The 288,358-nt window shown below is 44.0% G+C and overlaps 4 protein-coding genes, 1 long non-coding RNA gene and 1 pseudogene across 7 annotated transcripts in view; 1 reads left to right on the top strand and 5 right to left on the bottom strand.

Moving 5' to 3' along the window:
• The window catches only part of LOC149301496 (uncharacterized), a 303,670-nt gene extending 278,593 nt beyond the window's left edge, over window positions 1–25,077 (bottom strand). Inside the window, exons 1-2 of the mRNA XM_089484296.1 lie at window positions 25,041–25,077; window positions 23,027–23,881 (exon numbers count right to left, since the gene is read on the bottom strand). Of these exons, the coding sequence (XP_089340422.1) occupies window positions 23,027–23,881; window positions 25,041–25,077 (892 nt within the window). The remainder of the gene's footprint in view (window positions 1–23,026; window positions 23,882–25,040) is intronic.
• Window positions 25,078–83,456: 58,379 nt separating this feature from the next.
• Window positions 83,457–267,530, top strand: LOC149301491 (uncharacterized; annotated as a pseudogene). The gene is made up of 9 exons (XR_016272239.1): window positions 83,457–83,776; window positions 84,585–84,705; window positions 87,942–88,720; window positions 106,270–106,980; window positions 126,466–126,483; window positions 184,664–184,674; window positions 186,879–187,739; window positions 259,455–260,688; window positions 267,521–267,530. The product of XR_016272239.1 is annotated as an uncharacterized LOC149301491 (transcript).
• On the bottom strand, window positions 120,239–122,479 carry LOC149301495 (uncharacterized). Its single transcript, XR_016272226.1, has 3 exons — window positions 122,400–122,479; window positions 121,437–121,557; window positions 120,239–120,282 (listed from the first exon to the last, which is right to left on the bottom strand). It is a non-coding gene; the product is annotated as an uncharacterized LOC149301495 (long non-coding RNA).
• LOC149301494 (uncharacterized) lies at window positions 134,422–138,000 on the bottom strand. Its single transcript, XM_089484020.1, has 2 exons — window positions 137,899–138,000; window positions 134,422–136,500 (listed from the first exon to the last, which is right to left on the bottom strand). The coding sequence occupies exons 1-2, from the start codon at window positions 137,930–137,932 to the stop codon at window positions 134,675–134,677; spliced, it is 1,860 nt and encodes a 619-aa protein (XP_089340146.1). The 5' UTR covers window positions 137,933–138,000; the 3' UTR covers window positions 134,422–134,674.
• Window positions 152,414–174,084, bottom strand: LOC149301493 (uncharacterized). The gene is made up of 3 exons (XM_089483970.1): window positions 174,052–174,084; window positions 171,226–171,883; window positions 152,414–153,765 (listed from the first exon to the last, which is right to left on the bottom strand). Exons 1-3 carry the CDS (start codon window positions 174,082–174,084, stop codon window positions 152,990–152,992), a joined length of 1,467 nt encoding a protein of 488 aa, XP_089340096.1. The 3' UTR covers window positions 152,414–152,989.
• On the bottom strand, window positions 199,724–213,206 carry LOC149301492 (uncharacterized). Of its 2 annotated transcripts, XM_089484048.1 has the most exons (4): window positions 213,150–213,206; window positions 206,978–207,116; window positions 206,038–206,158; window positions 199,724–202,386 (listed from the first exon to the last, which is right to left on the bottom strand). In XM_089484048.1, the coding sequence occupies exons 2-4, from the start codon at window positions 207,032–207,034 to the stop codon at window positions 201,149–201,151; spliced, it is 1,416 nt and encodes a 471-aa protein (XP_089340174.1). In that variant the 5' UTR covers window positions 207,035–207,116; window positions 213,150–213,206; the 3' UTR covers window positions 199,724–201,148. The 2 variants fall into 2 exon arrangements, with proteins under 2 accessions (XP_089340174.1, XP_089340173.1); XM_089484047.1 differs by lacking the exons at window positions 206,978–207,116; window positions 213,150–213,206 and having other exon boundaries at window positions 206,038–206,917.
• Window positions 267,531–288,358: the final 20,828 nt, after the last annotated feature.

Raw genomic sequence — 288,358 nt, 5'->3', positions numbered from 1 at the left:
ACTTTATGCCTGCAAAGCATGGGCTCAGTCTCTCAGCTGCAACCCTTCCATACAGTCCTGGACTGAAACATTTAAACAAAGTCCACTTTCAGCTCCAGGAATAAAGACCTACCTTCAGTACAAATATATGATAATAATATGAGTTATTCTGGTCTGCCTCCTTCCTTCTTGCCTCAAAATCTATTAATAAGGAAACTGGGGAGACTTTTAAAACCTCCCAAAGGAGCTCTTTTTGGCCTTTTTGGGGGACTAGCCTCCTCTTAGAAGCCAAAGCCCAATATTTGTGAAGAAGAATAAGAATAAGGCTTGTATTAAGACTCTCCTCCCCATTTAAGATCCCTTTTAAACCCATGTTCCCCAGAAGGAGCAGAGCTTTGTAATAAGAAAACCCTCTCAGGAAATATACACAAAAGACACACAAAGAGACACACTTCCTTCCTTTTGGCCCAAGGAGCCTGGCCTCCTTCTGACTCTGGAGCCTCAGGAGAGAAAGAGAGGCCTCTGTTCAACTGAGACTCAGAGAAGGTTCTGGAACTTTATTCCCAACAGTCACAAGCAAAACAAAATGGCTGCTGGAACACAAAATGGCCACCTCCACCTCAGCGCTTGGCAGTTGGAGGCCTCAGCACAGCAGTGAAGCCTACCACTTCCAGGCCTTGTCCTTCTGCTCCCTCTCTTTTCCTCTCCCTTCCCTCCTTGTCTTTGTCTCTCTCCTTCCTCCTTGTCTCTCTCTCTGCGCCTCACTCTCTCTTCCCCACACAGAGCTAAATAGAGAGGCAGAAGCTCCTCCCCTTCTTCATTCTGGCCAATGGTGTAAGAGGAGGTGGAAGGCCCCGCCCCCTGCCCCACCCTCACAGGCTCCTCCTGCAGTTAATATGGAAGAAGGCAGGAGGGACTGAGGACCCTGGAGCCCCAGCCACAGGGACACTGGCCAAAGGAGCACATTCCCAGAGCCTAAGACCCATGAAATGGCAGCCCTATGCAGGGCAGGACCCTCCTCTCTCTGGCCCTGTGGATGCTGGGAGATCCAGTCCAGGAATACACTGCAAATCCCATTGGCAAGAGAAAAGGGGTCCCACAGGGATCTGCCCTGGGCCCAGTGCTATTCAACATCTTTATCAATGACTTGGATGACAGAAATGGGGGCATACTTATCAAATTTGCAGATGACACCAAATTAAGAGAAGTAGCTAATACCCCAGAGGACAGGACCAAAATTCAAAATGGCCTTAATAGATTAGAAAGCTGGGCCAAAGGTAACAAAATGAAATTCAACACGGAGAAATGTAAGGTACTGCACTTAGGGTGGAAAAATGAAATGCAGAGATATAGGATGGGGGACACCTGGATGAATGAAACTATGTATGAAAAGGATCTAGGAGTCCAAGTAGACCACAAGTTGAAAATGAGTCAACAGTGTGATGAGGCAGCTAACAAGGCCAATGTGATTTTAGGCTGCATCAATACAATATAGTGTCTAGATCAAGGGAGGTAATAGTGCCACTCTATTCTGCTTTGGTCAGGCCCTAATTGGAATATTGTGTCCAGTTCTGGGCACCACAGTTCAAAAAGTATGTTGAGAAACTGGAGCGTGTCCAAAGGAGGGCAACTAAAACGGTGAAGGGTCCGGAAACCATGTCCTATGAGGAACAACTTAGGGAGCTGGGGATGTTTAGCCTGGAGAAGAGAAGGTTAAGAGGTGATATGATAGCCCTGTTTAAATATTTATTTATTTATTTAAGGTATTTATACCCCGCCCTTCAGCCCTAATGGCTCTCAGAGTGGCTTACAATTATTATTTTTAATTAGACGGTTCCCTGCCCTCAGGCTTACAATCTGAAATGATGCGACACAAAAGGAGAAGGGAATGGTGGTGGGGAAGGGGATGAGGTCCAGTGGTTCTTCTCTCCCTCTGCAGCCTGGATCAAGGCAGATGGACTGCTGGGAGGGCTCTCTTTCTTCAGGCTAACCCTGATGGAGCTGGGCCTGCCTGTTCACTGCCTCTCAGCTGTGTATAATATTCTCCAGTTCTTCCACCAAGCACGCCCGTGCCTGGGTTGTCCAGATCTTGTATGGTCTTCCTGACTGGCCGCATCTTCTCTTCGCACTGAAGAGGGGAACAAACAGAGAGGAGCCATGTGAAAGTGAAGGGTGGGAGGGAAGGTGGGAGGAATTGTTTAAACTTGCCTATTGCTCTGGACAGCTAAGGAAAGTGGAAAATCAGCTCATCTAAAATGTGATGCTGAAGAAGAGTTCAATGGATACTCTTTTCTGCATGCTTTCAACATGTTAGGAGTGGCAGAAAACGTACAATGTCAAATGTTTCTTGGTCCAGTTGCTCTTCCTTATCTTCTTCCTCCTGTTCCGCGATAGCTATGGGCTCGCTCCCATTTGCAACGTAGACAGGGCACTTTGGTGGGTTCCTTGTATCTCCAACTTTGGCCTCATTGTCTTTGGCCTGTGAAAGAAGAAAATTGGGCAGATTAGTCCTAAAGTAAAATTAAGGATGTGACAAAATCAGGGATCTGGCCATTGAAAGAAAGGAGGGGAAGAAGGTGTGACATTGCCTTGTTGTGGTGCTGCTGTTGGTGGTGCTGGCATGTCTCCGGGTCATTTTTGACTAATGGAGGCCTAAAGGCAGACCTGTCTTAGGTTCTTCTGGGCAAATTTATTTAGAGGGGGTTTGCCATTGCAATCTTGTGAGGCCGACAGTGTTTGACCTGCCTAAGGTCACCCAGTGGGTTTTTTTTATGTTTGATCAGGGAATTGAACCCTGATTGCTAGGGTCCTAATTTAATATTTAAACAGGCATGCTATACTTGCTATACCTTCTCTGTCTTGTCCTTGGTTTTTCCCCTCTTCTTCTCATCCTTCTTTTCTGGACTGATTGCAAGAATTCCTTTATCTTCTTTGTGCTCTTTTTGCTCTGTTTTTTCAAGGCTCCTATCCTGTCCATCCTTCTAGGATGGAAGAAAGGATGGAGTAAAGGAGACAAAGGGACTTTTTGGGAGACCTAGTTTAAAACTAAAATAGCCACATCATGCTGGCTCTACCTTCTCTTTCACCCTCTTTTGTTTCTTTCTTCTCCTTCTCATCCTCCTTTTCTGTATCTTCCTTGTTCTCCTTCTTCTCCCCCATTTTTTCAAGGCTCTTATCCTGTCCCTGCTTCTAGAAAAAAGGAAGAAAGGATGGAGGAAAGGCGACCAAGGGAATCCTTTTTATACCTTCTTTCTGCTAAAAGATGCAAATGAATATTTTTTTCAATCCCAAAACAAGCAATGAAGTAGCAAGAACAATGCCCCTTGTGAAAGAGCTGGCTGGCACATGGAGGAGACACTCCATTTAGCTGGCTGAAATGTACCTGCTCAGAAGTCAGCCTGCCTCTCTCGCTTTTCTCAGTATGAGGTTGCATCCTGGAATCCAACATATCATCCACGGGATGTTCTTCCAATGGCCAGCCAAAAATCTCCTGATGCATTTTACTAAACTGGTACAGGAGAGACATTGATGATGGGATCTATGGGGTTTGCTTTACCTTATCCTTTCCTTCTTCCGACGGGTTGTCCGAGTGCTGAAGAGAGACTTTAATCCCACCCTCATCCTTGCCTTTGATGGATTTGTTTTCCTTTTTACACAGGGCTTCTGCTTTTAGGAGCCCTGGTGACACAGCGGATAAATGCCTGTACTGCAGCCACTCACTCAAAATCATAAGGTTGCGAGTTCAAGACCAGCGAAAGGGCTCAAGCTCGACTCCAGCTTGCATCTTTCCGAGGAAGTTGCTAAAATGACTTCCCAGATTGTTGGGGGCAATTAGCTTACAGTTGTAAATCACTTAGACACTGTTAGTTCAGTATGAAGCGGTATATAAATGAAGCTGTTTGTTTGTTTTTCACCTTGATCAGAGGAGGGAAAGGATCCCTACTTAAGAAGGAAAATAGTAGCAGCTGGAAGCATCTCATTTATGTGAGCACTGGATCCCATCCCTGTCAAACCTCTCTTGGGCTTCAAGAGGTTTCATTAACTGCTTCCTGCAAGTTTGCAAAACTACATCTGTTACGATTGGAACTAGGCACTTAGTTATTTAAAGACCTAAATGGCTTGGAACCCCAGTACTTGAAGGAGTGCTTCCTATGGACCCATCTGCCTAAGAAATAAAGTCTTTTGGAGAGGACCTCCTCCATGTTCCTCCAGTGGGCTCTGTTTATGGTGGGAGGATGTGAGAGAGGGCCTTTTCTACTAGGGCGCCTTCAGGGGTCCAATTGGCACCAACACCGATTTCATTGAATGCCAAATAAAACTTGGCTTTTTGCTTCCCGGTGCCTTTGGATTTAATCCATATTTGTGCATGTGTTTGGTTTCAAATTGTTTTCAAAGGCTGTTGGCTCTTCTATTTTAATTTGCCATATTTTTAGAATATAGGTTTACCCGACTTAAATCACTCTTCTTTAAATTTGCAAAGAGATCTTGTGGCACCTGTGAGCTTTTCTCTTTCAAGCGCTCGTTTTCCTGCTTCTTTTTCTTGACCAAATTCAGTAGTAGTCACGCTGGGTTTGGAGATGCTCCTCCTGTGGCGTTTTGTCTCTCTCAACTTCCAGGATCTTTGGATGGGAAAATACACAAAAAGAAAAGAATATCCCACATGTTTTTTAATAGTCCCCTACCAGAGCAAGGCAAGCAAGCGTTGGAAGGCGTGATTTTGAACGTGATGTGAACATTGTTTTCTGCGAGCAGCTTGTAGGTGACACATCTGATTCACATGGTCATTATGGTATTAATGGTTGTTCCATTGTAATAGGAACTCCACAATGCATGATCTGTGATTGCACAGTTTTTCTCCCTGTCATTCTGTATTAATAACAATGAGAAGTAACAGTTACGTAAAGGTAATGATACAACAAACAAACAAAATGAGTTTGTATAACTATCTCCAAATCAACTAAAACAGCAAATCCCAGCAAGACAAATCATTTCGGCTTGTGTACCTTTCTACAAATAGATGCAGGAAGTTTAACAGGAAATGTGTCTAGTTTTGTTTACATATGCAATGCAGATATCCCAAATCTCCAACAAAAATGTTGTATAATCAAATATTCCCTTGTATCTGTAGCCTAAATCTGTGTTTATCATGGCAAGGAATTCACTTTATATACTTTTTTTCCCATTAGAAAGGGGGTATGTAAATAAACTTGACTTGCCTCGTAAAATTCATCGAACGGCTCTCACTAGAGGCAAAGGTCTGCATCCCACTGTGTCTAACCCCCTTAGTCGTTTCCATCTTAGTGGGACAGTGAATCCATGTTGGTTTTAATCTTGACTGTCCAAGGCATTGAATTTATTGGGGGGAAGAGAGTTCAGTAAAAAGTTTGAGGCAGATTTAATGCTCCCCTGCTCTGACCTCCATTACTTTAAGGATAAATTCTCAGTGGGAAGGAATAATTAACTCTCTTTCCAAGACAGCCAGATGTGAACACGCTGCCCAACTCTAAAACACCATGGAAAGTGCATGAGGCTTCTTCTGTACCTTGTCAGTTAGTTCCAGGTCATCCTCTGATTCTATGAGATCCATGTTCCTGTAGCCATGCCAGTAAGATCCCAGCGGCAAATGTGAGTCATCCTCCAATCCGCATTCAACATCCAAATGGGCTGCTTTGACTCCGTAGGTCAGAGAAAACCTGTCCATTTGAGCAAAGAGTAGAAAGAGGAGGTGGTGCCCCTTTTCCATATTGCGGCTTTTCTCCTAAGGCCAAGAACCTATTGCATAAAAGTGTCCCAGACTCACTTGGATCCCTTCCTCTGGGTCAGAAAATTTCTGCTTTGGACTCTGGGTCACGATCGCTGTCTCTTCTTCATTTAACATTATGCCTTTCTCATTCATGTTAAGGCCAGACAATTTTGTGGAGAGACCTTTCTTCTTTCCAAGACCATTGTCTGGAGAAGATTTTTGTTTTAAGTATAAGAACAGTCTAACAAATAAATACAATTTTACCTCAGCAAATTAAGTGAAACTAAGGAGAAGCATCATAGGATCTATCAGGAAGAACTCTCTTCATCATGTAAACTTTTAGCAGGATCGCTAGTGGTCAAGTTGAAGGCAGTTCTTCATTTGTCTGTGTTCAAAGGAGGTTTGTCATAGGCCACCTCCACCGTTTAACTGTGGATGAAAAAGCCCAGCAGCCTATATGCCTAGAAAAGAAATTGAGGGCACCTTCCTGGTAGGATTTTTCTTGAACTGCCTCCCAAATAATATGTCTTCTGTGAAAGATTACGAGCCTTGTGTTTTTTAAGAAGCAAATCTGTGTCTAAACATGGCCATGGAAGAGGTTCATACATTTCTGCATGGGGTTGAGAAAGTGGAAGGAGACACAGTGTTCTCCTTCTCTCTTCTTGCTTGATCTTGGGTTCATTTAGTGGAGATGGAAAATTCAGGACAGACAACAGCAAAACAAAAACCACATTTCACACATTTCATGTAAACTTTGCCAGACTGTGACTTCCATATTATTGGGGCATTGAATTTCCTCCAGGTTTTCATCCATGGGGCTGGAGCCCATTTCCAAAATAGAGTCAGCCCCAGAGAGAGCTCAGACTAAAAGACAGAGCAGATTCACCAACCCACTAACATGGAAGTCTCCATTCACTACTGTCTATGAGATATGACTCTAAGCCATTGTCCTCCAATGTCCTCTTTCCCTCCCAGTTAACATTTGAAGATTATCCCTTGCAGATCTTGGAGAACGAACTTCCAACCGAAGGAATAGCAGTATCCTTATTTTACTAGCATGTGTTCTTTTTTAAGAAATGCTTTTGTTCATTCTACATTTTGTCTTCTAAGCCACCTTGAGACCCACCCATGGGAGAAAGGTGGGATGAAATGTAATAAATAACACAACCATACAGTTCAAAGAACGTACAATAGGAATGAATGAATAAGAAGGATGCTTTCAGGTGAGATCAACCAGTCCAACTTGTGATGCCTTCACAAAGCAGGAGTAGGTTCCACTGTAAGAAAGACAGTATTCAAAACACTAACATAAAATAGGAAACAGGCAAACTAACCCAGAGAAATGCTCTTGTCCTGAGGTCTCTCCTCCTTCTCTCAGCCTCAACTGACTCAACTCCCATCTTGGCCAAGATTCTCAGTTCTTTCCAGGGAAACCAACCAAAGAAACACATTCTCCTTGGTTCCCTCTGACCACTTCTCCATGAGTCCAATGACATGGGTTGCATTTCTCTTAATGGGATGATTTCAACTGCTTTTTAACATTTCACAGTTAGCTTTCAGTATCCACAGATTCTGCATCTCAATATATCCCCAAAAAGCCAACCTTGATTTTGCCATTTTATGTAAGGTGCATCATACTACAACCCCATTGTTTGTAATAGGACTTGAACATCCACGGATTTTGGTTACTAAGTGGGGTCCTGAAACCAAACCTCAGCAGATACTGAGGTCAAACTGTAAATAATGTTCAAATGCTTTTTACTTTCAGAATAAACAACCATACAATCAATAAAATTACAATTCAAACAAACATCACACTTTTTCTTATTTTTGTTCTTATTATTACCATCTACTTCTTCCATCTACATCTTTCTCCTTCCTACCTCCTTTGTTCTTTAAAGACATGTGAAGACTAGATTGGGTGGAGAGGCTGAGGGGAGAACTTCTATCTATGCAGGGCAGCCGGGGTATCGGTATCAATAACAGTGTCGGTGACAGTGTTCTAGAAAGACCTGCCGAAAGAGATCCATCTTAACAGCCTTTTTAAAGGCTTCTAAAGTGGTGATGTGATGGATCTCTTCCGGAAGGTCATTCCAAAGCCTAGGAATGGCAGAAGAAAAGGTCCTCTGGGTTGTTGAAGCCAATCTAGTCTTCTTAGGCTTTAGGAGACTTTTTCCAGTGTGGGGAGGATTGTGTGGAAGAAGGCACTCCTGCAAGTAGTCTGGACCCAAGCCATGTAGGGCCTTAAAGGTTACAACCAACACCTTGTATCTTTCCCAGACACTAATGGGCAGCCAGTGGAGGGATTTAAGAACTGGTGTAATGTGGACAGTTCTAAAAACTACAAACTACAAATTCCATGATTTCACAGGATGTTGCTATAAAAATTGAATTCGGACCAGTGTTGCATGCAATGTAGTGTTCTAGAGCACTTGCCCCCATTCTATAGGAAGGGCAATGGGTCCTTACCCACAGAGGACACATTTTCAGAGGTCTCCATCATCACCTCATTGTACAGAAATTCCTGCTTTGGACTCAAGAGTGGCCATTCCTCCTCTGTGAAGAACACTGCCACATCTCAAAAGGTGATCTGCAATAGAAAGCAGCCTTCGCTGAAAGACAAAGGATTGTAAATAACACCCCCATTGCATCCTAGTCAGTCAAATTCCCAATGGCTCCACTACAAAAAAGGAGGTCTGGACACTAACCTGTCCAGAGGTCTTTCCTCCAGTTTCTTCCACAAAGGAGGAATTGAGGGTCCTTTCTCTTCTCTCCCTTCCTTTGGAAGCCATCTTGGTTCTTTCCACACCTGCAGAAAATACAAAGTGTTTTTATGTGCACACATTTATGCACATTTCACAGACCACGGAAAGTACAATTCAACAGCGCTAAGGGCAAATCAAACCTGAATCTTCCCTAAATTCAAAATAAATCCTTTGGAAAGCAGGATATAAATTATTGATATTATTATTATTATTATTATTATTATTATTATTAGTCTCGCCTCCAAACCCTCAGAGAGAGACTCTTGTGAATGCTGGAAGACTAAGACAGTGCACTGAGCCTTTCGGGGCATAGAGACCAGCATCGTTGGCTGGCATGAGGGCGAAGATGGAGTCTGCACAGCGCACTCCCTGACTCTTCCCGCATGTGTGATGCTGCACATTGCACCATATCACAGGTGACATCACGGTGTTCTTCTGGCGCTACATCCTGATGATGCAGAAAAGGAGTGGAGAAAAGCCACACCATTGGCGGATATGGCACTTTTTCCCTGGCGCAGAAAGGAGCTCCTTTTTGCCCCACGGAAAGGCCACATCAGGGCCACAGCGTAGCTTTATCATAGTGGAAAAAGGAACTGCAAAAAGTAGCGTGTTTGTCGTGGCCCTGATCTGGCGCTAAAAGGGGCGGCCTGTACATCCCCTTAATTTCCAGAAAATGGGGCTAGGATTGGAGTCCTAGGGTTGGCCCCAGCCTTTATCACTCCCAAAGATGTCAATAGGAGGAGGGCTGGGCAGGACTCATGGGTCTGATTGATTTTAATGGGTCTATTTTTAAATTTTTTCTTCCAATAATCTACATAAAATCATAATGTATAGATAGACAGCAATAACAACAACCATAGCAATTGCAATATTTAAATGTCTATATTTAATGTTTCCCATTGCCTTCCCCTAAGGCTGAGAGAGTGTGGCTTGCCCAGTCACCCAGAGAGTTTCTATGTTGGAGATGGGATTCAAACACTGATCTCCAGAGTTGTAGTTCCACTATGCTCAAACCACTAGGCCACACTGGCTCCTATATCATGGACATCATTTCACTGGACCATTGTATGCCATGGACTTGGGCAGCTTCCTCATCCATGGAGGTCATTTTGCAAGCCCCCTTCTCCTCCTCCATTTCCAGGCCCAGCTCCTTCTGCATACCCTCCATCTCTCCCAGTTTGGCAGGGACCCTCCCCTTGTTCATCCTCTGCCCTCCCATCTTTTCAGCTGCTCTTCAAAGGCCACAGTTTCCTCCTCCTGCTGCCATTTCTCCCCTTCTCTTGAGCTCACTGCCATTGCTGCAAACTGAGTCCAAAGGGCAAAAGGAGTTTGCCCTCCATGAAGACAGTGAAGGAGAAAGGAGAAGAGGGGCCCTTCCCAGCGGCTCAGGCAAAGGCAAACAGCTGCAGCCTCTCCTAGTTTGCCTCTCCTTCTTCAGAAAGAACCTTGCAGTCTTGATCATATTCTGAGGTTGTTTGGTCCCAGCCTCCCTTTGATTCTCTTGGATCCCTCTCCAAATTCTCAGGGCCCCACAGAGACTCCCAAGAGAGGAGAGGAGGCCTGGCAGCCGGAGAAGAGGGTAGGAGGAGGGGGCCTTCCTTGCTTCCAGCCCCCAAAGCTGCCTCCCTCCAGAAGACCCTCCAGACCCCATCCTTGGCTCCAAAATGGGGGCTCTTCCCCCTCAGCCATCCTTCTCACAGAGGAATCAAATTTGGGGGTCCCCCATCACCATCTCGAGGCCCCCACCTTCCCTTCCCTGCTAAGGAAACCCAGAAGGAGCCCTTCTTCTTCCTAAGCAGCCAACGGTCAAAGCCACCAGCCTTCTAGAACCCTATTCAGGCTCCAAGCCAACCGCCAGCCTTTCCCAGAATTCCACGCTCTCCCTCCTCCCAGCGGAGGAGACCGGGAGACGGAGCAATGGGTGCAAACGCCAGGGAAAGAGAGTTTATTGTCTTAAACTTGTAATTCCAGTTGTGTCCCTTTATGAGGGAGAATGAGATTATTATTATTATTATTATTATTATCAACAACAATTATGATAATTAGTGTCTTGTTCCCAAAACCACAGAGCCTTGTGAAATCTCAAAGACTGTGTTTATCACACGGAGGTTTTTGCAGCTCTATCCAGCTCAGATCCGAAGCCACTGCGGGTCCAATGATGCGAATTCATGCAATAATGTGAGTGTTATCACAGGTGATTCCTTTCTATGGGGCTCCTTCCGTGGGGCTTCCGAAGTGATTCCAAAGTGACCCCTCATTTTGCTGAAATCGGTAACAAGCGAATGCACAGAAATGGCTTCCAAGCTCACTCCGATTCCACTCCGAATTGGTCTGGTGTGGAATGTAGCTTCGCTTCTGCTCTGTTTCACCACCGCAAACCCCCCGGTTGCAAATTTCCCATGATGCAGCGCTGCAATTCCCCCCATTTCCTTCCGGTGCTCCTTTCACTTTCAGGGCAACCAGGGGGGTGCGTTGTTCGCTCCATTGTTGCTGGGATAAGGCTGAAACCTTTCGTGGGGAATAGGCAGCCAATGGGAGTGGAGGAAAGTCCAGGTAATGGGAAGGAGGCCACACCCCCTCAGCAATGGGGAGCCAATGGAAAATCACATTAGTCCCCATAGACTAATGTTTTAATCAATAAAGAACATTCCTAATACAAAGCTGCCCTCTGGTGGATACTCAGGGCACTGCAGCCTCTTTGGGCTTCTCACCAACTTCTATTCTGGAGCGCCACCTGGTGGCCACTCTTGGCAATTCACTAATAGCAGTTAACCAAATTAAACAAGCACTGGGCCCCAGACAGAACCCCACTGGTCACTTCTCTCCAGGATGAAAAGGAGTCATTCTTGAGCACCCTTTGGGTTCGGCCGGTCAATCAGTTACAAATCCATGTAACAGTTGCCTTGTCTAACTTGTTTCATGTTTTTGTTTTATATGCTATTCAACATCTTTATCAATGACTTGGAGGACAGAATTGGGGACATGCTTATCAAATTTGCAGATGACACCAAATTATTAGGAGTAGCTAATACCCCAGAGGACAGGATCAAAATTCAAAATGACCTGAATAGACTAAGAAGCTGGTCCAAACCTAACAAAATGAAATTCAACACAGAGAAATGTAAGGTACTGCATTAAGGGAAGAAAAATGAAATGCACAGATATAGGATGGGGGACACCTGGCTGAATGAAACTACGTGTGAAAGGGATCTAAGAATCAAGTAGGCACAAGTTGAACATGAATCAACAGTGCAATGCAGCAGCTAAAAAGGCCAATGCGATTTAAGGCTGTATCAATAGAAGTATGGTGTCTAGATCAAGGGAAGTAATAGTGACACTCTATTCTGCTCTGGTCAGGCCTTACCTGGAATATTGTGTCCAGTTTGGGTGTCCCAGTTCAAAAAGGATGTTGAGAAACTGGAGCACGTCCAAAGGAGGGCGACTAAAATGGTGAAGGATTTGGAAACCGCAATGGGACAATCTCAAAGCTTCAGGCAAGGAGCATCAGACTGAAGTCACAATGGGACAGTCTCAAAGCTCCAGGCAAAGAGCATCACACTGAAGTCACAATGGGACAGTCTCAATGCTTCAGGCAAGGAGCATCAGACTGAAGTCACAATGGGACAGTCTCAATGCTTCAGGCAAGGAGCATCAGACTGAAGTCACAATGGGACAGTCTCAATGCTTCAGGCAAGGAGCATCAGACTGAAGTCACAATGGGACAGTCTCAAAGCTTCAGGCAAGGAGCATCAGACTGAAGTCACAATGGGACAGTCTCAATGCTTCAGGCAAAGAGCATCAGACTGAAGTCACAATGGGACAGTCTCAATGCTTCAGGCAAGGAGCATCAGACTGAAGTCACAATGGGACAGTCTCAAAGCTTCAGGCAAGGAGCATCAGACTGAAGTCACAATGGGACAGTCTCAATGCTTCAGGCAAAGAGCATCAGACTGAAGTCACAATGGGACAGTCTCAATGCTTCAGGCAAGGAGCATCAGACTGAAGTCACAATGGGACAGTCTCAATGCTTCAGGCAAAGAGCATCAGACTGAAGTCACAATGGGACAGTCTCAATGCTTCAGGCAAGGAGCATCAGACTGAAGTCACAATGGGACAGTCTCAAAGCTTCAGGCAAGGAGCATCAGACTGAAGTCACAATGGGACAGTCTCAATGCTTCAGGCAAGGAGCATCAGACTGAAGTCACAATGGGACAGTCTCAAAGCTTCAGGCAAGGAGCATCAGACTGAAGTCACAATGGGACAGTCTCAATGCTTCAGGCAAGGAGCATCAGACTGAAGTCACAATGGGACAGTCTCAATGCTTCAGGCAAGGAGCATCAGCTGCCCCCAGTTCGCCTCTGACATCTTCCTCCTCCACATCTTTGTTATGCCCAAGTTTGTAAGGGCAACCTGTTTAACCTGAGAGCGTGTAATGAAAATGTCTCTTTCTGTGGACTGATTCAGAGAAGGGATAACACAGATAGTGAGACACCAAAATTTGAATTTAAACATAATACATGTAACATTTATTAAATCACAAACATAATACAAACATTGATTATCAAGAGGTCTTTCATTCACTCACAGATTCATACAATACTCTCACACACTTTCCTTCCGCCGGACATTGATCAGTTGTCCTCGAAGGCTGGGGATGACATCATTGCTGCGCATTTGGTGCCAACAAAATTAGGGTGAAAGCCAAGGCTCCTTATACTTTTCTTCTCTCTGGCTTTTGGTTGCTGAAGTCTTGCAATATTGCCGCCCATTACTCAACTTCTTCTTTTCGGGAGGAGACAGCTGTTCAAAGGCAGGTCGTTCTGTTCAAATTAGTCCATTGTCCTGTCAGTTCCTCTTTATTGTGACTCAGGAGAAAAGGCACCTTTCCGGTCTTAGTTCGACACACCTGAACAGCACCCGGCTTCAGCTTCCAAATTCCTCAGCCTTTCCTCATCTCAGTTGCCAAATCCCTCCTTCACATCAATGCTCTGCGCAGAACCATCTTGTTTAGTTCTTTAGCTTGTTTTAAAACACCATTCCTTGGTTCTTTGGTTCTTCAGCTCTGGGTTGAAGTCAGAACTCACACATTTCTCTTACATCTTTAACTTGGACACCATCCACTTCATACGGTCCTTTAATTCCTTTCTGTATTCCTCCATTCAATAAACTTCTACCTGGGGTTCTTCTTTGCTGGGGCGGCTATCAAGCGACTCCCCCACTGCCAGGTCCCAGGCTGTCACTTTCCCCCCCTGACAGCCTTCCTTTCCCCAGTTTGGGGCCGGAAACCCAAATCCTCCAGTGGTGGCCTGGGTGCTGTGAGCTTCAGGGGGTTTCCCAGTCTTGGGCTTGGCCCTAGTTCCTCTGAAGAAGGCACCTGCTCAGACTGAAGTCACAATAGTACCGTCTCAATCCTTCATCCAAGGAGCATCAGACTGAAGTCACAATAGGCCAGACTCAGTCTCTCAGGCAACGAGAATCAGCCTGAGATCACAATGGGCCAGTTTCAATCCTTCAGGCAAGAAGCATCAGCCTCAGGTTGCAATGGTCAAGTCTCAAACGTTCAGGTAAGTAGCATTAGCCTAAATTCACAATGGTCCCATCTCATTGCTGCAGGCAAGGAGCACCAGCCTGAGGTCGCTATATGTCACGAATCCCTTTATTCATGCATTTATTAATTTAGGGATTCATGCCATAAGGGTTTAGGATTAAATTAGAGTTAAGATAAATGGGATTTATGGTGGGTTGAAATAATATGTTTGAATATGTGCTTTAATAGAAGATACTAGAAAGAGGTAGAGAGATCATGGCTAAAGTATGTTCTTGTTTGCTAGGATTGGAATGTGTGGGAATCACCCTTCTAAGAGAGGCTGGAGTTTAAAAGACTGGTCTCTGTAAAAGGAGGGGGAACATAGAGAGTTATTGGTATTTTTATATTGTAATATGTTGTCATGGGTTTATGCTTATTATATTTTCATATGGTATCATATTAGATTGGGATTGATGGGGTTTCATATATATATTGTTAAGCCATAATGTTAATTAAAACTATTGTGTCGCTGAGTTCTGTGGTACAAGGCCAGAGGTGCAGTGGTTGAGATAAGGCACATGAGAGCTTAATTGTTTTTAGAAACACTGCCAGAATCCCGGATGAAGGGCTATCTAATTAATTAGCTTTATTGGTTATAGGATGGGGTTAACTGATATGGTTATAAAAGTGAAATGTATATACATACTTTCTTTCATTCCTGACAAAAAAAGTCACTTCTATTGCATGTATCTTCTTTTTCAATAAAAGCTGTTCCTTTTTCAAAGTATTGCCTTTTGTGTTGCAATTAGGACCCTGACAAATATCTCTCTCCCCTTCCATTCACCCTGCTATCCCAAAAGAGCTGGAGAGCATACCAAACCAACCACAGAACCTTTCCCTGCTCTTGTGTAATGCCAGGTCAGTCCAAAATACACCGCAGATAGTCCAAGATCTCCTACTGGATGAAGAGACTGAGCTGGATTGTTTCACGGAGACCTGGCTGGGTGATGAGAGCTCAGCCACCTGGGATCAGGCCTTACCAGCCGGGTTCTCAGTCTTTGAGCAGGTAAAGGGACGTCGCTTTGGTCCATAAGACAATCTTGCTTTGGCCAGGATACCTATCTGTAAGTTAGACCACATCAAATGTATTTGCCTCAGCTTAAAGACTAGGGAAAATCTGAGGATTCTGTTGATTTAATGTCCACCCTGTTGCTTAACATAAATACTCTCTGGAAAAGATAACATCAGAATTAACACAAACCGGGAAAAGAGTGACGTTCCTGGAGGAAGAATATAAAAAAAATGGGAAAAGAGATAGAGAGATTAACAAAAGAACATACTGAAGATACAGCAGAAAGAATTAAATTAGAGCAAAGATTTAGGGAGGGATATCTTAGAATAAGAGGTCTTCCCGAACAGAAGAAGATCTATATAAAATGATAATACTGGCCTTGGCTGAATTTATAGACCTAGATAATGAACCTTTTCTCCTTGAGGTGGACAAGATGTTTAGAGTAAGCTCCTGGGTCGCAAAACAGAAGAGACTGCCCAGAGATATCGTCATTTATTTTGTTAGGACTCAAATGAAAGAAGCAATTCTACAACAACACTTTCATACAAGATTCAGAATTAAAGAAAATGAAATTTTATTGTTTAAATATATCTCTGGGAAACTGTTAAGGAAGAGGAAGGAATATGGACCACTGACTAAGGTTTTGCGCAGCAATATAATCTACTACAAATGGGAACTAACTCAGGGCCTATCTTTTAAATTCAAGCAAAAAAGATACCAAATCAACTCGGTACAAAAAGAAAGACATTTTCTACATGAGAATGAAAAAGAACTTAATAAAGGGGACAGTCAGAAAGAAGAAATAAACAACCCCGGAAAAAGAGAAGAAGATAAGGAGGAAGAGAGCTTAGAAGAAGAAAGAGAAGAAGGAGAATTGCTTAGGAAACCAGATCCAAACACAAGAGAGGATGATATAGATGGAGAATATGAGGATGAAACGGGAAAAGACGGATATCCTATCATCGAATGTTAAACGAATTAACAGCCCAAAAAACAAGGTAAACTTTTTCATTATTGAGGGAAACAGAGAGTTGATGTAATTTGCCTTCAGGAAACCCATATGAAGAAAGAGGATATAAGATTGTTGGAAAATGACAAATTGGGGAAAGAATACATAGCAGCCTCAAAAAAGAGGGAAAAAGGTGTAGTGATATATATAAAGGATAAATGAGAATCTAAAGAGGTATTCTCAGACCCCAATGGATACTTGGTTGGTGTAGAAGTTGCTTTACAAGACCAAAGGATCCTAATGGTGGGAGTTTATGTACCCTTAGGAAATAATGGCCTGTTTTTTGGAAAACGGAAAAAACAAATGCCAGACCATATTTGCTATAGGACCTTAATGATGTGAGATTGGGGTGGGGTGATATGCCCGCAGATAGATAAAAAAGCAGACAACAAAATATACTTATATAAGAAAGGGAAATTGCCGGAATCTTTCTTTGAATTAAAAGAAGCCTTCGCATTAGAAGATACTGGAGAATGAAGTAGGGTCTGTCTAAGGGATTCACGTTCTTTTCAAACACCCATCAATCCTGGTGGAGAATAGATATGTTCTTGACTTCCCCAACTATTAGCACAATGGTGGAAGCAGTAGAAACCTTACCAAAAATCCTATTGGGTCACAATCCAATTTTATTGACTTTGAAGAATAAACCTAAGGAACTGATATAAAGACTAAATGAGACTTTGGTGCTTTACAGACCGCCGCTTTGCGGCGGTCTGCCGGCGCTGTTGTTTGCTCCGTGAGGGAGCCGCAGCAGCCAAACTGCGCGACTCCCTTGCGGAGCAAAGAAGAAGCTCCAAAATGTCCAAAAACGTCATAAGCGCTGCGTGACGGGCAGACAGACAGCGTCCGCTACGTCAAGATGGCGGCGGCCGTGTGGAACAGCCGCTGCCATTTGTTACAGAGTCCGTAACAGGAGTCCGTAACATCTAGAAGAGATGCCCCCTTTTTAAACTGGGATGTCCTGGGGACGTCCCAAATGGCGGTATGTAACCCGCCTTTGATTCCTAAAGAAAGTAAAGAAGTGCTGGCGGTCAAAAATTTCAGACCGATTTCTCTCCTTAACAACGATGATAAAATCTGTGCAATGGTCTTAGAAAGATTTTTAAAAACCCTACAAAATATCATAAACGCAGACCAAACGGGCTTCCTCCCAAAAAGGCACCTTAGAAACAACACGAGGAATTTACTGGATATTATAGACTTCTATGAGAAGAAAACAGATTAAAAAGCAGCTATGATTTTTCTTGAGGCCGAAAAGGCGTTCGATGAAGTTAATTGGAGCTTCATGTTGGAAACCTTATGAAAAATGGTTCTAGGAGATAACTTTATAAGCTGGATAGATGCAATCTATAGAAAACAAACATTGAGACTTATTATTCATGGGGATGATAAGAGAGATACCCCTCTCACCTTTGTTATTTATAGCCCCTTTAGAGACTCTGAGTCCTAGCATTAAAGAAGATAAGAAGACCAAAGGCCTGAAAATAAAACAGAAAGAGTTGAAACTTAAACTATACGCAGACAACGTGGTGATATACTTATCTGACCCAATACAAAGTGTTAATCCCCAACTTCATAAATTAAAGGAATATGGACAGCATTCGGGTTTCCGGATTAACAGGGATAAGACAAAAAATTTACCAATGGATTTAACAAAAGAAGGATCAGGAAAATCTACAAGAGGAGACTGGCTTTAAAGTAGAAAAAAGGGTCAAATATCTAGGTGTTGAGTTCACCTCTAAAAACCGAGACCTCTTTAAAAGCAACTACAAGAAAATATGGGGTGATATCAACCAAGATCCCAATAGATGGGCTAAACTCAACCTATCCCTCTTGGGAAGGATCAGGACAGTTAAAATGAACGTACCGCCTAAATTACTATTTTCATTTCAGACTATACTATCCTTCTTAATGACAAACCATTTTTAGAACGGCAGAAGGACCTGCAAAAGTCCATCTGGACAGGAAAAGACCTAGATCCAGATTTAAATCTCTAATAGATGATGTAACGATTCACAATCCTCTCTTCTATTTTGACCCGACGCTTCTTTGGGTGTTTGAAGGACAGTCGTGTGGATGGATTGTAAAACACAGACCAAGCGGCTGGTTAAACAAGAATGTAAGTTTATTTTTAAAACAGAATAGGCAAAGGTATCTTTGACATGGAGTTGTTACTATGTCTTCTTTTGTTATTTATATACAGGTCTGGTTTTAACTCAATAATAATAATAATAATAATAATAATAATAATAATAACAACTCCGCCACACAGGCTATACTATCACTCAAGAAATGATGTAAGCCAAAACCCTCTTCCTGAGTCTGGTTCCCCTGAGTCTCTCTTCTAGACTCTCCAGAACTAATCCTGTCCCTCTCTGGACAAAGCAGTTCCTTAAGTAACCATCCCTCAGGAACTATGGGAACCCAGTCCTCTCTTGGACTCTACTGTTCCCATCCTCTCTATAACTATCTCCCACTGAACTCCCGCTTCATCCCTCAGGATTGCAAACCCTAACTGACGCCACCCAACTGCCAAGCGGAATCTTCAAACTCCTCAGCCAGCACCTGATTGGCTTAGAGTCTATGGCTTCTGATTGGCTGGTTTGTAAGTCAGTCCGTCACACGCCTCCCCCCTTTAATAGGTTCATTGAGACACAGAACCAAACGGTTCTATGGTCCAAGGAACTCCCAGTTATCAATTATACTTACCCATTATATATAACATTATACACACATCAGGTGACACATGTGATATACTTCATATACTTGTTTTATCAATAACCATTACCAGCTTAAATATCTCTGGTATTTTCCTGTATGTTCCCCTTTTAAACATATGTCTAATATCAGTTCTACCTGTTATAACAACTTACCATCATTTTCCTATACGTTTAGCATATTATATCCATATCCCTTATCACTTGTTGGGTTTTAATATTTTAATAACACTTAAATAACCTTTTTTCCCAACTTTAGATCTTTATATGTTCTATTTAAATGTTTTTATCAAACATATTTAATCTTTTAACCCTTTTCTCTTATTGATGGAGCATCATCTCCAACTACTTTGCCCCGTTCCCAGTATGGTTTTGAAAATATTTCACCTTCCATTATACTAATGGCAAACAACAATATATTGGTTTTCCAGTCTATCAACTCAATTATATCCTTGTCCTTTTTAGGAGTCTTCTCTGGATCAGTCCTTGTAACTGACCACGTGTTTCTTTTTACCGGCTGTGGACTTAACACCTCATCTAGTAAAAAGTCTTTGCTTCCTCCTGTTTCACTGGACCACATTCCTTGAGTGCGCTGAGCAATCTTTACATCTTCTTCTGTAGACCGTAAAGTGTCTCTTATCAAAATCATCCCGTTCTCTAGATAGTTCATCACAATCTTTGGTCTTTTTCCCTCTGTTGAATCTCCTTTTCCAGTTGGTTGATGGCTTTTGGGGTCCCACCAACACTTGTCTGTCATCTGGTCGTCACCAGTATGTTTGACAGTGAAGTTTATAGACGTGAACATGTTCTGCATATACACATCTATTCTTTCAACTTTTACTTTAAGATTCTTCCAGTCTCTGTGAACTAAACCATTTTCTGGGATTTATATCACCCATTTGCCAAACTATATATTTTTCAGCACTGTCCTATTTAATATATAGCTTCCAGAACCCTGAACTCTTTATTAGAACCTACAAAAGCCTGCTGTGATGCTTTTAATAACTACTTCACGGACAAAATCTCTCAGATGAGAGCCGATTTGGATGCCGGCCTTACGACAGAGGCGACAGGAGAGGTATCCAGAGCCTCCGCCTATACTGTTCTTCTGGATCAATTTGAGTCATTAGTACAGAGGATGTGGACAAGCTCCTTGGGAGTATGAAAAAGGCGACTTGCTCTCTCAATCCTTCCCCGTCTTGGCTGGCCATCCATGGGGAGATACCATCAAGATGGTACTTAAGAAATATAACTAATGCATCTTTCAGGGAAGGCTTTCTTCCATCTTGCCTCAAAGAGGCGGTGGTTAAACCACTTCTAAAAAAAGCCTTCCCTTGACCCTCTGGACAGAAACAATTACAGGCCAGTTTGGCTCTTACCATTCTTAGGCAAGGTAATGGAGAGGGAAGTCGCCATTCAACTCCAAGCAGTCTTGGAAGAAGTGGATTTTTCTGCATCCATTTCAAACTGGATTTAGGAAGGGTTACAGAGTTGAGACAGCCATGGTCACCTTAGTCAGCGATCTCCGTTTGAGCATCGACAGCTCTTTGAAAAGGGGAAGTCTGACCCTTCTGGTGCTATTCAAGGCCTCTCAGCGGCCTTCAATACCATTGGCCACAGTATCCTTCTGGAACATATGGGAGAGTTGGGAATTGGGGCACTACTTTCCAGTGGTTCAGGTCCTACATCTCTGGCAGATTCCTGTCACTTGGGGACAGTTGTTCATCCAAGAGGGAGCTCAAGTCAGGCATCCCTCAAAGCGTGATTCTGTCCCCAGTGCTATTCAACATTTACATGAAGCTGTTAGGTGAGATCATTCGGAGACATGGGGCGGGGAGCAGGGAGACCTTGAAACAGTAGTACATGCGCAGGTCACCTCTTGGCTCGACTTCTGTAACACACTCTACATGGGACTTGTGCCAAGTTCAGAAACTTCAATTGGAACAGAATATGGCAGCCAGGTTGGTTACGGACACTTCTAGAACTGCCTACATTACACCGGTTCTTAAATCCCTCCACTGGCTGCCCATTAGTTTCTGGACAAGATACAAGGTGTTGGTTCACTCTGGAACGACCTCCGGATGAGATCCGTCCTATTAACACCTTGGAAGCCTTTAGGAAGGCTATTAAGATCGACCTCTTTCCAGACTAGATGAGATCTATTGACTGGCCTCTCCTTCCCCCTGACCCTGACCCTTGCCATCGTTAGTGTGATGGAAATTGCTATTGATGTATATCATTCCTGCCCTCCCACCTCTCCTTCAGAAAATGACCCATTTCTTGCCCGAAAAAACTTTTTTACTGTATTGTGTCATGAAAGTTTTAAATTTTCTTGCTGTTTAATAGGATTTTTAAGGGTTGATTAATGTTTTTATAATTGGGAGAAGGGTTGGGGGTTTGGAATTTTAATTGTATTTCTTAAATTGTATGTTATTTTATTACTGTAATCCTCTTTGATTCCATTGAGAAAAGGTGGAATATAAATTATTATTATTATTATTATTATTATTATTATTATTACATCTCTTCAAGGGGGTCAAAAGCCCTTTCAGTATGCTCCCAGAACTGGGGGGGGGGGAATGTTTCTGGGGCTGTGGGTCTCTCTGTTGGTCCTCCTCTGCAGGGTTGTTGTGAAGGAAAAGGTAAGTATGTGAGGGGGTGCCCAGTCCGGATCCTGTGGGTCTCTAAGCCTAGTTCCCAGGTTGACAGGGGATTGCCAGAGTTTTGAGGTCCCTCCGTCTCCCTCCTCTTGGCTTTGGTCAACAGGATTTTGGCTATTCTCTCCCCCCAGAGCCCCCTCCCCCAGGACTCTAAAGAACCCTGCCCCCCCCCCCCCCCCAGGAAAAATGCTACTGAATCCTATCCTGTGTGATGCTTTCTATTTGGCACAAAACTCTTCCCCAAATGAAGCATCAGAAGAGAGGGTCTCTCCTCGGCCCCACTTTCCACGAGGGAGGGAGCTCCTCAAAGACCTTTTTACCTTTGGATCCCCCTCCCGTCCATGGCCATGCCTCTCTCCAAGAGTTCCGGCCTTCATTTATCATAACAACTCCCCTAGTACCCTGGACCCAAGGAATCCCCCAAGGAGGGGGCAGGGAAGGAAAGAGGGAGAGGAAGCCTTGCAGGACCCCTGCCTTTCTTTGGGGGGAGAAGAGGGGCTTCTCCCCTCCAGCCATTCTTCTGAATGAACAAGGGCTCTCCCCACTTCCCTCCCTCCCTCAGAACAGACTGTGAGGGCAGAAATGGCTTCTGGGGCTGAGACTGTGCACGCGCATATAGCCCCAAAGGCCCCTCCTCAGCATGCGCAGGGATTGCCAGGTCCTAGATGCTGCTGCTTATTCCGCTGGCGGCCTTTGTGGCAAAGGAAGGTATGTGCCGGGGTTCAGTGGCCTCCCCTTCCTTCCCTCCTTTCTTCCTTTGAGGAGACTGCAATGGAGCCCAAGGTGCAGAGCTGGATTCAGGAGGGAAAGGCAGGAAAGGAAGGCTCTGATTTGGAAATATAGCTCTTTCTGTGTATCCTGTATGTTTGTGTCTGTGTGTCTGTGCTGTTCTTACGGCTGGGAATGGAGCTGAGGACTGAGGAGAGAAGAAAGGGTCAGTTTTGGGCAAATTCAGAAATTCTGTGCATCAAAGTCCAGTGTGTTGAAACAGTAAAGAACTTTATTGAGAAGACATAGAAATTCAGTGTTTAAGCCAGAACTGACCACTCCAATCCAAACAATACATTAAAACCCCTAAAACCTAAAACATGACCCTCTTCCAAACCTAGCCCCCACCTCCAATTCCCACAGTCTCTGCCCCACAGGTAACAAGGCCCCCTTTTGCCATTCCCAGAAACTAGCCCTTTCTGTTAATACCTGCCCCCAACTTTCTTAAGCCAAAATCCCACACATTGCAAAAGCTATAATTCCCATAACTATTCTAACCAGCTGCAACAAATCCCAACCTCCCATCTACCTAACCTATACCACAACCCACAATCCCCAGCCAAATTGACAACCCAAAGCAATTATCTATACTATTGGCAATTAAAACCTAAACGTAACATAATCCAACTTGAAAACATAGAGACATATTGACAGACAACTTTTACAAATAAGATCACAAGGGCCTATTCTTTGCACTGCTGGATTGAAAATATATTTGTTGTATTCGTTATTGACAAATATAATGTTAGGATTTGTGTGGCTTCTCTCCTCTGTGGACTCTCTGATGTGCCACTAGGTGTGACATCTGAGAAAAACATTTCCTACAGCGCTGGCCTTTGTATGGCTTCTCTCCTGTGTGGACTCTCTGATGTGCCACTAGGTGTGACTTCTGAGGAAAACCTTTCCCACAATGGTGGCATTTGTATGGCTTCTCTCCTGTGTGGACTCTCTGATGTTTCACTAGGTTTGACTTCTCAGAAAAACATTTCCCACAACGCTGGCATTTGTATGGCTTCTCTCCTGTGTGGACTCTCTGATGTAACACTACGTGTGACTTACAAGAAAAACATTTCCCACAACGCTGGCATTTGTATGGCTTCTCTCCTGTGTGGATTCTCTGATGTATCATTAGGATTGACATCCGAGAAAAACATTTCCCACAACGCTGGCATTTGTATGGCTTCTCTCCTGTGTGGACTCTCTGATGTATCATTAGGATTGACTTCTGAGAAAAACTTTTCCCACAACGCTGGCATTTGTATGGCTTCTCTCCTCTGTGGACTCTCTGATGTTTCACTAGGTTTGACTTCTGAGAAAAACATTTCCCACAACGCTGGCATTTGTATGGCTTCTCTCCTGTGTGGACTCTCTGATGTATCATTAGGATTGACTTCTGAGAAAAACATTTCCCACAACGCTGGCATTTGTATGGCTTCTCTCCTCTGTGGATTCTCTGATGTATCATTAGGATTGACTTCTGAGAAAAACCTTTCCCACAATGCTGGCATTTGTATGGCTTCTCTCCTGTGTGGACTCTCTGATGCATGACTAGGATTGACTTGTAAGCAAAATGTTTCCCACAATGCTGGCATTTATGTGACCTCTTTCCTGTGTGGACTCTCTCATGACTCAAATGTTTTTCTGTAAAGAACGACAATTACAGATGAGACTTAAAATCAGACTTAACAGAGGAGGGTGTTACTGCATGATTTAGCCCTCATTAATCCCTCCTTCTTAGAGATTAAATTAATAAAGTTGCTGTGAGTAACCTAATCATGACCCTGATGCTTATGCCCCTAAATCCATTGAACAGTTGCATTCTTACTCCTAGGAGCTAGCAAAGAAGAGACCATATGGGAACTGCCTTGAGGGAATCAGTAGAAGAAGATAGTCAAAGGACTGTTGAAAAAAAAATTCAATTAAACATGTGCAAAAATACTTTGATTGACAGGTGGCATCATATCCTGTGAGACGGCCACTGAATGCTGAGTCAGAGCCCAAGGCATGATGCAAGCTAACTGCAGAGGATGCTTCTTGCTGTTTGGCACCAGGAGAGGACTCACAACCAATACAGTATGCAGCTCACATGAGGATTGGAGTTGATTGGATTGGAGTTGTGTGTACAAGGGATGGTGAAGTTGATGGAAGTCGGAGAGGAGAGCTTGCAAATATTTGTATTATTTTGCAACTCAAGATAGAGAAGCTCCAAGGATTTCGATGAAATCGACTGTGTTTGTGACTTATTTTTAAGTGTGAAAAGTGGTCATTGCATTGCCAATGCCTATATCTGGATATTTGCGTCCGTACTCTGCTATGATATTTTTGAGCTGTATTTGGGTGCATCACCCTCAGATTGTAGCGTACATTGGCTTGTGAACGCGGTCAAAATTCAGAGCCAACAAGAATCTGAGAGCCGGTGAGCTAATGCCTTTTGTCTGATGTATTTGCATCAAACACCCATTGCATTCAGTTCGTTTCACACCATTCTTCCCCCACAAAGGAAATATTCTAAAGTGATATAAACCTTTCTGAACCCACAGTTTCTGCTCCCAAGCAGAAACCAATTTCCGTCTAAATATCAGCCCCGACTTCTGTTCTTCAGTGTCAGTCCAGTTACAGATAGACACTCTGTTTGTTTTCATGGCTAAACACCTCAATGCACTCACCAACCCCAATTGTCATGGGAACTACTGATCTCTCCTTATTTCAAATCATCAGCAATTGGAATAAAGATCTGGATAGATAACGTATCACCATTATCAAAGCCTTACATCTATTCACCATACTCCACCTTTGTTACCTAGTTCTTGAGTGTGTGCATGAACAGTTATATGCATGTGTCTGTGTGTTTTGCTTTCCCCCTAAATAAAACACAAAAACCTATTTCAAATCCCACTGAAGATCTGTTTGATTCAGGAACTGCTATAGATTGGCTGAGTCCAGAGGTCACTATTGCCCCAGTAAAACTATTTCACTCTATTGAGCTAAGTACCAAAATCCCCTAAAAGCATAGCACTTGTGTCCCACAACATTCCAGAATTGGCAGTTTAGGATTGGATATTTAGAAACCTTACAAAGTGGAGAACAATAGTTCCTCACTAAAACTAGAAATTTCACAATTCCGCAGGAAGTTGTTATGACAATTAAATTTCGTGTGAAAGGGAACTAGGAATGGTAGTAGAGCAGAAGTTGAACATATGTCAACAGTGTTATGCAGCAGCTAAAAAGGCCAATGTGATCCTAGGCTGTATCAATAGGAGTATAGTGTCAAGATCAAGGGAAGTAATAGTGCCACTCTATTCTGTTTTGGTTAGGGATCTCTTGCAATAATCCTGTGTCCAGTTCTGGGACCACAATTCAAACAGATGTTGAGAAGCTGGAGCATGTCCAGAGGAGGGAAACCAAAATGGAGAACGGTCTGGAAACCATGCTCTTGCAGGAATGACTTAAGGAGCTGAGTATTTTTAGCTTAGAGAAGTGAAGGTTAAGAGTGGATATGACAGCCCTGTTCAAATATTTGAAGAGATGTCATATTCTGGATGGAGCAGGCTTGCTTTCTGCTACTCCAGAGAAAAGGACATGGAACAATGGATGCAAGCCACAGGGACAAGAGATTCCACTTAACCTTTAGGAGGAACTTCCTGAGAGTAAAAGCTCTTCAGCAGTGGAATATACTCCCTCAGAGTTTGGTGGAGTCTCTTTCTTTGGAGGTTTTTAAACAGAGGCTGGATAGCCATCTCTTGGGGATGCTTTGAATGCCTGTTCCTGCATGGCAGAAGATTGAACCGGATGGTCCTTGTGATCTATTTCAACTATTTGATTCTATAGTTCTAAAGTGGAATCATAGCGCTCTGACAGTAAATTATGAAAGGGCCCTCAGTCTTCACAGGAAGTGCAATGGATTCAGGTTCCTTACCCACAGAGGCCACATTCTCATAATTCTCCATCATAACAGAACTGTACATCAGTCTCTGCTTCTTCGTCAACAGTTTCCATTCCTCCTTGGTGAAATATATTGCCACATCCGCAAAAGTCACCTGCAACAGAAAATAGCCCTCATCCAGAGACTGACTAAGCAAAAGGGGAGGAAAGCACATGGTGCATTGCAAATATTATTTCAACACTGCAGAAATCAGTCCAGGAAATAAACTTTAAATTCTGCAAGCAAGAAAAAGCTACAGCCTTTGAGATCCAGTTTGTCTTAAATTCTTTCAATATAATATATAATATGATAAACAATATAAATTAGGCCATTTCTGGAATATTATTGATTGATTAAGATACTGACTATGTCAACATGTATAGTACATTTAGTCACCAATGAATCATTTAGCCATATCTCACCTAATTTCAGAGGCAAATTTCCTTTTTAAAAAACAGTTCTGGGGAGTACTCTGGGCTTGAGGGCCACTGGGCCCACCCTCAATTTAAGTCCAGAGATATTCTTCCATATCCCCCAGCATTTCACAGATTGGGAAAGAAAGACTCATGTGGACAAGCAACATCAGAAGGTGGTCCAGATGGCCAAAGTTGTTAATTATAATGATCACACAAGTGAGGAAGGGTACAAAAGTTTGTTTTTGCTCCGACTCCTGGAAAGGGAAAGATCCTGCCCCCTTCCCTCCTCCCCTCTCCCCTCTTTTGAGTTGATGGGACGCACACTCTTTTGAACTTGGAACACATTTTGCAGCAGCTGAACTGACCTGAGGAGAAGGGGGAAAGTGGGAGGAGGAGAGTGAAATAGGACATTTTCAAAGCCCCCTCAAAAAATGAGGTGACAGAGGATTAACCAGGACTCTCTCTGCCAAACTGCGACAGTATGTTCTCTGCTTGCTTTCATGAGCCGGCCCAATCACAGATGAAACTAACAGTCAGGATGGCAACTTACCAAAGAGTTGTTGTACCTCTGAAGCCTCTTTCTGTTGGAGCCCAGCTCCCTCTGCTTGGCCTTTGTGTTGGCCATCATGTGGGAAGGGGGATCCTGGTGGCCCTGCACTTCGGTCACTTCCAACAAAAGACACTCCAAAGCCGTGTACAAGGTGTCCAAGATGAAGTTCCTGAGAAAAGAGACAAGGGTTAGGCTTGGTTTGGCTAGAAACCCTGCAGCACTCAAAATCACTGTATCATCATGACTTCTCTTTCACAAAGAGGAGGAGTGGGAGGACCTGCTTTATGTCCCAGGTGGAGAAGCTGTAGCTCCTGGGCTGAATAAGAGCTACATTACCTTAGAGATCTGATCTATGGCCTCCCCTCATCATGGCCCCCTCCCCATTTAGACACTGGTCAAAATAATTATTTCATTTTTGTAGATGATACTATTTCTCTAAGCTTAACTGCTGTTTTTGTTATGTCAGTCATAGCAGGAGCATGAAGTATGCACCTCCTCCTTCTGCTTGCTAAAGCCACATAGAAACTGAGGCATGTACATTTGTGTGCATTGTTTCTGAATGGATCTATTGTCAAAATGACAATTTTTTCACTTTTCCTTGTATATTTTTTAAAAAGATGCACACTGCTGAATATGTTGCACTTATACAACAAAAATCTATAAATGTATAGGTTTATGACTGAACATTGAACCGTGGATTATGCTCATTTGGGGGAAGTGAAGATGTATGTAAACTCATTTTATAAACCCAGTGAAACTAATACCTCATAAAACTCTAGCAAACACCACATACACACGCAGTCCCCACACAAAGGACTCACTGGCGCACTGTGTGTCTGGGGTCTGGAAATCTCACTTCCACATTCTGGGAAGACAGTTCTGCCAGAGACTGAATTTGGGGCTTTATTCCTGCAAAGCATAGGCTCAGTCTCTCAGCTGCAACCCTTCCATACAGTCCTGGACTGAAAAATTTAAACAAAGTCCACTTTCAGCTCCAGGAATAAAGGCCTACCTTCAGTACAAAGACCCTGATTCCTGCAGCCCCAGGAAGGCCTCTTCTGCAGTCCTTTATGGCCGGAGCTTCCCTGGGTCAGAGGCCGTCTCCTCAGCCGTAGAGAAGGGTTGCTCTGAGTGCAAAGAAGGAGAAGGTCCACAGGGCTGAGAGAGGGAAGGCAATGGGGAAAAGATCAGTGCCAATGGCCATGGAGGGCAGAAGGTGACAACGCCTAGGAAACTCCCCTGAGTCCCAGCCATTCTAGGAATGAGTGGCAGGCGTGAGTCCAGGGGGCTGAAGGGGTCTCCTTTACCAAAGGGGGAGGCAAGGACCGGTGATACCCTCCACAGCTAGGGCCCAAAGGGAGGGTCTCTTTCCCACCTCTCTCTCCCAGCCCCCAAAGCCCAGCCTCCCCACTGGCCCTGAGTCACTGCCTCCCCTTCCTCAGACACCACAGGCCCCTTCCTTCTTTCCTTCCTCCCCCCCAAAATGGAGAGTCAGAGGCACAAAGGGACACACTTCCTTCCTTTTGGCCCAAGGAGCCTGGCCTCCTTCTGACTCTGGAGCCTCAGGAGAGAAAGAGAAGCCTCTGTTCAACTGAGGCCTCAGAGAAGGTTCTGGAACATTATTCCCCACAGTCACAAGCAGAACAAAATGGCCGCCGGAACACAAAAGCACTGCCAGAACACAAAATGGCCGCCGGAACACAAAAGCGCTGTCAGAACACAAAATGGCCGCCTCTGCCTCAGTGCTTGGCACTTGGCAGTTTGAGGCCTTCAGGGGAGAGAGAGAGAGGCTGAGGGAAGAGTGGAAGGAGGCCCTGGAGGGATGGGGTCTTGGGAAATAGAGAGCTTCCTGAGATATTCGGTGTTCGCTTCCTAACAAAGGGGTTTCTGGCCTCATGAAGGATTTGGGGCAAACTGGATCTGAAAGGCAGTAGTAGCATTTTCTCTTGCCAATGGGATTCACAGTGTATTTCCTGGACTTGGTATCCCAGCATCTACATGGCCAGAAAGAGGAGGGGTCCTGCCCTGCAGTAAGGCCCCTCCAGTCCCTCAGAAACAAGGACTACAACTCCCACGTCTTCTTTCTTTCTTTCTTTCTTTCTTTCTTTCTTTCTCCCTAGCTGCCTTGTGTTAGTGGTGTTACTTCTCTTTTGTCATTGTGTGCTTTCAATGCTTTGTTTCTGACTTATGGCAACCCTAAAGAAAGCCCTTTGCAGGCTTTTCTTGGCAAGATTTGTCCAAAAGTGGTTTTGCAAGTGCCTTCCTCTGAGGCTGAGAGAGTGTGACTTGCCTAAGGTCACTCAGTGCGTTTCCGTGGCCAAGAGGGCATTCGAACCCTGGGCTCCAGGGTCACAGTCCAATGCTCCAGCCACTGAACCACACTGTCTCTTTCTTGAGGCTTTGTTGTGTTTTGTGGAGTGGCTCCAAGTCATTGCCGACTTCTGGGGAGCCTCTCCTGGGGTTTCCTTGGCAAGAGTTGTTCAGAGGAGGTTTGCCATTGCCTTCCCTGAGGCTGAGAGAGTGTGACTTCTTCTCCAAGGGACCCAGCTGGTTTCATGGAGGATTGGGGCACTGGACCATGGCTTCCAGAGTTGTAACCCAACACTCAAACCACTGCACCACACTGCCTCCCATTCCCATGTACAACCTGAGAAATAATTGCAGACTTTTATCTGTTCTTCATGTGTGTCTTCAATTCAATTCCAACTTATGGCAACCCTAAGGCAACCTTACCATGGGGTTTTCTTGGCAGGTTTCTTCAGAGAGGGGTTGCCATTGCCATCCTCTGAGGCTAAGAGAGTGTGACTTGCCAAGGGTCATTAAGTCCAAAACAAACTGCAGCAATAATCCAATCTGAGACTGCTTTAACTGCCCTGGCTCAGTGCTAGGGAATTCTGGGAAATGTAGTTTTGTGAGACATTGAGCCTTCTCTTTCAGAGACCTCTGGTGTTATAATAAACTCCATTTCCCAGGATTCCCTAGCACTGGGCCTGGGCAGTGAAAGCTCTCTCAAACTGGACTATTGCTGCCGTGTGTTTTGGACCTTTCTTGGCTGCAAACTGTCCATAGCCTGCACTGCATCTCCTAATTCTGTTGGCAGTCCCTCCCTCCCAACACTTTCTCATTTCCCCCCAAAACCTGAGCAAAGCTGGCAGATGGAAAGAGGTTTTAAGGCACCATTTAAATCTGCCATATTTGTTTTTAAAATACTAAATGTCCCAAATGCTATTATCAGTTTTGTAGCTATTATTACAGAAAGACGTAGAGTGCAAACTCCTCAAGTACCTTTATTTTCTGGAGTGAGATGGGATTTTCCAACTGACTCTCTGTGATGATCTCCGGTGGTCCAAGCAGCCAAACTGCGACCCTGTAGTAATAATAATAATGATGATAATGATAATATTTTTATATCCCTCTCTCTTCAGCCAAAAGGCTATCAGAGTGGATTACAAATTGTTAATTAGACATTTAGTCATTATGGCTCTTAGCTCAGCAGACCCTTAAATTCCTTCAATCACGCTGCCTCCACCCAGTGAATTATAAAAGGGTTTCCCTTAAACTACACTGGGACCAGTTAAGGAACCTTATTTCTACTTCTTTACTGATCTTCCCAAGCATCAACTGAGCCAAGACACATGTAAAAGGAGCGTCGAGTAGAAGATACTCCAAGGAGATATTTACTATAAATAACAAAATATAACTGAAATATAAGTCATACAAGATATTTAGAATCTTGCAGGTACAATATTTGTAAGTATATAATATTGAATTCATGCAAGCTATTAAAATAATAAATAGACCTAAGTGTCCAATTCTGAGACTAACTTCCAAGATCCGCTCTTTAACTCTCTCTCTCTCGATCTCCAACCGACACAATTCCCCCAACTGTCTCTTGGTCTCTCAGGCCTTATATCTCCTTCTCACAGAAGCTTCCAGAAGAACCTTCATCTTGCTCTCTGATTGGTCAAGAGAGCCTTCCGTAGCAGTGATGTCATTCTGCATTTGCATAAACCTCCTTTTACTGCCTGAAGAAGACCTCCATTGACTGGATCCCAGTTATTACACAAACACTTCAAGGGTTTGTGCCTAACGATGACTAAACCGCTTCTAAACTGCATCCAAACCGCTCCTGGTCTTCTTGACGCTCAGAAACGCCTTGCAAATGAAGCCGGAAGCAGCGTACTGTAAGTGGAGGGACAAGATGCGTGGCTTAAGGAAAGCTAGAGCGTCCGGCAACAGCGCCGTCTCTTTGCCTGGAGCCACTGCAGTGGAATTTCCATCATTGGAGCCAAATGGGGCAGAGGAGCCTGTCCTTGAGGATTTACTCATTGCTGAGAAGAAACAACATATTGAACAGCAACCATGCCCTCCAGACTTTGTGAGCAAACCATGCTTTTCAACAGCCCATAGTGTTATCTCAGTGTATGAACTCTTAGACAAAAAACTGGTAATCAACTTAAGCGTCTTAAACTCCCCTTTGATAACTTTATACCAAAAGCTACAGCTCTAAAAGAAAGCTTGGGTCAATCCAGCAGCACAGGACCCAGAAAGGAAGGAAAGCTGGGCTGCAAAGAGAACAGAATCCATGATCCTAGGAGCAGTTCAGCAGCTGTTTCAAAGGAGCTGGGAAAGGAAAACGCAAGAGGACTCTGCAAGCACACCAAGCCATGCTGCAAATGGCCTAGAAGTGATCAAGCAATGGCAGATGGAGTTCCTATAGAGCTGTTAGACTTTCTGTGAGCCAACGTCTACATACACACCCCTATAGCATTGATATGCTTGCTGTGGAGTGGCTTCCCAGTATATCTGCACATAAGAGTATTGTGCTAACATTTGAACCATCTCCAATTCCTCTTCAGTTGGTGAAAATGAAGGGGTTTTTGACCAACTTTGAAATAATAACAAGGTGAGTTTATAGCGATAATACGACTTCCCTGACACTTCCGCTGTTCTGAGGTCAACTTCTAAGGCCCTTTTAAAATAGAGAAGACACATGCATAGAACATAATGGAGTCAATGAGCGCTAGCTGTGAAGACAAAGAAGGAGAAGTAATTTTGGGGCGATCTATTCTGCCTCCTTTGGATTCGACTATTCTTTCAGAAAGGGTTTTTCTTTTTTAATTTCCTGTCTGATTTTAACTCTTAAGGTTTCTCCTTTTTCCCTGACAGCAGTGAAGATTGGGGCTAGATATATTACCGATATTGCTGTTGATTGCTTTCAGGACGCCCTCATTTAGTTATAGTTTTGTTGTCTATATTTTAACCGAATTGAATTTTATACCTTTTACATGCAAGAGTATTATGTAATTTACTTGTGTTGTACTTTTATTATGCTGTTCCTACAGCTGTATTGTATTTTAACATTTTGTATGCAAATGGCCTTTGTTCTAAGTATTAATAACTGATTGATTGCTAATGTTATAATTGCAGGGCTTAATGGATTTGTTGCTTCAACTGGCAAAGATTGCAGGGGAATCACTCTCTACTCTGGATCCTCCATCTGGCTAGAAACAAGGAGGCTAAATTACATCTTCTTCATCCTGTCTCTCCAAGGAAGTGGAAAAGAATATTCTTCTCAGTTCCCAATGATCTGGGAAGAGCCAGTTAAAAATGTCAGTCATCGTTTCCACACAGGAAAATATATTGTGAATCATTGAATGACAAGCTGAAAGCAACTCTGGTTGGTACTTTATGCATTAGGCTGAATGGCGTTGCTAGAGGCCCTGCCCCAGGAGCTAGGATTTAGCTCCCAAACCTCAGGTCCTGGGAGGATTCAGGGAGAGCTTATGGGAGCCAATGGGGAACGTTGCCTTCTCCTCCTGGTTGCTTTCCTGCACTCTTTTGACAGGCTTGAAGACAACACAAGGTCAGTTCATGTAGTAATTCTGGAGGAAGAAGAGAGTACAACTGGAAATCAACCCTCGGATGGGATGGGATGGGAAAGAAGGACTCAGGCTCTTAGATGTTTCCTGACCTCTTTTACTTTCCCAGTGAGAGTGGGTTTGTTCTTCATTGGAATCCTATTCTTGGGGGTTTACAGACAAGAGAGTCTTCTTAAAGACTAAGGGTTTTTTCCAAAATCCCTCTGCTTCTCCCTCCCAGAGAACATGGCTTCCCTTTGACATCTAGCTATGATACTGAGTAGTACTACACAAAGATTTCCCCATCTCCCTTCTTGAAATGGTTCTGGTTCTGGAGGGAGAAAACCAACCCTTCTTTCCACAAAGTGTTGGCCAGCCTTGCTCCAAGATGCCATGACAGTCCCTGGTGTAGAGAGGCCTGTGGGGAGGATGGCATGGACCCACGGTGGGTGGGTTTCCCCACTGTCTCTTCGCTAAAGAGAGCCTCCGTGTCGAGAGGCAGGCGGCCCTTTCCCTCTGAATCCCAGCTGCCCAGGAGGAGAGCAACCTCAGCAGAGGAAGGCTCTCCCTTTGGAGCAATGGAAAGGCATTTCTTGGCCTGCCTCTTCCTGGGAAAAGGAGACGGGGCTCGCTGGGCTTTTTCTGGACCCTTGGCTTATTTGGCTGTTTAGTAGGGCTAGCGCAAGGTGAGCTTATGGCAGAAGGAGGAGAACCGGCTTATGATGTTCTTCAGATGCAAAAAAGAAAGACTGGTTTGTCCTCAGAAACCCACCTTAGGATGGGAAAGGAGACAGACCAAAGAGGCCATTCTGTACTTTCCAGTCCCCAAAGGCTGGCTCTTGCATGTGGGGATGACCTAACCACAATCCATGTGGGATTTGCAGCATACAGAGAGGCATTTAGAAATCCAAGCCAGAGAGACCTAGTGCCTCGTAAACTACACATCCCACCATTTCATAGCATGTAGGCATTAAAACTCCAAAAAGAAACAGTGCTGTGACAGTGTAGTGTGAAAGAACCCTTTGATTCCTCTTTATCTGTTTAGACTACATCTTACGGGATCCCGGGATTTGTAGTGTAGTCGGCACTAGAACTTTCTTGCAGAAAACTCCAAGTATCCCTTCCAAATGTGCAAAGCCTGAGGGATTCCCTACAGTGATGTCATATCACTTAAAGTAGAATCCTTGTAGTGTAATTCTCTGGGCATCAGCCCAAAGGAACCATTTCATAGGAGCTGTTGAAATCCACATTCCTGTTGGAGTACTCTGCAAACACAGCCAATAACTTCAAGAGGCTGAGAGGTCTGTCCCTTTCTCTTCCTGACAGACCCTGAAACCAATCCTGGCCAGTTCCGTCAGGGCTAGCCTGCAAGAAGAAACTCTTCCGTCTATAACTGTCGTCTTCCGGCCTGCGAGGGAGTTGACCAGGCAGGCCGAGCTCCATCAGGGCTAGCCTGGAAGAAGAGACTCCTCCCTCCATAACTGCCATCTTCTGGCCTGCAACAAATCCCAGCCCCCCATCTGTCCAAAGGAGGGCAACTAAAATGTTGAAGGGTCTGGAAGGCTGAGAGAGTGAGGCTTGCCCAAGGCTTCAGTCCTTTTGAAAGCCTTTTTGCTTTGTCTTCTAGAAGGTGTTGCTTCTTGCACTGAAGAATGAGAGGAACCTTGTGCCAACCAAAAGGTTAACATTCTCTGGAGTTATGTCTGATAATATGTATATATAGGATTGCAATACTTGTTCATTTATTAAAATTTGTTTAGTGCATCCCATATCATAGAATCTCATAGCTATGTCTCTTAATAGCAGTTAACCAAATTAAAGAGTATATAAAACAAAAACTTGAAACAAGCTAGACAAGGAAACTGTTACATGGATTTGTAATTGGTTGACTGGCTGAACCCAAAGGGTGCTCAACTATGGCTCCTTTTCATCCTGGAGAGAAGTGACCAGTCAGGTGTCCAGTGGGGTTCTGTCCAGGGCCCAGTGCTATTCAACATCTTTATCAATGACTTGGATGACAGACTTGGGGCCACAGCTATCAAATTTGCAGATGGCACCAAAAAGGATCTTAAATTTGGCATCCTTCGTCGCATCATCCTGTCTTGAATGCTATTTAACATCTACATGAAACCACCTGGAGAGATCATCCGGAGGTATGGGATGGGGTTTTATCAGTACGCTTATGACATCCAATATCTCTCCATGCCCCAGACCTAAGCATCAACTAAGGAAGGCATCACCCCTCTGAATGAATGTCTTGAGGGAGTAATGGGCAAGATGAGGAAATCAGATTGAAAGTGAATCCATTGAAGACAGAAGTACTTGTTGTTGGAGCCTCTAACCCAGGTATGGAGGTTTGTCTACCGCTCCTGGACGGGGTCACAGTTCCCCTAAAGGACTATGTTTGCAGTTTGGGGTGCTCCTGGTTCCTTTGCTCCAGATGTCAGCTCAGATAGATGCGACGGCCAAGAGTGCCTGTTATCAGCTTCGGTTGATACGCCAGCTGTGCCCTTTCCTGGAACCTGAAGACCCAGAAACTATGGTTCATGCACTGGTAAGCTCACATCTTGACTTCTGCAATGCGCTCTACATAGGGCTACCCTTGCAGTAAGTCTGGAAACTTCAACTAATTCAAAATATGGCAGCTCACTGTGACAATTTATTGATTGATTGATTTAGGTTCAGGTGAGCTTTATTTATAAATTCACATACAGTTATACATTTGCGATGGTACTTTCCAGTTATTTATAACTTCTGCCAGCATCTCTTGAACATACACAATATTTACAGATTGATCATATTTACAACTTCTAATACCTTCCAATACATGTTCTATTTATTATCTTGGCATCACCTATATATTCTGTACTGATATTTTGCCCTTTCCTGTATTTTCCCCTTACATTAGAAAAGAGGTAGAGAGCAAACTCTTCAAGTATCTTTATTGTATTTTATGGAGTGAGATGGGCTTTTCCAACTGACTCACTTATAATTAGTATTAACTATTAATAAGCCCTTCTTTCTGGGAATGGCTCAAGCCCTTAAAGGCTCAGGCCCCTTCCTCCTCCTCCAGTTTCTCCTCTGGAGGGACTGAGCATGCTCAGTGGCAGCCAGGGCAGCCATCTTCCTTCAGGGCAGAGGGGCTTCAGTGGCTGCTACTGAGCATGCCCAGATCTCTTGAGGAGCATCCTCAGTACTCTCCCTCCCTCCCTTGGTGTTTCCATGGCGACAACGGACTCTGCCTGGCAACAGTGAAGGAGGCCGTTCTCAGAGGCACAAAGACACTCCTCTGGGGGGGATGACATCACTGGTGGGCAACCGTCCAATCAGAGGGCAGCTGTTGGGGAAGAAGCTTCTAGAAGGTGGCTGCTGAGACTAGAGAGGCCTGAATGGGGTCCTAGGAGGCTGTGGCTTTGACCATTGGCTGCTTAGGAAGAAGAAGGGCTCCTTCTGGGTCTCCTTGGCAGGGAAGGGAAATTGGGGCCTCCATGGGGCACTCCCCAGTTTGGTTCCTCTGTGAGAATGAGGACTGGAGGGGAAGAGCTCCATTTTGGAGCCAGTGATGGGGGGATGGAGGGCCTTCTGTAGGGAGGCAGCTTTGGGGCTGGAAGCAAGGAAGGCCCCTTCTCCTCCTCCTCCCTCCAAAAAGACAGAAAGGCTCCTCTGGCTGCCAGGCCTCCTCTTCCTTCTTGGGGGTCTCTGTGGGTCTATGAGATTTCAGAGGGGAATCAAAGGGTGTCTCTGTGTGAATATATACATCGGCTTCTGTTCAGGCAAAAGAGGACCATCTCTGGTGTTGAAGCTCTTTCCAGACTCCTCTCCAAAGGCTGGATCCTGGAGGGAGGGGGCTCTGGCTCTGTTTCCTTCATTGCAAACAGTTGGTCTTCTTTCAACTGGGATGGACATCCTATCGCCCACCAGATGTTGACAGACTACAGCTCCCATCATCCCCTTGGACAGCATAACAAATAAAAGAAGGATGCTGGGAGTTGTAGTACACTGACACCTGGAGGCCAAAAGAAATCCTATCCCTAGTTTAGGACCAAGCCTTGTGCGTAATCCCAGCTAGAGGGGTTTGGGGTTGGTTTTCCTAATGAAGAAAGAAGGAACCCAAGACAAGAGCCTTTTCCTGTTCCTTCCTCTGTTCAGTTGGCTTCACTCTGGAGCAACCCTAAGAAGGAGGGAACTCCAAAGACCTTGTTGTTAACTGACTGAACAAGGTCTTGCAAGCTGAAAGTCTTCCTTTCCTTGACTCAATCCACCTCCAGCCACTCTTTCTCTTTCCTTATGCCTTCCACTTTACTGACCATCCTCTTTTTTTCCAGTGAGTCATGTCATCTAACTATCTGCCCAAAGTACAATAGCTTCATTGATTTGTTTGATCTTCTAGGGAAGGTTGAGGCTTGCTTTCCTCTGAGAGCCATTGAATTCTATCTTTGGTGGTCCATGAAAGACTGCATAAGTGTTGCACATGTTAAAACACCTCCATGTGTACTTTCTGCAGGTGTGCAAAGAACCAAGATGGCCTCCAAAGGAAGGAAGAGAGGAGAAACTACCCTCAGTTCCTCCTTCGAGGAAGAAAATGGAGGAAAGAAGACCTTGGGACAGTAAATGTTCAGCCCTCCTTTTTTGAAGTGGAGCCATTGGGAATTTGAGAGACTGGGATGCAATGGGGGTCAGTTATGTACAATCCTCTGTCTTTCAGTGATTAATTGATCCGTGGTCCCAGCCTTCTTGCCCTTGCTTCCCCTCCCAGCCAACCAGAGCCAAGGATGGTGGGAGGGATTGGGATTCCAGCCAACCAGAGCCAGGGATGGATTGAGGGATTGGGATTCCAGCCAATGATGGCCCCTCAGAGTGTCCTCAGGAGGACTTCTTCTGTTCCTGCCTTTGTCCTTCTGTGGAAAATTGATTAGGGGAGAAAAAGATGACAAATGCAATGAACTATAAAGGAAGGTTATTGTTGGGGTATCTTTCCCTTTTGTTGATTTGTTTTTAGTGGTTTTAATTCTGTGGAGAGTTTGTTTAATTGGGTTTTAGGAATAACCTTTTGAGGTCTTTACTTATGTTTTTGCATATTCTTTGGTCAGCATTGGTTTTAATTCTTGTTAGCCACTCCTGCAGTCCCAGGGCTGGGGAAAAGACAGAAGGTGGGTGGGTGGAAGAACAATGGTGAAAGCAGAGGAGGAGAAGGATCCACTCTTCCCAGAGCCACCTCCAGCTCTGTCCTGTTTTGCCCTTGCAAGGCTAGCCAACCCTCAGTCCAGAATCTCAGTGTTTCAAGCACTGAGTGAAAGGGAGAAGGGATGGTTGTCTCACCAAGTCCTGTGTAGCAAAAGCAGTGGTGGTATAATCCAGTCCACGTTCATCACGAGGCTTCAGTCATTCCAGTCCATCAGGTTCAAAGGGGAAATCTGAGAGTCCTCTAGGTCCGAGCAGAATTCCAGGTAACAGGCATTCAGCCAACATTCAAGGCAAGAGCAAGGTGTCTCCCAAGCACCACGGATGGTTCTCAACCATGCTGGACCGAGGGAGGTGCTGGGATATTTCTAACCCATCTGGGTCTCGCATGTTCTAGCTGTTGGCTTCCTACTTAGCCATAGAGAATGCCCTTGTCTCTCTTTTTCTTGGGGTCTCTCTGTGGGAGTAGGCCCCAGTCAATCTGGCTCAGGAGGAGGGAAACCTTGCTGCTGGGAACTTGACCCTGGGACTGCCTGCAGGCTTACCTCCAGAGGATCTGGACAGTGGCTGCAGCCCTGGCTTGTCCCTGGGATCTCAGCCTCCACCTCAGACTCAGAGGACAGACCTGGCTCCTGGCAGCAGGGCATGGCAAGCCCTCACCTGGAGCGCCACCTTCATTTCAAACCCCAAAGGGGGAAAGTTCCCAGAGACCTTCCCTGCAGAGTCTTGTAGGGCCAATTGGCTGTGGAGGTGCTTCTGGTGAGATGCAGTTGTAGGGCAACACATTTGGAAGGCACCCATTTGGGGAAGAGGAAGAGAGAGGGAGGTGCGGCGGAGAACAGGAGCCGGAATCATCTGTTCCTCTGGATAGAACTGGATTGCAGCTCCCAGCAGCTTCTAGCAAGCATGGCCAATGGTGAGGGAGAGTGGGAGTTGCAGTCCATCAACATCTGAAAATCTACCTGATTCCTATCCCTGTGGGAAAGGTTGGGTTGCTTTTAAGAAGTTTGTGGGGGGTGGCTTGCCCCCAAATTTGTTGGGCAATCAGCTCAGGACTGGCATCTCTTCCAGGATGATGTTCCTGCCACCCTCACGCTTGACCTCGCCTGAGCCAGGGAAGAGCTGCCACACTCAGAGGCATTCCTAGTATATTTGTGCAAATCATTCATCAAACATCCCTCTCTTCCACAGCCTTTTGGGTCCAGCGGAGCTACTGGACAAGCAGAAGAGGGTGGGGCTCGCTTTCTCTTGCCAGACCCATAACCTCAGCACCCCTTCCCAGCAGCGCACTAGGTGACGCCCCCTGCACCCTCCTGGCAATGCCCTTGGCCATCTTTTTGGCCTGGGCCAGTCAGGCACTGAGCCGTCTCCTTTCCTGATCTCTCACACCAAGTTATAGTCGGTGCCCTGACTGAGGTCCTCTGGACAGTGCTGGAGGAAATGCTTGCCTTTGCGTGGAATGGGAATCTCTGGCTTCAATAGTCTTATTCAAGAAGAATATACGAAGATTCTGAGGAAGTCAGTGAGCATGTGAAATAAAAGTACTGTCAGTCCTCGGTATACGCTGGGGTTTGGTTCCAGGACCCACGGTGGATGCCAAAACCCATGCATGCTCAAGTTACAGTGGATCCTTGTTATACGCTGGGGTTTGGTTCCAAGATCCCCTGTGTATTACAAAATCTGTGTATGCTCAAGTGCCATTCAATACAGTGACATAGCAAAATGGTGTCCCTTATAAAAAATGGAAAATCAAGGTCTGATATTTGAAATTTACACTTTTTTTTTAACATTTTCAAACCGTGTATGCTTGAATCTGTGTATAAAATAATCCATGTATAAGAAGGGCTGACTGTACCTTAAATACAAGGGCATACTAAAATAGTGTCCCTTAAATAAAATAAAATAAAAAGAGTTACTTTTTGGAACTGATAAATTTTGAAAATATTTTCAAGGTCTGGATGCTTGAATCCATGGACAAACATCCGTGGAAATTAGCTGGGAAACAAAGCAGTCTCAGATTGCAAGCAGACCTCTAGAAATTGCCTTTGGCATCCCAGGGAGCCTTGCCAGCTGGTCCAGAAACATTCTATCTAAGCAGAAAGGCAGACTAGTCCATCTTCTGGGATTAAGCTGGAGCCACGTCTAGCCAGCAAGAAAGGTCTGAAAGAGAAACAGCATGGTGCCATGGACTGAGGGCTGGACTAGGACCGGGAGACCAGGATTCGAATCCTGACTCAGCCTTGGAAATCAATGGGTGAGCCTGCATATATCACACTCTCTCAGCCTCAAAGGAAGGCTCTTCTGAATAAATATGGACATAAAAGAGACCCCTACGACTAAGTATTATACAGTGGTTTGAGTATTGGCCTAGTACTCTGAGAAAGTTTAAATCCCCACTCGTCTATAGAAACTCACTGGCTGCCCTTGGGCAACTTGCACTTTCTCAGTCAGAAGAAGGCAATGGTAGCAAGGTTTTTACCAGAGGACCTCAATGTGTGGGGCGGATTGTATGGGAGAAGGCGATCCCGTAAGTAAGGTTATAACCAAGACCTTGTACTGTGCCCTGGAATTAACAGGCGGCCAATTAAGAGATTTTAATATAGGTGTGATATGGTCACCTCTAGATCTTCCAGTGACCACTCTGGCAGCCATATTTTGGATGAGTTGAATTTTCCAGACTTGGTACAAGGGTAGCTTAGGTAAAGCGCATTACAGAAGTCAAGACGTGAGGTTACAAGAGCATGCATGATAGTTTTCGGTTCTACAGGTTCCAGGAAGGGGCGCAGTTGGCATATCAACCAAAGCTGATAACAGGTACTCTTGGCCATTGAATCTATCTGACTTGACATCTGGAGCAACGGATTCAGGAGCACCCCCAAACTGCAAACACAGTCCTTTAGGGGAAGTGTGACCCTATCCAGGACCGGTTGACAAACCTCCATACCTGGATTAGGATCTCCATCAAGTACCTCGGTCTTATCTGGATTCAGTTTTAATCTGTTTCTCCTCATCCAGCACATTACTGCCCCAAGACATTCATTCAGAGGGGAGATACCTTCCTTAGTTGATGCAGAGGTCTGGCGCATGAAGAGATATAGTTGGGTGTCATCAGCGTACTGATAGCACTTCACTCCATGTCTCCAGATGATCTCTCCCAGCAGTTTCATGTAGATGTTAAACAGCATTAGTGACAGGATGATGCCCTGAGGAACACCAAATTTAAACTCCCTTTTAAAGGAACAACTGTCCCCAAGCATCTCTGTCTGGAATCTGCTTGAGAGATAGGACTGAATCCACTGTAATGCATTGCCCCTGATCCCCAATTCCCTCAGGCTTTCCAGAACGATACCATGGTCGATGGTATTGAAAGCCACTGAGAGATCCAAAAGCTTCAACAGGGTCACACTTCATCTGTCGGTGTTCAAGCAAAGTTCATCTACTAAGGCGACTATAGCATTCTCGACTCTGCATCCCATCTTGAAGCCAGTTTGAAATGGATCTAGATAATCTGATTCTTCCAAGAATGCTTGGAGTTGAAGAGCAACTTCCTTCTCAATCACCTTGCTTAGAAATGGAAGATGGAGCTGTAATTGTTCATGTCCAAGGGATCTAGGGAGGGCTTTTCCAGAAGACGCTGAACCACCGCTTCTTTTAAGCAAGATGGAAAATAGCCCTCCCTAAGAGATGCATCTATGATACATCTCAGGTCAGTCCTAAGTGCATCTCCTCCTTGGAGGACTAGACACGAAGGGCAAGGGTTGAGAGGGCAAGTTGTCTTCTTCACATTTCCAAGGAGATTGTCCACGTCCTGAGTACGCACAGATTTAAATTAATCCAGTATGATCTTATTCACGGAGTTAGTGGACACCTCACCTATAGCCTCTGGAATAAGGGAAGGAATACGCCCTTTCTTCTTTCCTTTCGGAATGGAGCCCAAGCTGCGGAGCTAGACTCAGGAGAGAAAGGCTATGAAGACTCTGCTTTGTACATATAGCTCTTTCTCTCTCAGAGTGTGTGTGTGTGTATGTGTGTGTGTGTTTGCCTCAGTTCTTATGGCTGGGAATGGAGCTCAGGACTGAGGAGAGAAGGAAGTGTCAATGTTGTGCAAATGCAGAACTTCTTTGCATCAAAGAGTCCAGTGTGTTGAAATAGCAAAGAACTTTATTGAGAACACATACAAGGAATTCAGTGGTTAAGCCAGAACTACCCACTCCAAGCCAAACTATACATTAAAACCCCAAAACCTAAAACACCACCCTCTTCCCAACCTAGCCCCCATCTCCAGTTCCTACAGTCTATGCCCCACAGGTAACAAGACCCCCTTTGCCACCCCCAGAAACTAACCCCCTTTCTGGTAATATCGGCCCCCAACTTTCTTCAGCCTACATCTCACCCATTGCAAAAACTAACATTCCCATAACTATTCAAGCCAGCTGTAACAAATCCCACCCCTCTATTTCGCTAACCTATACCACAATCTCCAGTCAAATTTATAAACTATGATCTATACTAACAGCAATGAAAACCTAAACTTAACAAAATATAACTTTAAAACATAAACAGACTTATCCACAGACAAACCACAGACATATGGATAGACAACCCTTACAAACAAAACCATAAGGGCCTTTTCACTGCTGGATTGAAAATATATTTTCTATATTAATTCTTGAAAAAATAAAGTTAGTTCACTTCTGGGATTTGTGTGGCTTCTCTACTGTGTGGACTCTCTGATGTGTCAGTAGGTTTGACTTCACTGAAAAACTTTTCCCACAATGCTGGCATTTGTATGGCTTCTCTCCAGTGTGGACTCTCTGATGTGTCACAAGGATTGATTTACGAGAAAAACATTTCCCACAATGCTGGCATTTGTATGGCTTTGCTCCTGTGTGAGATCTCTGATGTATCACTAGGTATGACTTTGAAGAAAAACATTTCCCACAATGCTGACATTTGTATGGCTTTGCTCCTGTGTGAGATCTCTGATGTATCACTAGGTATGACTTTGATGAAAAACATTTCCCAAAATGCTGGCATTTGAATGGCTTCTCTCCAGTGTGGACTCTCTGATGTATCACTAGGTCTGACTTTGAAGAAAAACATTTCCCACAATGCTGACATTTGTATGGCTTTGCTCCTGTGTGAGATCTCTGATGTATCACTAGGTATGACTTTGATGAAAAACATTTCCCACAATGCTGGCATTTGAATGGCTTCTCTCCAGTGTGGACTCTCTGATGTGTCACTAGGCTTGACTTCTGAGCAAAACACTGTCCACAATGCTGGCATTTGTATGGCTTTGCTCCTGTGTGGACTCTCTGATGTGTCACAAGGATTGATTTACGAGAAAAACATTTCCCACAATGCTGGCATTTGTATGGCTTCTCTCCTGTGTGGACTCTCTGATGTGTCACTAGGCTTGACTTTAGAGGAAAACATTTCCCACAATGCTGGCATTTGTATGGCTTTGCTCCTGTGTGCGATCTCTGATGTATCACTAGGTATGACTTTGAAGAAAAACATTTCCCACAATGTTGGCATTTGTATGGCTTCTCTCCTGTGTGGACTCTCTGATGTTTCACTAGGATTGACTTCCAAGAAAAACATTTCCCACAATGCTGGCACTTGTATGGCTTCTCTCCTGTGTGGACTCTCTGATGCTTGACAAGGACTGACTTGTAGGCAAATCTTTTTCCACAATGCTGACATTTATGTGACATCTTTCTTGTGTGGACTCTCTCATGACTGACAAGTTCTTCTGTAAACAAGGACAATGACAGACAAGACTGAATCTCAGTGTTAAGAGAGGAAGGTGTTACCCCAAGATTTAGCCCTACGTTCACACCTCCCTATTTCAGGTTCAATTAATAAAGTTGATGTGAGTGACCTGAGCATGACACTGTTCTGGATGCCCCCAAATCCATATAATGATTGTATCCTTACTCATAGGAGCTAGCAAAGAAGAGATTGTAGGGGAACTTCCATGAGGAAATCAGTGGAAGCAGATAGTTGACTCACAACCAATACAGTATACAGCTAAAAACGCCAATATCATTCTAGGTTGCATCAATATGAGTAAAGTTTCTAGATCAAGGGATGTAATAGTGCTACTCTATTCTGCTTTAGTCAGAATAATCCTGTGTCCAGTTGAGGGCCCCACAATTTAAAAAGGATGTTGTCAAGTTGGAACATGCCCAGAGGAAGGCAGCCAAAGTGGTGAAGGATCTTGAAACCATCAAGCCCTTTGAGGAGCGACAGTAAGAGCTCTTTGACGGTGCAACTCCCTTACTTTTGTGGAATCCTCTTCCTTGGAGGTCTTTAAACAGAGGCTGGATGGTGTTTGGAAATGTATTCCTGCATGGCAGAAGGGGGTTCAACTGGATGGCCCTTGTGGTCTATTCCAACTCTATGATTCTATAATTCTAGTGGAATCATAGCACCATGATAATTTAGCACAAAAGGGACCTCAGTCTCATAGAAAGGACAATGGATTCAGGTTCCTTACCCACAGAAGCCACATTCTCATAATTCTCCATCATTACACAATTGTACATAAGCCTCTGCTTCTTCGTCAACAGATTCCATTCGTCTTTGGTGAAATATACTGCCACATCCGCAAAGGTCACCTGCAACAGAAAATAGCCCTCATCCAGGGAGTGACTAAGGAAAAGGGAAGGAAATCGCATGGTGTATCCCAAATATTATTTCATCACTTCAGAATTCAGTGCAGGAAATAAACTTTAAATTATGTTAGCAAGCAAAAACCTGCTGCCTTTAAATCTAGTTTATCTCGAATCCTTTCAATATAATATACTTAGGGAGCTGGACATGTTTAGCCTGGAGAAGACAAGGTTAAGAGGTGATGTGATAGCCCTGTTTAAATATATGAAGGGATGTCATATTGAGGAGGGAGCAAGCTTGTTTTCTGCTGCTCCAGAAAACAGGATCCGGAACAATGGATGCAAGATCCAGGAAAAGAGATTCCACCTGAACATTAGGAGGAACGTCCTGACAGTAAGTGCTGTTTGACAGTGGAACACACTCCTTCCTCAGAATGCAGTGGCGTCTCCTTCCTTGGAGGTCTTTAAGATGAGGCTGGATGGCCATCTGATGTGTATGCTTTGATTGAGAGTTCCTGCATGGCAGGGGGTTGGACTGGATGGCCCTTGTGGTCTCTTCCAACTCTATGATTCTAATATCATAAACAATATAATTTAGGCCATTGCTGGGATATTGAAGATGTATTAAGATACTCACTATCCCAATACATACAGAACTTTTAGCCACCAAAGAATTATAGTGCATTTAGAAATTTCTTGCCACATTTCAGAGGCAAACGTCATTTTTAATAACAGTTTTGGGGAGCACACTGGGATTGAGGGCCACTGGGGCTACTCCATATTTAGATCCAGAGATGTTCCCCCATATCCTCCAACATTGCAGAGATGGGAAAAGCAAGACACATGTGGAGAAGCAATCCAGAAGGCAGTGAAGATGGCCAAAGTTGTTTATGAGGGAGGTCACACAAACAGGGAAGGGCACAGCAGTTTGCTTTTGCTTCAGCCTCCTGGGAAGGGCAATATCCTGCCTCCGTCTTTCCTCTCTTCTCCCCACTTTTGAGTTGATGGGGTGCAAACTGAATGGCACTCAGGAATTGAAGTGAGCTGAGAAGGGGGAAAGTGGGAGGAGGAGAGAGCAACCGGGAAATTTTTAAAAGTCCCTGAAAAAGTGGGGTGACAGAGGGTTAACCAGGACTGTCTCTGCCATATTGGGAGAATATGTTCTCCGCTTGCTTTAATGAACTGACCTAGCAGTGACACAGATGAAATTAATAGTCAAGAACTTCAACTCACCAAAGAATTCTTGTACCTCCGCAGCCTCTTTCTCTGGGAGCCCAACTCCCTCTTCTTGGCCTCTCTGTCAGCCATCAGGTGGGCAGGGGTCCTGGTGGTCTTGCACTTGTGTCACTTCCAGCAAGAGAGGTCCAAAGCCGTGTAGAAAGAAGCAGAGATGAAGTTCCTGAGAAAAGGGACCAGGGTTAGGATTGACTTGGCAAGAAACCCTGCAGCACTCAAAGACACAGAGAATAGCATCCTGCTGGTGACATACGCAGGTGACACATGCCTCCTTTGGGCCGGTGCAGAGGTGGGCATCCCCTTCCTCCCTCTGCACCAAACAAAGCCCCCTGGACTTAGCATACACTCACTGCAGCTCCCCTACACAACAGATACTCCATGTCTTAGTAGAGTGATGGGGGATTAGGGGGTGGGGAATTGGAGAGGGCCCTGGTTATGTCCCTGTAGCTGGATGTGAAATGAGTGCATCATAACTAAATAAATGAATAATCTGCTGAAACCTCCAGAGGTCCACAGTGTTTCCAGCATCAGCCCCTTTACCAAGAAGGCTGCATCCACACTGCAGAAATAAAACACTTTGACACTGCTTTAACCGCTCAGTGCTATGGAATCCTGGGATTTTACCTTTGGGACACTTAGCCTTATCTGCCAGAGAGCTCTGGTGCCACAACGAACTACAAATCCCAGGATTCCACAGGACAGAGCCAGGAGAGTTAAAGTGGTTTCGAACCGGATTATTTCTGTAGAGCAGATACAGCCTAAATTGGTTGTAAACGGATAGAAGCCCCCAAGTCTTGTTTTTACCCTCCAAATAATGGTTTTCCTTTAAAAAAATAAGTAGTTCGTTTTAGTCTGTAATCCTTATTTTTGTTGTTCTTGTTTGTTTCTATTTTTATTTGGTCATTTGAGATGGCTTCCTTCTTGAGTGAAAATCTCTTAATAAGAAACAGGAAAAATTTTAAAACCTCCCAAAGGAGCTACTTTTGGCCTTTTTGGAGGGGACAAGTCTCCTCTTAGGAGCAAAAGCCCGATGTTTATGAAGAATAATAATAAGGCTTGTATTAAAACTATCCTTCCCATTTCTGATCCCTTTTAAAACCCATGTTCCCCAGAAGGAGCAGAGCTGTGTAATAAGAAAAGACACACAAAGAGACACACTTCCTTCCTTTTGGCCCAAGGAACCTGGCCTCCTTCTGACTCTGGAGCCTCAGAAAGAAAGAGAGCCTCTGTTCAACTGAGGCCTCAGAGAAGGTTCTGGAACATTATTCCCCACAGTCACAAGCAGCACAAAATGGCCACCAGAACACAAAATGGCTGCCAATGGCTCAGCGCTTGGCAGTTGTCAGTTTGAGGCCTTCAGGGAACCCAAAATGGAGGTTGAAAGGGCCCCAAAGTCAGAAAGGACCCCAAATAGGATTTCCAGACTTTAACAACAGCTAAAATCTTTGCTGATACTATAATACAGAGACTGACTGAGATACTAGAACATGACCACATAGCCTGAAAAACCCACAAAAAAACTATCACTGAGATACTGTTTATAAATATTTTTATGTCTTTATAAATAAATAAAATTTAACAATAATAATACGAAGAAGAAGAAGAAGAAGAAGAAGAAGAAGAAGAAGAAGAAGAAGAAGAAGAAGAAGTTGCAACCAGGAGCTAGTTCTCCCAGTGGTTTTTCCCCCAGGAGCCCCCTTCTCCTTCTCCTTCTTCCCCTGAAGAATCCTCAGAGGCCTCTCTGCTCCTCCTCCTCCTCAGGCCCTTCCTCTATGCCTTCCTCCTCCTCCTAGGACTGCAATCTTGGCCCCACTTTCTGGGAGTTAAGTCCCACTGATTTCTGGTTCAGAACACACTGCAGGGATGATGATGATGATGATGATGATGATGATGATGATGATGATGAGTCTCTTCCTTGAAAAGCACAAAGCCTTGTGGAAGCTCAAAGGCTAACAGAGGTCCAAATCACACGGCAGAAATAACCCTCTTTCAGACAGCTTTAACTGCCTTTGCTAAGTGCTAGGGAATTTTGGGGATTGTAGTTTATTATGGCACCTCAGCTCTCTGACAGAGAAGGCTAAATGTCTCACAAAACTACAGTTCCCAGAATTCCCTAGCATTGAGCCAGGGCAGTTAAAGCAGTCTCAAACTGGAGTATTTATGCAGTGCATTTTTGATCTCTGTTAGTCTTTGAGTTTTCACAACGTTCTGTGGTTTTGGGAACAAGAAACTAATTATCATAATTGTTGATGATGATGATGATGATGATAATAATAATGATAATAATAATAATATCTCATTCCCCCTCATAAAGGGACACAACTGAAATTACAAGTTTAATAAAATTAAATTATAACATACAAAAGTATACATTAAAATAAAAGTAAAAAGAATTAAACTAATTCAGCTCCCCCTCTGGAAAGTGGGAGAGACCTGGAACGGACATGAAATGGGAAGAGAGGAAAAGAGGGGAGATGCTGAGGGGGAGTCTCTCATGTCCTGGAGTTTGCACCCATTGCTCCGTCTCCTGGTCTCCTCCGCTGGGAGGAAGGGAGCGTGTGGAATTCTGGGAAAGGCTGGCAGTTGGCTTGGAGCCTGAATAGGGTTCTAGAAGGCTGGTGGCTTTGACTGTTGGCTGCTTAGGAAGAAGGGCTCATCTGAATTTCCCTGGCAGTGAAAGAAAGATGGGTGCCTCAATGAGGAGCTCTCAAATTTGGTTCCTATGTGATAATGATGAATGAAAGGCCCCCAGGTTGGAGTCAATGATGGGGGGCTGGAAGGTCTTCTGTAGGGAGGCAGCCTTGGGGGATGGAAGCAAAGAAGCCTCCTCCTCCTCCTTCATCTGAAAAGGGCTCTTCCGGCTGCCAGGCCTCCTCTCCTCTCTTCGGAGTTTCTGTGGGGCCATGATATTTTGGAGGGGAATCCCAAAGGGAGTCTGTGACCAAGGAACCTCAGAATATGATCAAGATTGCAAGGTTCTTCCTGAAGAAGGAGAAGCAAACTAGGAGAGGCTGCAGCTGTTTGCTTTTGTCTGAGCCTCTGGGAAGGGCCCCTCTTCTCCTTTCTCCTTGGCTGTCTTCATGGAGGGCAGACTGCTTTTGCCCTTTGGACTCAGTTTGCAGCAATGGCAATGAGCTGAAGAGAAGGGAGAAATGGCAGGAGGAGGAAGAAGAAACCAGGACATTTGAAAAGTAGCTGAGAAGGTGGGAGGGCAGAGGATGAATCAGGGGGAATGTCCCTTCCAAACTGGGAGAGTTGGAGGGCATGCAGAAGGAGCTGGGCCTGGAAATGGAGGAGGAGAAGGGGGCTTGCAAAATGACCTCCATGGATGAGAAAGCTGGGCCAAGTCCATGAAATGAAATGGCCCAGTGAAATGGTGTCCATAATATAGGAGCCAGTGTGGCATATTGGTTTGAGCATAGCTGAACTATGTCAGATTTGGAATCCCAGCTCTGCCATGGAAAACCATTGGGTGACCTTGGGCAAGTCACACTCTCTCAGCCTCAGGGAAAGGCAATAGGAAAGCTATTCTGAAGATATTTGCCAAGGAAAGCCCTGTGATAGGCCTGCCTTAGGGTCACCATAAATTCAAAACGACTTGGAGACACACAATAATAACAACAACAAAAGCAACGTCTGTTATGTAAAATGGCAAAACCAAGAATTGCTCTTGGAATTTACATTATTTTCTATATTTTCAAGCCTTGAATGGTTCAATCCACAGGTAAAGAAATCTGTAGATAGAGAGGGCTATCGTCATCATAATAATCATCATCATGAAAAAGTAGAGGGTCTTCTTTATCAAATTTGTACCAGGAGGGCGACTAAAATGGTGAAGCGTCTGGAAACCAAGACCTTTGGCTTAACAAGGCTACAGGCCTCTTCCCCCACAAAAAACTCTAATGCACCCCTGAAAGGAGCTCCTCCCTCTCACTTCTTCTTTTTGTGGAGAGCCCCTTCTCCCCCCAATGCCCCTCTCTCTTCTCCTCACAACCACAATCACAACAACAACCCTGTGAGGTTGTTATGCCAGGCAATAGAGACCTGTCCCTCCATGATCTCCTTCTGGGTCAGAGGAGGGGGATGGAGGGAAGGCCTTGGCAGCCATTGCTTTGTGTGTGTGGGGGGGGGGGGAGGCAATTGCCTTCATGCCATAGACCAATACCTACCACAAAGAGAGTATTCATTGAGGCCTTTCCTCCTTCTCCCCATGGCCAACTTTCCCTCCTCCTTCTAGGCCTGCCCCCCACAATCACCTTTCCTCTCCTGGCAATGGGAAATGGGGGCTCTAAGACTTTTCCTGTCCCCCTTTGAGAAGCAGCTCCCCTACACAACAAATACTCCATGCCTTCTTAGAGTGGTGGGGGATTAGGGGATGGGGAATTGGAGAGGACCCTGGTTATGTCCCTATAGCTGGAAGAGAAATGAGTGCATCATAAATGAATAAATAAACAAATAATCTGCAGAAACCTCCAGACGTCCCCAGTGCTTTTCCTCATCATCGGCCCCTTTCCCAAGAAGGTGTCCTCCACACAACAGAAATAAAGCACTTGGACACCACTTTAACCGCTCAGTGCTATGGAATCCTGGGATTTTACCTTTGGACACTTAGCCTTCTCTGCCAGAGAGCTCTCATGCCACAACAAACTACAAATCCCAGGATTCCATAGGATGGAGTCAGAAGACTTAACACACTTTAGAACTGGATTATTTCTGTAGTGCAGATACAGCCTGAGTCGGTTGTAAAAGCACCAAAGTTGATTTTTTATCCTGTTAAACATGGTTTTGCTTTTTTAAAATATAAGCAGTTTGTTTTTTGTCTAATCCTTATTCTTGTTGTTCTTGTTTGTTTGTTTGTATGTTTATTTGTTTCTTTCTTGGTAATATGAGTTATTCTGGTCTGTCTCCTTCCTTCTTCCCTGAAAATCTATTAATTAGGAAACTGGGGAGACTTTTAAAACCTCCCAAAGGAGCCACTTTTGGCCTTTTTTGGGGACTAGCCTCCTCTTAGAAGCCAAAGCCCAAGGTTTTGAATAATAATAATAATAAGGCTTGTATTAAAACTCTCCTCCCCATTTCTGATCCCTTTTAAAACCCATGTTCCCCCAAAGAAGCAGAGCTTTGTAATAAGAAAACCCTCTCAGAAAAGAGACACAAAAGACCCACAAAGAGACACACTTCCTTCCTTTTGGCCCAAGGAGCCTGGCCTCCTTCTCTCTCTGGAGCCTCAGGAGAGAAAGAGAAGCCTCTGTTCAACTGAGGCTCAGAGAAGGTTCTGGAACAATATTCCCAACAGTCACAAGCAGAACAAAATGGCCGCCAGAACACAAAATTGGATTCCATCCAATCAGGGCCAGGGATGATGGGAGGGACAGGGACTCCAGCCAATCAGGGCCAAAGATGGTGGGGGGACTGGGATTTCATCCAATCAGGGCCAAGGATGGTGGGAGGAATGGGGATTCCAGCCAATCAGGGCCAAGGATGGTGGGAGGAATGGGGATTCCAGCCAATCAGGGCCAAGGATGGTGGGAGGAATGGGGATTCCAGCCAATCAGGGCCAAGGATGGTGGGAGGAATGGGGATTCCAGCCAATCAGGGCCAGGGATGGTGGGAGATAGGGGATTCCAGCCAATGGCAGCCCTCAGAGTTTCCTCTGGAGCCAATCATGTGTAAAATACATATCATAAAAACATCACAAAGTATAAATTTCCAATTACAGTAATCGCAGGGCAGTTATGCTGTTATGACCGGAAGTAAATGTATACACAGTTATGGTTATATATACATGCTGATGTTGACCAGAATGTGAGATGTGTGCATCAATGTGCATTCATATGTACCTCGATATTTCTCCATGCATTTGCTTATGTTTAAATTGTATGCAAGTAGAAGAGTATATATAAATGTGTGTGTTTATTCTAGCCAGATGCAACAAATCCCAACCCCCCTCTACCTAACCCATACCACGACCCACAATCCCCAGCCAAATTTACAACCCAAAGCCATTATCTTTACTATTAGCAATTAAAACCTAATCTTAACAAAATATAACTTTAAAACATAAACAGACATATGGACAGAGAAACCTAACAAGCCAAATCACAAGGGCCTTTTCTTAGCACCACTGGATTGGAAACATAATCTTTGCATTCCTTACTGACAAAAATAATGCTAGTTCACTACTGGGGTTTTTGTGGCTTCTCTCCTGTCTGGACTCTCTGATGTGTCACTGATAAGAATAAGAATAAGAATGTTTATTTATAACCCACTTTTCCAAAAATAGATCAAAGCGGGGTACAGCAAAGGAAAGAAACGTAGCACAATATGCAATATAAAAACATACAGTATAAAAACATCATAAAAATAACCCAATACTTTAAAACACTATAAAATCTACAACAAGCGTTAAAACCAAAGAAGACAAACTAGCTAGTTAGAACCATTGCATATCAGGGGAGAACAGCATGTAATCAGGGCACATGGGCCAAAGCTTGTCGGAAGAGAAAGGTCTTTAACTCCTTCCTAAAAAGATCAAGGGAGGTGAAGGAGCTTGACTTCATAGAAAACCTTTCCCACAATGCTGGCATTTCTATGGCTTCTCTCCTGTGTGGACTCTCTGATGTGTCACTAGGTTTGATTTCAATGAAACACATTTCCCACAATGCTGGCATTTGTATGGCTTCTCTCCCGTGTGACTCTCTGATGCCTAACTAGCACTGACTTTGATAATATTATATGTACTTATATATTCCTCTATATATTATACTTATACAGTCTGCCCTTCCTAAACATGGATTTTTTATACACGGCCAGAAAAAGTTCCACAACAATATAAATATAAAATATCAAACCTTGATTTTCCACTTTTTATTACGGACTCCATTTTGCTCTCTCATTATAGTCAATGGGACTTGAGCATCCCCATATTTTGTTATACAATGGGGATCTTGGAACCAAACCCCGGCCTACAACAAGGGTCCACTCTGTGTGTGTGTGTGTGTGTGTGTGTGTGTATTTATCATCATATATAATCCATATATCTATATCTATATTTCACATCAAAACCCCATCAATAGTGGCTATTTCCCCAGCAAGCCTGGAGCTTTTGGCGCATGCGCAAAAGCCTCCTACAGCGCCATCTGCTGTCCAGCAAAAAGTTTGCATGGGAAGGCCCTGTGGCGAATACAGCCTCAAGCTGACCAATGAAAAGGCAGCTAGAGCTCAGCCAATCAGGTGCTGGCTGAGAAGAGGGGAACACCAACCGGTGGCTGACAGTTGGAGAAGACTGACAGTTGGGACTTTTGATCTGAGGAGAAGGTTCTAGCCAAGGCAGTGTGAGGGCTTGGGTTGTTAGCAGTCCTCCTGAGGGACTGGAAACAGGTTTTTCCTTGAGTCCAAAGGAAAGGACTAGGGTCCCAAACAGACTCTAGGAAAGAGAGGGATGGGTTGCATACCTTAACTGTGTCGATAGTCTATGGGGCTTGGGCCCTAGAAGGGAATTTGGTAGCACTAATTATTTATTCATATTGAACAAGCTTTGAAACGAGTTACAGTGGACCCTCGTTATACGCTGGGGTTTGGTTCCAAGATCCCCCGTGTATAACAAAATCCGTGTATGCTCAAGTCCCATTAAGTATAATGACATAGCAAAATGGTGTCCCTAATAAAAAATAGAACATCAAGGTAAATTTATACTTTTTTGGAACATTTTCAAACCGTGTATGCTTGAATCCGTGTATAAAAAATCCGTGTATAAGAAGGGCTGACTGTATATTTATTCCATCCTGTATTACAATAAGCCTTCGTTTTTATTTTAAACCTCACTTGGCTCATGGTGAGGTTAAAAACAGCAATGCTACCTATAGCTTAAAATCTTTGGTGTGCCTCACACATATTTTGGTGGCAGTGGTGGGATAACAAAAGTCCCAAGCGCCTGCCACAACAGAAAGGTGAGTTTTCGGGCCTTAGGCTGTGAGTACTGGTAGTGTGCTTTGCTCTACTCTGCCCAGAGACAATGCCCAGAGGGTGGAATCGCTGGACAGATGGGGAAGCCCAGTACCTCTATCACTGTCTGGAGACAAATGTGGACCTGGACCTTCTAATGGGGTCCACATCCCACCCTAAGAGGGCAATCTACTCAAAGATTGCCAGAAAGATGAGGAGACTGTCAGAATCCACCTTCAGTTAAGTATTCAGGGTGTCTTCTGCCAGATAGATAGATGGATAGATAGATGGTAAATAGATGGATAGATAGATGGATAGTTGTTAGGCACTCGTGGTGTTTGGCCAGATAGATAGATGGCCAGATAGAGAGTGACATGGATAGATAAATGACGAGATAGATAGATAGAGGGATAGATAGATTGATAGACAAATAGATAGATAGATAGATAGATAGATAGATAGATAGATAGATAGATAGATAAATAGACAGACAGACAGACAGACAGACAGACAGACAGACAGACAGACAGACAGACAGACAGACAGATAGATAGAGGGATAAATAGAGAGATGAATAGACAAACCGACAGACAGTCAGACAAGCAGACAAACAGACAGACAGATAGATGGATAGAAGAATAGACCGATGAATAGATAGATAGATAGATAGATAGATAGATAGATAGATAGATAACCAAACGGGCAGCAACGTTGGAACGAGTGGGGAAGGGTTCCATGGGGAACGAGCCGGATGGTCACGTAGGACATGGCAGCAGGTAAATTATGAGGGGCTATTGGGAATCTGAGGCCAATCTGGTATACAGCCTTAGATCTCTGCGCCATAGGAAAAGCCAGGAACCAAATGGTCAAAAAACCCCTCCTTACTTTACAGATCAAAGAAAGGGTTTCTACATCAAAGGGAAAGGTGCTGGGAAACAACTCAATGGGAGGGGTTGGAGGGAATCTTAAGGTTCTGATTTCATTCTGAGTCTTCAGTTTTGGCAAAGACGTGGCAAGAATACTTTGTTCCAGTTCTATCAATAAATTTTCTGTTTCATCTGAAGTTTGTTGTGGATCTTTGGCCAGAGTATTTCCAGAGTCTCACAGTTTGCCAAAACACCACACAAAATGACGACCAGGGAATCTCCGCCACCCGGAAAGGTGCCCGCCGCTTCAGGAGGGATCTCGGAGTGGGAGAAATCTCTCGAGGGCGCTGAGCAGCGGGGAGCCAGACCCAAGCAAATGGGCGAGGGAGGCGGACTACTGGAGGAGCTGTGGTTCCCACTCCCGGAGGACGAGAAGAAACGCCGCAGAGCCGGCAGAGTAACAGCTTGGGACCAAGCTGTGGGAGAGGCCATGCTGAGGGCGCCAAGGGAGGAAAACCTGGCAGATGAGGTGGCGGGCCTTAAGGAGGATTTGAGGGAACTGAAATCCCTGATGTCTCAACTGACTACCAGAGAGTCAGAGCAGCGGGAGAATCACTCCACCCCCAAGCCGGCGACGGATGCGCTCGGCGAGGGCTCGGAGGAAGAGAGCGACGAGGAGGCAGACTACCTCGCGACCCCACTCACGGCACGGCGGTCTAAACGCGGGCCCCAGGAGGGGGAGAGGAGAAACGGAGGCGCTGAGGGAGCTCCTGGCTAGTAAGCTGGAAGCCAAATTTAACGGGGACCCGGAACAGCTCCCTTTCTTCCTGGCTCAGGTGGCGGGACACATGAGGACCAGAGGAGATTACTTCCCGGATGAAGGAGAAAAGGTGCGCTGCGTGGCTGGAAGGTTGGAGGGCCAGGCGGCCCAGTGGCTGGTGCAGCTCTACGACTGCAGGGCTCCGGAGCTGCAGAACTTGGGGGCCTTCATGACAGCGCTTCGAGCACGATTTGAAGATCCCTTCCGAGTAGACCGCGCTAAAACTAAATTCATGACGCTGCAACAAGGCAAGCGATCCGTGGGGGAGTATGTGTTAGAGTTTAGAAGCGTGGCCGCCCAGATCCCAGATTTCCCAGAGCCCATGCTGGTTCGTCAGTTTCAGGACGGACTCAACTCCGAAATACTAGAGTGGGTGCTGATGAGAGGGAACCCGGCGGGGCTGCAGGAATGGATGCGGTGGGCCGGAGAAGCCGAGACCACCAAGGAGCGAGTGCGACTGGCCAAACAGCGGGCGGCTCTCCAACAGGGCAAGGCTATGGTAAAGTCCTCCGGAGGAGGCGCCCAACAGCACCCAAAATCGATGAGGGAGTCTGAGAAACAGCGCAGGATGAGGCTGGGGCTCTGCTTGGCTTGTGGCATGAAGGGACATCTCATCGCCAAGTGTCCAGAAAGGGCCGGCGACAAGGCCACCGGCAAGGCGCCGCCGAGCTCCGGAGGAGGAGCAAGAAGGGAGACTGCGGGGCAAATCACCCACCCAGGAACTGGAGCTCCACGTTTTGAGGCGCACCAGAAGGATACAGACCAGGACGGGAACATCCCAAACGTGGTGAGTGGGGGAGTGCCCATTTATTTTTTGGAAGTGAAACTTGGGCACAAGCGCAAAGGAACTATGGGAACTTTGCTGGCAGCCTTGGACTCGGGCTGCACCAGGTGCCTAATGAGCCCTAGAACAGTGCAGGAATGGGGAATTAACCAAGAGCCTCTACCTGAGGAGATCCCGTTCATGCAGATGGATGGCTCCATGATGGGGGGGGGGGGGTGCCCAGTAGGACACAAACAGAACTTTTAACGTTGAAAATTGCTGGACACCAGGAACCCATACAGTTCGTAATTGGAGCAACTCAGGGCTGGGACTTGGTGCTAGGCATAGATTGGCTGGCGCAGCACAATCCTGCTATTAACTGGAGGAACAAGCTGTTGACTTTTAACGACCCAGGATGCAAGCAGCATCTGAGGCTGAATGGACACCCGTCAGCCGAGAATAGTCAAGCTTTGACAGTAAAAATGAGGGGCCCCTGTGCCATGAGCGCAGGGACAGGGGTCCAACCTCTGTTAGGGTTCCCAGAGGTATATCGAGATTTGGGGGATGTTTTTGAAGAAAAGGAATGTGATGTGCTGCCCCCCCACAGGGACACAGACTGCGCAATAGAACTGAACCCAGGGGTTGCCCCACCCAAACCAAAAATGTATCCCATGACACCCCGGGAAATGAGCACGCTCAAGGAATTTATTGAGAAAAACCTGGCCAGGGGGTTTATTCGCCCTTCCAGTTCGCCTTTCGGGGCTCCAGTATTTTTCAGGGAAAAGAAGGATGGGACTTTGAGACTGGTAACGGACTATAAAAACCTGAATGCCATAAGCACCTGCAGTAAATACCCACTTCCCCTGATGAAGGATATGCTGAGTTGGCTATCCACAGGGAAGATTTTCACTAAGTTGGATTTGCGGGATGCTTACTTCCGAGTAAGAATCAAGGAAGGAGATGAATACAAAACCGCATTCCATTGTCCTTTGGGGGCGTTTGAATATTTGGTTCTTCCGTTTGGCCTTTCGGGAGGTCCTTCGTGCTTCATGAAGCTTGTACACGAAGTATTGCATGATCTGCTATTTGAAGGAGTGTTAGTGTATCTAGATGACATTTTGATCTATTCTCAGGACCTGAATAGCCATGTACAACTAGTCAGAAAAGTGCTGAAGAGGTTGCTGGACCACAAACTGTATGTGAAACTGTCCAAATGCCACTTCCACACAGACACACTTGACTTTCTGGGGTACAGGGTGTCTACTCGGGGACTGCACATGGACCCCCACAAGGTCCAAGACGTTCTGAATTGGCCTGAACCCAAGACGCGCAAGCAGGTGCAGAGGTTCCTGGGATTTGCAAACTTTTATAGACAATTCATCCCTGATTTTGCTCAAGTGGCGTTACCTATTACTAATCTGTTAAAAACCTCTAAGGGGGAAGGGAGAAAGCAGCGAGGGCAGAGCCCCCCAGGGATAGAGAAACCCAAGCCATCTAACAAGATTAACTGGACTCCAGAATGCACTAAGGCGTTTGCAGCTCTGAAGCAGTTGTTTAGCTCAGAGCCAATACTTAAGCACCCCGACCCCGAGCAGCCTTTCGTAGTGCAGGTGGATGCCTCGGATGCAGCAGTGGGGGCAGTATTATTGCAGCGGGATGAGGGGGGCCAGTTCAGACCTTGTGCCTATTCCTCCAAGAAGTTTGATTCGACGCAAGCCCTTTGGCCATGCTGGGAAAAAGAATCATTTGCTATTAAGTGGGCTTTAGACACTTGGAGGCAATTCTTGGAGGGGGCTCCCCACCCCTTCGAAGTATGGACGGATCACCGGAACTTAGAGGCATTGCAGACTCTGAGGCAGCTAAGCCCAAAACAGCGCCGATGGGCTAAAGATTTCTTTAAATTCAATTTTACCATAAAATTCATCCCAGGGAGGGAGAATGGGCTGGCTGATGGGCTTTCACGGATGCACGGGCCTGGGGAGAAGGAGGAGTTGGAGAAACAGGCCCTGTTCACAGCACAACAGCTGGGGCTAGGGGTGACCACACGAAGCCAGACAAAAAAGGAACAAGAGCGGGCAGTCGCAGACTTAGACCCCCTATTACGAGAGATCCTCCAAGCTTACGAAGGGGATCTAGAAATCAATAATTTGAAAAGTGAATTACAGCAGACGGAGCATGGATTGTGGGGCAAGGACAATAAGATATATGTGCCCGAGGACTTAAGGGCTAAGGTAATGGCAGCGTGCCATGATGTCAAGGCGGCGGGACATTGGGGATTTGTGAAAACTTGGCACACTCTGCGAAGCAAATATTGGTGGCCAGGGGTGCGGAAAGAGGTGGAGAACTATGTTCAAAGCTGCGTGGTTTGCGCCAGAGCTAAGCCTAACACAGGGAAACCTAGTGGGTTGTTAAGGCCATTGGAAACCCCCACTCGGCCCTGGCAACACATAGGCATGGACTTTATTACAGACTTGCCTGACAGCAAGGGCAAGGACACCATTTGGGTGATCGCAGACTTGTTTTCCAAGCAAGTGCATTACGTGGGGTGTAAGGGGGTACCCAGCGCGCCACGGTTGGCAGACTTGTTCATAGAAAATGTGTACCGGTTACATTGTTTACCAGATAAGATAGTCTCCGATAGAGGAGGAACCTTTATTTCTCAATTTTGGAGGTGCTTACAGGACAAATTAGGGGTGCAATTAGCGCTGAGCACGGCTTTTCACCCAGCTACAGATGGTCAGGTGGAACGCACTAATCAGTGTGTGGAAAGATACCTTAGATGTTATGTAAACCACCTGCAAGACAACTGGATGGACCTGTTGCCTCACGCGGAGGTAGCGTTTAACATGGGGGTACACGCCAGTACAGGAGTGTCACCATTTCAGGCTGTATACGGCTACGAGCCAAGAGTCATCCCTCAACTAACTCCAGCCCCGGAGGATCCAGTGTCAGTGGGGAATTGGAGCCAACTATTAAGAGACAATTGGGGGAAGGTTGAAGATGCTCTAAAGCAAGCTAAGCTAGACTACAAAAGGTTCGCGGATCAACACCGGAAACCAAGTTGGGATATCAAAGTGGGGGACAAAGTTTTTCTATCGACAAAAAACTTGAAGTGTCGGCTGCCTTGCAAAAAATTGGGACCTAAGTTTGTGGGACCTTTTAAGGTCAAACGGCTAATCACAGAGGTGACGGCCGAGTTAGACCTTCCAAAAATGTATAAACATTTACACAATGTTTTCCATTTCAGTTTGTTGAAACCAGCGATTGGGAGGAGTAACGAAGACGAGGAGAAAATGGAACCACTGCCTCTGCTGATTGGAGGAGAAGAGCATTTTGAGATTGTAAAAGTGTTGGACTCTAGGATGATGCGGGGGCAATTAGAATATTTGGTGCAGTGGAAACATTTCCCTGTAGACATGGCTGAATGGGTGAACGTAAAAGATGTAAATGCTGATAAGTTGGTTAAAGAGTTCCATCTGGCTTATCCTGACAAGCCAAAAGGAGGGCGATAGGGCTTGGGGAGGCAGACTGTCAGAATCCACCTTCAGTTAAGTATTCAGGGTGTCTTCTGCCAGATAGATAGATGGATAGATAGATGGTAAATAGATGGATAGATAGATGGATAGTCGTTAGGCACTCGTGGTGTTTGGCCAGATAGATAGATGGCCAGATAGAGAGTGATATGGATAGATAAATGACGAGATAGATAGATAGATAGAGGGATAGATAGATTGATAGACAAATAGATAGATAGATAGATAGATAGATAGATAGATAGATAGATAGATAGATAGATAGAGGGATAAATAGAGAGATGAATAGACAAACCGACAGACAGTCAGACAAGCAGACAAACAGACAGACAGATAGATGGATAGAAGAATAGACCGATGAATAGATAGATAGATAGATAGATAGATAGATAGATAGATAGATAGATAACCAAACGGGCAGCAACGTTGGAACGAGTGGGGAAGGGTTCCATGGGGAACGAGCCGGATGGTCACGTAGGACATGGCAGCAGGTAAATTATGAGGGGCTATTGGGAATCTGAGGCCAATCTGGTATACAGCCTTAGATCTCTGCGCCATAGGAAAAGCCAGGAACCAAATGGTCAAAAAACCCCTCCTTACTTTACAGATCAAAGAAAGGGTTTCTACATCAAAGGGAAAGGTGCTGGGAAACAACTCAATGGGAGGGGTTGGAGGGAATCTTAAGGTTCTGATTTCATTCTGAGTCTTCAGTTTTGGCAAAGACGTGGCAAGAATACTTTGTTCCAGTTCTATCAATAAATTTTCTGTTTCATCTGAAGTTTGTTGTGGATCTTTGGCCAGAGTATTTCCAGAGTCTCACAGAGACGGGGCTTTGAGAGGTCAGAGACGCAGGTGGCCTCCAAGGTGAAGGTGATGAGGACGGCCTTCTATCGTGCTATGCGTGAGCATGGCGACAGCCCCGCATCATGCCACAAATCTCTGTTTTTTTATGAGATGTGGCATCTCTGGATGCTGGCTGGGGGGTCCTATATTGGACCTCAATGCCACTGCGGGCGAGTCTTGCCTGTTGACATTTCCTGTACTGGGGTGCTATGATTGGTTGTCTTGAGGCACCTGTCAGCTCATTTCTGCACTTGTGTCTCCAGTTCCTCTTTCCTCCACACAGAACGCCGGGGGAGGTGTCACAGGGAGGCCATGCGGAGTCCACCTCGCCCGGAGGGGGAAGACAATGGGAGTCCACGCCATCACTCTGAAGGTTGGCTTATGAAAATATATATACACATGTATGTAAGTACGTGTGTGTGAAGATGCACATGTTCAGACAGATATCTATGGTTATGTATGCAAAGACGTGTTCTATGCAAGATTTATGTTTAGAGACTTGAAACTGGTATGAGTTGCCTTCAGGCACCAGAGCTCATTTCTACAGCCAGTAGGTGTTCAGATTAAGGTATAAGTCTGAGCGCACTTAGACAGAGATGCCTCCACATATATACATATATGCACACATCCATCTGTTGTTGTCCATTGTTCTGGTTCCTTGTTCCAGGTGATGCTGGAGAAGAGACCCTGCCTCCAACGGAACCAGAGGCTGCTGGCAATGAGCGAGAGGGACTCCTTGCCCAATGCATCGCCAGGGACGTAGCCAGGATTTTAGGAAGGGGGGGGGGGTTCAGACTAAGTGCCACCATTATAATGAGGCTTGGTTGCAGCGGCGCAGCAGCAAACACCATTCATTTTTCTAATGGAAGGGGTGGGGGGTCCGGACCCCAAGATCCCCCCCTTGGCTACATCCCTGGCATCGCTCACCTGGAGGGCCAGCACCAAGAAGATAAGTCCCCTCACCTTCACAAAGGCCCCATTCCCACTTGCTCATTTGCCCTGGATAGAACTGGGCAGATCCGGGTGCCCCCATATCGAATCTCCCCGGAAACAAATTCCTACTACCTTTACCTCAGTCGGGGTAATCTACCCCGTGAACTTGACCCGATCATGACCGGGGCTGAGTTCATATTTGCCAGCAGCAGGGAAGAGCCGGTTGTTTTCAAAAAGAAAGGGTCAATAATCCGCTTTCAGAAAAAACACGCTAAGGGGGATTTGCCCTGGATCTATTGTGCAAGCCCCTGATCGAGTTGTGCTAAAATCGGGGCGAGTGTGAGCTTCCAACTTTTAAACTGGTTTGGGAACTGGGGTAAAATGTAGTCTGAATGGCCCCTACATTTAAGGGTAAAGGGAGCAAGAAACAACAAGCAAAGCTGCTCTAAACACTTCCTTTTACCATTGCGGCGTTGGAGTGTGTTGCCACCCTCGAACTGTCAATGGCTCAACTGCAGCAAGGCCAGAAGCAGCACAGAATGTGGCTATAACAACTCGGTGTGTGGTGCTCCCCACAACAATGATGTGGGTTTTCCTTTTTTGACTTTCAAAAATGTTTATTACACTGAGATACTCCCATGATAGTATTTAAATTACTAAATATCGACCAAATATTAACTATTAATTTAACGGAATGTTATCACCCTTTTCTTCAAATGTTTTAAGACAACTCCATTCCATTTCTAAATCTTCTTTTGATTTCCCTCTTAGTAAGGCAGATACTATATTGTTATTTCTAGCTTCATATATCTTAATCAACCAGTCTTTGATACAAGGATTAATAGTACATTTCCAAACATGAACAAATAAGATCCTTGCACATGAGACCATATACAATATAATTCTATTGCATTTTACTAACTTTATGTTGTGTGTCATGTTTAGTAAAAATAAATTTGGTTCAAAGGAAATATTTATATCCAGAATGTTTTGGATGGTTCCATGAATCCTTTGCCAGAATCCTTTAATGCATGTCCACCAATATGAAAGAAGCTTCCCTCGGGATCCCCGCATTTCCAGCACTTAGTATTGCCAGTTTTGTATATCTGGTGAATTTTGGGGGGATTAGATACCACCTGTATAACATTTTGATATAATTTTCTTTATAGTTTTGGCACAGAGTGAATTTATTTGTTCCTTTCCATGATTTTCCCCATTCCTCTACAGTTATAGTTTTATTTATATCACGTCCCCATCTTACCATGCTGTGTTTAATAATTTCATCTTCTAGATCTCTTTCTTTTAATAGTTCATAATATTTGGATATGTGTTTACCTTTTTTGTCCATCATAATTTTATCTATTGCATTGTTATCCATCCTTAACCCAGGAGCTTTATTGTCTGCCTTAAAACGATTGTTTAATTGGTTGTATAAATACCAAGTCTTCATGTTTCCTTTTTCATTAAGTTCTTCCATAGATTTCGTATTGTATTTTCCTTCTGGTGTTTTATTTATTAAATCTCCATATCTTAGCCATGGAGTATCTTTGTCCTTTGTTCTATTGTAATAGGCTTCTTGCAATGACACTCAAAATAAATGTCTCATTTTATACCATACTTTAAGCAATGATCTTCTTATAACATGATGGTTAAAAGCATTATCTTATGGTTTTGTATACCACATATATGCATGTATACCAAGATTCAGGTTAGCTTTTTCTATATTCAATAAATTCTTGTTTTCTAATTTGAACCATTCTTCTAACCGTTTGAGACAAGCTGCATAATAATACAGCTTAAAGTTTGGTAAGTTACATCCCCCCCTTGAAGCAAAGATCATTTACTAAGGCAACCATAACAGTTTCGACTCTGTATCCCATCCTGAAGCCAGTTTGAAATGGGTCCAGATAATCTGTCTCATCCAAGACCGCTTGGAGATGAAGAGCAACTATCCTCAAAATTATGTTGGTTAGAAATTGAAGACAGGAGACCGGTCTGTAATTGTTCATGTCCAAGGGATCTAGGGAGGGCTTTTCCATAAACGGCCGTAACACTGCTTCTTTTAAGCATGATGGAAAATAGCCCTAACTAAGAGATGTATCTATGATATATTTCAGGTGATATAAAAAGGGCAAGGGTTGGGAGGGCAAGTTCTCCTCTTCACACTTACAAGGAGCTTGTCCACATCCTCAGTACTCAGATTCAAACTGATACAGTATGATCTTACTCATGGACACCTCACTTATAGCCTCCGCAATAATGCTGACGTCCAATTTGGCTCTTATCTGAGAGACATTATCTGTGAAATAGTCATTTAAAGCATCATAGTTAGTTATGGAAGGCTCTAGTAATGGGTTCCAGGAGGAAGGTGCCTGAAACAGGTCCCAAATCCCCCCCCCCCGACTTCAGCAGTCCCTTTATGCTTCTCTTCCCTTGGCACTTTCATTCCTTTCAGATGCCCCAAAGACCCCTTCTCAGCATGCACAGGGATCGTAAGGCCTTTGCTGCTGCTGCTGTTTATTCCATTGTCGGCCTTTGGAAGAAGGGAAGGACTACGGCCTTTTTTCCTTCCTTCCGAAATGGAGCCCAAGCTGCGAAGCTGGACTCAGGAGGGAAAGGCTGGGAAGGCTCTCCTTTGTACATATAGCTCTGTCTCTCTGAGTATATATGTGTGTTTGCCTCTGTTTTTATGTCTGGGAATGGAGCTGAGGGCTGAGGAGAGAAGAAAGGGTAAATTTTGTGCAAATGCAGAATTTCTGTACATCAATGAGTCCAGTGTGTTGAAACAACAAAAACTTTATTTCAAACACATAATCAGAAATTCAGTGTTTAAGTCAGAGCTGCCCTCCCCAAACCAAACATTAAAACCCCAAAACCTAAAACATCACACTCGTCCAAACCTGGCCCCCACCTCCAATTCCCACAGTCTATGTCCCACAGATAACAAGGCCCCCTTTGCCATTCCCACAAACTAGCCCTTTCTGTTAATACCTGTCCCCAACTTTCTTCATCGAACAAATTCCAAATGCTATCATTCCCATAACTATTCTAACCAGCTGCAGCCAATCCCACCCCTCTGTTTAACTAACCTATTCCACCACCATGACCCCCACTCAAATTTATAAACGAAAGCAATAATCTATAATAAAGGCAATTAAAACCTCAAAATAACAAAATATAATTGAAAAACATAAACAGGCATATGGACACACAAACCTAACACACGAAATCAGAAGGACTTTTTCTTATCACCACAAGATTTAAAATATATTCTTTGTTTTGCTTCTTGATCAATATAATGTTAGTTCATTTCTGGGATTTGTGTGGCTTCTCTCCTGTGTGGACTCTCTGATGTCTCACTAGGTTTGACTTCGAAGAAAAACATTTCCCACAATGCTGGCATTTGTATGGCTTCTCTCCTGTGTGGACTCTCTGATGTGCCAATAGGTATGACTTGGAAGAAAAACATTTCCCACAATGCTGGCATTTGTTTGGGTTCTCTCCTGTGTGGACTCTCTGATGTGCCAATAGATATGACTTGGAAGAAAAACATTTCCCACAATGCTGGCATTTGTTTGGGTTCTCTCCTGTGTGGACTCTCTGATGTGCCAATAGGTATGACTTGGAAGAAAAACATTTCCCACAATGCTGGCATTTGTATGGCTTCTCTCCTGTGTGGACTCTCTGATGTGCCAATAGATATGACTTGGAAGAAAAACATTTCCCACAATGCTGGCATTTGTTTGGGTTCTCTCCTGTGTGGACTCTCTGATGTGCCAATAGATATGACTTGGAAGAAAAACATTTCCCACAATGCTGGCATTTGTTTGGGTTCTCTCCTGTGTGGACTCTCTGATGTGCCAATAGATATGACTTGGAAGAAAAACATTTCCCACAATGCTGGCATTTGTATGGCTTCTCTCCTGTGTGGACTCTCTGATGTGCCAATAGATATGACTTGGAAGAAAAACATTTCCCACAATGCTGGCATTTGTTTGGGTTCTCTCCTGTGTGGACTCTCTGATGTGCCAATAGGTATGACTTGGAAGAAAAACATTTCCCACAATGCTGGCATTTGTATGGCTTCTCTCCTGTGTGGACTCTCTGATGTGCCAATAGGTATGACTTGGAAGAAAAACATTTCCAACAACACTGGCATTTGTATGGCTTCTCTCCTGTGTGGACTCTCTGATGTGCCAATAGGTGTGACTTCCGAGAAAAACATTTCCCACAATGCTGGCATTTGTGTGGCTTCTCTCCTGTGTGGACTCTCTCGTGGCTGACAAATTCTTCTGTAAAGGAGGACAATGACAGACAAGACTGAATCTCAGTGTTAAGAGAGGAAAGTGTTGCCCCAAGATTTAGCCCCACGTTCATCCCTCCCTATTTGAGATTAAATTAATAATGTTGGTGTGAGTGACCTGAGCATGACCCTGTTCTGGATGCCCCAAATCCATATAATGACTATATCCTTACTCAGAGCTACCAAAGAAGAAATTGAAGGGGAACTGTCATGAGGAAATCAGTAGAAGCAGATAGTCAGACAGTTGAAAAATATTCCAATAAATATATGTAAAAATACTTTGATTGAAAAGTGGCATCATTTCCTGTGAGGCTGCCATAGAGTGTTGAGTCAGAGCACATGGCATGATGCAAGCTAACTGCAGAGGATGCTTCATGCTGTTTAGCTCCAGGAGATGACTCACAACCAATACAGTATACAGCTCACATGTGGATTGATGTGGGTTGGAGTTGTGTGCACAAGAGATTGTGAAGTTGATGGAAGTCAGAGAGGAAAACTGATAAATATTTGTTTTATGTTGCAACTGAAGATAAACAACCTCCAAGGACTTGGAGGAAATCAACGGTGGCTGTGAGTTATTTTTATGTGTGGAAAGTGGTTAATGCATTGCCAATGCCTATATCTAGAGATTTGCTACTGTACTCTGCTATGTTATTATTGAACTCTGGGAGTGTTGCCTTCAGACTGTGCTATACATTGGCTTTGAATGGCACCAGAATTCAGAGCCAAGAGGGACCTGAGAGCCGGTGTGATAATCCTTTTTGGCTGAAGTATTTCCACCAAGCACCCATTTAATTTAATTCAGTTTCAGACAATTCTTTCCCCACCCAGGAAACATCCTAAAGCAATTTAAACCTTTTTGAATGCTCGGTTTCTGCCCCCAAGCAACAATTTCAGTATAAATATCAGCCCCAACTGGCTGTTCTTCAGCATCGGTCCAGTTGCAGACTTACACTCCGTTGGTTTACATTGCTAAACACTTCTCTGCACTCACCAGCCCCACTTGCTATAGCAGTTACTGACTTCTCTCCCCATTCTGGACCCACAGCAATTGGAATCAAGATCCATCTAGGTAATGTATTACCATTAGCAAAGCCTTACACTATTCACCACTCCCACCTTTGTTACCTAGTTCTTGCATGTGGTGCGTGAACACCTATATGTGTATATGTGTGTGTGCGTGCATGTATTTTGCTTTCCCCCTAAATAAAACACAAAAGCCTATTTGAAACGCCTCTGGAGTTCTGTGTGCTTCTGGGCCTGGTATAGTTGGGATGAATCCCGAGGTCACTGTTGCCTCAATCTCTCCTTTGAGCTACATATGAAATTCCCCTAAAAGCATAGCACTTGTGGGTGTCCTCCCCAGACTCCAGCATTTCGAGTGACAAAGGGCCTCTGGAATCAACCACAGAGCTAAGAAAGCTCAGGTTGGAAAAGAAACAATAGAGAAAAAGGAATTTTTGTGTTACTCTTTCCTCTCTTCATAGACATTGCTCATAATTGCTAAATGGAACCCTTAATATGTATGAAAACAAGGGCCTGATTTCAAGTTCATTTCCTAAACTCAGTGTTCTACATGGGGCTACTTTTGTACCAAGTTTGGAAGCTTCAGTGAGTTGAAAACGTGGCAGCCAGATTGGTCACCTGAACATCTAGGTCAGACCATATAACACCAGTATCCCTACATTGGCTGCCAATTAGCTTCTGGGCGCAATACCAAGCGTTGCTTATTACCTTTAAAGCCCTACATGGCTTGGGCCTGAGCTACTTGAGGGAAGGCCTCTCCCTACACCATCCGCCCCTCACTCTCAGAACATCTGGGAAGAATCTATTAGATTACCCAAAGGTCAGGCTAAGAACAACTTCTCACAGAGCATACACAGCCATGGCCTCCAAGTTATGGAGCAACTTGCCGGAGGAGATCCATCTTAACACTACCTTGGATGCTTTCAAGAAAGGACTTAAGACGGATCCCTTCCGGCAGGCTTACCCAGCTGACCTCTTGTAAAGAACTTAAGGAAAAATCCCACTTCTGATCACAACTGTGCATTTTAAATGATGTTTTTATTTGTCCCAAATTGAGTTTTAAGCGTTTTGTTGTTTTACTGTGTGTAAATTGGATGCTATTGTTGTTTTGTGGCTATTTTACGGTTGTATTTTACGGTTGTATTTACGGGTAAATACAAAGAAAACTTATTATTATTATCAGTATAATCTGTGAGGTTGGTGGCTGCCTCCCAATCCCCAAGGCCCCTCTCCTGGCCCTTCGCAGAGGTCCCTTTCTCTCCGCACAGAGCTAGGCGATCCTGGCTTTGCTCCTGCCTCCCCCTCCTGGCTCCCATAGGCCTAGAATCATAGAGATGGAAGAGACTACAAGGGCTATCCAGTCCAACCCCATTCTGCCATGTAAGAATCAAAGCATCCCTGACAGATGGCCATCCAGCCTCTGTTTGAAGATCTCTAAGAAAGGAGACTCCACCAAAATCTCAGAGGGAGTTTGTTCCATTGTCGAACAGACCTTACTGTCAGGAAGTTCCTTCTAATGTTGAAGTGGAATCTCTTTTACTGCAGTTTGCATCCGTTGTTCAGTGTTCTAGTCTCTGGAGCAGCAGAAAACAAGCTTGACATTACAGTACTTCAAATATTTAAACAGGGCTATCATATAACCTCTTAACCTTCTCTTCTCCAGGCTAAACATCCCTAGTTACCCAAGTCGTTCCTCATAGTTTCGAAATCCTGCACCATTTTAGTCGCCCTCCTTTGGACATGCTCCAGTTTCTCCACATCCTTTTTGAATTGTGGTGCCCAGAACTCGACACAATATTCCAGGTGAGGCCTGACCAAAGCAGAATACCATGGCACTATTATTTCCCTTGATCCTGACACTATACTTCTATTGATGCAACCTAAAATCGCATTGGCCTTGTTAGCTGCCACATCACACTGTTGACGCATGTTCAACTTGTGGTTTACTTGGACTCCTAGATCCCTTTCACATGTAGTTTCATTCAGCCAGGTGTCCCCCATCTTATATTTGTGCATTTCATCTCCCTCTTAAGCCTGATCCCCTTCCCTTTCTCCCTCCGCTCTCCAACCTTCCTTCTTGCCCATCTGCACTGCTTCAGTATTTCACCTTCACCATCTCTTTCCTGCCTTTCTGTTTTTCACATTTGCTCTTTCTCTCTATCACAGACACACACCAACAGAGTGTGATGCATAAAAGGGACACTTTGAGGCTCATTTGTTGAGAAAGGCAGGATAATCCATATGCAAATTACTCATTGGGAAAGGCAAAGCAAGGGGCCTGGGTCCTGGACTTCTGTTTTGGTGAGGATCAAGCACCAGGGAGCAGTATTAAGACATCTCTAAGACAGGGATGGGCTACTGTTGGGGATTGGGGGCGTCACATTGGCCCCCAGGGGATCTCAGGGGAAACTGCACATTGTATTGCCTGAAAATAGGAATAAAGTTTTGTGCCTCAGTATCCCATTGCATCCCTTTGGGGAAGTGAAGCAGAACCTCAAAAGGCTGGAAGAGGGCCAAAAAAGGAAACATACTCAGAGATGTGCTACCATTTCAATGAGAAATGCATTACTGGTAATCTCCATGCTGTCTTCCTACAAAATCCTAGCATTGGTGAGATATCTGGGGGCGGAACTTACTTTCAGAATTAAAAAGTCCTTTGCTTCCACCAAAAGGTTTATTGAGAAACTCAGGCAGAAGGGTCCATTAATAAGTCTAAGCTGTCTCTGAAGTGTCTAAACCTTTTCCCTCCGTCATTAACTACCTTCACACTCCTCCCTTTTCCTCCCCTTCAGCCCCTAACCAGCCTGGCTGCCAAGGTACCGCTTGCCTTCTTCTTTCACCGTTCACATACGACTCTCCCCCCTGTAGAATGTCTTCCACGCAAAACTCACAAACCAGTCAGCTAAGAGCCTCCACAACTGCTTCCTTTCCCCAAGCCATTCTAGGCCCCATTATACTTACCAACTACTTAAAACTACTAGCATTTAAACTACTAACAATCCCCCCTAAACCCTAATACCATTCTGGATGAACCACAGAACCTGCTTCTGACAATTGGCAGTTTACAATACAGTATTTAGAATCCTTATAAAGTGGAGAGCAATAGTGCCTCACTAAACTACAAATTCAAATATTCTACAGGATGTTGCTATCACAATTAAACTACGCTTCAAAGGGATCTAGGACTCCTAGTAGACCACAAGTTGAACTTGGACCAACAGTGTGATGCGGCAGCTAAAAAGGCCAATGTGATTCTAGGTTGCATCAATACGAGTATAGTTTCTAGATCAAGGTAAGTAATAGTGAAGCTCTATTCAGCTTTGGTCAGGGTTTACTTGGAATAATCCTGTGTCCAGTTCTGGCCTCCGAAATTCAAAAAGGATGTTGACAGGTTGGAACATGCCCAGAGGAGGGTAACCAAAATGGTGAAGGATCTGGAAACCATCAAGCCCTATGAGGAGCGGCTTAGAGAACTGGGTATGTTTACCCTGGAGAAAAGAAAATTAACAGCGGATATGATATCCATGTTTAAATGTTGGAAAGGGTTGTATTGAGGATGGAGCAAGCTTGCTTTTTGCTGCTACAGAGAAAAAGAGACACCACAATGGATGCAAACGACAGAGAAAGAGGTTCCACCTAAACATTAGGAGGAACTTTGGGACAGTAAGAGCTCTTCGACAGTGGAATATACTTCCTTAGAGTTTGGTGGAGTTCTCTTCTTTGGAGGTCTTTAAACCAAGGCTGGATGGTGCTTGGAATGTGTATTCCTGCATGGCAGAAATGGACTGAACTGGATGGCCCTTGTTGTCTATTCGAACTCTGTGATTCTATAATGCTAATGGATTCCGGTTCCTTACCCACAGAGGCCACATTCTGATAATTCTCCATCATTATATAATTGTACATAAGTCTCTGTTTCTTCGTCAACAGTTTCCATTCATCCTCAGTGAAATATACTGCCACATCCACGAAGGTCACCTGCAACAGAAAATAGCCCTCATCCAGAGAGTGACTAAGCTAAAGGGGAGGAAAGCACACGGTGCATCCAAATAGTATTTGATCACTTTAGAATTCAGTCCAGGAAATAAACTTTAAAGTCTGTCAGCAAAATAAAAGCTACTGCCTTTGAGATCCAGTTTGTCTCGAATCTTTTTAATATTAATACACAATATAATTTAGACCATGGCTGGGATATTGATGATAGATTAGGATACTGACTATCCCAACACATACAGTACATTTACCCGACAATGAATTATGGTGCATTTAGACATTTCTTGACACATTTCAGAAGCAAACATCATTTTTAATAACAGTTCTGGGGAGCACTCTGGGCTTGAGGGCCACTGGGCCCACCCCATATTAAGATCCAGAGATGTTCTCCCATAGCCCCCAATATTTCACAGATTGTAAAAGCAAGACACATGTGGACAAGCAACCCAGAAGGCAGTAAAGATGGCCAAAGTTGTTTATGAGGAAGATCACACAAGCTAGGAAGGGCACAGCAGTTTGCCTTTGCATCAGCCTCCTGGGAAGGGCCATATCCTGCCTCCTTCTTTCCTCTCCTCTCCCCACTTTTGAGTTGGTGAGGTGCAAACTCAATTGCACTTAGGAACTGAAGAGAGCTGAGAACGGGAAAATTGGTAGGAGGAGAGGGCAACCGGGAAATTTTTAAAAGCCCCTTAAGTAGTGGGGTGACACAGGATTAAGCAGGACTTTCTCTGCCAAACTGGGACAGTATCGTATCTGCTTCCTTTCATAAACTGGCCCAGCAATGACACAGATGAAGCTAATAGGATAGTGACTCACCAAAGAGCTGTTGTACCTCGGCATCCTCTTTCTGTTGGAGCCCAACTCCCTCCACTTGGCCTCTGTGTCAGCCATCAGGTGGGCAGGGGGTCCTGGTGGCCCTGCACTTGGTCACTTACAGCAAGAGAGGCCCCAAAGCCGGGTCCAAGGGGTCCAAGATGAAGTTCCTGAGAAAAGAGACCAGGGTTAGGATTGGCTTGGCAAGAAACACTGCAGCACTCAAAGACACAGAGAACAGCATCCTGCTGGTGACATACGCAGGTGACATATGCCTCCTTTGGGTCAATGCAGAGGTGGGCATCCCCTTCCTCCCTCTGTACCAAATAACACCATCTGGACCTAGCACAGATTCACTGCAGCTCTCATACACAACAGATACTCCATGCCTTCTTAGAGTGATGGGGGATTAAGGGATGAGGAATTGAAGAGGGCCCTGTTAATGTCCCATAGCTAGATGTGAAATGAGTGGCCATGGAGGGCAGAAGGTGACAATGCCTAGGAAGCTCCTCTGAGTCCCAGCCCTAGGAATGAGTGGCAGGAGTTAGTCCAGGGGGTTGAGGGGGCCTCCTTTCGCAAAGGGGGAGGCAAGGACTGGTGGGACCCTCCCCAGCTAGGGCCCAAAGGGAGGGTCTCTTTCCCCACCTCTCTCTCCCAGCCCCCAAAGCCCAGCCTCCCCACTGGCCCTGAGTCCCCTGCCTCCCCTTCCTTAGAGCCTCACAGGCCCCTCCCTCCCTCCCTCCCTCCCTCCCTCCCTCCCTTCCTTCCCCCCAAAATGGAGGGTCAGAGGCACAAAGGGACACACAGTCCTCTTTTTGGCCCAAGGAACCTGGCCTCCTTCTCGCTCTGGAGCCTCAGAGAGAGAAAGAGGAACCTCTGTTCTGTTGGGGCGTGTGGAAAGACGTGCTTTGTCCACCACGACCACCTGCTGAGTTGAACCACATCGACAGGACGCCAGGGAGAAGGAATCTGTGGAGATGTCTGCAAAGGTATTCTGGTCAAGAAGGACATATTCCTTCACCACTGCAAACGGCCTTGAGCTCCAGGCTTGAGAAATAACTACAGAACAAGCCTTCAGTCTTCACGAGGACTTTAACCTTCGTTTGCAATATTTACAATATATATATATATACACAGTGTATTGGACAACCGTCTCTAATACACACTATTTACACAACCAACAATAATAACACAACCTTTGACGCAGCCACAGTAACACCATCCACAGAGAGGCAGTTGCTCTCACACACCAACTGTCTCACTCTGTCTCTCAGTGACAGTTAGGAAGGACAGTTGACAGTTGCATCAACATTGTGATGATGCACTGTTCGAATGCTGACACATATAACTGCCACTAGAGCTGTATATAACTTGCACAACAGCTCCACCTAGTGGCCACATCCATGTCATTTCCTGACATGTTCAACTGAGGCTTCGGAGAATGTTCCGGAACATAGATTCATAGAGTTGGAAGAGACCACAAGGGCCATCCAGTCCAACCCCTGCCATGCAGGAAATCTCAATCATAGCATTATTCCCCACAGTCACAAGCAGCACAAAATGTCCACCAGAACACAAAATGGCTGACAGAAGCAAAAAAGTCCACCGGGACACAAAATGGCCGCCAGGACACAAAATGGCTCCTTCTGCCTCACTGCTTGGCAGTTGGCAGTTTGAGGCCTTCAGAGAACTCAAAATGCAGGATGAAAGGGTCCCAAAGTCGGAAGGGACCCCAAACAGGATTTCCAAACTTAACAACACCTAAAAATTAACCTGATGCTTCCATTGAAGTAGAAACCTGATCCCTCTCCCTCATTACAATCAACAGTGAAAGATATTAATATTAATATTAAGAATGCCCATTGTCCACAACTCAGCTGAGGTCTTGACCGGTCAGGGAGGCCAGTCCAGCTGAGGGTGGCCTCCATCCGTCCTCCTTTCCTTCTGCATTCCTCCTCTTTTCCCCAGCATCAGCCCCTTTCCCAAGAAGGCTGCATCCGCACTATAGAAGTAAGGCACTTTGACAACGCTCTCAGTGCTAGGGAATCCTGGGATTTTACCTTTGGGACACTTAGCCTTCTCTGCCAGAGAGCTCTTGTGCCACAACGAACTACAAATCCCAGGATCCCATAGGATGGAATCAGGAGAGTTAACACACTTTAGAACTGGATTATTTCTGCAGTGCAGATACAGCCTGAGTCGGTTTCAAATGGGTAGAAGCACCTATGTCTTGTTTTTACCCTCCTAATAATGGTTTTCCTTTAAAAAAATAAGTAGTTTGTTTTAGTCTCTAATCCTTATTTTTGTTGTTCTTGTTTGTTTCTATGTTTGTTTGTTTCATTCTTGGTAATTTGAGTTATTCTGGTCTGTCTCCTTCCTTCTTCCCTGAAAATCTATTAATAAGGAAACTGGGGAGGCTTTTAAAACCTCCCAAAGGAGCCACTTTTGGCCTTTTTTGGGGAACTAGCCTCCTCTTAGAAGCCAAATCCCAAAGTTTGTTAAGAATAAGAATAAGGATTGTATTAAAACTATCCTTCCCATTTCTGATGCCTTTTAAAACCCATGTTCCCCAGAAGGAGCAGAGCTGTGTAATATAAAAACCCTCTCTGAAAAGAGACACAAAAGACACACAAAGAGACACACTTCCTTCCTTTTGGCCCAAGGAACCTGGCCTCCTGCTGACTCTGGAGCCTCAGGAGAGAAAGAGAGGCCTCTGTTCAAATGAGGCTTCAGAGAAGGTTCCGGAACATTATTCCTTACAGTCACAAACAGCACACAAAATGGCCTCTGGAACACAAAATGGCCACCTCTGTCTCAACGCTTGGCAGTTGCAGGCCTTCAGGGAACCCAAAATGGAGGATGAAAGGGGCCCAAAGTCAGAATGGACCCCAAACAGGATTTCCAAACCTTGGCAACACCTGAAATGCCAAACTAAAAGTACATTCCCAGAGTTCCAGAACACTGAGCCACGGCAATTGCAGTGGTGCAAAACAGGAATGCCCAGGGAGGTGGCATTGATGATGATTAAGGGGTGGTGGCAGCCTGATAATATCATCATCACCATCACCATCACCACTTCCATTGCTCCAGTGTGAGAGCCACCATTAAAAGCATTAAAAACCCACTTGGGGATCCAATTCACACTCTCCCTCCTTCAGAGAGAGTGGCCCATGCCTGGAAGGCCTGCTGGGCCTCCTTCCTCCCCTCCATGGGGGCAGTGGCCAAAGCAAAGTAGACCCAAGCCAGGCCCAGCCAGCCCTCAGCACAGCAGTGAATCCTACCGCTTCCAGGCCTTGTCCCTCTGCTGCCACTCCACTCTACTCTACTCTACTCTACTCTACTCTACTCTACTCTACTCCCTCCCTCCCTCCCTCCCTTCCTTCTCTCTCTGTCCCCTTCTCTGCTCCTCGTTCATTCTGCCGCACGCAGACCTAAATAGAGAGGCAGAAGCTCCTCCCCTTCTTCATTCTGGCCAATGGGGGAAGAGGAGCTGGAAGACCCCGCCCCCTGCCCCACCCTCACAGGCTCCTCCTGCAGTTAATATGGAAGCCAGGCAGTGTCGCCAACAAGCCTCGAAGATAATTCCCCAAACGTTTGGCCAAAACTCACCAAATCCCCCCAATATCTCACCAAATACTTATTTCAACTCTCAAAAGTACCATTAAAACCAACCACCAAAATCACACCAAAGGCTCTGAAAAGTACCCATTTTGGTGTGAAAGTCACCAGATTGGCAACACTGAGGGACCCTGGAGCCCCAGCCACACGGACACTGGCCAAAGGCACACATTCCCAAAGCCTAAGACCCATGAGATGGCAACACTATGCAGGGTTTTGTGTATCTTTTCAGAGAGGGTTTTCTTATTACAAAGCTCTGTTCTCTCTGGGGAACATGGGTTTTAAAAGGGATCAGAAATGGGGAGGATAGGTTTAATACAAGCCTTATTCTTCTTGTTCATATACATTGGGCTTTGGATTCTAAGAGGATGATTGCCCCCCAAACAAGGCCAAAAGTGGTTCCTTTGGGAGGTTTTAAAAGTCTCCTCAATTTTCTTATTAAGACATTTTTATGCATGAAGGAAGTTGACAAACTAGACCATCTCATATTACCAAGAATGAATCAAACAACAACAAAAATAAGGATTAGACAGAAAAACAAAGTGCTTATTTTTTGAAAAGTAAAACCATTATTAAAAAGGAAAAACCAGACTTGGGTGCTTCAACCCTTTTACAACCAACTCAGGCTGTATCTGCACGGCAGAAATATTCCAGTTCGAAACTGCGTTAACTCTCCCGGCTTCATCCTGTGGAATCCTGGGATTTGTAGTTTGTTGCAGCACCAGAGATCCAGAGCCACCCCAAGATAAGCCTCTCCGGGGCTCTCCTGGCCCTCCTTTGCTTGCGAATACTGACTGTCTCAGGGAGTCTCTATATTAGAGCATCAGGAAAACCTTTAGGTATTGTTAAGGTTGGGAATTCCTGTTTGGGGTCACTCCCGACTTTAGGGACCTTACAATCTTCATTATGGGTTTCCTGAAGGCCTCAAACTGCCAACTGCCAAGTACTGAGCAGAGGAAGCCATTTTGTGTTCTGGCAGACATTTTGTGTTCCAGCGGCCATTTTGAGACTGGCCCATTGTGACTTTATTCTGATGCTCCTTACTTGAAGCATGTATACTGTCCCATTGTGATCTCAGGCTGATGCTTCTTGCCTGAAGGATTGACTATGGCCCATTGTGACTTCAGGCTGATGCTTTATGGACTGAGACTGGCTAATAGACAGGACTGTTGTGATTCAAGGCTTGTGCTACTTACCTGAAGGATTAAGACTGGAATGAGACTGGCCCATTGTGACTTCAGCCTGAAGCACCTTCCCTGAAGGATTGAGAATGGCCCATTGTGACCTAAGGCTGATGCTCCTTCCCTCTTGCATTGAGTCTGTCCATTTTGATTTCAGGCTGGTGCTCCTTACCTGAAGCATTGAGACTGCCCCATTGGGATCTCAGAATCATAGAATCATAAGTTGGAAGAGACCACTGGGGCCATCCAGTCCAACCCTGCCATGCAGGAACTCTCAATCAAAGCATCCTCAACAGATGACCATCCAGTGTCTGTTTAAAGACCTCTAAGGAAAGAGACTCCATTGCACTCTGAGGAAGGAGTCTGTTCCACCGTCGAACAACAAACTGTCATTTAGATCCTCCTAATGTTGAGGCAGAATCTCTTTTCCTGGATCTTGCATCCATGGTTCAGGGTCCTGGTCTCTGGAGCAGCAGAAACCAAGCTTGCTCACTCCTCAATACGACATCCCTTCAAGTATTTAAAAGGGCTATCATATCATCTCTTAACCTTCTTTTCTCCAGGATAAACATCCCCAGTTCCCTAAGACATTCCTTATAGGACATGGTTTCCAGACCCTTCACTATTTTAGTCGTCCTTCTTTGGACATGCTCCAGTTTCTCAACACCCTTTTTAAATTGTGGGGCCGAGAACGGGACACAATATTCCAGGTGGGGCCTGACCAAGGCAGAATAGAGTGGCACTATTACTTCCCTTGATCTAGACACTATACTTCTATTGATGCAGCCTAAAATAGCATTGGCCTTTTTAGCTACCGCATTGCACTGTTGACTCATGATGAACTTGTGTCTACTTGATTCTTAGATCCCTTTCACACGTATTTTCATTCATCCAGGTGTCCCCATCCTATATCTGTGCATTTCATTTTTCTGCCCTAAATGCAGTACCTTACATTTCTCGGTGTCGAATTTGATTTTGTTAGCTTGGGCCCAGCTTTCTTGTCTGTTCAGGTCATTTTGAATTTTGATCCTGTCCTCTGGGGTATTAGCTACTCTTCCTAATTTGGTGTCATCTGCAAATTTGATAAGTATGCCCCCATTTCTGTCGTCCAAGTCATTGATAAAGATGTTGAATAGAACTGGGCCCAGGACAGAGTTGGACACCCCACTGGTCACTTCTCTCCAGGATGAAAAGGAGCCATTGCTGAGCATCCTTTGGGTTCGGCCAGTCAACCAATGACAAATCCATGTAACAGTTACCTTATCTAGCTTGTTTCATGTTTTTGTTTTATATACTGTTTAATTTGGTCAACTGCTATTAAGGAACATAGCTATGAGATTCTATGATATGAAACCTTTTGATAAATGAACAGGTATTGCAATCCTATATATACATATTATCAGACATAACTCCCGAGAATGTTAGCCTTTTGGATGCCAGAAAGTTCCTCTCTTTCTTCAGAGCAAGAAGCAACACCTCAGCTGCCTTCTAGAAAATAAAGCAAAGAGTCTTCCAAAAGAACTGAAGCCTTGGGCAAGTCACACTCTCTCAGCCTCAGAGGATGGCCATGGAAACCCACTCTGAAGAAACCTGCCTAGAAAACCCCTTCAGAGACTCCCATAAGGTCACCATAAGACCTGGAAACAACTGGAAGGCAGACCCCAAGAACAACATTGGGAAATAGCCTTGCCTTGGGCAAATGTAGTGACTGGGCTCCAGTCAATGGAGGTCTTCTTCAGGCAGAAAAGGGAGGTTTATGCAAATGCAGAGTGACATCACTGCTACGGAAGGCTCTCTTGACCAATCAGAGAGCAAGATGAAGGTTCTTCTGGAAGCTTCCGTGAGAAGGAGATATAAGGCCTGAGAGACCAAGAGACAGTTGGGGGAATTGTGTCGGTTGGAGATCGAGAGAGAGAGTTAAAGAGCGGATCTTGGAAGTTAGTCTCAGAATTGGACGCTTAGGTTTATTTATTTTTTAATAGCTTGTATGAATTGAACATTATATACTTACAAATATTGTACCTGCAAGATTCTTAATATCTTGCATGACTTATATTTCAGTTATATTTTGTTATTTATAGTAAATATCTCCTTGGAGTATCTACTACTCGACACTCCTTTTACATGTGTTTTGGCTCAGTTGATGCTTGAGAAGATCAGTAAAGAAGGAGAAATAAGGTTCCTTATCCAGTCCCAGTGTAGTTTAAGGGAAATCCTCTTATAATTCACTGGATGATGGCAGCGTGATTTCAGGAAGTTAAGGGTCTCCTGGGCTAAGAGCCATAATGTCTAAATGTCTAATTAACGATAGCCTTTTGGCTGAAAAGAGAGGTATAACATTATTATTATTATTATTATTATTATTACTACTACAGGGCCGCAGTTTGTCTGCTTGGACCACCGGAGATCATCACAGTGAGTCAGTTGGAAAAGCCCATCTCACTCCAGAAAATAAAGGTACTTGAGGAGTTTGTGCTCTACATCTTTCTGTAATAATAGCTACAAAACTGATAATAGAATTTGGGACATTTAGTCTTTTAATAACAAATATGGCAGATTTAAATGCTGCTTTAAAACCTCTTTCCATCTGCCAGCTTTGTGCTGGTTTTGGGGGGAAATGAGAAAGTGTTGGGAGGGAGGGACTGCCAACAGAATTAGGAGATGCATTGCAGGCTATGGACAGTTTGCGACCAAGAAAGGTCCAAAACACACGGCAGCAATAGTCCAGTTTGAGAGCGCTTTAACTGCCCTGGACCAGTGCTAGGGAATCCTGGGAACTGGAGTTTATTGTGGCAGCAGAGGTCTCTGACAGAGAAGGCTCAATGTCTCACAAAACTACATTTCGTAGAATTCTCTAGCATTGAGCCAGGGCAGTTAAAGTGGTCTCAGATTGAATTATTGCTGCAGTGTGTTTTGGACTTAGGTGACCCTTGGCAAGTCACACTCTCTCAGCCTCAGAGGATGGCAATGGCAACCCCTCTCTGAAGAAACCTGCCAAGGAAACCCCATGATAAGGTTGCCTTAGGGTTTCCATAAGTTAGAAACGACCTTAACACACAAATAAAGAACAAAAAGTCTGCACTTATTTCTCAGGTTGTACATGGGAACGAGAGGCAATGTGGTGCAGTGGGTTACAAGTCTGGAGGCTTGGGTCCAGTGCCCCACTCCACCATGAAACCAGCTGAGTCCCTTGGGAAAGACGTCACACTCTCTCAGCCTCAGGGAAGGCAATGGTAAACGTCCTCTGAACAACTCTTGCCAAGAAAATCCTGCAAAGGGCTTCCCTTAGGGTCGCCCTGAGTCATAAACAACTTGAAAGCACACAACAAGACAAGTAACACCACTAACACAAGGCAGCTAGGAAGGAAGGAAGGAAGGAAGGAAGGAAGGAAGGAATTTAAGGCTATGTCCCTGCACTCTTCCCCTCAGTCTCTCTCTCTCCCCTGAAGGCTTCAAACTGCCAACTGCCAAGCGCTCAGACAGAGGCAGCCATTTTGTGTTCCGGTGGCCATTTTGTGTTCTGGCAGCCATTTGGTGTTCCGGCGGCCATTTTGTGCTGCTTGAGCCTGTGGGGAATATTGTTCCAGAACCTTCTCTGAGGCCTCAGTTGAACAGAGGCCTCTCTTTCTCTCCTGAGGCTCCAGAGTCAGAAGGAGGCCAGGCTCCTTGGGCCAAAAGGAAGGAAGTGTGTCTCTTTGTGTGTCTTTTGTGTCTCTTTTCTGAGAGGGTTTTCTTATTACACAGCTCTGCTCCTTCTGGGGAACAAGGGTTTTAAAAGGGATCAGAAATGGGGAGGATAGTTTTAATACAAGCCTTATTCTTCTTCTTCACAAACATTGGGCTTTGGCTTCTAAGAGGAGGCTAGTCCCTCAAAAAGGCCAAAAGTGGCTCCTTTGGGAGGTTTTAAAAGTCTCCCCAGTTTCCTTAATAAGAGATTTTCAGGCAAGAAGGAAGGAGACAGACCAGAATAACTCAGATTACCAAGAATTAAACAAGCATACATACAAACAAACAAACAAGAAGAAGAATAAGGATTAGACAGAAAAACAAAATACCTATATTTAAAAAAAGCAAAACCATTTTAAAAGGATAAAAACTCGACTTGGGTGCTTCTATTCTTTTACAACAGACTCAGGCTATATCTACACTGCAGAAATAATCCAGTTCTAAAGTGTGTTAACTCTTCTGGTTCCATCCTATGGAATCCTGGGATTTGTAGTTTGTTGTGGCATGAGAGCTCGCTGGCAGAGAAGGCTAAGTGTCCAAAGGTAAAATCCCAGGATTCCATAGCACTGAGCGGTTAAAGCGGTGTCAATGTGCCTTATTTCTATGGTGTGAATGCCGCTTTCTTGGGAAAGGAGCTGATGATGGGAAAAATAGGAGGAATGCAGAAGAAAAGCATGTTATTTATTTATTTATTTATTTATGATGCACTCATTTCACATCTAGCTAAGGGGACATAACAAGGGCCCTCTCCAATTCCCCATTCCCTTATCCTCCACCACTCTAAGACAGGGGTAGGCAACCTTTTTGAGCCGGGGGCTGGGTTGCTGTCCCTGAGACAACTGGGGGGCCGAAAGGAAGGGGAGCTTCCACCGGGGGCGGGGCTGCATGCTGGGGGCGGAGCTTCCACCCTCCAGGGCGGGACTGTGTGCCAGGGGTGGAGCTTCCACCCTCTGGGGGTGGGGCTGCATGCCAGGGGCGGAGCGTCCACCCTCTGGGGGCAGGGCTTTCTCTGCTCCCTTTCCCAACCTCCCGCTGTCTGAGAGACAGCTAGAAGGGGATTGGGAGAGGGGGTGACAGGCGCGCACCTGCTCCTCCTGCCCTTCCGTGGCCCCCAGCTGCCTCTCAGAGAAGCAGTAAGGGCCCGTGAGGGGCAGGAGCAACAGGCACGCGGCCCCAGCTCCTGTCCTTGGGGCTTTGCCAGGCCTGAGGTGTCCTCCGAAAGACACCTCAGGGCTGCCAAAGCCCCGCGAGGAGGAGGAGGCGTGTGCCTGCCCTCTCCTCCTTCGCCCCTTCTTTCAGCCGAAAGGGCTCCAAGGGGCCCTTTCAGCCAAAGGGGAAGGCCGAAACCACTCTCACTGTTAAAGCAGACCTTTTAGCATTGAAAGCACTGAAAATACACAGAAATCCACTTTGGAAAGTCACACTGTCTCACCTTCAGAAAGAGTGCATGTCCCACAAACTGGCATATCACCATCACTACCACTCTCCTTGTAAAAGCACACCTTTCAGCATTGAAAGCACTGAAAATACACAGAAATGCACTTTGGAAAGTCACACTGTCTCACCTTCAGAAAGACTGCATGTCCCACAAATTGACATATCATCATCACTACCACTCTCCTTGTAAAAGCACACCTTTCAGCATTGAAAGCACTGAAAATACACAGAAATGCACTTTGGAAAGTCACACTGTCTCACCTTCAGAAAGACTGCATGTCCCACAAACTGACATATCACCATCACTATCACTCTCCTTGTAAAAGCACACCTTTCAGCATTGAAAGCACTGAAAATACACAGAAATGCACTTTGGAAAGTCACACTGTCTCACCTTCAGAAAGACTGCATGTCCCACAAACTGACATATCACCATCACTACCACTCTCCTTGTAAAAGCACACCTTTCAGCATTGAAAGCACTGAAAATACATAGAAATGCACTTTGGAAAGTCACACTGTCTCACCTTCAGAAAGACTGCATGTCCCACAAACTGACATATCACCATCACTACCACTCTCCTTGTAAAAGCACACCTTTCAGCATTGAAAGCACTGAAAATACATAGAAATGCATTTTGGAAAGTCACACTGTCTCACCTTCAGAAAGACTGCATGTCTTCATCTTCCTCCTCCCTCCCTCCCTCCCTCCTGCTCCTGCTCCTTCCTTCCTTCCTCCTTCTTCCTCCTCTTATTCATCCTCCCTCCCTCCTCCTCTTGCTCCTTCTCTCCTTCCTTCCTCCTTCTTCCTCCTCTTCTTCATTCTCCCTCCCTCCCTCCTCCTCCTCCTCCTGCTCCTTCCTTCCTTCCTTCCTTCCTTCCTCTTTCTTCCTCCTCTTCTTCATCCTCCCTCCCTCCCTCCTCCTCTTGCTCCTTCCTTCCTTCCTTCCTTCCTTCCTTCCTTCCTTCCTTCCTTCCTCCTTCTTCCTCCTCTTCTTCATCCTCCCTCCCTCCCCCTCTTGCTCCTTCCCTCCTCCCTTCCTCCTTCTTCCTCCTCTTCTTCATTCTCCCTCCCACCCTCCTCCTCTTGCTCCTTCCTTCCTTCCTTCCTTCCTTCCTTCCTTCCTTCCTCCTTCTTCCTCCTCTTCTTCATCCTCCCTCCCTCCCTCCTCCTCTTGCTCCTTCCTTCCTTCCTCCTTCTTCCTCCTCTTCTTCATCCTTCCTCTTCCCTTCCTCCCTCCTCCTCCTCCATTCCTCCTTCTTCCCCAGCGCTTGCCCCCGCCCCCTGGGAGGCCAGAGGCCATCCCAGGGGGCGGGTTAAGGAGCGCTCCGGCGGCCCCAGCGCTTGCCCCCGCCCCCTGGGAGGCCAGAGGCCATCCCAGGGGGCGGGGGGAAGGAGCGCTCCAGCAGCCCTAGCGCTTGCCCCCACCCCCTGGGAGCCCAGAGGCGTGGGGAAAAGGAGCGCTCCGGCGGCGGCAATCGGCGGCAGGGTTGGCCAGGGGCCGGTCCTACAGTGCTCGCGGGCCGCATCCAGCCCGCGGGCCGTAGGTTGCCGACCCATGCTCTAAGAGGACATGGAATACCTGTTCTGTAGGGGAGCTGCTGTTACTCTATGCTAGGTCCAGGGGGCTTTGGTTGGTGCAGAGGGAGGAAGGGGATGTCCACTTCTGCATTGGCCCAAAGGAGACATTTGTCACCTGATTATGTCCCCAGCAGGATGCTGATCTCAGTGACTTTGAGTGCTGCAGGCTTTCTAGCCAAACCAAGCCTTACCCTGGTCTCTTTTCTCAGGAACTTCATCTTGGACCCCTTGTACACGGCTTTGGGTCCTCTCTTGTTGGAACTGACCGAAGTGCAGGATCTCCTTGCCCACATGATGGCCGACACAGAGGCCAAGCAGTTGGAGTTGGGATCCAACAGAAAGAGGCTACCGAGGCACAATAGCTCTTTGGTAAGTTGCCATCCTGACTATTAGTTTCATCTGTGTCTGGGCCGGCTCAAGAAAGCAAGTGGAGAACATACTGTCCCAGTCTGGCAGAGAGAGTCCTGGTTAATCATCTGTCACCTCGTTTTTTCAGGGGCTTTGAAAATTTCCTATTTCACTCTCCTCCTCCCACTTTCATCTTTCTCCTCAGGTCAGTTCAGTTGTTGCAAAATGTGTTCCAAGTTCATCCACTCAAAAGAGGGAAGATGGGAGGAGGGAAGGGGGCATGGTCTTGCCCTTGCCAGGAGTTGAAGGCAAAAGCAAATGTCTGTACCCTTCCTCCCTCGTGTGATTATCATTAACAACTTTGGCCATCTTGACCCCCTTCTGATGTTATTTGTCTTGCTTTCCCAATCTGTAAAATGCTGGGGGATATGGAAGAATATCTCTGGAGCTAAATTGAGGTTGGGCTCAGTGGCCCTCAAGCCCAGAGTAAAAATGAAATTTGCCTTTGAAATTAGGTGAGATATGGCTAAATGCACTACAATTCATTAGTGACTAAATGTACTATACATGTTGGGATAGTCAGAATCTTAATCAATCAATAATATTCCAGAAATGGAGTAAATTATATTGTTTATCATATTATATATTATATGGAAAGGTTTCGAGACAAACTGGATCTCAAAGGCTGTAGTTTTTTTTGGCTAACAGAATTTAAAGTTTATTTCCTAGACTGAATTCTAAAGTGATCAAATAATATTTGCAATGCACCATGTGCTTTTCTCCTCTTTGGCTTGGTCACTCTCCGGATGAGGGCTATTTTCTATTTCAGGTGACCTTTGCGGATGTGGCGATATATTTCACCGAGGAGGAATGGAAACTGTTGACAAAAAAGCAGAAACTTATGTACAGTTCTGTGATGATGGAGAATTATGACAATGTGGCTTCTGTGGGTAAGGAACCTGAATCCATTGCACCTCCTGTGAAGACTAAGGGCCCTTTCATAATTCACTGTCAGAGTGCTATGATTCGACTTTAGAATTATAGAATCAAAGAGTTGAAATAGACCACAAGGGCCATCCAGTTCAATCCTCTGCCATTCACAAATAGACATTCAAAGCACCCCCAAGAGATGGCCATCCAGCCTCTGTTTAAAGACCTCCAAAGAAAGAGACTCCACCAAACTCTGAGGGAGTATATTCCACTGTTGGAGCCCTTACTCTCAGGAAGTTCCTCCTAAAGTTTAAGTGGAATCACTTTTGCCCATGTGGCTTGCATCCATTGTTCCTTGTCCTTTGCTCTCGAATAGCAGAAAGCAAGCCTGCTCCATCCTGAATATGACATCTCTTCAAATATTTGAACAGGGCTGTCATATCCACTCTTAACCTTCCCTTCTCCAAGCTAAACATACCCAGCTCCCTAAGTCATTCCTCAGATAGCATGGTTTCCAGACCATTCACAATTTTGGTTTCCCTCCTCTGGACATGCTCCAGCTTCTCAGCATTTGTTTCAATTGTGGTGCCCAGAACTGGACACAGGATTATTGCAAGTGAGCCCTGACCAAAACAGAATAGAGTGGCGCTATTATTTTCCTTGATCTTGACATCATACTGCTATTGATACAGCCTAGGACACATTGGCCTTTTCAGCTGCTGCATCACACTGTTGTCACATGTTCAATTGTGCTCGACTACCATTCCTAGTTCCCTTTCACACAATTTAAATGTCATGACAACTTCCTGTGGAATCTTGGAATTTCTAGTTGTAGTGAGGGACTATTGTTCTCCACTTTGTAAGGTTTCTAAATATCCAATCCTAAACTGCCAATTCTGGAATTTTGTGGCAAGGAGCCATGGAGATTAATGCTTTTTGCCCCTAAATGGTCCTCAGCCCATCCCTGAGCAAGTTTCCTGGCTTTTGTGGCTCCTCTTCCAGCCTTTTGAGGCTCTGAAGAAGTTTCGTGGGGAAACGGCCTCCCTTGGCCCTGCAATGGATCAGAGAGGGGCCAACAGTGGCAAAATGGCCTCCACTTCCCCAAAGGGATGGTGTGGGATATTGAGGGGCAAAACATTATGCCATATTTTTAGGTGACACAATGTGGGGCTGCCTCTGAGATCCCCTGGGGTCCAATATGACCACCCCACTTCTCAACAGTAGTCCATCCCTGTCTTAAGGTTGTTTTAAGGCTCATCCCTCGTATTTGACCCTCACTAATATCAGAAACCAGATCCCAGACCCCTTGTTCTGCCTTTCCTCATGCATTAGTTGTATATTGATTGCCCTGCCTTTCTCAAGAAATGAATCTCAAAGTGTCCCTTTTATGCATCACACTCTGTGGGTGTGTGTCTGTGATAGAGAGATGAAGGGAATGTGAAAAATCAAAAGGGACGGAAGAGATCCTGAAGGTGAAATGATAAAGCAGTGCAGATGGTTGGAGAGGAGAGGGAGAATAGGAAGGGGATCAAGCCTCTGGGATCCATGAGGGGAAGGCAGGAGCAAAGCCAGGATCGCCTAGCTCTGTGCGGAGAGGAAGGGAGCTCTGGGAAGGGCCAGGAGAAAGGCCTTGAAGAATGGGAGGCAGCCACCAACCTCACACATTTTAAGAACTGGTTTGAGTGAACTTCTTAGAACCAGCTCAAATCCTTGTTTTTAGACATATTTAGGGGTTCCATTTAACAATTATGAGTAATAACTATGAAGGTAGGAAAGGGGGACCCAAAACCTGCTTTTGTCTAATATTTCTTTTCTTACCTGAGCTTCCTTAGCTCCATGGTTGATTCAAGAGGTCCTTTGTTACCCAAAATGCTGGAGTATGAGGAGGATACCCGCAAGTGCTATGCTTTTAGGGGAGTTTGGTACTTAGCTCAATAGAACGAAATAGTTTTACTGGGGCAATAGTGACCTCTGGGACTCAGCCAATCTATAGCAGGTCCTGAATCAAACCCAACTTCAGAGGGATTTGAAATAGGTTTTTGTGTTTTATTTAGGGGGAAAGCAAAACACACAGACACATACATATAAGTGTTCATGCACACACAAAAGAACTAGGTAAGAAAGGCGGGAGTGGTGAATAGATGTAAGTCTTTGATAATGGTGATACGTTACCTATCCAGATCTTTATTCCAATTGCTGAGGATTTGGAATGGGAAGAGTTCAGTAGTTCACGCAACAATTGGGGTTGATGAGTGCATTGAGGTGCTTAGCCATGAAAACAAACAGGGTCTGTCTGTAACTGGACTGACACCGAAGAATAGCAAGTTGGGGCTGATATTTATACGGAAATTGGTGCTTGGGGGCAAAAACTGAGGGTTCGGAGAGGTTTATATCACTTTAGAATATTTCCTGTGTGGGGAAAGAATGGTGTGAAACCGAATTGAATGCAATGGGTGTTTGATGTAAATACCTCAGACAAAAGGGATTAGCACACCCCTCTCATGTCCTTGTTGGCTCTGAATTTTTATTGCGTTCACAAGCCAATCTACACAATCTGAGGGTGATGCTCCCAGATGCAACTCAAAAATAACATAGCAGAGTATGGAACTAGATACCCAGATATATAGATATTGGCAATGCACTGACCTATTTTCACACTAAAAATAAGTCACAAACACAGTTGATTTCATCAAAATCCTTGGAGGTTCTCTATCTTGAGCTGCAAAATAATACAAATATTTGCAAGCTCTCCTCTCCAACTTCCATCAACTTCACGTTTTCTTGTACTCACAACTCCAATCCAATCCACACCAGTCCCCATATGAGCTGTATACTGTATTGGTTGTGAGGCATCTCATGGTGCTACACAGCATGAAGCATCCTCTGCAGTTAGCTTCCATCATGCCTTGGGCTCTGACTCAGGACTCTCTGTCTGTCTCACAGGATATTATGCCACCTGTCATTCAAAGTATTTTTGCACATGGTTAACAGAATATTTTTTCGACAGTCCTTTGACTGTCTCCTTCCACTGATTCCCTCAAGGCAGTCCCCATTCTTTCCTAGTTCCTATGAGTAAGGATACGATCGTTCCATGGATTTAGGGGCATAAGCAGCAGGGTCATGCTTGGGTTACTCACAGCAACTTTAATAATATAATCTCAAATAAGGAGGGGTTAATGAGGGCTAAATCATGGGGTAACACCCTCCTCTCTTAAGTCTGATTTTCAGTCTTATCTGTCACTGTCCTTCTTTACAGAAGAACATTTTAATCATGAGAGAATGCACACAGGAAAGAAGTCACATAAATGCCAGCATTGTGGGAAACGTTTTGCTTACAAGTCAATCCTTGCCATGCATCGGAGGGTCCACACCGGAGAGAAGCCATACAAATGCCAGCATTGTGGGAAATGTTTTTCTTGGAAGTCATACCTAGTGACACATCAGAGAGTCCACACCGGAGAGAAGCCATACAAATGCCAGCATTGTGGGAAATGTTTTTCTCGGAAGTCACATCTAGTGACACATAAGAGAGTCCACACAGGAGAGAAGGCATACAAATGCCAGCATTGTGGGAAATGTTTTTCTCGGAAGTCAGTCCTAGTGATGCATCAGAGAGTCCACACAGGAGAGAAGCCACACAAATGCCAGCATTGTGAGAAATGTTTTTATTCGAAGTCACACCTAGTGACACATCAGAGAGTCCACACAGGACAGAAGCCATACAAATGCCAGCATTGTGGGAAATGTTTTTATTCGAAGTCACACCTAGTGACACATCAGAGAGTCCACACAGGAGAGAAGCCATACAAATGCCAGCATTGTGGGAAAGGTTTTTCTCGGAAGTCAATCCTAGTGACACATCAGAGAGTCCACACAGGAGCAAAGCCATACAAATGCCAGCATTGTGGGAAAGGTTTTTCTTCAAAGTCAGACCTAGTGACACATCAGAGAGTCCACACAGGAGAGAAGCCATACAAATGCCAGCATTGTGGGAAAGGTTTTTCTCAGAAGTCAAACCTAGAAAGACATCAGAGAGTCCACACTGGAGAGAAGCCACACAAATCCCAGAAATGAACTAACATTATATTTGTCAATAACGAATTCAAAAAGCATATTTTCAATCCAGCAGTGCAAATAAAAGGCCCTTTTGATTTTGTTTGTGATATTTGTCTGTCCATATGTCTGTTTATGTTTTAAGATTGTGTTTTGTTAAGTTTAGGTTTTCATTGCTAATAGTATAGATAATTGTTTTGGGTTGTAAATTTGGCTGGGGATTGTGGGTCGTGGTATAGGTTAGGTAGATGGGGGCTGGGATTTGTTGACACTGGCTAGAATAGTTATGGGAATGATAGCTTTTGGAATATTTGGGATGTTGGCTGAAGAAAATTGGGGACAGGTATTGACAGAAACGGCTATTTTGTGGGAATGGCAAAGGGTCCTTGTTACCTGTGGGGCATAGACTGTGGGAATTGGAGGTGGGGGCTAGGTTTGGAAGAGGGTGGGATTTTAGGTTTGGGGATTTTGATGCATTGTTTGGATTGGAGTGGGCAGTTCTGGCTTAAACACCGAATTTCTTTTTGTTCTCAATAAAGATTTTTGCTTTTTCAACACACTGGACTCTTTGATGCACAGAAGTTTGGAATTTGCCCAAAACTGACCCTTTCTTCTCTCCTCAGCTCCATTCCCAGCCATAAGAACAGCAGAGGCAAACACACAAACACATAGGATACAGAGGGACAGCTATATTTCCAAACTAGAGCCTTCCTTTCCTGCCTTTCCCTCCTGAGTCCAGCTCTGCACCTTGGAGTCCATTGCGATTTCCTCAAAGGAAGAAATGAAGGAAGGAAGCGGAGGCTGCTGAACCCACGGCACATACCTTCCTTTTCTGCAAAGGCCCCCAGCGGAACAAGCAGGAGCGTCTAGGCCCTGGCAATCCCTGCGCATGCTGAGGAGGAGCCTTTGTGGGCATCTATGCATGCATAGTCTCAGCCCCTGAAGCCATTGCTGCCCTCACAGTCTGTTCTGAGGGTGGGAAGGAAGTGGGGAGAGCCCTCATTCATTCAGAGGAATGGCTGGGGGGTCTTCTGGGGGACCCTTGGGGGGTATAAGAAGGAAGGAAGCCCCTCCCCCCAAAGAAAGGCAGGGGTCCTGCCAAGCCTCCTTTTCCTATTGCCTTCCCTGCCCCCACCTCAGGGGTTGCCTTGTGTCCCAGGTACTTGGGGGGTTATTATGAGAAAAGAGGGCAGAGAGAGCCTTGGAGAGAGGCATGGCCATGGAGAGGAGGGGGATCCAAGGGTAAAAAGGTCTTTGAGGAGCCCCCTCCCTCCTGGAAAGTGGGACAGAGGAGAGACCCTCCCTTCTGATACCTCATTTGGGGAAGGGTTTCGTGCCAAATAGAAAGGATCACACAGGATAGGGTTCAATAGCATTGGAAGCAACATTTTTCGGGGGAGGGGGTTCTCTGGAGTCCTGGGGGAGGGGGCTCTGGGGAGGGAGAGAAGAGCCAAAATCTAGGCCAAAGCCAAGAGGAGGAAGACGGAGGGACCTCAAAACTCTGGCAATTGCCTGGCAACCTGGGAACTAGACTTAGAGGCCCACAGGATCCGGATTGGGCACTTCCCTCAAATACTTACCTTTTCCTTCACAACAACCCTGCAGAGGAGGACCAACAGAGAGACCTGCATCCCCAGAAACATCCCCACCCCCCCCACCCCCGGTTCTTGGAGCATAGTGAAAGGGCATTAGAGCCCCTTGAAGAGATGTTATTATTATTATTATTATTATTATTATTTATATTCCACCTTTTCTCAAAGGAATCAAAGCGGATTACAGTAATATAATAACATACAATTTCAGAAATACAATTAAAATTCCAACCCCCCCCCCCCCCCCCGCAACCCTCCTCCCAATTATAAGAACATTAATCAACAATTAAAAAGCTAATAAACAGCAAGAAAATGTAAAAGATCTAAAACACAATACAGTAAAAAAGTTTTTTCGGGCAAGAAATGGGTCATTTTCTGAAGGTGAGAGGGGAGGGGAGGAACGATACATCAGTAACAATTTCCATAACAGTAACAATGGCAAGGGTAAGGGTCAGGGGGAGGGAGAGGCATTCAATAGATCTAATCTAGTCTGAAAAGGCCTGCCAGAAGAGATCCTTCCTAAAGGCTTCCAAGGTGGAAATATGACGGATCTCATCCGGAGGTCGTTCCAGAGCCAGGAGGCGGCTGAAGAGAAGGACCTCTGGGTCACTGCTGAAAGTCTGGTCTTCTTGAGCTGCAGCAGCTTCTTCCCAGAGGACCTGAGTCTCCGGATGGATTGTATGGGAGGAAGCTCTCCCTCAAGTAGTCAGGACCCAAGCCATGGAGAGCTTTACAGGTTAAAACCAATACCTTGTATCTTGCCCAGAAACTAATGGGCAGCTAGTGGAGGGATTTAAGAACCGGTGTAATGTAGGCAGTTCTAGAAATGCCCATAACTAACCTGGCTGCCATATTCTGTACCAATTGAAGTCTCTGAACTTGGCACAAGGGTAGCCCCATGTAGAGTGTGTTACAGAATTTGAGCCGAGAGGTGACCAGCGCATGTACTACAGTTTCAAGGTCTCCCTGCTCCAGGAAGCGGCGCAGTTGGCATATCAGCCGAAGCTGATAACAAGTGCTCCTGACTGTCGCATCCACTGAGCCGTCAGATGAAGTGATGAATCCAGGAGCACTCCCAAACTGAGGACAGAGTCTTTCAGGGGAAGTGTGACCCCATCCAGAACTGGCCGACATAACTCCATTCCCGGATTAGAGTTCCCTATTACAAGTAACTTCGTTTTACCTGGATTCAATTTGACTACGTTGGGACAGCAGGGTGAATGGAAGGGGAGAGAGATATTTGTCAGGCTCCTAATTGCAGCCCCTCTTGCAACACAAAAGGCAGTACTTTGAAAAAGGAACAGCTTGTATTGAAGAAGATACATGCAATAGAAGTGACTTTTTTTGTCAGTAATGAAAGTATACACATATCACTTTTATAACCATATCAATTAACCCTACCCCATTAACCAATAAAGCTAATTAATTGGATAGCCTGTTCCCGCGCAGTGTTCTCCCATCCAGGATTCATGATTAACTATATATATATATATATATATATATACACCCCATCAATCCCAATCTAGTATGATACCGTATAAAAATATAATAAGCATAAACCCATGACAACATAATACAATATAAAAATACCAATAACTCTCTAGGTTCCCTCTCCTTTTACAGAGACCAGTCTTTTAAACCCAAGCCTCTGTTAGAAGGATGATTCCCACACATTCCAATCCTAGCAAACAATCACATTCTTTAGCCATGATCTCCCTACCTCTTCCTAGCATTTTCTATTAAAGCACATATTAAAACATATTATTTTAACCCACAATAAACCAAATCTATTTTAACTCTGATTTAAACCTAAACCTATAACCCTTATGGCATGAATCCCAGATGAATAAATGAATAAATGCATGAATCAAGGGGTTCATGACATATTGTGACTTCAGGCTGGTGCTCCTTCCCAGAATAAGACTGGCCCATTGCAACCTCAGGCTGATGCTCCTTGCCTGCAGCAATGAGATGGGACCATTGTGAATTTAGGCTAATGCTGCTTACCTGAAGGTTTGAGACGTGACCATTTCAACCTGAGGCTGATGCTTCTTGCCTGAAACATTGAGATTGGCCCATTGTGACTTCAGTCTGATTCTCTTTGGATGAAGGATTGAGACGGTACTATTGTGACTTCAGACTGGTGCTGTATACCTGAAGGATTGAGACTGGCCCATTGCGTGTCAGAAACAGTGTATAAGGGTTCTGTCATAAAGAGTAAAAACATTAGGCTTTATTATTAGAGTTAAAGTAGGAGTTATAGTTGTAGTTCATAGTAGGTAGTGTAGAGAGATGGGTTATAGAATAGCATGTAGAGGGAAATGTTAAAAAGACAGATGGAGTGGCTTTTAGATGAAGGAGGGCATTTGGAGAGGGGCTGGGGTTGCAACTGGAGACTGGTTATCAAGGAGGAGCGAAGCTGGCTTGGGAACACCGCTCTTCAAGGCGAGGCTGTCTGGGAGAAGGGAAGGGAAGTATAGACAACCTTGGTATCTATGCAACCTCCGCTTGTGTTGCTTTAGCTTGGGAATTGGGGGCTGGCTTAGGGAGGGGTTGAGCAAATTTCTTTGGATTTCAGACTTTGCAAAAAGGTGTTTATGGATGTTTCTGCCTGGATTCATCAATAAAGCTTCTTGTTTCAAATTAGTTTGATTTTTGGAGCACAGGACTGACTCTGGATCTCACATTGCAACTTCAGGCTGATGCCCCTTGCATGAGAGATTGAGACTGTCCCATTGTGACCTCAGTCTGATGCTCCTTGCCTGAAGCATTGAGACAGGACTATTGTGATCTCACCCTGAGGTTCCTTGCCTGAAAGACTGAGATGGGACTATTATGACTTAAGGCTGGTGCTCCTTACCTGGACGATTGATACTGGTCCATTATGACCTCAGGCTAACACTCATTGCCTGAGAGATTGAGACTAGCGCTGTGTGACTTCAGGCTGATGTTCCTTTCCTGAAAGACTGGGAATGGCTCATTGTGACCTAAGGCTGATTCTTGTTGCCTGAGAGATTGAGATGGGCTCATTGTGTCTTAAGACTGGTCCTCCTTACCTGAACGAATGAGACTGGCCCATTGCGATCTCAGACTGATGCTCCTTATCTGCAGGACTGACACTAACTCATTGTGACTTCTGGCTGATCTTCCTTCCCTGAAGGATTAAGATGGGCTTATAGACTACAGGCAGGTGTTCCTTACCTGAAGGATTGAGCCTGGCCCATAGCGACCTCAGGATTATGATCCTTGCCTGAAGGATTGAGTCTCCCTCAAGGCAGATGTTCCTTACCTGAAGCATTGAGACTGTCCCATTGTGATCTCAGCCTGAGGCGCCTTTCCTGAAAGATTTTGACGGGACTGTTATGAGTTCAGACACATGTTCCTTGCCTGAAGGATTGAGACTGGCCCATTGTGATCCTTACCTGAAGCATTGAGATTGTCACATTGTGATCTCAAAGTCATCCACTCCAAACCCCTTCTGCCATGCAGGAACTCTCAATCAAAGCATACCTGACATATGACCATCCAGACTCTGTTTAAAGGCCTCCAAAGAAGGAGACTCCATCATTCTCCGTTGAGGGAGTGTGTTCCACTGTCAAACAGCCCTTTCTGTCAGGAAGTCCCTCCTAATGTTGAGCTGCAATCTCTTTTCCTGGAGCTTGCATCCATTGCTCCAGGTCCTGTTCTCTGGAGCAGCAGGAAACAAGCTAGCTGCCTTCTCAATATGACATTCCTATTTAAACAGGGCTATTATATCTCCTCTTAACCTTCTCTTTTCCAGGCTAAACATCCCTAGTTTCCTAAGTAGTTCCTCATAGGGCATGGTTTCCAAATCCTGCACCATTTTAGTCGCCTTCCTTTGGACCCGCTCCAGTTTCTCAATGTCCTTTTTAAATTGTGGTGCCCAGAACTGGACACAATATTCCAGGTGAGGCCTGACCAAAGCAGAATAGAGTAGCACTATTACTTCCCTTGATCTAGACACTATACTTCTATTGATGCAGCCTAACATCGCATTCGCCTTTTTAGCTGCCGCATCACACTGTTGACTCTTGTTCAACTTGTTGTCTACTTGGACTCCTAGATCCCTTTCACACGTAGTTTCATTCACTGGTTTGTCCCAGATCTAGTAATTCAGACAAAGCAAATCTTTTAGGAAAACTGAAGGGGAAAAACAAGATCAATTATCCTAGGCTTAGTTGCTTTTTTGGCACACACTCACACACACGCACACACACAACATACTCAGCTGCATGCAATTGCAGGGTTTGTCCACTTTCTGTGTATGTTGATTTTGGATTAATGCTCAACGTGTCTGAAAACATTCCCGCTTTTGTGGTTTTAAATCCCTTTTCTGCACAGGATTTGGCCGGTTCCCTCCCATGTGATAAATTCCTAGGAACTGGAAGAGCAACTATGAACTAACTATACAAAATCTGCCCCAAAGTCATGTCCGGTGGTCACCATTTCCTTTGGCTAAAAACAAGTGATGGAGAAAAGCTTTGGACCATAGACCTTTGGGCCATCATCAGCTTCTCCACTCTTTAGACTTGACTGAAGTGTTGTAAACTAGTCTGGATAGTAAACCTATTAAAAATCTCATTTTGGGATCTCAGGAAGGAGATGGGGAGAGATTTGCATGTTTGTTTTTAAATTACATGTCATAATTCAAAACTCTCTCCCACTCTGTCCCATTTTTTTAAAATGTATTTTATTAAGAAAACATATAAAGAAGACAATACAAAACATACAAGACAAAACAACAACAACAACAAAACACAGTACATAAATGATTATATGATAATCCACATTAGTTTCATACACTTCCAACATAACACATGGTACCCTACTTTTATAACGCCATTTATATTCCTCCAAATTGGTATGAAATCATCAGCTTCTATGAAAATATATGAATATCACAAATATATTTATGTTATGCAAAAAAGTTAAAACAAGGAGAGTAAGGCAAATTTTAACTTTGTCTAAAGCAGCAGAGGCTATAATACCTTAAGTCCACAGTATCTATCTAAGTATTTCCAATCCTTAATTACAACATTTATGTCTTTATTCCTCAGGCTTTCTATCAAAATATCCAATCTCTTAGCTTCCCAAAATTTATTAATTAACCATTCCTCTTCAGTTGGTACCACATTGTTTTTCCAATATTGAGCGTAGAGAATCCTAGCCAGCGTTTCCATGTAGAGAATTAGATGTGACAGTTTCTTAGCCTAGACATCCTCCAATATACATGTCATGTATAACAGAAAAATACGAGGATCTAAAGGAATATCTGTCTGGAGTATATTTGTCATTAAATTATGAACGTTACTCCAAAATCCCTTGTCTTTGTCACATTTCCACCAAAGGTGGAAGAAAGTGCCATCCTGTTTCCCACATTTCCATCGTTTAATGTTAGCAGTATTATACATTTTGTTAATTTTGAGAGGGGTCATAGACCATCTATGTAACATTTTGGCATAGTTCTCCTTGTAATTTTGACACAAGGTAAATTTCCTTGTCTCTTTCCAAGGTGTTTCCCAGTGATCTTGTCGATGGCTTTCTGCAAATCCTGTGACCATTTTGCCATGGAAAGTTTAACAATTTCATCCTCCAAATCTCTCTCTTTCAAGATCTTATCATATTTTGAAAGATGTTTACTCTCTTTATCCACAAAAATTTTGTCCAAGATGTTCTCTTTGTAAGAAATACCCATCAATTTTTGGTCAGACCTAAACCTTTCAGCTAGCTGAAAATACAAATACCAATCAATATCCTCACCTTCAGAAACAAGTATTTCTCTCGATTTCAATGACACAATATTATTGGGTTTCCACTGAATCAAATCTTTATATATTATCCATCTATTCTTGAAGTCTTTAGTTCTTTTATAAAAGGCTTCTTGGGGCGATACCCATTGTGGAAGATTACTATAGAAAAGGTCTTTAACCTTCTTCCAGACATAAAGTAGAGCATTTCTAAGAAAACGATGTTTAAAGTCTTTATGTTCTTTGACCTTTTCATACCACAAATAGGCATGAATCCCAAACCTCAAGTCACAGCATCCTAAAGATAACAGTCTATCATTGCTTAGATTAATCCAGTTCTCTAGCCAACACAGACAAGATGCATAATAATATAGCTTAAAGTTTGGTAAAGCACAACCCCCCCGTCATATTCGTCTGTCTAAATTTTCCATCTCACCCTAATAATAATAATAATAATAATAATAATAACAACAGGATTTATTTATATACCGCCCAATCACTGGGAATCCGAGCAGTTTACAACAGAGGGGATAAATGAGGGTTCCCTGCCCTCAGGCTTACAATCTAAATTTGGCTCATTACCTTCCCAAAGAAATTCAGAGAACTCTTTTTGCCAGATTGCAAAGTGTTTGTCTTTGGCTACAATTGGTATGTTCTGAAATAAGTACAGAAAACGGGGGAAGGATATTCATTTCTAATGTTGCTATTCTCCCATAAAATCAGAGATGCAGTTTGGACCATGCAGACATATCCTTTGTTACTTCATTCCATAGTCTTCCATAGTTGTTGTGGAACAAGTCAATGTTCTTGGTCGTTAAGCATATTCCCAGATATTTAGCTTTATTAACGACTCTATACCCCGATACATTACTTAACTCCAGTTGTTCTTCTTGGTTTAAATTCTTTGTAATAAACACAGTTTTGTTTTGATTCATCTTTAACCCCGATATTTCAGCAAATGCCTCCAGAGTATAATTGAGAGCCGAAATGCTATTAAGTGGGTTATCTAAGAAGCAAATGAGATCGTCGGCAAATGCTCTAGCTTTATAAACATAATTCTTAAGCTTCACTCCTTTAATGTCCACATTGCTTCTAATATTATTTAACAAAACTCAAAGGCAACTATAAACAAAAGAGGTGATAAGAGGTCTCTCTCTCTCTCTCTCTCTCACACACACACACACACACACGGAATGTTTCAAGACTATAGATCTTGCATACAACACCCATAGCTACATATATACATACCCATAGATATCTGTCTGAACGTGTACATATATATATATATATATATATAGAGAGAGAGAGAGAGAGAGAGAGAGATATGAAAGCACATGTACACATATATGTTGGATCATATTATATATAACACATTTACATATATACTCTTCTACTCTTTAAACATAATCAAATGCATGGAGAAATATGCGCATGTATACACCCCCACATTCTGGTCAACATCAACATGTATATATAATTATAATTGTGTATATGTTTACTTCCGGTCATAACAGCATAACTGCCCTGAGATTACTGTAATTGGAATGTTAATAATAATAATAATAATAATAATAATAATAATAATTTATTTATAGCCCGCCCAATCACAAGGAATCCAGGCGGGTTACAACAGTAAAAATAAAGATAATAAAATAAAATACAATAAATAAATAAAATACAATAAAATTAAAGAGAGTGAAGTGAGTACATTCACAGTTAGGCCTGATGGAAGTTGGGCCTCTCTTTTTCACTCCCTCCCAGGTCTGATGGTGATGTCATGGAGGGAGGGCTCTTCTTCTTGAGGCAAGGATTTTATTTTAATTAATTTTAATGTAATTCTTCTCATTAAATTTAAGAGAAGAATTGGTGGACAGAGTGACATAAGTCACAGTAAATGGGGAGTAGAACTAGGTAGGGAAGGCCTGCCGGAAGAGATGCGTCTTAAGAGCCTTCTTAAAGGCTGTAAGAGTAGAAATGTCACGGATCTCCTTCCGCAGGTCATTCCGTAGCTTTGGAGCTGCAATGGAAAAGGCCCTCTGGGTGACTGAGGTTAGCCTAGATTTTATTGGCTGAAGTAGATTCTTCCCCGAGGACCTTAGAGTGCGGGACGGACAGTACGGAAGAAGGCGATCCCTTAAGTATTCTGGACCCAAGCCATGTAGGGCTTTGAAGGTAATCACCAACACCTTGTACCTTGCCCGGAAACTAATTGGCAGCCAGTGAAGGGATTTCAAAACCGGTGTTATGTGGTTGGTACGACGAGAACCTCTAATTAATCTGGCTGCCATATTTTGTACAAGTTGAAGTTCCTGAACTTGGCACAAGGGTAGCCCCATGTAGAGCGCATTAGAGAAGTCCAATTGAGAGGTGACCAGCGCATGTACAACTGTTTCAAGGCCTCCCTGCTCCAGGAAGGGGCGCAGCTGGCGTATCAGCCGAAGCTGATAACAAGTGCTCCTGACTGTCGCATCTACCTGAGCTGTCAGGTGAAGCGACGAGTCAAGGAGCACTCCTAAGCTGCGGACAGAGTCTTTCAGGGGAAGTGTGACCCCATCCAGAACTGGCTGACATAATTCCATACCTGGGCTTGGGTTTCCTATAACAAGTACCTCCGTCTTACCTGGATTCAGCTTGAGTCGGTTTTCCCTCATCCAGTCCATTACCGCCCCAAGACAGGCATTCAGAGGAGAGATGCCATCCTTAGTCAATGCATCAGTTTGAGACATAGAGAAATATATTTGGGTGTCATCAGCGTACTGATAACATTCTGCCCCATGTCTCCGGATGACTTTTCCCAGCGGCTTCATGTAAATGTTAAACAGCATAGGAGACAATATTGCGCCCTGGGTACACCAAATTTTATCTCTCTTTTAGAAGAGCAACTGTCTCCCAGCGCCACCATCTGGAATCTGCCTGAGAGGTAGGACCGGAACCACTGTAGAACAGTGCCTCCGATACCTAACTCTCTCAGGCGTTCTAGAAGGATACCATGGTCGATGGTATCGAAGGCCGCTGAGAGGTCTAAGAGCACCAGCAGGGTCACACTTCCCCTGTCGATGCCTAGACAGAGATCATCGACTAAGGCGACCATGGCAGTCTCCACTCCGTATCCCCCCCCCCCCCGAATCCGGTTTGAAATGGGATTCCCCCCCTCTCTTCTCTTTCCCTCCTTCCCTTCACTCCAAGGGCAAACTTCTCCTGCAGTCCTGGCTTCCTTTATGTCCCTTCCCCCAAAAGACACTCAACCAGATTGGGGAAGGAGTGAGGGCAGCAGAGCCCCTGAGAGGAGGAAGCCAGGGAGCAAGCCCTCTCTTCTCTTTCCCTCCTTCCCTTCACTCCAAGGGCAAACGTCTCCACTGACTCAAAGACTTCCCTGCAGCCCTGACTTCCTTTATGTCCCTTCCCCCAAAAGACAGCTCTCCTGCCTCTCCTTCCCCTGAATGAACCTGAGAGCCCTTGGCAATGGGGCTGCAATGGAACACCCTCCCCTCCTCTTTCCCTTTCCTCAGGTGAACGCTGACCCTCTTTCTGTGTCTCTCAAAATGGTGGCACTTAGTCTGGACCCCCCCTCCCCAAAATCATGGCTATGTCTGTCTTTATGATGGCTTTATGATGTGTATTTTACACATGATTGCCTCCTGATGACACTCTGAGGGCTGCCATTGGCTAGAGTCCCCACCCTCCCACCATCCCTGGCCCTGACTGTTTGGAATCCCAGTCCCTCCCTCCATCCCTGGCCCTGATTGGCTGGAATCCCAGTCCCACCCACCATCCCTGGCCCTGATTGGCTGGAATCCCAGTCCCACCCACCATCCCTGGCCCTGATTGGCTGGAATCCCAGTCCCACCCACCATCCCTGGCCCTGATTGGCTGGAATCCCAGTCCCACCCACCATCCCTGGCCCTGATTGGCTGGAATCCCAGTCCCTCCCACCATCCCTGGCCCTGATTGGCTGGAACCCCCCTCCCTCCCACCATCCCTGGCCCTGACTGTTTGGAATCCCAGTCCCACCCACCATCCCTGGCCCTGATTGGCTGGAATCCCAGTCCCACCCACCATCCCTGGCCCTGATTGGCTGGAATCCCAGTCCCACCCACCATCCCTGGCCCTGATTGGCTGGAATCCCAGTCCCTCCCACCATCCCTGGCCCTGATTGGCTGGAACCCCCCTCCCTCCCACCATCCCTGACCCTGATTGGCTGGAATCTCAGTCCCTCCCTCCATCCCTGGCCCTGATTGGCTGGAATCCCAGTCCCTCCCACCATCCCTGGCCCTGATTGGCTGGAACCCCCCTCCCTCCCACCATCCCTGACCCTGATTGGCTGGAATCTCAGTCCCTCCCTCCATCCCTGGCCCTGATTGGCTGGAACCCCCCTCCCTCCCACCATCCCTGACCCTGATTGGCTGGAATCCCAGTCCCTCCCACCATCCCTGGCCCTGATTGGCTGGAACCCCCCTCCCTCCCACCATCCCTGACCCTGATTGGCTGGAATCCCTGTCCCTTCCACCATCTCTGGCGATTTTGTATTCTGGCAACCATTTTGTGCTGCTTGTTCCAGAACTTTCTCTGAGGCCTCAGTTGAACAGAGGCTTCTCTTCCTCTCCTGAGGCTCCAGAGTCAAGGAGGCCAGGCTGCTTGGGCCAAAAGGAAGGAAGTGTGTCCCTTTGTGCCTCTGGCCCTCCATTTTGGGGAGAAGGAAGGAAGGAAGGGGCCAGTGGGGGTCAGAGGAAGGGGAGGCAGGGACTCAGGGCCAGTGGGGAGGCTGGGCTTTGGGGGCTGGGAGAGAGAGGTGGGGAGAGACACCCTCTCTTTGGGCCCTAGCTAGGGAGGGTCTCACCGGTCCTTGCCTCCCCCTTTGGGAAAGGAGACGCCCTCAGCCCCCTGGAGTCACTCCTGCCACTCATTCCTAGAATGGCTGGGACTAAGAGGAGTTTCCTAGGTATTGTCACCTTCTGCCCTCCATGGCCATTGGCACTGACCTTTCCCCATTGCCTTCCCTCCCTCAGCCCTTGGACCTCCTCCTCCTTCGCACTCAGAGCAACCCTTCTCTACGGCTGAGGAGACGGACTCTGACCAAGGGAAGCTCCGGCCATAATGGACTGAAGGAGAGGCCTTCCTGGGGCTGCAGGAATCAGGGTCTTTGTACTGAAGGTAGGGCTTTATTCCTGGAGCTGAAAGATGACCTTTGTTTAAATGATTCAGTCCAGGATTGTATGGAAGGGCTGCAGCTGAGAGACTGAGCCCATGCTTTGCAGGCATAAAGCCCCAAATTCAGTCTCTGGCAGCATTGTCTTCCCAGAAGGTGGAAGTGAGATTTCCAGACCCCAGACACATGGTCCTTTGTGTGGGGAATATATGTGTGTTGTTTACTAGAGCTTTGTGAGGTATTTGTTTTACTGGGTTTATAAAATGAATTTACATATGTCCTCTCTTCCCAAAAATAAGCATAATCCAGGATGCAATCTTTAATCTTAAACCTATGCGTTTATATAATTTTATTGTATCAAGTGGTGTGCATACCTTTTAAAAATATACAAAAAGAAGTGAAAATGAATGTGATTTTGACAATGGGTCTGTTCAGAAACACTGCACACAAATATACATATAAGGATTTCTGGATGGCCTCAGCAAGCAGAGAGAGGAGCTGCACACCTCATGCCCTAGCTATGACTGACAGACAGAAACACAGCAGTTAAACTTAGATGAACACTCTCATTTGTAATAATGAAATGATTATTTTCACCAGTGTCAAAATGGCGATGGGGGCATGATGAGGGGAGGCTGTGGATCAGATCCGTAAAGTAGTGCATATCTTATCCAGTCCAGGAGCTAGATCTTCTCTTCGTGGGACATAAAACAGGTCCTCCTCCTCCTCCTCTACATGAAAGAGTAGTCTAATTCTCATCCGTGACTTTGAAACAGCATTTCTTCATTTAAAAAAACTGAGGTGGCATGAATCCTGTTGGTTAACCCTAGAGATTAGACCCACTGAATCCATAAGTGACTGGCAAGTCAAACTATAGGTAATGCCAACTGATTCAGTGATTCTCCTCTGATCAGGACAAAGCATAGTATAGGTTCCAGGTTAGGATTTAGTCCTGCATGTGTAAATCAGGTGCTCTCTTCCCATCAGCTCAATCCTCTGATGCCCCCCAACCCTGGGAGGAGGGCATGATACAATGCAAGGGGAGCAAGAAGAGAAGAGAGAGCTCCTTTCCTGCCCTGCCTGACCAGGATCCTCCCTGGGGGATGGAGGGCAACTGGTTTGGGAGAATGAGGGGCCACCAGGCACCACAGCCTGACTCAGCAAAACCCTCCATGCTCCAGTGTTGTTCTGGGTGGAATGAGGCTACAACTGGCCATTCACTGACCCAGGTCCTACCATAGAGTTGTGGATGCCATCCCGCATGGCCATTCCATGCCTGGTGAGAGTGTCGGGTGCGAGGTATTAGAGAAGCATACAGCCGTGTTTCTGTAGCCAGAAGCAAAATGAAGAAATCTTCCTCTGAGGACCATTGGGTACTTCTGGAGATGATGCACTCATTTCACATCTAGCTACAGGGATATAGACAAGGCCCTTTCCAATTCCCCATCCCCTGATCCCCCACCACTCTCACAAGGCATGGAATAGCTGTTGTGTAGGGGAACTGCAGTGAATCTATGCTAGGTCAAGGGGGCTTTGTTTGGTGCAGAGGGAGGAAGGGGATACCCACCTCTGCATTGGCCCAAAGGAGGCATATATAACCTGCGCATGTCATCAGTAGGATGCCGTTCTCTGTGTCTTTGAGCGCTGCCGGGTTTCTTACCAAGCCTACCCTAACCCTGGTCCCTTTTGTCAGGAACTTCATCTCGGCCTCTTCGTACACGGCTTTGGGCCTCTCTTTCTGGAAGTGACCCAAGTGCAAGACCACCAGGACCCCTGCCCACCTGATGGCTGACACAGAGGCCAAGCGGAGGGAGTTGGGCTCCAAGAGAAAGAGGATGCAGAGGTACAAGAACTCTTTGGTGAGTCTAGGTTCTTGACTATTAGTTTCATCTGTGTCACTGCTGGGCCAGTTCATGAAAGCAAGCGGAGAACATACTCTCCCAATTTAGCAGAGACAGTCCTGGTTAAGCCTCTCTCACCCCACTTTTTCAGGGACCTTTAAAAATACCCCATCCCACTTTCCCCCTTCTCAGCTCACTTCAGTTCCTGAGTGCCATTCAGTTTGCAGCCCATCAACTCAAAAGTGCGGAGAGGAGAGGAAAGAAGGAGGCAGGATATGCCCTTCCCAAGAGGCTGAAGCAAAAGCAAACTGATGTGCCCTTCCTAGCTTGTGTGATCTTCCTCATAAACAACTTTGGCCATCTTCACCCCCTTCTGGATTACTTGTCCATATATGTCTTGCTTTTCCAATCTGCGAAATGTTGGGGGATATGGGAGAATGTCTCTGGATCTAAATTGGGGGTGGGCCCAGTGGCCCTTACTAAAAATGACGTTTGCCTCTGAAATTTGGCAAGAAATATCTAAATGCACCACAATTCTTTGGTGGCTAAATGTACTATATGTGCTGGGATAGTGAGTATCCTAATCCATCCTCAATATCCCAGCCAAAATTTAAAGTTTATCTCCTGGACGGATTTCTGAAGTGATGAAATACTAATATTTCGGATGCACCATGTGCTTTCCTCCCCTTTTGCTTAGTCACTCTCTGGATGAGGGCTATTTTCTATTTCAGGTGACCTTTGCAGATGTGGCAGTATATTTCTCTGAGGATGAATGGAATCTGTTGACAAAGAAACAGAAACATTTGTACAGTTATGTAATGATGGACAATTATGAGAATGTGGCTTCTGTAGGTAAGGAACCTGAATCCATTGCTCTTTCTATAAAGACTGAGGGTCCTTTTATCCTATATTATTATGTTTCTATGGTTCCACTAGAATAATAGAATCATAGAGTTGGAATAGACCACAAGGGCCATCCAGTTCAACCCCCTTCTGCCATGCAGGAATACACATTCAAATCACCCCCAAGAGATGGCCATCCAGCCTCTCTTTAAAGACCTCCAAATGAGAGAACTCCACCAGACTCTAAAGGAGTATATTCCACTGTCAAAGAGCTCTTATTGTCACAAAGTTCCTCCTAATGTTTAGGTGGAACCTCTTTCCCTGTGTCTTGCATCTATTGTGGTGTCGCCTTTTCTCTGTAGCAACAAAAAGCAAGCTTGCTCCTTGCGCAACATGACAACCTTTCAAATATTTAAACTTGGATATAATATCCACTCTTTATCTTCTTTATCTTTATCTTCTCCAGGCTAAACATAACCAGCTCTTAAAAGTGTTCCTCACAGAACTTGATAGTTCCCAGACTCTACACCACTTTGGTTGCTCTTCTTTGGGCATGCTCCAATTTGTCAACATCCTTTTTGAATTATGGGGCCCAGAACTGGACAGAGGATTATTCCAAGTGAGGGCTGACCAAAGCAGAATAGAGTGGCACTATTACTTCCCTTGATCTAGAAACTATTCTTGCATTGATGCAGCCTAGAATCACTTGGGCCTTTGTAGCTGCCGCATCACACTATTGGCCCATGAAGAGATGAAAGGGCGACACAAAAATCCCTTTTTCTCTAATGTTTCTTTTCCAATCTGAGCTTGCTTAGTTCCATGGTTGATTCCAGAGGACCTTTATTACCTGATTGCTGGAGTCTGGGGAGGACACCCCCAAGTGCTATGCTTTTAGGGGAATTTCATACTTAGTTCAAAGGAGAGATTGGGGCAACAGGGACCTCAGTAGTTCCGGACACCCCCCCCCCCCGGCATTAGACGAATTCCGTATATTCCCAAACCCTATTTAAATGAATGAGGCGCCATTAACCCTTATGAGGCATGCCGGCCCTTTTCCCAATGTGACTTTTAGTGTATGTTGAAATCCGTGTAAGGCATGCCCGCGTATGACGCAGGTGCACTCTACACTCAGGCACACACATATAGGTGTTCACGCACAAAAACAAGAACTAGGTAACAAAGGTGGGACTGGAGATGTTAGGCTTTGCTAATGATAATACATAACCTAGACAGAACTTGATTCCAAGTGCTGACAGTCCAGAATGGTGAGAGAAATCAGTAACTCCCATGGCAAGTGTAGCTGGCAAGTGTACTGAGGTGTTTAGCAATGTAAACCAAGAGAGTGTCTGTCTGCAACTGGACTGACGCTAAAGAACAGCCAGTTGGTATATTTATACTGAAATTGTTGCTAGTGGGCAGAACTTGAGTTTCTATAAGGTTTAAATCGTTTCAGAAAGTTTCCTGGTTGGGGAAAATATGGTCCAAAATCAAATGGAATAAAATGGGTGCTTGGTACAAATACCTAAGACATAAGGGATTAGCACCCCGGTTCTCAGGTCCTTCTTGGCTCTGAATTCCAGTCCCGTTCACAAGCTAATGTACAACGCAATGTGAGCACGATGCTCCCAGATGCAGCTCATCAATAACATAGCAGAATATGGAAAGAAATTTCCAGATACAGGTGTTGGTAATGCACTGACCACGTTTCACACTTAAAAATAAGTCACAGACACAGTTGATTTCATCTGAATCTTTGGAAGTTTTTTATCTTGAGTTGCAAAATAAAAAATATTTGCAAGCTCTTCTCTCTGACTTCCATCATGTTCACTGTCTCTTGTATAAACAACTACAATTCAATCCTATCCACAGCAATCCACATGTGACCTGTATACTGTATTGGTTGTGATTCATTTCCTGATGCCACACTATGAAGCGTCCTCTGCAGTTAGCTTGCATCATGCCATGTGCTCTGACTCAGCACTCTCTGGCCATCTCACAGGATATGATGCCACTTTTCAATCAAGATATTTTTACACATGTTTAAATGAATATTTATTCAACAGTCTGTATGACTATCTGCTTCTACTGATTACCTCAAGGTAGCTCCCCACAATCTCCTCGTGGCCAGCTCCTCTGAGTAAGGATATAATCATTTCATGGATTTGGGGCACCTGCACCAGAATCATGCTCAGGTCACCCACTCCAACTCTATTAATTTAATCTCAAATAGGGAGGCGTGAACGTAGGGCTAAATGATGGGCTAACACTTTCCTCTCTTAACTCTGAATTTCAGTATTATCTGTCATTATTCTTCTTTACAGAAGAACTTGTCAGTCATGAGAGAGTCCACACATCAGAGAAGCCATACAACTGCCAGAATTGTGGGAAACATTTTACGTACAAGTCGATCCTTGTCATGCATCAAAGAGTCCACACTGGAGAGAAGCCATACAAATGCCAGCATTGTGGGAATTGTTTTTCTCGGCAGTCAACCCTACTGACACACCAAAGAATCCACTCAGGAGAGAAGCCTTACAAATGCCAGCATTGTGGGAAATGTTTTTCTTGGCAGTCAACCCTACTGACACACCAGAGAATCCACTCAGGAGAGAAGCCATACAAATGCCAACACTGTGGGAAATGTTTTTCTTGGCAGTCAACCCTACTGACACACCAGAAAATCCACACAGGAGAGAAGCCTTACAAATGCCAGCATTGTGGGAACTGTTTTTCTCGGCAGTCCCACCTACTGACACACCAGAGAATCCACACCGGAGAGAAGCCATACAAATGCCAGCATTGTGGGAACTGTTTTTCTCGGCAGTCCCACCTACTGACACACCAGAGAATCCACACCGGAGAGAAGCCATACAAATGCCAGCATTGTGGGAAATGTTTATTCTTGGCAGTCAACCCTACTGACACACCAGAGAATCCACTCAGGAGAGAAGCCTTACAAATGCCAGCATTGTGGGAACTGTTTTTCTCAGCAGTCAACCCTACTGACACACCAGAGAATCCATACAGGAGAGAAGCCACACAAATCCAAGCAGTGAACGAACTTTATTTTTGTAAAGAAGGAATACAAAAATCTTTTTTCAATCCAGCAGTGCTAAGAAAAGGCCCTCATGATTTTATTTGTACGGTTTTTATGTCCATATGTCTGTTTATGTTATATTTTGTTAAGTTTAGGTTTTCATTGCTACTAGTATAGATAATCACTTTGGGTTATAAATTTGGCTGGGGATTATGGGCTGTGGTTTAGGTTAGTTAGAAGGGGGACTGGGATTTATTGCAGCTAGCTAGAATAGCAATGATAGCATTCAGAATTTGTGGGATGTTGGCTGAAGAAAGTTGGGGACCGGTAGCAACAGAAAGGGAACTAGCTTCTTCGAATGTCTGGGGCAGGGAGAGATTGTGCGTGTGAGAAGGATGGCAAAGTGGGGCTGGTTAATAGTGGGGGATAGATGATGGTAATTGTAGGTGGGGGCTAGGTTTGGTAGAAGGTGGAGTTTTAGGTTTTGGAGTTTCAGTATATTCTTTGGCTTGGGGAGGCAGTTCTGGCTTAAACACCGAATTTCTGGCTGTGTTTTCAATAAAGGTCTTTGTTATTTCAACACATTGGACTCTTTGATGCACAGAAGTTGTAAATTTGCACAAAACTGACCCTTTCTTCTCCCCTCAGTCCTCAGCAACATTCCCAGCCATAAGAACAGCAGAGGCAAACACACATACATCTATATATATATCTATATATCTATATATCTATATATCTATATACATACAGTATACACAGAGAAGCTATTTCCAAAGCAGAGTCTTCCTTTCCTGCCTTTCCTGGGCACCACTGTGGCCTCTTCAAAATCTCCTCAAAAGAAGGAAAGGAGGGAGGAATAAGGAAGGAAGGAAGGAAGGAAGGAAGGAAGGAAGGAAGGGGAGGCTGCTGAACCCCCGGTGCGCTCCTTCCCTTCCCTCAAAGGCTGCCAGTGGAGTAAACAGCAGCAGCAGTAAGGCCCTGGTGATCCCTGCACATGATCAGAAGGGGCCTTTGGATGTATGTGCGCATGCGCAGTCTCAGATTTTAAGGCAACTATTGACGGTGCTGAACCATATCCCTCAAACTCAGCATCTTAGAGGGTATTAAAACTGAGAACAGGTCAACATGGAAGCCAAGACCCATGATTGCTCCTGCATTCAACTATGTTCCAGACCGCAATCTGCCGTGTCCATTGGACTCAAGGGGAGCCACCGAGAGCCAAACAAGCTCCCTTTCTATAGCCCTGTCCTGGGTTTTCCGTCGGGGTCATTGGATTCCATGGTAAAAGGCCTGGCAGGAAAGTAGATGAGGCTTACCTTCGCCAAAGTATAGTTTCCTGCTTGTTGGAATAAGCTTTCAAGCACTCGCCGATGTGGTCGCCTATCTCAACAGACAGCTGAGCATAAGATTCTCCAGTTCTTCCACCAAGCGCCCCTTGCCTGGGTTGTCCAGATCTTGTATGGCCTTCCTGACTGGCTGCATCTTCTCTTCGCACTGAAGAGGGGAACAAACAGAGAGGAGCCATGTGAAAGTGAAGGGTTGGAGGGAAGGTGGGAGGAATTTTTTTAACTTGCCTATTGCTTTGGACAGCTAAGTAAAGAGGAAAATCAGCTCATCTAAAATGTGATGCAGGAGAAGAGTTCAATAGATACTCTTTTCTGCATGTTTTCAGCATGATATGAGTGGCAGAAAACGTACAATGTCAAATGTTTCCTGGTTATATACTCTTCCTCCTCTTCTTCCTCCTGTTCCGCAATGGCTATGGGCTCACTCCCAGCTGCAACGTAGACAGGGCCCTGTGGTGGGTTCCCTTTATCTCCAACTTTGGCCTCACTGTCTTTGGCCAGTGAAAGAAGAAAATTGGGCAGATTAGTCCTAAAGCAAAATTAGGGATGTGACAAAATCAGGGATCTGACCATTGAAAGAAAGGAGGGGAAGAAGGTGTGACAGTGCCTTGTTGTGGTGCTGCTGGTGGTGGTGCTGGTGTGTCTCCAAGTCATTTTGGACTAATGGAGACCCAAAGATGCTTTTGTTCATTCTACATTTTGTATTCTAAGCCACCTTGAGACCCACCCATGGGAGAAAGATGGGATGAAATGTAATAAATAACACAACCATACAGTTCAAAGAAGGTACAATAGGAATGAATGAATAAGAATCATAGAATCATAGAATCGTAGAGTTGGAAGAGACCACTAGGGCCATCCAGTCCAACCCCCTACGATGCAGGAAATCCAAATCAAAGCATCCCTGACAGATGGTCATCCAGCCTCTGCTTAAAGACCTCCAGAAGGATGCTTTCAGGTGAGATCAACCAGTCCAACTTGTGATGCCTTCACAAAGCAGGAGTAGGTTCCGCTGTAAGGAAGACAGTACTCAAAACACTAACATAAAATAGGAAACAGGCAAACTAACCCAGAGAAATGCTCTTGTCCTGAGGTCTCTCCTCCTTCTCTCAGCCTCAACTGACTCAACTCCCACCTTGGCCAAGATTCCCAATTCTTTCCAAGGAAACCAACCAAAGAAACACATTCTCCTTGGTTCCATCTGACCACTTCTCCATGAGTCCAATGACATGGGTTACATTTCTCTTAATAGGATGATTTCAACTGCTTTTTAACATTTCACAGTCATCTCTCAGGATCCACAGATTCTGCATCTCAATATATCCCCAAAAACGCCAACCCTGATTTTGCCATTTTATGTAAGGCACATCATACTACAACCCCATTGTTTGTAATAGGACTTAACATCCATGGATTTTGGTTACTTCATGGGGTCCTGAAACCAAACCTCAGCAGATACTGAGGTCAAACTGTAAATAATGTTCAAATTCTTTCTATTTTCAGAATAAACAACCATACAATCAATAAAATTACAATTCAAACATACATCACACTTGTTCTTGTTTTCTCATTATTACCATCTACTTCTTCCATCTACATCTTTCTCCTTCCTACCTCCTCTATTCTTTAAACCGCATGTCATCCTACCTTCCTACTACCTTCTTTCTCATTCGTTCCATCTCTCTCCTCCTTTCTCTCTCTTTCCTTCACAACTGTACTACTATCTTTCTCATCATTCCACTCTACTCAACTGTAAACTTTACTTTCTACACTTACACACACCTTCAACTACACACATAACTCTCTTTTTCCCACCGCTATATTCTTTCTTTCTTTCTCACTTCTAGAAGAATAGGAAAGAAAATCTTATTTCAGCTTCCTCACTTCTAATTTATTCTATACTTTACCATGTATCATAACTTTCCTTTCTTTCTCTATTTCATATTTACTTCTATCTTGTTACTCAGTTTACGTTCTTCTACTCTATCCAAAGTTCAGTTAATACACAGAGAAGAATCTCCAATGTCATCTCCTTCTATCTCCTTTGAAGGCTGACTGATGCATTTTTGTGTCATTATATACAACAGTGATGCTCCACTCCACTCTTATGCCCTCTAACTGTGCGTTAATATAATAATAATAATAATAATAATAATAATAATAATAATAATTTATTTGGATCCTGCCTTTTCCCGAATGAATCAAGGCGGGTTTACAAGAAAGAGTAATAAAATACAATACGTGTAAACAAAATAATAGCCAAACCCTAACCCTCCCTCCCTCACCACAGTCCCAATTATAAAAGTAAGTTAATGGGCCTGAACATCCTTTCCAATTTTGAAGTAAAATTAAATATTTGGGTGTGACTATTACTGGGAAAAACTCTGACCTATTTAGAAACAATTATATACCATTATGGAATAATATAAAAAAGGACTTACAAAGTTGGGGGAAATTACAAATTTCAGGGCTTGGAAAAAGAGGAGCTATACAGATAAATATTACACCCAAACTACTATTTTTATTTCAGAATCTTCCTATTATTTGGTTATTTGTATATTTGTTTGTTACATGTTGCTTGTTTTTATAATCAATAAAAAAAAGGAAAAAAAAAGAATCTTCCTATTATAACCAATGACAAACCTTTTAAGGAATGGGATAAGGAATTTGTGAGACTCGAGTATTCTGGACCAATCATCCACAACAGCTATTGTAAAACAAAAATTTATTGTAGAGAAGGTAGAAATACACTGGATCACGTTTTTGCTGAAGCTGAAGAACTCCAAAGAGAAACCCCACTTTAAAACCCCAGCCACCACTCTTTTTTCCTGTTCAACCCAGATCGTTCCCCCCAACTCACCCCCTTCGCCACAGAGGAGGAGATTCTACATCAAAGCAGTCCTAACGAAAGCACCATTTGGTTCATAGTCTTTTCTGCCTTGAGAGCTCTATGGATACCGGAATAGAGGTTATCTGTAAAACATCACCCCATCATAAAACTGCCTGACTGGCGTGAACTGCTTGCTGCTCTCAGCTGACAGTTCCGGATGCGTGATCATCCTGAGCATAGCCCATGGTGGCAGCAACTCTTTCCCAGAATGCCTTTCCCTGAGAGGTTTAGATAGATCCATCATGTCTATCTATCTATCTATATATCTACCCATGTATCTATATAACTATATATATGTGAGAGTTTAACGCACTGGACTTCCGTTCTGCAACCTCCCTCCAATCCTTGTCCACCCCGGCATACCACCCATTCATGACAGTCCATTAAAGCATATGAATATGTGTCTACAAGCTATCCCTACTTATCTCACTAACTTATACAATCCTCGTGGCAGAATCGTCACTGAATCACTGAATGAAGGAGGATTATGACAGAATTAACTAAATTCATCTGGAATAAAAAGAAACCAAGGATTAAACTCAAAGTACTTCAGCACAGTAAGGAAAGGGGGGGGGTAGGATTTCCAAATTATAAAATGTATTATCATGCCTGTTGCTTAGATTGGATCAAAGAATGGGTACAAATTAAAAAGGATAAAGCTCTACAACTGGAAGGGTTCGATAATGTGGTTGGGTGACATGGGTATCTATTACATGATCAAATCAAAATAAACAAAAACTTTAATAATCATTATCTAAGGAAATCCTTACTGAGAATTTGGCTGAAATACAAACCCTATATTGCTCCTAAAATCCCCAGATGGGCCTCAATAAATGAGGCCTTTTTAGAAGAGAGAGAATGAAAGATGTAGATTGGGTAACATATAACGATCAGTTAAAAATTGAAAATAGGGAGTTCAAAATCAAAACAATGGAAGAATTAATGGACGAAGGTTTTAATTGCAATTGGTTTCTGTACAGACAAATAGTTGAAAGATTTAAATTAGACAACAAAACCCAACAGATAGGAAAAGCAGATACAGAATTTGGAATATTGTTAAGCAAAGATTCGGATCACAAAATCGCTAAACTATACAAATTACTACTACATTTAGAATTGGAAAGCGAAACAGTTAAACAATTTATGATAACATGGGCACAGGATTTTGGTAAACCAATACTAATGGAGGAATGGGGGGAAAAATGGAAAGTTAGATTAAAATACACATTGAGCGCAGACGTAAAAGAAAATTACCTTAAAGTACAATATAGATGGTACATAACTCCAGAAAAATTAAGCAAGATTTATAAGAATAAGAGGAATGAATGCTGGAATTGTAATAGTACAAATGCAAATTATATGCACATGTGGTGGGAATGCAAAAAAATTAAAAACCTTTGGAGCCAAATTCATAGAGAAATGGAAGGGATATTGGATACAAAAATTAAATTCGAGCCCAAATTTCTTTTATTAGGAATGGTGCGAGATTCAAAACTGGAAAGTAAATTTGGTAAGATTATATTTTATATGATAAGCACTGTGAGAATGATCATAGCTACTTCAACTATCCTGATATTTGCTGGAAGTCAAACTCAGCCAAATTCCTCACTTGCCTGGAAGACAATTTCATGGTCCAAAAGGTGGAAGAGGCAACAAGGGGGTCAGCTATTTTGGATCTGATCCTAACCAACAAGGATGACTTGGTTAATGGGGTGCAAGTGGTGGGATCATTAGGTGGAAGTGACCATGTTCTCCTGGAGTTTGTTATACAGTGGAAAGGAGAAGCCAGGCAGAGTCAGACACACATCCTAGACTTTAGGAGAGCGGATTTCAGTAAACTTAGAGAAGTATTGAGGGTGATCAGAAATACTAAAAGATAAGGGAATTCAGGATGGATGGGACTTTCTCAAAAGGGAGATACTGAAGGCACAATTTCAAACAGTTCCAGTGAGAAAGAAAAACGGGAGGTGTCTCAAGAAACCAGGATGGATGACTAAGGAACTTTCAACCGAGCTAAGTTTGAAACGGAACATGTATAAGAAATGGAAAAAGGGGGAAATCACGAAAAAGGAAATCAAAGAAATAGCAGGCATGTGTAGGGATAAAGTCAGAAAAGCTAAAGCGCAGAATGAACTCAGGCTTGCTAGAGAGGTTAAGAACAATAAAAAGGGCTTTTTTGGATATGTCCGCAGCAAAAGGAAGAAGAAGGAAACGGTAGGGTCACTGCGTGGAGAAGATGGCAAAATGCTAACAGAAGACAGAGAAAAGGCAGAATTACTCAACACCTTCTTTGCCTCAGTCTTCTCAGAAAAGGCAAAGGGTGCTCAACCTGAGGATAATGGAGCAGAGGACAGAATAGGGGAATTTCAGCACAGAATAAGTAAAGAGATAGTAGAGGAACACCTTGTTAATCTAAATGAATTTAAGTCTCCAGGACCAGACGAACTCCATCCAAGGGTATTAAAAGAACTGGCAAAAGTAATATCGGAGCCATTGGCAATCATATTTGAAAACTCCCGGAGAACAGGAGAGATCCCAGCAGACTGGAGGAGGGCAAACGTTGTCCCCATCTTCAAAAAGGGGAAAAAGGAGGATCCCAACAATTATCGTCCAGTTAGTCTGACATCAGTTCTAGGAAAGATTCTGGAGCAGATCATTAAACAGAGAGTCTGTGAACATCTAGAAGGCAATGCCATAATCACAAAAAGTCAACATGGGTTTCAGAGAAACAAGTCATGCCAGACAAACCTAATCTCTTTCTTTGATAAAATTACCAGCTTGGTAGATGAAGGGAATGCTGTGGATATAGTATATCTTGATTTCAGTAAGGCCTTTGACAAGGTTTCCCATGACATTCTTGCAAACAAGCTTGTAAAATGTGGGCTAGACAAAGGAACTGTTAAATGGATCTGTAATTGGTTGACCGGCCGAACCCAAAGGGTGCTCAACAATGGCTCCTTTTCATCCTGGAGAGAAGTGACCAGGAGTCCGTCCTGGGCCCAATGCTAATCAACATCTTTATCAACGGCTTGGATGACAGAATCAGGGGCATACTCATCAAATTTGCAGATGACACCAAATTAGGAGGAATAGCTAATACCCCAGAGGACAGGATCAAGATTCAAAATGACTTGAATAGACTAGAAAGCTGGGCCAAAGCTAACAAAATGAAATTCAATATGGAGAAATGTAAGGTACTGCACTTAGGGCGGAAACATGAAATGCACAGATATAGGATGGGGACATCTGGCTGAATGAAACTACGTGTGAAAGGGAATAGGAGTCCAAGTAGACAACAAATTGAACATGAGTCAACAGTGTGATGCCAATGTAATTTTAGGGTGCATCAATAGAAGTATAGTGTCTAGATCAAAGGATATAATAGTGCCACTCTATTCTGCTCTGGTCAGGCCCCACCTGGAATACTGTGTCCAGTTCTGGGCACCACAATTCAAAAAGGATGTTGAGAAACTGGAGCACGTCCAAAGGAGGGTGACTAAAATGGTGGAGGATTTGGAAATCACAATGGGACAGTCTCAATGCTTCAGGCAAGGAGCATCAGACTGAAGTCACAATGGGACAGTCCCAATGCTTCAGGGAAAGAGCATCAGCTGCCCTTGGTTCGCCTCTGACATCTTCCTCCTCCACATCTTTAACTTGGACACCATCCACTTCATAAGGTCCTTTATTTCCTTTCTGTCTTCCTCCATTCGATAAACGTCTACCTGGGGTTCTTCTATCCTGGGGCAGCTATCAAGTGACTCCCCCACTGCCAGGTCCAGGCTGTCACTCTGCCCCCCCAACAGCCTTCCTTTCCCCAGTCTGGGGCCGGAAACCCAAATCCTCCAGTGGTGGCCTGGGAGGTGTGAGCTTCAGGAGGTTTCCCAGTCTTGGGCTTGGCCCTAGTTCCTCTGAAGAAGGCATGCTCCTCCACCACCGGGATCTCCAGAACCACCAGGTTCCCAAAGAACTCTTCTTGTTCCTGGGTCTCCATTGGAGTTAAAACTGTGAGACTTTGCAAACTGCGATATCTGGAGTCAGTCCTGTGCTCAAAAAAGTAAGCTCATTTGAAACAAAAGAAGCTTTATTGATGGATCCAGGCAGAAACATCCATTAACACCTTTTTGCAAAGTCTGAAGTCCAAAGGCACTTGCTCCCTTCTTAACCCACTCAACCCCTCCCTAAGCTAGCCCCCAATTCCCAAGCTAAAGCAACACAAGCGGAGGTTGCATAGATACCAAGGTTGTGTATAGTCCCCCTTCCCTTCTCCCAGACAGCCTCACCTTGAAGAGCGGTGTTCCCAAGCCAGCTTCACTCCTCCTTGATAGCCAGTCTACAGCTACAACCCCATCCCTCTCTCCAAACGCCCTCCTTCATCTAAAAGCCACTCCATCTGTCCTTCTATCACTTTCCATTAGTGCTTTCTATACCCATCACTCTACACTACCTACTATGAACTACCACTGTAACTCCTACTTTAATAACCAAACCCTAATATTTTTACCCTTAATGACAGAACTCTTATACACTAGTTCTGACACACAATGGACCAGTCTCTTGCAAGTAACATCAGCCTACGGTTGCAATGGGCCAGTCTCAATCCTTCAGGTAAAGAGCACCACCCTGAAGTCACAATAGTGCTATCTCAATGTGTAGTTTTGTAACTACAAAACTCCTTATTCAGGCAAGGAGCATCAGCCTGAAGTCAAAATGGGCCAGTCTCAATCTCTCAGGCAATGAGAATCAGCCTCAGGTTGCAATGCGCCAATCTCAATCCTTTAGGTAAGCAGCATCAGCCTCAGGTTGCAATGGTCACGTCTCAAACCTTCAGGTAAGCAGCATTAGCCTAAATTCACATTGGTCCCATCTCATTGCTGCAGGCAAGGAGCATCAGTCTTAGGTCGCAATGGGCCAGTCTCATTCAGGTAAACAGCACCAGCTTGAAGTCACAATATGTCATGAATCCATTTATTCATTCATTTATTCATTTAGGGATACATGCCATAAGGGTTATAGGTTTAGGTTTAGATTAGAGTTGAAATAGATGAGATTTATGGTGGGTTAAAATAATAAGTTTTAATATGTGCTTTAATAGAAGATACTAGAAAGAGGTAGAGAGATCATGGCTAAAGAATCTGTCATCTTAAGATAATCTGTCATGTTAAGATAACTGTCATCCTTCGGCCTGGGAGGGAGAGAATAGGCTGGCCCAGCTCCATCAGGGCTAGCCTGAAGATAGAGGCTCCTCCCTCCATAACTGTTATCCTTCGGCTTGAGAGGGAGAGAATAGGCTGGCCCAGCTCCATCAGGGCTAGCCTGAAGATAGAGGCTCCTCCCTCCATAACTGTTATCCTTCGGCTTGAGAGGGAGAGAATAGGCTGGCCCAGCTCCACCAGGGCTAGCCTGAAGATAGAGGCTCCTCCCTCCATAACTGTCATCCTTCGGCCTGGGAGGGAGTGAATAGGTTGGTCCAGCTCCACCAGGGCTAGCCTGAAGATAGAGGCTCCTCCCTCCATAACTGTCATCCTTTGGCCTGGGAGGGAGAGAATAGGCTGGCCCAGCTCCATCAGGGCTAGCCTGAAGATAGAGGCTCCTCCCTCCATAACTGTTATCCTTCGGCTTGAGAGGGAGAGAATAGGCTGGCCCAGCTCCACCAGGGCTAGCCTGAAGATAGAGGCTCCTCCCTCCATAACTGTTATCCTTCGGCTTGAGAGGGAGAGAATAGGCTGGCCCAGCTCCACCAGGGCTAGCCTGAAGATAGAGGCTCCTCCCTCCATAACTGTTATCCTTCGGCTTGAGAGGGAGAGAATAGGCTGGCCCAACTCCATCAGGGCTAGCCTGAAGATAGAGGCTCCTCCCTCCATAACTGTCATCCTTCGGCCTGGGAGGGAGTGAATAGGTTGGTCCAGCTCCACCAGGGCTAGCCTGAAGCTAGAGGCTCCTCCCTCCATAACTGTCATCCTTTGGCCGGGGAGGGAGGGAATAGGCTAGACCGACTCCACCAATGCTAGCCTGAAGAAGAAGAGCCCTCCCTCTAGTCCATCTGCCTTGGTCCAGGCCTCAGAAGGAGAGAAGAACTGCTGGACCTGATCCCCTCCCCTCCTCACCATTCCCTTCTCCTTTTGTGTATTGTCTTTTAGGTTGTAAGCCTGAGGGCAGGGAACCGTCTTATTAAAAATAATGATTGTAAGCAGCTCTGAGAGCCATTAGGGCTGAAGGGCGGGGTATAAATAACGTAAATAATAATAATAGAGAATCTGCTTGTTTGCAAGGATTGGAATATGTGGGAATCATACTTCTAACAGAGGCTTGAGTTTAAAAGACTGGTCTCTGTAAAAGGAGGGGGAACCTAGAGAGTTATTGGTATTTTTATACTGTATTATGTTGCTATGGGTTTGTGCTTATTATATTTTCATATAGTATCTTATTATATGGAGATTGATAGGGTGTTATATTATAGATAGCTATATATATTGCTAAGCCATAATGTTAATTAAACTGTTGTGTGGCTGAGTTCTGTGGTCCAAGGCCACAGGTGCAGTGGTTGAGAAAAGGCACATGAGAGCGTAATTGCTTTTAGGAGAGCTGCCAGAATCCCGGATGGGAGGACACTGCGCAGAAAAGGGCGGGAGAACGCTGTGCGGGAAAGGGCTATCCAATTAATTAGCTTTATTGGTAAATAGAGTGGGGTGGATTCATATGGTTATAAAAGGGATATGCTTATACTTTCTTTCATTCTTGACAAAAAAGTCACTTCTATGACATGTATCTTCTTCTTCAATAAAAGCTATTCTTTTTCAAAGTACTGCCTTTTGTGTTGCAAGAGGGGATGCAATTAGGACCCTGACAGATATCTCTCTCCCCTTCCATTCCCCCTGCTATCGCAAAAGGGCTGGAGAGCATACCAAACCAACCACAGAACCTTTCCCTGCTCTTGTGTAATGCCAGGTCAGTCAAAAATAAAACACACATAGTCCATGATCTCCTACTGGACCAATAGGCTGACTTGGCTTGTTTCACGGAGACCTGAGCAGTGAGCAGATAAGGGGAGCACCTTTGGTCCATGAAGACAATCTTTCCTTGAGCAGGATACCTATCCATATGATGGACCACATTGAATGTATTTACCTCAGCTTAAAGACTAGGGAAAGACTGGTGATTCTCTTGATCTACTTCCGCCCCATTCCTTAACAGACTCCCTAGCCAAGCTGACACAACTGGTCTATGAGCTGCTGCTGGAGTCGCCTAGGCTATTGGTCCTGGCCGACCACAACATTCCTCTCAAAGCCCCTTCTCAGTATGCGCAGGGATTGCCAGGGCCCAGATGCTGCTGCTTATTCCACTAAGGCCTTTGTGGGAAAGGAAGGTATGCGCCGGGGGTTCAGTGGTCTCCCCTTCCTTCCCTCCATTCTTCCTTTGAGGAGACTGCAATGGTGCCCAAGATGCAGAGCTGGACTCAGGAGGGAAAGGCAAGAAAGGAAGGCTGTGCTTTGGAAATCAAGCTCTCTTTGTGTATCCTGTGTATTTGTGTGTATGTGTGTTTGCCTCTGCTGTTCTTATGGCTGGGAATGGAGGTGAAGACTGAGGAGAAAAGAAAGGCTTAGTTTTGTGCAAATGCAGAATTTCTGTGCATTAAAGAATCCAGTGTGTTGAAATAGCAAAGAACTTTACTGAGAACACAGTCAGAACTGCCCACTGCAAGCCCCAAAACCTCTTCCAATCCTAGCCCCCACCTCCAGTTCCCACAGTCTATGCCCCACAGGAAACAAGGTCCCCTTTGCCACCCCCAGAAACTAGCCCTTTCTGTTAATACAAGCCTCCAACTTTCTTCAGCCAACATCCCACACATTGCAAAAGCTATCATTCCCATAACTATTCTAGACAGCTGCAACAAATCCCAGCTCCACATCTAGATAACCTATACCACAACACACAACCCCCAGCCAAATTCACAACCCAAAGCAACTATCTATACTATTAACAATTAAAATCTAAACTTAACAAATTACAACAGACATATGGACAGATAAACCTTACAAACACAATCACAAGGGCCTTTTCTTGGCAACACTGAATTAAATTTTATATATATTCGTTATTGACAAAAATAAAGTGGCTTCTCTTCTTTGTGTACTCTCTGATGTGTCACTTGGTGTGACTTCTGAGAGAAACATTTCCCACAATGCTGGCATTTGTATGGCTTCTCTCCTGTGTGGACTCTCTGATGTGTCACTTGGTATGACTTCGAAGAAAAACATTTCCCACAATGCTGGCATTTGTAAGGCTTTTCTCCTGTGTGGACTCTCTGATGTATCACTAGGTATGACTTTGAAGAAAAACATCTCCCACAACGCTGGCACTTGTATGGCTTCTCTCCTGTGTGGACTCTCTGATGCGTCTCTAGGATTGACTTCCGAGAAAAACATCTCCCACAACGGTGGCATTTGTATGGCTTCTCTCCTGTGTGGACTCTCTGATGTATCACTAGGCATGACTTTGAAGAAAAACATCTCCCACAACGCTGGCATTTGTATGGCTTCTCTCCTGTGTGGACTCTCTGATGCGTCTCTAGGATTGACTTCCGAGAAAAACATCTCCCACAACGCAGGCATTTGTATGGCTTCTCTCCTGTGTGGACTCTCTGATGTTTTACTAGGCATGACTTTGAAGAAAAACATCTCCCACAACGGTGGCATTTGTATGGCTTCTCTCCTGTGTGGACTCTCTGATGTATCACTAGGCATGACTTTGAAGAAAAACATCTCCCACAACGCTGGCATTTGTATGGCTTCTCTCCTGTGTGGACTCTCTGATGCGTCTCTAGGATTGACTTCCGAGAAAAACATCTCCCACAACGCAGGCATTTGTATGGCTTCTCTCCTGTGTGGACTCTCTGATGTTTTACTAGGCATGACTTTGAAGAAAAACATCTCCCACAACGCTGGCATTTGTATGGCTTTTCTCCTGTGTGGACTCTCTGATGTATCACTACGTCTGACTTTGAAGAAAAACATTTTCCACAATGCTGGCATCTATGTGACTTCTTTCTTGTGTGGACTCTCTCATGCCTGACAAATTCTTCTGTAAAGGAGAACAATGACAGACAAGACTGAATCTCAGTGTTAAGAGAGGAAAGTGTTACTCCAAGATTTAGCCCCACGTTCACCCTTCCCTATTTGAGATCAAATTAATAAAATTGGTATGAGTGACCTGAGCATGACCGTGTTCTGGATGCCCCCAAATCTATATAATGATTGTATCCTTACTCATAGGAGCTACCAAAGAAGAGATTGAAGGGGAACTGCCATGAGGAAATCAGTAGAAGCAGATAGTCAGGCTGTTGAAAAATATTCCACTAAATATATGTAAAACTATTTTAATGGAAAAGTGGCATCATTTCCTGTGAGACTGCCATAGAGTTCAGAGTCAGAGCACATGGCATGATGCAAGCTAACTGCAGAGGATGCTTCATGCTGTGTGGCACCAGGAGATGACTCACAACCAATACAGGATACAGCTCACATGTGGATTGATGTGGGTTGGAGTTGTGTGTACAAGAGATTGTGAAGTGGATAGAAGGTAGAGAGGCGAGATAGTAAATATTTGTTTTATATTGCAACTCAGGATAAAGAACCACCAAGGACTGTGAATTATTTTTAAGTGTCGAAAGTGTTTAGTGCATCGCCAATGCCTATATCTGGAGATTTGCTTCTGTATTCTGCTATGTTATTGTTGAGTTCTGGGAGTGTCGCCTTCAGACTGTGCTATACATTGGCTTGTGAATGGGATCAGAATTCAGAGCTAAGAAGGAACTAAGAGCCGGTGAGACAATCCTGTTCTTTCCCCACCCAGGAACCATTCCAAAGCAATTAAAACATCCTAAAGCAATTTTGAATGCTCTGCTTCTGCCCCCAAGCAACAATTTCAGTATAAATATCAGCCCCAACTGGCTGTTCTTCAGCATCAGTCACATGCTTACTATGTTGTGAATCGCTTTGATCTACAGGAAAGGTGGTATATAAATAAAGTTTTATTTATATATCTTTTTTATTTCGACAGTGGAATATACTCCCTTAGAGTTTGGTGTAGTCCACTTCTTTGGAGGTCTTTAAACAGAGACTGGATGGTGCTTGGAATGTGTATTCCTGCATGGCAGAAGTGGGTGGAACTGGATGGCCCTTGTGGTCTATTCCAACTCTGTGATTCTATAATGCTAGTGGATTCCGGTTCCTTACCGACAGAGGTCACATTCCCATAATTCTCCATCATTATATGATTGTACATAAGTCGCTGCTTCTTTGACAACAGTTTCCATTCGTCCTCGGTGAAGTATATTGCCACATCCGCAAAGGTCACCTGAAACAGAAGATAGCCCTCATCCAGAGAGTGACTAAGCAAAAGGGGAGGAAAGTACATGGTTCATCCCAAATATTATTTCATCACTTCACAATTCAGTCCAGGATATAAACTTTAAATTCTGTTTGCAAGAAAAAAGTTACTGCCTTTGAGATCCAGTTTGTCTTGAATCTTTTCAATATAATATACAATATAATAAACAATATACTTTAGGCCATGGCTGGGATATTGATGATTGATTAGGATACTCACTATCCCAACACATACAGTACATTTAGCTACCAAAGAATTATGGTGCATTTAGACATTTCTTGCCACATTTGAGAGGCAAATGTCATTTTTAATCACAGTTCTGGGGAGCACTCTGGGCTTGAGGGCCACTGGGCCCACCCCATATTTAGATCCAGAGATGTTCTCCCATAGCCCCAACATTTCATAGATGGGGAAAACAAGACACATGTGGACAAGCAACCCAGAAGGCAGTAAAGATGGCCAAAGTTGTTTATGAGGAAGATCACACAAGCTAGGAAGGGCATAGCAGTTTCCTTCTGGTTCAGCCTCCTGGGAAGGGCCATATCCTGTCTCCTTCTTTCCTCTCCTCTCCCCACTTTTGAGTTGATGGGCTGCAAACTCAGTTGCACTCAGGAACTGAGGAGAGCTGAGAAGGGGGAAATTGGGAGGAGAAGAGAGCAACTGGGGCATTTTTAAAAGCCCCTGAAAAAGTGGGGTGTCAGAGGATTAATCAGGACTGTCTCTGCCAAATCTGGACAGTATTTTATTTGCTTCCTTTCATAAATTGACCCAGCAGTGACACAGATGAAGCTAATAGGATAGTGACTCACCAAAGAGCTGTTGTACCTCGATAGCCTCTTTCTGTTGGAGCCCAACTCCCTCCGATTGGCCTCTGTGTGAGCCATCAGGTGGGCAGGGGTCCTAGTGGCCCTGCACTTGGGGCACGTTTAGCAAGAGAGGCCCCAAAGCCGTGTACAAGGAGGCCGTGATGAGGTTCCTGAGAAAAGGGATCAGAGTTAGGATTGGCTTGGCAAGAAACCCTGCAGCACTCAAAGACACAGAGAACAGCATCCTGCTGGTGACATATGCAGGTGAGACATGCCTCCTTTGGGCCGATGCAGAGGTGGGCATCCCCTTCCTCCCTCTGCAACAAACAAAGCCCCCTGGACCTAGCATAGATTCACTGCAGCTCCCCTACACAACAGACACTACATGCCTTCTTAGAGTGGTGGGGGATTAGGGGATGTGAAAGGAGTACATCATAAATAAATAAATAAATCATCTGCTGAAACCTCCAGAGTTCACCAGTGCTTTTCCCCAGCATCAGCCCCTTTCCCAAGAAGGCTGCATCCACACTATAGAAATAAAGCACTTTGACACTTCTTTAACCGCTCAGTGCTGTGTAATCCTGGGATTTTACCTTTGGACACTTAGCCTTCTCTGCCAGAGAGCTCTCATGCCACAACAAACTACAAATCCCAGGATTCCATAGGATGGAAACAGAAGAGTTAACACACTTCAGAACTGGATTATTTCTCCAGTGCAGATACAGTCTGAGTCGGTTTTAAAAGGGTAGAAGCGCCCATGTCTTGTTTTTAGCCTCCTAATAGTGGTTTTCCTTTACAAAATAAGTAGTTTGTTTTAGTCTCTAATCCTTTTTCTTCTTGTTCTTGTTTAATTCTATGTTGGTTTGTTTCATTCTTGGTAATATGAGTTATTCTGGTCCGTCTCCTCCCTTCTTGCCTGAAAATCTATTATTATTATTATTATTATTATTATTAACCTTTATTTATGAAGCGCTGTAAATTTACAAGCGCTGTACATACAACTCTTTAGTGAGACGGTTCCCTGCCCGCAGGCTTACAATCTAAAAAGACACGACACAAAAGGAGAAGGGAGAGGTGGTGGAGAAGGGGATCAGGTCCAGTAGTTCTTCTCTACCTCCAAGGCCTGGACCAAGGCAGATGGAATGGAGGAAGGGCTTGGGTTCTTAATGGATGGTCAAAAGAAGAAGGGAATGACAGTAGGGAAGGGGGAAAGTCCAGCTCATCTGCTCTCTCACATAGGCCTCTCTCCCCCTCAAGATGGTGGTCGGAAGGAGGGCTCTTTGTCTCTGCAGGCGAGGCCTGTTGTTGCTGGCCTGCCTCTCTCCCCCTCGAGATAACAAGGAAACTGGGGGGACTTTTAAAACCTCCCAAAGGAGCCACGTTTGGCCTTTTTGGGGGACAAGCCTCCTCTTAGGAGCCAAAGCCCAATGTTTGTGAAGAAGAATAAGAACAAGGCTTGTATTAAAACTATCCTCCCATTTCTGATCCCTGTTAAAACCCCAGAAGGAGCAGAGCTGTGTAATAAGAAAACCCTCTCAGAAAAGAGACACAAATGGCACACTTCCTTCCTTTTGGCCCAAGGAGCCTGGCCTCCTTCTCACTCTGGAGCCTCAGGAGAGAAAGAGAGGCCTCTGTTCAACTGAGGCCTCAGAGAAGGTTCTGGAACAATATTCCCCACAGTCACAAGCAGACAATAAAATGGCTGCCAGAACATAAAATGGATGCCTCTGTCTCAGCACTTGGCAGTCTGAGGCCTTCAGGGAACCCAAAATGGAGGATGAAAGGGCTCAAAAGTTGGAAAGGACCCCAAACAGGATTTAGATACTCCAAGGAAATATCTATTATAAATGACAGAATATAACTGAAATATAAGTCCTACAAGATATTAAGAGTCTTGCAGGTACAATATTTGTAAGTATATAATGTTCAATTCACACAAGCTATTAAAATAATAAATGAACCTAAGCATCCAATTCTGAGACTAACTTCCAAGATCCGCTCTTTAACTCTCTCTCTCTCTATCTCCAACCGACACAATTCCCCCAACTGTCTCTTGGTCTCTCAGGCCTTATATCTCCTTCTCACGGAAGCTTCCAGAAGGACCTTTATCTTGCTCTCTGATTGGTCAAGAGAGCCTTCCGTAGCAGTGATGTCATTCTGCATTTGCATAAACCTCCCTTTTCTGCCTGAAGAATACCTCCATTGACTGGAGCCCAGTCATTACACTTTCCCAAGGCAAGGCTTGCACCTATTTCCAATGTTGTTCTTGGTGTCTGCCTTCCAGTTGTTTCCAGGTCTAATGGTGACATTATGGGAGTCTCTGAAGGGGTTTTCTTGGCAGGTTCCTTCAGAGTGGGTTTCCCATGGCCATCCTCTGAGGCTGAGAGAGTGTGACTTGCCCAAGGCTTCAGTTCTTTTGGAAGCCTTTCTGCTTTTTCTTCTAGAAGGCATCTGAAGTGTTGCTTTTTCCATTGAAGAATGAGAGGAACCTTCTGGCATCCAAAAGGCTAACATTCTCTGGAGTTATGTCTGATAATATGTATAGATAGGATTGCAATCCCTGTTCATTTATTAAAAGGTTTATAGTGCACCCCATATCATAGAATCTCATAGCTATATCTTTTAATATCAGTTAACCAAATTAAACAGTATATAAAACAAAAGCATGAAACAAGCTGGACAAGGAAACTATTACATGGATTTGTAACTGGTTGACCAGCTGAACCCAAAGGATATTGAACAATGGCTCCTTTTCATCCTGGAGAGAAGTGACCAGTGGGGTTCTGTCCAGGGCCCAGTGCTATTCAACATCTTTATCAATGACTTGGATGACAGAAATAGGGGCATACTTACCTCAATCCTTCGGGCAAGGAGAATCAGCATGAGGTTGCAAGAGGCCAATGTCAATCCTTCAGGCAAGAAGCATAGGCCTTAACTCACAATAGTCCCATCTCAATCCTTCAGGCAAGGAGAATCAACCTGAGGTTGCAATGGGCCAGTGTCAATTCTTCAGGCAAGAAGCATAGGCCTTAACTCACAATAGTCCCGTCCCAATCCTTCAGGTGAGGAGCATGAGCCAGAAGTTACAATGGGCCAGACTATAGACTTCAGGAAAGAAGCCACAGCCTAAAGTCCCAATAGGCCAGTCTCAATGCTTCATGTAAGGAGCATCAGCCTGAGATCCCAATGGGGCAGTCTGGATCCTTTAGGCAAGGAGTATCAGTCGGAGGTCGCAATGGACCAGTCTCAGTCCTTCAGGCAACCTCCTTTTCTGGGATAGATTTTGACTTCCATAGAATCATAGAGTTGGAAGAAACCGCAAGGGCCATCCAGTCCAACCCCCTGCCATGCAGGAAATCCAGATCAAAGCATCCCCGACAGATGGCCATCCAGCCTCTGTTTGAAGACCTCCAAGGAGGGAGACTCCACTACACTCCTAGGAAGTGTGTTCCACTGTCACACAGCCCTTACTGTCAGGAAATTCCTCCTAATGTTGAAGTGGAATCTCCTTTCCTGCAGTTTGCATCCATTGCTTCGGGTCCTAGTCTCTGGAGCAGGAGAAAACAAGCTTGCTCCCTCCTCAATATGACATCCCTTCAAACATTTAAACAGGGCTATCATATCACCTCTTAACCTTGTTTTCTCCAGGCTAAACATACCCAGCTCCCTAAGGCGTTCCTCATAGGGCTTGGTTTCCAGACCCTTCACCATTTTAGTCGCCCTCCTTTGGACACGCTCCAGTTTTTCAACATCCTTTTTGAATTGTGGCGCCCAGAACTGGACACAATATTCAAGGTGGGGCCTGACCAGAGCAGAATATAGTGGCACTATTACTTCCCTTGTTCTAGACACTATAATTCTATTGATGCACACTAAAATCGCATTGGCCTTGTTAGCTGCCGCATCGCACTGTTGACTCATGTTCAACTTGTGGTCTGCTTGGACTCCTAGATGCATTTCACACGTTGTCTCCTTAAGGCATGTGTCACCCATCCTATATCTGTGCATTTCATTTTTCGCCCTAAGTGCAGTGCCTTACATTTCTCCCTGTTGAAGTTCATTTTGTTAGCTGTGGCCCAGCTTTCTAGTCTATTCAGGTCATTTTGAATCTTGATCCTGTCCTCTGCAGTATTAGGCTGAGAGAGTGTGTCTTGGCCAAGGTGGGCATCCAAACCCTGAGCTCCCTTTCCCCATGACCTATTGGAAACATGGCTGTTGTCGTGTGTTGTGACTTTGGAGGGCTCTCGTGGCATGCAAGGCTCTTTGGTGGGTGGCCAGTGCCTCCCTTCGAGGCTGAGAGAGTGTGTCTTGGCCAAGGTGGGCATCCAAACCCTGGGCTCCCTTTCCCCATGACTTCTTGGAAACATGGCTGTTGTCGTGTGTTTTGACTTTGGAGGACTCTCCTGGCATGCAAGCCTTGTTGGGGGGTGGGCAGTGCCTCCCTTCGAGGCTGAGAGAGTGTGTCTTGGCCAAGGTGGGCATCCAAACCCTGGGCTCCCTTTCCCCATGACTTCTTGGAAACATGGCTGTTGTCGTGTGTTTTGACTTTGGAGGACTCTCCTGGCATGCAAGCCTTGTTGGGGGGTGGGCAGTGCCTCCCTTCGAGGCTGACAGAGTGTGTCTTGGCCAAGGTGGGCATCCAAACCCTGGGCTCCCTTTCCCCATGACCTCTTGGAAACATGGCTGTTGTCGTGTGTTTTGACTTTGGAGGACTCTCCTGGCATGCGAGGCTTGTTGGGCGGTGGCCAGTGCCTCCCTTCGAGGCTGAGAGAGTGTGTCTTGGCCAAGGTGGGCATCCAAACCCCGGGCTCCCTTTCCCCGTGACCACTTGGAAAGATGGCTGTTGTTGTGTGTTGTGACTTTGGAGGACTCTCCTGGCATGCAAGGCTTGTTGTGGGGTGGCCTGTGCCTCCTTTCGAGGCTGAGAGAATGTTTCTTGGCCAAGGTGGGCATCCAAACCCTGGGCTCCCTTTCCCCATGACTTCTTGGAAACATGGCTGTTGTCGGGTGTTATGACTTTGGAGGACTCTCCTGGCTTGCAAGGCTTGTTGGGGGGTGGGCAGTGCCTCCCTTCGAGGCTGAGAGAGTGTGTCTTGGCCAAGGTGGGCATAGAAACCCTGACCTCCCTTTCCCCATGACCTCTTGGAAACATGGCTGTTGTCGTGTGTTGTGACTTTGGAGGACTCTCCTGGCATGCAAGGCTTGTTGGGGGGGGGGGCAGTGCCTCCCGTTGAGGCTGAGAGAGTGTCTCTTGGCCAAGGTGAGCTTCCAAACCCTGGGCTCCTTTTCCCCATGACCTCTTGGAAACATGGCTGTTGTTGTGTGTTGTTACTTTGGAGGACTCTCCTGGCATGCAAGGCTTGTTGGGGGGTGGGCAGAGCCTCCCTTTGAGGCTGAGAAAGTGTGTCTTGGCCAAGGTGGGCATCCAAACCCTGTGGCATTCCCTGGGAGACCCAGGGGGTGCGCCCCCTCCCAGGATAGCAATGTCTACCAAGAATAGGATGTGATAGCCTCGCTGGCAAACCACGAGGTCATGACTCACCTTCTGGTTGACAATGCTTTATCCATAATTGGATAAGCCCATGTTGATTCGGCTGAGACAGTGTACACATCCTGTTCCCTTTGCTAATTAGAATTCTCCTGAACACACATTGGTCCCTAATTCCGCAAATTGCCTTCTGATGTACTATGAGATAATGTAAACCTAATGTAACCCTGATGTGAATGAAAGGGGCTGGCCAAGACCTGGCCAGCTAAGAAGCTTTGCACCCCCATTCCTGTCTCTGCGTCTCATTGCCGCGACAGCTGGTGACCCTAACGTGATACGGGAAAGGCGGCTATGGCCCAGCTCACTCGACTGGAATAGTCTGCGCGCACATCCTCAAAGGATCCCGTGAGTATGGGAGGAACGTTGACCGCCAAGCAAAGGTCTCACGCTAGGGAGTTATAGTTAAGCGGTTGTCAGGGGATAAACAAATCACCCGGAGAGACATAAAAAATTTAGTCGCAGAGATCTCATGCCAGTGTCCCTGGTACCCAGAGAGGGGAAGACTCTCTGCGGAGGAATGGGAGAAGATAGGCAATCATCTTAAGGCTGAGCCTCGTGCCGCGGCACCCCACTTGATTGCCTGGCAGGTGGTAAACTCGGCTGTGGGACGGCTAAGCCAATCCACGGCCCCCCAAATCCTGCCCACAGCCCCCCGCTCCTCCAGCCTCGTTAGCTCCTCCGGGAGATCCACCTGGTTACCCCGTTCCAGTGGTTGCTCTTCCCTTATCGCCTGTAAGGCCCCGGCTGGGAGCGGCAGAGGCAGGAATAGCTGAAGCAAAGAAAAATCCTAAAGTCAGAACACTAGAAGTGGCCTGGCTTTAAACTCTACCTGAGTTGAAAGGTGGAGGGAATGCCAATAAATCCCTAAAAGTCTTGGCCAATTTTGATTTGGAGCAAGTGGTTTTAACCCAGACTCTTCACTGGACAAACCTTTTAAGGTATCCACCAGCTTTGGCTAAAAATTGGGTCTAAACCCTAAGCCAGTCACGTCTAAGAGGCTTTACAGCTTCACGACAGACTTGGAGGACATTCTTCCAAGGAAAGGAACAGTAAGTTTTCTCAGCTTTTCTGCCCTTCATCCTCCCACTGAAGGATAAGACGCAGATAAGCTCCCAAAATTGCTAGGGCTTTCCCCAATAAAATGAAGAAAGAGATTAAAGAATTGGTAGCCCAAGTCAACCTCCTCAGGGAGGAAAATTCCATTTTGGCAGCCAAGGTTCAAAAATGGGAAGTAACATCAAATCAAGAACAAACCCATATCTCCATCGCAGAAGCATGTATAATGGCAGATTTGTTAGGTCCCTTAAGTCAGGAAACGAGCATAAAATGGATGATTCGGGCTGCAAATAGTTATCCATATGCTGCAGGATTTCATCTGACACAGTTGGCTAGGCTGTGCATGTCCTCTGTGGACAGAGACAATCTGGAAGCAGCAGTGATGTGTCGAAACCTTTTGTCCCAAGATATGTACTCCTGGATGGGACATATCTTGAGCCTATTGTGGCCAGGACAACTGGCCGAGGATTTATACTATGCACAAGAGCAAAAAACAAATGAGGATCCAGAAACATACATGGCTAGAAAAATGTTGCTTGCAAGAATAGCTCTCCCCTCCAAAGCTATGAATAAAGAGTTCATGGGTGAAATATATAGAGGACTTCATCCCAAGAGCAAGGAGTCTCTGGGACGCCAAATCAAAGAGTCAGAGCTATTTGCGGGTTGGGAAACCTTTTCCCAACACCTAAGGCAGCTCTCTTCAAAGTTTCATCTGATGATAGCACAGAGACAAGAAAAGTCCCTAGCCCTAAAGAAGAAAGCTAGGGAAAATTCCCTTAAAAAACGCTTTTTAGATCCATCTAAAAGCCCTACTCAGCCTTCTCTCATTCCCCAAAGAGAGATGGAAACACCCGAAGGCCTGCCTCACCATAGCAAGCAGAAATTGCCAGAGACCCCCAAGGGACTCCATTCCAAGAGCCCCTATATTACTAGTTGCTCTGTAAATCTCAGGAAAGCAAGCCCCCCTTGCCCAAACGGAAAGAAAAATGTCTCACTCTCTTTTGGAGACACCTCTGCTACTGTTCGGACTACAGTCTACAAACAGAGAGATCAGAACCATACCCTAAATAAGCACTTCGAGGCCAAGAGGGTCAAAACCCCAGAAAACAGGGCATGGACTCAACCACAAAACCCCAAGCTTTGGAAACCTTTCCAGCCAGACATGCCAGAGAAAGGGAACCTCAGAGGTCATATTTCCCATTCCCGTGGTTCAGATTGGAGTGGCACTGGGAGATGTGTTTCCTGGAAGAGGCAAAAGCCCAGCTCCCTGGGAAAAACAGTGAAAATGGATGACACCGTCTCAGCTTCAACCCAGCTCCTTGAGCAAGAGGTCAGGCACACTGTTTCAGCCTCAGCTCCCAGAACAAAGACCTCAGAAGGTAGTTCTCGGAAAGGAATAGTAGAAACTGCTCTTTGAGAAACACAAAACCCTACAGGCATTTTAAACATTGCAGAGAACTTTGGTAAGTGTTGGGATCTTAAAAGGCAGGAAGTTTTCCTTCCCCTCAGTAAGTCCAGTTTATTCAATAGTCTGTGTTTTTTGTATTTCTGCATTTTCCTTTGTGCCCATGAGGCAAGTGGATAAGATCATTCAGTAGGAAATTCCAAATTGAGTAAGGACCCCCTCTTCTGTTCCTGCTTTGCAAATTGAGATTGAGAAATGTCTCACTATCTTCTGTTGCTGGCACTCTACATGTGCTCAGGCAGAGTGACACTGTCTCAACCTTTTGTCTCTACATTCTGTTTTCAGAGGATTCTGTATGCCTTCAGTTTGTTCTCTCCTATTTAACTGTGGAAATTGTAAAGGGACAGGAGTTTCTAGGTTCCCCCCCCCCTCCCCACTCAAATCTGTGTTAATTTTGCGTTTTTGGTTGTGATAAAGCATAACTGAAATTCTCTTTGGACGCACAAATCTTACAGACAAAGAGAATATACCATTTTATGGAATAAATTCAGTACTTAGAGTGTGCTTGGAAAACTATGTCTCATTCTTCTAGTAGTCAGCTTGGCTTGCGCTCTGTCTCCTTTATGTGTTTGATTTGCCCAGGCTTGGCTGAAGAATTGCAACAGCCAGAGGCCAGCATGGTTGTTATAGATCCTATCAATTGTTGCTTGTATCTGTTAATTTGCTTGTTTGGCTGTTTGTGATTTGCAAATCTGAAGACAGCTCCCTTCCTTTAGTCCAAAGGTCTTTGCTGCATTGGTTTTTCGGTAGGGATTAATTCCTGTTCTCAAGTGTCTTTTTCCTTGCTGTTAAGCCTCACTTTGGTCAGCACAGTCTATCTGTAAAAACTGTCTTGGCTAAAGTGGGAAAAAGGTTTTGTCTAAGTTGCTTTATATTCTCATGGCTAAAGGACTACATATCCCATCTACCTAAATTGTGGTACATGTTTAGAAACAGATTCTAGTCGTCTTGCACCTAGAAATTGTTCATTTGTCTGTCTGTTAATGTGTTTGGATTTGTGCTACACTTTTGCAACTCATAAGTCTGAATTTCTTGTACTCTTCCTCCATTTGTGTTGTTTTGCTTCCTTCTTTTATACATCCTTTCCTAGAGAGAGAACTTCTTTTACCAGCACAGTCTATCTGTCTCTCTTGCTCTTCATCTGGGTTAGCTATAGTGGGATTACTGGGAGGGGGGGGGAGAACCCCTCCTTCTCCTCTGCCTCGTCCTTTTTGTTTTTGAGTTTAATCCTGTACTCCATAGGTCTGCTTGCAGAAAAGGATTTGCTAAAATAGATTTCCTCATTTTTGCTAAAATTGGTATCCTACCTTCTTTACTAAAGTCTGCTATTGCCATTCTTCTATGTTCTTCCCTATGGACACCCCTCTCTGTTTAAAGTTCAAAAGGGGGGGAGAGATTCTTTTTCTCTCTCCTACCCACTATTTTCCTATGTTCCTAACAATTTTTCTTTGTTCTCTTCTGTGAGAAGGTAAAGCTATACAGCCTCACTATTGCCCTTTGTCTCGTCTAAGTGTTGCTTCCTCTGCTTCTGTCTTTTCATACTCTTCACATGCTCAGAGAACAATGCAAGTTCAGTTTTTTCGCAACGCCATCTGTCTTTTCTGAGCTCTCCAGTCCTCAAAGTAAAAGGCACACGCCTTACATTTTCCTTTCAATCTCAGAGGTGATACACCTTCTCAATTAAAATGGTGCAAATATCCCAAATTTCTTTCTTAAATTTTGCCTATGCCCAGAAGTTAAAGGGACATAAAATCCCCTCTTTCTCCTTTTTAATGACCCCATAGCCTTCTTCTATAAAAACAAAAAAGGGGGAATGCACCTCTCACTCAACACAAAAAGCTTGTGAACCGGGCCATATCTGTTGTATTTGATTTGCCTGGAATAATTTAATTGCATTGTCTGATTATTTATTTCCAACACAGAAACGTTTTCCTTCATTTTACCTGCTGCTGTGGCCCTTGGTGTGATATTGACAGTTGCCAGAGACAGCGGAAAGGACCAGCAACCCCCGTCATTTGGGGAAGAGGTTGTGCAGCAGTGTCAACCCCAATAGGCACAGTATGGACATCAGCCAAGTATCTTAAACCTACACACGGCATTGAGGCCTTCAGAACCTAATATTTCAATCCAATCAACAATTTCACATGATGCTAAACGATGAACAACATGAACTTAGAAATGCCACTCTGGACAATGGAGCAGCCATAGACTATTTACTTTTGCTATGTGAAGAAATCAAAAATATGTGCTGTATTAACCCATAATTCTATGTTAACTGTTGTACTTGGTTTATTATGTTTGACCAGTGGAGCCCCTTCAGACCAGTGGTATCAAATGGGAGATCACAATGTTTGGGAAAAGAGATTTCATTTATATATATCCATGTTTTGTTGCCACCTGGGTAGTCTTTTAACTGTAACTGTCAAACCTATAATTCTATACCTGCCAATGTGTCTGATGGCACACAGTGCTGTCTGAGTAGACTTGTTCCTGTTCTCCAACACCCTTCTATCTTGGATGTTTCCAGGGTTCAAAGAGCAGTAACACTCACCTCTGACTATGACACTACAATACACCTCTATAGCCCAACTGAATACTTTTGCTGTGTGAAGACGTCAAAATATGTGTTGCCTTAAATTGTCAGATAACTCTTGTTCCATTAATAATTTGATTGAAGAACTACATGATTTACCTGACTCAGGTCCACCAGAACATTGGATATTCTGGACTATGAAGCTGATTGATTTACTGTTTGCCAGACTTTCATTGGCCGAAACAACTTCTTGTATATGGCATTGTCACTTTTGTATTATGATCCTATTTTGCCATCTCATCCAATGTATCCCTGCCTTATGCGCTATGTTTTCGTAAAGGTAAAAGCAGAAAAGCAGCGGTTCGCAGGATATGTATACCAGCTCATAAAAAACAAAAAAGAGGGAGATGTGGCAACCCCATGGGTAAAACCGTGGGGTCGTGACCCTCTCTCAGGATAGCAATGCTCATCAAGATTGAGACGTGGCAGTTCTACTGGCAAACCATAGGACTTCGACCCTCTCTCAAGATGACAATGCTTTATCCATAATTAGATAGATAAGCCCATGTTGATTCGGCTGGCTTAGCTGGTCTCCATATCCTGCTTCCTTGCCTCAAGAGCACGCACCAAGCATGCACTGATCACGCACCTGTCATGCCAGTCAGATGACCTAGGAGCAAGGCTATCATCAATGATTGTAAGGAAGACAATGGACGGAAGTAAGCAAGATGACAATAAAAGGCCCAGCCAGAAGCCTGGCTGAGAGGCAAGCTTGTGAGGAGTCTTGTGCACCCCCATTCCTGTCTCTGCGTCTCCTTGCCGCGACAGGAAGGAGTGTACTGGGGTCCAGCAGCCTCCCCTCCCTCCCTCCCTCCCTCCCTCCCTCCCTCCCTCCCTTCGTTCCTTCCTTCCTTCTTTTGAGGAGATTTTGAAGAGGCTGCAATGGAGCCCAGGAAAGGCAGGAAAGGAAGGCTTTGCTTTGGAAATAGTCTCTCTGTGTATACTGTATATACACACATAGATAGATAGATAGATAGATGATAGATAGATAGATAGATAGATAGATAGATAGATAGATGGATGTGTGTTTCTCTCTGCTGTTCTTACAGCTGGGAATGGAGCTGAGGATTGAGGAGAGAAGAAAGTGTCAGTTTTGTGCATATTCACAAATTCTGTGCATCAAAGAATCCAGTGTGTTGAAACAGCAAAGACCTTTATTGAAAACACATATCAGAAATATGTTTAAGCCAGAACTGCCAGAATATATTGAAACCTCAAAACCTAAAACTCCACCTTCTACCAAACCAAGCCCCCACCTACAATTCCCATCATCTATCCCCCACTATGAGCCCCACTTTGCCATCCTTCTCACACACACAATCTCTCCCTGCCCCAGACATTTGAAGAAAATAGCTCTCTTTCTGTTACTACCGGTCCCCAACTTTCTTTGGCTAAAATCCCACAAATTCCAAATGCTATCATTGCTATTCTAGATAGCTGCAACAAATCCCAGCCCCCCTCTAACTAACTTAAACCAGTACTAGTAGCAATTAAAACCTAAACTTAACAAACCATAACTTTAAAACTTTATTTGAAATTTTGTCAATCTTCTTGATTTCTGTACTTTTTTTTGTAAAATTTAATAAAGATTATTAAAAAACAAAAATAATGTTCCTTCACTGCTTGGATGTGTGTGGCTCCTCTCCTGTGTAGCCTCTCTGGTGACTGAATAGGCCTGACCTCCAAGAAAAACATTTCCCACAATGCTGGCATTTGTATGGCTTCTCTCCTGTGTGGACGCTCTGGTGTGTCACTAGGTTTGACTGCCGAGAAAAACATTTCCCACAATGGTGGCATTTGTATGGCTTCTCTCCTGTGTGGATTCTCTGGTGTGTCACTAGGCTTGGCTGCCAAGAAAAACATTTCCCACAATGCTGGCATTTATATGGCTTCTCTCCTGTGTGGATTCTCTGGTGTGTTATTAGGCTTAACTTCCAAGAAAAACATTTCTCACAATGCTGGCATTTGTATGGCTTCTCTCTTATGTGGATTCTCTGGTGTTTCAATAGGTTTGACTTGAAAGAAAAACATTTCGCACAATGCTGGCATTTATATGGCTTCTCTCCTGTGTGGATTCTCTGGTGTGTCATTAGGCTTAACTTCCAAGAAAAACATTTCCCACAATGCTGGCATTTGTATGGCTTCTCTCCTGTGTGGATTCTCTGGTGTTTCAATAGGTTTGACTTGAAAGAAAAACATTTCGCACAATGCTGGCATTTGTATGGCTTCTCTCCTGTGTGGATTCTCTGGTGTTTCAATAGGTTTGACTTGAAAGAAAAACATTTCGCACAATGCTGGCATTTGTATGGCTTCTCTCCTGTGTGGATTCTCTGGTGTTTCAATAGCTTTGACTTGAAAGAAAAACATTTCGCACAATGCTGGCATTTATATGGCTTCTCTCCTGTGTGGATTCTCTGGTGTTTCAATAGGTTTGACTTGAAAGAAAAACATTTCGCACAATGCTGGCATTTGTATGGCTTCTCTCCTGTGTGGATTCTCTGGTGTTTCAATAGCTTTGACTTGAAAGAAAAACATTTCGCACAATGCTGGCATTTATATGGCTTCTCTCCTGTGTGGATTCTCTGGTGTTTCAATAGCTTTGACTTGAAAGAAAAACATTTCGCACAATGCTGGCATTTATATGGCTTCTCTCCTGTGTGGATTCTCTGGTGTGTCATTAGGCTTAACTTCCAAGAAAAACATTTCCCACAATGCTGGCATTTGTATGGCTTCTCTCCTGTGTGGATTCTCTGGTGTTTCAATAGGTTTGACTTGAAAGAAAAACATTTCGCACAATGCTGGCATTTGTATGGCTTCTCTCCTGTGTGGATTCTCTGGTGTTTCAATAGGTTTGACTTGAAAGAAAAACATTTCGCACAATGCTGGCATTTGTATGGCTTCTCTCCTGTGTGGATTCTCTGGTGTTTCAATAGCTTTGACTTGAAAGAAAAACATTTCGCACAATGCTGGCATTTATATGGCTTCTCTCCTGTGTGGATTCTCTGGTGTGTCATTAGGCTTGACTGCCGAGAAAAACATTTCCCACAATGGTGGCATTTGTATGGCTTCTCTCCTGTGTGGATTCTCTGGTGTGTCATTAGGCTTGACTGCCGAGAAAAACATTTCCCACAATGGTGGCATTTGTATGGCTTCTCTCCTGTGTGGATTCTCTGGTGTGTCATTAGGCTTGACTGCCAAGAAAAACATTTCCCACAATGCTGGCATTTATATGGCTTCTCTCCTGTGTGGATTCTCTGGTGTGTCATTAGGCTTAACTTCCAAGAAAAACATTTCTCACAATGCTGGCATTTGTATGGCTTCTCTCCTGTGTGGATTATCTGATGTTTCAATAGGTCTGACTTCCAAGAAAAACCTTTCCCACAATGCTGGCATTTGTATGGCTTCTCTCCTGTATGGACTCTCTCATGACTGACAAGTTCTTCTGTAAAGAAGGATAATGACAGATAGTACTGAATATCAAAGAGAGAAAAGTGTTAGCCCAAGATTTAGCCCTATGTTTACTCCCCCCTATTTGATATTAAATTAAGTTGGAGTCAGATCCGAATAACTCATTGCCAAAGGCAGAATAATGGGGCTGGGACCTGGACTCCAATTTTGATGAGGGTCAAGTGCCAGGGAGCAACCTTAAAACATCTATAAGACAGGCATGGAGTACTGATGGGGTTTGGAGGAGATCTCAGGGGCAACCCCCCATTGTATTGCCTGGAAGGGGGGGGGGAGAAATGAAATAATATTTTGCCCCCAACATCCAACAGCATCCCTTTGGGGAAGTGGAGGACATTTTGCCACTGTTGGGCCCTCTCTGTGCCATTGCAGGGCCAAGGGAGCTCTTTCCCCCTTAAAAGGATTGAAGAGGGGCCAAAAAAGGTAGGAAACCTGCTCAGGAATGTGCTGAGTACCATTTGGGTGTGAAATGCATTAATCTCCATGGCTACTTCCCATAAAATCCTAGAATTAGCAGTTTAGGATGGGGTATTTAGAATCCTTAGACACTAGAGAGCAATAGTGCCTCACTGAAGTACAGATTCAAATATTCTACAGGATGTTGCTATCACAATTAAACTAGGCTTGAAAGGGATCTAGGACTCCTAGTAGACTGCAAGTTGAACATGGGCCAACAGTGTGATGCGGCAGCTACAAAGGCCCATGTGATTCTAGGCTGCATCTATGCAAGAATAGTTTCTAGATCAAGGGAAGTAATAGTGCCACTCTATTCTGCTTTGGTCAGGCCTCACTTGGAATAATCCTGGGTCCAGTTCTGGGCCCCACAATTCAAAAAGGATGTTGACAAATTGGAGCATGTGCAAAGGAGGGCAACCAAAGTGGTAAAGGGTATGGAAACCATCAAGCTCTATGAGGAGCAGCTTAGAGAGGTGGTTATGTTTAGCCTGGAGAAAAGAAGATAAAGAGTGGATATGATATCCATGTTTAAATATTTGAAAGGGTGTCATGTTGTACAAGGAGCAGCCTTGCTTTTTGTTGCTACAGAGAAAAGGAGACACCACAATGGATGCAAGCCACAGGGAGAGAGGTTCCACCTAAACATTAGGAGGAACTTCATGACAGTGAGAGCTCTTTGACAGTGGAATATACTCCCTTAGAGTTTGGTGGAGGTCTTTAAAGAGAGGCTGGGTGGCCATCTCTTGTGGGTGATTTGAATGTATATTCCTGCATGGCAGTAGGGGTTGAATTAGATGGCCCTTGTGGTCTATTCCAACTCTATGATTCTATAATTCTAGTGGAACCATAGTGACATGATAATATAGTATGAAAGGGACCTCAGTCTTTGTAGAAAGAGCAATGGATTCAGGTTCCTTACCTACAGAAGCCACATTCTCATAATTGTCCATCATTACATAATTGTACAAATGTTTCTGTTTCTTCGTCAACAGATTCCATTCATCCTCAGAGAAATATACTGCCACATCTGCAAAGGTCACCTGAAATAGAAAATAGCCCTCATCCAGAGAGTGACTAAACAAAAGGGGAGGAAAACACATGTTGCATTTCAAATATTATTTCATCACTTCAGAATTCAGTCCAGGAAATAAACTTTAAATTCTGTTAGCAAACAAAAAGCTACTACCTTTGAGATCAGATTGTCTTGAATACTTTCAATATAATATACAATATAATAAAAAATATAATTTAGGCCATGGCTGGGATACAGTTCTGGGGAGCACTCTGGACTTGAGGGACACTGGGCCCACCCCCAATTTAGATCCAGAGGTGGTCTCCCATATCCTCTACATTTCACAGATGGAAAAGCAAGGCACATGTGGACAAGCAACACCAGAAGGTGGTGAGTATGGCCAAGGTTGTTTAGGAGGAAGATCACACTAATAATAATAATAATAATAATAATAATAATAATAATAGGTTTTATTTATATACCGCCCAATCACTGGGAATCCGAGCGGTTTACAATAGAGGGGAAGGGCACAGCAGTTTGGATTTGCCTCAGCCTCCTGGGAAGGGAAGACCCAAGCAACTTCTCTCCTCTCCCCCTTTTTGAGTTGATGGGGTGCAAACCCCTTAGAAGTCACTTTGCAGCAACCCAAAAGAGATGAGGAGAAGGGGGAAAGTGGGAGGAGGAGAGAGAAACCGGGACATTTTTGAAAGCCACTGAAAAAGTGGGGTGACAGAGGATTAACCAGGACTTTCTCTGCCAAAGTGGGACAAGATGTTCTCCACTTGCTTTCATGAGCTGCCCCAGCAGTGACACAAATGAAACTAATAGTCAGGATGGCGACTCACCAAAGACTTGTATTCGGATAGCCTTTTTCTCTTGGAGCCCAACTTTCTCCGCTTGGCCTCTGTGTTGGCCATTAGGTGGAGAGGGGTCCTGGTGGTCTTGCACTTGGGTCACTTCCAGCAAAATATGGCCCAAAACTGTGTAGAAGGAGGCCAAGATGAAGTCCCTGAGAAAAGAGACTAGGGTTAGGCTTGATTTGTCAAGAAATCCTGCATCACTCATAGACACAGAGAACAGCATGGTGCTAGTGAGATACGCAGGTGACATATGCCTCCTTTGGGCCAATGCAGAGGTGTGTATCTCTTTCCTCCCTCTTTGTTTGGTTGCACCAAACAAAGCCCCATGGAGCTAGCATAGATTCACTGCAACTCCCTTACACAACAGATACTCCATGTTAAAATGCTTTTGATGTTGCTATATTGTGCAGCACGTGAGGCAACACGTTAATGTATGGTGCCAGATTCTCCACCTTGACTGTAGTCAGTATCTTGTGAGCTGAAGAAACACCTGTCGCTTTCTCAGTGAGCAAAGATACACTGTAATCTTCTCTCAGATGAGGCTTTTATTCCTATAAGAAGTTCCACTGTGTACAACACTATATACATCGACACCCTCCACCATCCACACCAGTAACAACCCACTCTGAGGCACACACTGTCTGACTCTTCCTCAGTGACAGTTGAGAATGACAGTTGACAGTTGCATCAACATTCCAATGATGCACTGTTTCAATGCTGACACATCTAACTGCCACTAGAGCTGTCAATGACTTCCACAACCGCTCCATCTAGTGGCCACATGCATGTCATTTCCTCAGACCTGTTCACCATGGTCCTGACACTCCATGCCTTGTGAGAGTGGAGGGGGGTCAGGGGATGGGGAATTGGAGAGGACCCTGGCTATGTCCCTGTAGCTAGATGTGAAATGAGCGCATCATCTGCTGAAACCTCCTGACCTCCCCAGTGGCCCTCAGAGGAGAATGCCTTCCTTTGGCTTCTGGCTAGAGAAACACAGCTGGAGGCTTCTCCAATGCCTCGCACCCAACACTCTCATCAGGCATGGAATGAACATGGAGCATGGCTTCCACAATTCCCATTTTTCATTTTGTATTCCTCCTAATTTCACATCTATTTTAAACCTCTCCCTCATTTGACGATGAAGATACCAGTGACAATCTAGGCCAGATTCTTTAAGTTCTTCTTGTGTTTTGATCTCTAGTTTTCCTTGCGATTCTTTCAGTACATCCTTGTATCTTAATCATATAGTTTTCTGGATACTTTCCCCCTCCGAAAAGAGCCTCATGCGGCAAACACCATAAAGGTATTTTTGGAGATATTCTACACTTGTTTTCCCCCAGATCTTCAATAGAGCTTTTCTTACGAAATGATTTGAGCTTTCTTTATTAACTTTCTCTTTACCGTAAATTAGGTATCCATGCCACCCAAATCTTAAATGTTCACCCTCCAGAGATAACAATTGTTCATTCTCTAACACAAACCATTCTCTAATCCAAACTAAACAACAAGCAGCATAATAAATTTTTCAGTTTGGTAAACCCAGCCCTCCTCTACTTTTGTCATCACAAAATATTTCCGTTTTTATCTTGGCTCTTTTTTTAATTCCAATTAGATTTTGAGATTTCCTTTTGCCATAGATTCAATGGTCTTTCATTCTGGATGATGGGTATCGCTTGGAACAGAAACAGTATTTCAGGAAGGAAACTCATTTGGATCAGTGATATTTTTCCTAATATCAATAAGTGTAATTTCCCCCATTTTTCTAGGTCTTTTCTGATTTGCTTCCATGTGTCTCATAGTTTTTGTGAAATAGATCTGAGTTTGTATTTCTTAAATTGATTCCTAGATATTTAACTTTATTTCCCACTTTAAATCCACTAATTTCTTCCAGGATTTATTCTTCCTTTTCCCCATATTTTTTGTTATTAATATTGCTTTGTCTCTCTTTACTTTTAGTCCTGAAACATATTCCAATTCCACTATTACATCCATCAATTGCCTTGTGCTCTTTTCTGGGTTCTCCAGGGAATACAAATGTCGTCTGAGAAGACTCTCATTTTAAACTCAATGTATGTTAATTTTTATTCCATTGATCTTATTTTCGAATCCTATCCTATTATTCAGTGCTTCTAGGATCAGAATGAACAAAAAGGGTGATAGTGGGAAAGCTTGCCATTTACCTTTAGAAATCTTAAACTCTTCTGGTTTTTATAGTTAACAATTAGTCTTTGATCTTTATACATTGCCTTTATCCATCTATAATAAGAAGCTCCTATTTCCATTTTTCAAGTGTCGCAAATAACATATCCCATCCTATGTTATTGAAGGCCTTTTCTAAAAAGATAAGTGTTTTTTCGTTGTGCCTTTGAAAATATTCAATTATATTTCAGACGTTTTGAATGTTATCTCTGACTTGTCCTTATGAATCCAGTGTTTAAGAACTTTTTTTGAGTCTATGGGCCAAAATCATAGAAAATAGTTTATAATCCATATTTAATAAGGAAATTAGCCTATAGCTCTTTACCTCAGTTGCATCTCTATCTTCTTTTAGCAGCAAAGTTATATTAGCTTGTTTCCATGTTTCAGGATAATGGTTTTCTTTGATGGCATTTTCTTTGATGGCATTTACAGGAAGAAATACCTTTAAACCCTTTGATCTTTTTGCTCAATATGACATGTAAACTGAAAAAGGAAGTAGCTAAAAGATTTCCCAGACTAATTTTATAGATGGTCACTCACAGTATTGGAAAAACATCCAAATTCCTAAAATAGAGCAGTGGATAATTAAACTAAGAGAAGCAAAGGGATTGGACATTGTAACCGCAATCATGAGGGATAAACCAGGTGAGAAAACTAAAGAGGACTGGTCATGCTTTGATTTATTTTGTAATACTAATTATTAATTTACAATCCCAGATATCATATGGAAAGTCTACTTGAACATTAGAGGTTTAACACGTATTGATACCTTGTAGGAATTTAAGTAAATTAAATAAAAGGGTCATCTTAGCTTAACTGGGAAGTAACTTAATAGTACATTTCTGACAGTTTTGTATATCAGGATGTTATTTATTGCATGTTGTATGTCTATGTTATAGGTATTTGTACTTTTTTGTTGTTGTAGCTGTATTTGTTATGCAAATGTCTTGGTATGTTTTTTCATTTTTGTTTGTAAAGGATTGTTTATAAACAAATTACAAAAGAAAAAAACTGGTTTCCAACCAGATTATTTCTGTAGTTCAGATACAGTCTAAGTCGGTTATAAAGGATAGAAGAACCCAATTCGTACTTTTATCCTGTTAAAAATGGTTTTGCTTTTTTAAATAAAAGCAGTTTGCTTTTCTGTCTAATCCTTATTTTTGTTGTTCTTGTTTGCTTCTATGTTTGTTTGTTTCATTCTTGGTAAAATGGGTTATCATGGTCTGTCTCCTTCCTTCTTGCCTGAAAATCTATTAATAAGGAAACTGGGGAGACTTTTAAAACCTCCCAAAGGAGCCACTTTTGGCCTTTTTGGGGGGACTAGCCTCCTCTTAGAAGCCAAAGCCCAATGTTTGTGAAGCAGAAGAATAAGGCTTGTATTAAAACTATCCTCTCCATTTCTGATCCCTTTTAAAACCCATGTTCCCCAGAAGGAGCAGAGCTTTGTAATAAGAAAACCCTCTCTGAAAAGAGACACAAAAGACACACAAAGAGACACACTTCCTTCCTTTTGGCCCAAGGAGCCTGGCCTCCTTCTCTCTTTGGAGCCTCAGGAGAGAAAGAGAAGCCTCTGTTCAACTGAGACTCAGAGAAGGTTCTGGAACATTATTCCTCACAGTCACAAGCAGCACAAAATGGCCGCCAGAACACAAAATGGCTGCCTCTGCCTCTGTACTTGGCAGTTTGAGGCCTTCATTGAACCCAAAATGGAGGAGGAAAGGGCCCCAAAGTCAGAAGGGACCCCAAACAGGATTTCCAAACCTGAACAACACCTAAAATCTTTCCTGATGCTTTAATATAGAGACTCCCTGAGACATTCTTTATAAATATGTCTTTACATGTCTTGATAAATAAATAAAATTTAATAATACTAATGCTACTACTAATGATAGTAATAATAAGTTACAACCAGGAGATTTCTCCCTGTGGCTTCTCCCCCAGAGGCCTCTGCGTATGCTCAGGAGCCCCTTCTTCTTCTCCTTCTTCTTCCTCTGCAGAATCCTCCAGAAGTCTCTCTGCTCCTCCTCCTCCTACTTAGGATCTTCCTCTAAGCCTTCCTCCTCCTCCTCTTCCTCTAAGCCCTCCTCCTCCTCCTCCTCCTCCTCTTCCTCAGGACCTTCCTCTAAGCCTTCCTCTTCCTTTTCCTCCCAGACTTTGGGAGGAGAATTGTGTGCCTTCAATTCCTTTCTGGGGATCCTAAGGCAACACTGTCACAGGAGTCTCTTTGTAGGTTTTGTCGAAGGGAGTTTACCATTGCCATCCTTTGAGGCTGAGAGAGTGTGCCTTGGGGGCTTGGGGAGTGCTGCATGCCTTGAACTCGTGTCTAGTTACCCTATTCCCAGGGTTTCCTTGCCTTCAGGTTTGCCTTCCACTTTGCCCTTTGTCTTCCTTTGAGGCTGAGAGAGTGTCTGCTGCCCAAGGTTTCCTTGCAGTGGGTTTCATGGCCCGGAATGAATGCCATTTCCCATCATGTAGATGTGTGTTTGTGTTGTCCGCCTTCCAGTTGTCCATTGGTCTTCCTCTGAGGCTGAGAGAGTGTGACTTACCCAAGGTCACCCATTTTATATCATGGGACTTGAGCACCCATGGATTTTCTATCCAAACCAAATCCCAAAGGATACCAAGGGCCCATTGTTTTTCCATCTTTTTTTTGCAAACACCAAAGCAGATCTTGCTTGCCTGATCTTTGCATGTTCAAGAGCAGTGTTGGGCAAATGCTAAGAGATGCCTTGTGAGTAGGGTTGCCATAAGTGAGGACCTCCAAACCGGGACAAATGTAGGACAAATGTAGGGCAACATTTTCAAATGTAGGACACATTTTTATAAAAATGGAGGACGTGCAAAAAATTGAGGTTTTTTTAAAAAAATATTAATATAAATGCATATTTGTAGGCATGATCAAAATGGAGGACATTTTGACATTATTCTTAGACAGATGGCAGAAATGTACTTGCCCTGGGGTTCAACTGTACTTCTCAGAAGTGTGTACTTGGGCAAGGGACTGTGGTTTTTCTTCACTGCGCATGAGTTTGTAAAAATCACAGCAAGTTACATAAGCAAGTTACATTGGCCGTGCCTCAGAGGCTTGTTGATATCAATATCACCATCATCATCATCATCATCATCATCATCATCATCACCATCACCACTATAATTGGCCAAGAAAGGCAGACTTGTTAGCATTCAAAGAACCATAAATACACAAAAAATGCACTTGCATATATTTAATAATAAAAAATAATGAAAAAATAAATAAAAAACAAGACAGGGGTGTATATATTTGATAATAAAAATTAATAAAATAAAACAAAAACAAGCAATAATAAAAATTAATAAAACAAAAAATAAAAATCAAATAATAAAAATTAATAAAATAAAAAATAAAAAGCAATGATAAAAATTAAAAAAATAAATAAAATAAGTATTTTATATTTTTAAAAATAATTTAAAAACCCCAAAATACCAAGGCAGACCTAATAGCCACTGACTCAGCTTTCCTCCTCCTCCTCCTCCTCCTCCTCTGGCCCAATTCTGCCCTGGCCTTCAGGCACCCTTCCTCCGGCTCCTTCCTCCTCCTCCTCCTCTCCCCCTCCTCCTCCTTATGATGGCTGGCATGGGAGGAAGGGAAGCAGGGCAGGCGCGCGCACGCACGGAGGTAATTGGGGCAGGCGCGCACGCGCGCGGGGAGAAAAGTGAGGCAGGCGTGCGCGCACGCAGACAGAATTGGGGCAGGCGCGCGCGCTGCCACTAGCCCCTGCTGAGGCCTGGGCGGCACGCAAGCCCTCACAGTGGGGGCGCGGTGGCGGCAGCGCTTCTGCCGCCCAGGAACAGGGGGAAGGCGAAGTTGGAGGAGGAGGTGGCTTGGCGCCTCAGCAGCCGCGTTAGCGGCAGCGGCAATGGCCAGAGCGGGCCCCCAAACCAGGAACAAGGCACGGGTGGGGGCCCAAACCAGACCGGGAAGGGCCCCCCAAAACCGTGATTGGCACGGGGGCCGCCGGGTTATGGCAACCCTACTTGTGAGGTTAGGAAGAGGGTCCTAGAAAACAGTCCTCTTCTTCTGGACCCACAGACTCAGAAAGACGTGAGCCCCCATTTAATGGGACCCTTTTGTTTGAGGCTGCTCTAGGTTCAGGAGGGTCTCTCAGGAGAGATTGGGAAAGTCAGCCTTTGAGGAGTTCTGGTCCTTAAAGGTTAATATCTCCAGGCTTTGCTGAGAGGGCAATATTTGGGATTTGGGCAGATCCAGGCTGCAGGGCTCTCTCAGATCTGGTTCAAAAACACTGCAGAAATTATGATGATGATGATGATGATGATGATGAATCTTCCCTTCAAACCCACAGAGCCTTGTGGATGCTCAAATAGTAACAGAGGTCAAAAACACATTGCAGAAATAATCCAGTTTGCAGAAATAAACTGCTTCAACTGCCCTAGTTCAGTACTCGGGAATCCTGGGAATTTTAGTTTATCATGGCATCTGAGTTGTCTGACAGAGAAGACTAAATATCTCACAAAACTACAGTTCCCAGAATTCCCTAGCATTCAGCCAGACAGTTAAAGCAGCCCTGTACTTGGACCATTGTTAGTGGTTGGCTTGGAGCCTGAATAGGGTTCTAGAAGGCTGGTGGCTTTGGTCGTTGGCTGCTTAGGAAGAAGGGCTCCTTCTGGGTTTCCTTGGCAGGAAAGGAAAGGTGGGTGCCTCAAGATGCCGATGGGAGACCCCTAAATTTGGTTCCTTTGTGAGAATGCTGACTGAGGGGGAAGAGAAGGGTAATGGATTTGGTCCCCAGGGAGGCCCCAGGGCAGGCAGGGCAGGGCACACAACATTCGCTCACTCCCAAGTCAAATCCTGGTTTCCCTTCTTTTGCCCAGGACCTAAACCTGGACCAGAAAGGATCAGGTTTTATTTGCTTTCTTCTCCTGTAACAGGTGTTTTTCCTTGCCCTTTTTACATGTGGCAGTAAAGATACGATACAGCAGGGCCTGGCATTGAGCTTCCAGTTTTCATGCATGATCTTCAGACAGGAGATGAGGCTGCCTCTTCTCCATTTTGGAGGGAGCCCAATTCCAGGAAAGAGGAAAGGGCTCTGTGCAAACATCCCGATCAGATGTGAGAGCAGTAGCTTATTATAATTTACAAGGCTTAGTTAATTGGTTTCTTCAACTAGAAAAGTGTCAGGGGTCTATGGACTGGTTTAGTTTCTTGCTTTCTCTCAGTTGTGGTGGTACAAGGGCTCACTACTATACTCTGCATTCGCCATCTGGCTAGAAAGAAGGAGGCTAAAGTAAATGCTTTTTATCCTTAGTTGTTTGTGGATATTTGGGACTATGTGGCCATGTTCTAGAAGAGTTTCTTCCTGACATTTCATCAGCATCTGTGGCTGGAATCTCTGAAGATGCCAGACACAGATGCTGGCCAAACATCAGAAGAAACTCTTCTAGAACGTGACCACATAGCCCGAAAATCCCACAAAAAGCCTTCGACTTCACGCTTTTTATCCTGTCTCTCCAAGCAAGTGAGAAAGAATAATTCTCTCATTTCCCCTTGATCTGGGAGCAGGCCTTTAAAAATTTCTCTCTTCATTTCTACACAGGAAAGTATATTGAGTAGATTTGAATGACAAACTGTGAGTGACTGTGGTTTGTAATTTATGCATTAGGCTGAAAGAGATCGCTAGAGGCCCTGCCCCAGGTCCTAGGTTTTAGCTCACAAACCTCAGGACCTGAATTCACAACCCTATAAGAGAGATGGAGGGACACCAGAAAGTAGGCAACCAAAGTCCTATACATATTATCCAATTGTACCAGTTTGGTGCCATGTTAACTGCTGTGGATCCACCCTAGAGAAACCTGGGAATGGGGGGCTTAGAACTGGATGCTTGGTAGAGAGTCCCAGTGCAGTCGTTCATGAGTTGCTATATAATTCTAAGTACCTGAAAGATGAAATCCCAGGATTCTGTGGGACAGAGTCCTGGAAGTTTCATGCTGTCAAAGTGCTAGGTTTGGGCAATGGAGATACAACCCAGGTGCCAAAAATGACCCCTAGCAATTCTGGACAGACTCATTCAGTCTCTGTCTCTATTGGTGGAGGGCTATTTACACCAAGAAACCCATGGATCTTCAAGGGATCCCCAGTTTTTGTATTTTATTTATATACATCCATCCTTTCTCCCAAGGGAGAACTCAGGGTGGCTAACAGCAAATTTAATACAATACAAATTCAAAACAATGCAAAGGCATTAAAATTATAACAATTTTTTTAAAAAAAATTAAATCATTTATACAGTTGGACCTTGAAATTAGTAAATTGCATCAAAAACCACATACAAACCTTGACCTCTGAATTGCAGTTCAAACCGTATCTCTCTTTTGCTTAGGATCCAGCCCTTGAGGCATCAGGATTTCCAGAAAGGAGAGAAAGTGGAAGTGCGAAATACCTTTTGTTTGGAGGAAGTTTCTATCCTGTAAAACTATTAAGAGCCCCTTTGATGCTGTCTTTGATTCAGAACATATGATTTTAAGGCATCTTGCACTTCTATCTCCATCCAATAAACCTTTGAATTCTTTGAAGCATTCTGTTTTCCTGGCTGCTCATCCCAAGAGTATGAAAAATAGCACCAGTCATGGAGATTCAGTCTTTTTCTTAATGGGGATACGGAGCGAGGGCCACAGGATTCCCACTCCTGGCATAAGACCTGGCCCAGTTCATTGCAGAGATTTGAAGTCCTTAAGGTTAGAGCCAGAGTGGGAGGTTTTGGGAGTCCCTGTCCCTCCAAAAGTAACTTTCCCAAGAGCAGTCTAGGTCTCCCTTCCAAAGACCAGCAGTGGATGGAGAAGGAGGCCTTGGGAAGCAGAGGAGAGCTTGGCTTGACCCCCAAGGACTCTCCCTTGAAGGTTTCCATCTCTCTAGGAAACGGTGGAGCCTGGGAGGGAGACTGAGGACTAGGGAATGCTGGGAAAAGCTTCAGGGGCAGCTTATGGGAGCAAATGTAGGACTTTGCTTTCTCCTCCAGGTTACTTTCCTGCTCTCTTTTGACAGGCTTGAAGACCACACAAGGTAAGCTGAATGGTGGAAAAGACTGCAAACGCCATCTTCCCTGTACGTTCCATGCTCACCTCCATGGCACCTTAGGAGCAAGCAAGTCCCTGCTGAGGGCAACACAAACAACAAAATCCAAAATGGGGAGTGGCCTTTGAGATCCTGACGGTCCTCTGAGAGGAAAATGCCAGCCCCTGAAACCAATCCTGGTCAGCTTTTGGGAAAGTGCCCTCAAGGTTTAGTCCAAGCAGCTCTCAGCCCCTGGCAGACTGTCCCTTCCCTGAGTCTTGCTCTCCTGGAGGCTCAGAGGAGATTCTTCTTAGGGACCCTCAGCCCCAGGTTCAGCTGACAAACGGCCATTCACCCGTGAAGAGCCCCCCGTTCCCCACTCTGTCCTGGCACATGCCTTAGGAAGCCTCTTCCATGGGAATTTGGGAACTCCTAATCTTAGTGGAAATGGGAACCTCTGGAATCCTCCTATTCTTCCCAGCTGGCAAGCAAGGTCTAGTTGTGAATCTCTTCCAAGGAAAAGAGGGGCTGTTGTTGTTGTTGTAATACCAGGGCTCCAGTCAATGGAGGTCTTCTTCAGGCAGTAAAGGGAAGTTTATGCAAATGCAGAGTGACATCACTGCTACGGAAGGCTCTCTTGACCAATCAGAGAGCAAGATAAAGGTTCTTCTGGAAGCTTCCGTGAGAAGGAGATATAAGGCCTGAGAGACCAAGAGACAGTTGGGGGAATTGTGTCGGTTGGAGATCGAGAGTGAGAGTTAAGAGCGGATCTTGGAAGTTAGTCTCAGAATTGGACGTTTGGGTTTATTTGGGTTTTTAATAGCTTATATGAACTGAATATTATATACTAAAAAATATTGTACCTGCAAGATCCTTAATATCTTGCATGACTTATATTTTAGTTATATTTTGCTATTTATAATACATACCTCCTTGGAGTATCTACTACTCGACACTCCTTTTAAACGTGTCTTGGCTCAGGTGATGCTTGGAAGATCGGTAAAGGAGGAGAAATAAGGTTCCTTAACTGGTCCCAGTGTAGGTTAAGGGAAATCCTTTTATAATTCACTGGGTTCTGGCAGCATGATTTCAGGAATTTAAGAGTCTGCTGGGCTAAGAGCCATAAGAGGGCCACAGTTTGGCTTCTTGGACCACAGGAGATCATCACAAGGGCAGAGGCAGTTAGAGCATTTGTTGAAAAATCAATTAAATTAATAGGAGATTGCTGGAATGTTAATCTGGAAAGAGATACATCTTGGTTGCCTTTTTAAAGCCTTAAAGACTGGTGATATATCAGATCTCTTCCAGAGGCTATTTCTGAACTTGGAGGTGACAGAAGAGGAGGTCCTCTGAGTAAATGCAGCCAGCCTACTTTTTAATAGTAAGACTTTACCAGATGCCCTCAATGTGTGGGGCGGATTGTATGGGAGAAGGGGATCCCATAAGTAAGCTGGACCCAAGCCATGAAGGGCTTTAAAGGTTATAACCAAGATTTTGTATTGTTCCCGGAAATTAACAGGCAACTAGTGAAGAGACTTTATTATAGGTTTAACATGGTCACCTCTAGATCTTCCAGTGACCACTTTGGCTGCCATATTTTGAATTAGATGAAGTTTCTGGACTTGGTTGAAGGGTAGCCCTTTGTAGACCGCATTGCAGAAGTCAAGACGTGAGGTTACCAGCGCATGCATCATAGTTTCTAGGTCTTCAGGTTCCAGGAAGGGACGCAGGTGGTGTATCAACTGAAACTGATAACAGGCACTCTTGGCCATAGCATCTATCTGAGTTGACATCTGGAGCGACGGTTCCAGGAGCACCCCTAAACCGCAAATACCGTCCTTTAGGGGAAGTGTGACCCTGTCCAGGACCGGTTGACAAACCTCCATACCTGGATTAGGATATCCTACAACAAGTAATTCTGTTTTATCTGGATTCAGTTTTAATCTGTTTTTCCTCATACAGGCCATTACTTTCTCAAGACATTCATTCAGAGGGGAGATGCCTTCCTTTGTTGACGCTGAGGTATGCAGCATGGAGAGATATATCCGGGTGTCACCAGCAACTGATAGCACCCCAGATGATCTCTCCCAGAGGTTTCATGTAGATGTTAAAGAGCATTGGGGACAGGATGGCACTCTGCGGGATGCCAAATTTAAGCTCCCTTTAGGAGAAGCAACTTTCTCCCCAAGCATCACCATCTGGAATCTGCCCAATGAAGTGCCCCCGAACCCCAATTACCTCAGGCTTTCCAGAAGGATACCATGATCAATGATATTGAAAGCCACTGAGAGATCCAAAAGGATCAACAGGGTCACACTTCATCTGTCAATACTCAAGTGGAGATCATCTAAGGCGACCATAGCAGTCCCGACTCCGTATCCCATCCTGAAGCCAGTTTGATATGGGTCCAGATAATCTGTTTCATCCAAGACCGCTTAGACTTGAAGAACAACTGCCCTCTCATCACCTTGCTTAGAAATTTTAAGATGGGAGACCAGTCTGTAATTTTTCATGTCCAAGAGATATAGAGAGGGCTTCTTCAGAAGCTGCCGTTCCACCGCTTCTTTTAAGCAAGATGGAAAATAGCCCTCCCTAAGAGATGCATCTATAATATATCTCAGGTGAGTCCAAAGTGCATCTCCTCCTTGGAGGACCAGCCATGAAGAGCAAGGGTCGAGGGGGCAAGTTGTCTTCTTCACATTTCCAAGGAGCTTGTCAACATCCTTGGTACTCATAGATTCAATTTGATCCAGTATGATCTTATTCACAGAGTCACTGGACACCTCACCTATAGTTTCTGCAATAACATCGGAGTCCAAGTTGGCTCTTATCTGAGAGATTTTATCTACGAAATGGCCATTTAAAGCGTCACAGTGAGCTGTGGAAGGTTCTCAGAATGGGCTCCGGGGGGCAGGCGACTGGATCGGTTCCCAGATGCTTCTCCTCCACCTCAGCACTCCCTTTATGTTTCTCTTCCCTTGGCAGTTTCCCTCTTTCCTTTCTTACTTCTCCTCCTTTAATCTAAATCCCATCAAGGGGTCCAAGGCCCTTTCAGCATGTTCCCAGAAGTGGGGGGAGACAATTTTTCCAGTACTGAGGGTCTCACTGTTGACCCTCCTCTGCAGGCTTGTTGTGAAGGGAAATGTATAAATTTGGAATGTGTGTGTCTGTCTAATACAGATCCTGTGGGCTTCTATGCCTAGTTTGCAGGTTGCCAGGGGGATGTCCCTCTCCCCAGAAGGGGCTTTGAGGTCACTCTGTCTGCCTCCTCTTGGCTTTGGCCTAGATTTGGGCTCTTCTCTCTCCCCCCAGACAGAGCCCCCTTCCCCTAGGACCCCAGGAAAACTCCTCCCCCCAAAAAAAATGCTGTTTCCAATGCTATTGAACCCTCTCCTGTGTGATGCTTTTTATTTGTCACAAAAATCTTTTGACTGGGGGCCTCCCTTCTTCTGAACCCCATCTCAGCCCCTCCCAGAGATGAAAAGGTTGCCCCCTTCCTGGAAAGCAAAAAGGAGGGCCTAGCCAAGCCAAATTTCTCCCTGGATGAGTAATCAGAAAGGAGGGTCTGTCTCTCCCCACTTTCCAGGAGGGAGGGCAGTCCTCAAAGCTCTTTCTATTTTTGGATCACCCTGCCCCCTCCCCCCATTGCCATGCCTCTCCCTAAGGGTCCCCCTAAGTCCTTTACTCGTAATAAGCCCCCCTATATACCTGAGCACAAAGGAATCCCCAAGGAAGGGGAAGGGAAGGAAGGAGGGAAGGAGAGGAGGCCTGGCAGGGCCCCTGCCTTTGTTTGGGGGGGGGGGGGAGCAGAGGGGTTTTCTTTCTTCTTATAACCCCCCCCCCCCAAAGGATCCTCCAGAAGACCCTCCAGACATACCTCCAAATGAACAAAGGATCCCCCTACTTCCCTCCCTCCCTCAGAATAGAGGACTATTAGACAAGCAATGGCTTCAGGGGCTGAGGTTGCACATGCGCACATGCCCCCAAAGCCCCCTCCATAGCATATGGAGGAATCACCAAGGCTTTGCTGCTGGTGCTGCTTCTTCCTCTGGTGGCCTTTGCAGGAAGGGAAAGAGTGTGCCAGGGGTTTAGCAGCCTCTCGTCCCTCCCTCCCTCCGTCTGAGGAGAGTTGGAGGAGGTCCGAATGGAGCCCAAGGTAAGAAGCTAGACTCAGGAGGGAAAGGCAGGAAAGGAAGGCTTTGCTTTGTACATACAGCTCTGTCTGTCTATGTTGGTGTGTGTGTGTGTGTGTATGTGTGTGTTTGCTTCTTGTGGCTGGGAATGGAGCTGAGGACCGAAGAGAGAACAAAGTGTCAGTTTTGTGCAAATTCTGAACTTATGTGCATCAAAGAGTCCAGTGTGCTGAAATAGCAAAGAACTTTATTGAGAACACATAGTCAGAAATTCAGATTTTAAGTCAGAACTGCCCTTCCCAAGCCAAAGAATACATTAAAACCCCAAAACCTAAACCTCCACCCTCTTCCAAACATAGCCCCCACCTCGAATTCCCACAGTCTATGCCCCACAGGGAACAAGGCCCCCTTTGCCATTCCCAGAAACTAGCCCCCTTTCTGGTAATACCAACCCACAACATTCTTCAGCCAACATCCCACAAATCCCAAATGCTATCATTCCCATTACTATTCCAGCCGGCTGCAACAAATCCCACCCCTCTGCCTAGCTAACCTATACAACAACCCATAATCCCCAGCCAAGTTTATAATTAAAAGCAATGATCTATACTAATAACAATAAAAAGGTAAACTTAACACAATATAAATTTAAAACAGACATATGGACAGACAAACCTAACAGACAAAATCACAAGGGTCTTTTCTTATCACAACTGGATAGAACATATATTTTTTGTATTCCTTCTTGACTTTTTCTTAGTTCACTGCTGGGATTTGTGTGGCTTCTCTTCTGTGTGGATTCTTTGATGTCTCACTTGGTGTGACTTTGAAGTAAAACATTTCTCACAATGCTGGCATTTGTATGGCTTCTCTCCTGTGTGGACTCTCTGATGTTTCACTAGGTGTGCCTTCTGAGAGAAACATTTCCCACAATGCTGGCATTTGTATGGCTTCTCTCCTGTGTGGACTCTCTGATGTGTCACTAGGTGTGACCTCCAAGAAAAACATTTCCCACAATGCTGGCATTTGTATGGCTTCTGTCCTGTGTGGACTCTCTGATGTGTCACTAGGTATGATTTTAATGAAAAACATTTCCCACAATGCTGGCATTTGTATGGCTTCTCTCCTGTGTGGACTCTCTGATGTTTCACTAGGACTGACTTCGAAGAAAAACCCTTCCCACAATGCTGGCATTTGTATGGCTTCTCTCCTGTGTGGACTCTCTGATGTATCACTAGGTCTGACTTCCAAGAAAAACATTTTCCACAATGCTGGCATTTGTATGGCTTCTGTCCTGTGTGGACTCTCTGATGTGTCACTAGGTATGATTTTAATGAAAAACATTTCCCACAATGCTGGCATTTGTATGGCTTCTCTCCTGTGTGGACTCTCTGATGTTTCACTAGGTCTGACTTCCAAGAAAAACATTTTCCACAATGCTGGCATTTGTATGCCTTCTGTCCGGTGTGGACTCTTCGATGCATGACGAGGATTGACTTGTAAGCAAAATGTTTCCCACAATGCTGGCATTTATGTGACTTCTTTCCTGTGTGGACTCTCTCATGACTCAAATGTTTTGCTGCAAAGAAGGACAATGACAGATGAGACTGAAAATCAGAGTTAAGAGAGTAGGGTGTTATCCCGCGATTTAGCCCTCATTAACCCCTCCTTATTAGAGATTAAATTAAGAAAGTTTCTGTGAGTAACCCAAGCATGACCCTGCTGCTTAAGCCCCTAAATCCATGGAACGATCGTATCCTTACTCATAGGAGCTAGCAAAGAATGGGGGCTGCCTTGAGGGAGTCAGTGGAAGCAGATAGTCAAAGGACTGTTTAAAAAATATTCCATTAACCATGTGCAAAAATACTTTGATTGACAGGTGGCATCATATCCTGTGAGACTGCCATAGAGTCCTGAGTCAGAGCCCAAGGCATGATGGAAGCTAACTGCAGAGGTCCCTTCATGCTGTTTGGCTCCAGGAGATGATTCACAACCAATAGAGTATACAGCTCACATGCAGATTGGTGTGGATTGGATTGGAGTTCTGTGTACAAGAGATGGTGAAGTTTATGGAAGTCGGAGAGGACAGCTTGCAAATAGTTGTATCATTTTGCAACTCAGGAGAGAGAACCTCCATGGATTTTGATGAAATCAGCTGTGTCTGTCACTTATTTTTCACTGTGGAAAGTGGTTAGTGCATCGCCAATATCTATATCTGGATATCTGCTTCTGTACTCTGCTACATTATTATTGCGCTGCATCTGGGAGCATCACCCTCAGATTGTGCTATATATTGGCTTTTCAACGCGTCTGGAATTCAGAGCCAAGAAGGAACTGAGAGCCAGTGTGCTAATCCTTTGTCTGTGATATTTGCATCAAGCACCCGTTGCATTCAATTTGGTTTCAGACCATTTCCCCCCCCAGGAAACATTCTGAAGTGATTTAATCCTTTTTGAACACTCGGTTTCTTCCCCCAAGCAACAATTACAGTATAAATATCTGTCCTGGATGGCTGTTGCAGGAGTTCCTGACTTCTCTTCCCATTTCGAAATCTCAGCAATTGGAATCCAGATCCGCCTAGGTAAAGTATTACCATTATGAAAGTCTTACATCTCTTGATCACTCCCACCTGATATCTAGTTGTTGTCCATGTGTGAACCCTTATGTGTGTGTGTGTTTTGCCTTCCCCCTGAATAAAACAAAAACCCTATTTCAAATGCCTTTGGAGCTCTTTGTGCTTCTGGGCCTGGTATAGTTGGACTGAATCCCAAGGTCACTCTTGCCCCAACCAAACTATATCTCTCTTTTCAGCTAAGTACCAAATTCCCCTAAAAGCATCACACTTGCAAGTGTCCTTCCCAAACTCCAGCATTTTGGATAACAAAGGGCCTCTGGAATCAACCATGGAGCTAAACAAACTCAGGTTAGAGAAAAACATTAGAGAAAAAGGAATTTTTGTGTCGCCTTTCCTCTCTTCATAGACATTGCTGATAATTGCTATATGGAGCCCCTTAATATCCCTGAAAACAAGGGCCTGAGCCGTGTTCTCACCAGTTCACTCAATCCAGTTCTTAAAATCTGTGAGGTTGGTGGCTGCCTCCCAATCCTCAAGGCCCCTCTCCTGGCCCTTCCCAGAGGTCCCTTCCTCTCAGCAGAGAGCTAGGCGATCCTGGCTTTGCTCCTGCCTTCCCCTCCTGGCTCCCAGAGGCCTGATCCCATTCCCTTTCTCCCTCCGCTCCCCAACCTTCCCTCTTGCCCATCTGCACTGCTTTACCATTTCACCCTCAGCATCTCTTCCCTGCCTTTCTATTTTTCACATTCCCTCCATCTCTCTATCACAGACAGAAACACACCCACAGAGTGTGTGTGTGATGCATAAAAGGGACACTTTGAGGCCCATATGTTGAGAAAGGCAGTATAATCAATATACAAATAATTCATTGGGAAAGGCAGAGCAAGTGGGTTTGGGACCTGGACTCCAATTTTGGTGAGGGTCAAGTGCCAGAGAGTAGCCATAAAACAGCCTTAAGACATCTCTAAGGAGTTTATCGAACATGAGGAATTTCTCTTAATTTCGAATGAAAAGAAAGTAGGGCCAGAACGCATTCACATCAAGTTGCTAGTTTAGCGCAATTATGTGAATGTGCATTGCGTTCGAACTGGCTCCCCGTTGCCCGAAAATAGCATGCCATGGCCCGAATTTGCATGTGGCAGTCTATCACGCAATAACGTGAAACCACATGATTGCATTCAGATTGCCATCGGAATATACTTCCAATTCCCCTTGTCTGATAAATTCCTAAGACAGGGATGGACTACTGTTGTTGATGGGGGGCAGTGGTCATATTGGACCCCAGGGGATCTCAGGGCACCCCCACATGGTATTTCCTTGAGGGGGGGATAAATAATATTTTGCCCCTCAATATCCGACAGCATTCCTTTGGGGAAGTGGTATCCATTTTGCCACTGTTCTCTGAGCCACTGCAGGGCCAAGGGAGGCATTTTACCCATGAAGCCTCTCCAGAGTCTCAAAAGGCGGGAATAGGGGCCAAAAAAGTGAGGAAACATGGTCAGGGATAGGCTAAGGAGCATTTGGAGCCAAAAAGCATTTCTCTCCATGGTTCCTTCCCATAAAATCCTAGAATTGACAGTTTAAATTAGGATATTTAGAATCCTTAGATAGTGGAGAGCAATAGTGTCTCTCTAAATTACAAATTCCAAGATTTCACAAAAAGTTGCTATGACAGTTAAACTATGTGTGAAAGGGATGTAGGAGTCCTGGTAGACCACAACTCAAACATGGGTCAACAGTGTGATGCAGCAACTAAAAAGGCCAATCTGATCCTAGGCGACATCAATACGAGTATAGTGTTATGTCAGTGGGTTGGACTGGATAGCTTTTCTAGTTTCTTTCAATTCTATGATTCTACGTTATTGATTAAGGGAAGTAATAGTGCAACTCTATTCTGCTTTGGTCAGGCCCTCACTTGGAATACTGTGTCCACTTCTGGTCACCACAATTCAAAACGGATGTTGATAAGCTGGAGTGTATCCAAAGAAGAGCAATGAAAATGGTGAAGGGTCTGGAAACCATCAAGCCCTATGAGGAGTGGTTTAGGGAGCTGGGAATGTTTAGCCTGAATACCTAGCTAATACCCCAGAGGACAGGATCATAATTCAAAATGACTTGAATAGACTAGAAAGCTGGGCCAAAGCTAACAAAATTAAATTCAATACGGAGAAAAGTAAGTTATTTACTTAGGGCGGAAATATGAAATGCACAGATATAGGATGGGGGAAACCTGGCTGCATAAAACTACTTGTGAAAGGTATCTAGGAGTCCCAGTAGACCACAAGTTGAACATGAGTTAACAGTGCGATGTGGCAGCTAACAAGGCCAATGCAATTTTAGGCTGCATCAATAGAAGTATAGTGTCTAGATCAGGGGTAGGCAACCTTTTTGAGCCGGGGGCCGGGTTGCTGTCCCTCAGACAACTGGGGGGCCGAAGCCAAAAAATAAATAATTAAACTTTTTTTAAAAAATTAAATAAATAAATAAACCGGGATAAATGTAGGACAAAATTTTCAAATGGAGGGCACTTTTTAAATAAAAAATGGAGGACATGTGAAAAAATTTGCTGATTTTTAAAAAAATGTTAAGATAAATGCATGTTTCTGAGGCTTCTATAGACAGTTGCCCCACCATGCCCCTCGCGTGAGACGCCAAAGGCCCCGGCGGCAATCGGCGGCAGGACCGGGCTGGGGCCGGTCCCAAGGCCTCGCCGGGCCACATCCGGCCCACAGGCCGCAGGTTGCCTACCCCTGGTCTAGATCAAGGGAAGTAATAGTGTCACTCTATTCTGCTTTGGTCAGGCCTCACCTGGAATACCGTGTCCAGTTTTGGGCACCACAATTCAAAACGTATGTTGAGAAACTGGAACACATCCAAAGGAGGGCAACTAAAATGGCTGGATGACCATCTGTCGGGGATGCTTTGATTTAGATTTCCTACATGGCAGGGGGTTGGAGTGGATGGCCCTTATGGTCTCTTCCAACTCTAAGATTCTATGATTCTATTCCAGCTCTATGATTCTCTAATTCTAAAGTGGAATCATGGTGCCATGATAATGTAGAATGAAAGGGCCCTCACTCTTCATAGTAAGGGCAATGAATTCAGCTTCCTTACCCACAGAGGCCACATTTTCGTAATTCTCAATCATCACATAATTGTACGTAAGTCTCTGCTTCTTTGTCAACATTTTCCATTCATCCTCAGTGAAGTATACCGCCACATCAGCAAAGGTCACCTGCAAAAGAAAATAGCCTTCATTCACAGAATGACTAACAAAAAAAAAAAAAGGGGGGGGGGCATGATGCATCCCAAAATCATTTGATCACCTCAGAATTTAGTCCAGGAAAGAAACTTTAAATTCTGTTAGCAAGAAAAAAAGCTACTGCTTTTGAAATCCAGTTTGTCTCAAATTCTTTCAATATAACATACAATATAAGAAACAATATAATTTAGGCCATAGGTGGGATATTGATGATGGATTAGGATATTGACTATCCTGACACTTTTGTACATTGAGCCTCCAAAGATTATAGTGCATGTAGCCATTTGTTGCCAAATTTCAGAGGCAAATGTCATTTTTAAAAAGCTGTTCTGGGGAGCACTTTGGGTTTGAGGGCCACAGGGCCACCCCCACTTTATATCCAGAGACGTTCTCCCATATCACCCAATGTTTCACAGCTGGGAAAAACAAGACACATGTGGGCAAGCAACACCAGAAAGTGGTGAAGATGGTCGAAGTTGTTTATGAGTAAGATCACACAAGTGGGAAAGAGCACAGCAGTTTGCTTTTGCCTCAGACTCCTTGCAAAGAAAAGTCCCTGCCTTCTTCTTCCTTCTCCTCTCCCCATTTTTGAGTTGATGGGGTGCAAATTCCTTGGCAATCATTATGCAGAAACTGAAGTGAGCTGAAGGGGGAAAGTGGGTGGAAGAGAAAGAAACCAAGACTTTTTAAAAGCCCCCGAAATAATGGGGTGACAGAGGATTAACCCGGACTGTCTCTGCCAAAATTGAACATTATTTTATTTGCTTCCTTTCATAAATTGGCCCAGCAGTGACACAGATGAAGCTATTAGGATAGTGACTCACCGAAGAGTTGTACCTTGGCAGCCTCTTTCTGTTGGAGCCCAACTCCCTCCGCTTGGCCTCTGTGTCGGCCATCAGGTCTGCGGGGGGCCCTGGTGGTCCTGCACTTGGGTCACTTCCAGAAAGAGAGGCCCCAAAGCCGTGTAGAAGGAGACCGAGATGAAGTTCCTGAGAAAAGGGACCAGGGTTAGGATTGGCTTGGCAAGAAACCCTGCAGCAGTCAAAGACACAGAGAACAGCATCCTGCTGGTGACATACGCAGGTGCCATATGCCTCCTTTGGGCTGATGCAGAAGTGGGCACCCCCTTCCTCCCTCTGCACCAAACAAAGACCCTGGACCTAGCATAGATTCACTGCAGCTTCCCTACACAACAGATACTCCATGCCTTCTTAGAGTGGAGGGGGATTAGGGGATGGGGAATTGGAGAGGGCCCTGGTTATGTCCCCGTAGATAGATGTGAAAGGAGTGCATCGTAAATAATTAAACAAATAAATAACCTGCTGAAACCTCCAGAGGTCCCCAATGCTTTTCCCCAGCATCAGCCCCTTTCCCAGGAAGGCTGCATCCGCACTATAGAAATAAGGCACTTTGACACCGCTTTAACTGCTCAGTGCTATGGAATCCTGGGATTTTAACTTTGGGACACTTAGCCTTCTCTGCCAGAGAGCTCTCATGCCACAACAAACTACAAATCCCAGGATTCCATAGGATGGAAATAGGAGAGTTAACAGACTTTAGAACTGGATTATTTCCGCAGTGCAGATACAGCCTGAGTCAGTTGTAAAAGGGTAGACGCACCCATGTCTTGTTTTTACCCTCCTAATAATGGTTTTCCTTTAAAAAAATAGTTTGTTTTAGTCTCTAATTGTTATTCTTCTTGTTGTTTGTTTGTTTCTATGTTTGTTTCATTCTTGGTAAAATGGGTTATCCTGGTCTGCCTCCTTCCTTCTTGCCTGAAAATCTATTAATAAGAAAACTGGGGAGGCTTTTAAAACCTCCCAAAGGAGCCACTTTTGGCCTTTTTGGGGGGACTAGTCTCCTCTTAGAAGCCAAAGCCCAATGTTTGTGAAGAAGAAGAATAAGGCTTGTATTAAAACTATCCTCCCATTTCTGATCCCTCTTAAAACCCATGTTCCCCAGAAGGAGCAGAGCTGTGTAATAAGAAAACCCTCTCAGAAAAGACACAAAAGACCCACAAAGAGACACACTTCCTTCCTTTTGGCCCAAGGAGCCTGGCCTCCTTCTGACTCTGGAGCCTCAGGAGAGAAAGAGAAGCCTCTGTTCAACTGAGGCTCAGAGAAGGTTCCGGAACATTATTCCCCACAGTCACAAGGAGCACAAAATGGCCGCCAGAACACAAAATGGCCACCAGAACACAAAATGGCTGCCTCTGCCTCAATGCTTGGCATTTGGCAATTTGAGGCCTTCAGGGAACCTAAAATGGAGGATGAAAGGGCTCCAAAGTGAGAAGGGACCCCAAACAGGATTTCCAAACCATAACAACACCTAAAATCTTTCCTGATGCTATAATATAGAGACTCACTGAGATACTCTTTATAAATACATCTTTCCATGTCTTGATAAATAAATAAAATTTAATAATACTAATGGTACTACTAATAATAGTAATAATAAGTTACAACCAGGAGCTTTCTCCCGGTGGCTTCTCCCCCAGAAGCCTCTGCATATGCTCAGGAGCCCCTTCTTCTTCTCTTTCTTCTTCCTCTGCAGAATCCTCCAGAGGTCTCTCTGCTCCTCCTCCTCCTTAGGCTCTTCCTCTAAGCCTTTCTCCTCCTCCTCCTCCTCCTCAGGTCCTTCTTCTAAGCCTTCCTCCTCCTCTTCCTCAGGCCCTTCCTATAAGCCCTTCCTCTTCCTCCTCCTCCTCCTCCTCCTCCTCCTCCTCCTCAGGCCCTTCCTCTAAGCCTTCCTCCTCTTCCTCCTCCTCTTCCTCCTCGGGTCCTTCTTCTAAGCCTTCCTCCTCTTCCTCAGGCCCTTCCTGTAAGCCCTTCCTCTTCCTCCTCCTCCTCTGGCCCTTCCTCTAAGCCTTCCTCTTCCTCCTCCTCCTCCTCCTCCTCCTCCTCCTCCTCAGGCTCTTCCTCTAAGCTTTTCTCCTCCTCCTCCTCCTCTTCCTCCTCGGGTCCTTCTTCTAAGCCTTCCTCCTCTTCCTCAGGCCCTTCCTGTAAGCCCTTCCTCTTCCTCCTCCTCCTCTGGCCCTTCCTCTAAGCCTTCCTCCTCCTCCTCCTCCTCCGGCCCTTCTTCTAAGCCTTCCTCCTTCCTCCTCCTCTTCCTCAGGCCCTTCCTGTAAGCCCTTCCTCTTCCTCCTCCTCCTCCTCCTCCTCCTCCTCCTCAGGCCCTTCCTCTAAGCCTTCCTCCTCCTCCTCCGGCCCTTCTTCTAAGCCTTCCTCCTCTTCCTCCTCCTCTTCCTCAGGCCCTTCCTGTAAGCCCCTCCTCCTCCTCCTCCTCCTCTTCTTCTTCCTCAGGCTCTTCCTCTAAGCCTTCCTCCTCCTCCTCCTCCTCCTCCTCCTCCTCCTCCTCCTCCTCCTCAGGCCCTTCTTCCAAGCCTTCCTCCTCTTCCTCCTCCTCTTCCTCAGGCCCTTCCTGTAAGCCCTTCCTCTTCCTCTTCCTCCTCCTCCTCCTCAGGCCCTTCCTCTAAGCCTACCTCCTCCTCCTCCTCTTCCTCTAAGCCTTCCTCCTCTTTTCCTCCCAGACTTTGGGAGGAGAATTGTGTGCCTTCAATTCCTTTCTGGGGATCCTAAGGCAACACTGTCACAGGAGTCTCTTTGTAGGTTTTGTCAAAGGGTGTTTACCATTGTCATCGTTTGAGGCTGAGAGAGTGTGCCTTGGGGGCTGGGGGTGTGCTGCGTGCCTTGAACTCTTGTCTAGTGACCCTATTCCTAGGCTTTCTTTGGCTTCAATTTTGCCTTCCACTTTGCCCTTTGTCTTCCTCTGAGGCTGAGAGAGTGTCTGTTGCCCAAGGTTCCCCCACAGTGGGTTTAATGGCCCAGAATGGATTGCATTTCCATCATGTAGATGTGTGTGTGTGTTGTCCGCCTTCCAGTTGGCCATTGGTCTTCCTCAGAGGCTGAGAGAGTGTGACTTACCCAAGGTCACCCATTTTATATAATGGGACTTGAGCACCCATGGATTTTACTATCCAAACCAAATCCCAAAGGATACCAAGGGCCCATTGTTTTTCCATCTTTTTTTGCAAACAGCAAAGCAGATCTTGCTTGCCTGATCTTTGCATGTTCAAGAGCAGTTTTGGGCAAATGCTAAGAGATGCCTTGTGGGTTAGGAAGCGGGTCCTGGAATACAGTCCTCTTCCTCTGGACCCACAGACTCAGAAAGACATGGGCCCCCCATTCAATGGGACCCCTTTCTTTGAGGCTGCTCTAGGTCCAGGAGGGTCTGTCAGGAGAGATTGGGAAAGTCAGCCTTTGAGGAGCTCTGGTCCTTAAAGGTTAATATCTCCAGACCAAATTTGAGAGAGCCCTGCAGCCTGGATCTGACCAAATCCCAAATATTGCCCTCTCAGCAGAGGGCAATATTTGGGATTTGGTCAGATCCAGGCTGCAGGGCTCTCTCAAATTTGGTTCAAAAACACTGCAGAAATTATGATGATGATAATGATGATGATGATGATGATGATGAATCTTCCCTTCAAACCCACAGAGCCTTGTGGATGCTCAAATAGTAACAGAGGTCAAAAACACATTGCAGAAATAATCCAATTTGCAGAAATAAACCACTTCAACTGCCCTAGTTCAGTGCTCGGGAATCCTGGGAATTTTAGTTTATTATGGCATCTGAGTTGTCTGACAGAGAAGACTAAATATCTCCCAAACTACAGTTCCCAGAATTCCCTAGCATTCAGCCAGACAGTTAAAGCAGCCCTGACCTTGGACCATTGTTAGCGGTTGGCTTGGAGCCTGAATAGGGTTCTAGAAGGCTGGTGGGTTTGGTCATTGGCTGCTTAGGAAGAAGGGCTCCTTCTGGGTTTCCTTGCCAGGAAAGGAAAGGAAAGGTGGGTGCTTCAAGATGCTGATGGGAGACCCCTAAATTTGGTTCCTTTGTGAGAATGCTGACTGAGGGGGAAGAGAAGGGAGATGGATTTGGTCCCCAGGGAGGCCCCAGGGCAGGCAGGGCAGGCCACACAACATTCGCTCACTCCCAAGTCAAATCCTGGTTTCCCTTCTTTTGCCCAGGACCTAAACCTGGACCAGAAAGGATCAGGTTTTATTTGCTTTCTTCTCCTGTAACAGGTGTTTTTCCTTGCCCTTTTTACACGTGGCAGTAAGGATACGATACAGCAGGGCCTGGCATTGAGCTTCCAGTTTTCATGCATGATCTTCAGACAGGAGATGAGGCTGCCTCTTCTCCATTTTGGAGGGAGCCCAATTCCAGGAAAGAGGAAAGGGCTCTGTGCAAACATCCAGATCAGATCTGAGAGCAGTAGCTTATTATAATTTGCGAGGCTTAGTTCATTGGTTTCTTCAACTAGAAAAATTGCAGGGGCTATGGATTGGTTCAGTTTCTTGCTTTCTCTCAGTTGTGGTGGTACAAGGCTCACTACTAAACTCTGCATTCGCCATCTGGCTAGAAAGAAGGAGGCTAAATTAAATGCTTTTTATCCTTAGTTTTTTGTGGATTTTTGGGACTTTGTGGCCATGTTCTAGAAGAGTTTCTTCCTGACGTTTCGTCAGCATCTGTGACTGGAATCTCTGAAAATGCCAGACACAGATGCTGGCCAAACATCAGAAGAAACTCTTCTAGAACGTGACCACATAGCCCGAAAATCCCACAAAAAGCCTTCGACTTCACGCTTTTTATCCTGTCTCTCCAAGCAAGTGAGAAAGAATAATTCTCTCATTTCCCCTTGATCTGGGAGCAGGCCTTTAAAAATTTCTCTCTTCATTTCTACACAGGAAAGTACCTTGAGTAGATTTGAATGACAAACTGTGAGCGACTATGGTTTGTAATTTATGCATTAGGTTGAATGAGATCGCTAGAGGCCCTGCCCCAGGTCCTAGGTATTCGCTCACAAACCTCAGGACTTGAATTCACAACCCTATAAGAGAGATGGAGGGACACCAGAAATTAGGCAACCAAAGTCCTTTACATATTATCCAATTGTACCAGTTTGGTGCCATGTTACCGGCTGTGGATCCACCCTAGAGAAACCTGGGAATGGGGTGCTTAGAACTGGATGCTTGGTAGAGAGCCCCATGCAGTCCTTCATGAGTTGCTATATAATTCTAAGTACCTGAAAGATGAAATCCCAGGATTCTTTTGGACAGAGTCCTGGAAGTTTCATGGTGTCAAAGGGCTAGGTTTGGGCAATGGAGACACAACCCAGGTGCCAAAAATGACCCCTAGCAATTCTGGACAGACTCATTCAGTCTCTGTCTCTATTGGTGGAGGGCTATTCACACCAAGAAACCCGTGGATCTTCAAGGGATCTCCAGTTTATTTAGTTTATTTATATACAGCCATCCTTTCTCCCAATATTGGGACTCAGGGTGGCTAACAGTAAATTTAATACAGTACAAATTCAAAACAATGCAAAGGCATTAAAATTATAACAATTTTTTTTAAAAAAATTAAGTCATTTATACAGTTGGACCTTGAAAATAGTAAATTGCATCAAAAATGACATACAAACCTTGACCTCTGAATTGCAGTTCAAACCTTATCTCTATTTTGCTTAGGATCCAGCCCTTGAGGCATCAGCATTTCCAGAAAGGAGAGAAAGTGGAAATGTGAAATACTTTTTGTTTGGAGGAAGTGTCTATCCAGATTCTGTCCTGTAAAACTATTAGAGCCTCTGTGATGCTGTCTTTGATTCAGAACATATGATTTGAAGGCATCTTGCACTTCTATCTCTATCTAATAAAACTTTGAATTCTTTCAAGCATTCTGTTTTCCTGGCTGCCCATCCCAAGAGTCTGAAACATAGCACCAGTCATGGAGATTCAGCCTTTTTCATAATGGGGATATGGAGCGAGGGTCTCAGGATCCCAACTCCTGGTGTAAGACCTGTCCCAGTTCATTGCAGATATTTGACATACTTAGGGCTGGTTCTCACTGACTGATACGCCGGGATTCCAATCGAATCCAAGGTGAAGCATTCCTACTGGAAACCGAATTAACTCTAGAACAGTTCTAGAGTATCCCGCAATTGTTCCTACTTAAAATCGAATCGTAAAGCGGTTTATAATTTGAATCGCATTATCGTCATTTAACGCGGGTTAAAAAAATAGAAGGGTCGAACCTACATTTTTTCCTTGATTCGGGATAGGATTCGGAGCATTTCAATAGGAATGATCAGCCTTTGAAATCGGCTTAGCTGGATGGGAGGAGCGGAGCGCAAGGGGCTGGCTTGGAGGAGTTGCCCTTTCTTGTCCTCATCTGTCGTGGCTGTCACCATTTTTGCTTCCCTCACCCCTTTGTCCGCGGCGGTCTTTCAAGGATTATTATTTTTTTATTATTTTTAATGGTTTACAGGCGCTTAATCTCTTCAGCACTTAGCGCCTGAAGTCCCGGCCGCTCAAGCGCCTTTTTCTGTCAAAGGACTCTTAAAGGCTTCCCCCGGTGTGAGGGGAGCCATTGAACACCATTTGTAACGGAGAGGGGGGGAATAGAGCCTTCCATCTTTCTTTCCCAATCTGCTGTGTGTGTGTGTGTGTGTGTGTGTGTGTGTGTGTGTGCATTGAACACCATTTGTAACGGAGGAGAGGCAGGATGCGGGGGGGGGGGGGGGAGGGAATAGAGCCTTCCATTTCTTTCCCAAACGGAATCTGCCTTCTTCTCCTTGATCCCATTTTCCAACCCTCGAAAGATAATCTTTTTTGGGGAAGAGTGCTCCCTCCCTGGGCTGTCTTTGTAGCCATAAAGTGGGGATATGTCCTGGAAAACCCATCCCATAGTTCCTCTGGAAGGAGCTTTCCCAAAATTCGCTTTGCCTGCAGCCCATTCTATTCTATTTCAGTCTGTTTAGCCAGTGTTTAAATCTCTCTATTCTATCCATCCATCTGTATGTATTCTGTCTGTCTCTCTGTCTGTCCAACCATGTATGTATCTGTCTACCCATATACATCTATCCATCCATCCATCCATCCATCCATCTGCCCATTTAATATACTTGTCCAGTACATCTGTCTGCCCTTCCAACCATGTATGACTATCTATCAATCTGTCTATCTAACTATCCCATCTACCTATCCAGACTATCTTTCCATCTATTTGTCATCTCTCTCTCTCTCTCTCTGTCTATCTAATTATCTGATCTCTCTGTCTAGCCAATGTACCTATCTAATTAGACTGTCTGTATGTCTCTCTCTCTCTCTCTCTCTTTCTCATAGCATAGTAATCGCCAGCGTGTTGAAAGGGGTTTGAGCACTGGATTATGACCCTTTGGTCACCTTGGGCCAGTCACACTCTCTCAGCCTCTGGTGATGGCAAAAGCCTGCTTACTGAAATCCTATTCCATTACTCACTATTCTTAGATAGCTCTGCAGTGATTGATATTTATACTGTTTGATACTGATGTGGTGGTTTTCTATAGGAGATTTTCAATGTTTATGTCAATAAAAAAGACTTATGCTTTGTTTATATGTTTTATTCTTAAGTCATGGCCAGTTTTGCAGAGTTAGGATTTCCTCAAGTTGTTGGAGCAATTAATGGGTGCCACATCAAAATCATTGCTCCTGCTCATCAGGGTGCGCAATCTTCCCCAAATATTCAATCTTTCCCAAAGATTCTTTCCCCATGGGGCGGCCAAAGTGAATTTAGGGAACCGAAGCTCTTTCCAGAGGAACTATGGAATGGGTTTTGCAGGAAATCCCTGTTTCATGGCTCCCAAGACAGCCCAGGGAGCAATCTTTCCCAAAGATTCTTTCCCCATGGGGCGGCCAAAGCGAATTTAGGGAACCGAAGCTCTTTCCAGTTTTCTTTCTCCCTCAACCATCCTTCCCCACGAATAATTACAGGACTCATAAGCACTTTCAGCGCCTCCTCATTGGCTCTTTTATAAAAAACCGCGAAATTTAAAAGTGACGTTATGATGACGTCGCTTTGATTGAGAGCCCCAAAATGGTGAGTGGGAACGAAATAAGGCTAAAACCAGTTTATATATACACCGTTTCATTTGAATAGGAACGAAAGCATATCACTTAAAGCGAATCAATTGGTAAATGAGAACGAAGGAAAAAAAGTGATTCAGAACGCGGGTTAACTACCGTGTTATTATGAATCGCTTTTAACGGAACCAGGGTATTTTAAATCATTGTAAATCACCAGTGAGAACCAGCCCTTAATGTTAGAGCCAGACTTAGAGGTTTTGGGAGTCCCTGTCCCTCCAAAAGTAACTTTCCCAGGAGCAGTCTATGTCTCCCTTTCAAAGGTCAACAGTGGATGGAGAAGGAGGCCTCGGTGAAGCAGAGGAGAGCTTGGCTTGACCCCCTTGAAGGTTTCCATCTCTCTAGGAAATGGTGGAGCCTGGGAGGGAAACTGAGGACTAGGGCATGCTGGGAAAAGCTTCAGGGGAGCTTATGGGAGCAAATGTGGGACTTTGCTTTCTCCTCCAGGTTACTTTCCTGCTGTCTCTTGACAGGCTTGAAGACAACACAAGGTAAGCTCAATGGTGGAAATGACTGCAAACGCCATCTTCCCTGTACATTCAATACTCACCTCTATGGCACCTTAGGAGTAAGTAAGTCTCCACTGAGGGCAGCACAGTCAAAAGACAAAATCCAAAATGGGGAGTGGTCTTTGAGATCCTGATGGTCCTCTGAGAGGAAAATGCCAGCCCCTGAAAGCAATCCTGGCCAGCTTTTAGGAAAGGGCCTTCAAGGTTTGGTCCAAGCAACTCTCAGCCCCTGGCAGACTGTCCCCTGAGTCTTGCTGTCCTGGAGGCTCAAAGGAGATTCTGGGCGGCCCTGGCACCTCCTCATCTTAGGGACCCTGAGCCCCAAGTTCAGCTGACAAATGGTAATTCACCCATGAGGAACCCCCCCGTTCCCCGCTCTGACCTGGCACATGCCTTAGGAAACCTCTTCCATGGGAATTTGGGAACTCCTAATCTTAGTGGAAATGGGAACCTCTGGAATCCTCCTATTCTTCCCATCCAGGAAAGAAGGGATAGTTGTGAATCTCTTCCAAGGAAAAGAGGTGTTGTTGTTGTTGTTGTTGTTGTTGTTGTAATAACAGGGCTCCAGTCAATTGAGATCTTATTCAGGCAGTAAAGAGAGGTTTATGCAAATGCAGAATGACATCACTGCTACGGAAGGCTCTCTTGACCAATCAGAGAGCAAGATGAAGATTCTTCTGGAAGCTTCCGTCAGAAGGAGATATAAGGCCTGAGAGACCAAGAGACAGTTGGGGGAATTGTGTCGGTTGGAGATCCAGAGAGAGAGAGTTAAAGAGCGGATCTTGGAAGTTAGTCTCAGAATTGAACATTTGGGTTTATTTATTTGTTTTAATCCCTTGTATGAAATATCTTGCATGATTTATAATTTAGTTATATTTATTATTTATAATGAATATCTCCTTGGAGTATCTACTACTCGATGTTCCTTTTACACGTGTTTTGGCTCGGTTGATGGTTGGGAAGATCAGTAAAGAAGTAGAAATAAGGTTCCTTAACCGGTCCCAGTGTAGGTTAAGGGAAATCCTTTTATAATTCACTGGATGATGGCAGCGTGATTTAAGGAATTTAAGGGTCTGCTGGGCTAAGCGCCATAACAGAGCTGTGGTTTGGCTGCTTGGACCCCAGGAGATCATCACAATCTCTGATTCCACACATTGTGCAGGTCATACTCTGAATGTGGTCTTCTGTATGGAACAGGCACATCCGTGGATGGAGGTAGTCCTATCTCTGCATTGCCATGGACCATGGATCATTTCCTGGTCAAGGTTGGGCTGAAGGTCACTATTCCCTCCGTTGGGGGCAGAGGACCTATTAAAATGGTCCCACATAGAAGCTAGTAGAGCAATGGCTGTGAGATCTATTGGAGCAATCCTTAGATCCTACAACCAGGCAGGGGGTCATCTGGTCGCACCAGCTCTAAAGTTATAGCTCAGATCCTATATGGCGCTTGTGTGGGGATGGGATGATTCCCAGTTGGTGAAACTGGAGGCCATCCAGAATACATCTTTCAAGAAATTGCTTCTACTTTCACCTGAAACACCTGCAGCTTTGGTTTGGGCTGAGATCTTCCTCCCTTCCATCAGAGCTTGTATTCATTTTGCTTTATTTAACTACTGGAGATCTGTAATAGGTTCTCTGGTTAAGGTTTTTCCTAAGTTGTGTTTCCAACATTTACCAAGTTGCAAAGTGTGGAGTTGAAGATACCATAGGTTGCTTGAATCATATCTTGTTCTAACTGAAAATCCTTCTACCCGGAATTCAAGAGAGAAGCTTCGTGAATACATTTTTAACCATGATGTGTATCTGGATAGACTGGCTATTAACAATTAGAAATTTCCCAAATGGTTTAGATTATATAAATTGGACCATCAGATGACTGTTTACCGAGGGAAGCTTACATTCCCAAAGCTTAGGCAGGCTTTTACAGCTCTTCGTTTCAAAACAATGCCTTCATTCATGATCGATGGTAGATATTCACACAACACCTAAGGATTCCCATTTATATATTTGTGGAGCTCCAGAAATTCAGGATTTGCCTCATTATCTGCTTTTTTGCTCACTATATACTGATCCAAGAACTAAATTTATGGGATCTATTCTGTCCAATTTAGAGTCTAATACCACTTCTGAAAAGATTTTTTTTCTCCTGTCTGATAGTGATTCTCAGGTAACTTATAAGGTTTCACTGTTTGCCTCAGCAGCAATCAAAATTCGGGCAATGTTAATAGCGGACATCGCAGTTGATTGTCATGGGGATGATCTTATCTAAATTTTGAAGTTGTTTTTAATGTTGTTTTATTTAAATGTCTGGAATTTTATTATGTTTAATGTATAAAATTTGGCTGTTAGTTATTTGATGGAACATTTTATAATTCTGAATTTCTGTCACTGATTTTACATTTTAATCATGCAAATGGCCTTTGGCTTAAGCATTAATAAAAAAATTTGATTGATTGGTCTAATGCTATTGAAGCCTATGCTGTGTGATGTTCTTTATTTGGCACAAAAATCTCCCCCAAATGAGGCATCAGAAGGGAGGGTCTCTCCTCTGCCCCACTTTCAAACAGGAAGGGGGCTTCTCAAACCCCTTTTTACCTTCAGATCCCCCTCCCCTCCATGGCCATGCCTCTCTCCAAGGGTCCCCCTGCCCTCTTTTCTCATAATAACCTCCCAAGTACCTGGGCCCCAAGGACCCCCTGAAGGAGGGGGCAGGGAAAGAAAGAGGGAGAGGCGGACTAGCAAGTCCCCTGCCTTTCTTTGCTGGGAGATCAGGGTTTCATTCCTTCTTACAACCCCCCCCCCCCCCGAAGACCGTCCAGCCAATCCTTCAAATGAACAAGGGCTCTCCTCCACTTCCCTCCCTCAGAGCAGGCTGTGAGGGCAGCAATGGCTTCAGAGGCTGAAACTCTGCATGCACATTAGCAACCAAAAGCCCCTCCTGAGTATGCGCAGGGATCGCAAGGCCCTTGCTGCTGCTGCTTATTCCACTCTCGGCCTTTGGAAGAAGGGAAGGAGTATGCCCTTCCTTCCTTCCGTCCTTCTTTCCTTCCTTCCAGAATGGAGCCCAACCAGCGGAGCTGGACTCAAATTTTGTGCAAATTCACAACTTCTGTCCATAAATGAGTCCAGTGTATTTAAACAGCAAAGAACTTATTAAGAACACTTAGTGAGAAATTCAGCTTTTAAACCAGAGCTGCCCTCCCCAAGCCAAAGAATACCTAAATCCCTAAAACCAAAAACTCCAACCTCTTCCAAACCTAGCCCCTGCCTCCAATTCCCACAGTCTACACCTCATAGCTAAAAAACCACCTCTTTGCCATGCACAGAAACTAGTCCTCTTTATGTTAATACCGACTACCAACTTTCTTCATCCAACATCCCACAAATTCCCAAACCTATCAATCAAATAACTATTCTAGCCAGCTGCCACAAATCCCACCCCTCTATCTAGCTAACCTATTCCACAACCCATAATCCCCAGCCAAATTTATAAACTAAAACAAAGAAATATACTAATAGCAATTAAAACCAAAACTTAACAAAATATAACTTTAAAACTTAAACAGACATATCGGCAAACAAACCTAACACACAAAATCTCAAGGGCCTTTTCTTATCACCAGTGGATTGAAAATGTATTCTTTGTATTTCTTCTTGAGAAAAATAATGTCATTTCACTTCTGGGATTTGTGTGGCTTCTCTCCAGTGTGGACTCTCTGATGTTTCACTAGGTTTGACCTCTGAGAAAAACATTTCCCACAATGCTGGCATTTGTATGGCTTCTCTCCAGTGTGGACTCTCTGATGTCTCACTAGGTTTGATTTTGATGAAAAACAATTCCCACAGTGCTGGCATTTGTATGGCTTTGCTCCTGTGTGGATTCTCTGATGCATGACAAGGACTGATTTGTAGGCATAACTTTTCCCACAACTCTGGCATTTGTATGGTTTCTCTCCAGTGTGACCTGTCTGATGTATCACTAGGTAAGTTTTCGACGAAAAGCATTTCCCACAATGCTGGCATTTGTATGGATTCTCTCCAGTGTGACCTGTATGATGTATCACTAGGTTTGACTTTGAAGAAAAATATTTCCCACAATGCTGGCATTTGTATGGCTTTGCTCCTGTGTGGACTCTCTGATGTGTCACTAGATTTGACCTCTGAGAAAAACATTTCCCACAATGCTGGCATTTGTATGGCTTCGCTCCTGTGTGGATTCTCTGATGTATGACAAGAATTGACTTGTAAGCAAAACGTTTCCCACAATGGTGGCATTTATGTGACTTCTTTGCTGTGTGGACTCTCTGATGACTCAAATGTTCTTCTGTAATGAAGAACAATGACAGATAAGACTGAAAATCAGAGTTAAAAGAGGAGGGTGTTACCCCATGTTTTAGCCCTCATTAACCCCCCCCCACTTATTTGAGATTAAATTAATAAATTTGCTATGAGTAACCCAAGCATGACCCTGCTGCTTATGTTCCTAAATCCATGGAATGATTGTATCCTTACTCATAAGAGCTAGCAAAGAAGAGACTGCATCGGGACAGCCTTGAGGGAACCAGTGGAAGCAGATAGTCAAAGGACTGTTGAAAAAATATTCCATTAAACACGTGCAAATATACTTTGATTGACAGGTGGCATCTTATCCTTTGAGACTGCCATAGAGTCCTGAGTCAGAGCCCAAGGCATGATGGAAGCTAACTGCAGAGGTCCCTTCATGCTGTTTGGCTCCAGGAGATGACTCACAACCAATATAGTATGCAGCTCACATGCGGATTGGTGTGGATTGGATTGGAGTTGTGTGTACAAGAGATGGTGAAGTTGAAGGAACTCGGAGAGGAGAGCTTGCAAATATTTGTATTATTTTGTAACTCAAGATAGATTTTTAGTGTAAAAAGTGGTCAGTGCATTGCCAATATCTATATCTAGATATTTACTTCCGTACTCTGCTATGTTATTGTTGAGCTGCACCTGGGAACGTCAGCCTCAGATTGTGCTGGATATTGGCTTCTGAACACGATAGGAATTCAGAGCCAAGAAGGACTGAGAGCCAGTGTGCTAATCCTTTTTGTCTGATTTATTTACTCCAAGCACCCATTGCATTCAATTTGGTTTCAGACCATTCTTCCCCCCAGGACACATTCTAAAGCAATTTAAACCCTTTGGACACTCGGTTTCTGCCCTCAAGCAACAATTACAGCATAAATATCTGCCCTGACTGGCTGTTCTTTGACATCAGTCCAATTACAGACAGACAGTCTGTCGGTTTACATGACTAAGCACCTCAATGCACTTGCAAACCCCACTTGTCACAGGAGCTCCTGACTTCTCTTCCCATTTCGAACCCTCAGCAATTGGAATCAAGATCAACCTAGGTAAAGTATTACCATTATGAAAGTCTTACATCTCTTGACCACTCCCACCTGTTATCTAGTTCTTGTGCGTGTGTGTGAACACTTGTGTGTGTGTGTGTTTGTGTGTGTATTATGCTTTTCCCCTCAATAAAAAATAAAAAACTATTTCAAATGCCTTTGGAGTTCTCTGTGTTTCCAGGCCTGGTCTAGTTAAGCTGAATCCCAAAGTTGCTCTTGCCCCAACCAAACTTTATCTCTCCTTTCAGCTAAGTAACAAATTGCCCTAAAAGCATAGCACTTGCGGGTGTCCTCCCCAGACTCCAACATTCTGGGTAACAAAGGGCCTCTTGAATCAACCATGGAACTAAGCAAGTTCAGGTAGGAAAAGAAACACTGGAGAACATTGCCATTGTTGTCTAAGCTATTGCAGGGCCAACAGAGGGATTTTACCCAAGAAGTCTCTCCAGAGTCTCAAAAGGCTTGAAGAGGGGCCAAAAAAGCCAGGAATCTTGGTCAGGGATGGGCTGAGGAGCATTTGGAATCAAAAAGCATTTATCTCCATGGTTCCTTCCCACAAAATCCTATAATTGACAGTTTAGGATAGGATATTTAGAATCCTTAGAAAGTGGAGAGCAATAGTGACTCACTAAACTACAAATTCCAAGATTTCACAGAAAGCTGCTACGACAAACTATGTGTGAAAGGGATCTAGGATGTCTTGGTAGACCACAACTTGAACCTGGTTCGACAGTTTGATGCAGCAGCTAAAAAGGCCAATGTGATTCTAGGCTACATAAATATGGGTATAGTGTTATGTCAGGAGGTTGGACTGGATGGCCTTTCTAGTTTCTTTCAACTCTTTGATTCTGTGTTATAGATTAAGGGAAGTAATAGTGCAATTCTGTTCTACTTTGGTCAGACCCTCACTTGGAATATAGTGTCCATTTCTGGTCACCACAATTCAAAAAGGATGTTGAGAAGCTGGAGTTATCCAAAGGAGAGCAATAAGGAAGTCTTTGATTCTATAATTCTAAAGTGGAATCATAGTGCCATGATAATGTAGAATGAAAGGGCCCTCAGTCTTCATAGTAAGGGCCATGAATTCAGCTTCCTTACCCATAGAGGCCACATTCTCGTAATTCTCCATCATCACACCATTGTACATGAGTCTCTGCCTCTTCGTCAGCAGTTTCCATTCATCCTCAGTGAAATATACCGCCACTTCTGCAAAGGTCACCTGCAATAGAAAATAGCCCTCATCCAGAGAATGACTAATAAAAGGAGAGGGAGAAGCACATGATGCATCCCAAAAATAATTTGATCACCTCAGAATTTAGTCCAGGAAATAAACTTTAAATTCTGTTAGCAAGAAAAAAGCTACTGCCTTTGAGATCCAGTTTGTCTCGAATTCTTTCAATGTAATATACAATATAATTTAGGCCATGGCTGGGATATTAATGATAGATTAGAATACTGACTATCCCGACACATATAGTACATTTAGCCTCCAAAGTTTATAGTGCATTTAGCCATTTGTTGCCAAATTTCAGAGGCAAATGTCATTTTTAAAAAGCAACAGCAGAAAGTGGTGAAGATGGACAAAGTTGTTTATGAAGAAGATCACACAAGTGGGAAAGGGCACAACAGTTTGGTTTTGCCTCAGACTCCTATCAAGGGCAAGTCCCTGCCCCCTTCTTTCTTCTCCAACCCCCACTTTTGAGTTGATGGGCTGCAAACTCCTTGGCAATCATTATGCAGAAATTGAAATGAGCTGAAGAATTGGGAAAGTGGGAGGAGAAGAGAGAAACCAGGACATTTTAAAAGCCCTCGAAATATTGGGATGACAGAGGATTAACCAGGACTGTGTCTCCCAAACCCAGGCCGTACTTTATTTGCTTCCTTTCATAAACTGGCACAGCAGTGACCCAGAAGAAGCTAATAGAATAGTGACTCACCAAAAAGTTGTTGTACCTTGACAGCCTCCTTCCCTTGGAGCCCAACTCCCTCCGGTTGGCCTCTGTGTTGGCCATCAGGTCTGCAGAGGGGTCCTGGTGGTCCTGCACTTGGGTCACTTCCAGAAAGAGAGGCCCCAAAGCCGTGTACAAGGAGGTCGAGATGAAGGTCCTGAGAAAAGGGCCCAGGGTTAGGATTGGCTTGGCAAGAAACCCTGCAGCACTCAAAGAGACAGAGGACAGCATCCTGCTGGTGACACATGCAGATGACATATACCTCCGTTGGGCCAATGCATTGGTGGGCATTTGCTTCCTAGCCCCATTCCACACGGAACAACACTGGATCATAGAGGGTTCTGCTGGGTCAGGCTTTCTGGTCTTGTGGCCTCCCATTCTCCCACTGGCCAAAGCAGTTACCCTCCATCCCCCAGGGAGTTCCCCAGTCAAGCAGGGCAGGAAAGGAGCTCTCTCTTCTCTGGTTGCCCCCCTTCCATGGGATCCAGCCCTCCTCCCAGGATCAGGGAGGGGGGCACCAGAGGATTGAGCTGATGGGAAGGGAACAACCAATTCCCATGGCAGCCTTCTGCATGCAGAGAAGTCACAATTCTGAGAGTGTCTCTGCCCATGTGGAGAGTGCCTATTTTCCACACTGTTGCCTGGCCATCTTGGCTTGGGAATGCCCTGTTATAGCCACAAGTAGGACTAAATCTTAGCCTGTATCCAATCCTATACTTAGTCCTGATCAGAGTACAATCACTCAGTCTCTTGGATTTACCTATAGATTGACTCACCAGTCAATTATGGGTTGAGTGGGTCTATGCTAGGGTTAACCGACAGGATTCAGGCCTCCTCAGACTTTATATTCAGATAAGTTGCAATAGAATGTAATTATGCATTGTATAAAATTCATTGTATGGACTTTAGTTTCAATAAAAAATATTTTTTAAAAAAACTTTAAATGCAGGAGTGTTAATTTTTCCATGCTATGTCATCATCACTGATGATAATCTGATTTCTTTTCATGCAGAGCAGGAGGAGGAGGAGGAGGAGGAAGACCACCTTCTTTATGGAAAGCTTCTATACCAAATCATTAAAAAGAGAGTCTGTGAACATCTAGAAGGCAATGCCACCATCACAAAAAGTCAACATGGTTTTCAGAGAAACAAATCATGCCAGACAAATCTAATCTCTATAGATGACCCTGGTAGATGAAGGGAATTCCAGCTCAACATTAGCAGGAACTTCCTGACAGTAAGGTCTGTTTGACAGTGGAACAGACTCCTTCCTCGGAGTATAGTGGAGTCTCCTTCCTTTGAGGTCTTTAAGCAGAGGCTGGATGGCCATCTGTCAGGGATGCTTTGATTGAGAGTTCCTGCATGGCAGAATGGGATTGGACTGGATGGCTCTTGAGGTCTCCTCCAACTCTATGATTCTATGATTTATCTCCCAGATGGAGAAACTCCGGCCCCTTGGCTGGATAAGACCTGTATTACTTTACGTATCTGATCCACGTCCTCCCCTCATTACGCCCCCTTCCCCATTTAGACACTGCTGAAAATAATCATTTCATTTTTCCAAATGAGACAAATCTCTGAGCTTAACTGCTGTGTTTATAATATAATAATAACATAATAATAATAAAAAAATTTATGTATATACCACCTTTCCAAAAAGATCAAAGCAGTTTACAAATTGATAATTACAAAATATGTGTGTGTCAGTCATAGCAGGAGCATGAGGTATGTACCTCCTCCCTCTGCTTGCTAAAGCCACACAGAAATTGAGGCATGTACATTTGTGTGCATTGTTTCTGAATGGATCTATTGTCAAAATCACAATTTCTTCACTTTTCCTTGTATATTTTTTTTAGAAGATGCACAATGCTAAATATATTGCACTTATACAACAAAAATCTATAAATGTATAGGTTTATGAATGAAGATTGCATCCTTGATTATGCTCATTTTTGGGAAGTGAAGACCTATGTAAATTCATTTTGTAAACCCAGTGAAACAAATATCTCACAAAGCTCTAGCAAACAACATGGACACACACAGTCCCCACACAAAGGACTCACTGGCGCACTGTGTGTCTGGGTCTGGAAATCTCACTTCCATCTTCTGGGAAGACAGTGCTGCCAGAGACTGAATTTGGGACTCAATGCCTGCAAAGCATGGGCTCATTCTCTCAGCTGCAGCCCTTCCACACAATCCTGGACTAAAACACTTAAGCAAAGGTCCTCTTTCAGCTCCAGGAATAAAGGCCTACCTTCAGTACAAGGACACTGACTTCTGCAGCTTCAGAAAGAGCTCTTCTGTAATCCTTTATGGCCGGAGCTTCCCTGGGTCAGAGTCCGTTTCCTCAGCCGTAGAGAAGGGTTGTTCTGAGTGCGAAGGAGGAGGAGGTCCAAAGGGCTGAGGGAGGGAAGGCAATGGGAAAAGGTCAGTGCCAATGGCCATGGAGGGCAGAAGGTGACAATGCCTAGGAAACGCCTCTGAGTCACAGCCATAGTAACTCCTGGTAGTAAATAGTCCAGGAGGCTGAGGGGAGGCGGTTGTCTCCTTTCCCAAAGTGGGTTGAAAGGACCAGTTCGCATGGGGCCCCATGACCTCTGAGCAAATCTATGGGATCCGCTGCCTCCAAGAGCATTGGAGGAGTCTCTGTCTGGATGGCCATCTCTTCGGAGGACTTGGAGGACAGAATGGGGCTGACTGTTTGGCCCTTGGGGCTCCCTTCCAGCCCTAGGAGCCTATGAAGCCTACCTTACAAGGCTGTTGTGGGAGTTAATCACAAGACAATTACTACACAAGAATGGCCACCTTTTAGCAGCTTACAATGAAAAGATCCATACAATACAATAAAAACATGTTTCATGATATTCCAAACCCTAAGACTCCCATCCAAAATAAAATACCATTAAATTATTGGACAGTTATTGAAACAGTTATTAAAACAGGGATAGTAGCAAAAGCCCAATGTTAGTGAAGAAGAATAAGGCTTGTATTAAACCTATCCTCCTCATTTCTGATCCCTTTTAAAGCCCATGTTCTGCAGCAGGAGCAGAGCTGTGTAATAAGAAAACCCTCTCAGAAAAGAGACACAAAAGAGACACAAAAGACACACTTCCTTCCTTTTGGCCCAAAGAGCCTGGCCTCCTTCTGACTCTGGAGCCTCAGGAGAGAAAGAGAGGCCTCTGTTCAACTGAAGAGGCCTCAGAGAAGGTTCTGGAACATTGTTCCCCACAGTCACAAGCAGCACAAAATGGCCACCAGAACACAAAATATGAGTCTGTGGCAGGGGGCGGGGGCTTCCAGCTGCTCTGCCCCCATTGGCCAGCCTCAAAAAGAGGCGGGGCTTCTGCTTATCTATTTAGCTCTGCGCACGGAAGAGAGAGCAGCAGAGTTTTAGAGGGAGAAGGAGACAGACAGAAAGGAAGGCGAGAGAGAGAGAGTGGAGTGAAGCAACATCAGATAGACAAGGCCTGAAACCACTAGGCTTCACTGCTGCCCTGAGGTCTGGCTGGGCCTGGCTTGGTCTACTGCTGCTGGTGCTTTCCTTTGGCCACTGCCATTAAGGAGGGGAGGAAGGAGGCCCAGCATCCCTTCTAGGCATGGCCCACTCTCTCTGAAGGTGGGAGAGTGGGACTCCCAAAGGGGATTCCAATGCTTTTAATGGTGGCCCTGATGCTGTGGCAAAGATGATGATGATGATGATGATGATGATGATGATGATGATGATGATGATGATGATATCAGGCCTGGGGGGGAGGGATGGAGCTGCCGCCAGACTTTAATCATCATTAATGCCACCATCGCTGGGCATTCTTGTTCTGCCCCACTGTCATGGCCATGGCACAGTGCTATGGAACTCTGGGAATGTTTTTTGGTTTGGCATTTTAGGTGGTGTTAAGGTTTGGAAATCCTGTTTGGGGTCCCTTCCGACCTTGGGGCCCTTTCGTCCTCCATTTTGGGTTCCCAGAAGGCCAGAACTGCCAAGCGCTGAGGCAGAGGCAGCCATTTAGTGATCCGGAGGCCATTTTGTGCTGCTTGTGACTGTGGGGAATATTGTTCCAGAACCTTCTCTGAGGCCTCGGCCTCTCTTTCTCTCCTGAGGCTCCAGAGAGAGAAGGAGGCCAGGCTCCTTGGGCCAAAAGGAAGGAAGGAAGTGTGTCTCTTTGTGTGTCTTTTGTGTCTCTTTTCTGAGAGGGTTTTCTAACACAGCTCTGCTCCTTCTAGGGAACATGAGTTTTAAAAGGGATCAGAAATGGGGAGGATAGTTTTAATACAAGCCTTATTCTTATTATTATTCACAAACATTGGGCTATGACTACTATCCCTGTTTTTAAAAACTTTCAATAACTGTCCAATAATTTAATGGTATTTTATTTTGGATGGGAGGGTTAGCGTCAGGGTTTGGGAGATCATGAAACAAGTTTTTATTGTATTGTATGGATATTCTTTTATTGTAAACTGCTAAAAGGTGGCCATTCTTGTGTAGTAATTGTCTTGTGATAAACTCCCACAACAGCCTTGTAAGGTAGGCTTCATAGGCTCCTAGGGCTGGAAGGGAGCCACAAGGGCCAAACAGTCAGCCCCATTCTGTCCTCCAAGTCCTCCGAAGAGATGGCCATCCAGACAGAGACTCCTCCAATGCGCTTTGAGGCAGCGTCTCCCATAGATTTGGTCAGAGGTCATGGGGCTCACAGTCCCATGGGAAACGGTCCTTGCCTCCCCCTTTGGGAAAGGAGACCCCCTCAGCCCCTGGACTATTTACTACCAGGAGTTACTATGGCTGGGACTCAGAGGAGTTTCCTAGGCATTGTCACCTTCTGTCCTCCATGGCCATTTGCCATGTGGTCTATTCCAACTATTCCAAATAATAAACTGTATTATTATTATTATTTAAACCAACATTGTAATTTTTTTTCCTTCATAAAAGCACAATATATTTTCTAAGCAAAAACTAACTCTATTTTCTGGGTCCCCTTTCTTTCGTTATAATAAGCTACATACCTTTCAAACCATGAGTAATTCAGTGGTCAGTTGACCCCATTTCCTTTCCAAACAATCTATTACCTTTTTCCATACCTCCAAAAATTTGTACGACTTTCCATCTCTAACTTCCTTCTTAATTTGTCCAGCTCCAGTACCTCAAACAGCTTTCTCAACCACTCCTCAGTGTCCGGGACTTTCTTATTGTTCCAAGACTTCACATATGCAATTCTGGCTGTTAAAATCATATAAAATACCACACATCCGTATTTTCTTTCCAAATCATCATCTACCATGTTTAACAAAAATATCTCAGGCTTATTATCTAATTCAATCTCCAATGTCTTCTTAATTACTCTATGGATTTTGGACTAATATTTTGCTGCTTTCCTGCACTTCCACCACAAATGGTATAAGATTCCCTTCTTCCTGGGACACTTCCAGCGTTTATTATGGTGTTCCTGTATATTTTACAATTTTTTCCCGGTGTCAAATACCAGCGGTAACATATTTTATAGTAGTTTTCCTTTATTTCTTGACACAAAGTATAATTTATTTTTTGGGACCACGTATCTTCCCATTGTTTTAAATCTCATGATCTACCGAAACCTTGTGCCCAGGACACCATGTTAACCTTTACAATTCCAACTTCAGTGTAATACTTTAATATACATTTATATAGTGCAGATATTGTGACACCTTTCTTTGACCATAGGATGTCTTCTAGCTCAGATTTGTTGATAGTGTTTTTTGATTAATTTGGAACCTCTCTTTGCCTGAAATCCTTTCTGAGGCCAAAAAACCTTGAATATCTCAGGAAGGCTATCTCCTAAGGCCCTCCTTCCATTCTTCCCCTCAGTCTCTCTCTCTCCCTGAAGGCCTCAAACTGACAACAGCCAAGCGCTGAGGAAGAGGCAGTCATTTTGTATTCTGGTAACTGTCTTGTGTTCCAGAGGCCATTTTGTGCTGCTTGTGACTTTGGGAAATAATGTTACAGAACCTTCTCTGAGGCCTCAGTTGAACAGAGGTATCTCTTTCTCTCCTGAGGCTCCAAAGAGAGAAGGAAGCCAGGCTCCTTGGGCCAAAAGGAAGGCAGTGTGTCCCTTTGTGCCTCTGGCCCTCCATTTTGAAGGGAGGAAGGAAGGAAGGAAGGAAGGAAGGAAGGAAGGAAGGAAGGCAGGCCTGTGGGGGTCTGAGGAAGGGGAGGCAGGGGATTCAGGGCCAGTGGGGAGGCTGGGCTTTGGGGGCTGGGAGAGAGAGGTGGGGAAAGAGACCCTCCCTTTGGGCCCTAGCTGGGGAGGGTCCACCGGTCCTTGTGTCCCCCTTTGGGAAAGGAGACCCTCTCAGTCCCCTGGACTCACTCCTGCCTCTCAATGCTAGGGCTGGGACTCAGAGGAGTTTCCTAGGCATTGTCACCTTCTGCCCTCCATGGCCATTGGCACTGACCTTTCCCCATTGCCTTCCCTCCCTCAGCCCTGAGGACCTCCTCCTCCTTCGCACTCAGAGCAACCCTTCTCTACGGCTGAGGAGACGGCCTCTGACCCAGGGAAGCTCCGGCCATAAAGGACTGCAGAAGAGCCCTTTCTGGGGCTGCAGGAATCAGGGCCTTTGTACTGAAGGCAGGCCTTTATTCCTGGAGCTGGAAGAGGACCTTTGTTTGAATGTTTCAGTCCAGGATTGCATGGAAGGGTTGCAGCTGAGTGAGGCCATACTTTGCAGGAATAAAGTCCCAAATTCAGCCTAACCTTAGTCTCTTTTCTCAGGAACTTCACCTCAGCTTCCTTCTACACTGCTTTGGGATATCTTTTGCTGGAAGTGACCCAAGTGCAGAGGCACTAGGATCCCCCTGCCCACCTGATGGCTGACACAGAGGCCAAGCGGAGGGAATTGGGCTCCAAGAGGAAGAGGCTGCCAAGGTTCAACTCTTTGGTAAGCTGCCATCCTGACTATTAGTTTCATCTGTGTCACTGCTGGGCCAGCTCATGAAAGCAAGCGAAGAACATACTGTCCCAGTTTGTCAGACAGAGTCCTGCTTAATCCTCAGTCACCTCATTTTTCCAGGGGCTTTGAAAATGTCCTATTTCTCTCTCCTCCTCCCACTTTCCCCCTTCTCCTCAGGTCAGTTCAGTTGCTGCAAAATGTGTTCCAAGTTCAAAAGACATGTGCATCCCATCAATTCAAAAGCGGGGAGAGGGGAGGAGAGATGGGGGCAGGGTCTTGCCCTTGCCAGGAGTCGGAGGCAAAAGCAAATTGTTGCACCCTTCCTTGTTTGTGTGAGCTTCATCGTTAACAACTTTAGCCATCTTGTTCCCCTTCTGGTGTGGTTTGTCCACATATGTCTTGCTTTCCTCAATGTACTATATATGTTGGGACTGTCAGTATCCTAATCAATCAATAATATTCCAGAAATGGGCTAAATTATATTGTTTTTCATATTGTATATTATATTGAAAGATTAGAGACAAACTGGATCTCAAAGGCTGTAGCTCTTTGCTTGCTTGCAGAATTTAAAGTTTATTTTCTGGACTGAATTCTAAAGTGATTAAATAATATTTGGGATGAACCATGTGCTTTCCTCCCCTTTTGTTTAGTCACTCTCTGGATGAGGGCTATTTTCTATTGCAGGTGACCTTTGCGGATGTGGCGGTATATTTCACTGAGGACGAATGGAAACTGTTGACAAAGAAGCAGAAACTTATGTACAGTTCTGTGATGATGGAGAATTATGATAATGTGGCCTTTGTGGGTAAGGAACCTGAATCCTATTCCGTCATGTGTTCATTATTTAACGCTATATGACGAGCTTGGTTTGGTTACACTTGAGACCACTGCCTGGTTGATGGCATATAAATATTGGCTTAAAATTCATTATAGACCAAATAGATCTAGTTTAATTGGGTTTCTTTTATCTGATAATTATTATACTAGTTGGTCAAAAGCCTTTGAAGACAATCTAAAATTAAAGGGTTTAAATCTGGACTCTTTACTCCTTTTGACGGAGCACGAGTGCTTCAAGACAATTAAGGATTGTTTGCTGAGTTGGGAACATAAGGAAATTTATTCTACCTCTCCCAGAGTATGCTCCCCTTTTGTATTTGGCATTCCTCCCTGTTGTGGTGAGATGCCAAAATATTTTTAATCGTTGTCCCTTCAGGCTGCGAGGAAAGCCTTCCTTTTTGCAAGGCTGAACATCCATCCGTCATGTGTTACTAAGGGGAGATATATGAAAATCCCATTTGTCAATCGTCTTTGTATATGTGAGGCAGTTCCAGACACCCTCCAACATATTGTTTTTCTTTGCCCATTATATCAAAAACCGAGAAAGAATTTGATAAAGAAACTAATGGAAATGAACTTCTGTGTAATGGATATAACTTTAGTGCATTTATTGGAGGATTGTAATGAGCAGATTACACGAGTGATGGCAAATTTTCTAATGGAGGCAACAAAAATTTGGTATAAATTGAACAACTGTAATCCATAGAATTACATGTTATACGGACGGAATTTTATAGTATTTATGTTAATAATTTTAGTTTAAAATTTTAACTTTGTATGATGTTTTTTTATTGAGATGCCTAATAAAGGTTATGGTATGGTAAAAAAAAAAAACCTGAATCCATTGACCTTCCTTTGAAGACTGAGGGCCCTTTCATAATTCACTGTCAGAGTGCTTTGTTTCCACTTTAAAATTATAGAATCAAATCAACTTTCTGACAGTAAGGACTATTTGATAGTGGAACACAATCCTTCCTCGGAGTGTAGTGGAGTCTCCCTCCTTGGAGGTCTTTAAACAGAGACTGGATTGCCATCTTTCAGGGATGCTTTGATTGAGAGTTCCTGCATGGCAGGGGGTTGGACTGAATGGTCCTTGTGGTCTCTTCCAACTCTACGATTCTATGATCAGTTATGAGTAATATCTATGAAGGGAGGAAAGGGGGAACACAACACTTGCTTTTTGTCTAATGTTTCTTTTCCATCCTGAGCTTGCTTAGCTCCATGATTGATTCAAGAGGCCCTTTGTTTCCCAAAATGCTGGAGACTGGGGAGGACACCCGCAAGTGCTGTGCTTTTAGGGGAATTTAGTACTTAGCTCAATAGAACGAGATAGTTTTACTGGGGCAACAGTGACCTCTGGATCCAGCCCAGCTATAGCAGGTCCTGAATCAAACAGTATGTCAGAGGCATTTGAAATAGGTTTTTGTGTTTCATTTAGGGGGAAAGGAAAATACACAGACACACGTACTATATATATAAGTGTTCAAGATCTAGGTAACAAAGGTGGGAGTGGTGAATAGATGTTAAAGGAATCTATTACCTATCTAGAGCTTTATTCCAATTGTTGAGGATTTGGAATGGGGAGAGGTCAGTAGTTCCTGCGACAATTGGGATTGGTGAGTGCATTGAGGTGCTTAGCCAAGAAAACAAACAGAGTGTCTGTCTGTAACTGGACTGACACTGAAGAACAGCAAGTTGGGCCTGACATTTATACTGAAATTGGTGCTTGGGCAGAAACTGAGGGTTCAGGAAGGTTTATATCTCTTTAGAATATTTCCTGGGTGGGGAAAGAATGGCATGAACACGAATTGAATGCAGTGGGTGTTTGATGCACATACCTCAGACAAAAGGGATTACCACACCTCCTCTCAGGTCCTTGTTGGCTCTGAATTTCGATCGCGTTCACAATCCAATGTACACTACAATCTGAGGGTGACGCTCCCAGATGCAGCTCAACAATAACATGGCAGAGTATGGAAGCAAATATCTAGATATAGGTATTGGCAATACACTGACCACTTTCCACACTTAAAAATAAGTCACAGACACAGTAGATTTCATTCAGGTCCTTGGAGGTTCTTTATCTTGAGTTGCAAAATAATTCAAATGAATAAATGAATAATTTATTATGGCACATGGCCAGCTTAAAAAAACAAACAAAGTAAAAACAAGTATCACAAAGCATCACAATACGTAAACTGCATCCTAGCAATAAGGATAAACATCAATTCATAAAATGAAATCCTAAACCTTGCAGGTAAAAATTGTCCCAAATAACTTTGAGAAATATAGACTTAAAACAGTAGACTGATTCTATGTCATAATTATTTCAAGAGACCGCAAGAGCCATCCAGTCCAATCCCCTGCCATGCAGGAAATCCAAATCAAAGTATCCCTGACAGATGGCCATCCAGCCTCTGCTTAAAGACCTCCAAGGAGGGAGATTCCACTACACTCCGAGGAAAGAGTGTGTTCCACTGTCGGACAGCCCTTACTGTCAGGAAGTTCTTCCTAATGGTGATGTGGAATCTCTTTTGCTGTAGCTTGCATCCATCGTTCCGGGTCCTAAGCTCTGGAGCAGCAGAAAACAAGCTTGCTCCCTCCTCAACATGACATCCCTTCAAATATTTAAACAGGGCCATCATATCACAACCTTCTCTTCTCTAGGCTAAACATCCCCAGCTTCCTAAGTCATTCCTCGTAGGGCATGGCTTCCTTCACCATTTTAGTTGCTCTCCTTTGGACATGCTCCAGTTTCTCCACATCCTTTTTAAACTGTGGTGCCCAGAACTGGACACAATATTCCAAGTGGGTCCTGACCAAAGCAGAATAGAGTGGCACTGTTACTTCCTTTGATCTAGACACTATACTTTTCTTGATGCAGCCTAAAATTGCATTGGCCTTTTCAGCTGCTGCGTCGCACTGTTGACTCATTTTCAAGTTGTGGTCTACTTGGACTCCTAGATCTCTTTAACTCATAGTTTCATTCAGCCAGGTGTCGCCCATCCTATATCTGTGCATTTCATTTTTCCGCCCTAAGTGCAGTATCTTACATTTCTCCGTGTTGAATTTCATTTTATTAGCTTTGGCCCAGCTTTCTAGTCCATTCAGGTCATCTTGAATTTTGATCCTGCCCTCTGGAGTATTAGCTACTCCTCCTAATTTGATGCCATCTGCAAATTTGATAAGTATGCTCCCAATTCTGTCATCCAAGTCATTGATAAAGATGTTGAATAGCACTGGGCCCAAGACAGAGCCCTGTAGGACCCCACTGGTCACTTCTCTCCAGGATGAAAAGGAGCCATTTTTGAGCACCCTTTGGGTTCGGCCGGTCAACCAATTACAAATCCATGTGACAGTTGCCTTGTCAAGCCCACATTTCACAAGCTTGTTTGCAAGAATGTCATGGGGAACTTTGTCAAAGGCCTTACTGAAATCAAGATATACTATATCCACAGCATTCCCTTCATCTAACAAGCTGTTAATTTTATAAAAAAAAGAGATCAGGTTTGTCTGGCATGACTTCTTTCTCTGAAACCCATGTTGACTTTTTGTGGTTATGGCATTGCTTTCTAGATGTTCAGACTCTCTGTTTAATGATCTGCTCTAGAATCTTTCCTAGTATTGATGTCAGACTAACTGGATGATATTTCATGGTTGTTTCTGCATCAGTTTCAAAAAATTTCTGCGACAAATAATCACAGTTACACAATATCTGGCAACTTCAACAGTTACCTGCTCCTAATAATGCAAATATTTGCAAGCTCTCCTCTCCAACTTCCATCAACTTCACCATCTCTTGTTCACACACCAATCCAATCCACACCGATTCGCACGTGAGCTGTATACTGTATTGGCTGTGAGTCATCTGGAGCCAAACAGCATGAAGTGACCTCTGCAGTTGGTTTGCATCATGCCTTGGGCTCTGACTCTATGGCAGTCTCACAGGAAATGATGCCAACTGTCAATCAAAGTATTTTGCACATTTTTAATGGAATATTTTTTCAACAGTCCATTGACTATTTCCTTCCACAGATTCCCTCAAGGCAGTCCCCATCCAGTCTCTTCTTTGCTAGCTGCTATGAGTAAGGATACAATCGTTTCATGGATTTAGGGTATCTGGAACAAGATCATGCTCGGGTCACTCACACCAACTTTATTAATTTACTGTCAAATAGGGAAAGGTAAATGGGGGCTAAATCTGGGGGTAACACCCTCCTCTCTTAACTCTGATTTTCACTTATCTGTCATTGTCCTTCTTTACAGAAGAACTTGTGAGTCAAGAGAGAGTCCACACAGGAGAGAAGTCACATAAATGCCAGCATTGTGGAAAACGTTTTTCTGCGAAGTCACTCTTAGTGAGACATCAGAGAGTCCACACAGGAGAGAAGCCATACAAATGCCAGCGTTGTGGGAAATGTTTCTCTCGGAAGTCAATCCTAATGATACATCAGAGATTCCACACAGGAGAGAAGCCATACAAATGCCAGCGTTGTGGGAAATGTTTTTCTTCCAAGTCAGTCCAAGTGAGGCATCAGAGAGTCCACACAGGAGAGAAGCCATACAAATGCCAGCATTGTGGGAAAGGTTTTTCTCAGAAGTCAGACCTAGTGAAACATCAGAGAGTCCACACAGGAGAGAAGCCATACAGATGCCAGCATTGTGGGAAAGGTTTTTCTTCTAAGTCAGACCTAGTGAGACATCAGAGAGTCCACACAGGAGAGAAGCCATACAAATGCCAGCATTGTGGGAAATGCTTTTTTTCAAAGTCATGCCTAGTGTTACATCAGAGAGTCCACACAGGAGAGAAGCCATACAAATGCCAGCATTGTGGGAAAGGTTTTTCTCGGAAGTCACACCTAGTGATACATCAGAGAGCCCACACAGGAGAGAAGCCATACAAATGCCAGCATTGTGGCAAAGGTTTTTCTCAGAAGTCAGACCTAGTGATACATCAGAGAGTCCACACAGGAGAGAAGACATACAAATGCCAGCATTGTGGGAAAGGTTTTTCTTTGAAGTCAAACCTAGTGAGACACCAGAGAGTCCACACAGGAAAGAAGCCATAGAAATGCCAGCAGTGTGGAAAATGCTTTTCTCGGAGGTCAGGCCTATTCAGTCACCAGAGAAGCAACATAGGAGAGAAGCAACAGAAATCTAAGCAGTGAACAAACATTTTTTTTTGGAAAGAAGGAATACAAAAAAAATTTTTTCAATCCAGTGGTGCTAAGAAAAGGCCCTTATGATTTTATTTGTAAGGTTTTTCTGTCAATATGTCTTTTTATGTTTGAAATTTATGTTTTAAGTTTAGGTTTTAATTTCTATAATATAGATAATTGCTTTGGGTTATAAATTTGGCTGGGGATTATGGGTCGTGGTTTAGGTTAGTTTAGATGGGGGGGGGCTAGGATTTGTTGCAGCTAGCTAGATTAGCAATGATAGCATTCGGAATTTGTGGGATGTTGGCTGAAGAAAGTTGGGGACTGGTAGTAACAGAAAGGGATCTAGCTTCTTGGAATTTCTTTGGCAGGGAGAGATTGTGCGTGTGAGAAGGAAGGCAAAGTGGGGCTGGGTGATAGTGGGGATAGATGGTGGGAATTGTAGGTGGGGGCTAGGTTTGGTAGAAGGTGGAGTTTTAGGTTTTGGGGTTTCAATATATTCTTTGGCTTGGGGAGGGCAGTTCTGGCTTAAATACTGATTTTCTGACTATGTGTTTTCAATAAAGTTCTTTGCTATTTCAACACACTGGACTCTTTGATGCGTAGAAGTTGTGAATTTGCACAAAACTGACCCTTTCTTCGCTCCTCAGTCCTCAGCTCCATTCCCAGCCATAAGAACAGCAGAGACAAACACACATCTATCTATCTCTATCTATCATCTATCTATCTATCTATCTATCTATCTATCTATGTGTGTATATACAGTATACACAGAGAGACAATTTCCAAAGCAGAGCTTTCCTTTCCTGCCTTTCCTGGGCTCCATTGTGGCCTCTTCAAAATCTCCTCAAAAGAAGGAAGGAAGGAAGGAGGGAGGGAGGGAAGGAAGGAAGGAAGGAAGGAAGGAAGGAAGGAAGGAAGGAAGGGGAGGCTGCTGAAATCCCGGTGCACTCCTTTCCTTCCCTCAAAGGCCGCCAGTGGGATAAACAACAGCAGCAGTAAAGCCCTGGTGATCTGTATGCATGATTAGAAGGGGCCTTTGGATGTATGTGCGCATGCGCAATCTCCTACCTGAAGCATTGCTGCCCTCACAGTCTGTTCTGAGGGATGGAAATGGGGGACAACCCTCGTTCGTTTAGAGCAGTGATGGCGAACCTATGGCACGTGTGCCAGAGGTGGCACTCAGAGCCCTCTCTGTGGGCACACATGCTATCGACCTAGCACAGAGTTTGACAGAGTTTCTTACTAGAAAGCCAGAGGGACGTGGCACTTTGCAATAAATAAGTGGGGTCCGGGTTGCAGTTTGGGCACTCGGTCTGTAAAAGGTTCTCCATCACTGGTTTAGAGGAATGGCTGGAAGGTCTTCTGGGGACCCTGGGGGTTATAAGAAGGAAGGAAGCCCCTCTTCTTCCTCAAAGGAAGTGGGCCTGCCAGGCCTCCTCTCCCTCTTTCCTTTCCTGCCTCCTCCTCGGGGGATTCCTTGGGCCCAGGTACTTGGGGGGTTATTATGAGAAAAGACGTCAGGAGGGACCCTTGGAGAAAGACATGGCCATGGAGGGGATCAGGATCCAAATGTAAAAAGGGCTTTGGGGAGCCTTCTCCCTCCTGGAAAGTGGGGCAGAGGAAAGAAACCCCCCCCCCCCCATTCTGATGCCTCATTTGGAGAATATTTTGTGCCAAATAAAGAGCATCACACAGGATAGCATTGGAAACAACATTTTTCGGGTGGGAGGAGTTTTCCCTGGGGTCTCGGGGAGGGGGCTCTGTCTGGGAGGGAGAGAAGAGCCCCAATTTAGGACACAGCCAAGAGAAGGCAGACGGAGGAACCCAAAGACCCTTCTGGGGAGAGGGACACCCTCCTGGCAACCTGAGAACTAGGCTTATTGGCCCACAGGATCTGGATTTTCCTTCACAACAACCCTGCAAAGGAGGACCAGCAGAAAGACCCTGAGCCCCAGAAAGATTACCCCCCCTCCTGGTTCTGGGAAAATGCTGCAAGGGCCTTGGACCCCCTTGAAGGGATGTAGGTTAAAGGATGAGAAGGAAGGAAGGAGGGAGGGAGGGAAAGTGCCAAGGGAAGAGAAGCATAAAGGGACTGCTGAAGTGGGGAGGGGAGCATCTGGGACCTGATCCAGAAACCCACCTCCCAGAACGCATTGTTAGAGCCTACCACAGCTCAGTGTGATGCTTTGAATGATCATTTCGCAGATAAAATCTCTCACAGAAGAACCAACTTCGACGATGCCAGCATAAGATGATGATGATGATGATGATGATGATGATGATGATGATGATGATGATGATGATGATGATGATAGATTTATTTCTAGGCCGCCCGATCATGGAGAAACAGGACAGGTTACAACAATAAAATACATCGATGTTACAATAAAATCCAAGAGAAATCAATCCCTATGCCCCGATCCCAATACAAAAACTGGATTAAACAATGATAGTATAAAAACAGGAAAACAGTAAAAACATTTGATTCAAATTGTAGAGGCTATAGGTCAGGTGTCCAGTGACTTTGTGAGTAAGATCATACTGGATCAATTTGAATCTGTGAGCACTGAGGATGGGGACAAGCTCCTTGGAAGTGTGAAGAAGACAACTTGCCCCCTCGACCCTTGCCCTTCATGGCTGGTCCTCCAAGGAGGAGATGCACTTAGGACTCTCCTGAGCTATATCATAGATGCATCTCTTAGGGAGGGCTATTTTCCATCTTGCTTAAAAGAAGCGGTGGTACAGCCGCTTCTGAAAAAGCCCTCCCTAGATCCCTTGGACATGAACAATTACAGACTGGTCCCCCATCTTCCATTTCTAAACAAGGTGATTGAGAGGGCAGTTGCTCTTCAAGTCCAAGTGGTCTTGAAAGAATTAGATTGTCTAGACCCTTTTCAAATTGGCTTCAGGATGGGATATGAAGTCAAGATTGCTATGCTCACTTTAGATGATCTCCGCTTGAGTATCGACAGGAGAAGTGTGACCCTATTGATGCTTTTGGACCTCTCAGTGGCTTTTGATACTATTGACCATGGCATCCTTCTGGAACGTCTGAGGGAATTGGGGATTGGGGCAATGCATTGCAATGGTTCCGGTCCTATTTCTCAAGCAGATTCCAGATGGAGATGCTTGGGGACAGTTGCTACTCTAAAAGGGAGCTTAAATCCAGCGTTCCTCAGGGCGCCATCCTATCCCCAATGCTATTCAACATCTACATGAAACCGCCAAGAGAGTTCATCTGGAGGCATGGGGTGGGTGCTATCTGTATGCTCATGACATCCAGAGATATCTCAGGGTCAACTAAAGAAGGCATCTCCCCTCTGAATGAATGTCTTGAGGCAGCAATGGGCTGGATGAGGAAAAAGAGATTGAAACTGAATCCAGACAAGACGGAGGTGCGTGTTGTTGGAGATCCTAATCTGGGTATGGAGGTCTGTCAACTGGTCCTGGATGGAGTCACACTTCCCCTAAAGGACTGTGTTTGCAGTTTGGGGGTGCTCCTGGATCTATCTATCCAGTTGTCAGATCAGATAGATGTGATGATGGCCAAGAGTGCCTGTTATCAGCTTCAGTTGATACGCCAACTGCGTCCCTTCCTGGAACCCGAAGACCTACAAACTATGGTGCATGCGCCGGTAACCTCATGTCTTGACTTCTGTAATGTGCTCTACATAGGGCTACCCTTGTATCAAGTCCGGAAACTTCAACTAATCCAAAATATGGCATCAGAGAGGTCACTGGAAAATCTAGAGGTGACCACATCACACTTATTCTAACATCTCTTCACTGGCTGCCCATTAATTTCTGGGGACAGTACAAGATCTTGGTTATAACCTTCATGGCTTGTGTCCAGCTTATTTACAGGATTGCCTTCTCCCATATAATCTGCCCCACACACTGAGGTCCTCTTGTAAAAGCTTACTGCAGCCAGCAATAACAAGGCTCCATGCAGTTACCCAGAGGACTTTCTCTTCTGTTGCTCCCAGTTTATGGAGTAGCCTCCGGAAGAGATCTGATATATCACCAGTCATGAAGGTTTTAAAAAGGCGATCAAGATGTATATCTTCCAGCAGAGCTTTCCAGATTAACATTACAGCAATCTCCTACTAATTTAATAAATTGTTCAACAACTGCTCTAAATGCCTGCTCTATTTTTAATAATTGTTTTAATAATTGCTTAAGATTTAATTGTATTTTATTCTGGATGGAAGGAATTGGGAGGGTTTTGGAAGCAACAATGGTAAGTTGCTACAGTATTTTACTGATGTGTTTACTGTTAGCTGCTTTGATCTGTTTGGAGAAGCACAACAACAACAACAACAACAATAATAATACAATGATTTGATAAATAAGCAAGGCAATATGATTAAATTTAAAACATTAGAGGAAATAAGAGAAGAAGGTAAACAATGTAATTGGCTTATTTTCTGGCAAATAAGGGAGAGGTTTTTGTTGGATATGAAAACATATGGAATAGAAATAATTAGTACAGAAATATTAGGAAATGTGCTTGCTATCAGGAAAGGTTCACTTGTGGGGAGATTGTATACAATCCTGTTAAAACATGAGATGGAGTCTGAAGTGGTTAAAGAAAACATGGTTCAATGGCCAAGAAATCTAGGACACAATATTGAGATGGAAGAATGGGAGTTAACTTCGAAAAGGAGGATAAAATACACAGCTTCCCAAGCCCTAAGGGAAAACCACTACAAAATATTTTAAACATGAAAATATACCTAAATGACATAACGTTGGTTTTAATCGTGACTGTCTGAAGCATTGAATTTATTGGAGGGAAGAGAGTTCAGTAAAAAGTTTGGGTGGATTTAATGTTCTCCTGCCCTGACCTCCGTTACTTTAAGGATAAATTCTCAGTGGGGAGGAATAACTAACTCTCTTTGCAAGACAGCCAGATGTGAACACGCTGCCCAACTCTAAAACACATGGAAAGTGCATAGGCTTCTTCTGTACCTTGTCAGTTAGTTCCAGGTCGTCATCTGATTCTATGAGATCCATGTTCCTGTAGCCATGCCAGTAAGATCCCAGAGGAAAATGTGAGTCATCCTCCAATCCGCATTCAACATCCAAATGGGCTGCTTTGACTCCGTAGGTCAGAGAAAACCTGTCCATTTGAGCAAAGAGTAGAAAGAGGAGCTGGTGCCCCTTTTCCATATTGCGGCTTTTCTCCTAAGGCCAAGAACCTCTTGCATAAAAGTGTCCCAGACTCACTTGGCTCCCTTCCTCTGGGTCAGAAAGAATTGTCTGGTTCAGGATCGCCGTCTCTTCTCCATTTCGCATGATGCCTTTCTCATTCATCTTAAGGCCAGACAATTTTGTGGAGGGACCTTTCTTCTTTCCAAGTCCTTTGGAGAAGATTTTTTTTAAAAAAGATAATAACAGTCTAATAAATAAATACAATTTTACCTGAGCAAATTAAGTGAAACTCAGAAGAAGCATCATAGGATATATCAGGAAGAACTCTCTTCATCATGTAAACCTTTAACAGGTTCGCTAGTGGTCAAGTTGAAGGCAGTTCTTCATTTGTTTGTGTTCAAAGGAGGTTTGTCATAGGCCACCTCCACCATAAAACTGTGGATGAAAAAGCCCACCAGCCTCTATGCCTAGAAAAGAAATTGAGGGCACCTTCCTGGTAGGATTTTTCTTGAACTGCCTCCCAAATAATATGTCTTCTGTGAAAGATTACAAGCCTTGTGTGTTTTAAGGAGCAAAGCTGTGTCTAAGCATTGCCATGGAAGAGGTCCATACATTTCTAAATGGGGTTGAGAAAGTGGAAGGAGACACAGTTTTCTCCTTCTCTCTTCTTGTTTGATCTTGGGTTCATTTAGTGGAGATGGGAAATTTAGGGCGGACAACAGCAAAACAAAAACCACATTTCACACAGTTCATGTAAACTTTGTCAGACTGTGACTTCCATATTATTGGGGCATTGAATTTCCTCCAGGTTTTCATCCATGGGGCTGGAGCCCATTTCCAAAATAGAGTCAGCAGCAGAGAGAGCTCAGACTAAAAGACAGAGCAGATTCACCAATCCACTAACATGGAAGTCTCCATTCACTACTGTCTATGTCATATAACTCCAAGCCATTGTCCTCCAATGTCCTCTTTTCCTCCCAGTTAACATTTGTAGATTATCCCTTGCAGATCTTGGAGAACAAACTTCCAACCGAAGGAATAGCAGTATCCTTATTTTACTAATATGTGTTCTTTTTAAAGAAATGCTTTTGTTCATTCTTTATTTTGTATCCTAAGCCACCTTGAGACTCATCCATGGGAGAAAGGTGGGATGAAATGTAATAAATAACACAACCATACAGTCCAAAGAAAGTACAATAGGAATGAATGAATAAGAAGGATGCTTTCAGGTGAGATCAACCAGTCCAACTTGTGATGCCTTCACAAAGCAGGAGTAGGTTCCCCTGTAAGAAAGACAGTACTCAAAACACTGACATAAAATAGGAAACAGGCAAACTAACCCAGAGAAATGCTCTTGTCCTGAGGTCTCTCCTCCTTCTCTCAGCCTCAACTGACTCAACTCCCACCTTGGCCAAGATTCCCAGTTCTTTCCAGGGAAACCAACCAAAGAAACACATTCTCCTTGGTTCCATCTGACCACTTCTCCATGAGTCCAATTACATGGGTTACCTTTCTCTTAATAGGATGATTTCAACTGCTTTTTAACCTTTCATAGTCAGCTCTCAGGATCCACAGATTCTGCATCTCAATATATCCCCAAAAACCCAACCTTAATTTTGCCATTTTATGTAAGGCTCATCATACTACAACCCCATTGTTTGTAATAGGACTTGAACATCCACGGATTTTGGTTACTAAGTGGGGTCCTGAAACCAAACCTCAGCAGATACTGAGGTCAAACTATAAATAATGTTCAAATGCTTTTTATTTTCAGAATAAACAACCATACAATCAATAAAATTACAATTCAAACATACATCACACTTGTTCTTATTTTTGTTCTTATTATTACCATCTACTTCTTCCATCTACATCTTTCTCCTTCCTACCTCTTTTATTCTTTAAACCACATGTGAAGACTAGATTGGGTGGAGAGGCTGAGGGGAGAACTTCTATCTATGCAGGGTAGCTGGGGTATCGGTATCAGTAACAGTGTCAGTGACAGTGAAAAGCCCTAATCTGGAAAGGCCTGCCAAAAGAGATCCATCTTAACAGCCTTTTTAAAGGCTTCTAAGGTGGTGATGTGATGGATCTCTTCCGGAAGGTCATTCCAAAGCCTAGGAGAGGCAGAAGAAAAGGTCCTCTGGGTTGTTGAAGCCAATCTAGTCTTCTTAGGCTTTAGGAGACTTTTTTCTAGTGCAGGGAGGATTGTGTGGAAGAAGGCTCTCCTGAAAGTAGTCTGGACCCAAGCCATGTAGGGCTTTAAAGGTTACAACCAACACCTTGTATCTTGCCCAGACACTAATGGGCAGCCAGTGGAGGGATTTAAGAACCGGTGTAATCTGGGCAGTTCTAGAAACTACAGACTACAAATTCCATGATTTCCCAGGATGTTGCTATAAAAATTAAACTGGAACCAGTGTTGCCTGCAATGTAACATCCTAGAGCACTTGCCCCCATTCTATAGGAAGGACAATGGGTCCTTACCCACAGAGGACACATTTTCATAGGTTTCCATCATCACCTCGTTGTACAGAAATTTCTGCTTTGGACTCAAGAGTGGCCATTCCTCCTCTGTGAAGAACACTGCCGCATCTCAAAAGGTAATCTGCAATAGAAAATAGCCTTTGCTGAAAGACAGAGGATTGTAAATAACAGCCCCATTGCATCCTAGTCAGTCAAATTCCCAATGGCTCCACCACAAAAAAGGAGGTCTGGACACTAACCTGTCCGGAGGTCTTCTTTCCTCCAGTTTCTTCCACAAAGGAAGAATTGAGGGTCCTTTCTCTTTTGTCCCTTCCTTTGGAAGCATCTTGGTTCTTTCTACACCGGCAGAAAATACAAAGTGATTTTATGTGCACACATTTATGCACATTTCACAGACCACCGAAAATACAATTCAACAGCGCTAAGGGCAAATCAAACCTGAACCTGCCCTAAAATTCAAAACAAATCCGTTGGAAAGGATATTAATCATTGATATTATTATTATTATTATTATTATTATTACTATTATTAGTCTCACCTCCAAACCCTCAAAGAGAGAATCTTGTGAATGCTGAAAGACTAAGACAGTTCACTGGGCCTTTTGGGGCATAGAGACCAGCATCCTTAGCCGGCATGAAGGTGAAGATGGCATGTGCACAGCGCATTGCTGACTCTTCCCACATGCCGGTGTGATGCTGCACACTGCACCACATCGCAGGTGACATCACGGCTTTCCTCTAGCACTACATCCAGATGACACAGTGCGAAAAGAGTGCAGAAAAGCCATACTGTTGGCGGATATGGCACTTTTTCCCCGGCGCAGAAAGGAGCTCCCTTTTGCACCATGGAAAGGCCAGATCAGGGCCACAGTGTAGCCTTATCATAGTGCATAGTGCAAAAAGGAGTTGCAAAAAGCAGCGTGTTTGTCGTGGCCCCGATCTGGCGCTATTTCCAGAAAATGGGGCTAGAACTGGAGTCTTAGGGTTGGCCCCAGGTTCATCACTCCCAAAGATGTCAATAGGAGGAGGGATGGGTAAGACTCATGTGTCTTACTGATTTTAATAGGTCTATTTTTTATTTTTTTCTAAGAATAATCTACATAAAATCATAATGTATAGATATACAGCAATAACAACAACAACCATAGCAATCACAATATTTAAATGTCTATATTTAATGTTTCCCATTGCCTTTTCCTAAGGCTGAGAGAGTGTGACCCAGTCATCCTGCGAGTTTCTATGTTGGAGCTGAGATTCAAACCCTGATCACCAAAGTCATAGTTCCACTATGCTCAAACCACTAGGCAACATTGGCTCCTACAACATGAACATTGTTTCACTGGGCCATTGTATGTCATGGACTTGGCCCAGCTTTCTCATCCATGAAAGTCAGCCTGAGATCACAAAGGGAGAGTCCCAATGCTTCAGGCAAGGAGCATCAGCTGTCCTTGGTTCGCCTCTGACATCTTCCTCCTCCGCATCTTTAACTTGGGCACCATCCACTCCATAAGGTCCTTTAATTCCTTTATGTCTTCCTCCATTCGATAAACGTCTACCTGAGGTTCTTCTATCCTGGGGCGGCTATCAAGCGACTCCCCCACTGCCAGCTCCCAGGCTGTCACTCTGACCCCCGACAGCCTTCCTTTCCCCATTCTGGAGCCGGAAACCCAAATCCTCCAGTGGTGGCCTGGATGGTGTGATCTTCAGGAGGTTTCCCAGCCTTGGGCTTGGCCCTAGTTCCTCTGAAGAAGGCACCTGCTCCTCCACCTCTGGGATCTCCAGAAACTCTTCTTGTTCCTGGGTCTCCATTGGAGTTAAAACTGTGAGACTTTGCAAACTGTGATATCTGGAGTCATTCCTGTGCTCAAAAAATAAAACTCATTTGAAAGAAAAGAAATCCAGGCAGAAACATCCATTAACACCTTTTTGCAAAGTCTGAAGTCCAAAGGCACTTGCTCCCTTCTTAACCCACTGAACCCCTCCCTAAGCCAGCCCCCAATTCCCAAGCTAAAGCAACACAAGCGGAGGGTGCATAGATACCAAAGTTGTGTATACTTCCCCTTCCCTTCTCCCAGACAGCCTTACCTTGAAGAGCAGTGTTCCCAAGCCAGCTTCACTCCTCCTTGATAACCAGTCTACAGCTGCAAATCTTATACACTAGTTTTGACATGCAATGGGCCAGTTTCAATCCTTCAGGTGTACAGCACCAGTCTGAAGTGACAATTCTCCTGTCTCAATGCTTCAGGCAAGTAACATCAGCCTGAGGTTGCAATGGTTCAGTATAAATCCTTCAGGTAAAGAGCAGCACCATGAAGTCATAATAGTACCATCTCAATTCTTCAGGCAAGGAACCTCAGGCTGAGATCACAATGGGCCAGTTTCAATCCTTCAGGAAAGGAGCATCTGTATCAAATCACAACGGTCCTGTCTCAGTCCTTCAGGCAAGGAGAATGATTCTGAAGTTGCAATGGGTCAGTCTCAATCCTTCAGGTATACAGCACAAGTCTGAAGTGAAATTTCGCACGTCTCAATCCTTCAGGCAAAGAACATCAGCATGAAGTCACAATGGGCCACTCTGAATCCTTCAGGTAAAGAGCACCACCATGAAGTCACAATAGTACTGTCTCAATTATTCAGGTAAGGAGCATCAGACTGAAGTCACAATATGTCATGCATTTATTCATTTAGGGATTCATGCCATAAGGGTTATAGGTTTAGGTTTAGAGTAGAATTAAGATAGATGGGATTTATGGTGGGTTAAAATAATATGTTTTAATATGTGCTTTAATAGAAGATACTAGAAAGAGGTAGAGAGATCATGGCTAAAGAATGTGCTTCTTTGCTAGGATTGGAATGTGTGGGAATCCCCCTTCTAACAGAGGCTTGAGTTTAAAACACTGGTCTCTGTAAAAGGAGGGGAAACATAGAGAGTTATGGATATTTTTATATTACATTATGTTGCTATGGGTTTGTGCTTATTATATTTTCACATGGTATCATATTATGTGGAGAGTGATAGGGTTTTATATTATAGATAGCTATATATATTGTTAAGTCAAAATGTTAATGAAAACCGTTGTGTGGCTGAGTTCTGTGGTCCACGGCCACAGATGCAGTGGTTGAGAAAAGGCACGAGAGCTTAATTGGTTTTAGGGAAGCTGCCAGAATCCCGGATGGGAGGACACTGCGCAGAAAAGGGCGGGAGAACGCTGTGCGGGAAAGGGCTATCCAGTTAATTAGCTTCATTGGTAAATGAAGTGGGGTGGATTCATATGGTTATAAAAGGGATATGTTTAATTCTTTAATTCCTGACAAAAAAGTCACTTCTATCACATGTATCTACTTCTTCAATAAAAGCTGTTTGCTTTTTGTGTTGCAAGAGGGGCTGCAATTAGGACCCTGACAGATATCTCTCTCCCATTCACCCTGCTACCCCAAAAGGGCTGGAGAGCATACCAAACCAACCACAGAACCTTCCCCTGCTCTTGTTTAATGCCAGGTCAGTCAAAACTAAAACGCAGATAGTCCATGATCTCCTTCTGGACCAAGAGGCTGACCTGGCTTGTTTCACAGAGACCTGGCTGGGTGATGATAGCTCAGCCACCTGGGATCAGGCCTTTCCAGCCGGGTTCTCTGTCAATGAACAGGTAAGGGGAGTGCCTTTGGTCCATAAAGACAATCTTGCCTTGATCAGGATACCTATCCGTATGATTGACCACATTGAATGTATTTACTTCAGTTTAAAGACTAGGAAAGTCTGGGGAATCTGTTAGTTTACTGTCCTCCCTGTTCCTTAACAGACTCCCTAGCCAAGCTGACACAACTGGCCTCTGAGCTGCTGCTGGAGTTGCTTAGGCTTTTGGTCCTGGCTGACCACAACATCCCCCTCGAAGGCCCTTCCTCAGCATGTGCAGGGATTGCCAGGGCCTAGCTGTGGCCTTTGCGGGAAAGGAAGGTATGTGCCGGGGATTCAGCGGCCTCCCCTTCCTTCTTCCTTTGAGGAGACCGCAATGGAGCCAAAGGTGCAGCGCTGGACTCAGGAGGAAAAGACAGGAAAGGAAGGCTCTGCTTTGGAAATCAAGCTCTCTCTGTGTATCCTGTATGTTTGTGTGTGTGTGTGTGTGTGTGTGTGTTTGCCTCTGCTGTTCTTATGGCTGGGAATGGAGCTGAGGACTGAGGAGAGAATAAAGGGTCAGTTTTGTGCAAATGCACAACTTCTGTGCATCAAAGAGTCCAGTGGGTTGAAATAGCAAAGAACTTTATTGAAAACACATAGTCAGATATTCAGTGTTTAAACCAGAACTGCCCATTCCAAACAAACTACATTAAAAACCCCACACCTAAAACTCCCCCCTCTTCCAAACCTAGCCCCCACCTCCAATTCCCACAGTCTCTGCCCCACAGGAAACAAGGCCTTCTGTGCGATTCCCAGAAACTAGACCCCTTTCTCTTAATACCAGCCTCCAACATTCTTCACCCAACATCCCACACATTGCAAAATCTATCATTCCCATAACTATACTAGACAGCTACAACAAATCCCAGCCTCCCATCTTGCTAACCTATACCACGACCCATAATCCCCAGCTAAATTTACAACCCAAAGCAACTATCTGTAGCTATAGCAATTAAAATCTTTAAACTTAACAATATACAACTTTAAAACATAAACAGACATATGGCCAGACAAACCTTACAAACAAAATCACAAGGGCCCTTTCTTAGCACCGCTGGACTGAAAATATATTGTTTGTATTCCTTATTGACAAAAATAATGTTAGTTCTGTTACCAAGTTTGGATTTATATAAAATTTGGGTACATGCGGTCTGTGATATGAGCCCTGACTGACCCCATAGAGGACCCGCCATTAACCTGAGAGCGGAGGGACCAGGTAGGCATCTTGCCCTGCAAAGGCAGAGCCTTAGAGAAAGAGCTAAAATGGGGAACTTCTGCAGGAAGTCTTGGAGTCGCCAAACCAGATTCGCCCGTTAGCCCAAGGAAGACAAGAGCTTTGGCTTCCTCCTTAATGTGCCAGTGATCAGCTTAACGGCTCAGCAATCAAGGCGGCTGCCCTTCCGAATTGTGTCCAGACCTAATGCATTGTGCAACTCATTGCTTGCTCTTGGCTTAGCAAAGCCCATGCAATCAACGCCTTTGTCTACCAAGTCTCATAGCCTTGGGATATGTTCAGTTTTCAAGTCTTCTTTGGGCTTTTGAGCATTAAGTTGTTTGAGCCTGAGTTCTCCAAGCCTTGTGTTCCGTTGAAATCACTGAGCTAAGCCAAGCTCTCACTGTTATCGGGTCGCAAGTTAGCCTTCGCCCACTTGAACTCAGCTCTTAAGCCTCCACGACCTCACTTCCCTCGTTCCCGCGGCCGTGTACCATAGTCCATCCAAGCTGCATCCGACTTCAGGAGAAGACGTCTAAGGTGGTATTCCCTAGTTGTGCCTCTCCTTCTCAACCTATCTCCCAAATTCCCCCCTCCCCTGCTATAGCATTGAATGTGTGTGTGAGAGAGTGTGCCCGCTTTTGCTGAGTGGTTTTATTTGTGCTTAAATAAACGTTATTAGATTAATTGCACGTAACTGGTATCAGAGTCTCTTTCTCTTGGGGGTGGATTAGGCGACCGCTGGTATACACATAGGGACCCGATCCTGGCACATGGCGTTGTTAGGGCCACCTCTCGGCTAAATTTGAGCTAATTGAAATGCCTCTAATTCGATCCTTCCTAACAGTTCACTGCTGGGATTTGTCTTGCTTCTCCCCTGTGTGGACTCTCTGATGTGTCACTAGGTATGACTTCCGAGAGAAACATTTCCCACAATGCTGGCATTTGTATTGCTTCTCTCCTGTGTGGAATCTCTGATGTCTCACTAGGTGTGACTTCAAAGAAAAACATTTCCCACAATGCTGGCATTTGTATGGCTTCTCTCCTGTGTGGACTCTCTGATGTCTCACTAGGTGTGACTTCAAAGAAAAACATTTCCCACAATGCTGGCATTTGTATGGCTTCTCTCCTGTGTGGACTCTCTGATGTGTCACTAGGTTTGACTTCCGAGAGAAACATTTCCCACAATGCTGGCATTTGTATGTCTTCTCTCCTGTGTGGACTCTCTGATGTTTCACTAGGTCTGACTTCCAAGCAAAACATTTCCCACAATGCTGGCATTTGTATGGCTTCTCTCCTGTATGGACTCTCTGATGTGTCACTAGGTGTGACTTCAAAGAAAAACATTTCCCACAATGCTGGCATTTGTATGGCTTCTCTCCTGTGTGGACTCTCTGATGTGTCACTAGGTTTGACTTCCGAGAGAAACATTTCCCACAATGCTGGCATTTGTATGGCTTCTCTCCTGTGTGGACTCTCTGATGTCTCACTAGGTGTGACTTCAAAGAAAAACATTTCCCACAATGCTGGCATTTGTATGGCTTCTCTCCTGTGTGGACTCTCTGATGTGTCACTAGGTTTGACTTCCGAGAGAAACATTTCCCACAATGCTGGCATTTGTATGTCTTCTCTCCTGTGTGGACTCTCTGATGTTTCACTAGGTCTGACTTCCAAGCAAAACATTTCCCACAATGCTGGCATTTGTATGGCTTCTCTCCTGTATGGACTCTCTGATGTGTCACTAGGTGTGACTTCAAAGAAAAACATTTCCCACAATGCTGGCATCTGTATGGCTTCTCTCCTGTGTGGCTTCTCTGATGTGTCACTAGGTCTGACTTTGAAGGAAAAAGTTTGCCACAATGCTGGCATCTGTATGGTTTCTCTGCTGTGTGGACTCTCTGATGTCTCACTATGTTTGATTTCAATGAAAAACATTTCCCACAATGCTGGCATTTGTATGGCTTGGCTCCTGTGTGGACTCTCTGATGCATGACTAGGATTGACTTGTAAGCAAAATTTTTCCCACAATGCTGACATTTATGTGACTTCTTTCTTGTGTGGATTCTCTCATGACTGACAAGTTCTTCTGTAAAAAAGGAAAATGACAGACAAGACAATCTCAGCATTAAGAGAGGAAGATGTTACCCCAAGATTTATCCCCACATTCATCCCTCCCTATTCCAAATTAAATTAATAAAGTTGGTGTGAGTGACCCGGTCATAACTGCTTCTGGATGCCCCCAAATCCTTATAATGATTGCATCCTTACTCATAGGAGCGAGCAAAGAAGAGACAGAAGGAACTTTTATGAGGAAATCAGTGGAATCAGAGATTCAGGCAGTTGAAAAATATTCCATTAAATATATGTAAAAATATTTTGATTGAAAAGTGGCATTGTTTCCTGTGAGACTGCCATAGAGTCCTGATCCAGAGCCCAAGGCATGATGCAAGCTAACTGCAGAGGTCACTTCATGCTGTGTGGCTCCAGGAGATGACTCACAACCAATACAGTGTACAGCTCACATGCGGATTGATGTGGATTGGATTAGATTGGAGTTGTGTATACAAGAGATGGTGAACATGAAGGAAGTCAGAGAAGAGAGCTTGCAAATATTTGTCTTATTTTGCAACTCAAGATAGAGAACCTCCAAGGATTTCAATGAAATCAACTGTGTTTGTGACTCTATTTTTAAGTGAAAGTGGTCAGTACATTGCCAATATCTATATCTGGACATTTGTTTCTATACTCTTCTATGTTATTGTTGGCTGCATCTGGGAGTGCCACCCTCAGATTGCGCTGGATATTGGCTTGTGAATGTGATCGGAATTCAGAGCCAAGAAGCACCAAGAGCCAGTGTGCTAATCCTTTTTGTCTGAGATATTTCCACCAAGCACCCATTGGATTCACTTTGGTTTCAAACCCTTCCCCCAGGAAACATTCAAAAACGATTTAAACCTTTTTGAACACTCGGTTTCTGACCCCAAGAAACAATTCCAGTAAAAATATCTGCCCTGACTGGCTGTTGTTTGATGTCAGTCCAATTACAGACAGACAGTCTGTTGCTTTACATTGCTAAGCACCTCAATGCACTCACCAGCCCCACTTGCCATGGAAGTTACTGACTTCTCTCCCATTCTGGACCCTCAGCAATTGGAATCAAGATCCATCTGGGTAAAGTTTTACCATTAGCAAAGCCTCACACTAATCACAACTCCCACCTTTGTTACCTAGTTCATGTGTCTGTGTGTGTGAACACCTAGAATCATAGAGTTGGAAGAGACCACAAGGGCCATCCAGTCCAACCCCCTGCCATACAGGAAATCCCAATCAAAGCATCCCCGACAGATGGCCATCCAGACTCTGCTTGAAGACCCCCAAGGAAGGAGACTCCACTACACTCCGAGGGAGTCAGGAAGTTCCTCCTAATGTTGAGGTGGAATCTCTTTTCCTGTAGCTTGCATCCATTGCTTCGGGTCTTAGTCTCTGGAGCAGCTGAAAACAAGCTTGCTCCTTCCTCAATATGACATCCCTTCAAATATTTAAACAGGGCTATCATATCACCTCTTAACTTTCTCTTCTCCAGGCTAAACATCCCCAGCTCCCTGAGTCGTTCCTCATAAGGCAAGGTTTCCAGACCTTTCACCATTTTAGTCGCCCTCCTCTGAACACGCTCCAGTTTCTCAATGTCCTTTTTGAATTGTGGTGCCCAGAACTGGACACAATATTATTCCAGGTGGGGCCTGACCAGAGCAGAATATAGTGGCACTATGACTTCCCTTCATCTAGACACTATACTTCTATTGATGCAGCCTAAAATCGCATTGGCCTTGTTTGCTGCCGCATCACATTGTTGACTCATGTTCAACTTATGGTCTACTTGGACTCCTAGATCCCTTTCACACGTAGTTTCATTCAGCCAAGTGTCCCCCATCCTATATCTGTGCTTTTCGTTTTTCCGCCCTAAGTGCAGTACCTTACATTTCTCCATGTTGAATTTCATTTTGTTAGCTATGGCCCAGTTTTCTAGTCTGTTCAGGTCATTTTGAATCTTGATCCTGTCCTCTGGGGTATTAGTTACTCCCCTAATTTGGTGTCATCTGCAAATTTGATGTGTATGCCCCCAATTCTGTCCTCCTAGTCATTGATAAAGATGTTGAATAGCCTTGGGACCAGGACAGACCCCACTGGACACCCCACTGGTCACTTCTCTCCAGGATAAGAAGGAGCCATTGTTGAGCACCTTTTGGCTTCGGTCAGTCAACCAATTACAAATCCATGTGACAGTTGCCTTGTCTAGCCCACATATTACAAGCTTGTTTGCAAGAATATCATGGGGAAGTTTGTCAAAGGCCTTACTGAAATCAAGATATACTATATCCACAGCGCTCCCTTCATCTAACAAGTTGGGAATTTTATCAAAAAAAGAGATCAGGTTTGTCTGGCATGACTTCTTTCTCTATATCTGTATATGCGTGTGTATGCATGTATTTTGCTTTCCCCCTAATTCAAACATAAAAACCTATTTCAAATGCCTTTGGAGTTCTCTGTGCTTCAAGGCCTGCTATAGTTGGGCTGAATCCCAAGATCGCTCTTGCCCCAAACAAACTATATGCCTGCTTTCAGCTAAGTACCACATTCCCCTAAAAGCATAGCACTTGCGGGTGTCCTCCCCAGACTCCAGCATTTTGGGTAACAAAGGGCCTCTGGAATCAACCATGTAACTAAGCAAGCTCAGGTAGGAAAAGAAACATTATAGAAAAAGCAGGTTTTGTGTCCCCCTTTCCTCCCTTCATAGGTATTACTCATAATTGCCAAATGGAACCCCTAAATATGTCTGAAAACAAAGATTTGAGCCGAATCTCAGAGGTTCTCTCAAACCCGTTCTTAAAATCTGTCAGGTTCGTGGCTGTCTCCCAATCCCCAAGGTCCCTCTGCTTTGGTGTCTCTCCAATAGTGCCTCACTAAACTAAAAATTCAAATATTCTGCAGGATGTTGTTATCACAATTAAACTATGCTTGAAAGGGATCTAGGACTCCTAGCAGACCACCAGTTGAACAAGGGCCAACAGTGTGATGCAGCAGCTAAAAAGGCTAATGTCATTCTAGGCTGCATCAATACAAGAATAGTTTCTTGATCAAGGGAAGTAATAGTGCCACTCTCTTCTGCTTTGGTCAGGCCTCACTTGGAATAATCCTGTGTCCAGTTCTGGTACCCACAATTCAAAAAGGATGTTGAGAAGTTTGAACAACTAACCAATGTGGTGAAGGATCTGGAAACCATCAAACCCTATGAGGAGTGACTTAGACAGCTGGGCGTCCTGGAGAAAAGAAGGTCAAGAGTGGATATGATATCCACGTTTAAATATCGGAAAGGGTCATACTGAGGATGGAGCAGGCATGCTTTCTGCCGCTACAGAAAAAAGGAGACACCACAATGGATGCGAGACACAGGGAAAGAGGTTCCACCTAAACATCAGGAGGAACTTTGGGACAGTAAGAGCTCTTTGACAGTGGAATATACTCCCTTAGAGTTTGGTGGAGTCCTCTTCTTTGGAGGTCTTTAAAGAGGCTTGGAATGTGTATTCCTGCATGGCAGAAGGGGGTTGAACTGGATGGCCTTTGTGGTCTATTCCAACTCTATGATTCTATAATACTAGTGGAATCATAGCACCATGATAATTTAGCATAAAAGGGACCTCAGTCTTCATAGAAAGGAGAATGGATTACGGTTCCTTACCCACAGAGGCCACATTCTGATAATTCTCCATCATCACATAACTGTACATCAGTCTCTGTTTCTTCGTCAACAGTTTCCATTCGTCCTCAGTGAAATATACCGCCACATCCGCAAAGGTCACCTGCAACAGAAAATAGCCCTCATCCAGAGAGTGACTAAGCAAAAGGGGAGGAAAGCACATGGTGCATCCAAATATTATTTCATCACTTCAGAATTCAGTCCAGGAAATAAACTTTACATTCTGTCAGCAAGAAAAAAGCTACTGCCTGTGAGATCAGTTTGTCTTGAATCCTTTCAATATAATATACAATATAATTAGGCCATGGCTGGGATACTGAGGATGGATTAGGATACTGATTATCCCAACACATATAGTACATTTAGCCACAAAAGAATTATGGTGCATTAAACCATTTCTTGCCAAATTTTAGAACCAAATGTCATAATAAAAAAAATAGTTCTGGGGAGCACTCTGGACTTGAGGGTCAATGGGCCCAACCCCAATTTAGATCCAGAGACATTCTCCCATATCCCCCAACATTTCACAGATTGGAAAAGCAAGACACATCTGGAGAAGCAATCCAGAAGGCGGTGGCAATGGCCAAAGTTGTTTATGAGGAAGATCACACAAGCTAGGAAGGGCACAGCAGTTTGCTTTTGTTTCAGCCTCCTGGGAAGGGCAATTACCTGCTTCCTTCTTTCCTCTCCTCTCCCCACTTTTGAGTTGATGGGGGGGGGGGGCAAACTGAATGGCACTCAGGAATTGAAGTGAGCTGAGAAAGGGGAAAGTGGGAGGAGGACAGAGCAACCGGGACATGGGGTGAATGAGGATTAACCAGGACTGTCTCTGCTAAATTGGGAGAGTATGTTCTCAGCTTGTTTTCATGAACTGGCCCAGCAGTGACACAGATGAAACTAATAGTCAAGAACCTTGACTCACCAAAGAGCTGTACCTCTGGGAGCCCAACTCCCTCCGCTTGGCCTCTGTGTCGGCCATCAGGTGGGCAGGGGTCCTGGTGGTATGGCACTTGGGTCACTTCCAGCAAAAGGTGCCCCAAAGCTGAGCTGAGATGAAGTTCCTGAGAAAAGAGACCAGATGTTCAAAAAAGGACGCAAATTGGATCTCCTATAAAGAATTCATGCAAATAGATAGAATTGGTTATAGAATAAAGACACAAGAAAAGCCTAATGATCAGGGTTATGATCTTTCATGGTTCTTTGACAGACAATTAAGAGAGCTCTTCCTAACTAATAAAAAACAATACGAACTGGCAAATCAGATTCTGATCTGGAACAGGAAATAATGTTGAATAAAGAGAACAACATCCTGCTGGTGAGATATGCAAGTGATATATGCCTCCTTTGGGCCGATGCAGAGCTGGGTATCCCCTTCCTCCCTCTGCTCCAAGCAAAGCCCTCTGGACCTAGTATAGATTCACTGCAGCTCCCCTACACAACAGATACTCTATGCCTTTAATAAGTGGTGAAGGATGAGGGGATGGGGAATTGGAGAAGGCTCTGGTTATGTCCCTTCAGCTAGATGTGAAAAGTGTGCATCATAAATACATAAATAAATAATCTGCTGAAACCTCAAGAAGTCCCCAGTGCTTTCCCCCAGCACCATCCCCTTTCCCAAGAAGGCTGCATCCACACTGCAGAAATAATGCACTTTGACACCGCTTTAACCACTCAGTGCTATGGAATCCTGGGCTTTTACCATTGGGACACTTAGCCTTATCTGCCAGAGAGCTCTGGTGCCACAACGAACTACAAATCCCAGGATTCCACAGGAGAACTGGATTATTTCTGCACTGCAGATACAGCCTAATTCGGCTGTAAAAGGGTAGAAGCACCCAAGTCTTGTTTTTACCCTCCTAATAATGGTTTTCCTTTAAAAGAAATATGCAGTTTACTTTTCTGTCTAGTCCTTATTTTTGTTGTTCTTGTTTGTTTCTATGTTTATTTGTTAATAATATGAGATGGTCTGGTCTACTTCCTTCCTTCTTCTCTGAAAATCTCTTAATAAGAAAACTGGGGAGACTTTTAAAACCTTCCAAAAGAGCTACTTTTGGGCTAGTTTTGGGGGCAAGCCTCCTCTTAGAAGCCAAAGCCCGATGTTTGGGAATAATAACCAGGCTTCTAGTAAAACTATCCTCCCCATTTCTAATCTCTTTTAAAGCCCATGTTCCCCAGTAGAAGCAGAGCTGAGTAAGAAAACCCTCTCAGAAAAGACACACAAAAGGACATACTTCCTTCCTTTTGGCCCAAGGAGGCTGGTCTCCTCCTCAAGGAAAGAAAGAGGAGCCTCTCGGTTCAACTGCAGAAGCCTCAAAGAAGGTTCTGGAACATTATTCCCACAATCACAAACAGCACAAAATGGCTGCCAGAACACAAAATGGCCACCTCTGCCTCAGCGTTTGTCAGTTGGAGGCCTTCAGGGAACCATTAATGGCGAATGAAAGGGTTCCAAAGTCGTAAGGGAGCCCAAACATGATTTCCAAACCGTAACAACACCTAAAAATCATCCTGATGCTTCTATTGAAAGTAGAAATCTGATCCTTCTCCCTCAATACAATCAATAGTAAACGATATTAATATTTTCTCCCCATCAAACCACTGACTTCAACACATAGGCAGCACAGAATCAATACAAAATGAGCAGATCAATATCTATGGGACTGACAGGAGTAGATTGGGTCCCTACTAGAGCCCTACTACAGAGTCCTGACCGTTGAGAAACAACCTTGAGCAACTGAGGAACTGAGAGAGATATGGTTCAAGCTGCAGGACTGTTGGAGACTTCACTTCCCAGGATGAGATGCATCCCTTTTGGTGCATTTTATGTACAGGGGCTGACTAAAGAGGAATAAATTAAAGGCTCTATTGTTGACTGTTAAAATACACACTAAATGAAGTCATGGGAATATCAATAATGTACACGAAAATTTCCAGTCAAGCTTATAAATGTTGGGATCCTATGGATAAAGTTGCTCTTTCTTTGCTCCCAGAGACTGCCTTGTCCTGAGTCCTGGAGGATGCCAATGCTCCCCTGGAGCAGGAGAGTGGGGCTCCATAGGGCTCTGAGGGATGCTCTTGTGGGGGATGCTGGGAACTGCAGTCCAATAATCTCTGCAGGGCCTTGCTTTGCCTTCTCCTCCTGAGACAAATCAAAAGAGGAAATCTTCGTGGAGGACTTTGTGGAGAAGGAAAGGTGTTTTCAGGGGGAAGCAGAAAAGGCAGTTTACATGCAGGCAGGTCCTTCAGGGCAGGCTGTCCAGTTGTCCTCCTTTCCCAGGACATGTCCTACATTTCAGCCTTCTGTCCAGGAGGAGTTTCAAAAGGTCATCCATTTTGAGCATGACTAAGAAGCATGAATGTACATTTCTCTATGTGTTTTTAGCTCCATTTTCCTTGAACGTCTTCCACTTTGCAGTGCCTTGTCCTCCTTTGTGGGGAGGACATCTGGTCACCCTCCTTGAGGGTCTCTCCCCCGATAGAGCCATGGGTCCAGAGGGAGGGCCAGCCGTGACTCTCCAGGGCTAGTTTAGGGTCAGGAGAAGGAAGGGAGAGGCTGTGAAGACAAAACCTGAGTTCCTCCACACAAAGCAGCTGCTCCAACCACTGAGCTATACTCCCCAATGGGTGCAGGAGTACAAAGCAGCTGCTGGCATTTTGTCTTTTGAATCCCCCTAGTCTCCTCTCATGAGGCACAGCCACACTCCTGCCCCACCACAGTCTTACAGAGAGGGCCCAGTTCAAGGGGGAGATGAGTGTGTCTGTTCATACCTTTAGTGAGAGTTAATGTGTTAAAGCAAGCTTTTCCTCTGCTTTGGTTTTCTGAAGAAACACCAACTGTAAAGCCTTTCCCACCTTGGCAGGGGATGGGGCCAGATCAGTGGGGCCCCTAGGGTTGGTGTCACCCTGTTTGGTCACTCCTGGTGTCACCCCCATTCACCCCTCCTCCTCCCGTTTCACGCCATACTAATGTTACTAGAAAATCATAATTCCCATATTCCACCAAATGTAATGCTAATAGTTGTGACATAAACAACTATCACAATTAAAAGGATACTTTCAAATTACAATTTGATAGGCACAACCTAAATGTATTTACAGATACATAGTGAAGATTTAGTGAAAATGTGATGTTTAAAAAGAAAAATTAAAAAGGACAATTTTTAAAGATTAATTTAAAAACAAATTAAGATTAAATTTTGAAGTTTTGTTCTTCCAGGCAGCAGAGCCCAGCTCCTCCATGACCTCCTTCTTGATCAGAGGAGGGGGATGAAGGGAAGACCGTGGCCACCATTACTTGGGGGGGGGGTCCCTTCATGCCACGGACCAAGACCCCTCCTGGAAGGAAAGCATCCTTTGAGGCCCTTCTTCCCATGCCCCCCTTTCCCTCCTCCTCTCTCTCCTTCCTGACCCCCCAACTAGGCCTGCCCCCCACAACCGCCATTCCTCTCCTGGAAATGGGAACTGGGAGCTCTTCTTCTCTCCCTCCAAAGCCTTTCCTTGCCCCCCTCTGGGAAGCTGAGCCCTCTTGCCCTTCGGAGGACAGAGTGGAGGACAGGAGTCCTTCCAGGGGGACCTTAATCATGCAGACCCCCTGCTCCTCCCCTCAGGCCCCTTCACTAAGAGCATCCATTAAAGAGCATTAAAGGAGGATAGAGTTTGAATAGACCACATGGCAAATGGCAATGGAGGGCAGAAGGTGACGCTTAGGAAACTCCTCTGAGTCACAGCAATAGCAACTCCTGGTAGTAAATACTCCAGGGGATGAGGGGGTCACCTTCCCCAAAGTGGGGGGTAAGGACCAGTTCCCATGGGACTGTGGGCCCCATGACCTCTTGGCAAATCTATGGGAGACGCTGCCTCCAAGAGCATTGGAGGAGTTTCTGGCTGGATGGCCATCTCTTCGGAGGACTTGGAGGGCAGAATGGGGCTGAATGGATGGCCCTTGGGGCTCCCTTCCAGCTCTAGGAGCCTATGAAGCCTACCTTACAAGGCTGTTGTAGGAGTTAATCACAAGACAATTACTACACAAAAATGGCCACCTTTTAGCAGCTTACAATAAAAAATATCCATAAAATTGAATAACAACATGTTTCATGATCTCCCAAACCCCAACCCTAACACTCCCATCCAAAATAAAATACCATTACATTATTGGACAGTTATTAAAACAGTGATTAAAAACAGGGATAGTAGCCAAAGCCTGAAGTTTGTGAAGAATAATAATAAGGCTTATATTAAAACTATCCTCCCTATTTCTGATCCCTTTTAAAACCCATGTTCCCCAGAAGAGCAGAGCTGTGTAATAAGAAAACCCTCTCAGAAAAGAGACACACTTTCTTCCTTTTGGCCCAAGGAGCCTGGCCTCCTTCTGACTCTGGAGCCTCAGGAGAGAAAGAGAAGCCTCTGTTCAACTGAGGCTCAGAGAAGGTTCCGGAACATTATTCCCCAGAGTCACACACAGGACAAAATGGCCGCCAGAACACAAAATTGCTACTGGAACACAAAATGGCTGCCTCTTCCTCAGCGCTTGGCAGTTGACATTTGAGGCCTTCAGGGGAGAACGAGAGACGGAGGGGAAGAGTGGAGGGAGATCCTGGAGGGAGGAGGCCTTGGGAGATATAGGGCCTTCCTGAGATATTTGGTGTTCGCTTCCTAAAAAAGGGGTTTCTGGCCTCATAAAGGATTTGGGGCAAACTGGATCTGAAAGGCAGTAGTAGCCTTTTCTCTTGCCAATGGGATTTAAAGTGTATTCCCTGGACTGGATCTCCCAGCATCCACATGGCCAGAAAGAGGAGGGGTCCTGCCCTGCAGAAAGGCCCCTCCAATCCCTCTGAACCCAGGACTACAACTCCTACGTCTTCTTGACAAGACACATATTCAATATATTCCTTCCTTCCTTCCTTCCTTCCTTCCTCCCTATCTGGCTTGTGAGGTGTGATTAAGCCCTGTTAGTGGTTTTACTCCTCTTGTTATCGTTGTGTGCCTCTAAATAGTTTCTGACTTATGGTGACCGTAAGGGAAGCCCTTCACAGGCTTTTCTTGCCAAGATTTGTTCAGAAGTGGTTTTGCAAGTGCCTCCCTCTGAGGCTGAGAGAGTGTGATTTGCCTAAGGTCACTCATTGGATTTCTGTGGCCAAGAGGGCTTTCGAACCCTGGGCTCCAGGGTCATAGTCCATTGCTCCAGCCACTGAACCACACTGTCTCTTTCTTGAGGATTTGTCGTTTCTTGTGGTGAGGCTCCAAGTCAGTGCCAACTTCTGGGGAGCCTCTCCTGGGGTTTCCTTGGCAAGAGTTGTTCAGAGGAGGTTTGCCATTGCCTTCCCTGAGGCTGAGAGAGTGTGACTTCTTGCCCAAGGGACCCAGATGGTTTCATGGAGGAGTGGGGCACTGGACCCTGGCCTCCAGAGTTGTAACCCAACACTCAAACCACTGAACCACACTGCCTCCCATTCCCATGTACAACCTGGGAAATGTTTGCAGACTGTTTTTTGTTTGTGTCTTCAAGTCGTTTCCAACTTATGGCGAACCTAAGGCAACCTTATCATGGGGTTTCCTTGGCAAGTTTCTTCAGAGAGGGATTGCCATTGCCATCCTCTGCGACTGAGAGAGTGTGACTTGCCAAGGGTCACCTAATCCCAAAACACACTGCAGCAATAATCCAATCTGAGATTGTTTTAACTGCCCTGGCTCAGTGCTAGGGTATTGTATGAGATGTAGTTTTGTGGGACATTGAGCCTTCTCTGTCAGAGAGCTCTGGGGCCCCAATAAACTCAAGTTCCCAGGATTCCCTAGCACTGGGCCAGGGCAGTTAAAGCAGTCTCAAACTGGACTATTGCTGCCGTGTTTTTTGGACCTTACTTGTCCGCAAACTGTCCATAGCCTGCAATGCATCTCCTAATTCTGTTGGCAGTCCCTCCCTCCCAACACTTTCTCATTTCCCCCCAAAACCTGAGCAAAGCTGGCAGATGGAAAGAGGTTTTAAAGCAGCATTTAAATCTGCCATATTTGTTCTAAAAGACTAAATGTCCCAAATGCTATTATCAGTTTTGTAGCTATTATTACAGAAAGACGTAAAGCATAAACTCCTCAAGTACCTTTATTTTCTGGAGTGAGATGGGCTTTTCCAACTGACTCACTGTGATGATCTCCGGTGGTCCAAGCAGCCAAACTGCGGCCCTGGAATAATAATAATAATGATAATAATAATAATAATAATATTTTTATACCCCTCTTTTCAGCCAAAAGGCCATCAGAGTGGCTTACAAATTGTTAATTAGACATTTAGACATTAAGGGTCTTAGCCCAGCAGACCCTTAACTTCCTTAAATCCCGCTGCCACCATCCAGTGAATTATAAAAGGGTTTCCCTTAACCTACACTGGAAACAGTTAAGGAACCTTATTTCTACTTCTTTACTGATCTTCCCAAGCATCAACTGAGTCAAAACACGTGTAAAAGGGCGTCGAGTAGTAGATACTCCAAGGAGGTATTTACTATAAATAACAAAATATAACTAAAATATAAGTCATGCAAGATATTAAGAATCTTGCAGGTACAATATTTGTAAGTATATAATATTCAATTCATATAAGCTATTAAAATAATAAATAGACCTAAGTGTCCAATTCTGAGACTAACTTCCAAGATCCGCTCTTTAACTCTCTCTCTCGATCTCCAACCGACACAATTCCCCCAACTGTCTCTTGGTCTCTCAGGCCTTATATCTCCTTCTCAGGGAAGCTTCCAGAAGAACCTTTATCTTGCTCTCTGATTGGTCAAGAGAGCCTTCCGTAGCAGTGATGTCATTCTGTGTTTGCATAAACCTCCCTTTACTGCCTGAAGAAGACCTCCATTGACTGGAGCCCAGTCATTACACAAACACTTCAAGGGTTTCTGCCTAACGACGACTAAACCGCTTCTAAACTGCGTCCAAACCGCTCCTAGTCTCCTGGACGCTCAGAAACGCCTCACAAATGAAGCTGGAAGCAGCGTACCGTAAGCGGAGAGACAAGATGCGCGGCTTAAGGAAAGCGCAGTCTCTTTGCCTGGAGCCATTGCAGAGGAATGTCTATACTTGGAGCCAAATGGAGCAGAGGAGCCTGTCCTTGAGGATTCAATCATTGCTGAGAAGAAACAACAGATTGAACAGCAACCATGCCCTCCAGACTTTCTGACCAAACAATGCCTTTCAACAGCCCCTACTGTTATCTCAGTCTATGAACTCTTAAACAAAAAACTGTGAATCAACTGAAGCTTCTTAAACTCCCTTTTGATAACTTTATACCAAAAGCTACAGCTCTAAAAGAAAGCTTCAGTCAATTTCCAGGCAAGGTACAAGGTGTTGGTGATTACTTTTAAATCCTTACATGGCTTGGGTCCAGAATACTTAAGGGATCGCCTTTTTCCGTATTGTCTGTCACACACTCTAAGGTCCTCGGAGAAGAATCTACTTCAGTCAATAAAATCTAGGCTAACTTCAGTCACCCAGAGGGCCTTTTCCATCGCAGCTCCGAAGCTACGGAATGACCTGCTGATGGAGATCCGCGACATTTCTACTCTTACAGCCTTTAAGAAGGCTCTTAAGACGCATCTCTTTCGGCAGGCCTTCCCTGCCTAGTTCCCTACCTAGTTCCTCTCCCTGTTTACTGTGACTTATGTCACTCTGTCCACCAATTCTTCTCTTATATTAATGAGAAGAATTAAATTAAAATCAATGAAATTATATTATTGCCTGAAGAAAAATAGCCCTCCTTCCATCCCAACTGTCGTCATCAGACCTGGGAGGGAGTGAAAAAGACAGGCCCAATTTCCATCAGGCCTAACTGTGAATTACTGTAACTAACATCCCTCTCTTTTATTTTATTGTATTTATTTTTTGTATTTTATTTTATTGTATTCTTTATATTTTTATTGCTGCAACCCACCCGAATTCCTTGTGATTGGGTGGGCTATAAATAAATTATTATCATTATTATTATTATGTTGTTGTTGTTGTTTAGAAATGGAAGATGGGAGACCGGTCTGTAATTGTTCATGTCCTAGGGATCGTAACACCATTTCTTTTAAGCAAGATGGATGAGAAGCATTTATGATATATCTCAGGTGAGTCCTAAGTGCATCTCCTCCTTGGATGACCAACCATGAAGGGCAAGGATCCAGAGGGAAAGTTGTCTTCTTCTCATTTCCAAGCAGCTTGACCACCTCCTTAGTACTCACAGATTCAGACTGATCCAGTATGATCTTATTCACAGAGTCACTGGACACCTCACCTATGGCCTCTGCAATAATGCTGGCATCCAAGTCAGGTCTTAGCATTTAAATCAGGGGTCCTCAAACTGCAGATGTTTTGGACTTCAGCTCCCAGAATCTCAGATCATTGGCCAAGCTGTCAGGGAGGGCATTATGAGGTAGGAAGGAAATTTGCATGTGGATGGTGATTGGCTGAGGGACAAAGAGGGAGGAGGAGCCTTTGTGGGGCTCTGGAAGTCTATTCAGATTGACTGTAGACTACTGAGGTAGGAAGGAAATTTGCTGAGGCTTCTGGGAGATGAAGTCCAAAACACCTGGAGGGCTGGAGTTTGAGGACCCCTGATTTAAAGCATCACAGTGAGCTGCAATAGCTCTTACAATGGGTCCTGGGGGGTGAGTACATCAGTCTGGTCCAAGATACCCCCCCTCACTCCAATAGTCCCATTATGCTTCTCTTCCCTTGGCACTTTCACTCCTTCCTTCCTTCCTTCCTTCCTTCCTTCCTTCCTTCCTTTCACCTCCAGCCAGCCAGGCAGAGAGCTGAGCTCAGCCAGAAACAACCCTTTCTCTCTCCCCCAATTCCTCCAGGGGCCAAGAAAGGCAGCAGTGAGAGGGGCATGGCCAGGACTGTAGATCCCCCCGAGGCCAGAGGACGCCACCCAGGAGACAGCCTTCTCCCTTAACATCCCTGGCTCCCAGTGGCAGGGACGCAGTGGTGAATGGTGGGTGAGGCTGTGGGTGCCACTTTAAAGGGTCCCTTCAGTCTGCCCTGGGAACAACCCTCACCCATCCGAGGACAGACGATGCCAACTGGCTGATATCTTTTTCCTTGTGTACTTGTATTTCATATGTTCTTGGACAGATCTGTGGTGGGACACTTGGAGGGAGATGGGCATGGACAAGGAGAATATCATTCAGATGGTGAATTGGGGGACTGAAGATATTGACTGTGGAGCGGCTATACAAGATGTGCATGGTGCACTAATAGGGTGAAATGTCATTACAGCAGAAGGAGAGATTGATCTTTGATATCTCTCTCCCCTTCCATTCACCCTGCTATCCCAAAAGAGCTGGAGAGCATACCAAACCAGCCACAGAACCTTTCCCTGCTCTTGTGTAATGCCAGGTCAGTCAAAAATACAACGCAGATAGTCCAGGATCTCCTTCTGGACGAAGAGGCTGACCTGGCTTGTTTCACGGAGACCTGGCTGGGTGATGAGAGCTCAGCCACCTGGGATCAGGCCTTACCAGCTGGGTTCTCCATCAGTGAGCAGGTAAGGGGACGTCGCTTTGGTCCATAATGACAATCTTGCTTTGGTAAGGATACCTATCCATAAGATAGACCACATCAAATGTATTTGTCTCAGCTTAAAGACTAGGGAAGTCTGGGGCTTCTGTTGGTTTAATGTCCACCTCGTTGCTTAACAGATTCCCTAGCGGAGCTGACAGAACTGGTCTCGGAGCTGCTGCTGGAGTTGCCTAGGTTTTTAGTCCTGGGCGACCTCAACATTCCCCTCGAGGCCAGTTTAATGAACATATCTGGTGCAGCTCTGGAGTCCATGGTCATCATGACAAACATGGGCCTTTCCCAGATAGTCTCTGAGCCCATGCACTGTGCAGGTCATACTCTCGATGTGGTCTTCTGTACGGAACAGGCACATCTGTGGGCGGAGGTAGTCAATATCTCCGCATTGGACCATGGATCATTTCCTGGTCAAGGTCAGGCTGAAGGCCACTATTCCCCCCGTCGGGGGTGGAGAACCTATTAAAATGGTCCGCCCTCAAAGGTTGATGGGACCCACTAGCTTCCAAGAGGCCTTAGACCAGGGGTAGGCAACTGTTTTGAGCCAGGGGCCGGGTTGCTGTCCCTCAGACAACTGGGGGGCCGAAGCCAAAAAATAAATAATTCAATAATTATTTAAAAATTTAAATAAATAAATAAACCGGGACAAATGTAGGACAACGTTTTCAAATGGTGGACACTTTTTTTTTAAAATTGGAGGACACGCAAAAAAAAATTGCTGATTTTTTAAAAAAATGTTAATATAAATGCATGTTTCTGAGGCGTCTATAGACAATTGCCCCCCTTGCCCCTGCGCGTGATAGGCCAAAGGCCCCGGCGGCAATCGGCAGCAGGACCGGGCTGGGGCCAGTCCCAAGGCCTTGCCGGGCCGCATCCGGCCCGCGGGCCGCAGGTTGCCTACACCTGCCTTAGAGGGTTTGATGGCTGGTAATGCCTGCAATTCTGTTGAAGCTCTAGTCAATACTTGGAACAACGGTCTTACCAGAGCTATAGACACTATTGCTCCCAAGCGCCCTTCAGGTAAGGAGCATCAGATGGAAGTCACAATAGGACAGCCTCCATCCTTCAGTAAGGAGGATCAGATTGAAGTCACAATAGGACAGTCTCCATCCTTCAGGTAAGGAGCATCAGATGGAAGTCACAATAGGACAATCTCCATCCTTCAGGGTAAGGAGCATCAGATTGAAGTCACAATAGGACAGGCTCCATCCTTCAGGTAAGGAGCATCAGATGGAAGTCACAAGAGGACAGCCTCCATCCTTCAGGTAAGAAGCATCACATGGAAGTCACAAGAGGACAGCCTCCATCCTTCAGGTAAGGAGCATCAGATGGAAGTCACAATAGGATAGTCTCCATCCTTCAGTAAGGAGGATCAGATGGAAGTCACAATAGGACAGGCTCCATCCTTCAGGTAAGGAGCATCAGATGGAAGTCACAATAGGACAGTCTCCATCCTTCAGGTAAGGAGCATCAGATGGAAGTCACAAGAGGACAGGCTCCATCCTTCAGGTAAGGAGCATCAGATGGAAGTCACAATAGGACAGCCTCCATCCTTCAGGTAAGAAGCATCAGATGGAAGTCACAAGAGGACAGCCTCCATCCTTCAGGTAAGGAGCATCAGATGGAAGTCACAATAGGACAGTCTCCATCCTTCAAGTAAGGAGCATCAGATGGAAGTCACAATAGGACAGGCTCCATCCTTCAAGTAAGGAGCATCAGATGGAAGTCACAAGTGGACAGCCTCCATCCTTCAGGTAAGGAGCAGCAGATGGAAGTCACAATAGGACAGGCTCCATTCTTCAGGTAAGGAGCATCAGATGGAAGTCACAAGAGGACAGCCTCCATCCTTCAGGTAAGGAGCATCAGATGGATGTCACAATAGGACAGTCTCCATCCTTCAGGTAAGGAGCATCAGATGGACGTCACAATAGGACAGTCTCCATCCTTCAGTAGGGAGGATCAGATTGAAGTCACAATAGGACAGTCTCCATCCTTCAAGTAAGGAGCATCAGATGGAAGACACAAGAGGACAGCCTCCATCCTTCAGGTAAGGAGCATCAAATGGAGGTCACAATAGGACAGTCTCCATCCTTCACGTAAGGAGCATCAGATGGAAGTCACAATAGGACAGGCTCCATCCTTCAGGTAAGGAGCATCAGATGGAAGTCACAATGAGCCAGTCTCAGTCCTTCAGGTGAAGAGCACCAGCCTGAGATCACAATGGGACAGTCTCAATGCTTCAGATAAGGAGCATCAGGCTGAAGTCACAATGGGCCAGTCTCAATCTTTCAGAAAGAAGCAACATCCTGAGATCACAATTGGCCAGTCTCAATCCTTCAGGTATTGCTCATCAATGGCTCCATTTCATCCTGGAGAGAAATGACCAGTGGGTTCCCACAGGGGTCTTTCCTGGGGCCAGTGCTATTTAACATCTTTATCAATGACATGGATGACAGAATTGGGGGCATACTTATCAAATTTGCAGATGAAACCAAATTAGGAGGAATAGCTAATACTCCAGAGGACAGGATCAAAATTCAAAACAACCCGAATAGACTAGAAAGCTGGGCCAAAGCTAATAAAATGAAATTCAACATGGAGAAATGTAAGGTACTGCACTTAAGGCAGAAAAATAAAATAGACAAAGGATGGGCGACGCCTGGCTGAATGAAACTATGTGTGAAAGGGCTCTAGGAGTCCAAGTAGACCACAAATTGAACATGAGTCAACTGTGTGATGTGGCAGCTAACAAGGCCAATGCAATTTTAGGCTGCATCAATAGAAGTATAGTGTCTAGATCAAGGGAAGTAATAGTGCTACTCTATTCTGCTTTGGTCAGGACCCACCTGGAATACTGTGTCCAGTTCTGGGCCCCACAATTCAAAAAGGATGTGGAGAAACTGGAGCGTGTCCAAAGGAGGGCAACTAAAATGGTGAAGGGTCTGGAAACCATGCCCTATGAGGAACGCCTTAGAGATCTGGGAATGTTTAGCCTGGAGAAAAGAAGGTTAAGAGGTGATATGATAGCCCTGTTTAAATATTTGAAGGGATGTCATATTGAGGAGGGAGCAAGCTTGTTTTCTGCTGCTCCAGAGACTAGGACCCAGAGCAATGGAAGTAAGCTATAGGAAAAGAGATTCCAGCTCAACTTAGGAGGAACTTCCTAACAGTAAGGTCTATTCTTTTTGCCCCCTTTTTTAAAATAAATTTTATTGATTTTAAAACCACAAACATTACACAAACAAATACACAATAAAACATATAACCACATATATCAGAAGCATTACATACCAATGGATATACATGTAGTATTAATAAAACATAAAAACTTCCTGCTATCACAGTCCAACCTGTTTAGTATTTCATTCTTAGGAAATTGTTAAGTCCTCAAATGTATTTCCCCTGTTCTTAGTTTTGGTTTCTTATATCAAGATATCGTCAGTTTTTATTTAAATCTCATTTTGCTGAGCAGGGGGATCCAATTTTCCTTTTCAGTTTCGCCTAGCCACTGTAAGAGTCTTTAATATCTGAAAAGCAAAATAATAGGTTTACCAATGTAAAAATTAAATCATACTTCTCCTTCTTTGTCTGTACCGTTTATCTTGTTATCTTTACATCTATGACTTATCGAATCTTCTACCATACAACTATTCGTTTCTTTCATTTTTATTTCTTTACCAGTCTTTTAATATGCTAGTTGCCTGCTTTCCCAAATTGTTTTCTATATATTCAAATACCTGTTTCCACTTATCCAAAAAATTAGCCATTTTTTCATTTCTCAATTTTCTTGACAGTTTATCTAACTCTATTATTTCCTGCATTTTCAATATCCATTCTTCCGCTTTTGGAACAATTTTACTTTTCCAAGCTTTTGCATATACCATTCTTGCAACACATAGTATCATATAGAATAACACACAACCATATTTCTTTTCCAATTCATCATTAAGCATATTTAACAAATAAATTTCAGGTTTATTCTCTAAGTTTATATTTAATATTTTGTTAATTGTTTTACAAATGGTTCTCAAGACTCTTTTTGCTTTTTGACACCCCCTCCAAATGTGAAATAGTGTCCCTCTCTTTTTCCCACACTTCCAGCATTTGCTATCATGTTTTCCATAAATTTTACACAATTTCACAGGTGCGAGGTACCGTCTATAATACAATTCATAACAATTTTCTTTTATATCTTGGCACAGGGTATATTTCATTCTTTTAGTCCAAGGTCTTTCCCATTGCTCCAGGTTCAATGGTCTCCCAATATCTTGTGCCCATGCAATCATCTGTTTTCACTAATTCGCTTTCAGTATAGTATTTCAAAAGGCATCTATATAACGCTGATATTGTTGCCCCGTTTTTTGCCCAGATCATTTCCTCCAAATCTGATTTTTTATTTGTTCCCCCCTGTTTTTAAGGTCTTTTTAAAAACTGTTCATTTAGTTGAAAATACATAAACCAGTTGTTTATCTTCCCCTCTTTCTTTAGTTCCTCTAGCGATTTCATTTCCCATGTTGCTTGCTTTAGAGCTTTCAACAGATCTGTATATTTCAGCCAGTTTTCATTTCTTAATGGATCTGTTTTTAAGAGTGCCTCATGGGGAGAACACCATATTGCAGTTTTATTACAAATCAGCTTCTTGTATTTCATCCAGATTCTATAAATGGCTTTTCTAATAAGATGGTTTCTAAAATCCTTATTTGCCTTAACTTTATCGTAACACAAGAAAGCATGCCACCCAAATCTTAAGTTTGAACCTTCTAATTTTAACAAGGGGTTGTTTTTCACCTCTAGCCAATATTTTAGCCAGATCATTCCACTGGCCTCATAGTACAGATTTAGATTTGGAAGTGCAAAACCTCCTCTGTCTACCGAGTCCTGCATATATTTTAATCTTATGCGTGGTTTCTTCCCTTCCCACACAAAAGAATTTATATCTTTCTGCCATTTAGAGAAAACCGAATTGTTTTGGAAAATTGGGATACACTGGAAAAGAAATAATAATTTAGGGAGGATTGTCATTTTAAATGCCGCTATCCTTCCCAATAGCGATAGTTTGATGTTCGTCCAACTTTTCATTTCCTTTTTAATATTTGTCCAAGTTTTGTTATAATAAATTTGAATAAATCTGTATTCTTTTTTTGACAGTTCTATACCCAAATACTTTACCTTTTTATTTATTTGGAGACCAGAAATCTTTTTCAATTCCATTTCTTCTCCCTGTTTCATGTTTTTTGTTACAATTACTGTTTTTCCTTATTCATTTTTAGACCTGATGTCTTCCCAAATCTCTCTAGTTCCTTTTGTAGAACTGATATATCTTCTAATGGGTTGCTCAATGATACTAATAGGTCATCTGCAAATGCATGCAGTTTAAATTCGCTACCTTTTACTTTAACTCCTCTTATATTAACCTCCTTTCTTATATTATGCAATAACAATTCGAAAACCATAATAAACAAGAGGGGGGAAAGGGGTCAACCTTGTCTAGTTCCCTTTTGTATCTCAATGGGGTCTGTTCTTTCACTATTCACAATAATTTTTGCATGTTGTTTACAATATATCGCCATAGTCCATTCCAAAAATTTCGGGCCCACTTCCAGCTTTTCCAATGTCTGTTTTATCAATGGCCACTGAACATTATCGAAAGCCTTCTCTATGTCCAAGAAAACTAGAGCAAGTTTTTTCTCATTGTGGACCTCATAATGTTCTAAGATGTTTACCACATATCTAATATCTTTTAACTGCCCTTTGGTCCTCGTGTATCCATTCATCCAGACACTTCCTTAGCCGCTTGGCTAATATAGAGGCAAAGATCTTATAGTCCACGTTTAGAAGAGAGATTGGTCTAAAGTTGGCTGGAGTTGTGTGGTCTCCTCCCTCTTTTGGAATCAGAGTGATGGTCGCTTCATCCAAGTTCTCCAATCTTGATCTTATTCAATATTCGTTGCAGAGGTTCAGCTAAGATGTCTACAAATTCTTTGTAATATTGGGCAGAGAATCCATCCGGCCCCAGTGCTTTCCCCGATTTTAATGATTTTGTGGCTTCTTTGGTTTCTTGAATTGTAATAGGTTGATCCAACAATTCTCTCTATTGGGGTGTAAAAGGTGCAATAGTGGTGTTGTCTAAATATTCTTTTATATCTTTTACATCGTTACTTTTACTCCTATATAGGTCTCCCTAATATTCCATGATCGTTTTTTTAATCTCTTTTTGGTCTGTGATGTAGTCTTTACCCTTTTTTAGTTTATTTATCACCCACATTTCTTTCTTCTTCTTCAGTTTGAAGGCCAACCATTTTCCAGCTTCATTTGCATGTTGGAAGGTTTAAATAACTTTTGCAGTTTTCATTTTTTGTTCTAGCGCTTTAATCCTCTTTTGACAGATTTGCTGTTTGAGGCTTTTTATTTCTAATTGCAGCTTTTTATCCGTTTGTCTTGTTTGCAATTCCAGTTCTTTTTTCTTAATTTCTTGAGTTATTTCTTGGGTTTTCTTCTCGTTTTGTCTTTTTATTTCTGCTTTTTTTGTATAAAGAAACCTCTCATTACTGCTTTTGAGGCTGCCCACATCATGGTTTCTTTTGTCTCTATATTATCATTTTCTTTGAAATAATACTTAAGGGTCTTTCGCGCATCTTCTACAATTAAGTTGTTCTGTAACAGATAATCTTGGAGCCTCCAAATGAATTCACTTTTAGAACCCTTCATATTTATCACCAACGGATTCTGGTCTGATATTAATTTAGGGTGGATTTTTGCTTTGTGCACCATTTTACATAGCTTTTTTGTCATGAAACACATATCAGTTCTTGAATATGAGTTATGACGATTTGAGAAAAAGTTAAAGTCCTTTTCATTTGGCTTTTAAGTCTCCATATATCTTGTAGATCCAATTCTTCTATTAATAAGAAGAAGGTTTTAGGAAGTTTACCTTGAAGGTCTAAAGTTTGCTTTATATTGCTTTTGTCTATTCTGGGGTCTATTACCCCATTGAAGTCTCCAAGCATAATAATGTTTTCATATGCTGCTTCTTGGATTTCTTCTAGAAGCTGTCTGAAGGATTTGCTTTTGTTATTTTGGGGTGCATATACTCCCACTATTAAATTTTTTCCCTCCTGGTTTATTACTTCAACAGCCACATAGTGACCATCTGAGTCACTAAAAATCTTCCTGCTTTTGATTCTCTGATTAACATATATGACTACTCCTCTTTTTGCTTTTGTTGTTGCAGATAAATATTCATTTCCTAATTTATTATTTTTAAGATATTTAACATCTTTAAGTTTAATATGCGTCTCTTGCAGACATACAAGATTTGCTTTTGTTTTACTCAAGTAGTGAAAAATCATCTTTCTTTTTGTTGGACTATTCATTCCATTTACATTCCAAGAAACAATATTTATATTTTTTGAGACATTTTCTCCAATATTTAAAGTTTATAAACTACAAATTGAGATATGAAAAGAGGAGGGGGAGAGGGGGAAGTCTTATTAGTTACCTTACTGTTCGGTGTTTTCTTCTTCCCCGTCTTCTATTTCCTCCCGTCTCTCTTCACCCACCTCCTCCTTTCCTTCTTCAGATATGTCTTGTTTAGGGGTTGTTTCTTCACTAGTTTCGCCAACTAAATCTCCTTTACTGCTTTGACTCTCCTCCTGAGTTTCACCTTGTTCTTCACTCCTCGACTCATTCTCTCTTCTCAGAGTTTCTTCCTTCCTTTTCTGACTTCTAGTTTGAATTATACTTTGAATATCTTTGTTGATTTGTTTGATTACGTCTTACAAATGTATTTTGAATTTCTTGACCAAATTTTTTCCAGAACACTTTTGCTTTCTGTATTGTATTGAGTCTATACCATTTCTGTTTGTAGTTAACTGAAATGCCCTCTAGTTTTTCCCATTTGTAATTTTTTTTTTCTTACTTAGTTGTACAGTGGTACCCCAGGATACGAAAGCACCGCCTTACGAAATTCCCGGGATACGAAAAAATCCCATAGGAAAAAACTGTTCCGGGTTACGTTTTTTTTTTCGGCTTACGAAAAAATTTTTTGGTGCTTTTCGGCGCTATTTCGCACGAAATCGCGGCTTTTAGCGCTAGCGCCTATGGCTTTTTCGGGTTGCGAAATCTTTCGGGTTACGAAGGGCTCCGCGGAACGGATTAATTTCGTAACCCGGGGTACCACTGTACAGTCAAATATTTGTAGTCTTCCCGTTTCCGTAAGATTCGCTTGGGTATGTCTTTGTAAATTTTTATTTGATTTCCTTCAATGTTCCATTCTTTATGGTAGCTTTGGAAAAGCACATCATCTCTAGCTTTTATCCTCACTAAGGCCTGTTACAGACTGCCAAAATCAAGCTGCTTCGGGTCTCTTTGGAGGTATGCTATTTAAATGATGCATGGGTCCTAAGAGTCTGGAGGTCGCACCAAAGCCACACTCCATTCCTATGCACTGGAGGGCAGCTTTGGTGCAGCTTCCAGATTCTTAGGATGCATGCATCATTTAAACAGCATACCTCCAAAGAGACCCGAAGCAGCTTGATTTTGGCAGTCTGTAACAGGCCTATGTAAGTCACCGTGTCTCTTGCAGTGTTTTTCTCTCTTGCCATAGCAGAGTTCACTCTGAATGCCTTGTTAATTTCCCATTAATATTCCAATTTTGGCATTTCCGTATATTCTGCTAGCACTGTGACCACATAATCATGTAGATTTTCATTTTTCAACTCCTTTAGCCTGCGAACCTTCAGACAATTTTCTCTTTTTTTAAATCCTCTAAAGCCTTTTGGTCCAATTCCATCTTGTGTTGCGTTGTCATTTTCTCCGTTGTTTCTTCTATCTCTTTAGTTTTCTCTTCCGAATTTTTAATTTTTGATTTAGCTTGATTTACATCTTTCATCATATCATCAACTGATTGAGAGATCTTTTTAATTTGCATTTTAAAGTCTTGTTTCAAATCCACCCTTAAACTCTTAATCTCTTGCTGGAGATTAGCTTGATATTTAGCATTTTATCATCTATTTTCCTTATTTCCTCCAAAAGTGGATTGAGTTCAGTTGATCCTCTTCTTTGTTGCTGCTGAATCTGTGCTGCTGCAGCAGCTGCAGCTTTTTTCACAGCTGAAGCCATTATTATTTATAATTGATTTGTAATTACTCTTACAGTTTGTAGTTCCACTTATCTCCCTCTTCTTCACACTTCCTCTCAAGTCCAATACATATGAAATAACAACAAAAATATTATGAAGCAGTTCAGGGAGAGAGAAAAAATAAAAAAAGAAATAGAGTAGGCAAAAAGCAGCTTCACAAGCAGCTTGAGTAGCTTAAAGGCTATGTTTCTGTCCCAATTCTCTTACAGTCTCCAATGGCTTCTAAAGTAGCTTTACAAAGTTACCTTTAATTGCCTCTCACTTGCAGTCCGTAGCAGCAACAAAAGGATATACTGATAGCACCCCGCCCCACGCCTCTGGATGAACTCCCTTGGCGGTTTCATGTGGATGTTGAATAGCATTGGGGATAGGATGGCGCCCTGGGGAACGCTGGATTTAAGCTCCCTTTTAGATAGCAACTGTCCCCAAGCATCTCCATCTGGAATCTGCTTGAGAGATAGAACTGGAACCATTGCAATGCATTGCCCCCGATCCCCAATTCCCTCAGGCGTTCCAGAAGGATGCCATGGTCAATAGGATCAAAAGCCACTGAGAGGTCCAAAAGCATCAATAGGGTCACACTTCTCCTGTCGATACTCAAGTGGAGTTGATCTAAGGTGAGCATAGCAATCTTGACTCCGTATCCCATCCTGAAGCCAGGTTGAAATGGGTCTAGATAATCTGATTCTTCCAAGACTGCTTGGAGTTGAAGAGCAACTTTCCTCTCAATCACCCTGTTTACAAATGGAAGATGGGAGACTGGTCTGTAATTGCTAATGTCCAAGTGATCTAGGGAAGGGCTTTTCAGAAGCGGCCATGCCACTGCTTCTTTTAAGCAAGATAGAAAATAGCCTTCCCTAAGAGATACATTTAAGATATATCTCAGGTGAGTCCTAACTGCATCTCCTCCTTGGATGGCCAGCCATGAAGGGCAAGGCTTGACAGGGCAAGTTGTCTTCCTCACACTTGCAAGGAGCTTGTCCACATCCTCGGTACTCAGAGATTCAAAATGATCCAGTATGATCTTATTCACAGAGTCACTGGACACTTCACCTATAACCTCTGCAATTTGAATCAAATGTTTTCCTGTTTTCCTGTTTTTATACTATCATTTTTTAATCCAGTTTTAGTACTGGGATCGGAGGGTGGGCATAGGCATTTATTCTTTTGGATTTTATTGTAACCTCAATGTATTTTATTGTTGTAATCTACCCATATGGCAGGCTCCAATAATGTGTTCTGGGAAGTGGATTTCTGGATCAGGTCCCAGATGCTCCCTTCCCCACTTCAGCAGTCCCTTTATGCTTCTCTTACCTTGCTACTTTCCCTCCCTCCCTCCTTGCTTCCTTACTTCTCATCCTTTAACCTACATCCCTTCAAGGGGGTCCAAGGCCTTTTCAGCATTTTCCCAGAACCGGGATGGGGTTAATCTTTCTGGGGCTGAGGGTTTTTCTGCTGGTCCTCCTTCGCAGGGTTGTTGTCAAGGAAAATCCAGATCTTATGGGCCTCTAAGCCTAGTTTCCAGGTTGCCAGGGGGAATGGAAGGAGTGCATCAGGGGTTCAGTAGCCTCCCCTTCCTTCCTTCCTTCTTTTGAGGAGATTTTGAAGAGGGTCCAGGAAAGGCAGGAAAGGAAGGCTCTGCTTTGGAAATAGTCTCTCTGTGTATACTGTATATACACAGATAGATAGATAGATAGATAGATAGATAGATAGATAGATGTGTGTTTGCCTCTGCTGTTCTTACGGCTGGGAATGTAGCTGAGGACTGAGGAGAGATGAAAGGGTCAGTTTTGTGCAAATTCACAACTTTTGTGTATTAAAGAGTCCAGTGTGTTGAAATAGCAAAGAACTTTATTGAAAACACATAGTCAGGAATTCAGTGTTTAAGCCAGAACTGCCCGCTCCAAACCAAAGAATATATTGAAACCCTAAAACCTAAAACTCCATCTTCTACCAAACCTGGCCCCCACCTACAATTCCCACCATCTATCCCCCACTATTAACCAGCCCCTCTTTGCCATCCTTCTCACACACACAATCTCTCCCTGTCCCAGACATTTGAAGAAGCTAGCTCCCTTTCTGTTACTACTGGTCCCCAACTTTCTTCAGCCAACATCCCACAGATTGTGAATGCTATCATTGCTATTCTAGATAGCTGCAACAAATCCCAGTCCTCCTCCACCTATCTAGCTAACCTATACCATGATCCATAATCCCCAGCCAAATTTAAAACCCAAAGCATTCATCTATACTAGTAGCAATGAAAACCTAAACTTATGAAAATAGAACATAAACAGACATATGGGACATAAAAACCGAACAAATAAAATCATGAGGGCCTTTTGGTTGGACAGTTAGCTATTTTTGTATTCCTTCTTTACAATAATACTGTTTGTTCACTGCTTGGATTTGAGTGGATTCTCTCCAGTGTAGCCTCTCTGGTGATTGAATAGGCCTGACCTCCGAGAAAAGCATTTTCCACACTGCTGGCATTTGTATGGCTTCTCTCCTGTGTGGATTCTCTGGTGTCTCACTAAGTCTCCCTTCAAAGAAAAACATTTCCCACAGTGCTGGCATTTGTATGGCTTCTCTCCTGAGTGGATTCTCTGGTGTGTCAGTAGGTTTGAGTGCTGAGAAAAACAGTTCCCACAATGCTGGCATTTGTAAGGCTTCTCTCCTGAGTGGAATCTCTGGTGTGTCAGTAGGTGGGACTGCTGAGAAAAACAGTTCCCACAATGCTGGCATTTGTATGGCTTCTCTCCTGAGTGGATTCTCTGGTGTCTCAGTAGGTGGGACTGCCGAGAAAAACAGTTCCCACAATGCTGGCATTTGTATGGCTTCTCTCCTGAGTGGATTCTCTGGTGTCTCAGTAGGGTTGACTGGTGAGAAAAACAGTTCCCACAACGCTGGCATTTGTATGGCTTCTCTCCTGAGTGGATTCTCTGGTGTTTCAGTAGGGTTGACTGGTGAGAAAAACAGTTCCCACAATGCTGGCATTTGTATGGTTTCTCTCCTGTGTGGACTCTCTGGTGTGTCAGTAGGGTTGACTGGTGAGAAAAACAGTTCCCACAATGCTGGCATTTGTATGGCTTCTCTCCTGCGTGGATTCTCTGGTGTGTCAGTAGGGTTGACTGCTGAGAAAAACAGTTCCCACAACGCTGACATTTGTATGGTTTCTCTCCTGTGTGGACTCTGAGATGCCTGACAAGGACTGACTTGTAAGCAAAATGTTTCCCACAGTGCTGGCATTTATGTGACTTCTTTCTTGTGTGGACTCTCTCATGACTGACAAGTTCTTCTGTAAACAAGGACAATGAGAGACAAGACTGAATCTCAGCATTAAGAGAGGAAGGTTTTACCCCACGTTCACCCTTCCCTATGTGAGATTAAATTAATTTGGGCGCGTTACACATGCACCGATAGTACGTGCTTGGTGCGTACTAGGGTTAGAAAGAGGCATCTATTGTAGATGCCCCTGAACCCGGGCACCACCATTTTGACGTCGTGGATGCGTAGCATCCGGATTTCGCGTGGCGGACGTGATGCCGTGAGTGTGCGACTAGTGCCTCACGGTACCATTTCTACAGTGCTGAAAGAAGCGCCATTTTCGAGCTTCTATTTTGCTGCGTCTGGGAATCGCACGGTTTGGCCACTCCGGTTCCTGGACGCAGCAACTGGCGGCGCCGGCAAACCGCCACTTTCAGGAAGTCTGTAATGCGCCATAGTTGGTGTGAGTGACCCGAGCATAACCCTGTTATGGATGCCCCAAATCCATATAATAATTGTATCCTTACTCCTAGGAGCTAGCAAAGAAGAGATTGTAGGGGAACTGCCAAAAGGAAATCAGTGGAAGCAGATAGTCAGACAGTTGAAAAATATTCCAATAAATATATGTAAAAATACTTTGAAAAGTGGCATCATTTCCTGTGAGACGGCCATAGAGTGCAGAGTCAGAGCACATGGCATGATGCAAGCTAACTGCAGAGGATGCTTCATGCTGTGTGGCACCAGGAGATTACTCACAACCAATACAGTATACAGCTCACATGTGGATTGATGTGGGTTGGAGTTGTGTGTACAAGAGATTGTGAAGATGATGAAAGTCAGAGAGGAGAGCTGGTACATAGCTGTTTTATATTGCAACTCAAGCTAAAGAACTTCCAAGGGTTTGGAGGAAATCAACTGTGTCTATGAGTTATTTTTAAGTGTGGAAAGTGGTTAGTGCATTGCCAATGCCTATATCTGGAGATTTGCTTCTGTTCTGGCTGTGTTATTATTGAGCTCTGGGAGTGTTGCCTTCAGACTGTGCTATACTTTGGCTTTGAATGGGACCAGAATTCAGAGCCAAGAAGGACCTGAGAGCTGGTGTGATAATCCTTTTTGGCTGAAGTATTTCCACCATTTAATTCAGTTTCAGACATTTTTTCCCCACACAAAAAACTTTCTAAAGCAACTTAAACCTTTTTGAAAGCTCGGTTTCTGCCCACAAGCAACAATTTCAGTATAAATATCAGCCCCAACTGGCTGTTCTTCAGCTTCAGTCCAGTTGCTGACAGACCCTCTGTTGATTTACATTGCTAAACACCTCTCTACACTCGCCAGCCCCACTTGCCATTGAAGTTACTGTCTTCTCTCCGAGAAGAGAGAAATAAAGCGAGAAGAGAGAAATAAAGAAAAGGATAAGAGGGAAAGAGAAAGTGCTAATAGGCAAAGAGAGGAAAGGACACAAAGGAAGGCTCAAGGAAAAAAAGATAATCAGGAGACAAAGGGGCTGAATACAGACCATCAAGAAAACAAGAAAGCAGAAGAGGGCGCCACAGGAGGAACATAAAAATTAGTGTAGAAGGCTAATTGGAATATAAGGACCCGGGCTGAAAAGCAAAGGAAAAATGGGATTTAAGTTAATTTCATGGAATGTAAAGGGAATAAGTCAGGAAAGGAAAAGAAGGCACATAATGCATTACTTGGAGAAAAATAATTTTGATTTACTATGTTTACAGGAAACTAAAATGAAAGATGGGGACATAAAATATTTACGTAATAGGAAACTGGGAACTTTATTTTGTGCAACAGTAAATAAAAGGAAACGGGGCGTTGCTATTTTTGTAAATAAAAGATATGAAGCAAAACTTGTGAAAAAAGATAAAGATGGTAGTGTGTAGAAATCCTACTGGATAATGTGAAATATGTGATATGTAATGTTTATGCCCCACTAGAAAGGAAAGAAATGTTTTATAAAAATTTGGCAGAGACTATAAGGGAATTTGAAAACGACAACTTAATTATAACTGGGGACTTTAATGGCGTGATAAACCCTTTGAGGGACAGGAAATCCCAGAAAAAAACAAACCAAAAATTCCAAGGAAAGCTGCCTAAAAATTTCTTTAATATGAAGGAGGAATTTAATTTGATAGATGTTTGGACACATTGCAATGGGGATAAAGAAGGGTTTACTTTTTATTCGGATGCACACAAGTCCCTATCAAGACTAGACTTAGTGTTGCTTACAAAAACAGTGGCAACTAAGGTTAAAAAATGGAAATATGGCCAAGGACTTTTTCTGACCATAATATGATAGAACTGGTATTAAATGAGAAATGGAATAGAAATAAAGGTTGGGGATTAAATGAGGATATTCTGGAGGATGAAGATTTTGTAAATAGGGTTAAAAAGAGTTGAAGTTTTTCTTTGAGACAAATAGTGGAAAGGAGAATAAAATGAAAGTAGTGTGGGATACAAGCAAGGCATTTGTAAGAGGATTATTTATACAAAGAATGATGGAAATTAAAAGGAAAGAAAGACAAAAGGAGGAAAAAATTAGAAATGAGCTTAAAATGAAAGAACAAGAGCTACAACAAGTAAAGAAAAATAAAAAATTAGTAAATGAAATAAAGATTTTGAAAGGACAATTGGAAAGAAAAATAACAGAGGAGATTGCCGTTAACTTAAAAAAATTAAAACAAAATCAATTTGAAAACACAAATAAAATAAGTAGGTGGATGGCTAATAGATTAAAGAACGAGAGAGAGAAAAAGATGATAACGCAAATTAATAAAAATAATATAATTATAACGGAACACGAGAAAATTAAGAATGCCTTTGTTTCAACAGGAAGGGAGTGTACCTGTTGAGAAACAGATAACAGAACTGCATGAACACAATGAAATAAAAGTAAATTTGGATCAGAAGGAGAAATTAAATGCGGAAATAACATCAGATGAAATAAAAAACGCAAAAGCCTCTGGGATAGATGGGCTTACGTCAAAATGCTATAAAGTTTTTGAAACAGAACTACAAGAACCTTTAAAGAAAGCATACAATTTAATTCAAACAGAGGAGAAACCAGAAACATGGGGAAAAACTTTAATATCTTTGATACCAAAAGAAGGTAAAGATGAAAAATTAATGAGTAACTATAAGCCAATCTCCTTAATGAATAACGATTATAAGATTTGGGCGTTTATTATGGCAAATAGACTTAAGATAATATTGAATGATATAATAAAAAAGGATCAGAATGGTTTCCTGCCTAGGAGGAAGATTAAAAATAATATAAGAACTATAATAAATGTACTGGACTATTATAACATGCATAATAAAAAAAGGTGGCACTGTTGTTTGTCGACGCGGAAAAAGTGTTCGATAGTATCAGTTGGAAATTTATGTTTAATTTATTAAAGGTAATGGATTTAGGGGAAAACTTTATTAAATGTGTGGAGGAAATATATAAAAAGCAAACAGCATGCTTAATAGTTAATGGAGAACTAACGGAGGAATTTACTATAAGATGGGGGACAAGACAAGGATGTCCGCTGTCACCCTTACTGTTTATAATAGTATTGGAATATATGTTGAATAAGATAAGGAAAAATCAGAGAATAAGAGGAATTAAAGTAAGAAGAGAAGAAACTAAAGTACAAGCTTATGCGGATCATTTGGTGGTAATCCTTGAAGATCCGATAGTAAATATTTAAAGTCTGTTATTTGAATTAAATTGGTTTGGAAAATTATCAGGATTTAAAGTAAATAAAGGTAAATCGGTGATAATAGCTAAAAATATGAATAAAGAAGAAAAAGAAATGTTAAAGAAAAAACAGGATTTGAAATATTGAACAAGGTAAAATATTTAGGAATCTGGATTTCAAATAACAATATGAATCTTTTTGATAATAACTATAAGGAAATGTGGAATAGTATAAAGAAGGACTTGAGTAGATGGGCAAAACTAAATTTGTCTATCCTAGGTAAGATTAATGCAATAAAAATGTCCATCCTACCAAAGATTTTGTTTATCTTTATGAATTTACCAACAACTATTAATAATAAAATTATAGATCAGTGGAATAGGGAATTTAAAAAATGTATTTGGAAGGGAGGTAAGGCGAGAATTAGGTGGAATAATATAAAGGAGAAGAAAGAGAACGGGGGATGTGCCATGCCAGATATTAAAACATATAGTTGGGCGTGTAATATGCTCTGGCTGGAGGATTGGATTAAGCTAAAAGATAAAAGTATATTAAATTTGGAAGGAGCAATTCTTTGTTTTGGCTGGCACGGATACCTCTGGTATAGTAAAGCTTTAGTACATCAAGATTTTTACTACAATCCAATTTGGAGGGTATTAATAGAGACATGGAATACAATTAAAGCCAAATTTTACTTTAAAATACCAGGATGGGTGTCAACTCATGAAGCCTTTGCTAATAGATGGGATGTACAAAATACTTGGTTAAGATATGATGATGTAGTAACGATGAATGAAAAACAGGAGTTGAGTATAAAAACTAGAGAACTAATTAAAGAAGGTAAAGAAATAAATTGGTACAGTTACCATCAAAGAAGATATAAAAACAACGGGAATTGAATTAAAACCAGTAGAGTTGGACAAAATAATAATGGAGGATGGAGGAAAGAAAATAACAAAATATTACAATTTGTTTAGAGAAAGAGAGTTAGAAAGAGAGCCAATAAAACAATATATGATTGATTGTGCAAAAGATCTTGGGCATGAGATACCACTAGAAGCGTGGGAAAAATCCTGGAGGAAAACAAATTCATTTACTAGGTGCCAAGATCTTAAAGAATTTTTTTTAAAGATCAGTAATAGGTGGTACTACACGCCTGCTAGGCTAAAGAAGATGTTTAAAACTGAAACAGACATTTGTTGGAATTCCCAAAGGGAAAAGGGAACAATGATCCACATGTGGTGGAAATGCGAAAGAGTTAAAAGTTTCTGGGAGGACATACATAAAACAATACAACAAATATAAAATACAAGAAAAAACCAGAGATTTATCTGTTGAATATGACACATTATTTGAGGGCAGAGGATGAGAATAAACTGAGGAGAAATATGTTATATATGATAACTCTTGTCAGGATGGTTATTGCAAAATACTGGAAAGCAAATGTAGAGCTACAAATAGACGAATGGTTATTAAAATTAAACAATATTAGAAAGTTAGATATACTCTCATGTAAACTTGAAGATAAGAAGAAAGATAAATTGGAAAAAGAATGGGGACAAATATTGCTGTTTTTGGAAAAAAGATGGTGTCTGCACAAAAACCTGGTTGATTATGTGAATATAGAAATAGATAGTTATATAACTGGACCAGGATGTGAATATATACTAGTTAAACAAGGTTAAAATGTATGATGAGATAATTTTTGGAGAATATGTATGGATATACAACCAGTATATAACCGATGGGAAAAGTGATAACAGGATTCTGTTTTATATACCATAAGTAGGAAATAATAATAATAATAATAATAATAATGACTTTATTTCTAGCCCGCCTTTCCAAAGATCAAGGCGGGTTACAGCACTTAGACCATCCAACAGTACAATCCATAAAATACAATAAAAGCATCAATCAATATAACATCAGTTAAAACATACTACAATAAAAATAACTGTCCAAACTAGCACAATAGTGCAACAGTGAGGGGAGAGAAGGGGTTATCTCGAGGGTATTAGGGGTATGTATGGGTGGGTTTTTGTATTGTTGGGCTATGTATTGGTTTTGATGGTGTTTTTGTAAACTGCTGTGATCTACAAGGAATAGCGGTCTAGAAATAAAATTTCATTCATTCATTCATTCATGCCTGTTGGAAAAGGTGTGTTTTGAGCCCCTTTTTAAATTGGTCCAGAGAGGCGGCCGTTTAATATTTGGTTTTTTGGAGGGAAAATGGGTTGTATATGGAAAAATTGCAAGAAGCAAAAGAAGACAAATAAGCAACACAAAAGAAGATTTGTAAAGACAGGAAGTAAAGATACGAAGAACAAATGGTGATGTAAATAAATAAATATAAGGTTCACCATCATTGATCTAGGTAATGTATTACCATTAGCAAAGCCTCACACTATTCACCACTCCCACCTTTGTTACCTAGTTTGTGTGTGTGTGTGCGCGCACGCGCGTGAACACATATATGTATGTGTGTGTGTGTTTTACTTTCCCCCTAAATAAAACACAAAAACCTATTTGAAATGCCTCTGGAGTTCTGTGTGTTTCCCAGCCTGGTATAGTTGGGATGAATCCTGAGGTCACTGTTGCCCTAATCTCTCCTTTGAGCTAAGTATGAATTTCCCCTAAAATCATAGCACAATGATGGCGATTTGGGACACTTGGAGGGCAGGAAGAGTAAGTGGAGAGGAAGGGAGCAGGGCAGCCCCACAGACCTTTCCCTGCCCTTCAAGTGCCCTGTTTGGGACACTTGGAGGGCAGGAAGAGTAAGTGGAGAGGAAGGGAGCAGGGCAGCCCCCGTGCCTCCCTCCCCACAGAACTTTCCCTGCCCTCCAAGTGCCCCATTTGGGATACTTGGAGGGCAGGAAGGTTAAGTGGGGAGGAAGGGGGTTGGGCATCCCCCCTGCCTCCCTCCCCACAGACCTTTCCCTGCCCTCCAAGTGCCCCGTTTGGGACACTTGGAGGGCAGTAAGAGTAAGTGGAGAGGAAGGGAGCAGGGCAGCCCCCGTGCCTCCCTCCCCACAGACCTTTCCCTGCCCTCCAAGTGCCCCGTTTGGGATACTTGGAGGGCAGGAAGGATAAGTGGGGAGGAATGGGGCTGGGCAAAGTGCCACTTCTGGCACGTGTGGCATAGGTTCACCATCACTGTCATAGCACTTGTGAGTGTCCTCCCCAGACTCCAGAATTTTGAGTGACAAAGAGCCTCTGGAATCAACCATGGAGCTAAGCAAGCTCAGGTTGGAAAAGAAACATTAGAGAAAAAGGAATTTATGTGTTGCCATTTTCTCTCTTCATATGCATTGCTCATAATTGTTAAATGGAACCCCTAAATATATCTGAAAACAAGGGTCTGAGCCGGTTCTCACCAGTTCAGTTCTTAAAATCTGTCAGGTTGGTGGCTGCCTCCCAATCCCCAAGGCCCCTCTCCTGGCCCTTCCCAGAGGTCCCTTCCTGTCCACACAGAGCTAGGCAACCCTGGCTTTGCTCCTGCCTCCCCCTCCTGGCTCCCAGAGGCCTGATCCCCTTCCCTTTCTCCCTCCGCTCTCCAACCTTCCCTCTTGCCCATCTGCACTGCTTCAGCATTTCACCTTCACCATCTCTTCCCTGCCTTTCTGTTTTTCACATTCGCTCCTTCTCTCTATCACAGACACACACCCAGAGAGTGTGATGCATAAAAGGGACACTTTGAGGCCCATTTGTTCAGAATGGATGGATAATCAATACACAAGTGATTCATTGGGAAAGGCAGAGCAAGGGGGCTGGGAACTGGACTCGAATTTTGGTGAGGATCAAGCACCAGAGAGCAGCCTTAAAACAGCCTAAAGACATCTCTAAGACAGGGATGGACTACTGTCACATGGGGGGGTCATATTGGCTCCCAGGGGATCTCAGGGGCACCTCCACATTGTATTGCCTAAAAATATGGAATAATGTTTTGCCCCTCAGTATCCCATTGCATCCCTTTGGGGAAGTGGAGGCCGTTTTACCACTGTTGAGCCCTCTCTGATCCATTGCATGGCAAATTTTCCCCAAGAACCATCTCCAGAGCCTCAAAAGGATGGAAGAGGGACCAAAAAGGGTAGGAACCTTGCTGAGCAATATGCTAAGTACCATTTGGGTGAGGAAAGCATTAATCTCCATGCTTCCTTCCCACAAAACCCTAAATTTCAGAATTAAAAAGTCCTTAGCTTGAACCAAAAGGTTTATTGAGAAACTCCAGCAGAAGCATCCATTAACTTGTCTAAGCAGTCTTTGAAGAGTCAGAATCTTTTCCCTCCGTCGTTTACTATCTCCACACTCCTCCCTTTCCTCTCCCTTCAGCCCCTAACCAACCCAGCTGCCAAGGTATCTCTTGCCTTCTTCTTCCACTGTTCTCATACCCCTCTCCCCCTGGGGCATGCCTGCCACCCAAATCTCACAAACCAGTCAGTTAATAGCCTCCACAACAGACTCCCTTCCTCCAAGCTGTTCTAGGCCCCATTATACTTACCAACGACTTAAAACTACTAACATTTAAACTACTAACAATTCCCCCCTAAACCGCAATCCCATTCTGGATGAACCACAGAAGCTGGTTCTGACAATTGGCAGTTTACGATGGGGTATTAAGAATCCTTATAAAGTGTAGAGCAATAGTACCTCACTAAACCACAAATTCAAATAATCTACAGGACGTTGTTATCTCAATTAAACTACACTTGAAAGGGATCTAGGACTCCCAGTAGACCACAAGTTGAACATGGACCAACAGTGTGATGCGGCAGCTAAAAAGGCCAATGTCATTCTAGGCTGCATCAATATGAGTATAGTTTCTTGATCAAGGGAAGTAATAGTGCCACTCTCTTCTGCTTTGGTCAGGCCTCCCTTGGAATAATCCTGTGTCCAGTTCTGGGCACCACAATTCAAAAGTATGTTGAAAAGTTTGAACATGCCAAGAGGAGGACAACCAAAGTGGTGAAGGATCTGGAAACCATCAAGCCCTATGAGGAATGGCTTAGAGAACTGGGTACGTTTAGCCTGGAGAAAAGAAAGTTAAGAGTGGATATGATATCCATGTTTAAATATTGGAAAGGGTCGTATTGATGATGCAGCAAGCTTGCTTTCTGCTGCTACAGAAAAAAGGAGACACCACAATGGATGCAAGCTGCAGGGAAAGAGGTTCCACCGAAATATTAGGAGGAATTTTGAGACAGTGCAATATACTCCCTTAGAGCTTGGTGGAGTCCTCTTCTTCGGAGGTCTTTAAACAGAGGCTGGATGGTGCTTGGAATGTGTATTCCTGCATGGCAGAAGAGGGTTGAAGTGAATGGCCCTTGTGGTCTATTCCAACTCTATGATTCTATAAGTCTAGTGGAATCATAGCACCATGATAATTTAGCATAAAAGGGACCTCAGTCTTCATAGAAAGGAGAATGGATTACGGTTCCTTACCCACAGAGGCCACATTGTGATAATTCTCCATCATCACATAACTGTACATCAGTCTCTGTTTGTCAAGAGTTTCCATTCCTCCTCAGTGAAATATACAGCCACATCTGCAAAGGTCACCTGCAACAGAAAATAGCCCTCATCCAGAAAGTGACTAAGCAAAAGGGGAGGAAAGCACATGGTTCATCCCAAATATTATTTCATCACTTCACAATTCAGTCCAGGAAATAAACTTTAAATTCTGTCAGCAAGAAAAAAAGCTACTGCCTTCGAGATCCAGTTTGTCTTGAATCCTTTCAATATAATATACAATATAATACACAATATAATTTAGGCCATGTCTGGGATATAGAGGATGGATTATGATACTCACTATCCCAACACATACAGAACATTTAGCCACCAAAGAATTATAGTGCATTTAGATATTTCTTGCCACATTTTAGAGGCCAAAGTTAATTTTAACAAACTGTTGTGGGGAGCACTGTGGGCTTGAGGGCCACTGGGACCACCCCATATTTAGACCCAGACATGTTCTACCATGTCCCCCAACATTTCACAGATGGGAAAAGGAAGACACATGTGGACAAGCAACACCAAAAGGTGGTCAAGATGGCCAAAGTTGTTTATGAAGAAGATCACACAAGCTAGGAAGTGCACAACAGTTTGCTTTTGCTTCAGTCTCCTGGGAAGGGCAATATCCTGCCTCTTTCTTTCCCCTCCTCTCCCCACTTTTGAGTTGATGGGGGGCAAACTGAATGGCATTCAGGAGCTGAAGTGAGCTGAGAAGGGGGAAAGTGGGAGGAGGGGAGACCAACCGGGACATGTTTGGAAGCGCCTGAAAAAGTGGGGCGACAGAGGATTAACCAGGACTGTCTCTGCTAAATTGGGAGAGTATGTTCCCCGCTTGCTTTCATGAACTGGCCCAGCAGTGACACAGATGAAACTAATAGTCAAGAACCTCGACTCACCAAAGAGTTCTTGTACGTCTGCATCCTCTTTCTCTGGGAGCCCAACTCCCTCCGCTTGGCCTCTCTGTCGGCCATCAGGTGGGCAGGGGTCCTGGTGGTCTGGCCCTTGGGTCACTTCCAGCAAAAGGTGCCCCAAAGCTGTGTCCAAGGGGCCGAGATGCAGTTCCTGAGAAAAGAGACCAGAGATTCAAAAAAGGACGCAAATTGGATCTCCTATAAAGAATTGATGCAAATAGAACTGGTTCTAGAATAAAGACACAAGAAGATCGTAATTATCAGGGTATTATCTTTCATGGTTGTTTTACAGACAATTAAGAGAGCTCTTCCTAATGGATAAAAAACAATCCGGTATTTGCAAATCAGACTCTGATCTAGAACAAGAAATTATGTCAAATAAAGATGCCTTGTTAGCAAGACTTTATAATTGTATTCTTAAAATCTGTACATAAGAGAACATTATTAAAGAAAATGTGATCAGATGGTCTCAAAACTTTGGTTTTGTAATTGAATTAGACCATTGGGAATACACTTGGAAAAAAAGATTGAACTATACTTGCAGCCAAAACATCAAACAGAGAGTTATTATAAAACATTTTGATGGTATTTAACATGAGAGAGAATAAGCAAGATGTATAAGAATTGCAGTAATTTGTGTTGAAAATGTGAAAAGGAGCAGGGCTCAGTCTATCAAATATGGTGGAATTGTGGGAAAGCGATACAATTTTGGAAGTTGATTTATTATTCGTTTCCGGGCCTATTAGTTTCTGGGCACAGTAGAAGGTGTTGATTATAACCTTTAAAAACCTACATGGCTTGGGTCCAACCTATTTGAGGGATCGCCTGCTTCCATATAATCTGCCCCACTGCACCCTCAGGTCCTCTGGGAGGAATCTATTGCAGCCTTTAAAAACCAGACTGTGTAAATTTACAGCGCTTCATAAATAAAGGTTAATAATAATAATAATAATAATAATAATATTAATGGTACCCTCCTCTCCTTAAAAAAGTATTAAATCCAAAGCAATATTTAAAAAACAGAAAAAACAACAAACAAACAAACAAAATGGACAAACTTTCAAGAGGAATTAGATAGGAGCCTCCTTCTCTCTCTGGAGCCTCAGGAGAGAAAGAGAGGCCTCTGCTCAACTGAGACTCAGAGAAGGTTCTGGAACATTATTCCCCTCAGTCACAAGCAGCACAAAATGGCCATAAGGACACAAAATGGCCTCCGGAACACAAAATGGCCGCCAGAACACAAAATGGCCGCCAGAACACAAAATGGCCGCCAGAACACAAAATGGCCGCCAGAACACAAAATGGCCACCAGAACACAAAATGGCCGCCAGAACACAAAATGGCCTCTGGAACACAAAATGGCCGCCAGAACACAAAATGGCCTCCGGATCACAAAATGGCCTCCGGAACACAAAATGGCCGCCAGAACACAAAATGGCCGCCAGAACACAAAATGGCCTCTGGAACACAAAATGGCCGCCAGAACACAAAATGGCCTCTGGAACACAAAATGGCCGCCAGAACACAAAATGGCCTCCGGATCACAAAATGGCCTCCGGAACACAAAATGGCCGCCAGAACACAAAATGGCCGCCAGAACACAAAATGGCAGCCAGAACACAAAATGGCCTCTGGAACACAAAATGGCCGCCAGAACACAAAATGGCCTCTGGAACACAAAATGGCTGCCTCTTCCTAAGCACTTGGCATTTGGCAGTTTGAGGCCTTCAGGGAACCCAAAAGGGAGGATGAAGGGGCCCCAAAGTCAGAAGGATCCTCAAACAGGATTTCCAAACCTTAACAACACCTGAAATGCCAAACCAAAAGTACATTCCCAGAGTTCCATAGCACTGAGCCATGGCCATTACAGTGGTGCAGAACAAGAAGGCCCAGTGATGGTGGCATTAATGATGATTAAGGTCTGGGGGCAGCTCTATCCTCCCCCCCAGGCCTGATATCATTATCATTATCATCATCATCATCATCATCATCATCATCATCATCATCATCATCATCTTTGCTACAACATGAGAGCCACCATTAAAAGCACTGAAATTCCCTTTGGGAGTCCCACTCTCCCACCTTCAGAGAGAGTGGGCCATGCCTAGAAGGACTGCTGGGCCTCCTTCCTCCCCTCCTTAATGGCAGTGGCTAAAGGAAAGCACCAGCAGCAGTAGACCCAAGCCAGGCCCAGCCGGACCTCAGTGCAGCAGTGAAGCCTAGTGGTTCCAGGCCTTGTCTCTCTGCTGTCGCTTCACTTCACTTCACTCCCCTCTCTCTCCTTCCTTCCTTCCTCCCTTAATGTCTCTCTGTCTCCTTCTCCCTCTAAAACTCTACTCCTCTCTCACTCTTCTGCGCGCAAAGCTAAATAGAGAAGCTGAAGCTCCGCCTCTTCTTGAAGCTGGCCAATGGGACTATGGTCACTTCAGACTGGTGCTCCATACCTGAAGGAATGAGACCAGCCCATTACCTCAGGCTGATGCTCATTGCCTGAGAGATTGAGATTGGCCCATGGTGACTTCAGTCTGATGCTCCAAACCTGAAGCATTAAGATGGGACTATTGTGACGTCAGGCTGATGCTCCTTTCCTGAAGATTGAGACTGGCCCATTGTGATCTCAGACTCAAGCTCCTTGCCTTAAAGTTTTAGATAGGACTATTATGATTTGAGGCTGGTGCTCTTTACCTGAAGGATTGAGACTGGCCCATTGTGACTTCCGCCTGAAGCACCTTCTCTGAAGGATTAAGAATGGCCCATTGTGACCTAAGGCTGATGCTCCTACCCTCATGCATTGAGTCTGCCCATTTTGATTTCAGGCTGATGCACCTTGCTTGAAGTATTCAGATGGCGCTATTGTGACTTCAGGTTGCTGCTCCTTACCTTAAGCATTGAGACTGTCCCACTGTAATCTCAGAATCAGAGAATTAGAGAATCATAGAGTTGGAAGAGACCACTGGGGCCATCCAGTCCACCCTGCCATGGAGGAACTCTCAATCAAAGCATAGCGAGATGGCCATCCAGCCCCTATTTAAAAACCTCCAAGGAAGGAGACTCCAATGCACTCTCAGGAAGGAGTGTGTTCCAATGTCCCTCCTAATGTTGAGGTGGAATCGCTTTTCCTGGAGCTTGCATCCATTCCTCCGGTTCTTGTTCTCTGGAGCAGCAGAAAACAAGCTTGCTCCCTGCACAATATGGCATCCCTTCAAATATTTAAACAGGGCTGTCATGTCACCTCTTAATCTTCACTTCTCCAGGCTAAACGTCCACAGTTCCCTAAGTCGTTCCTCATAGGATATGGTTTCCAGACCCTTCACTATTTTATTCGCCCTCCTTTTGACACACTCCAGTTTCTCAACATCTTTTTTTGAATTGTGGGGCCCAGAACTGGACACAATATTCCAGGTGGGGCCTGACCAGAGTAGAATAGAGTGGGACTATTACTTCCCTTCATCTAGACACTATACTTCTATTGATGCAGGCTAAAACTGCATTTGCTTTGTTAGCTGCTGCATCACACTGTTGACTCATGTTCAACTTGTGGTCTACTTAGACTCCTAGATCCCTTTCACACGTAGTTTCATTCATCCAGGTGCCCCCCCATTCTGTATCTGTGCATTTCATTTTTATGCCCTTAATGCAGTAACTTACATTTCTCTGTGTCAAATTTCATTTTGTTAGCTTTGGCTCAGTTTTCTAGTCTGTTCAGGTCATTTTGAATTTTGATCCTGTCCTCTGGGGTTTTAGTTACGCCTCCTAATTTTGTGCCATCTGCAAATTTGATATGTATGCCCCTATTTCTGTCCTCCAAGTCATTGATAAAGATGTTGAATAGCCCTGGGCCCAGGACAGAGCCCCACTGGACACCCCACTGGTCACTTCTCTCCAGGATGAAAAGGAGCCACTGTTGAATATCCTTTGGGTTCGGTCAGTTAACCAATTATAAATCCATGTAACAGTTTCCTTGTCTATCTTGTTTCATGTTTTTGTTTTATATACTGTTTAATTTGGTTAACTGCTATTAAGGGACATAGCTATGAGATTCTATGATATGGGGTGCACTATGAACCTTTTGATAAATGAACAAGTATTTCAATCCTATATATACATATCATCAGACATAACTCCAGAGAATGTTAGCCTTTTGGATGCCACAAGGTTCCTCTCATTCTTCAGAGCAAGAGGCAACACCTCAGTTGCCTTCTAGAAGATAAAGCAAAAAGGCTTCCAAAAGGACTGAACCCTTGGCCAAGTCACACTCTCTCAGCCTCAGAGGATGGCCATGGGAAACCCACTCTGAAGAAACCTGCCAAGAAAACCCCTTCAGAGACTCCCATAAGGTCACCATAAGACCTGGAAACAACTGGAAGGCAGACCCCAAGAACAACATTGGGAAATAGGGGCAAGCCTTGCCTTGGGAAAGTGTAATGACTGGGCTCCAGTCAATGGAGGTCTTCTTCAGGCAGTAAAGAGAGGTTTATGCAAATGCAGAATGACATCACTGCTACGGAAGGCTCTCTTGACCAATCAGAGAGCAAGATGAAGCTTCTTCTGGAAGCTTCCGTGAGAAGGAGATATAAGGCCTGAGAGACCAAGAGACAGTTGGGGGAATTGTGTCGGTTGGAGATCGAGAGAGAGAGTTAAAGAGCGGATCTTGGAAGTTAGTCTCAGAATTGGACACTTAGGTCTATTTCTTTAATAGCTTGTATGAACTGAACATTATATACACTGGTACCTCGGGTTACGAAATTAATTCGTTCCGCTATTCCTTTCGTAACCCGAAAATTTCGTAACCCGAAACACATTTTCCATTGAAAATAACTAATGCGTTCTATGACCTCAGACTGAACCTGCAAGTGAAAACAAAGGTACAATAGAGGCCTATTAAGCTAAGTACCCTACAATACAATGTAATACAAAGTTGCCTGAGGCACTAAAGAGCTTAAGAATGACTTGCAGGTCCATTCTAAAGTTTCTAAAGGATAAAGAAAAAAAAGGTTTTGACTTATCTTTGCTGGTCCTGGCATCTCAGAGTGAGGCAGGAGGAGGAGGAGGAGGAGAGGGGCAGCCAAAAAACCAAATTTAAACCAATTTAACCAATTCAACCAATTCAACCAATTCAACCAATTTAACCAATTCAACCAATTTAACCAATTCAACCAATTTAACCAATTCAACCAATTTAACAAAGTTAACCATTTTAACAAAGTTAACCATTTTAACAACATTTTTTTTTAAATTTGGTGTTTTTTTTAAGGGTCATCACCACCTTTGCCCTTCTTGGATGACGGTTCTCCCTCTTTTGTGAAGAACTGGTCCAAGGATGTCTGCTTTTGCCGGGCCTTAAGCAGGTTCCTAAAATGGCTAAGGCAGACATTATCAAAATGGGCAATGGCATGGCTGGTGAGCACCTTCTCAGGGTGATGCTTCTCAACATAAGAAGACACATTGTGGAATTGCCGCAAAATGTCTTTAATTTCTGCTGTTGGCAAAAATGCCCCCGCAGCCTCCTCCTCCTGGCCCCTGTCAAAATGGAGCACGTCCTCATCCACGGCCGAGTGTTGCATGGCCGCCAAGGCCTTCAGGTCCTCTGTTGTCAGGTCCTCGCTGTGCTCCTCGATGAGTTCCTCCACGTCCTCGTTGTCCACGTCAAGTCCCAGGGACCTTGCGATGGAGACAATCTCAGTCACCTCTTCTTCTTCACCTGGCTCAGCACCCTCGGTCTGTGACCCTTCCAAGGAAGAAGCATCAGGCCACAGCTTCCTCCACGCAGCAATCAGGTTGCGCCTGGTGATCTCCTGCCAGGCCAAGTCCACCATCTTCAAGCACACGACGATATCAAAATGCTGCTTCCAGAACTCTCGCAGGGTCAGCTGTGTGCTCTCCGTTACATCAAAACACCGCTTGAACAGGTGCTTGGTGTAGATCTTCTTGAAGTTGGCAATCACCTGCTGGTCCATGGGTTGCAAGAGGGAGGTCGTGTTGGGCGGCAGAAACTGGACCTTGATGAAGGAGAACTCAGCAAGGATGTCCTTTTCCAGGCCATGCGGGTGCGCAGGAGCATTGTCCAAGAGGAGGAGGCACTTCAAGGGCAAATCCTCTTCCTCCAGGTACCGCTTCACAGTCGGGGCGAAGACACTGTTGATCCACTCCACGAAAAGGAGGCGTGTGACCCATGCGCGGCCATTGGAACACCACATCACTGGCAACCTGTCCTTTTGAATGTTGTGTGTCTTGAAGGCCCTTGGATTTTCCGAGTGGTACACCAACAGGGGCTTGATCTTACAGTCCCCGCTGGCATTCACACACAACGCAAGTGTGAAGCGGTCCTTCATAGGCTTGTGGCCTGGCAATCTCCTCTCCTCCTGGGTGATGTAGGTGCGGCGAGGCATCTTCTTCCAGAAGAGGCCCGTCTCGTCGCAATTGAACACTTGCTGCGGGACGTAGCCTTCCTCCTCCACCATGGCCTTGAACTCGATGACAAATGCTTCGGCGGCCTGGTGGTCTGCGCTGGACGCCTCGCCGTGACGGACGACAGAGTGGATCCCGGTCCTCCTTTTGAACCTTTCAAACCAGCCACGTGAGGCTTTGAATTCCGGGGTGGCTGGCTCCTCCTGGGAAGAAGTTCCTTCGCCTGCCTCCTTGCTGACCAGGTCTTCAAAAATGGTGGTGGCCTTCTCACAGATGACCGAGGTGGTCACAGTGTCCCCGGCTCGCTCCTTTTCTTTAATCCAGAGGAGCAGCAGGCGCTCCATCTCCTCGTGCTTTGGTGTCCTCTGCTTGGCAATCGTAGTCACGCCTTTCGCAGGAGCCACAACGGCTCTGATGGCCTCCTTCTGCTTGAGGACAGTGCCAATTGTCGAAGGGTTTCTTCCATACTCCTTGGCAATGTCCACCAAGCGCACGCCCCTCTCATGCTTGGCGATGATTTCCTTCTTGTCCTCCAAGGACAAGGGAGCCCTCTTCTTTTTGTCACCGCCGCTTTTATATGTGGCTTTCTTGGGAGCCATAGCTCAAGCCTAAAAAGGACAAAAGGCACAGGCACTGAGCAAAAGCCACAATTGGAAACCACCCCCACCCCCATGGTCACACTCTCTGGCCCAAACTTGCAAAACTCACACCCCACACTCTCAAATCATCACAGCCATGAGCACAGCACACCAGAACCCTAACCCAAAGGCCAGAAACCCAAAATCTGAAAATGCAACCCCAAGGTCACACTGTCTGGCCCACATCAAATCAAGGCCAAACTTGCAAAAATCGATGCCCACACTTTCAAATCATCACAGCCATGAGCACAGCACACCAGAACCCTAACCCAAAGGCCAGAAACCCAAAATCTGAAAATGCAACCCCAAGGTCACACTGTCTGGCCCACATCAAATCAAGGCCAAACTTGCAAAAATCGATGCCCACACTTTCAAATCATCACAGCCATGAGCACAGCACACCAGAACCCTAACCCAAAGGCCAGAAACCCAAAATCTGAAAATGCAACCCCAAGGTCACACTGTCTGGCCCACATCAAATCAAGGCCAAACTTGCAAAAATCGATGCCCACACTTTCAAATCATCACAGCCATGAGCACAGCAAACCAGAACCCTAACCCATAGGCCAAAACCCCCAAAATCTGAAAATGCCACCCTATGGTGAGACTCTCTGAGGCCCACATGGGACCAAGGCCAAACTTTTAAAACTCACACCCCACACTTTGAAAACATCACAGCCATGAGCACAGCACACCAGAACCCTAACCCATAGGCCAAAACCCCCAAAATCTGAAAATGCCACCCTATGGTGAGACTCTGAGGCCCACATGGGACCAAGGCCAAACTTTTAAAACTCACACACCACACTTTGAAAACATCACAGCCATGAGCACAGCACACCACCAGCTGAAGCCCAGAATCCACAAATCTGAAAATGCCACCCTATGGTGACACTCTGAGGCCCACATGGGACCAAGGCCAAACTTTTAAAACTCACACCCCACACTTTGAAAACATCACAGCCATGAGCAAACCAAACCACCACCTGAAGCCCAGAATCCACAAATCTGAAAATGCCACCCTATGGTGACACTCTGAGGCCCACATGGGACCAAGGCCAAACTTTTAAAACTCACACCCCACACTTTGAAAACATCACAGCCATGAGCAAACCAAACCACCACCTGAAGCCCAGAATCCACAAATCTGAAAATGCCACCCTATGGTGACACTCTGAGGCCCACATGGGACCAAGGCCAAACTTTTAAAACTCACACCCCACACTTTGAAAACATCACAGCCATGAGCAAACCAAACCACCACCCCACAGCAAAAGCATGGTCACACTGTCTCACCCCACACGAAGAAGGTAAAAATCCATCCACCTACCTGTAGAGAAATTCCTGATGGCAGGTCTTGATCCGAAGTGTACAGTACTGTACAGTCCAAAGGCAGAAAGCCAGAACAAGTCCAAAGGCAGAAAGCCAGAACAAGTCCAAAGGCAGAAAGCCAGAACAAGTCCAAAGGCAGAAAGCCAGAAAAAGTCCAAACCTCTACTGGAATAAAGAGTTAGAGTGCAGAAGCAACTCTTCCTCTACAGTCCACAAGGCCAGACAAAGGAGCAGATCAATGGAAGCCGGCTTTTGTTTCTGAAGCCAGGCCACCCCCCCAATTTCGTTAGCCAATCCAGATGATCAGCTTGATTTCTCAAGCCAATCACTGCTGCTAACGAAATTCAAAATTCGCGCCAAACCTAACCCCTAACCCAGCCCCCTTAGCTTTCCGTTAGCCCTGGAAAGCCTATAGCTGCACTTTGCAGCATTTGAATTTCGCGCCGAAATGAATTTCGTAACCCGAAAAATATTTCGTAACCCGAAACAGTTTTTTCCAATCCAACTTTTTCGTATCCCGGAAATTTCGTAACCCGATCATTTCGTATCCCGAGGCACCAGTGTACTTACAAATATTGTAACTGCAAGGTTCTTAATATCTTGTAGGACTTATATTTTAGTTATATTTTGTTATCTATAATAAATACCTCCTTGGAGTATCTACTACTCAACGCTCCTTTTACACTTCTCTTGGCTCGGTTGATGCTTGGGAAGATCAGTAAAGAAGTAGAAATAAGGTTCCTTAACCGATCCCAGTGTAGGTTAAGGGAAACCCTTTTATAATTCACTGGATGGAGGCAGTGGGATTTAAGGAAGTTAAGGGTCTGCTGGGCTAAGAGCCATAATGTCTAAATATCTAATTAACAATTTGTAATCCACTCTGATAGCCTTTTGGCTGAAGAGAGGTATATAAAAACATTATTATTATTATTATTATTATTATTATTATTATTATTATTACAGGGCCGCAGTTTGGCTGCTTGGACCACCGGAGATCATCATAGTGAGTCAGTTGGAAAAGCCCATCTCACTCCAGAAAATAAAGGTACTTGAGGAGTTTCTACTCTACGTCTTTCTGTAATAGTAGCTACACAACTGATAATAGCATTTGCGACATTCAGGATTTTAAAAACAAATATGGCGGATTTAAATGCTGCTTTAAAACCTCTTTCCATCTGCCAGCTTTGCGCTGGTTTTGGGGGGAAATGAGAAAGTGTTGGGAGGGAGGGACTGCCAACAGAATTAGGAGAAGCATTGCAGGCTATGGACAGTTTGCGGCCAAGAAAGGTCCAAAACACACGGCAGCAATAGTCCAGTTTGAGAGCGCTTTCACTGCCCTGGCCCAGTGCTAGGGAATCCTGGCAACTGGAGTTTATTGTGGCACCAGAGCTCTCTGACAGAGAAGGCTCGATGTCTCACAAAACTACATTTCCCAGAATTCCTTAGCACTGAGCCAGCGCAGTTAAAGCGGTCTCAGATTGGTTTATTACTGCAGTGTGTTTTGGACTTAGGTGATCCTTAGCAAGTCACACTCTCTCAGCCTCAAAGGATGGCAATGGCACCCCATCTCTGAAGGAACCTGCCAAGGAAACCCCATGATAAAGTTGCCTTAGTGTTGCCATAAGTTGGAAACGACTTGAAGTCACACATGAAGAACAGAAAAAAGTGTGCACTTATTTCTCAGGTTGTACATGGGAATGGGAGGCAGTGTGGTGCAATGGTTTGAGTGTTGGGTTGCAACTCTGGAGGCCAGGGTCCAGTGCCTCACTCCTCCATGAAACCAGCTGGGTGCCCTTGGGCAAGAAGCCACACTCTCTCAGCCTCAGGGAAGGCAATGCCAAACCTCCTCTGAACAACTCTTGCCAAGGAAACCCCAGGAGAGGTTCCCCAGAAGTCAGCAATGACTTGTAGCCACACCACAAAAAACTACAAAGCCTCAAGAAAGAGACAGCATGGTTCAGTGGCTGGATGAGTGGACTATGACCCTGGAGACCAGGGTTCGAATGCCCTCTTGGCCACGGAAACCCACTGAGTAACCTTAGGCAAGTCACACTCTCTCAGCCTCAGAGGGAGGCAGTTGCAAAACCACTTCTGGACAAATCTTGCCAAGAAAAGCCTGAGAAGGGCTTCCCTTAGGGTCGCCATACATCAGAAACAACTTGGAGGCACACAGTGACAACAAAAGCAGTAACACCACTAACACAAGGCAGCTAGGGAGAAAAGAAGGAAGGAAGAAGGAAAGTAACAAAGAAAGAAAGAAAGAAAGAAGATAAGAAGATATGGGAGTTGTAGTCCTCGGTTCAGAGGGATTGGAGGGGCCTTACTGCAGGGCAGGACCAGTGTTGCTAACAATCCTCAAAAATATTTCCTGGCATGTTTTACCAAAATCCACGGAATCCCCCCCCCCAAATATTACACGGAATATTCAGTCAAAATCCCTGTAACGTTCCCGTAATGTTAATAATAATAATCGTAATAATAAATGGATGTATTTATATATTTATTAACATGGTGGATCTTTTGCAAATAAACATAACCCTAATTGAATAAAAATAATTGTAACTTATTTCAACTCTCAAAATTACCATTGGACCAAACAAAGAATCTTTAAGTCCTTCTAATACCTTTAAGATATTTATTTTGACATGAAGGGGGTCCAGGAAGCTTTGTGCCAAATAGAAACATTTTGTGAGACATTGAGCCTTCTCTATCAGAAAGAGCTCTGGTGCCACAATAAACTACATTTCCCAGAATTCCCTAGCACGGAGCCAGGGCAGTTAAAGCGGTCTCAAACTGGATTATTTTTGCAGTGTGTTTTGGACCTTTGTTATTATAAATGCTCAAGATCCAATCCATACTGCAGAAATAATCCAGTTTGAGACTGCTTTAACTGCCCTGGCTCAGTGCTAGGGAACCCTGGGAATTGTAGTTTTCTGAGAAAGAGCTCTGGTGCCACAATAAACTACAATTCCCATGCATGTGAGGAAGTACGCTTAAGTCTAGGAAAGCTCATGCTGGCAACATTTCTTTCGTGTGTCTCAAAGGTGCTACAAGATCTATCTCTGTATCATCATCACAATTATTATTATCATTATTAAATCCAAATGCAGCAGAAGAAGTGGACTTAAACTGGCAACACTGATGTACTGTAGACTCTTTCTCTGGAGCTGTGATCTCTAAGTGTGGAGGCAATTCCCTTGTCAAACCAGGGGATCCTGGGAATTGTAGTTTGTTGTGACATGTATGTGTATATATGTGTGTGTGTGTAGTGTGTATATATATATATGTGTGTGTGTGTGTGTGTATAAGAGCCTTGTCTCCCGCACGTCTGCCCTGGCTGAGCTTTTCCTGAGGGCGGGGGGGGGGGGGGGGGACGACCACTCTCCTCTCTCTGATTGCCTGAAAACTCTTAGTGTGACTCCCAACAGGACTAGTTGCTCTGTAGCCTCGCTCTCAGAGTCAGGGCCACTGGTGCCAATTTCGGGGGTTTGTCCCGGAAATTGGGTTGTTTTTTTTCAGGGCTGGAGCTGAAATGTGCAAAAGTCCCTGAATCTCCACAGAATAGAGCCAGGCACAGCAATCACACGGAAAGCACTCAAAAATCCCAATTTCCATGTGAAAGTCACAAAATTGGCAACAGTGTACCTCTGTTCAACTGAGGCTTCAGAGAAGGTTCTGGAACATTCTCCACACTCACAAACAGCACACAAAATGGCCATTGGAACACAAAATGGCCTCCAAAACACAAAATGGCCACCGGAAAACAAAATGGCTGACAGAACACAAAATGTCTGACAGAACACAAAAAGGCTGTCTCTGCCTGAGTGCTTGGCAGTTGACATTTGAGGCCTTCAGGGGAGAGAGAGACTGAGGGAAGGAGGTCCTGGAGGGAAGGGGCCTTGGGAGATATAGGGCTTTCCTGAGATATTTGGGGTTGCTTCCTAACAAAGGGGTTTCTGGACCCATAAAGGATTTGGGGCAAACTGGTTCTGAAAGGCAGTAGCAGCCTTTTCTCTTGCCAATGGGATTTACAGTGTATTTGCTTGACTGGATCTCCCAGCATCCACAGGGCCAGAAAGAGGAGGGGTCCTGCCCTGCATTTCATGGGTCTTAGGCTCTGGGAACGTGTGCCTTTGGCCAGCGTCTGTGTGGCTGGGGCTCCAGAGTCCCTCCTGCCTTGTTCCATATTAACTGCAGGAGGAGCCTGTGAGGGTGGGGCAGGGGGCGGGGTCTTCCAGCTCCTCTGCTCCCATTGGCCAGACTGAAGAAGGGGAGGAGCTTCTGCCTCCCTATTTAGCTCTGTGTGCGGACGAGTGAGCGAGAAGCAGAGAGTGAGAAAGGGACAGAGAGAGACAAGGAGGAAGGAGAGGGACAAGGCTTGGAAGGGTAGGCTTCACTGCTGTGCTGAGGCCTCCAACTGCCAAGCGCTGAGGTGGAGGTGGCCATTCTGTGTTCCAGCAGCCATTTTGTGTTCTGGCGGCCATTTTGTGCTGCTTGGGACTGTGGGGAATGTTGTTCCAGAACCTTCTCTGAGGCCTCAGTTGAACAGAGGCTTCTCTTTCTTTCCTGAGGCTCCAGAGTCAGAAGGAGGCCAGGCTCCTTGGGCCAAAAGGAAGTAAGTGTGTCTCTTTGTGTGTCTTTTCTTATACACAGCTCTGCTCCTTCTGGGGAACATGGGTTTTAAAAGGGATCAGAAATGGGAGGATAGTTTTAATAGAAGCCTTATTCTTATTCTTCACAAACATTGGGCTTCTAAGAGGAGGCTAGTCCCCCCAAAAAGGCCAAAAGTGGCTCCTTTGGGAGGTTTTAAAAGTCTCCCCAGTTTCCTAATTAATAGATTTTCAGGCAAGAAGGAAGGAGGCAGACCAGAATAACTCATATTACCAAGAATGAAACAAACAAACATACAAACAACAACAAGAAGAATATGGATTAGACTGAAATACAAACTACTTTTTTTTAAAAAGGAAAACTATTATTAGGAGGGTAAAAACAAGACATGGGTGCTTCTTCCCTTTTACAACCGACTCGGGCTGTATCTGCACTGCAGAAATAATCTAGTTCTAAAGTGTGTTAACTCTTCTGGCTCCATCCTATGGAATCCTGGGATTTGTAGTTTGTTGTGGCATGAGAGCTCTCTGGCAGAGAAGGCTAAGTGTCCAAAGGTAAAATCCCAATATTCCATAGCGGTTAAAGCAGTGTCAATGTGCCTTATTTCTATAGTGCGGATGCAACCTTCTTGGGAAAGGGGCTGATGCTGGGGAAAAGCACTGGTGAACACTGGGATGCCCACCTCTGCATCGGCCCAAAAGAGGCTTATGTCACCTGTGTATGTCACCAGCAGGATGCTGTTCTCTGTGTCTTTGAGTGCTGCAGGGTCTCTTGCCAAGCCAATCCTAACCCTGCTCCCTTTTCTCAGGAACTTCATCTCAGTCTCCTTTCCCAAGAAGGTTTGCTTATGTGAAATCACAATACTTGTGAAACTCCGCTTATTCCACACATGGTTGTACATCCTATGGGATCAATAGGTCTTCTTGCGCTAAAACTAACAGTATGATTCAGGCCCTTATCATGGTAATGAAAATCATTTGATGGTTCAGACTAAATAATAGTGAATCAAATATGATTGGGTGGGTTATACTTATAAGATGTAGTGATTGTTTGCAGAGGGATTTTGCAGCACCCTTGAGACCAACTGTGTGAAAGATATTGCAGCATTGAACCTGGTCTGTGCCCCTTCCTCTGGCAACAGCCCTCTGACCCTCTCCTCTCACCCCCTCAGAGCTCAGCTGCAGTGGTAAGTGGGACGGAAATGGGTCTTCCCAGCCACAACACATTGCTATGGGCTCCATTCCTCTGGCCATGCAAGCAACTGCACAAGACCATTCCTGAGAGGAACAAGAAGGGATAGGAAATGTCCAAGACCCAGGTAGCCCCCTGTCCTTTTGGACTCTCACTCTGTGGGGCTCTTGCTACTGAGATGGCCTCAGGGAAGGCAGAGCACCTGACTTCTAACCTCTGGTGATGGTGGGGCTGGGGTGTCTTTTCCAGGCATTCCTCACCCTCCTCAAGGGCTGCCCCACCTTCGACCAGAGCCAGTAATGCAGCCACCATGGTTCTCCAGCTCTGGCAGAGTTTGTCCTTCAGCCCTCCCTGTTAGCTCACCATTTCCTCCAAAGGAGGCCATACTTGAAGGCCACAGACCCGGTCAGTCCCTTGGAGGGGAGAGAGAGCTGGGGGGCTCTGGAAGAAAATGGAGTGGGGTGAACCCAGGAGGAAATGGATGGGAAACAGGATGATGTGAAAAGACCTTCCTATTGACACCCAGAGAATGTCAGAAACTCAGAGCTTTGCTTCCCAGATTTTATCCTACACAAACACACACACAATTGACATATCCAGCGGGAGCCATGTTGGCCATATAGCAGTAGCATCCCAAATCCACAAAACTAGGATATCGGATATGTTATATGGATGTGAATATACCACATTTTAGGCTTCACGGGAGAATGATAAAGAGAAGGCCAATGGATGGGACCTGTACTATTGGAGGTTGCTACCTCCAACAAAGGTTTTAAAATATCTTTTAAATTGGGACAGCATTGGCATGTTTTACCTTATCAACACCTACAAGTTTTCCTGTGTAAAAGCATGGAGCCTGCCTGAGAAATTCAGTTTTCTCTTCCAAACAGAGGGGCTTGTAGCCTCACAAAGGATTCGAGACAAACTGGACTTCAAAGGCAGTAGCTTTTTGCTTGCTAACATTATTTAAGGTTTGTTTCCTGGGATAAATTCTGAAGTAATGAAATAATATTTGGGATGCACCATGTGCTTTCCTTCCCTTTTATTAGTCACTCTCTGGATCAGGGCTATTTTCTATTGCAGGTGACTTTTGCGGATGTGGCGATATATTTCACCGAGGATGAATGGAAACTCTTGACAAAGAAGCAGAGACTTCTGTACAGCGATGTTATGATGGCGAATTATGAGAATGTGGCCTCTGTGGGTAAGGAACTTGACTCCACTGCCCTTCCTGTGAAGACTGAGGGTCCTTTCATACTACATTGTTATGGTGTTATGTTTCTACTTTAGAATTATGGAATCATAGAGTTGGAATAGGCAACAAGGGCCATCCAGTTAAACCCCTGGACATGCAGGAATACACATTCAAAGCACCCCCAACAGATAGTCATCCAGCCTTTGTTTAAAGATCTCCAAAGAAGGAACGCTTTAGAAATAAATCTTAATAATAATAACAATGGCTCAGTACAGATTAGAAGAAAGGGGTGGCCACAGGCTGTCCCTTTCTCCTCCGGATCATTGCCGCAGCAACCTCATGGCTGCAAGAACGATCTGCAGCCAAAAGGAGCTCAGAAATGGAACTCCTTCCTGTGATGCCACCAAGGCGCCATTTGCACCTTGGAGCGTCACGGTGATATGTCTTATGCGCCGTGCTGTTTGGACGCGTCACACAAGACACGTCATGGATGCATGCGCCGTATGGATGGCGCTGCGTCAAGATTGTGCTGCCCATAAGTATTAGGCTTTGGGAGTGTGCAGTTACTGCATGCTCCCAAACCCTAAAATCACCGCCGGCATGCCACAAAGTGCCCATTTGTACCAGGCCAATAATAACAATAATGATACTCCACCACGTTCAGAGGAAGTATATTGCACTCTCGAACAGCCCTTACTGTCAGCAAGTTCCTCCTAATCTTTAGGTGGCATCTCTTTTCCTGTGGCTTGCATCCACTGTTCCTCTCCTTTTCTCTGGAATAGGAGAAAGCAAGCTTGATCCATCAAGGTGACATCTCTTCAAATATTTGAACAGGGCTATTATATCCACTCTTAACCTTCTCTTCTCCTGGATAAATATAGCCAGCTCCTAAGCCACTTCTCATAGGGCTTGATGGTTTTCAGTTCCTTCACCTTTTTGGTTGCCCTCCTTTGGATACTCTCCAGATTCTCAACATCCTTTTTGAATTGTGGTGCCAAGAACTAGACACAGGGTAATTTCAAGTGAGGCCTGACCAAAGCAGAATAGAGTGGCACTATTACTTCTCTTGATCTAGACACTATACTTTTATTGATAAAGCCTAGGATCATATTGACCTTTTTAGCTGCCTCATGTTCAACTTCTGGTCTACTATGAGTCCTAAGCTACTTTCACATGTAGTTTAATTGTCATAACAATATCCTGTGTAATCTTGGAATTTGTAGTTTGGTGAGGCACTATTGCTCTCCACTTTCTAAGGATTCTAAATATCCCATTCTAAACTGCCAATTCTAGGATTCTGTGGGAAGGAACTATGGAGATAAATGCTTTTCACCCCCAAATGCTCCTCAGCACATCCCTCAGTAGGGCGGTTTACAGACTGCCCCTTTGGGGTGGCCTGTACCTGCCCCTTTCATCAACGGATCGGGGCCTCAGCTGCCACAGCGGCAGCCCTGAGGCCCCAATCCATCGCTTTTCCACGCCGTGGCCTGGAAAAAGTGTCCTTGGGGCTTCAAGCCCCAAAGACACCCCAACAGCGGCGTGGAAAGGAGAAAGGGGCCACTCTGCACCTTTCTCTTTTGTATCGCTGGCGCAGCTCTCTAAAGGCTGCACCAGCGACACAAATGAACGAAGGAGCTCCAAAATGGAGTTCCTTCCTGCACCGTGGAAAGGGCGCCACAAGCGCCCTTTCATGACACCAGGACGTCATGTCCATGCCGCTCCGTTTGAATGCGGCGCAGTCGTGACATCCTAATGGGCATCACCATCTGCATGTAGAATGGGCGCCACCATTTTGTACGTACTGTGTGCGTACTAGGGTTGGGGGCGTCTGAAAAAGATGCCCCCGGGCAACCCTAGTACGTACACAGTACGTACTAGGGTGCCCTTCTGGAAAGGTCCTAAGTTTCCTGGCTTTTTTGGCCCTTCTTCCAGGCTTTTCAGGCTCAGGAGAGTCTTCATGGGGAAAAGGCCTCCCTTGGCCCTACAATGGCTCAGAGAGAGCCCAATAGTGGCAAAATGGCCTCTGGTTCCCCAAAGGGATGCTGTGGGATACTGAGGAGAAAATAGTATTTCATTTCACCCCCAGACAATACAATGTTAGGTTGCTCCTGAGATCCCCTGTGGGCCAGTGTGACCCCCCATCCCCAACATTAGGCCATCCCTGTCTTATAGATGCCTTAAGGCTGGCACTTGACCCTCACCAAAATTGGAGTCCAGGTCCCAGCCCCCTTGCTCTTGCTTTCCCAATGACTTATTTGTATATTGATTATCCTGCCTTTCTCAACAAATGGGACTCAGAATGTCCCTTTTGTGCATCACATGCTGTGGATGTGTGTCTGTGATAGAGAGATGGAGGGAATGGGAAAAACAGAAAGGCAGGAAAGAGATGCTGAAGGTGAAAGCTGAAGCAGTGCGGATAGGCAAGAGGGAAGGTTGGAGAGTGGAGGGAGAAAGGGAAGGGGATCAGGTCTCTGGGAGCCAGGAAAGGAAAGCAGGAGCAAAGCCAGGATTGCCTAGCTCTGTGTTGTTGTTGTTATTATTATTATTATTATTATTAACCTTTATTTATAAAGCGCTGTAAATTTACACAGCGCTGTACATACAATCTTTTTAATTGGACGGTTCCCTGCCCTCTGTCTTACAATCTAAAAAGACATGACACAGAAGGAGAAGGGAGTGGTGGTGGCTAAGGGGCCTGTCTACTAAGATAATACATATAAAATACATAGCAATACCGGAAATGATTCAATAAAACAGACAAGAAAAGAACATCAAATAGCAAGTGACAATTATGCAATGCCTGGGAACGCTTCTCTGAACAGGATGGTCTTCAGCTCCGTTTTGAAGCTGGTTAATGAAGTGATGGCTCTTGCTCGCAGGGGAAGAAGGTTCCAGGAGTGAGGGGCAGCGAGTGAGAAGGGGCGAATCCTAGATGGGGCAGAGGAAATCCTGGGCTGGGACAGCAGGCTTGACTACCAGAACGGAGGGCCCTAGTGGGAAGGTGAGGGGAAATAAGGTGAGGTATGTGGACAGGAAAGGACCTCTGGGAAGGGTCAAGAGAGGGGCCTTGGGGATTGGGAGGCAGCCACCAACCTGACAGGTTTTAAGAACTGAACTGGTGAGAACCGGCTCAGACCCTGGTTTTCAGACATATTAAGGGCTTCCATTTAGCAATTATGAACAATGTCTATGAAGAAAGGAAAGGCAACACAAAAATTCCTTTTTCTCTAATGTTTCTTTTTCCTACCTGAGCTTGCTTAGGGTCTTTTACCTGAAATGCTGGAGTTTGGGGAAGACACCTGCAAGTGCTATGCTTTTAGGGGAATTAGATACTTAGCTCAAAGGGGAGATATAGTTTGATTGAGGCAACAGTGACCTCAGGATCCAGCAAAGCTATAGCAGGTCTGCAATCACACAGAACTCCAAAGGCATTTGAAAGGCAAAATGAACACACATGCACACAGAGAATTATGTAACAAAGGTGGGAGTGGTGAATAAATGTAAGCCTTTGCTAATGGTAATATGTTGCCTGGATGGATCTCAATCCCAGTTGCTGAGAATCCGGAATGGGGAAAGAAGTCAGTAGCTCCCATGGCAAGTGGGGTTGGAGAGTGTATTGAGGTGCTTAGCCATGTAAACCGACAGAGGATCCTATCTTATGGGATAAAAAAAAACAGCTTAACTTTTCTGAATTGAATTCTGATTCGGGCTGCATCCGGGTCCTATCATATGTAAATCTCCGCTGAATCCACCAGCCAAATCCATCCTGGATTCAGCCCGAATCCCCACAGCACTTCAGCGGCCATTTTTTTAGTGTTGGAAGCTTCCACTTAAAAAAGAAGGGGGATGCCTGAGCATGCCTCGGACCCAGGCTACATCTGGGATGGATTTGGCCAATAGATTCAGCAGTGATTTACATAAGATTGGACCCGGACATAGCCCAAATTAAAATTCTCTTTGGGAAAGGTACCCTGGCTTTCTTACCCCATGCAATAGGGAGCAGAGTGTCTGCCTGCAACTGGACTGAGGCTGAAGAACAGCCACTAGGAGCAGATATTTATGCTGTAATTGTTCCTTAGTGGCAGAAACTGAGGGTATGAAAAGGTTTAAATTGCTTTAGAATGTTTCCTGGGTGAGGAAAGAATGGTCTGAAACCAAATTTAATGCAATGAGGGCTTGGTTTAAGCTCTCCCCATTTACTGTGACTTCCTTCACTCTGTCCATCACTTCTTCTCTTAAATTAATGAGGAGAATTAAATTAAATTAAATTAAAATTATATTCTGGCCTCAAAAAGAAGAGCCCTCCCTCCGCCCCAACTGTCATCATCAGACCTAGGAGGGAGTGAAAAAGACAGGCCCAATTTCCATCAGGCCTAACTGTGAATTTTACTGTAACTCACGTCGCTCTGTTTTATTTTACTGTATTGTATTTATTTTTGTATTTTATTTTATTCTCTTTATTTTTATTGTTGTAACCCACCCGGATTCCTTGTGATTGGGCAGGCTATAAATAAATCATCAGCATCATTATTATTATTGGTGCAAGTACCTCAGACAAAAGGGATTAGCACACTGATTCTCAGAGCCTTTTTCTGACTATTTCCTTCCAGTCCCATTCCTTAGCCATAATCCCTTCAACCTCTACAGACATAAATGGATCATGCAGCTAAATCCACTCATTTTCTCAAGGCAGGTTCTCCTACAATCTCTTCTTTGCTACCTCCTATGAGTAGGGATCCATACCTGCAAAAATGCTAAATTCAGGGCATCTGCAGCAGAGTCATGCTCAGGTCACCCACTCCAACTTTATTAATTTTATATCAAATAGGGAAGGGTTAACAGGTGGCTAAATCTTGGGGTAACACATTCCTCTCTTGATTCAGAGAGTCAGTCTTGTGTGTCATTGTTCTTTTTTTTTTTCAGAAGAACATGTCAGTCTTGAGAGAGTCCATACATGTGAGAGGCCACATAAATGCCAGCACTGTGGGAAATGTTTTTCTTCAAAGTCAGACCTTGTGAGACATCAGAGAGTCCACACAGGAGAGAAGCCATTCAAATGCCAGCATTGTAGGAAAGGTTTTTCTCAGAAGCCCAACCTAGTGACACATCAGAGAGTCCACACAGGAGAGAAGCCATTCAAATGCCAGCATTGTGGGAAAGGTTTTTCTCAGAAGCCCAACCTAGTGACACATCAGAGAGTCCACACAAGAGAGAAGCCATACAAATGCCAGAATTGTGGGAAATGTTTTTCTTCGAAATCACACCTAGTGATACATCAGAGAGTCCACACAGGAGAGAAGCCACACAAATGCCAGCATTGTGGGAAATGTTTTGCCTATAAGCCAGTCCTTGTCATGCATCGAAGAGTCCACACAGGAGAGAAGCCATACAAATGCCAGCATTGTGGGAAAGGTTTTCCTTTAAAGTCAAACCTAGTGACACATCTGAGACTCCACACAGGTGTGAAGCCATTCAAATGCCAGCATTGTGGGAAAGGTTTCTCTCAGAAGTCAAACCTCCTGATACATCAGAGAGTCCACACAGGAGAGAAGCCATTCAAATGCCAGCATTGTAGGAAAGGTTTTTCTCAGAAGCCCAACCTAGTGACACATCAGAGAGTCCACACAGGAGAGAAGCCATACAAATGCCAGCATTGTGGGAAAGGTTTCTCTCTGAAGTCAGACCTAGTGAAACATCAGAGAGTCCACACGGGAGAGAAGCCATACAAATGCCAGCATTGTGGGAAATGTTTCTCTTCGAAGTCAAACTTAGTGATACATCAGAGAGTCCACACGGGAGAGAAGCCATACAAATGCCAGCATTGTGGGAAATGTTTCTCTTCGAAGTCAAACTTAGTGATACATCAGAGAGTCCACACAGGAGAGAAGCCATACAAATGCCAGCATTGTGGGAAATGTTTTTCTTTGAAGTCATACCTAGTGACACATCAGAGAGTCCACACAGGAGAGAAGCCATACAAATGCCAGCATTGTGGGAAATGTTTTTCTTTGAAGTCATACCTAGTGACACATCAGAGAGTCCACACAGGAGAGAAGCCATACAAATGCCAGCATTGTGGGAAAGGTTTCTCTCAGAAGTCAGACCTAGTGAAACATCAGAGAGTACACACAGGAGAGAAGCCATACAAATGTCAGCATTGTGGGAAATGTTTCTCTTCGAAGTCATACATAATGATACATCAGAGAGTCCATGCAGGAGAGAAACCACATAAATGCCAGCAGTGAACTAACACTGTATTTGTTAAGAAGTATTACAAGAAAAATATTTTCAATGCATTGGTGATAAGAGAAAGCCCTTGTGATTTTGTTTTTAAGGGTTGTCTGTTCATAAAGTTATTGATTTTTGTATGTTGTTGTGTTGTTGTTGTTGTTTTTATTTTTTTTATAGAATTCTAGAATAAGAAAGGACCACAGGACCCATGCAGTCCAACCCCCGACACACAGGATGACAAAGCATGGATTTATAGGATTCTGGCTCTGTAAGGCACCACAAGCACCTTCTAGTCCAAGCCCCTGCCATACAGGAAGACAAAGCATGGTGGGTATGTGTGTTATGTGTGAATGTGACAGAATTAGAAGATGAAGGATGAGATGAAGGATCTGGCACAGAGAAGCAAGAAAAGCTCAAACTGCTGAGTCGAAAAGGAATGTGCAAAAGATAAAGACACCATATTGCAAGGACATGAAACCGAATGTACTAAAAGAAGAATGGACTGTGTATAACACAACTTGATGTAAAGAGCACCAGAACAAGAATGGAATGGGAACAAGAAGTCACTCATCAGGAAAAATGATGCACATATTAAAAAGCATAAAGGAATCCTCAAAACCATGGTGCTAGTGTGCCAAAATCAGCTGGAACTGGCACCCATCACTCTTTCAGAAAACTGATCGACCTCTGGGAAGATTTGTGTGCATGAGCATTGTATGAATGTGTGCATGATTTGAGGCCTCTTGATATGTAATATATTAGAATGAATGTCCCTAATGTTAGAATAAATGTTACATACAAAGTGTTTGAACCCAGATCTGGTCTCTTATGTGTCTGATTAAAAGTTTTATAGTCCAATTCTGTATTTACTCACCACTCTAGATGTAAAGAAGAACACCTAGATTGGTGACAGGTGTGTGATCTCTCATTTCACCTTATGGAGCTTCTGCACTGATTCCTGAAAGCGGAAAGAGAACTAACCAAGCAGTGGGGACACACTTCCTTTGTTAACCCATTAAGATTCCACTATAAGAGACAGGCTTTGGAGTTCTGATCCACTGCCAGCCGTAAGGTTTGGTTTAAAATATGGGGGGTCGGTCATCGCTTGCAGCCCCTCTTGCAGGGCCTCTTCTCCAGCATCTCCTGGAACAACGGACCAGAACAATGGACAAGAACAGATGGATGTGGCATGTGTGTTTGTGCATATACATCTGTATATATATGTATGTATGTGGAGGCATCTCTATCTAAGTGCATTCAGACTTATACTTTTAAGAGCCTACACACACAGTCATGGAATGTTTAAAGTCTATAGATCTTGCATACAATACCCATAGATACATCTATACATACCCATAGATACCTGTGTACGCACATGTATATATATATATATATATATATATATATATAGAGAGAGAGAGAGAGAGAGAGATGCAAACGCATGTACACATATATGTTGGATCATATATATATGATTTATATATTTATATATACTCTTCTACTTGCATACAATTTAAACATAAGGAAATGCATAGAGGAATATGTAAGTACATATGAATGCGCATGTATACACCCCCCAGGTTCTGGTCAACATCAGCCTGTATATATAATTATAATTGTATATATGTTTACTTCCGGTCATAACAGCATAACTGCCCTGCAATTGCTGTAATTGGAATGTCTATACTTTGTGATGGTTTTATGACATGTATTTTACACATGATTGCCTCCTGAGGACACTCTGAGGTGCTGCCATTGGCTGGAGTCCGCACCCTCCCACCATCCCTGGCCCTGATTTGCTAGAATCTCAGCCCCTGCCTCCTTGTTTTCTGGCAGCCATTTTGTGCTGCTTGTGACTGGGGAATAATGTTCCAGAACCTTCTGTGAGGCCTCAGTTGAACAGAGGCTTCTCTTTCTCTCTGAGGCTCCAGAGAGAGAAGGAGGCCAGGCTCCTTGGGCCAAAAGGGAGGAAGTGTCTCTCTTTGTGTGTCTTTTCTGAGAGGGTTTCCTTATTACACAGCTCTGCTCTTTCTGGGGAACATGGGTTTTAAAAGGGATCAGAAATGGGAGGATAGTTTTAACACAATCCTTATTCTTCTTCTTCACAAACATTGGGCTTTGGCTCCTAAGAGGAAGCTAGTCCCCCCAAAAAGCCAAAAGTGGCTCCTCTGGGAGGTTTTAAGAGTCTCCCCAGTTTCCTTATTAAGAGATTTTCAGGGAAGAAGGAAGGAGACAGGCCAGAATAACTCAGATTACCAAGAAGGAAACAAACAACAACAAGAAGAATAAGGATTAGACAGAAAAACAAACTGCTTATATTTTAAAAAAGCAAAACCATTTTTAACAGGATAATAATTAGACTTTTACATCCGACCCAGGCTTTATCTGCAATATAGAAATAATCCAGTTCTAAAGTGTGTTAACTCTCCTGTTTCCATCCTGTGGAATCCTGGGATTTGTAGTTTGTTGTGGCACCAGAGCTCTCTGGCAGAGAAGGCTAAGTGTCCAAAGGTAAAATCCCAGGATTCCATACGAATGAGCGGTTAAAATGGTGTCAAATTGCCTTATTTCTATAGTGCGGATGAAGCCTTCTTGGGAAAGGGGCTGATGCTAGGAAAAAGAGGAGGAATGAAGAGGGAAAGGAGGATGGACGGACGGAGGGCCACCTGCAGCTGGACTGGCCTCCCTGAGCGGTCAAGACCTGAGCTGGGTTGTGGACGATGGGCTCTCTTGATATTAATATTAATATCTTTCACTATTGATTGTAATTAAGGAGGGGATCAGGTTCCTCCTTTAAATAGCACCAGGAAAATGTTTAGGTGTTGTTAAAGTTTGGAAATCCTGTTTGGGGACTTTTTGTGTTCTCACAGCCATCAGATGCCATCAGGAAAACCTTTCTGAGTTGTTTAGGGTCAGAGATCCTGTTTGGAGTCCCTTCCGACTTTGGGGCCCTTTCATTCTCCATTTTGGGTTCCCTGAAGGCCTCAAACTGCCAGGTGCTGAGGCAGAGGCAGCCATTTTGTGTTCTGGAAGAAACTTTGTGCTGCTTGTGACTGTGAGGGTCCACCAGTCCTTGCCTCCCTCTTTGGGAAAGGAGACCCCCTCAGCCCCCTGGACTCACTCCTGACACTCATTCCTAGAATGGCTGGAACTCAGAGGAGTTTCCTAGGCATTGTCACCTTCTGCCCTCCAAGGCCATTGGCACTGACCTTTTCCCATTGCCTTCCCTCCCTCAGCCCTGTGGACCTCCTCCTCCTTCGCACTCAGAGCAACCCTTCTCTACGGCTGAGGAGACGGACTCTGACCCAGGGAAGCTCAGGCCATAAAGGACTGCGGAAGAGGCCTTCCTGGGGCTGCACGGTCTCTGTGCAAATCATAGAATCATAGAGGGCGACTAAAATGGTGAAGGGTCTGGAAACCATGCCTTATGAGGAATGACTTAGAGAGGTGGAGATGTTCAGCCTAGAGAAGAGAAGGTTAAGAGGTGATGTGATAGATCTGTTTAAATTTTTGAAGGGATGTCATATTGAGGAGGGAGCAAGCTTGTTTTCTGCTGCTCCAGAGACTAGAACCCGGAACAATGGCTGCAAGCTCCAGGAATAGAGATTCCACCTCAACATTAGGAGAAACTTCCTGACAGTAAGGGCTGTTCGACAGTGGAACAGACTCCTTCCTCGGAGTGCAGTCGAGTCTCTTTCCTTGGTCTTCAAGCAGAGGCTGGATGGCCATTTGTCGGGGATGCTTTGATTGAGAGTTCCTGCATGGCACAATGGGGTTAGACTGGATGGCCCTTGGGGTCTCTTCCGACTCTACGATTCTATGATTCTATGAATCTATGTGGCTAGAACAGGACATTCCCAAGCCAACATGGCCAGGCAACAGTGTGGAAAATAGGCAATCTCTATATGGGCAAAGACACTCTCTGAATTGTGACTTCTCTGCATGCAGAAGGCTGCCATGGGAATTGGGGAGGAGGGCTGGATCCCATGGAAGGGGGGCAACCAGAGAAGAGAGAGCTCCTTTCCTGCCCTGCCTGACCGGGGGCCTCTCTGCGGGATGGACGACAACTAGTTTGGCCACTGGGAGAATGAGGGGCCACCAGGCCAGACATGCCTGACCCAGCAGAACCTTCTATGCTCCAGTGTTGCTCCAGGTGGAATCAGGCTGCAACTGGCCATTCAATGACCCAGGTATTACCATAGAGTTGTGGAAGCCATCCTGCATGACCATTCCATGCCTGGTGGGTGTGTTGGGTGCAAGGTATTGGAGATGCATCCAGCTGTGTTTCTATAGCCAGAAGCAAAACGAAGACATTTTCCTGTGAGGGCCACTGGGGACCTCTGCAGGTTTCAGCAGGTGATGCCCTCATTTCACATCTAGCTATGGGGACATAACCAGGGCCTTTTCCAATTTCCCATCCCCTGATCCCCAGCTAATCTAACAAGGTATGGAGTAACTGTTGTGTAGGGGAGCTGCTGTGAGTCTATGCTAGGTCCAAGGGGCTTTGTTTGGTGCAGAGGGAGGAAGTGATGCCCACCTGTCAATTGGGCCAAAGGAGGCATATGTCACCTGTGTATATCACCAGCAGGATGCCGATCTTTGTGACTTTGAGTGCTATAGGGTTTCTTTCCAAACCAAGCCTAACCCTGGTCTCTTTTCTCAGGAACTTCATCTTGGCCCCCTTGTACACTGCTTTGCAGTATCTTTTGCTGGAAGTGACCAAAGCGCAGGCCCACCAGGAACCCCCTGCCTACCTGATGGCTGACATAGAGGTCAAGCGGAGGGAGTTGAGCTCCAAGAAGAAGAGGCTGCTGAGGTGCAACAACTCTTTGGTAAATTGCCATCCTGACTTAGTTCCATCTGGGTCACTGCTGGGCTGGCTCATGAAAGCAAGCGGAGAACAACTGTCCCAGTTTGGCAGAGGGAGTCCTGCTTAATCCTCTGTCACCTCATTTTTTCAGGGGCTTTGAAAATGACCCATTTCTCTCTCCTGCTCCCACTTTCCCTCTTCTCTTCAGTTCACTTCAGTTACTGCAAAATGTGTTCCAAGTTCAAAAGACGTGTGCAGCCCATCAACTCAAAAGAGGGAGAGGGGAGGAGAGAAAGGGGCAGGGTCTTACCCTTGCTAGGAGTCGGAAGCAAAAGCAATCTACTGTGCCCTTCCTTGCTTGTGCGATCTTCGTCATTAACAACATTGGCCATCTTGAACCCCTTCTGGTATTGCTTGTCCACATATGTCTTGCTTTCCCCATCTGTGAAATGCTGAGGGATATGGAAGAATTTCTCTGAACCTAAATTGGGGATGGGCCCAGTGGCCCTCAAGCCCAGAGTACTCCCCAGAACTGTTTTTGAAATTAGGAGAGATATGGCTAAATTCACTATAATTCCTTGGTGACTAAATGTACTTTACGTGTTGGGCTAATCAGTATCCCAATCAATCAATAATATCTCAGAAATGGTCTAAATTATATTGTTTATTATATTGTTTATTATATTGTATATTATATTGAAAGGATTTGAGACCAACTGGATCTCAAAGGCTGTAGCTTTTTGCTTTCTTGCAGAATTTAAAGTTTATTTCCTGGACTGAATTCTGAAGTGTTGAAATAATATTTGCGATGCACCATGTGCTTTCCTCCCCTTTTGCTTAGTTACTCTCTGGATAAGGCTATTTTCTATTGCAGGTGACCTTTGCGGATGTAGCAGTATATTTCACCGAGGAGGAATGGAAACTGTTGACAAAGAAGCAGAAACTTACGTACAGTTCTGTTATGATGGAGAATTATGAGAATGTGGCCTTTGTGGGTAAGGAACCTGAATCCATTGCCCTTCCTGTGAAGACTGAGGGCCCTTTCTTCATTCACTGTCAGAGCACTTTGTTTCCACTTTAAAATTATAGAATCAAATCAACTTTCTGACAGTAAGGGCTGTTTGATAGTGGAACACAATCCTTCCTCGGAGTGTAGAGGACTCTCCCTTCTTGGAGGTCTTTAAACAGAGACTGGATCACCATCTTTCGGGGATGCTTTGATTGAGAGTTCCTGAATGGCAAGGGGTTGGACTGAATGACCCTTGTGGCCTCTTCCAACTCTACGATTCTATGATTCTATGATCAGTTATGAGTAATATCTATGAAGGGAAGAAAAGGGGACACAAAACCTGCTTTTTCTCTAATGTTTCTTTTCCATCCTGAGCTTGCTTAGCTCCATGGTTGATTCCAGAGGCCCTTTGTTACCCAAAATGCTGGAGTCTGGGGAGGACACCCGCAAGTGCTATGCTTTTAGGGGAATTTAGGACTTAGCTCAATAGATCGAGATAGTTTTACTGGGGCAACAGTGACCTCTGGATCCAGCCCAGCTCTAGCAGGTCCTGAATCAAACAGTACGTCGGAGGCATTTGAAATAGGTTTTTGTGTTTTATTTAGGGGATACACAAAGAAGTATTAAAGCTCTATGTTCTTTCTATTATAATAAGGGAGGCCAATACATTCCAGCAGCTCTCCAAGTCTTTGTTATTAATATCTTAGCACAACTATTATACGGTTCTGAGATTTGTACTTTCAGTAGCTTTACAACCTTCGAGGCAGTTCAAGCAAAAATTTTAAGAACAATTTTACGTGCCCCAAATTGTGTTTCGAATCCCATTCTCCGTCTAGAAACAGGGATGCTATCTGTTGAGGCGCGTGTATGGATATGCAAATTAAATTTATGGCTCAAAATGTTTTTTGTTCCGATCGGTTTAGTGCCATTAATTCTAACAGACTCCTTTTTGTCCCCTGGAAGGAGACACTGACCTTGAAACTCTTATCTCTTGGACTCTCACTATCTGAAATAACTCTACTAGGCTATGATAAAGCAAAATCTGTGATTTCTCAACGCATCGAGGATATTGATTTCCAGACTCATATAAGCCAACTAACTTTACATCCTGTTAGGGAATCCAGTAGACCTGGCAAATATGCGAAATATTTTGAGAATTTGAATGTCCCGAAATTCAGAAGAGCTTTCATGTCACCAAGGTTTAACATCTTACCATCAGCAGTCCTGGAGGGCAGATTTAAAAAGATCCCTTACGAACACAGATACTGTCCTTGTGGCTCGGAGGAAATCGAAAATATTAATCATGTTCTCTTTGGCTGTTCTTTGTATACAGAAATACGTGCTTTATATATAACACCAATTGTGTTGCAGTTTCCAGGCAGACAAGAGCAATTTTATACCAATTTTCTACTTGCAGATCAGAAGGAAGTTATAACGCAAGCAGTTGCACAATTCTTTGCAGCTGCTATTGCAAATCGTTAACAGCTTGTTAAACAGATGTAATATGTTATAATCTCAAAATCTGTATAGATGGCTTGATTTAACGGTAAGATTTGTAAAGGAGGAGGTATGGCCGTATTTTACCATACCATCAAACTAACCTAGTTGGGGACTAAAGTCTAATGAAGTTACCCCAATCAGTTGCATCTGATTAATGGCACTTTGTAGTTTAGCTCTTGGTTGGACAGGGGATATGACTGTGGTTTTGAACTAATATGTCTTGAATGTGGTACTCTATTACACAATATGATAAGGCTGTTTGTGAGGTGATGGCAGCCTACTCGTTGTCTGTTTACCTGATCGTGCAGCCCTATCCTTACTTTTTATCCTTACTTTTTAGCATTACTGTTTATAAACTATCATTTGGTTATACTGTCCAATCTGCCTGTACATGAACCTATGTTGTGTTTTAAATTGGAATTTTGTAATTGTGCTGGCCAAATGGCTGTAAAAAAGTTATATTATTTATTTAGGGGGAAAGCAAAATACACAGACACACATACTATATATATATAAGTGTTCATGCGCACACACAAGATCTAGGTAGCAAAGGTGGGAGTAGTGAATAGATGTAAGGCTTTGTTAAAGGTATTTATTACCTATCCAGAGCTTTATTCCAATTGTTGGAATGGGGAGAGGTCAGTAGTTCCTGCGACAATTGGGGTTGGTGAGTGCATTGAGGTGCTTAGCCAAGAAAACAGAGTGTCTGTCTCTAACTGGACTGACACTGAAGCACAGCAAGTTGGGCCTGATATTTATACTGAAATTGGTGCTTAGGGCAGAAACTGAGGGTTCGGAAAGGTTTATAGCTCTTTAGAATATTTCCTGTGAGGGGAAAGCGTGGCATGAACACGAATTGAATGCAGTGTGTGTTTGATGCAAATACCTCAGACAAAGACCACACTGCCTCTCAGGTCCTTGTTGGCTCTGAATTTCGATTGCGTTCACAATCCAATGTACACTACAATCTGAGGGTGACGCTCCCAGATGCAGCTCAACAATAACATGGCAGAGTATGGAAGCAAATATCTAGATATAGGTATTGGCAATACACAGACCACTTTCCACACTTAAAAATAAGTCACCGACACAGTAGATTTCATTCAAATCCTTGGAGGTTCTTTATCTTGAGTTACAAAATAATACAAATGAATAAATGAATGATTTATTATGGCACATGGCCAGCTTAAAAAAACAAACAAAGTAAAAACAAGTATTACAAAGAATCACAATAAGTAAACTGCATCCTAGCAATAAGGGTAAAATCAGTTCATAAAATGAAATCCTAAACCTTGCAAGTAAAAATTGTCCCAAATAACTTTGAGAAATATAGACTTAAAACAGTAGACTGACTCTATGTCATAATTATTTCAAGATACAATCATAGAATAATAGAGTTGAAAGAGACCGCAAGAGTCTAACCCCCTGCCATGCAGGAAATCCAAATCAAAGCATGCCCAGCAGATGGCCATCCAGCCTCTGCTTGAAGACCTCCAAGGAGGGAGACTCCACTACACTCCAGGGGAGTTTGTTCCACTGTCGAACAGCCCTTACTCTCAGGAAGTTCTTCCTAATGGTGAGTTGGAATCTCTTTTCCTGTAGCTTGCATCCATTGTTCCGGGTCCCTGTCTCTGGAGCAGCAGAAAACAAGCTTGCTCCCTCCTCAACATGACATCCCTTCAAATAATTAAACAGGGCTATCATTTCACCACTTAACCTTCTCTTCTCTAGGCTAAACATCCCCAGCTCCCTAAGTCATTCCTCGTAGGGCATGGCTTCCAGATCCTTCACCATTTTAGTCGCTGTCCTTTGGACATGCTCTAGTTTCTCCACATCCTTTTTAAACTGTGGTGCCCAGAACTGGACACAATAGTCCAGGTCGGTCCTGACCAAAGCAGAATAGAGTGTCACTATTACTTCCCTTGATCTAGACACTATACTTTTATTGATGCAGCCTAAAATTGCATTGGCCTTTTTAGCTGCTGCGTCGCACTGTTGACTCATTTTCAACTTGTGGTCTATTTGGATTCCTAGATCTCTTTCACTCATAATTTCATTCAGCCAGGTGTCCCCCATCCTATATCTGTGCATTTCATTTTTCTGCCCTAAGTGCAATACCTTACATTTCTCCATGTTGAATTTCATTTTATTAGCTTTGGCCCAGCTTTCTAGTCTATTCAGGTCATCTTGAATTTCATCTTGTCCTCTGAAGTATTAGCTACTCCTCCTAATTTGGTGTCATCTGCAAATTTGATAAGTATGCTCCCAATTTTGTCATCCAAGTCCTTGATAAAGATGTTGAATAGCGCTGGGCCCTGGACAGAACCCCACTGGACACCCCACTAGTCACTTCTCTCCAGGATGAAAAGGAGCCATTGTTGAGCACCCTTTGGGTTCGGCCGGTCAACCAAATACAAATCCATGTGACAGTTGCCTTGTCAAGCCCACATTTCACAAGCTTGTTTGCAAGAATGTCATGGAGAACTTTGTCAAAGGCCTTACGGAAATCAAGATATTCTATATCCACAGCATTCCCTTCATCTACCAAGCTGGTAATTTTATCAAAAAAGAGATCAGGTTTGTCTGGCATGACTTCTTTCTCTGAAACCCATGTTGACTTTTTGTGATAATGGCATTGCTTTCTAGATGTTCACAGACTCTCTGTTTAATGATCTGCTCTGGAATCTTTCCTGGTATTGATGTCAGACTAACTGGACGGTATTTCATGGTTGTTTCCTCATCAGTTTCAAAAAATTTCTGTGACAAATAATCACAGCTGCACAATATCTGCCAACTTCAACAGTTACCTGCTCCTAATAATGCAAATATTTGCAAGCTCTCCTCTCCAACTTCCATCAACTTCACCATCTCTTGTTCACACACCAATCCAATCCACACCGATTTGCATGTGAGCTGTATACTGTATTGGCTGTGAGTCATCTCCTGGAGCCAAACAGCATGAGGTGACCTCTGCAGTTGGTTTGCATCATGTCTTGGGCTCTGACTCTGTACTCTATGGCAGTCTCAGAGTATATGATGCCACCTGTCAATCAAAGTATTTTTGCACATTTTTAATGGAACATTTTTTCACCAGTCCTTTGACTATCTGCTTCCACTGATTCCCTCAAGGCAGTCCCCATCCAGTCTCTTCTTTGCTAGCTGCTATGAGTAAGGATACAATCGTTCCATGGATTTAGGGTATCTGAAACAGGATCAGGCTCGGGTCACTCACACCAACTTTATTAATTTACTGTCAAATAGGGAAAGGTAAATGGGGGCTAAATCTGGGGGTAACACCCTCCTCTCTTAACTCTGATTTTCACTTATCTGTCATTGTCCTTCTTTACAGAAAAACTTGTGAGTCAAGAGAGAGTCCACACAGGAGAGAAGCCATTCAAATGCCAGCATTGTGGGGAAGGTTTTACTCAGAAGTCAGTCCTAATGACACATCAGAGAGTCCACACAGGAGAGAAGCCATACAAATGCCAGCGTTGTGGGAAATGTTTTTCTTCCAAGTCAGTCCAAGTGAGGCATCAGAGAGTCCACACAGGAGAGAAGCCATACAAGTGCAAGCATTGTGGGAAACGTTTCTCTCAGAAGTCAGACCTAGTGACACATCAGAGAGTCCACACAGGAGAGAAGCCATACAAATGCCAGCATTGTGGGGAAGGTTTTACTCAGAAGTCAGTCCTAATGACACATCAGAGAGTCCACACAGGAGAGAAGCCATTCAAATGCCAGCATTGTGGGAAAAGTTTTTCTACGAAGTCAGACCTAGTGACACATCAGAGAGTCCACACAGGAGAGAAGCCATACAAATGCCAGCATTGTGGGAAATGTTTTGCTCAGAAGTCAGACCTAGTAAAACATCAGAGAGTCCACAGAGGAGAGAAGCCACACAAAATCCAGTAATGAATGAATGTTATTTTTGTCATTAAGGAATACAAAAAAGATATGTTCAATCCAGTGGTGCTAAGAATAGTCCCTTGTGATTTTGCTTGTAAGGTTTGTCTTTCTATATGTCTATGTTTTAAGGTTGTATTTTGTTAAGTTTGGATTTTTTATTGGTAATAGTATATGTAGATAATTACTTTGGCTTGTAAATTGTGGGTTGTGGTATAGTTTAGGTAGCTGGGGGGCTGGGATTTGTTATATATGAGTTATGGGAATGATAGCTTTTGGAATTTGTGGCATGTTGGCTGAAGAAAGTTGGAGGTCGGTATTCAAAGAAAGGGCTAGTTTGTGGGAATTGCGAAGGGGCCTTGTTACCTGTGGGGCATAGACTGTGGGAACTGGAGGTGGGGGCTAGGTTTGGAAGAGGGTGATATTTTAGGTTTTGGGGTTTTAATATATTGTTTGGATTGGAGTGGACAGTTCTGGCTTAAACACTGAATTTCTATGTCTTCTCAATAAAGTTCTTTGCTATTTCAACACACTGGACTCTTTGATGCACAGAAGTTCTGAATTTGCCCAAAATTGAACCTTTCTTCTCTCCTCAGTCCTCAGCTCCATTCCCAGCCATAACAACAGCAGAGGCAAATACGCGCACACACACACACACACACACACACACAGGATACACAGAGAGAGCTTTATTTCCAAATCAGAGGCTTCCTTTCCTGACTTTCCCTCCTGAGTCCAGCTCTGCACCTTGGGCTCCATTGCTGTCTCCTCAAAGGAAGAAAGGAGGGAAGGAAGGGGAGGCTGCTGAATCCCTGGCACATACCTTCCTTTCCTGCAAAGACCGCCAGTAGAATAAGCAGCAGCATCTGGGCCCTGGCAATCCCTGCGCATGCTGAGGAGGGGCCTTTGGGGGCATCTATGTATGCAGTCTCAGCCCCTGAAGCCATTGCTGCCCTCACAGTCATTCTGAGGGAGGGAGAGAAGTGGGGAGAGCCCTCATTCATTCAGAGGAATGGCTGGAGGGTCTTCTGGGGGCCCTTGAGGGGTTATAAGAAGGAAGGAAGTCCCTCTTCTCCCCCAAAGAAAGGCAAGGGGCTTGTCAGACCTCCTCTCTCTTTCCTTCCCTACCCCCTCCTCGGGGGATTCCTTGGGGCCCAGGTGTTTGGGGGGTTATTATGATAAAAGGGGGCAGAGGGGACTCTTGGAGAGAGCATGACCATGGAGGGGAGGGGGATACAAAAGGTCTTTGAGGAGCTCCCTCCCTCCTGGAAAGTGGGGCAGAGGAGAGACCCTCCGTTCTGATGCCTCATTTGGAGAAGGGTTTTGTGCCAAATAGAAAGCTTCATACAGGATAGGGTTCAATAGCATTGGAAGCAACATTTGGGGGGGGGGGGGAGAGAAGTTTTCTCTGCAGTCCTGGGGGAAGGGGCTCTGTCTGGGGGGGAGAGAAGAACCAATATCTAAGCCGGGGGGGGAGGAGCCACGAGCGATGGTGAGAGCAGCTAAGATCGACCGCTCCTGAAAGCAAAGCCTAAAAAGCTAAAAAAATCTCTCCTAATGAGAAAAAAAAACTGTGAGTAACTGCAAATAAATATATTGGAAAGGGAAGAGAGCAGATTGGAACTGTTTAATTAAAGTTTTAAAGGGAAGGAAGAGAAATAAACAGCAATCTTACATACGGCATTGCCGGCTAGAGGTTTGTCAGCCGAGCGGACGCTTGGATTGCTGGTAGATGTCTAAAAGCCAAAAGAAAAATAAGGAACTCAAACAAACAGTGATAAACTGGGGAAGAGAGTCTAAACAACACCCTTCCGATAAGGCTTATAGTCATCTGCAAAGAATAAGTTCACAAGAGAAGCTTGGAACTTGTAATAAAGAAATGAAAAAGACAACGTCTAAGGAGGAGGTGGGAAAAAATGGAGCTAGACCTAAAGAACATGGCGAAGTTCCGGGAACAGAGCCAAAACAAGAAGAAATAAAGATATGGTTAGAAAAAACTCTCACTGAAAACCAAAACAAAGGTTTTGAGACCATGAACGAGTTGATAATTAAAAATAATGCTATTTTAACAGAAACTATAACTAAGACAATTATGGGTGAAATGAACAAATCTTTTCAGATGATTACAAAAGAAATTGAACAAGTGGATAAAAAAGTCCAATTAATACAAAGTCAACAGAAAGATCAACAAAAAATAACTTTGGAACATTCAACCAGATTGGACCAGCTGGAAAGGAAAATTATTGACTTGCAGGATCGTAACAGAAGGAATAATATCCGCATTCAAGGCTTTCCTGAGTTGCCAAATGAAACATCCAGATCATTAAAAACAGAAATCCTTAAATGGCTACAAAGCATTGTCCCTCAGATGACTTGGGCAGAGGAGGAAGTGGAACGACTACACAGAGCATCAACAGTTAAAAGGGGCTTGACTCCTAGAGATATAATCATGAAAATAACAAGTTTTTACAAGAAAGATCAGTTAATGAAAGAAATCAGGAAACTCTCAGGAGGACTGAAATATGGAACCACCACAATTGAAATTTACAATGATTTATGTCCAGAGACTATTAGTTGGAGAAGAAGCATTAAGCCTTGTATTGCAGTTCTGCAAAAAAGTGGAATAAGATACAGTTGGGGCTATCCTGTATTTTTGAAATTTCAATGGAAAGGAAAGCAGCACAAGATTTTCTCCATGGAGCAAGGATTGCAGCTGTTGGAGCAATTGGATCTGGCCAAGCAAGGAGGAGAGAGCGACAAGGGTGCAGCTGGAGGAGCCAAGGAATGATAGGAAACAAGGACAAGGACGTTGACTTTTTTGCTATTCTATAATTTTCTCTTTTTCTTCTTTTTCTTCACTTTCTTCTTCTTTTTTTTTAAAAGGACATGACAGGAGAGATTAATAATAAACAACCAGGAGGAAGAAATGGACCACACATCGGAGAGATGGCTTCTTTCTCCCCCCCCCCTCCTGGAGGGCTAATAGAAGCCATGGGCGAGGTCTAAGACCTTGGGGATGGAGGAGGGGAAGAAGGGATAGGTGGGTTAAATGGGGAAGGGGGGGAGGGACGGGAGGGAGAGGGAGGGAGGGAGGGGGGAAATGTTTGTAGGGGTAGTGCACTGAAGAGCCTAGATAGAAGAGGTAGAATAGCAACATGGATAACAAAATAAGGATAGCAACATTAAACGTGAAAGGACTGGGGTCTGTAATTAAAAGGAAAAGGATTGAATCATTAATGAAAAAACAGAAAGCGGATATTTTTTTTATTCAGGAAACGCACCAAGCGAAATCAGGATCGTCGGAATTGAAGATGAACTGGGTTGCCACATATGAACAAGCATATGGTACTTCTAAAGCAAGAGGAGTAGCAACCTTAATATCTAAGAAATGTGGGTTTGATATACTAAAAGTTAAGTCAGATGAAAAAGGAAGATTTGTATTGGTGCAAGGAACGATGGGGGGAGAAAAATACTTGTTGGTAAATGTGTATGCTCCAAATGAAAATCAAATGGAATTTTATGAAAAAGTATTTAAGGAAATGGAGGATATGCAGGGAGATTACACAATTATGGCAGGAGATTTCAATATGGTCATGGATAAGGTTAAAGATAAATCACACCCAACAATAAGGGACGGACTTAATAAGATTACACCTTTGAACAAGATAATGAATAGGAAAGAATTAAAAGATGTATGGAGATTGATTAAAGGAGATGAAAAGAACTATACTTACTATTCAGCGGTTCATAAAAATTATTCTAGAATAGATTTCATTTTTGTATCCAAAAATATGATGTCAAGGGTATTAAATAGTGAAATAGAAGGAATAAAAGTTACAGATCATGGAATAGTAAACATGGATTTCATAATTAAAAAAGATTATAGAGAAGCAAAAAGATGGAGGTTAGACACTAGCATACTTAATAATAAAGAAATAGTGAATAAAATAGAGGAAGAATGGCAGGTTATATGGGATATTAATAACAAAGAGATTTCTCAAGCTTTATTATGGGATACTATGAAAGCAGTGGCAAGAGGGATTTGTATTAGGGAAACATGCAAGGTAAGGAGACAAAAGGAAGAGAGAAAAATCAAATTGGAAACGGAAATTGAAAAATTAAATAAGGATTATATAAAGAATAGAAGTATATATATATATATAAAGCTGCAAGCGAAAAGAAAGGAATTAGAGAAGATAGAAATAGATCAGATCCAGAAAAATTTGATATATTTACGGAGGGAGTTTTTTGAATATAGTAACAAAAATTCAAAAATGTTAGCAAGATTAACACAAAAAAAGAAAGAGAAAAATCTGATAGGAGTTATAAAGGACAAAACAGGGAAAAAATGTATGCTGATGAAAGAAAAGATAAAGATATTTGAAGAATACTACAAAGATTTATATACAGCAGGGGATAGTTCAATTGACAAAATTGAGGAATATATAGAGAAAAATTGGAGAACAAAGATAGAAGAAGAGGATAAAGAAATAATGGAACAACCAGTTTCGAAAAAAGAAATTGAAGAAGTGATAGATAAATTAAAAGGAGGGAAATCACCAGGAATGGATGGATTAGGACCAGAATATTATAAAACTTTTAAAAAGGTTTTAATACCTAAATTAGAAGTGTTATACAATAAAATTTTAAATGGAGAAAGGATCCCACCATCATGGGATCATTCAATGATAATACTGATTCCAAAACCAGATAAAGACTTGTTAGACCCAGGCTCAAACAAACCTATATCCCTTATCAATCAGGATGCTAAAATATTAACAGCCATAATGGCAAAAAGAATGAATAAGTTTATATATAAATATATTCAAAATGATCAATGTGGATTTGTGCAAGGAAGACAAATGTCAAATTTAATAGGAAGAGTACTGAATAAAATAAATATAATAGAGAAAAGAAAGCAGAAAGCAGGAATAATGGCATTAGATATTTATAAAGCTTTTGATTGTGTGGAATGGCCAGCATTAAAAATAACGTCAAAGAAATTAGGTATGGGAGAAAAGTTTAGAGGATTGATAGATCAGTTATATTTAAATAATACAGCAGTAGTAACAATAAATGATGGAATAACAGAACAAATTTCAATTTCTAGAGGAACAAGGCAAGGATGCCCTCTTTCCCCGGTTTTATTTGCAATAATTATTGAAATATTAGCAAATATTATTAGGGAGGATAAAAATCTGGAAGGAATTGGGATGAGAAAATTGAATAAGATAAGTTTATTTGCAGATGATACTCTATTAACAATTAGAGACCCCTTGGAAAAAATGAACAATGTGAAAAACCATTTAAAGGAGTTTGGACAAATGACAGGACTAAGAGTCAATTGGAATAAATCAGAGCTAATGTTGTTCAATTATCCAAAAACGGAAGAACAGGAATTTGTAAAGGATGGAAAGATAGATATAAAGGTAAAAGACACAATTAAATATTTAGGAATAAAAATTACAAAAAATCTACACAAATTAGAGGATCAGAACTATAAAAAATTAAGAATAGAAATTAAAAGGAAATTAGAAGAATATAAAAATATAAAATTATCAAGGTTCGGTAGAATCGCATTAATAAAAATGAAAATTCTGCCTAAGTTTAATTTGTTGTTTAGGATGTTGCCAATACAAATATCAGAGGTTGAAATTAAAAATTGGCAAGTATTAGTGAATAACTATTGTAATGGGAATAAAAAAGCAAGGATTAACAAAAGATATTGGTATAAACCCCAAAAAGAAGGAGGTTTGGGTCTCCCAAATTTAAAATTGTACTATAATGCAAACCAAAGAAGAAATATTATAGATGGAATCATAGAGAAAGGGGAATTAGATTGGTTAGAGATGGAAACAACAGGAATAGAGGAAACATTGGAAAATATATATTTTTAAAGAACTTACTATGAAAGAAATGAAGGAAATAGAAAACCCCTTTTTAAAGAATATATTAGAAATTTGGAAAAAAATAAAGAAAAACTAATGCCAGCTATTTCACCTTTAACACCAGTTATAATGCTAAAAAATTTTCCAGTAAATTTAAAGGAAGAAGTAGAGAAATTAGTAAAAGGTCAAGAAATATATAGGATAAAAGAATGGATGAAGACTATGAGGGAGAAAGGGAAAATAAAGGAGAAATTGCAAGGATCAAAATTATCTTGGTGTAATTGTATTCAATTGGAACAATGGACAAAGAAGTATGAGAAAAATATAGGAGAGATTAGAGAATACACAAAATTTGAACAGTTGATTAGGCAAAGAGAAAGTATAGAGGCAAATGAAACTTTGAAAGGGGTCACAAGTGAAATATATAAATTATTATTAAAATATAATGAGAAAGAAGATTATCTAAAGACAACATGGGAGGATGATTTAGTACAAAAAATAAATGACCACGAATGGGGGAAAATTTGGAATCAACGCCATTTAAAATTTTATTCTATACGAATAAAAGAGAACTACTACAAAATAATTTGGAAATGGTATTTAACGCCTGTAAGGTTAAGTCATATAAATAAGAATTACTCAAGGTTATGTTGGAGAGGGAGTCAAGAGATAGGCACTTATATGCATATGTGGTGGGGATGTAGAACCGTAAGGAGATTTTGGCAAATGGTATTTGAGGAGATAAAAGAAATAACAAAAATTGATTTAGAATTTAGTCCAAAGATAGCATTATTATCTTTATATGATAAAATTAACTGCACCCAAGTTATAAAGGATCTAATTACAAATTTATTAACAGCGGCGAGATTAATGATAGCAAAAAAGTGGAAAGACCAGGGAGATTGACAAATACAAGATTGGTATAGAGAGATTTGGCAAATAGCAATTAATGATAAGTTAACTAGTGAAATTAAGTTTAGAAGAGGAATAATCAAGAGAAATGATTTCGAAGCAATATGGAAAACATTTGTACAAAAGGTTTTAGGAAAAGAAGGAGGTGTTTTACCACCAGAGGAAGAGTTACAATTCTGGAGATAGAGTAATAAGAAGATATTAGGCTCAGGGGATGGGGAGCACTTGGGGGAAGGGGGGAATGATGAAACATATATGATGAAAAGAAATATGAAGTAAAGTTAGATAAAGTAGTAAAGAATGGAATATAAAGGGATATATTATATGTATGGGGAATATAAGGTAAAAGTCTTTTTTATATATTATTGTAAGGTGAATTTAATCAATATTTTATCAATTTATTATAATAACATGTATTAATTTCATTCTACCAATAAAATAATTTTTTAAAAAAAGGAATGTAATTCCCTTTGTGGCCACACACACACACCCAGTTCTAAAACACACACACACACACACATAGCACATTTACACTATCATTTTTTCTTTCTTGCTTGCTTGCTTCTGTTGGATTTTTAACACTTTTGCCTGATGAAGATGTCAGTGGAGCTTTGAAAGCATGCATGATATATTTTGTGCATTTTGGTTGGTACTATACAGGTATCACTGCATAGTAGATTTTGGCTGTTACTATACTTGTGTGTCCAATGTGTTAGCATAGAATGTTTTAATATGTGTGAACATTCTTGATAAGTGTAATCCTGAAAGGTAGACCATGTGAAGAATCATAATGACAATACTAGAAGGTCCAAAAGGTTGGAATTAACAAATAAGAGTATGGGCAAGTCCTACTCTCCACTCTCTCAGCCTCAAGGAGAGATGATAGGTCAGGCAGCAAACCTCTTCAGAATACAATCTTGCTAAAAAACCCCAGGATAGCTTTGCCTTATTATGGTCTCAAAGTGCTTTTCAGTTCTAAGTCTCTGGTGCCACAGCCATTCTGCAAACTACAATTTCCACATCCTGGCAGGGCTGCCATAAGTCAGAAAGGAGTTGAAGACACACAATAGCTACAACAAAAACAACAGACGAGGAGGAAGAGGAGGAGGAAAGAAAAGAAGAAGGAGGGAAGAAGAGGGGGCTGGCTTGGTGGCTAGAGAATTGGAGGAGCCAGAATGGCCATGCAAACCCAGTGAGAGACCTTGGGCAAGTCACACTCTCTCAGCCTCTTAAAGGCAAGCCTCTCCTCCTTTGAAGAAACTATGCCAAGGGAACTCTGCAGGGCTGCCATAAGTCAGAAAGGAGTTGAGGGCACACAATAGCAATAACAATAACGACAATAGAAGAGGAGGAAGAGGAGGAGGAAAGAAAAGAAGAAGGAGGGAAGAAGAGGGGGCTGTCTTGGTGGCTAGAGCATTAGAGGAGCCAGAATGGCCCTGGAAACCCAGTGGGAGACCTTGGGCAAGTCACACTCTCTCAGCCTCTTAGGAGAAAGTAAAGGCAATCCTCTCCTCCTTTGAAGAAACTATGCCAAGGGAACTCTACACAATTACAACAGAAGAGGAGGAAGAAGAGGAGGAAATAATAATAAAATAATAATAATAATAACTTTATTAGGGCCCTTTGGCCAGCACAATGACAAAATCCCAATTTAAAACTCATGATAGGTTCATGTAGAGGCAGATTGGAGAGTATAAACAAATGACAGTCTATAAAAAGCAAGGATAGGGCTGCAGGATCAGGCAAAGACACAACAACCGCTGGGTCCTCCAGGGAAAAGAGGAGGAAAGGAAAGAAGAAGGGGGAAGAACAGGAGGAGGAAGAGGAGGCTGCCTTAGATGGAGGAGAGAGACTGGGTGGGGCTTTTTCTCGCTCCTCTCCCCAGAAGCCATAGCCACCCGCAGAGCAGAGAGGAGCCCCAAAGGAAAGGCAAAGCAAGGAACGTTAAAGGGAGTACCTAGTGCCTGCCTTTGTGCTGAGCTCTTGGGGACGGAGGAGGGAGGCTGCCAGACCAGGAAGCCCCTGCCATGCTCCTGCTCCTTCTCCCTGGAGGCAGACATCTTGGCTGCTGAGGAGGAGGAGAAGGAGGCGTGACTAAGGGGGTCACATGGGGGGAAGGAGCCAATCCTGCCTTCTTCCAGGCAGGCAGAGCTTGTCAGTCAAAAGTCTTGACTGGAGATTGATAAAATCTGGCCTGGAGTCAGCAGGAACCCGGGATTGAAAGGGCAAAATGGGCGGGAAACGGTTTAAACCCTCCAATCCGTGAATTTCACGGGGGCAGCCGGGTTATGGCAAGCCTAGAGCCACACCCCAAAAAAACCACAGTCCCTTGCCCAAGGACACACTTCTGAGAAGTACAGTTGAACCCGAGGGCAAGTCCACTTCTGCCATCTGTCTAGGAATAAGGCCAAAATGTCCTCCATTTTGATCATGCCTAATGTGATGATCCCTGAGGGCAAAGCCCTGTGCGTGACTATTACTCTCAGGGGATCCCTTTACAAAAAGAACTTTTCGCTGCCACCACCCAGTGAATGAATTATACCCCTTCCTCACACACACTGGGACTTGTGAGGGATAGAGAGAGAGAGATCTAGTTTCCTTTCTTGCTAACCCAGAGCAATCAGTAGCCGAGTTAAGGCGCGTGTACAGGAGCAGAGAGACAGCAGATGCTTTTTAAGAAAGAAGTTTATTTTAAAAAGGGATAGAATAGGATAGAAAGAATTTATATCGCTCTTGCAAAGCCTCCTTGCCTTGCAGGTCAAAGAACATAGTTACAGAGTTCATTCCAGACAAGCCATTGTTGAAAATAACAAAAGGCCTAAACGCACTAGCTAACACGTTCCTAACTACTCACGGAAGATGGGATTTGTAGTCCTTTTGAGTTCTTGGAATCAGGGAGCTGGCTCCTTGCCAACTCTACCTGCATTCCTGAGTCTGTGTCCCCCAGACTCCAAGAGACATCATCTGGTTCCCCCTCAGGGGAGGATCAAGGGAGAGACAAAGGAGCGCATGGCCTCAAAGGGCCTTTTAAAGATTTCCCATAGAAAGTTCTTGAATCTCGCGGTCCTACTCTCTGATTGGTCAGTTAGACCTTACATCAGCTATGATGCTACAGCTCATTAGCATGTGATGTCATCTCTCATTAGCATGTTCCTCCTCCCAGATTAACCCCTTATGGTTCAGAAGAAGTTCCCAGATGACTGGAGGACCAGTCATCACACCTAAAAACATGCATTTATATTAACATTTTTTAAAAACCCTCAATTTTTTTTTGCGTGTCCTCCATTTTTAAAAAATGTGTCCTACATTTGAAAATGTTGCCCTACATTTGTCCCGGTTTGGAGCTCCTGACTTATGGCAACCCTAACCACACTGCCTCCCATTCCCATGTACAATCTGTGAAATAATTGCAGACTTTCTTCTGTTCTTCATCTGTGCCTTCAAGTCAATTACAACTTATGGCAACCCTAAGGCAACCTTATCATGGAGTTTCCTTGACAGTTTTCTTCAGCGAGGGGTTGCCATTGTCATCCTCTGAGGCTGAGAGAGTGTGACTTGCCAAGGGTCATCTAAGGCCAAAACACACTGCAGCAATAATCCAGTCTGAGACCCCTTTAACTGCCCTGGCTTAGTGCTAGGGAATTCTGGGAAATGTAGTTTTGTGAGACATTGAGCCTTCTCTGTCAGAGGGCTCCGGTGCCACAATAAACTCCATTTCCCAGGATTCCCTAGCATTGGGCCAGGGCAGTTAAAGCACTCTCAAACTGGACTATTGCTGCCGTGTGTTTTGGACCTTACTTGGCCGCAAACTGTCCATAGCCTGCAATGCATCTCCTAATTCTGTTGGCAGTCCCTCCCTCCCAACACTTTCTCATTTCCCCCCAAAACCAGCACAAAGCTGGCAGATGGAAAGAGGTTTTAAAGCAGCATTTAAATCTGCCATATTTGTTATTAAAAGACTAAATGTCCCAAATTCTATTATCAGTTTTGTAGCTATTATTACAGAAAGATGTAGAGCACAAACTCCTCAAGTACCTTTATTTTCTGGAGTGAGATGGGCTTTTCCAACTGACTCTCTGTGATGATCTCCGGTGGTCCAAGCAGCCAAACTGCGGCCCTGTAATAATAATAATATTTTATACCCCTCTCTTCAGCGAAAAGGCTATCAGAGTGGATTACAAATTGTTAATTAGACATTTAGACATTAAGGGTCTTAGCCCAGAAGACCCTTAAATTCCTGAAATCACGCTGCCATCATCCAGTGAATCATAAAAGGGTTTCCCTTAACCTACACTGGGATCAGTTAAGGAACCTTATTTCTCCTTCTTTACTGATCTTCCCAAGCACCAACCGATCCAAAACACGTGTAAAAGGAGTGTGAGTAGTAGATACTCCAAGGAGATATTAATTATAAATAACAAAATATAACTGAAATATAATTCATATAAGATATTAAGAGTCTTGCAGGTACAATATTTGTAAGTATATATTGTTCAATTCATACAAGCTATTAAAGAAATAAATAAACCTAAGCATCCAATTCTGAGACTAACTTCCAAGATCCACTCTTTATCTCTCTTTCTCTCGATCTCCAACCGACACAATTCCCCCAACTGTCTCTTGGTCTCTCAGGCCTTATATCTCCTTCTCACGGAAGCTTCCAGAAGAACCTTTTTCTTGCTCTCTGATTGGTCAAGAGAGCCTTCCATAGCAGTGATGTCATTCTGTGTTTGCATAAACCTCCCTTTACTGCCTGAAGAAGACCTCCATTGACTGGAGCCCTGTTATTACACTTGCCCAAGGCAACACTTGCACCTCTTTCCCAATGTTGTTCTTGGTGTCTGCCTTCCAGTTGCTTCCAGGTCTTTTGGGCCCGTTACAGACGGGCCTTAAAGTACATGACGAGTGCGTACTAGGGTTAGGAAGGGGTGGTGCTTTTGCACCCCCCTAACCCTAGTGCGCGCTTGGCACACACAAAATGGCGGCGGCCGTTCCACACGGCCGCTGCCATGACGTCACGACTGCGCCACCTCTATACGGGGCGGCGTGGATGTGACATCGTCGCTCCGTTTCGGAGCTCCTTCCTGGTTTGGTCCGCTGGGCGCAGCCTTCACACGGCTGCGCCCAGTGAACCAAAGGAGAAAGGGGCCAAGTGGCCCCTTTCTCCTCCTCCCTGCCGCCACGGGGTGTCCTTGGGGCTTGAAGCCCCAAGGACACCCCTTTCCAGGCTGCGGGGAAGCGACCTTTTGGCACTTCCCCGCAGCCCGGAAAGCGGTGGATCGGGGCCTCAGCGGCTGCCGGTCTAGCCACTGAGGCCCCGATACCCCGAGGAAAGGGGCGGGTGCAGACCGCCGCAATCCAGCGGTCTGTAACGTGCCATGGTGACCTTATGGGGGTCTCTGAAGGGGTTTCCTTGTCAGGTTCTTTCAGAGTGCCATCCTCTGAGGCTGAGAGAGTGAGACTTGCCCAAGGCTTCAGTCCTTTTGGAAACCTTTTTGCTTTATCTTCTAGAAGGCAGCTGAGGTGTTGCTTTTTGCTCTGAAGAATGAGAGGAACCTTGTGGCAGAGTTATGTCTGATAATATGTATATATAGGATTTCAATACCTGATCATTCATTAAGATTTAAAGTGCACCCCATGTCATAGAATCTCATAGCTATGCCCCTTAATAGCAGTTAATCAAATTAAACAGGATCTAAAACAAAAACATGAAACAACCTAGACAAGGCAACTGTTACATGGATTTTTAATTGGTTGACTGGTCGAACCCAAAGGGTGCTCAGCAATGGCTCCTTTTCATCCTGGAGGGAAGTGACCAGTGCTGTGTCCAGTGGGGTTCTGTCCTGGGCCCAGTGCTATTCAACATCTTTATCAATGACCTGGATGACAGAATTGGGGGCATACTCATCAAATTTGCAGATGACACCAAATTAGGAGAAGTTTCTAATACTCCAGAAGGCAGGATCAAAATTCAAAATGACCTAAATAGACTAGAAAGCTGGGCCAAAGCAAACAAAATGAAATTCAATGGGGAGAAACGTAAGGTACTGCATTAAGGGCAGAAAAATCTTCCTCATTTAGGCCTGTTCTTGCATTGCAATCCCCTGCTAAGATCAGAGAGGCTTTAGGGTACAGAGCTATCAATTTTCAATGTAATTTTCCTTGCGTCCTTCAACGTTTCTTTATGCCGTATGGGAGGAACATAAACATTTATAATTAATAACCAGGTGTTATTCAATTTAATTAACATTGAAATAGCCAAATCTGCCAAAGGGACAATAGGGATTTGAGTATATTTGATATTAGCAGAAATTAAAATAGATAGACTACCCCTCAGTCGGCCACCATTTGAGGAAACAGAAGCCTCCACAGAGTATGTTGTTCAACCATTTAAACTAGTGATCTTTTCTCTAAGCCAGGTTTCCTGGAGGAGTATTAAACCAAAGCTGGTAGTAACAAATTCCACAAAGGAAGAACCATTTCTGTTCCTTCTCCATCCAGTGATATTCCATGACAAAAGTTTTAACTGTCATAGTTTTGGTTTCCTTGAAGTCATGAATTTGTTTTTACATCATGGGAAAGGTCTTGAGGTTGGAGTTCGGTTGGTGGAATGGGTTGATTTGCAGAAGTAGCCAGAATAGAGTCTGTGTCGTTTACAGTTTCGACTTGATGTCTATCACTAGCATTGCCTGTTATTTCCTCTATGGTTTCTAGGGAAGGATGGACACAGCTAACATTGGAGATTACAGGGCCACTTGAATTTATTGATCTAGCAGTTTGGATTCTGCCAGTTTGAAGCAAGCCATTCTCTGTATTATCTAAACATCTCATTTATGTCCATGACGGGGGTTTATCTCTGCGATAACCACATCTCTGTTCTCCTTTCTTTCACAGCTTTCAGTTGCGGGATATTTTTCATTTGATCTGATATTTATTAGATTTTGTCTCAGGTCCTCTAATCTGGTTAATATTTCTTCTGGAGCAGGTTGGGATATAGTCAAAGAAGTATCGATTAATCCTTTTTCTTCCTCCGAGATTGGAAGGATTGATGGATTTCTAAGATTCACGTCGTTTGTGGGGCTGCATTCTTCTCTAGTTCTAGTCATATTTGAGGCTTGATCCTTGCATTCCTCAAATCCATGGTCTTTCATTACCAGCTTTACAATGGGAAATGTATTAAGTGTGCAAGATGTAAAGTGTATCAGTGGTTGTGGAGGAGCTGCATTAACAAAGAACCTAGAGACATATATGTTCTTGGCTGCAAATAAAGATTTACATCTACAAAGAAGAGTGGCAAACTTAGATTCCATGGACGTAATTTGCGCTCGTGCGTTGAAGTTATTGAAATATATGTATTTTATCTGGGAGATATCCTTGGCAGTGATTTGTTTTGGACAGGACTCTTCTAGATGGGTTAGAAGATGTCGCTTACATTCGTTTTGAGTGAGGATACCGGCAGGTTTGGGATAGTTGGACAATATTATTTCATGTTGGATAAGAACTAACTTCCATTTTTTGTGGTTTGTTAGTGCCATTTTCTGCCTTTCACAAGAAGGTAAATTTAAATAAGGTTTAGATACTTGTGGTTTTTTCGGCATAACATGCTTTGCAGAAACAACGGAGGTGGTATTCAGCGGAGGTTTCTTTCCCAGTTTGGGAGTAGGAGGCTCTCTATTTGGTCTCTTGTTATAAGGATGGCTTATAGTTTGTGTCAGATTCTTGGCCATTGAATCCCGGAGATGCATTATTTCCTTGGTGTTAAGTTTTCCCTTAGCCAGTGTTTCATCCTGTTTTTGTGGGTTTGGGTTTAAGCATTTTTCAATTTTGCAAATCTTTCTTGGATTTCCCACTATTTTACTACAAAGGTTTTTCCGCTTAAATCCCTTCTCTTGGTTACTTTCTACATTTTGTGTGGGAGATGTTTACTGCGACGTATTCCCTTTATCACACTCCAGATTCATTTCCTGTTCCTCTGTAATAGAGGAGTACAAAGTTTGCAGATGCAGACCCATCCGGGTGGTTAGCAAACGGTGACATTCAGTTGAACATTTTTATTATTGCTAATTCTTCTGTCAATGCAGAGAGCCATCCATGAACTTCAGTATTTGGACCATTTAGCCTGTTACTGTTATCAGACAGTACTTTCCCTTGACTCCATTTAGGATCAGAAAATTGGTTTATGACAGTGATCTCAGAGTTGGAAGGTTTGAGAGGAGGAGGATTTCCAATGTTAAAAGTATCCTATGATTTAGTTGATACTGCATTTGTTATCTTGGAGGCAAGATTTGGGAGGGAAGGGCTCTTGAATGCAAGCACCAAGGAGCCAATGCTATCAAGCGACCAATCTAGCCCTTGTATTCCACTTGGAGGGGATGCTCCTCTCACTTGAGTATTATTAGGCTCCACTTTAGATTCAGTGTATCTGTCAGCAGAGTCTTGTCTATTCTTGGTATAGTATTGGGTAATCTTGGTTTGCACAATTTTTTCTTTGGGAGATTGGGCCAAAAAAGGAGAAGCTTCTTACAATCTCTATTAGCTGTATCCATTCTGTGTCAAAGGAGTACCTAGTATAAGTTAGATATCAAGAGAATTGCAACAGCAGCTCAACCAATAGACAATATCCCAAGACGCAACATATGTAGACTAAAATAAATCTATTCATGCCCCCATAGACAAAAGACGCAGGTATGAGTTAAAAGGTTAAAATAAGCAAGCATACACTAACAACAAATATTCCTGCCCAGGACAGGACTGGACAAAAAGGGGAGGGAGAGAGGGAAAAGGCACAGGTGCTCCAAGAGATGTTAGAAGGCCTTCTGCCCTCCCTCTTTATTTCTCCTGTTGAAACAGCGGCAGGAGTGGAGGGGCCAGGGCTTTATAGGGCTTTTGCCCACACCGAGGGAGGGAGCCGTGGGAGTCTAGGATTCAAGGAGTGAGGACTGGGCCGAGTGCCAGCCCCAGTGGATCTCCCTCCTCCACCAGACCGAGTGGGCTGCAGCCTCAATGCTGAGCCTGGAGCTGCTAAAGGGCCTCCTGCGCTTCCTCCTTTTCCTCCTGTCTGGGACCCTGAAAAATGAAATGAACCAATGTAGGATGCGACACACCTGGCTGAATGAAACTACGTATGAAAGGAATCTAGGAGCCCAGTAAACCACAAGGTGAACATGAGTCAACAGTGCGATGCGGCAGCGAAAAAAGCCAATGCAATTTTAGGCTGCATCAATAGAAGTATAGTGTCTAGATCAAGGGAAGTAATAGTGCCACTCTATTCTGCTTTGGTCAGGGCCCACCTGGAATATTGTGTCCAGTTCTGGGCACCACAATTCAAAACGGACATTGAGAAACTGGAGCCATGGGTCCAAAGGAGGGCAACTAAAATGTTGCAGGATTGGAAACCATGCCCTATGAGGAAAGACTCGGGGAGCTGGGGATGTTTAGCTTGAAGAACAGAAGGTTAAGAGGTGATATGATAGCCCTGTATAAATATTTGAAGGAATGCCATATTGAGAAGGCAGCTAGCTTGTTTTCTGCTGCTCCAGAGACTAGGACTCGGAGCAATGGATGCAGGAAAAGAGATTCCACCTCAACATTAGGAGGA

The sequence above is a fragment of the Sceloporus occidentalis genome, unplaced genomic scaffold, assembly GCF_023333645.1.
Source record: "Sceloporus occidentalis isolate IW3139 unplaced genomic scaffold, rSceOcc1.0.p SCAF_21, whole genome shotgun sequence".
Lineage (NCBI taxonomy): Eukaryota > Metazoa > Chordata > Lepidosauria > Squamata > Phrynosomatidae > Sceloporus > Sceloporus occidentalis.
This window is presented reverse-complemented; position numbering and strand designations above follow the sequence as displayed.

Coding starts and splice junctions, on each gene's coding strand:
- LOC149301494 (XM_089484020.1), bottom strand. CDS start 137,932: ATGATGGACAATTATGAGAATGTGGCTTCTGTAG. Junction 136,501..137,898: donor TGAGAATGTGGCTTCTGTAG/GTAAGGAACCTG, acceptor CCTTCTTTACAG/AAGAACTTGTCAGTCATGAG.
- LOC149301493 (XM_089483970.1), bottom strand. CDS start 174,084: ATGGAAACTGCTGACGAAGAGGCAGAGACTCAT. Junction 171,884..174,051: donor ACGAAGAGGCAGAGACTCAT/GTACAATGGTGT, acceptor TCTGATTTTCAG/TCTTATCTGTCATTGTTCTT. Junction 153,766..171,225: donor AGTCCACACTGGAGAGAAGC/CACACAAATCCC, acceptor CAGGAAAGAAGT/CACATAAATGCCAGCATTGT.
- LOC149301492 (XM_089484047.1), bottom strand. CDS start 206,218: ATGTGCTTTCCTCCCCTTTTGCTTAGTCACTCTCTGGATGAGGGCTAT. Junction 202,387..206,037: donor TCAGAATGTGGCCTCTGTGG/GTAAGGAACCGT, acceptor CCTTTTTTACAG/AAGAACTTGTCAGTCATGAG.